The sequence below is a fragment of the Dermacentor variabilis genome, chromosome 2, assembly GCF_050947875.1.
Source record: "Dermacentor variabilis isolate Ectoservices chromosome 2, ASM5094787v1, whole genome shotgun sequence".
NCBI lineage: Eukaryota > Metazoa > Arthropoda > Arachnida > Ixodida > Ixodidae > Dermacentor > Dermacentor variabilis.
Window position 1 is genome coordinate 184,117,613 of NC_134569.1, and position 288,358 is coordinate 184,405,970.

A 288,358-nucleotide genomic window follows, 5' to 3' on the forward strand; every position below is an offset into this window, starting at 1 on the left:
GGGCGCGCTTCCTTCTCGCTTTCCTCGCCTGCGTGCGCGAGATTCAGCCGCGATCGGCGTCTCACCCTCGCAAGCTTTCACTCGCACATACTGCACACGGCGCGCGGCGGCGATTTTAACGCCCTTGGAGTTTATACAGAATCTCACGGTGACGCCGACGGCAGAAATGCACCTGGAGTGTGCATATAATTGCTGTTGCAATAAAACAACACGCCGCCTGAAGAAGTCCTATAGAGACGACGTAATATCACTGGGACGTGACCCGACGAGGCCGTGACCCGACACCACGACATAAATTCAATGTGAGACAAAGAACCACCCATCTCAACGCACTTTTCCACGGCCACAAAGTCATATCTCTTGTAGACATAGCAGCCGACTATTCCCTCATCAAGAGATCATTCGTCTCCAAGATGAAGAAAGTCAAGACTGCATGGGACGGCCCTTAAATCTCGACAGCTGTAGCACACCTGATAATGCTGACTTGAATCTGCGCGGCACGAGTCACAGTTCATAACCACACTTGCCCTGCGACGCTTGTTCTGCTGCAAAAATGCTCGGCATGGACGTCCTCCCCAACACTGCGCAGTCATCGACCTAACGTCCAAGTTGATAACGGCACTGGCGGACCAAGCGATGCCGCCGTACAGGGCCCTCGATTCCTGCTGCTACGCCAATTTCGCAAGCACATCCATCACCTCACCTGTCCCGCATGTGCGCACTGGCATTTTATTTTATATCACCTCTATCCTTTCACCATTGCGTTTTCTTTAAATTTTCGAGCGAGGAATAAGCTTGCACTTCTGCATCGTTCCAAGTCTTGTTACAGGGCACTGCGTTGCCACCGCCCAGTCCAGAGTTGTCACAGTTACCATACGTTGAATGTGCTCGAAGACCAAGTCAGCATCATGCCTCGCACCAGCATCATTACTTCCGCCGGTACCGAAGCATCTCGAGACGCTGAAGACGTCGTTGCGGGCGACTGACATCTACTGCCTGACCGGGAAATTTGCGCCGAAAAGGAATCGCTCGACTGCACGAAGGAAAGCTGCTGACAAACTTCCGCAAGGAATGCAACCATCGCATACACCCAAGATAATGTAGAAACCAGCAATCCATTTGTTCTCTGATTCTACCGCATCGACCTCGGCGGTGACAGTTCCCGAACCGGCCTTCAACATCAATACAAGTCTCTCAATGAGTAGACAGTAACAGGTCGAGAGCCTTCTCCGTGGATAAGACTGATTTTCGACGTCATCGAGGATTCAACAAATAGCACATGGAAAGCATCACCTAATAACCGAAGAAGGCGCTCGACTACTCCGCCAAAACCAGTACCGAGTTTGAGATTGAGAACGGGGTGTGATCAACCAACAGGTTGGTGAAAGGCTGCACGTCGAAATCATCCAGTCATAAAGAATTTTCTGGGTGCCTACTGTATTTTCAGTAAAGAAAAAGGTGGTACCCTGCGTCTTCGCGTCGATTATCATTGCCTGAATCCGATAACAAAGAAGAACGTATACCCTCTCCTACGGGTAGACGACGCATTGAACCGCCTTTGCAACAGTAAAAATTTTTTGGCGATGGACCTTAAGACTGGCTACTAGCAAATAGAAGTCGACGAGAGGGATTGCGAGAAGACTGCCTTCATGACGTCGGACAGCCAAGCCATTCAAGGTCAAGGTCAACCCATTCGGGCTGTGCTCGGCACTTGCAACGTTCAGACGCGTGATGGACACGAGTAAGGCAAGGTTGAGGTGGCAGACCTGTCTCGTCTACTAGTCTCTTCACCGGAAATTTCGACCATGACCATATGCGTGTTGCGACACTACTAGAGGCCAGTGAGTCATTAGGGTTCATTCTGCAGTCAGAAAAATGTCGCTTCGCTTACGATGAGCTTCTGTTCCTAGGCCACGTCATCAGTAAATCTGGAGGCCCTCCTGATACGCTTACGACATCTGCCATTGCTATCTTTTCGCAGCCCGCCAGTAAGGGAGTGCGTAGATTCATTGGCCTGGGTGTCTACTATGAACGTTTCGTCAAGGACTTTTCATGGATTGCCGAGCCGCTGACCCATCTGACAAAATCCGACGTCGAGTTCAAGTGGGAGACGCCGCAGGTTGAAAAATTTAAAGAACAGAAACGACGCCTGCAGTTACCGCCGGTGCTTGCACACTTCGATGATGACACCGATACCAACGTTCACACTGAGACTAGTAGTGTAAGGCCTGGCACAGTGCTTGTTCAAAGAAAAGGACTAGAAAGGGTCGTTGCCCGTTTGAGCAGGTCGCTATCGAAAGCGGAAGCCAATTTTTTTTGCGACAGAAAAGAATGCCTTGCCATCATTTGGACTACCGCGAAATCTCACTCTTACTAATATGACAGGCCCTTCAAAGTCGTAAGCGACATCACGCGTTGTGTTGGCTAGCAAATTTCAAGGGCCCTTCTGGATGTCTTGCCCGGCGGGGCCTCAAACTGCAAGGATTTGACGTCGCCATTATTCAAAAATCCGGAAGAAAAGACTTTGATGCCGGCTGCCTTTTTCGCGCCCGTATCGACTCCCCGCAGCAAGACAACTAAGACGAGGACGCCTTCCCAGGAACAATGCAGCGCCGAGCAGCAGCGAGTGGACTCGGAGCTAAGAAGCCTCGTCGAGTTCTTGAAAGGCAAGACCTACTTAGTCCCAGGGTTATTTAGGCGCGGATTGTCAACATTTTCCTTGCGAAACGACGTCTTGGTGAGAAGTTGTTCCCCGACCAGCACCAGCTATCTTCCCCTTGTGTCATCAGTTCTGCAGTCAGAGCTTCCACGCGCCTGGCATGAGGATGCGAACACTGGGCGCGTTTGGTTTTCCCGCACGTTCTCGAGGATATAGTAATATTACTCAACGCGCCTCATCACCGATGACGCTCACTACGTCAAGACCTGCCGAGACTGCCAGCGACGCAAGAAAGCACCGACTAGGGCGACTGGATTGCTACAGCCTATCGAGCCTGCTTGCCTACCGTTTCAGCAAATCGGGATGGACTTATTGGGGCCCTTTCCGACGTTACCTGGAAGCAAGTTGATCGTCGTGTCTACCGACTACCTTATCCGCTACGCAGAAATTAAAGCCCTGTTTAAAGGTAGCACTCGGTAAGTCGCAAAAATGTTCGTCGGGAACATCCTGCTGCGACATGGTTGGCCAGAAGTCCTCATCGCGAACAGAGGAACAGCTTTTGTAGCAGAGCTTGCACAAGCGATCCCGCAGCACAGCGAGACAAGCCATAGCAAGACAACCGCCTACCAACCGCAGACGAATGGTCTTACGGAGCGGTTGAGCAAGACCTTCGACGACGTGTTATCTATGCCGTTGAGGTTCAACGCCAGACGTTGCATGCTGTGTTCCCGCACATGACATTCGCTTACAACAGGGCAGTGCAAGAAACAGCGCAGATGACGCCGTTCAAATTAGTTTATGGAAGGAACCCGGTGACGATGCTCGACGCCATGCTGCGCCACGTCACCATCGAGAATAATCATGATGTTGCCGTCTATCTGCAGCACGCTGAAGAAGCACGACAACTAGTACGCCTGTGCATCAAGAACCAGCAAATGACGACAGCCGACCGTAAAATCTTGGGACGACGCTACGTGGAACACATACCAGCGGCGACCGTGTTTGGGTTTGAATTCCCGATACGCCGTCAAGGAATTAAAAAAGTTTTGCGTCGCTATTTCGGACCTTACAAGATAATCCGACGTATTGGCGCACTGGACTATTAGCTCGTGCCCGACGGCGGCACACAATTTCTGGACCTTAAATAGTCCATGTTTTGCACCTGACGCCATCTTACCATCACCAACGAACTGTGGAGGTTTGTTTCTTCTTTGCTTTGTTATATATTTTACTGCGTGTGTTTTTGCTTTTCGCTCTCGTGTTATCTTTGTTCTCTGTAGGATCAGGACCATGCTCTTCAAGAGGGAGGGGGGGAAGGGAATCTACATGTGTACTTCTTTATCTTTATCCGATGTCTGCATTTCATCGGGTAAACAATTTTGAAAGTTATCCCTCAGCTCAAAACGCGCCTTTCTGCATCGCATGTTTCTCGAGTGTTATCACTGTTTCTATCGGTTGTCTATGTTTTCCCCTAACCCTTCGTAACCAGATTGCGCACTAGAAGCGAACAGTGTTGTACATTCTGGAAGGTACGTGAGCTTCAGCGATTTGGAATATTGGGCGAGTCACGTATATTTAGTCGATGCGCTGGACCCGGAGACAAAATTCTCGACGATCGACGACTCGTTGCGCTTGAGTGTTACTTGTATGGCTGGGCATAAGTTCGCCAGATAATGAGTTAAATTCGTAACTCGCAGTTTTGACACTGCGTCGTTCTTCAACGTCATTACAACGTGACAATATCCATAACAGCGAGCAACAGTGGTGAGGTTATGGTTTATCGTGGCAAACAGTGGAACATTAGATAATACGCCGGAAAGAAATTGCTGCAGTAAATTATTTTTTGATCCGCGTCCCACAAATGCTGCAGTCAGTCGGAAGGCACTCGCTAAGCAAGAGTGAATCACGCTAATCACTGTTGTCTGATAAATCATGTATCCCACTTCATTTCATTGTAACACGTGAGGATGCACACACGTCTTGCACACCACTTAGCGCTGAAAACTTCTCTCATTTTCCCAGCCAGTGAGAGCCCGTAACCATAGGGCCCTGTCCTACTGATTGTATGCAGCCCAGCATGAGTGTAGACCAAAGCCGGCTAAACATAGCGAGCATTTCCAGACAGGAGGCTGCAGCTGGTTCGAGCTGGAGTCAGCAGGAAACAGCGCAACAAGCAGCATACGCTACCTCGTCGAGAGAGATGCAGCTTCAGGAACACAGCGATACCGCGGACGAGGGACTGGGTCGCCCGAAGGACCTGACTGCACAGCAGAATCGAGCACACGAGCGCACAGCGCATTTTTTTGCAACGAGCTTCGGATCATCCTATCTCAGAGATGCTCTACTCTCTAGCTGCAGACGCTAGTATAGCCTCGACTATTGACATCAGTATCGGAGAATGCAGCGTGGCTTGCGTACAAGAAGTGCTTAGCCGTACTTAAAGAGAATGTACGGCATTCTTAGTACGTGTTCTGGTTTTGTACTTCATCGCGCATATTGAGGAATACATAGGCGCGTAGTTATACCTTGTCCTGGATGCGATTGTCCTCATTCGCATGGTAAACATTCCTCTTGCAAAAAAAAACATGCAGATCCCACGCACTGTGGGATTCGTTGTTATGCGAAACATTGTGCTTGCAGCTGGCTATCAAGCATGTTCGGTGTTCCCCAAAGCGTTACGTACACTACTACCGTTTTGCATTGCGGCTGCCCGTAGGCGGGGAGACACTCCGGTATCAACCGCGTTTAAAGTGATTCCGCGCGAAAGCAGTTTGTGGTGGGGCTCTTTGCGATGTGTCTTATGCACTAGAATAGGCCTCATGCCAGTTAGGACACCGAAAATGTAATTTTAAACGGACGTCTGTGAATGTGTCTTTTACAATATCTTGACAATTTGCCGGGGGCTATCCGGACGAATTGCACGTAAACATTGTCTGCCGCTGGCGCTTTTTTCAAAGTGTGCGCTGAAAAATACGCCTTCGGGTACACTATGCCGACATAACGCAAGCGCCTCGCTTTCTGAACGTTTGCTTTGTCTCCTACGTGATCGAGTAGGCGACGTTCGATTGGTGCTTCCGCCTTGCTGAGCAGACGACTGTTCACGAGAGCGCGGCGCCGGGGAGCAGCGAGAGGCGTAAGCCAATGCTGCCGGCGCGCCAACGTTCGGAAAGTCAGATGCTTGTGCGATCTCGCCCCTGTAACAGCTACGAGGTTCCTGCGAGTGTGTTTATCTTTAAGAGCACGCGAGAGCACACATTTGTATAAAACGCTGCGCAACCCCGATTGATAACAGCAGCCGTCCAACAATGTTTACAAGCCTTTCGGGCGTTTCGCCGGTCAGGTACGTTCTCAAAAAATTTGGAGGGCACTTAAGCGATAGTAGAAAGTTTTAGTACTGCGTACGTTGCGTACGTAACGGCGCTGCGTACGCAAGATCGCCACGTCCTGCGAAGTGCGCATGTGCAGAACGCAACACGAACGGTGCGTGATGCGTACGCGGCCGCTGCGTACGCACGCATCCGTTCTTGCGTGCGTACGTGGGGAGACTTTCGTGCTGCTCTCGTGGTTCTCGTTTGTCCGGGAGTGCACGAGACAAAAGAATTTGATATGTCGCGCGCCGAGGCGACAAGGCGTCACAGCTAGGCATGCGCCGTAGTAGCGGCGCAAGCCTTATCACTCTGTGGCTGTGCTTGGGGTTGGGACACCAAATTTTGAGGCTATAAAAAGCATGTTGTAGGCTGCTTCCGTATGCAAGGACACCCAGAACGAGGTATTGGATGCTGCAAACATTTCAAAATAATTTTAATTCAGCTCCCAAAAGTCATTAAAAACTCCTTCTCGTGGTCGAGACCCATCGCTAGCGCGGCAGTTATGACGTCACAGAGGAGGAACGAAAATATTGACGTCATAGCACGCTAGCACAAAAACGTGACGTATGATGAGTAGCGATGAAATGCCGATTACAGAGTCTGCTGAGCCGAGCGACCGAGCATAGCCTCCACTATGACCGAGCTACAGGCATATAGAAATCCTTTCTTAATGCAAAGAAGGGGTAAAGCGTGCAGACACGGACACAAGAGGAGAGAAGTGGACAACACGAAAGCGGCACGGCGGCCCGCGAACGGCCCGCGAACGGCAAACTGCGTGTAACAATAGCCGGCCGACTCCGAAAGGGACCAGGATATGCGGCGTTCGTGTTGTCCGCTTCTCTCCTCGCATTGTCGCATAGTTCGGCAGCTCGGAGCGGTCTCTCGTTCGCTTGGCCTTTCTCAATGTGATGGCCCATCCATGTTACCGGCACGGAGACTCGCCGTACGCCGTTTGCCGTTCGTCGGCCCCCGTGCGACGGCGGTTTTGCTCGCGAACGGCGAGATTTCCTTGCCGTAGAGAGGACGGACGCGGGACCCATGTGTGCGGCAGCCGTACGGCGAAGCAGCCAATCAGCGACCGAGGAGTGGTCACTCTGGCACCGACGGCAGCCTCACCGCCTCTGATCGTTCGGCGCCGCCGATATCGTCGCTAGGCCTTTTCCGGTTCACTTCAAAGCTAAAGCTTACGACGCTTCGGTATGAATCACCTACTCTCACAAGCCGCAATATATTCTTACCGTTGTTGTCGCTCTTCGCAATAATTATAATAATCGCGACTAGCACTTCGAATCGCCAGTTGTTTACCTCTGCTGGAGAGCAAGCGTGCGCGCGAGCAGACGAAGCAGCATCGTTTTACGTCACTATTTTTTGTGGCCCACGTGACCAAGCCATGTTGCATTTCCTCCTCTGTGACGTCATAGCATCCCCCGGAGCCCAGAAACCGAAACCGAAAGTGCTCGGTATAATAATGCTATTATTAAATTATTTATCGGATATATATGAATCCCGCTGTGTGTATCGTGCTCCCTGAAGCATGACGCAACGTTTGAATCAACAAACGCATGAACGAAAATTCTGATGTCTCCACCCCTTTAAAAGCGCCGGCATTCAAGCAGGCGCGCGCTTTCATTGCCGTAACATATAGAACCGGGCAATTCGCCCGCCGCTCTTAAGTTGATGGCTAAATAAAACCGTATTGTTTTCGATACACCGTTGCGCTGTCCTTCCGTCAGACATGACAAGTTTCGCAAAATCTTGGCGCCGAAGGCGACCAACGGAAAGCTGTACTTTTGAATGGCCTACGATTTGGCTTTACTGCGTGAAGTAAACGCACCGAAGTCATTCCCGGATCCTGCACGGTGGGAATCCATAGCAAAAGAATATGAACTTTGTTCTTGAGAAAGCATTCAGTGTACACTGTTCGCGCAGTTCATTGCAAATGACCGTGCCAGCCTCAGAAAGCGAGTACTCGGTTTTAAGTTTTCTCGATTTTTATTTATGGGGTTTTACGTGCCAAAACCACTTTCTGATTATGAAGCACGCCGTAGTGGATGACTCCGGAAATTTCGACCACCTGGGTTTCTTTAACGTGCACCTAAATCTAAGTACACGGGTGTTTTCGCCCCCACCGAAATGCGGCCGCCGTGGCCGGGATTCGATCCCGCGACCTCGTGCTCAGCAGCCCAACACCATAGCCACTGAGCAACCACGGAGGGTTTATTTTTCTCGATATGATTCATGTATTGCATCCGTATTAAAAGTGGAGTCTCTTAATGGCCTAAATATAGTTCGACGTTGCGTGAACGAGCCCACACGTAACATAACGTTGGCGAGATCAAAAGCGTCTATAGTTCGACCGATGGTTCGACGTACTGGCTGACGCGGCCAACGCGTTCCGACGCGCCCGGCGTCTAACAACGCTCGCCCGCTTACGTAAGTAGGAATTTCGCAGTACTAAAAGCCCTGACGTGACACACGCTCGTGCTGCGTACATATCGTCATGGCGCAGTACTAAAACTGTCTAGTATCCAAAGACCCCTTATTCCTTTTCACGCTTCCCGGCAACTGCAGCTTGTGTAATCGCAACGTTTACCGGGAAACGCTGGCGGCGAACGCTATGCACGAAAACAAGCCTTTTGGTAGGAACGCGGCCTCTTGCGTGGGTCGATCTCCTGCTACTGTTTCCGACTATTAATATTTCACTCTGAGAAGAGCTAACATAAGGATATGCGCTGTCGGTGCTTTTTTTTTCATTACATTTGTTTGTAGGCTGCGGTTCTCAAAATTCCGAGGAATAACTTTGTAAAGAATGAAAGACAAGGCGTGAGCAACTTTCGTGGTAGAAAAGTGGTTGGGTATTAGAAATTCGGTTCGCAATTCCTTTTTTTTCTTTTGCCGTGGCGACGTCCGACCTGGACGATGGACCCATGCTTATTTCTAGTAGTAACACATGAATACCCCGGAAAGTGGATGGTAAGACGGTGCCCCGGTAGCTCAATTGGTAGAGCATCGCATGCGTAATGCGAAAGATGTGGGATCGTTCCCCACCTGCGGCAGGTTGTACTTTCACCCACTTTCAATTCCATTAATTTATAATTTCTTTATTTCAATTAGTAAGTGCAAGTAATTTCCCCTGTGTTTTCCTTGGTGTTTTCGTTGTTTCCTTATGATACGATTAATAACAATCGGGCCCCTCGGTTAACCCTCTTTCTTCTCATTCAACCTTTGGTTGGAGTCACACCCACGACCTTTCGTGTTATCTAAGGCGAAGTTAATGAAGGTACATGTAATCAAGATAGAGTTAATTAAAGCACTGGTACCGACGACCTTTCGTGTTAATTAAAGCGACGTTAATTAAGGCACACTTAAGACAGAGTTAAGGCACTGGAACCCACCACCTTTGGTTCGAGTAGAACCCACTACCTTTGCTTGGAGTCCAACCCACGACATCTGGTTTTAATTAAAGCGAGGTTAATCAAGGTACGTTTAATTAAGATAGAGTTATTTAAGGCACCCGTATCCGCGACTGTTGGTGGGAGTCGAACCCACGACCTCTGGTGTTAATTAAGGCGCATAGAATTAAGGTACTGTTCCCTAAGGCCCTTGAATTAACGAGCTTTGTTGGGAGTCGAACCCCCTTTTGTTAAAAAAGTTAAAATGTGGGGCTTTACGTGCCAGAACCACGATCTCATTGTGAGGCACGCCGTGGCATAATGCGTTGTGACATAATGTCTAAGCATCACGCGGTGGTCGCAATGCGTTCGTATTCATCCACGTAGGGAAAACTAAGTACCCCTTGAATTTCTAGGCATACACCTGGGGTGAGATCTTGTACGCGTTCCAAAATAGAACGGAGGTGGTCCGTTCCACCGAGCCGCACACAATTGGTCAATTTGAACCGTGACGAAATCCATGACGTCAATTGTGACGTGAAATCTGCTGTCAATCAGTCCGTGTCGTCTGCTATCGGACGAACGCTACGGAACGGACCGCCTTTTTTGTGACATAAAGAACGGACCACCTCCGTTCGACTTTGGAACGCGTACAAGATCGCACCCCTGGTCTGGACACCGAGGACACGCATAACGGTAGGGCAACATGAGGCACACACCTCGGCACGCGATGACGCACACCGGGCAGCCTCATGCTCAAGCGATCGCCTCCCAGTGGATCCATTAGACGTTATTTCACAGCGCTACACAGATATGCTAAGTCACTGCCGCCTAAACCGCAGACAATACCCGTTCTGATACCCAACCCTTAAGCGAGAAACAGTGCCGCAGCGAACCGAAAGGCTCCTACATGCCATTTACCCCACGCTATATTACGGCAAACACAAACTCTGCACAGCACCCCGGACACTACCGTATATGACGTGGGAATGCCCACATGCCATACCCATAACACCCAACTCCCAAGCCTCCATCGAGCAGTGGGAGCGCCAGCTGACCGCCACCCACCCGGAGGACATAGAGTTTCCTACAAGAATTACTAGAGGGAACTCTGGCGCTAGTGTCTACGGGAGCTGCAATGGAAGCGGTTGTCCCAGCATGGGAATTATGGGAAGTACATGGATTTGCCTAAACTTCGTCCTTTTGGCTTAAAACGCGGCTTTGTGACTTTGTAAACTCGTCATTTTCAGCAGTGTATTGCGTAATAAATAATGAAATAAACATTATTAAAATTGCCCGACGGCAGGATTCGCACAAAGGGACTATAGCACAGAAGACTGATATTGAAACCATTAAGCCACGGACGCTTGTATCGAAAAGCGAATGAAACGCCCTTATGAATTTATCGCAGGCATGACAGTGCCTTGAGACGCGTGGCGCGTTTCGATTTGGCCACCTGGACAAGCTCAATCGTTGCAATTAATAGCAATTGTACGCGTTACCGGCGTCTTCTGCACTTCGAAGAATATAGATTGCGCTGATATATACGACAATAAGATTTATACAGCGTAATATACAAAGCCACAAGAACGTCTGAATCCACAAGCACGAAGGTCAGACAAATCCATGTACTTCCCATCATTCCCATGGTAGGACAACGACTGCAGCGCCAGAGTTCCCTCTAGTAATTTTTGTAGGAAACTCTATGCCGGAGGATACCAGCACAAGCTAGTGGACAGGGTGAAGAGAGCGGCGCCACAGCTTCTTGGACTAAGGCATGCACCCCACTATAGGACGAAAACAATCGTATGCTAAATACATGTTTATTCATAATCATCATCAGTAGCATAACGTAGCGCTGTCCACGAGCAAGCAGAAAGCATAAATGAATAAAGACGAAGATTTCTTGCTGCTGTCCACGAGTCACGTTCTGTGCGCGCACTGGAAGAAGAACGTTCCGCGGACGCTGATGCCTAGTGTTCTTGGTGAGCTCCTACATTTTTATACGCCGCTTTGCTGCTTCTCTCAAACGATACTTATACCCGAAAGCGTCAACTAAAGGATACCTGCAGTCAGGAAATATGCCTACAAAGCGATATATTAGTGGCAGTTCTATAATGCCAGTGGAATTAATGTTCTTGAGATGGGCTATCGACGGCCTTCCTGAGCTGTTTACTCGTCGTTAGATTACAAAAATATATATCAGATGCTAGGCAACGGCGAGTATGGCTCCACGAAGTGGAACATTCTTCCTCGTGTCGTGTCACTATAGCATAGCGCTTTCAAGTGCAGCAAAATTTCGTACCAAAGGATAGTGCCCCAAACTACAACACAGAAACTAGAGGTACACATACACGGAGCGCGAGCTTACAACTGAAGCCCTCGGAAATGCATACTGTAAACGACGAACTGGAAATAATGACGAAACGTTGACTACGCACCACCGCGCATACCGTACCTTCAGTTAGAAGTTGGCGCGTCATGTGTTTCTAGCTCTCGTTCTGCGTTTTCTGGTTGTGGCCGGTGTCCCTAGGCAAGCTACTTTGACAACAGGCGCAAGTTTCAGCATTAAAATTAATTAAATTATGGGGTTTTACGTGCAAAAACCACTTTCTGATTATGAGGCACGCCGTAGTGGAGGACTCGGGAAAGTTCGACCACGTGGGGTTCTTTGACGTGCACCTAAATCTGAGTACCACGGGTGTTTTCGCCCCCATCTAACTGCGGCCGCCGTGGCCGGGATTCGATCCCGCGACCTCGTGCTCAGCAGTCCAACACCATAGCCACTGAGCAACCTCGGCGAGTAAGTTTCAACATTAGCGAGCAAGACCTGAAACAACTTCTTTCAGCATGGCGTTCCTAGCATAGCATTTTAATGTGCTTGACATTTTAAATCTGTGATAACAATCGTGTTCAGAAGTACTTACGATACTACAGGACCTGTATGCTAAGCGGCTAAAAGCAATTGCAACGTTTGCACGCGCAATGTTTCTACATGTTGGAACATCACCTTTGTTTGCTTTATGAAACGGGATGCAAACTGGTGTTTTCACTGATATCTTATTTAAGGGATAAAACATGCCTGGTTATCTGTTTCTAGTAATGAGCTTGCGTCCCGTAAATATGCGCGGCAGTTGTATGAACCCCACTAAACTGAAACCATTCGGCTGCTGAAATTTGACTGTCGGGTTCCCGTAAAACTGGAGCTTGGCGTGCAGCTGAGCGACTTATCGTTATGCGTCCATGACGCCTTCTGAACATTTCGTCACCTCAAGTTATATAGATCCCGTCAACACCTACTTGCAGTTACAGGGAGTAGGTCTCAAACAACTATAACTGATAGCATAAATTACAGAGGGGCGTTGTAGTTGTGTAGTGGGTGCTGCCTACGTGAAACAAGGCGTTGAGCTGTACTAGGTCGAGTCGAGAAGCGCCACTATTTACAAGCAGTTTTCTCGTTGGTTGGCTGTTTTCACGTGACTCGCGCGCTTGACAAGGCGCGTACTCAAACACTCGCAATTGAAGCCTTGTCAGGACAGTGGTTCGCAGTCAGCAACTCGTGTCGCTTTTGTCTGCAGTTATTAGGCAGCCTCACGCTCTGTGAGCCGTCTGTCTCACCAAACATCATCGATAAGAAAATATCCGGGTATAGAAGCACCACCGCGCGCGAGGCACAACTAACCAGCGTAGCTATAACATTACTCGGAGTTCTTGTCTGCAAGCTGCAGCTTTACTGTGTTTTTTTTAAATGTAAAGGATTCCAGCTAATTTTTCGGCTAGCCGCTTCCCAGCGCAGGCGCACCCATAATACGTGGGTTTGACCAATCATGCCATACATGATGGTTGAATATATATATATATATATATATATATATATATATATATATATATATATATATATATATATATATATATATATATATATATATATATATATATATATATATATATATATATATATATATAACGTGTTACTCGCTTCGTTTAGTCACCGCAGAGAACACACGCCATCCGGCATTAGTGTTGTTACTGCGCAGTGCAAGTCATGCCCAATGTTGCCATGCGACGGCGCACAGGAAATATCTCAATTATGCGCTCGATGCGGTTGGTGTTTTAGAGTACAGTCATGTGGGCACAGGGTCAAGCGGCTGATAAATGTTTGAGCGAAGCTTTCTTTCGCACTTCGCCCGCGTTGCGGGTGTTTGCGGCTGCGGTCTTGCACGACTGGACCACACCGCACATTGTGCTAATCGGCACCGAATACAGTGCCAATCGAGGCTGCCTATTGTGACAGGTGATGTACTTCAGCATGGACGTGAGCTCCAACACGATTTCGCTGTCGTCACCACACCGTCGTATTCGTACAGTCGTCGTCACTGTTGTCCTCATCCTGCTATCATACTGACGCTGTCGTCTTCATAGAGTCATCATTCCAACTTCGTCATGCCTTTGTAGCCATGCCGTCGCAATACAGCCATCGTCATCCCCTTGTGTTCTCGTCATCGCACCGTTGTTGTCATACCGTCATCATTCCAAGCAGTGTCATCTCATTGTCGTCAAGCTGCCATCGTCGTATCGTCGTCGTCTCATTGCTGTCATACTGTCGTCGTAATTCCATCGTCGTCGTGCTGTAGCCGTCATGGCGTTGTGGACTTTCATTGTCGTAACTCCGTTTCTGCCATCCCATTGTGGCCACGGCATCACCATACCGTCGTTGTCATTCCATCGTCGTCATTATTTGCCGTCATTCCTTTGTCGTAATCCGTGAGATCTGCATGTTTGAGCACCACGCGTTCGTTGAGCGTGGCGTTCTCCTGTGATAATTTGTCCAATTGAAGCTTGCAAAAATGATTCCTAAACAAGAAGCGCGTTCTTCGCAAGCAGGAATGGAAAGCTTCGCTTATTAATCCAATTACCATTTGCATGGGATTCTCACATTTATTTATTTATTTTCTCTCGTCTCTTCGATCAACTTACTGGTCGTGCACTACAACGTTAACGCCACTTTTTGATAAAGTTAGCATTAGGAATGTCAAAGTGGGAAAAAAATGTATCTGTGTGAGGTGTGGGAAGTCGGTAGCTTGGTAGAGGTAGAGAGGGGATGGGAGAGCTTAGAACAAGCGTGTATGTGTTTGTCTATACAAATCATCATCATCATAATCATAGTCAGCATACATTTATGTCCACTGCAGGACGAAGGCCTCTCCCAGCAACCTCCAATTATCCCTGTCATGCGCTAGCTGATTCCAATATGCGCTTGCCTATTACCTGATTTCATCACCCCACCTAATTTTCAACCATCCTCGACTGCGCACCCATTCTGAAACTCTAATGGTCCACCGGTTATCTGCTCTACGCATTACATAGTGATTACTGATTAGGCTGAAGATACTGCGAGCGGTGGCAACTCCTAGATGAAACAGAAGTGCAGTTAGTTGTTCGGCTACTCAATCCTCGCTCATTATAATATATATTTATATGTATACTGCGTATGATAGTGGTCTGCTCTTCACCACCGCCAGTTGCACTTTGACCCTTGTAGACGCAGGAGGCGCGTCGAGTGAGCTCTTGAGTAACATTTTACACTGTGGTAGACGCGATTTAAATAATGGATCCGGGACCCAAAGGAGGTGCGACGTAACGCTAACAAGCGCATTTCTCTCGCATTTACCGCTAAATTGGCACATATTTTTGTTTTAGTTTCCGCAATACATCTAAATAGGATTTTTCCTGAGAAAAATAATTTTAATAAAGTACTATCGCCCCAACTTCTATGAAACAGAATTCACTAGAAACTGATGGAAATTATAGGAACGTAATATAAATAAGACACAGCGCTAAAAGTAGTTGTAATTTGGAGGTGCGTGAATCCGGAATTACATGTAACTCTTGACCGTATTAACTACTATTGCACAACCTGTATGTATCGTATAAGTATCCCGGACATCCTAGTTGCCGATGTTCGCTCACATAAATCAAGTAGCGTTGTCGCCCCCACCAGAACGTTCTTCGAACTTCTGTTACCACAATCTTGTACAGATAGACGTCAAGAAATCCAGGCCGCCAACTGTTCCATATTTGGTATGGGATGCGGTATAGCCTTGACGAAACCCCGCGATGAAAGAGGAGTGTTCCGATGATTAAACGTATCGCGAAGTTACGAAATGGGCTTTCTACGGAATTACTGATTACTGAGTTCGTTGACAGCTTTGTATTTGTCTAATGACCCTAGAAGAGACTACTTGAAGCTTATTTCATCTCACTAGTTCTTCAGTAAGGTATCTAAATGTCATCCGACTGTGCAACACTTGCCGTCAAGCTTACGTACCTTGTGTATTGTGTGGAAACCATTGTGAACAAGAATTCAGCGCCGGTATCATTATCTGGCAATCGCTAATAACTTGACGTACCGGCATTAAATAATTGTGCTGCAACCTATATTTTCAATATTTGATGCGTCGTTAACCGTTGCTGATGGCGCTGCTCGAGTCTGAATCACTCATGCGTACCAGGTAGTTCGTAAACGAGTTCTCCATGACTACGTGATCACTTACTTTTTTTCTTTTCTTTTTCAATGTTCTTTGCTCACCATTCGACAGAAAGCGATACCCCAGCCCCAGCAAGACACGCCTCTTCCTGTTGATCATCCTATCCCAGGATTCTTGGTAAGTGCGCAGTTGACACGTGCGTGCCACAGCTTGCAGAATCATTTGCGAGTTTGTGAGAAGTAGCTAATGACATGGTAAATGCGGATACAGGTGTAGCGGCTCGTTCTTTTTTTTCCGTCATTCGTAAATAGAGCGACTAGTTCAGCTTGTGGCTTGTACTCGGTGCAAGGAGCTGTTTAATTAGATTGAATTAAGTTTTCACAACCGGCTAAATGACCAGGCTATTCACAGAATACATGCATATCTCTAACAATACTTCACCGGGGCGTCCGTATTGTAATATTGCACGACTCTATTGCTCTCGTAGATCCCCTAGCACCTGTGGTAACAGGACACAGGACTGTCTTAATATCGAGCACTTTGCTGAGCTGAATGAGTTCATCAATGCTGAAATAACATGCTAGGCAGGACATGTTTCTTATGGTTGCCGCTTCGTCCTAATGTTGTGGCATCATAGCCTTAAGATTTAGGTTCTGGAATATTTATGTTTGGTATTGGAATGCATCATGTAACCGCGCAAACAACAAAGGACAAAGAAGGAAACACACAGGACAGGCGCGGAACTTCAGAGTTGAAGTTCCGCGCCTGTCCTGTGTGTTTCCTTCTTTGTCCTTTGTTGTTTGCGCGGTTACATAATGCATTCCAATACCGACCGCCAACTAGCCTGCCTATCCCTGTTATCTATGTTTGGCGGAGAAGATGAATTCTTGGTCGGCCGTGCATTCATCACAATTCGTCAAAACACTTAACGGTTTCTATTTCAGCACAGCCTGCAACATTTTTAAACAAAGGTAAGTCCTTCAAAAGTACGCCCCTTTTCGTTTTTGTTATAAGGTTCCTGTTTGAATCACGTCTGATGCAAAAGCTGTTCATTGCTGCCAGACACAGGGGCTGCCGCCTCCGTCAAGCTGTTTAGTGCCTTTAGCGTTAGTGCCTTGTTGTCAACAAGATGACGTAAACTTCAACTTAATTGAATTGAAAGGCAAATCACTCTACTCTAAAGTCTATGGCAATGAATATAAAGTAGGATGCTTTACCTATCTGCGCTCTTGTCTATGTTGTAAAGAACGTATTAGAGGAGCATTTAACACAAAGCGCGACTGGAGCTTTGCGTAGCAGTGCATAAGCCCAAGATTTTTTTGCAGTACACTGCCAACAGTTATCTGCCTTCCACCCTCCCGGTGACAAGGAGCATCGAGCGCCGACTCGTTTGTTACCTGTGCCGGACATGACTCTGGCTAAGGTGTTCCACGTCGTCAGGCGTCGGTTGTGGCTGCAGTCAGCGCAGCGCCACTACTTTGCCCTGGTGCTGGAGGTGATCAGCGTGGCCGGGCTTTCCCGAATCATAATTCCCTCCGACACACCTGGAGTGGACCCGGAAAGACTGACGGCGCGACCAGAACCCATAATCTACGACGCCTACGAAGCGGACAAGCAAGCCCTGCGAGTGTTGGCCGTGGTGTACAGGCCGAAGAATCCCGAGACCGACAATCTCATCCAGAAGGTCTTCGGCCAGGGTAGGCAAGCTTTTTATACAGTGGCTCGCTGCTTCCTTAGCGGAGAGATTCCACCCGGAGACGCGAAGACTGGCTGCTCGTAATTATTAGAGCAGTGCGACTAAGTGGAGGCAAAGCAAAATGAGAGAGCAATAAATGAAGATGACTTAGGACTTCGGTTCTTCTGAACATGAGGGAACAATCTGGGAAAGGGCATACTGAGTGTGCCACTTCACCAAAAATCATGAAGAAGCGCAGTTAACACTAAATGGCGCTGGATCCAATCACTTTAGATATGCTGCGTTTGTTTCAGTGCAAATGTGAGAGGGGAAAGAGAGGAAAAAACGAGGTCTACTGGCTTTACAGAACTTACGATAAAAGGTAAGAAAGCTGTCAATTTCTCCAGCTTTCCACAGTGCGCGTTTTGAAGGATAGCTTCCTTCGCCTCTTCACCGTGACTTCGCATGCGTTCATTTAGCGTCAGAAATGTTTGTGCGCACATACATACATACATACATACATACATACATACATACATACATACATACATACATACATACATACATACATACATACATACATACATACATACATACATACATACATACATACATACATACATACATACATACATACATACATACATACATACATACATACATACATACATACATGCAGGGTGTCCCACATATCTTGAACCAAGAATTCAAAAATTAAAGGTGCGCAGGAAGCGAATTGAACCGAACGAACACTATCCGCAATAGCCTATAGTAAATCAGACAATTTTTTTGTTTGGCGCCCGCTGACAATTTCGCTTCCGAGAAAAGCTCGGCGAAATCGTCTCGTTTGCTTTTTGGCGGGCCATATGCGCTCATGATGCGAGTACGTGCCTTCTTCCTCTTTTGGGGGAAGATGCTAAGAACGTCGTGATTGATCTCTAGTTGGTTGTGATATCTATCAGTCACACTGATAGACTTGGCTACCAGCGTTGCCGCGCGAAGATAGTTTGAATTGCAAAGGGTATAATATTTTAGCAGTCTAACAGGTCGCTTCCCAACTTACTGCAAGCATATATCTGGTGGAATGAGTGCCGAATGAATATAATTCTGGAGTGATGCCGCTCGAGAGTGAAACGTGCGGCTGTTCCAACGGCACATTTCTTGTCGTTGGGGATTTGGTGTTAGTTTAGTTTGCGCCATTTCGGCCTCTCTCGTTGTCCGTTGTATCGGATTCGGCCGCGCGGCGGCGGAAGGCCGTTGGTCACGAACCAACCGCGGAAGCGTTGAGTACGCTTATGAATCGGCCTCCTCATATTCGCGAGCGTCTCGTCCACACGCTTTCTCCGTTGCTGAAGCTCAGACGCCATCTGTTGCATTTGCCTCTCCATCTGCAGCGGCTGGAACTGAAATTATTGTAGTTGAAGTTGGTGCATAAGGCCCTGCGTCATGCCGCTTTGTTCCTCCGCCTCTGTTGAGGAAGGAGTTGGCGCTGGCGTGGCGTTAGGGCCGACACCAATTTTGGACCTCTCCAGGGCGCAAGTCTAGCTTTTAGGGTTGCAATTTCGTTTTCAGACTCGTTAAACGCTTCTTCAAGTTGCTTATTTTCAAGGAAAATTACCTGCCTTCATCAACAATTCTTTGGTAATCTGGATTAGCTGTTATCGGAGCAGCGGACGCGACAACACCAGTGCAGCTCACCTGACTGGTAGCCGGGTGGGCGGCTGTCGTCTTCTCCTTTGAGGTCTGCTTCTGTCCACAAACGTGCTTCTGCTGTTTGGTCACTCGGATTATGGACGGAGTCCTCTCCCTTGTCCTTGCTCGTGATCTCGACCTCGATCGCCAGCGCGGCTCCACCGACGATTCCCTCTTAGAGCTGAACCAGTGCGGCAGATGTTTTCTTCGACTGCGCCTCCTTGCTAGGTCGTCTTCTTGGGGGAACCAGTTTCAGTCATTTTCTGCGCTGTCTGTCCTGGGTAACGTGGATTCCAGCACGCGCCACGCACTTGGGGGCACGTTTATGTCCTTCGGTCGGGTCTCGCGTTCCTCACGTGTGGCGCACTGTAACGCTCGGCGTTGGGCACACGTCCGTACGATGCTCGGTTTGGTTTCAAACTTTGTACACTTGGTTCATTTCTTTGTAGGGGTAGCACAGGGATTATACCCCTATGAAGTAAACGCTCCTGGCCAGAACACCGCCCATGAAGGTGACGATAGGCGTTTTGGACAAACCAAGCATGCGCGCCAGCTCGCCAGCATTCGCGCCAGCTCCAAGTACTACCCACTGGGTACGTACTCGGAGGCTAGCCACGGTTTCTGCAGGCGGGGTATTGGGCGGAATGGCATACCTCGGATGGAATCCTCTGGGTACTCCACATGCGCGTTAAATCGATGCAGTTGGTTCGGAATATTAGGGTGGGTGATCTTCCTCAACTATTCAGCCACGTTGGAGCCGGAACGAATGCGCAGTAGAAAATAGCTTCTGTCCAATTGGCGTTGGCAGGCGTCGATAACGGACATAGACAGTTCCAACCCGAGTAAGTCTTTTGCAGCTAGGCCTTTGAACGACCTCATCACAACTTTGATATCGTCCCTAGACAGGGAGTGGAGCGGTCGTCTTCGCGGACGATGTGTACTTTTCTGCGGCAATGTACCGCTCGACGTATTGGTAGTGGTGTCGCGCTCGGCAGCCGCTTTTTTTCTCTTTTTCCTGCCGCATGTGTTCTTTCTTCCTTCGTCGGGAAAGGACCGCCTGCCAGCCATCCCCGGCACGTGCGGGCGTTCTGGTCGCCTGTCGCGTCTGCGTTGTTGCCTCCTTCCGTTGGATCCCGAGATGGAATATCCTCGTAATCCATTTGGTTGGGTGCTGTTGTCAACGATTTACTCGTTGGGGCCATTCGTGGCCCCTGATGAGGTCCTGGTGGCTGAGGCCTGACCACGTCTAGGTACAGATGCCGCCTATAGGCAGCGACTCGCTAGGACTATTTATAGGCTTTGCCCGCTGCTATATTATGTAAGTCTGGGAAAAGAGAGAAATCAGTCACTCATGGCTGAGAGTCATCTCTCCCGATGTAAGAGCACTTCACGGATCCATTACAGTTCAGAATATCGGTACCATAAAGAGGTTCCAGCATAAAAATATGAAATATTCACGGAGCGCATGGAAGCACGTTCGCCCTCGTCGACGCTCCCGACTTGTTCCCTCGGGCAAAAATGGGCGGCGCCACGTTGTTCGCCACGTTGTTGGCCTCGAAAAACAGTTGAAAGAACGTTCAGAAGGTGCGACCACGATTAAAACTCCTCAGAAGTCGCAGGAAAGACATCGAAGCGAGAACTAGACTTGAGCGACAGACGTACGTAATAAATAAAAAATGGTTCTCGTGCTGATGTTAGGCTGTTCCAAGGATGAAAATCTATGGGCCAATGTTTCTCATTTATCTACAGAGATTTAACGGTGTGTTATCACTTCTTCGAAAAGCACTTGGCCCTACGGTTAAAACTTTCTTGATAAGATGACAGGAGTACGGGCGATTTCGCGGCTTATCATGTTATTGTAAATGACTTCTGTCGTAGCAGTACCTTTCAAACACATATGTTTGCTTCTTGGATGTGGATATAAACTTAGCTGAGAGCCGTGAAAAATAGATATCTCGAAATTCTAATTGCCACGTTAGCCGCAAAATAGATCGAACAGTTTTCTTGCCTCTGCTTCATTTGCTGCACCTAGCGTAACACTTTTCCGTTTTATAACCTGAGTCCTTTAAGAATACTTCGCGGATTTTTAAAACAGATCGAAAAAAAGTAACGGCAGATCCCATGCCCTGTGAGAATCAATGTTACGAGAAGCTGTGGACGGGGTGCCTACCAAATGAAGGAAATGACCATGAGAGCACCAAGACGTAGGCGGCTGTTTCATGACCTACATAACAGGCATGTCATGACATTCATGTCATGACCTATCGTTTATGTGTGTAATGCATTCTTGTCATACTATGCTAATTTTGACCCGCCGTGGTTGCTCAGTGGCTATGGTGTTGGGCTGCTGAGCACGAGGTCGCGGGATCGAATCCCGGCCACGGCGGCCGCATTTCGATGGAGGCGAAATGCGAAAACAACCGTGTACTTAGATTTAGGTGCACGTTAAAGAACCCCAGGTGGTCGAAATTTCCGGAGTCCTCCACTACGGCGTGCCCTATAATCAGAATGTGGTTTTGGCACGTAAAATCCCATAATTTAACCTTTTATGCCAATTTTGGTGTATACCAAGACGTAGGCGGCTCTTTTTCCTGACCTACATGACACACATGTCATGATATTCATGTCATGACCGATCGTTTATGTCCGTCAAACACCCTTGTTCATATTATGCCAATTTTGGTACGTGCCAAGTTAACGAAACGACCATAAGAGCACCAAGACGTAGGCGGCTAGATAAATGGACAGGTACTGTCAAAGTTGTAAATGTTCGCCAAGAAATGCTTCGCATTAAAAAAAAAAGAGAGAGATCATACTAGATTTCATTCACTGAGGAGAAAATATTCGGGCTCCCAGAGGTACACAAAAGGATACAGTGCGCGCCACTGGTGACCATAGATGTAGACGGCGAAAGGAATGGTCTCCGAAAAATACCTCGTTGAGAACCGCCGTAATTACAAAATTTACAAAACAGCAGCAGTCATCGGAAGCGCAAGGTTGCTCACGCCCTAGGCGCTGCGAAAGGAAGAATATAATCAGCAATCGAGCGAGCAACAGCATAGCCAGCGTTAGCGACCATAACTGACGCAATAAATGTTTTTCTTTTCAAGCCTTAAATATTGCGTGCCCGCAGACAGAGCTTCGTCACGTAGCATATACTGCAATATTTTAAGATGTTGGGCAATGTCTTCGATTACCTGAAATTCGAACATGCGCTACTTCGCATTGCGCGGCTGTATGTTATCTAGAATCGCGGGCTGACGTAGCTGCGCTAAAGGCGCGCCACGTTGCGAAGGGAATAGACGCGTTGTCCCCGGGAGGTGACGTTCGGTGTTGTGGAGCAACATCACCATACCAGCTCACACCTATAACGGCCACACAAACCCTGTGACAGGATTCGCCATGACAAGGAGACCCGACCTGATTTTGTGGCATTCATGTAAGTGTAGCTAGTGACAGCCAGGCCAGGATTGCAGCAGAAGCCCACGCTCGACTTTCAATGTCAGAGTGTACGCATGCGCCAGCGAAGCACATCCTCTAATAATCCCTTTTCTCAATGTTTCTTGGGATCACGTCCCCGCCTCTTAGAAGCTGCCGTGTCATTATAGCTGGAGTATAAATTGTTCTCGTGAGACACAAACCATGGGCGCTATAACGCAAATCTATTCCAAACTTTTCTATTCCAATTCTGCAATCAGGCCTTCGATATTGGATATTCTTTAAACCACCCCCACTTCACCTGTCTGTCACGTGACGTCACGAAAACCGCGATAGCACCCGATCTCATATAACGCTTACGCACTTATTATGCATGATTTGACCGAGTAAACGAAAAACAGTCGTTTCTAATTTGACGCCTATCCGCCATTAGCCCTCGGCTATTGGTCATAAGTTTTCGGGCTGCACTCACTTCACCTGCCTTTCACGCGACGTCACAAAACCGAGAAAACTCATCGCGTAAACGTGACGTGTACGCGTTAAAGATGCATTAATATGCCGAAAAAAATATAGAAAACGGACTAAAGATACGTGTGTTGATAAAATTGTATAAATAAGCCAGGAGTGCGGCCTGATCCCCGTGACCAGAACCGGTATCGCACTCCCTCACCAGAGCAGGATTGGCCTCCCTGTTGCAGTACATGGCCACAACCTCCTGTATGAATACAACAATGAAACCCCGGCCCTCAGTCCCCAGCACCTACGAAGCAACTGACCACGGCGGCGGTCGGCCCTGTGACGCAGCAGAGGATGCTAAGAAACCCTGGGTCTGGACAGGCCGCCATTGAAATTTGAACTTCGCAACGTTTAACGCTAGAACGTCATCTAGTGAGGAGAGTCTAGCAGTGCTATTGGAGGAATTAGATGGCAGTAAATGGGATATAATATGCCTCTGTGAAGTTAGGAGGACAAAAGAAGCATATACAGTGCTAAAAAGCGGGCACGTCCTGTGCTACCGAGGCTTAGCGGAGAGTCGAGAACTAGGAGTCGGATTCCTTATTAATAAGGATATAGCTGGTAACATACAGCAATTCTATAGCTTTAACGAGAGGGTGGCAGGTCTTGTTATGAAACTTAATAAGAGGTACCAATTGAAGGTCGTACAGGTCTATGCCCCTACATCCAGTCATGATGACCAGGAAGTCGAAAGCTTCTATGAAGACGTGGAATCGGCGAGGGGTAAAGTTAAAACAAAATACACGATACTGATGGGTGACTTCAATGCCAGGGTAGGCAAGAAGCAGGCTGGAGACAAGTCAGTGGGGGAATATGGCATAGGCTTTAGGAATAGCAGGGGAGAGTTACTAGTAGAGTTTGCAGAACAGAATAATATCCATATAATGAATACCTTCTTCCGCAAGCGGGATAGGCGAAAGTGGACGTGGATGAGCTCGTATGGCGAGACTAGAAATGAAATCGACTTTATACTCTTAGCTAACCCTGGCATGATACAAGATGTGGACGTGTTCGGCAAGGTGCGCTGTAGTGACCATAGGATGGGATGTAAGAACTCGAATTAGCCTAGATTTGAGGAGGGAACGGAAGGAACTGGTACATAAGAAGCCGATCAATGAGATAGCGGTAAGAGGGAAAATAGAGGAATTCCGTGTCAAGCTACAGAACAGGTATTCGGCTTTACCTCAGGAAGATGACCTCAGTGTTGAAACAATGAACGGCAATTTTACGAGCATAATTAAGGAGTCTGCAATAGAAGTCGGTGGTAACTCCGTTAGACAGGATACCAGTAAGCTATCGCAGGAGACTAAAGACCTGATCAAGAAACGCCAATGTAATAAAGCCCCTAACACTACAGATAGAACTGGCAGAACTTTCGAAGTTAATCAACAAGCGTAAGACAGCTGACATAAGGAACTATAATATGGATAGAATTGAACATGCTCTTAGGAACGGAGGAAGCCTAAAAGCACTGAAGAAACTAGGAATTGGCAAGAATCAGATGTGTGCGTTAAGAGACAAAGCCGGCAATATCATTACTAATATGGATGAGATAGTTCAAGTGGCTGAGGAGTTCTATAGAGATTTGTACAGTACCGGTGGCACTCACGACGATAATGGAAGAGAGAACAGTCTAGAGGAATTTGAAATCCCACAAGTAACGCCGGAAGAAGTAAAGAAAGCCTTTGGAGCTATGCAAAGGGGGAAGGCAGCTGGGGAGGATAAGGTAACAGCAGAGTTGTTGAAGGATGGTGGGCAGATTGTTGTAGAAAAACTGGCCACCCTGTATACGCAATGCCTCATGACCTCGAGCGTACCGGAATGTTGGATGAACGCTAACATAATCCTAATCCACAAAAAAGGGGAAGCCAATGACTTCAAAAATTATAGACCGATCAGCTTACTGTCCGTTGCCTACTAAGTATTTACTAAGGTAATCGCAAATATAATCAGGAACACCTTTGACTTCTGTCAACCAAAAGACCAGGCAGGATTCCGTAAAGGCAACTCAACAATAGACCATATTCACACTATCAATCAGGTGATAGAGAAATGTGCGGAATGTAAGCAACCGTTATATATAGCTTTCATTGATTACGAAAAAGCGTTTGAATCAGTCGAAACCTCGGCAGTCACGGAGGCATTACGGAATCAGGGTGTAGAAGAGCCGTATGTAAAAATACTGAAAGATATCAATAGCGGCTCCGCAGCCACCGTAGTCCTCCATAATGAAAACAACAAAATCCCAATAAAGGAAGGCGCCAGACAAGGAGATACGATCTCTCCAACGTTATTCACAGCGTGTTTACAGGAGATATTCAGAGACTTGGATTGGGAAGAATTGGAGTTAAGAGTTAATGGAGAATAGCTTAGTAACTTGCGATTCGCTGATGATATTGCCTTGTTTAGTAGCTCAGGGGACAAATTGCAATGCATGCTCACTGACCTAGAGAGGCAAAGCTGTAGGGTGGGTCTAAAAATTTACCTGCAGAAAACTAATGTTTGACCGTCTCGGAAGAGAACAGCAATTTACGATAGGTAGTGAGGCACTGGAAGTGGTAAGGGAATACATCTACTTAGGGCAGGTAGTGACCGCGGATCCGGATCATGAGACTGCAATAATCAGAAGAATAAGAATGGGCTGGGGTGCCTTTGGCAGGCATTCTTAGATCATGAACAGCAGGTTGACATTATTCCTCAAGAGAAAAGTGTATAACAGCTGTGTCTTACCAGTACTCACCTACGGGGCAGGAAACTGGAGACTTGCGAAAAGGGTTCTACTTAAATTGAGAACGACGCAACGAGCTATGAAAAGAACAATGATGGGTGTAACGTTAAGGGATAAGAAAAGAGCAGATTGGGTGAGGGAACAAGCGCGTGTTAATGACATCTTAGTTGAAATCCAGAAAAAGAAATGGGCATGGGCAGGACATGTAATGAAGATGGAAGATAACCGAAGGTCATTAAAAGTTGCGGACTGGATTCCAAGGCAAGGGAATCGTAGCAGGGGGTGGCAGACAGTTAGGTGGACGGATGAGATTAAGAAGTTTGTAGGGAAAACATGGCCACAATTAGTACATGACCGGGGTAGTTGGATAAGTATGGGAGAGGCCTTTGCCCTGCAGTGGGCGTAACCAGGCTGATGATGAATATGCCGAACAAAACTGAATTTTCTTATGAATAGGCGCAGGCTGCCCCGTTCCGATAGGAATAAAAGATGGCTGCCACCAATCACTCAGACGCAGGCTACTTGCACTTGCCGGAGAGCATGGTTTATTTGCGTGTATTAAAACCTTTTGCGTGGCGGTGTAACATTCTTGAGCATCTTCGGCACCTTTACAACCTCGGTCTGCCAACTCTTTTTTGCTGAGGATGCGTTTTAGCGTCATTCTTAAGCTTCCGTTACATGCCGCCGCAATTTTCGACCAGCCACCGCAGACGCCGGCAGCACGCTCTTCGACCAGTTATCGATTTTCAGTGCAGTGGCTTGGCCACAGCGAATCTCTCTCTACTTGAGCGTGTTCCTCGCCTCTTGTCAGCCAATTAGATAAGACAAGCCGCTGATTGTAGGCAATGTTATTCGTTGTTCAAGCAAACAGAAGGGACCTCCTATGAACGAGGAGAGCGTTTGATTGGTCTGTTCAGACAACCCTGCGGGTAACCGCCCGATGCTTGCGTCGGCGGTTACGCAAGTTTGACGTCAGGAGATTGGAATAAAATATATTGGAATAGTTTTACGTTGTAGAACCCCATGTCACTGTTTATAGGAGTGTTAGTTCTGTAATGCAGTTTACCAAACTGCGCGTGAGGATGCCCTTGGATGGTTGGTAAGGAGAGACAGAAACCTTCTAATCTGTTTTTAGTGTTCCCAATATACTCAGTGTGTTTACGGTGCGAGCCGTATTTGCTGCTCCGCACTTGTCAATTTTGGCTATCCATGTTCGTGGTGCGCGAGAGATGTGTGTTAATTGTCGCTGATCCTCTCGGTCGTCTCCTCTTAGTGTGCGAAACTGTTTACGGAAGAACTGGTTTGCTGAAGAGCGGAAGCATGAAAAGCATGCGTAGCAAGTGATTCAGGAAGCAGCAAGCGGCCTGCGTCGACCAAGGCGCTTGTATAAACGAGGCGGAGAGGTTCCACGCTTTAGCGCATGCGACTGGGCAATGCAGGCCGCTCACCAACCGTGACACCCTTGACGAAGAAGCCTGAGGTGGAGTCCAAGTGCCGTGAGGAGTGGGCCAGGTACGGGACGCGTGGTCAGGTCGTTTGCGTCGAGTTCGCGGACGTGTTCGGCGTCACCGGTGGCGGCAGCCTGGATTACGAGTTGCTGCAGGCGGCGCAACAAGTAGTGCCAGACCACTTCCCACTTACCGGTCCGAAGAGCTTCCGCCTAGAGGCGACTGACAGCCTTAAGAACTACTTCGGTAAGTGGCGCAGCTTTGTCATTATTTCTTATAGAAATTCGAGGCGCGGATTTTTGCTTACTTCCGCCTGTTTCCTAAACTGTCTTAATGAATACAAGCAGTAACAGCAGGAAGAAGCGCACTGATTGAAACGCGCTTCTTGACTGATATGAGACGTCGGCCAACGGCAGTGCTCTATGGAAATCTGCCCGCTGACGTCAAGGGGCAGCCTTCGGCCACCCTGAAACATGGAAAGAGAAGGCCTTTGTCGAAGAGAGAGTGGTCGAGAAAAAGGGGACTGCGCTGTCTGCTTGTGAGCCAAACGTACTACGCGCAAGAGTAAAATTAGGCTGAGATGTTCAAAGCAGTGTGCGCTATCCGCAGAGCATGTTTTTCCACCAAGCCCGAGGGGTGGTTCAGCGCCCCTTTAAGATCGTGGAAAGAGGGAAGCCAATACACCAAACACCATGCTATACCAGCGATGGCCAGGAGAGGGGAACAACACAAACAGCCAGAAGGAAAGCCGATCCCCAATATTACTAAACTCTTTTTGACTGGCTTGATAGGTCGGTATTACGTTCGACACTTGGCTTTGGTAATAAGCAGCCTCTGAAGCGGTCGGCTTGGGCTGCTTGCTCATTACGCACGCACACTTCTTCGGCAATTAACCCACACCAGCAATGACACATGCTTCTGAAGATGACTTTACAGTAATGTCACGGGAAATTTTCTTAGGTTCAATAGATACGCGCCCTCTTGTAGGAGTGTTGAATTTGTCAGCACCTCAGTATCCACGTTGACTCAGTGGAAACGAATGGCCCAAATACAATACCTAGTGACTCGTGCTAGTAGATAACTTGGCTCAATGAGTCGGCGTAGGAGGCTAGACAGAAAGACAGAGAGACAGACCTACGGACATACCAACGGAAGGAAGTATGTCCGTTCGTCATCTATGTCCCAAATCTGCATTTGGTACCGCAGCATTTCCAACAACGGCATTTCCCATCACAGCTTTAGCGGAAAAAAATTCACGGAGCCCATCGCACGATATCTGTCGACGGTAGTGCTCTTACATTGAATCAGTGTATCGGCACAAGGAGTTGACACCGCCGAAACGAGTCATCTACGACGTGTGAACGTCAGGCGTTTGCTTAAGAACCCTTGGGGCCATCTAGGTCCGGCGCCGCGAGAAATGCGCGTGTTCTCCGAAATGTAGGGTGCGCCTGTGCGTGCGAACTCGTTATGCGGCAATCGGGTTCCTCTTTCGTGCCCTTCCGGTTTCGCTGCGCCATCTGGTGTCACTGCCGAAGACGTCCACGCGTGACATCTGAGACGAGAAGCGTGGCGCGCTGGTGCTTGCAAACGCTGAGAATTGTTTCCTGGCTTGCCGCCCTGCATGGAGGAAAGAAAACTCGAGGGGCCCTGACGTCGCTTTTCTTGTGAAGCAAAGTGACGCCGGAAGTGGGCGTAGTCGGCGTTACTCCGCCATCGTGTAGGGCCAGATTCTCCTCTTTTGTTTACATTTCTCGCCTTCGGCGCACTATCACAGGCGCAACCACACCGGGCTGCGCGCCGTAGCGATCTGACCAAGCGCGGTGTGTGTCCATTGCGATAGCGGCTACGGCAAGCCCATCTGCAGTTTATGAGAACTAACGCATATGCTGGTAGAGGCTTCATCAGAATCATTTTGCTGTACTGAACATGTTTCGCGCGGTCACTCACAGCGGAAGTGTGATGAGCCACAGCGTACCGACGAACACCGACGAACAGTCCGACAGAGGAGAACGTCGTTACGCGTTTAAGTACACCGATTGTGGCCTGATGTATGTTGTTTTCACGGTAAGTGAAGCTTCACGAAAACGAAAGTTCTGCGGTGCCGAAAAGTAAGCGCGTATGCGTGTGGCTAGGGCGTCGACCGTACCTACGTGCGTGCAGGCGTGGGCTCTTCTGTCGAGCCCTCGTTCACTCTTGCACCGCATCCGCCAACCTTCACTTCCTTGCACCCCCTGAGCACACTTATAGGATTACTGCAGTGAAGGGAGTTCGTCCCTTTATTACTCACAGCAGCCGCTTCATTCCCATCCTTCCACATGGCTGTTTTGCGTGCAACAAATGCATCGTCCATTTTCAAAAGCAGGAACACTGCACAGCTGTCGCTGACGTGCAAGGTGTTTATCGTATATAATCTGAAGCACAGTCTTTCAAACTGCAATGATATGTTAGAATGAATCCACCGAAGCTGGGAAACAAGAAACGGAAGATACTTTGTGGAGACTAAAGTGTGAGACGGCGGAAGCCTGACACCTTTGCCAATGGCCATTTATTGCGTCGGAAACACCACTGAGGCACACAACTCGTACGCTGTTATGTGAATGTTTGTTTGTTTATTAAATGCCTGCAACGTCGTTTACGCCTATGTCTATCGTTTCGATGTCTTCTGAGTCCATCATTTCAAAGCTGTCATCTGGGAGGATGTCGGCTTGGAACTCATGGCCGGTGAACTCCTTGTGCTTTAGTGGGTCCACATCCAGGATGGCTGCTTAGCAGCGCCGAACTGTTGCAGCGCCGTTTGTGAATCAGGAGGAGACGCGTCTTCCATGGCGTTGTCTGGGTGTAGTTGGCCATCCTCATCATCCACTTCGCTCGCTTGACTTGTACTTGCTCGGCTTGCCGCGGCAAGATGGCGGTCACGGCACTTCTGAGCTTCATTTGCCTTGGTACCCGGAGATGGAGCGAGTCGCTTCAAACGCGCTGCCCCTCTTGCATTGGCCCGTCGCGTCCCTGGACTCTGTGATGTCGGACGCGCCCCGCCGCCCTGATGCATGCGACGCATACGCTCAGCCTCTGTTGAGCGCCGCTTGCGTTCAGCGGCTGCCGCACGTCGCGTGTTGGGAGACACTGGTTTGGCGAGACGAAGCATCCTTCCCACACGATACTGCAAAGTAAACTGCCGCCACCGCCGCTGCCACGCCACACTCAAGCAGACGGTCGCCACGCGCGCGTCGCGACAGTGACGTCAGGGCACACAGCGCCCAATCGGGAGGCAACCTCAAGCGCCTTACGACAGTGACTTCAGGGCGCACCGTCGAACACACGGCCGCCACGCGTGCTGATGTGATGAGCCATCCCGCGCGGCGCCGAACCACCCCGACACTCGCACTTGACGACAGTGACGTCACGCACGCAAGCCAATCAGGAGACGTGCAGCTGCGCCTAGCGACAGTGACGTCATGGCACAGAGGAGACCAATCAGGAGGCCGGAAAGCTGTGACAGTTTTGCTAACGGCACATGACCTTGACAGTGAGCCATTAAATGCTTCCGCCTTAATATTGTTGCAGGAAGAAAGCAGGCCCACGAGTGTAAAACAATGTATATTTACAAGTGAGGTTAATGGCGTTAAGGCAAGTGCCAGACTTCGTCTTCCTCTCGTCCAATCCAACTTCTTCCTTCTTCTCACCGTAACATCACCCTTCCGGTGGAGTAGCTCCGTGCCGGTGCAAGTTATAGAGCATCACTTAATGGGGCGACAAAGGGCTTCAGCCTGGTGACGTGAACAATATCGCTGGTGACGTTGGGAGGCACTGAAGGCTGACCGACTGGGGCGATCTCGTATGTCACGTCGGACAGTTGCCGTAAGATCTGGTATGGACCAGAATAACGGCAAAGTAGTTTTTCCGACAAGCCGACGCGACGTGAAGGCGTCCAGAGAAGGACAAGGGAACCAGGTGAAAAATGGGAGTCTCGGTGCCGAAGGTCGTAGCGTCGCTTTTGAGAAGCTTGCGAGACTGTGAGGCGATGACTGGCGACTTCTCGGGCCTGGGCGGCTAAGTCAATAGCATCGCGAGCGTAACCAGTGCTGGCTGATTGTACTGCGGAAGGTAGCAACGTGCCAAAGGGCAAGGTGGTGTCGCGACCATACAACAGGTAAAATGGTGAAAATCGGGCAGTTGTATGCGAAAGTGATGTATGGTAAAGCGACGTCCCAGTCGCTGTGATCGGCGGAAACGTACATGGCCAGCATTTCAGTTAGCGTGCGGTAGAGTCGCTCGGTGAGGCCGTTCGTTTGAGGGTGGTACGCGGTAGCAATCTGGTGTTCTGTAGAACAGGAGCGGAGCAGATCGTCGACGACCTTCGATAGAAACTAGCGGCTGCGATCCGTCAGCAACTGGTGAGGGGCGCCGTTGTGCAGGATGACGTCGTATAGTAAGAAGTCGGCGACATCTGTAGCGCAGCTGGTTGGTAGCGCTCGTGCGATGGCATATCTCGTGGCATAATCGATTGCTACAGCAATCCATTTGTTTCCTTTGATGGAAATTGGAAAGGGGCCAAGGAGGTCTAGGCCCACCCGGAAGAAGGGCTCTGTAGGGATATCAATTGGTTGAAGCAAACCAGCGGGAGGCATAGCAGGCGTCTTCCGGCGCTGACACAGGTCGCAAGAAGCGACATAACGTCGCCCAGAGCGATAAATGCCGGGCCAGAAGAAGCGTCGCCGCAGGCGGTCGTATGTACGAGTGATGTCCAGATGTCCAGCAGTAGGAGCGTCGTGAAGTTGCTGGAGCACGGCTAGGCGAAGGTGCTTGGGAACGACTAGGAGGAGCTCCAGGCCGTCAGGACGAGCGCTACGACGGTATGAAATTCAGTCGCGCAAGGTGAACATCCGGAGGGACGGGTCATTGGGCGAGGAGCTTAGGCGTTCCATAAGTGTTCGAAGAACAGGATCTTTGCGCTGCTCGTCGCCAATATAGAGGAAGCCGGAGAGGGATAGAACACTGATGTCCGAGTCTGCATCGGTATCGTCCGGTTGATCCACGGGATTGCGGGACAGGCAGTCAGCGTCTTTATGCAGGCGCCCTGATTTATACATAATAGAAAATGTATATTCTTGTAGACGCAAGGCCCAACGTGCAAGTCGTCCAGTTGGGTCCTTCAAAGAGGAGAGCCAGCAGAGGGCGTGATGATCGGGTACGACGCAGAAGCTCTGACCGAAAAGGTACGGCCGAAATTTCGCGACCGCCCATACGAGCGCGAGACATTCTCTCTCAGTAATGGAGTAATTTCGCTCGGGCGTGGAAAGAAGGCAGCTAGCGTAAGCGATGACACGGTCTTGGTCCTGTTGACGCTGAGCGAGTACAGCGCCGATGCCATGACCACTCGCGTCAGTTCGTCCTTCAGTGGGCGCAGAAGGGTCAAAGTGCGACAGAATTGGGGAAGTTGTAAGCCGCTCAATCATGGTAGAGAACGCTTTCTCCTGCAGTGGTCCCCAAGAGAAAGAGACGTCTTTCTTAAGGTGAGTGAGAGGGTGAGCTATGTCGGCAAAATTTTTCACAAATCGCCGGAAATAACAGCATAAGCCCAGAAAACTACGGACACCGTTTGTGGAGCAAGGTACAGGAAAATTTCGCACGGCGTGAACTTTCTGTGGATCAGGTTGGATTCCGGCGGCGTTTACGAGATGGCCGAGCATGTTAATTTCACGGCGACCGAAATGGCACTTGGAGGAGTTACTGAAGGCCAGCCCTGCGAAACACGGAGAGTATGGTTGTGAGGCGCCGCAGATGGCTCTCAAAATTCGGCGAAAACACAATCACATCGTCGAGGTAACAGAGGCATGTAGACCACTTCAAGCCGCGCAAGAGAGAGTCCTTCATGCGCTCGAATGTAGCTGGCGCATTGCATAATTTAAAGGGCATGGCTTTAAATTGGTACAGACCGTCCGGTGTGACGAAAGCGGTTTTCTCGCGGTCCATCTCATCGACGCTAATCTGCCAATAACCGGAGCTAAGGTCAATGGATGAAAAGTATTGGGATCCGTGAAGGCAGTCAAGAGCGTTATCAATGCGAGGCAAGGGATAAACATCCTTCTTTGTTATCCTGTTGAGGTGACGGTAGCCAACGCAGAAGCGCCACGAGTTGTCTTTCTTCTTTACTAACACAACTGGTGATGCCCACGGGCTACTTAAAGGTTCAATGATGTCCTTGTCCATCATCCTGTCTACCTCTTTTTGTATGATGGCTCTTTCTGTTGCGGAGACACGATATGGCCGCCTATGAATGGGGCTGGCGTCACGGGTGTTGATGCGATGCGTGACAACAGATGTCTGGCCAAGTGGACGGTCGCCCAAATCAAAGATGTCCCGATAAGATGACAGGATGTGACGAAGAGCTGCTGTTTGCTCGGAAGGAAGGTCAGGGGCGATCATCTTAGAAACATCGTCCGCAGGCGTCGAGTACGGAGGAGTGGGTGATAAAGATCCGTTGGTACTGAGGAAGAATTCAGAGGTCAAAGAAGAAACCTCAAATTCTTCCAAAGGAGTGATATGCGCTATGGCGATACCGTGTGGCAGCACATGCGACGAAAATCCAAAATAGAGCATGGGCATGCGAGTGCAGTTTTCGCGGATCTGGACTAAGGTGCTCGGCAGGGTAATATTGCGCGACAAAACCACGTCAGTAAGCGGCGACACGACGTACTCGCCATCAGGTACGGGAGGACAGGCGTCAGGAGGACATTTGTAGCCGCTTGTGGAGACAGCCTTGCAAACTCAGCAGAACATAAGCGGTGTGAAGCACAAGTTGTTGTGCCAGCAGGAAGCGGCAGATCCAACTGTACAACACCTGCGGAGCAGTCAATTTGGGCAGAGTGTTTCGAAAGGAAGTCGAAGCCGAGAATTAGGTCGTGCGGATAATGTTCAAGGACGATAAATAGAACAACGGTATAATGGCCCCCAATGGTCACGCGTGCTGTGCACATTCCAAGGACAGGTGAAGTACTCCCATCGGCGACTCGCGCAGTGCCCAGTACGGCGGGTGTCAGAAGATCTAACAGGAACAGGTGTCAGAGAGATCTAACAGGAACGCCATCAACTTCAATGTCCAGTAGGTTTCCACATGTAGGCAAGGTCAACAGAGGATTTGTGGGCCGGGTCGTAGTTGCAGCTTCACCTCCGGGAGCTGCACCGCCTAGTTTCCCGAAGCGAAGCGACCGGTTGCAGAAGGGGACGAAGGGCGGTGAACGAGAGGCGAACGGGACCTACGACCTTGAGGAGACGGGGAGCGGCTAGATCTTGGTGGAGCACTGTCGGCGTTGATGTTACTAGTTTGCGTATAGGGCGAGAAAGTGCATTTGTCTGGTACTTGGCGGTAGTGACTCGGAGACGACCACCGAGGAGGCGACGACCAGTGGTTGCGGCAATTACGGGCGATGTGTCCAGTACCGGAACAATTAAACAGATGGGTTTATCATCCGCTGTGCGCCAGTCAGCTGGTTTGGGACGGGGTGGCGGAAAGCTTCGCGTCTGGGAGCGAGCGGCAGGAGAAATCTAGTAGGTGTTTGTATGGCGGACCGAGCAGAGAGATGGAATGCCCAAACTTGCTATTTCCTCCCGAACGACCGCTTGTATAAGGTGGATAGCGGGCACGCTTTCCCGACAGTCGGGAGGAACTGGAGCCGGAGCCATGGCCTCAAGCTCACGGCGAACGATGCGCGTGATATCTTCCGGTCCTGCGGGCTGAACGAACCGCGGCGGGTGTTCGCAAGAAGATGTCGCGGCGGTATTGGGCAATCGGTCGAAAGTTTGAGCGACGTGGCGGCCCTTCGCTTGTTCGAAGCGCCGGTACTCCTTTACAATTGCATCGACAGTGGCACAATCCTTAGACATCAGGAGATTGAATGCATCGTCTGCAATACCTTTCAGTATGTGACCAATCTTGTCTGCCTCGGTCATGTTGTCATCAGCTTTGCGACAGAGGGCCAGCACATCCTGTATGTACATGACATAGGATTCTGTGGACGTCTGAGCGCGGCACGCAAGTTCTTTTTTTGCTGCCAGCTGACGACCGACAGGTTTGCCAAACAGGTTCCGCATTTTTTCTTTGCAGACAGCCCAGCTCGTTAGGTCAGCTTCGTGTGTGTCGTACCATTGCTTCGCAGTTCCTTTTAGATAAAATATCACGTTTGCTAGCATCATTGTTGGATCCCACCTGTTGTTGTCGCACATTTGCTCGTACATCGTAAGCCAGTCCTCGACGTCGGCATTGTCCGTGCCACAAAATGTCCCTGGGTCCCGCGAACGAGTGAGGATGACCGCTGGCACGGGCTGATGAGGCGTTGTCGCTTGTGTCGGTTGATTTGCCATTGTGGCGGCAGGTAGATGACGTCCGCTGCGAAGTTCCGTGATTGTACCCAGCACCTTCCACCAAAATGTTGTAGGAAGAAAGCAGGCCCACGAGTGTAAAATAATGTACATTTACAAGTGAGGTTAATGGCGTTCAGGCAACTGCCAGATTTCGTCTTCCTCTCGTCCAATCTAACTTTTACCTTCCGTTCACCGTAACAATATATACCCACGTCGTCCTTCGTTCGTGGCGTGGTGTACGGCATTGCATGCACACTCATTTCACGCGTTTTACTTCTTCCAGTTCTACTTGGCCACAAGAAATAGCTGGGAGAGCACAATGTACATAATACAGCGGTACAAAACACAGAGACTAACGCAATCCAGCACACACGACGCCTTTGCCACCGTACTAAACCCACGAAGTAACACGTGTGAGCGCACACAACCATAACAAAGCCGCCATTGTGGTCCCAGAACATGGCCGCAGCAGCGAAAGAAAGAAGAAAAAAAAGAGTAAACACACATCACTTTCTGCACACGTTCCTCCTAGCGCGCGGAAGGGGTAGGGCTTTTCAGTTTTTTCCTTCCTCTATGCTTGCCGCACACTCAGAGACACATTCAGTGACCCATGTTGGCGAGAGGGTCATTCAGGAGCGGGTGCATTCATGGCGCAGCTCGCCAAAGCGTTGGCGTAAAAGGCGTTCGTTGAAGAGTGGCACAGACCGACTACATTTGTGGCGGAGCCTGCTAATGCGTCGGGTTTCTTTCCTTGAGGAACCCTTGCGACGTTGGTGCGATTCCGCTCAACGTCGGATAAGATAACGGGATCTTTTTCGTTACTGTCGAGTGGCACATTCCCAGTGGCACATACCTAGTTACCCAAACTGGCGTCCAAGATATTAATTGAATAGCGGCACGTGCCTATTGCACATACACAGTGATCTAAATTGTCGTCAAAGGGGTTCATTAAAGGTTCGCGACTACGCACTACTCAGTGACCCAGGGAAGGCGGTTACATACATACATACATACATACATACACACATACTCACATAATACTTACATACATGCATGCATGCATGCATACACACACACACACACACACACACACACACACACACACACACACACACACACACACACACACACACACACACGCACGCACGCACGCACGCACGCACGCACGCACGCACGCACGCACGCACGCACGCACGCACGCACGCACGCACGCACGCACGCACGCACGCACGCACGCACACACACACACACACACACACACACACACACACACACACACACACACACACACACACACACACACACACACACACACACACACACACACACACACACACACACACACACACACACACAGTTTCCCAGAAAGTGCGTGAAATACTCTAAGAACGATATCGCATTAATAGTCGTCCATCCGCCGCGGCTGTGGGAGGATACCTACTAGTAAAGTAGGTACAAGCGCGCCACTACCGGCTTGCCGTTCTGCAACTATGGGAGTTCCAAGCACCTGCAAGGGGCACCCACCAGAGGGGACGCAGGAAGCACGGACCGTCAGACTCTTTTTATTGCGTTAGCATTCTTAGAGTACTTCATGCACTTTCTGGGGGCTATCTATCTATCTATCTATCTATCTATCTATCTATCTATCTATCTATCTATCTATCTATCTATCTATCTATCTATCTATCTATCTATCTATCTGTCTGTCTGTCTGTCTGTCTGTCTGTCTGTCTGTCTGTCTGTCTGTCTGTCTGTCTGTCTGTCTGTCTGTCTGTCTGTCTGTCTGTCTGTCTATCTATCTATCTATCTATCTATCTATCTATCTATCTATCTATCTATCTATCTATCTATCTATCTATCTATCTATCTATCTATCTATCTATCTATCTATCTATCTATCTATCTATTAATCTATAAATAATCTATCTATCTATCTATCTATCTATCTATGTTTGCATGTAACCTTTTTTCTGCATTCCTGGGTCACTAGGTAGTCCGTGGTCTGGACACGGTAATGCCCTTCGTACTTTGAGACAAGTTACGAGGAAAGCCCGGGAGTTTGGCCAGGAACATCCAGCCATACAAAAGACCCTGGGGCACACATGGGCTTCGGAGATGAGTTGGCGCGGCCTTCCTTCCGGCGCTGTTGTTCCTGTGATGTAAACTTGCACGTGAGCTGGCGGCACTCTTGGGCTTGTCGGGCTGCTTCGCACATAGGTGGACACTCGGAAGCGTCAGGAATGTATGGAACAAGAGTGTCGATGGTATGCGAAGGCTCCCGTTCGTACAGTAGGAAGAAAAGTAAAAATCGCGTAGTAGCTTGTATTGCGGCGCTGTATGCGAGCGTATCAAAGGAAGTACGCTGTCCCAGTCACCATGATCAGATTCCACGTAGTACATCGCGAGCATATTACCGAGAGTGCGGTTAAACCATTGCGTGAGCCTGTTAGTCGACGGAAGGTATGCGTGCCTGCTGGTAGAATGATGGGACATTCCGAAAGCAGAGCTTCGACGACTTCGCACAGGAAGGCGCGATTTCTATCACTAAGGAGCTCTCGAGGTGCGTCATGTCGAAGGATGAAGCGATGTAAGACGAAAGAGGCTACATCCCGTGCTGTAGCATTTGGTAAAGCAGCAGTTTCGGCGTAGCGTGTCAAATGGTCTACAGCAACCATGATCCATCGATTGCCCTCCGGTGTCATTGGAAGGAGGCCGTAGACGTCAACGCCGACATGATCGAAGGGTTTGGCATGACACGGAAGCTCCAAGGCGCCAGACTCACTTAAAGGAGGTGATTTGCAACATGGAGAATCAGGCCAGCACTGGGCCAATGTTCGTACAAAAGTGTGCATTCCTCGCCACTAGTAGCGATGGCGAATCCGTTCGTGTGTCTTAAATACTCCGGCGTTGCGACATTGCGGATCGTCGTGAAAGGAGTAAGAAATTTGTGATCTTAAACTGCGGGGAATGACGAGAGTAGGCGTGTACGACCTTAAGAAGCGTAGTTGTGTCGGCGGAGCACCCGCTCACGAATGGCGACAAGAACAGCTTGGCGTCGAAGGGATCGGGATACAGGGATGGTCGATGATCCACAAAGATAGGCAAAAAGAGAAGCAATCCATGGGTCACGGCTTTGTTTGGTGCCAATTGAGTTGACATAGAACAGTTGAAAAGAGATGACATAGAGTGTGTGAAACTGGTTCGGCTGGCCAAATCAGTAGGTAGGAGCGAACGGGGCAAGGCGTCTGCGTCAGTGTTCTTGCGTCCACAGCGGTAGACGACGCGAATATCGTACTCCTGGATTCGGAGTGCCTAGCGTGCTAGGCGGCCAGATGGATCTTTCAACGTGGCCAGCCGACAAAGCGCGTGGTGATCTGTTATTACGTTAAATGGGCGGCCGTATAAATATGGGCGGAACTTAAGTGCCCAAACGATAGCCAAGTACCCTTTTTCAGTCACAATGTATTTGGGTTCTGGTTTTGTCAGAGTACGACTCGCACAGACGACAACGTATTCGAAGCAGCCGGGCTTTGTTGCGCGAGGATGGTGCCAGTTGTTAGGTGGAAATGGCGTAGAATAGATTGAGAGGCAAGACGACGGAGCGCAGCAAGCACGTCGTCGCATGCAGGGGACCAAGAGGAGAGGTCTGCGCCACCACGTAGGAGCTGGGTAAAGGGCGTCATGATCGATGCGAGATTGTGTACAAAAAGCTGGAAATGTGAGCATATGTCCACAAAACTGCGAAGTCCTTTGATGTTAGTAGGCTTCGGGTACTCAGCGACTGCACGAAGTTTCGCAGTCAGCTCCCTCGCGGAGAAGCGGCACTTTTTGAGGTTGAATTGCAAGGCAGCGTTGGTTAGACACGTCAAACCATGTCTAAGGCAAATTAGGTGGGTCGGAAAATGAGGAGAGATAACCACGACATTGTCGAGGTAACACAGACACACAGGCCACTTGAGGACACGCAGCGCATTGTCTATGAGCCGTTCAAACGTGGCAGGCGCGTTGCAAAGTCCAAAGGCCATCACATTGAATTTATATAGGTTGTCAAGTGTAATAAATGCAGTTTTTTGGCGATTGGCTTCGGCCATCGGAACCTGTAGGCATCCAGAACGCAAGTCTATAGACGAAAACAATTCTCCTCTTTGAAGGCTGTCAAGGATGTCGTCGATGCGCGGCAAGGGATAGACGTCTTTGCGTTGCGGAAGTCAACGCAAAAGCGAATGGACCCGCCCTTTTTGAGAACGAGAACGATAGGAGATGCCCAGGAAGCGCAGGATGGTTGAATAACGGCATGGAGCATCATATCGTAGACTTGGTTGTTAATGACGCGACGCTGTTCGGCAGAGACGCGGTATGGTCTTTGACGCAACGGCTGATGTAAACCGGTGTCAATGTAGTCCTGCACTTCCAAAGTTCGGCTCAGTTGTGGCTGAGAAATATCGAAATAATTTCTTAAGTGTTGTAGAAGTTGAAAAACTGGGTATATTCGACAAGGGTTAGTGTAATAGCGATGGAACTCGAGAACATGTCACTCGGCGACTCTTCAAAGGTTGAAAGCGCATGTACTTCGTTGGAGTCAATATGCCAAAATTCGTCTGGCATGGTAACCAAGAACGAAGAGTCAACGTGTTTCACGCGGCCGAGACATTCGTCGTCAAGCAAAGCGACGTAACAGACGCATAAAGGGCATTGTACACAAAAATATTGCTGAGGCCGGCGGCGATGTGAAGCGTTTCCAAAGGCAGTGGAAAGGCTTTGAGACTCATAAAGATGGCAGACGGTGTAAAGAAGACCGTAGCATCGGTGATGGCGGCACAGAAGACTGGTACAAGGGCAAAAGAGCTGGCGGAATGTCGGAGTCCTCGCGCACGACCAGTTTAGGCGGCTCATCAAGAGCGTCGTGGAATGGTGCGTCACACAGCGGCGGAAATTCAACTTCAGCTCGTGCGCAGTCGATGACGGCGTTATGACGGGATAGGTAGTCCCACCCAAGGTTGACGTCATGTGATCAGACAGAAAAAAACGCAATAAACTCGACAGTGAACAGAATTTCTCGTATAAGCACACAGGCAGTACGGGCTGCACGAGGTGTAACTTGCTGCGCGCTGGCCTTGTGAAGCGACAGTCGAGAGAGCGTCGTCGTCACCTTGTGCAGCGAGCGGCAGAGCTTGGCGGCTATAACAGGAACGGAGGCGCTGGTGTTGACACGCAAAAAGTAGAAACGCCTTCTACAAATATTGCGACCATGTTAGGAGGAGAGGAGCGGGGACTTGGGCAGTTCCTAGGAGGATATAAAGAAGTTTGCTGAAATGGAAGGGACGCTCTTCAAGTGAAGCCAGCGCCGCCATATTGTAATGGACAGAAATCTCGGCGGTCGCCGGATCGGGCGCAGCGACTGCAGTACACGGGGATGTTTACTGGACAAAGGTGCCTCTGCAGCACCTTCGTATGCGTGCAGCCCGATTGCAACGAGCATGCTTTAATCCTGCGTGTTGGATGAACTATGCTCGCCATACTGGAACGGCCGGGAAGCGTCGCTGGAGGTTTGAAGGCGACGGCGGCAAAGCGAGCGACGTGACCAGGAGTGCAGCAGGCGTAACAAATCGGACGATTGTCAGGCGTGCGACAAATATTGCTTACTCTCGGCCCTGCCCAATATGCAGTAGGAGGCGGAGGTGTAGCAAACTGTTGGAGGGTCGAGAAAGGCCGCTGGTGAGGCCTGTGCACTACCTGCGCATAGGGATGTTACACAGCTACAGGATGCACTGCCCGCGTGTAGGTAGGAGGCGCGGCCACAGATGGCTGCTGGTGAGCGGCGGGAACAGCTTGTGCGTCTTCATCGGTAATTACAGGGTGGATAATTGGAGGCAGACGACAGGACGGCTTCTGATTGAAGGGGACCAAGGAAAGTTGACGGGCAACTTCCTCGCGCACAAAATCTTTAATACGCTGAAGCAGTAGAGGGTGTTCGGAAACGGCAACGACACTCGACAGCGAGCTGGCGGTTGGCTGAGGCTGCCGAGTCTGGGTGCGTTGCTTCAGCTCATCGTAGCTCATACATAAGGTGACGACTTCAGAAAGGGTGCGCGTATTCCTGGCCAGGTGCACCTGGAATGTGCCGTCATCGATGGCTTTGGGAATGTGCTGAATTTTATCAGCTTCGGGCATGGCGGCGTTGACACGTTTACAAAGGTCGACGACTTCTTCAATGTGGCTCGTGAAAATTTCACAAGACTGCTGTGCAAGGGCTCGCAAGCACAATTCAGCGCGTAGTCGGCGGACAGCAGGTCGCCCAAACACTTAAGTGAATGACGTCTAGAAAATTCACCAGGTCGGGATGTCGCTTTCGTGGTTGTGGTACTAGAGCTGGGCAACGCCAGTCAGATGAAATATGACGTTGGTGAACTTCGTGGCGTCGTCCCACTTGTGATGGTCGCTCACCCTTTCGTACGACGTAAACCACTCATCCACGTCGGTGTCATCTGAACCGCTGAAGACCTTCGGATAGCGTTGCCAAGGAACGCTGATGCAGACGACGGACTGGGGCAAAGGCGCCGGCGAGTCTCTGTTGGCGATGATCGGCGGTAGAGCTTGGGTTCAATGTTCCAGGGTGCAAGCGGCGGGGCAATTCCAACAGCCTCCACCAATGGATAAGTGATTCATTGGAGGTGTCCCTCAAGGGCGCTACGAGTTCAGTAAGAGCGGCGATGCAGTGAGACACACCGTCTCGAAACACACCAGCGACAATCAGCGCGAGCCGAGCGTTGGCGATGCTGATGAACGGAGGCGCGTCTTCTTCTTCACAGTTGGCACAAATTAGAGCAAGCTGGATTATGGCGGATTGAGGTAGAGTTGTGGAGGACACGGGACAATGTATGACGTCATATATCACGGGCATAATCTGTTAGAAAAGTCGTAATGATTTCGCAATCAAATCACTTAAGGATACTTAGATGATAAAATTTTTTGAACATTGTGTGTGTGTGGGGGGGTGGGAGTTGACAGTCACTTAAGTATTCTTACGTGATTTCAAGGCAAAAGGATGAGTAGTTGTCTAAGTTATCACCTTAAATTAAAATTACACCTTTATCTACCTTGCTATAATTTGTACCAATCTTAATCCACCTAAATCCGTACTAATCCACCTTAATCCTCTTTTGATATTTGGCCAGGTCGGCTTTTTTGGGGTGTGGGTCATGGCGTCCGGCCTACGCCGTCGCTGTTCATCGTGCAATTCCGTAGTGCGAGCTGCAGCAGATCCAGCGACGGAAAAACGACGTGATCACTTGATCATGTGTGTTTTTTTTTTGCGCTACAGGATGGCAACGCAAAACGGACGCCTGATCTTCGCTTCATGGGGCATGTAAGGCTTTCGCTATAAAAACGTTGCCGGTCTGTTAATGAGGCTCCTGTGTACATGTGTGCCAAATATTAATGCCAAAGCATTATATGTCCCATAAGGCACAAACGCCGGCCTTGTAGGCAAAGAGTGGTACCAAAGATCATCATCAGTGGCGTCATGAGTGTCTTGTATCACGTCAGTAGTAATACAGAATTAAAGTTGGAACAAGTTAGAGTAAATGGAATTCAGGTGAAGTAAAGGGAATGAAGGTGTATTAAGGTCGATTAAGTTGGATTAAGGTTGGTACAAATTACTACAAGACGGATTAAAGTGCGTTAAGGGGATTAAGTGGATTAGGGAATAACAAATATTCAGCCTTAGAATAGAGGGATGAAGATGACAGAGGAAATGAACGAAACCGTAACTAGAGTTTCTTCAGGAGCAGCAATTGTAAAAAGTAAGGCACCAAGCCAACTAGCAGGTAAATCCCAAGTTACCAAAGGCCTCGTAAAGAAACGACAAATATTTGAAGTAAACAACTCAAGATATCAGATAGAACTCGCGCAACTGTCAAAACTGATCAACAAGCAGAAAGTAAGGAATATTAAAGTTATAACATAAGAAAGACTAAGAAAGCAGCAAAAGATGGACACAGCATGAAATCAGCCAGAAGACAACTAGGCATAAGACAAGCGAAGATATATGCACTTAAAGATAAGAAAGGTAATACCATCAGCAATTTCGAAGATATAGTAAAAGCAGCAGAATTCTATACTGACCTATAGATTACCCAGAGCAGCCACGATGCCTCCATTCGAAGTAGTAATGAGCAGGTTACAGAGGCTCCTTCTATATCTAGAGTAGGAGTAAGAAGGATCTTGCAACACATGAAACGTCGAAAAGCGACAGGAGAAGATGGAATAACGGTCGATTTAATCAAAGATGGAGGAGACATCATGCTTGCTTGTGGCGCTTTATACCGAATGTCTCACGACTTCAAGGGTCTCAGAGAACTAGAAGAATGCTAACATTACACTAATCCACAAAAAGAGAGACGGTAATGAATTCAAAAATTATCGAACCATTCGCTTACTTCCACTAGGTTATAAAATATTCACCAAAACAATTTCCAACAGAATAAGGGCAACACTTCAATCAACCAAGAGAACAGGCTGGCTTCAGTCAGGGAGGCTCAACAGTGGATCACATCTATGTAATCAATCAGGTAATCGAGAAATCTGCAAAGTACAATCAGCTGCTCTATATGGCTTTCATAGATTCATAGATTACGAAAAGGCATTTGATTCAGTAGAGATAGCAGCTGTCATAGACGCATTACGTATTCAAGGAGTGCAGGAGGCTTACGTAAGTATCCTGGAAAATATGAACAAAGATTCCACAGCGACCTTGATTCTCCGCAAGAAAAGTAGAAAGATACCTATAAAGAAATGGGTCAGGCAAGGAGACACAATCTCTCCAATGCTATTCACTGCATGCTTGGAAGAAGTACTCAAGCTCTTAAAGTGGGAAAGCTTAGGAGTGAGGATCAACGGCGAACAGCTTAGCAACCTTCATTTGCAGATGACGTTGTCCTGTTCAGCAACACTAGGGACGAGTTAAAACAAATGATTGAGTACCTTAGCAGAGAGAGTGTAACAGCAAGGTTGATATGCAGAAGACAAAGATAAGGATCAATATTCTGTCAAAGGAAGAAGATCGTCAGTCATCAGCTAGAGTCTGTGAAGTAGTAAGTTTATCTAGGTCAATTAGTCACAGGGGACTCTAATAATAAGAAGGAAATTTACAGAAGATTAAAAATGAGTTGGAGCACTTGCGGCAGACATTGTCAGATCCTGACAGGAAGCTTACCACTATCATTGAAAAGAAAGGTGTAATAAATGCATTCTACCGGTCCTAACATATGGGACTGAAACGGAGATTGACAAAGAAGCTCGAGAGCAAGTTAAGCACCCCGCAAGGAGCGATAGAACGAAGAATAATAGGCGCAAAGATAAGAGCCAGGAATAGAGCTGTGGAGATCAGAGAGCAAACGGGGATAGCCGATATTCTAATTGACATTAAGAAGAAAAAGTCGAGCTGGGTAGGCCATGTACTACGCAGATTAGATAACCGTTGGACCATTAGGGGGACAGAATGGTTGCCAAGAGAACTGGAGCGCAGTCGAGTATGGTAGAAAACTAGGTGGGGTGATGAAATTAGGAAATTCGCAGGCGCAAGTTGGAATTGGTTTGCGCAGAACAGAGGTAAGTGGAGATCTCAGTGAGAGGACTTCTTCCTGTAGTGTAAATAAAATATGCTCATGATGGGGACGAAGGTCAGTTAAGGTTGGTACAAATTAGAGCAGGGTGAACAAAGATGGAATAATGTGGATTAAGGTTGGTACGTATTAGAGCAAGGTGGATTAGAGTTGTGGAGGACACGTGACAATGTATGACGCCACGTATCATAGACGTGCGGCGGCCGTATTTTGATGAAGGCGTAATGCGAAGACGCCTGCGTACTTAGATATTGGTGTATTAGAGGCTCGATTGCGAAACATTTCAACGACACACACAGAATAGAAACACACACCACAGAGCGCTACTATCGTTTTATTCCCTTGTCAATGGAATAAACACTGGAAGATACTCGGGGGAGGGGGAGGGGGGAGGGGGTAACAACAAAAACAAAAAGATTTTTACAAACATGGCCATCCACCAATGCCAAGCCACCTTTGTCATGTGATCAATTTTGACATCGCAAAAAAAAAGAAGCACGATACAAAATTCCATATTAGCGCCTGAGGAAATCTATTTCCTTTGCACTTAGGGAGACTGATGGCATGCTCACTCACATACTTCCTAACGTGCAATCTCAGCGGCTTTGATTATTTCTCGCGTCATTTGGCAGCCATCTTTGCTCCCAATCTTGCATTTCTTAAATAATGGCTGACATCCGCAATCTCTACAATGTATCCCAAGGTGTCCGGCGACTGCTTTTGAAACGTTATAGTCAGGCTCCTTTAATCTTTCATTCAAACATCGCCCAGTCTATCCGATATAGTTTCTGCCGCACTGAAGTGGAATAGAATGTACCACTCGCTTAGTGCAGTCGACAAACTTTTTTCTGTGTTTTGTTGACAAAGGTGACAAAGCTGGCTTGGCATTGGTGGATGGCGATGTTTGTACAAATCTTTTTGTTTTTGTTGTTACCGTCCTCCACCCTCCCCCGAGTATCTTCCAGTATTTATCCCATCGACAAGGGAATAAAACGATAGTTGCAAGTAGCGCTCTGTGGTGTGTGTTTCTCTTCTGTGTGTGTCGTCCAAATGTTGCGCAATCGAGCCTCTAATATGCTATACCAACACGCACAGTCCTCAACCTTAGATCTAGGTGCACGTTAAAGAACCCCAGGTGGTCAAAATTTCCGGAGTCCCCCACTACGGCATGCCTCATTATTAGAACGTTCTTTAGGCACGCAAAACCCATAATTTATAATTTTAATTATCGACGTGACCAATTACTTGGAGAAGTCACAATGCTTTCGCATTCAAATCATGTGAGGATATTTAAGTGATGGTAAATTTTCCCCACTGCATGCCGCAGGGAATTTACAGGCTCGTGTCAAAAGCATCCGCAATGTCGTCGAAAGCACTTGGCCCACCATACGCTATTGGCTGATTTCATAATCGCGAGAACATTCTCAAGAATACATAATTACTAATTTTGAGATAAAGAAATAAAAAAATATACCGCACTTCCAAGCTAACGTTAGCTAAGGTGCTCAAAGAAACAAAAGGTAAAAAAAGGACGGCGCTGGATACCATGATAAAACTTACGGTGTTAGGTTGTCAGAAGTCTGCCGACCCAACTAACGTACGTCTTCAGATCATATCTTGCACCGTGATTTTATTGCGATAGCAATGACACTCCATGCGAATTTCTGCTATCGGCGTCTTTGTCACCATGAGGTTCTGTATGAGTGAAAGCTTTGAGGGTGAGCTGGCGAATGCGGTTCAATCTCGCGTGCGCGAGCGAAGAATGAGGCCTGGATGCGTGCCCTCTCCTGTCGTGCGAGGGGAAGGAGCAACACGCTTTGGCAGGAAAGTCAGACGAGGGCGGAGGGGACTTCTCCTCCGGCGGCTGCTAGAGTGGCTCGATGTCCTGCTCCCCCGCCGCTACGTACAGAGTGGAGACAACCGCGGCGTCTTCTATGGCGTTGACCACGCGAATCGCGGACGCCGTAGGGATGCTTTGCCGGCGCTTGCGTATCCTGAAAGAGACCTGCGACGTGGCCAAAGTTCGCACCCATGCCGGCCTCACCTTCAAAGCAATCTGCGATGTTTGTAGAGTGCGCGAAGTGCCAGTAGCTTCGTATGCACTGTGCTTTCGACGTTTCTCTCGCGTTGAAGCGACAGATGCACGGAGCTCCATTGGCTCGCGGCTGCTGGCGCGATTCCCAACTCCAGCGTTTTCACAGACAGTTTCCGCTGCCATTGAGTGATATGCCTTCACGTTTACCTTTGCGCGCTTGACGCCGTGCTGGTTAATTTAGTTAAGACAAGTTGATCGGGTGGATAGTTTGAATCCATGATAAAATGTGTGAGACTCAGCAATTAAGGACGTAGAAAGAAGGAGACACACAAAGACAGCGCTGTCTCTGTGTGCCTGTTCTATCATTGTTAATTTAGTTAGTGAACGAACGTTTACAAGTTTATATGGCCGATAAAACTATCAACTCATTGCTGCCGTAAAAGGTGCTTCGCCTTTCCTGAGGAACTGCGAATTTCTTTTATTTTCTCTCCCGTTAGGCAGCTTGAATAATGTTAAGCTCGCACACCTTATATTAGAGCAGGCGATATAGTGAACGTACAGTAGAATACAAGAGAATGTAGAATAAGTACAGTATAGAAGTAGAGCAGGTGAAGACGTTTGCTATCTCAAAAAAAAAAAGAAATTGGAGGACGCTTAAGCAGGCCTTTAAGAGTGGAACGCAATGGCATTCAAAGAACCCTGGCTGCTTCTCACGCTTCCCGACAACTGCAGCGTGTCTAACCGTACTGTTTAGCGCGAAACGTTCGCGTCGAACGCTATGCACGAAGGCGAGCTTTCTAGTCCAAATGCGGCCTCTTCCATGGGCCGCGATGCGGTGGAGGCGAGCGCCATCTGGAAGTGTTTCAAGGAAGCGGGCGCGCTGCTCCGTGGACTGTGAGATAGTTACGCGCCGGCGTGCGCAAATGGCGGACGCCGTCTCCGGTCTGTGCATTGTAGAAACGCTGGAAAAATGGTTTCTTTGAGTTTTCGTGTAACATAATTATGTTTTCTCGTATAATCAAATTGCAATCCGAGAGCTATCGTGTCTGCAGGTTGTGTGTAAGTCGCAGTTTACGATTTTTCCACGTATTTTAGCTTGAGAAATTCAGTTATTTCAGTGAATTGCGCGCGTCACATGAACGACTTGGGCATGTGTGGATTGAGAATTACTTTGCGGAAACGACGTCCGACACAGGACGTTGACGCGGGACGTCGCCGCCGACGCCAGGTTTTCTGCGACACGGGATCCTCAATACTATCACGTTAAAAACACAGAAAAATCATTTATTGTTTACGCTGTGCTTGGCCTCCGAGATGGCAGCGGCATGCTGCGTAGCGGAGTCTATCGCGGCCGCCACTGGGTGCCGCGACGAGCGTTTTCGCCGCCGCGACGCTCGACTTTTGGCCGGGACTTTGCCCTCTTGGCTTTGCAGTGTAGCTTCCTGCGCACTAGCGAAGACGAAGATAGAGAGAAAGCCGGGCATCTGTGCGATAGCTGCACTTGTGGAAGGATTCGAAAAATTTTGGGGGCAGGAAATCCGTGGGACGACGCACTTTAAAAGGCTGCTGAGGCACCCATCAGGCTTGGTGAAAAAATCATGAGCGATTCCACTCTGTAAAGCTGGATGAGCAGCGAAGCCGTTTAGCACACGACACAGTGTTGACACAGAATATTGAACAAAGCTACGAACTCATTTATCCTGATTTTTAATACACTCGCGTTGACGACGGGACCGCCGCCCCGAGGAGCCGGAGGAAACTAGACACACGTGATGTTTCGATGGGACCGCCACCAGGGGACAGGGAAAGTAAAGATAGACACGCAAGCGCTTGCAACGCCGACAAAGAGAGGGCAGTGCGAACGTAGACATGGCCGATGCTGGTCACAGTGTAGCACGTGTTCTTAGCTTAATATTTGATGCGGATTGTATTTGGACCCAATATATCACAGATAATTTTGCAACTTGTAGGAGCGCTTGTAGCCTTGCTTGCTGATCGGCTGTAGCCTCTGCCTTACGGGGATATGAGCCACTGCTGGTAATGATAGCTGCTTGTTTCGAGCATGTTCTTCAATGAAACGTGCGCTGCTCGCTACGTTGTATGCGTGATTCCAATGACTGCGTGCACTGTTCGCTTCACTTTGCTGTGTGCCTGTAGCCTCTCCATTGCGAGGGGGATAAAACACCGCATATTTGCTTGCTTAGGGAGGTATGAGCCATTGCTGATGATGATAATTTTTGTTAACGTACACGAAAGAATACACGGAACCCTGGCCATATGCAGCATCGCTGTAGAAGTATAGTCCGCGGGTAGCGTACGATGTTGTGGACATCTCGGCAAGTTTTGCTTTCACGCCCGCCGCGTGGAGCTCGCAAGCGGAACGCGAAGTCACCTTTCTCTCAAACGCTCTCTTGTCAACAGAAGCGTGCTCCTCAAGCTGTTCTGGACGCTTTATTTTGTAATAAAGCCGATTGCGATACGCGGCTGCTATCGGCCAATAACTGACATCAACAAAGAAGGGTGTTTCGACCAGTCCACTTCTTCCTATTGTTACTGTGTACACTTATTGACGAAATTTAATAAAAAGGCTGAGTTAAGTGAAAATCCGCTTTCCAATTTCGATAATTACTTCAGGTCGAAGCCAACTATCCTCCGCTCACGCTCGGCCGCGGCAACCCGCGCCGGAATTAAACTTTCGCCACCCTTCTTATTGGTGTCGTAACCGTCGGGTCTCGCTGATTTCGATTAGTAATGAGCACTCAACTAGCCTCGAACCACTTGAAATTTAAGAGGGAGCTTTTGCTTTGGCTCAACTCCGATGCTGCCTATTCAAACACATGTAAAACGCAGAAACGCTTTTCTGAGACAACCTCTGAGCCAATTTGGATTAAATTTGTTGCATTTCAGAGAGAAAGGTAAATTATAGCGACTGTTCCAAGCATAAGTTTGACTCAGGGCATGAACTTTTTATTGCCATTTTCTAAATATTTGTAAGTTTGAAACCAATGGAAGCACGATGTTTACAATTTTTCATAGCCCTGCACCTAGAATAGATACCGCATTTCTGTAAACTGCATCCATTAAAGTATCCAAAGAAGACAAATTTGATATGCCAATTTATCTCTTATGTGAATTTGTTGCATTGTTTACAACGGTTTTGCAAGAGTGCTATTCACAATTTAGAGGTCTATTTGAGAGCCAAGTATAATACATCAATTTTGTGCCCTTTAGATGTGCTAGTAGGTGCAATTTAGAGAATGGTTATATCGTTTTTCATTGATGAGTCAGAATTCTGAACTCATTAGTTCCGTTTTCCGAAAATTTGCGATTTTTGTCACCATTTATGAAAATAATTGAGGACCTAAATAAAAATTCACAACCCACAGTAAATAGGTTTAACTTTTCTTTTAAATGCAACAAGCGTCATCCAATTTGGCGGAGTAGTTGACGAGAAAAACGATTTCTCCTTTCCCATGTACTTAGATAGGAGACCTCGAGCTAGCGCGCGCTCACTCCTGCCCTTAGTTAGACGCCTCCTCCTAGTTAGACGCCTTGTCATACTTGACAGATCGAACTATTGATAGCGCTTCAAAAATGCGCAAGGTGGATCTGTCAGTCAAACTGATGCAGGTCAAAGCCGGTTCGCTTCGCGTAGCGCAGCCAGACAGGTTTGCACATAAGCGCGAGCACGTGCACATAAGCGCGAGCGCGCACTCTGGCCTTGTCGTGCACAAAGCAAACGCTGCAGTTGCATGCAGTAGCGGTCTGCTACGTAGCCTAGATACTGTAGCCACCGCGGGGTGCCGTGACGAGTCCGCTGGTAGAGCGCACTGCGGCTCGGTGAAGACAACCACGTTTCAGTCGCGTTAGGTTTTAACGTTAGGGCGTCGTCGGCACCGAAATCGGGAAATAGTGGCGTCTACGTGAACATCGAAAATCAAATTTGAACTGCGCGCATTGGTGACGTTCAGTAAGGCGGAGCGTTGTGGGCACGCCTCTTTCCGCTGTACCCTTCGCAGTGTCAGGCATTCAAGAAAAGAAGGAGCGGAAGTAGCGCGAAGGGGGTGTTTCATTGACAGTAACTCCGCTTTTGCTGAACGTACTTGTATACTTTTTGCGGCAAAGGATTTCTGGAATAGCCTATTTTCACTTCAAAGGCGTTTCTCCGCTTCGATAAAAAGTGGTTCAGGGCCTCTTCATTTCGACCCACCAAGCGGCCATGCGGAAGGCGGGAGAAACGGCAGAGGCAAGGCAGGCAGAAAAACGAAGAAATGTTTGCTTTAATATTACGCATCGATGGGTGGGACCGAAACGGGCTCCCCCACACGAAAGCTCAATGCTATCTACGCCCAGTATGTCAAGAGGTGCATGCCTACTTGTTTCGTGCCAACGCCAACTGAAGCTCTGGGGGGATGGATGCGTGCTTTCATGTGTGAAAGCGAGAATTTCTTTAAGATTAAAGTGAGAGAACGTGCGCGCGTGCCTCGAAGGCATACGATTGGGACGCCTGCATAATTGCCGCGTTCGACGCGTCGCATATAGAAGCGAGTTCCTCGCAAAGAGCGCTACAGTTTTTCCCCGTATTAATTGTACCACCTTCAGGGGTCGGTTCAAGTGGTAACAACGGCATCTTCTAAGGTTTCTTTGCTTAATTACATTAAATCAGCGGCCATTTAATCACCGTCGTCAGCGCAACTGACGTCGTCCCGTTTCTTCTGTCATCATAGAGTCGCTCGCTTTTCATACACAATTGCTCACCTTACACAAACACGTTGGTTAATCTGGCAACGATATGCAGAACACGAAACGATGCAGGATAGGCTGTTATCTGTAACTTCCTTCGCGTAACATCGATTCCATCAGAGCGTGGGATCTGTGTAGTCAGAAAAAAAAAAAGCTGTTTCCTTGATTGTGTCGTACCGCAAAAGTTTTGCGTCACTGAGGATATTAGTTCTCCTTTAAACACCGGAAAACTGTTCGCAGACTTCATTCTGGCGGAGCAGGCAAAGATTGACCATCACTTCCTGGAAAAGTCGAAGAAGACTACGGCTCAGGTAAGAGGGCAACAGTTTGCTGTCTTCGCGGATGCGTTAAGCGTACCATCAAATTCTCCTGAATGTTTCGTAAGGTTTCCGAATTTGGGCTAATTTTACGATTTCACTAATGTTGTGTCATGTTTTACGAAAGAAAAGAAAAACACTTTTGTTCGCCCATATTCGCTCTTCTCTCTCAGAACCTTCCGTTGCCAGTCTTCTAATGATGAAAGAACGCGTGAAGCGTTTGTTTCGAGCAAGATTATACAGATAAGTCCCGGAAACAGGCAAAATCGGCAACAGCAAAAGTCGCTGAAAAAGCCACTGTGATCTAAGAACGTAGTTCTGGTTTTACTTCTGTTGCTTCTCAATATTTGCTAAGTTAGTGGGTGCCCACGAGTTGAGTGTAACGCTAAAACATCGTTAATGAAGCGCATCTGTATTTCTTACAAGCTTTAAAGCAGTTCTTACTATTTTAACCAAGAATACCAGCTGGCATCCCTGGTAAGAAGTGAATACGGGATAGTGGTTCTTGTGAATGATACTGATAAACTACTACTTATTTCTTGTCACAACCAGTTGAGGTCAACAAATAATGAAACCAAGTAAATCAACGAGGAAATTATTTGTTGCTTTAATTAAAGTTTAGGTATGATAAGCTAAGCGGAAATGAAAGTGGACTGAAAAACAAGTTATCGCTGGTGGGAGCCGAACCCACACCCTACGCGTTATGCGTGCGTGGCTGTACCAATCGAACGACGGCGGCGACTATTACCACGTCAACATTCTTGGTTATTTATGTAGGCGTACAAAATCTAACCCGTAGAGCAGTAGTTAGAGGCACTCATGATCATGGCGGCAGAAGTGGAACATCATTTTACGGATGGCGCCACATTGTAAGCAAGCTAAAAGAGCAAGCAGCTGATCAATAAACCCCCGTATACTGCCTGAAGGTATCAACGCTGGCAGAAACGAGACCCTTGCAATGCAATAAACGAGAAGGAGCGGAACCGATGGGCCCGATTTTTACATGAGTTCAATAGATAATGAAGCCAAAGAAAGCATAGGGAAGTTATTTGTTCTTTTATTTGAAGTGCAAGAATGATTGTTTCTTGCGCATCGGCAAGCTTAGGAGAGGATTTGAATTGTTCAGGTATCCAAGGAAGAGCGACAGGAGCGCCGCGTCGATGAAACACAGCGGGGCAGAGGCTACGGGGAACGAAAACCGTGCGGGAAAGCGCACGGCGTTAGCGTCGCGTTGACGCAGCAACATCATGGAACGATGGTATACAACGATCGGCAAACTGTGCGGGCCGGTTGTTGTCATGTCGGTAGTCAAAAACAGAGCGAGGAGATGATGGCGGCTACTAGTGGGAAATGTTTCCCTCACAGTGGCGGTTATAACAGATGGGCTTACCGTCCCGCGTTCTCCACTGGGCCGGATCACCTGCGACTTAGTGAAAGTTTGCAACCGACAGGGGAGTTCTTTCAAAGCGGCGTGCCGGCAAGCAGCCAGTTTGCCAAATAGGGCACGAAGTTTCCGCTTACATACATCCAAGCTGGTTAGGTCTTCCTCGTAAGTCTAAAAAAGGTGCGTTGTTACGATCGGCCTGCAGGGGCTGGCAATTTTCGGAGAAGCGACCTCTGAACCCTTCCCAGCCCGCTGCGACGACTCGCTTTGTAAAGACAACAATGCGCCGACTCAACAGCCCGACGGCGCCGGCATGTCTAGCCACGTTCGGCGGGCCGAGTATTGTTAGTCGATTCGCTGTCGCCTTCACGGTTTGCTTCGAGCGGAGGAACTCCTGGAAGGGGATGTTTTGCGGTGCTTGCACATGGGCCCCAGAGGTCAGCAAAGGCAATGGAAAGACGCTGCGTCTACTGACTGCGGGGTCAGCTCTGGGATCAAGAGGCGCCTGCTCGGGTCAAGACCTCTGTCTACGAGAACGCTCTCATCTTGGTGTGTTCAGTGAAACCAAAGTGCGGAAGTGAGCTTGTGAACTCTCTCCCTCAAAGGCGGGTCGACGACGATGACTTTGGACGCTATCATTGGTCGAAGGTTGAACGGCAGATTTCCCTCACCTAGGGATCTAGGGAGGACAGAGTGTTTTTAAGCAGCCGTTTCCGGCTCCTCGGTGTGCATTCTCTTTTAGTCATGCTAGAAGGATGAAATGTAACGTTCTCCATCCTTCATGTAGATATTGTAAATAAATCCCATATTCCTCGTTCTCGATGAGAACAAGTCCCTCCCTTCAACAACGTCCTTAGCGTGGATGAGTCGGACGACGGCATGGGCGAGCTACAACCTATTTCATGCCCGTCCCCAATCTTTAGAACAGGCTGGCAGCGGCGAGACGGACTTGGCGACGTGTTGCTGTGTCTGCAGTGAGTGCTTGTTTCCTGCTTTGACTCTCTATAGGCTTCGTTTTGTGGTCATTCAGTTCAGAACAGTAGGGAAGCTGGATTATTGATTGTTAGCTAGGTTTTGTTAACCTAGGTATATTTAGCGAGCAGGACCAATGCAGTAAAGCAGCAATCATGGAGTTTAGGACACAGCTGAGGGAAGAATTGTTGATTGTTGGTGAGGAACTAGGCCTAGAGGTACGCAAGCAAATGCTAAAATCAAAATAATTGCAACTTATTTCCGTACAAGCAAGTGAGGAGGACATTGAAATTGGGTTAGAACGTTTTAGGAAAGGAGAGAAACGGTACAGAGAGAGAGAGAAGAACGGGACAGGAACGCAAGAAAGATCGCGAATTAAGAAAAATGCAACTTGAGCTCGAAAGAAGACGTTTGGAGTTGTCTCAAGGAAGTCAAGAGGCTCTAGGACGATCAAGTGAAGCAGAATCATATCGCATGGACAGACTATTAAAGCCATTTGAGGTCGGGAAAGACATAGGATTGTTCCTAAGAAATTTTGAAAGGACTTACGAGAAGATGAACTTCGGTCCGAGTACATGGCCACAGCGGTTGCTGTCTATGTTGCCGTGGGAAGCTGCGGAAGTAATCGCCAGACTCAATGCGCAGGGTGCATATGATTATGCGAAAGTTAAGGCTAGTCAGTCTTTTTAAGAAGTATCGCCTTTCAGCCGAAGCTTTCCGGCAAAGGTTAAGAAGCACGGGCAAGAAGGATAGCGAGGGGTATCCTGAGTTTGCATATGGCTTAAAGGCACACCTAGTCGAGTGGCAGGAACACCTTAGACATCTATCAACCAAAATACCTGGCAGGATTCCGTAAAGGCTACTCAAGAATAGACCATATTCACACTATCAATCAGGTGATAGAGCACTGTGCAGAATATAACCAACCAATATATATAGCTTTCATAAATTACGAGAAAGCGTTTGATTCAGTCGAAACCTCATCAATCATGGAGGCATCACGGAATCAGGGTGTAGACGAGCCGTATGTAAAGATACGGAAAGATATCTATAGCGGCTCCACAGCCACCGTAGTCCTCCATAGAGAAAGCAACGAAATCCCAATAAAGAAAGGCGTCAGGCAGGGAGATACGATTTCTCCAATGCTATTCACAGCTTGTTTACAGGAGGTATTCAGAGACCTCGATTGGGAAGAATTGAGGATAAGAGATAATGGAAAATACTTTAGTAACTTGCGATTCGCTGATGATATTGCCTTGCTTAGTAACTCAGGGGACCAATCACAAGGCATGCTCACTCTCCTGGAGAGGCTAAGCAGAAGGGTGGGTCTAAAAATTAATCAACAAAAAACTAAAGTAATGTTTAACAGTCTCGGAAGAGAACAGCAGTTTACGATAGGTAGTCAGGCACTGGAAGTGGTAAGGGAATACATCTACTTAGGACATGAAGTGACCGTGGATCCGGATCATGAGACTGAAATAATCAGAAGAATAAGAATGGGCTGGGGTGCGTTTGGCAGGCATTCTCAGATCATGAACAGCAGGTTGCTATTATCGCTCAAGAGAAAAGTGTATAACAGCTGTGTCATACCAGTACTCACGTACGGGGCCTGGAGGCTTACGAAAAGGGTTCTACTTAAATTGAGGACGACACAACGAGCTATGGAAAGAAGAATGATAGGTGTAACGTTAAGGGATAAGAAAAGAGCAGATTGGGTGAGGGAACAAACGCGAGTTAATGACATCTTAGTTGAAATCAAGAAAAAGAAATGGGCATGGGCAGGACATGTAATGAGGAGGGAAGATAACTGATGGCCATTAAGGGTTACGAACTGGATTCAAAGGGAAGGAAAGCGTAGCAGGGGGCGGCAGAAAGTTGGGTGAGCGGATGAGATTAAGAAGTTTGCAGGGACAACATCGTCACAATTATTACATGACTGGAGTAGTTGGAGCAGTATGGGAGAGGCCTTTGTCCTGCTGTGGGTGTAACCACGCTGATGATGATGATGATTAGTCGAGTGGCTGAAAAGCGCGGAAGCGTACGAGAGCAGAGACATAATTATAGAATGCTTGTGTCTAGAGCAGTTTTACAAAAGTATCCCGCCATCTGTGAAGCTGTGGGTGCAAGACAGAGGAAACGTAAACACTGTGGAAAGGGCGGCTGAATTAGCCGAAGTGTACGCAACGCGTAGTAAGCTGAACGCCGAGGACGGATATTGGGACCATCGAAATGGACCGTGAAAGCCATTTGCATTCGAAAAGGGTTCGCAGACAAGACGACCGGAGCTTGTAGACGTGGAGGAAAACCCCTCAGAAAACAGCGAGAAGTGAAACGGGGAAACCGTACAAAAAGAGAGGAAAGGAAAGTTCGAACCTTTTAGACCGATCCGCTGCTATAAGTGCCACAAACACGGATATATCGCTGTAAACTGCGGGAAGCGTAGCGTAGTTTTCTCTTACGTAGTTGAAAAAGGCGAGAATATGGAACTTTTAAGCCCATATCTTCACGACCTGCAAGTCCATGGGAAACCATGCCGGGGGCAGCGAGATAGTGCCGCCACTGTGGACATTGTCCATCCGTCTTACATGATGGTAGATGACTTCACGCTAGAAGTAGCATGGATCAAACAGGTTGTAGAATACAGCGTGTGTCTACCCGTGGCCAAAGTCAAAATCAGTGGACCATTCGGGGAGCTCGTTACCGAGGCTGCAGTTTCCACATTTTTGTCGCTGCAGTTCCCTTACATTTCTTTTGAATGGGTCGGATCAGTTACTGCGTGACAAAGGGCTTAAACTGGGAGAGGGCGTGGTACAGGCGTTGACGCGAGGCCAAGCTAGTAAAATCGCGTCACTTTCGGCTGAAAATGGAAAAGCTGCTCCAGCGGAAGTAGCAAAAGAAGTAACTTCAAGCGAATCCGAACAAAGCTGGAGGGACAAAAAAACGGCTGAGGAAACTCTGGCAGCTGACCAGCTCAATGAGAGCGTATGACTAAGGTGTCGAAATTCACGCCTGCAGGAACTGCCAGCTAACGCACTGGCAAGCGAGAAAGGGCTTTCGTACCATCGGCTTCGGAGAACTTTGATCGGCTCTTATGTGTGGACAGAGGGTGACTGGCCGCCGAGTAAAGGAATTATGACAGCTTAGCTAAATTGCATCACACGGCTAAAGAAGGCATTGCTAGGCGTAACGTAACTATACAAGGAAGAGGAGGATTGTTGTATTGGCACTACAAAGACCGAAAGGGCAGGATTCTAGATCAGTTTGTCATCATCATCATCAGCCTGGTTACGCCCACTGCAGGGCAAAGGCCTCTCCCATACTTCTCCAATCATGTACTAATTGTGGCCATGCCATGCCTGCAAACTTCTTAATCTCATCCGCTTACCTAACTTTCTGCCGCCTCCTGCTACGCTTCCCTTCCCTCTTCCCTCCTCATTACATGTCCTGCCCATGCCCATTTCTTTTTCTTGATTTCAACTAAGATGTCATTAACTCGCGTTTGTTCCCTCACCCAATCTGCTCTTTCTTATCCCTTAACGTTACACCTATCATTCTTCTTTCCATGGCTCGTTGCGTCGTCCTCAATTTGAGTAGAACCCTTTTCGTAAGCCTCCAGGTTTCTGCCCCGTAGGTGAGTACTGGTAAGACACAGCTATTATATACTTTTCTCTTGAGGGATAATGGCAACCGGCTGTTCATGATCTGAGAATGCCTGCCAAACGCACCCCAGCCCATTCTTATTCTTCTGATTATTTCCGTCTCATGATCCGGATCCGCCGTCACTACCTGCCCTAAGCAGATGTATTTCTTTACGACTTCCGGTGCCTTGCTGCCTATTGTAAATTGCTGTTCTCTTCCGAGACTGTTAAGCATTACTTTAGTTTTCTGCAGATTAATTTTTAGACCCAATCTTCTGCTTTGCCTCTCCAGGTCAGTGAGCATGCATTGCAATTGGTCCCCTGAGTTACTAAGCAAGGCAATATCATCAGCGAATCGCAAGTTACTAAGGTATTCTCCATTAACTATTATCCCCAATTCTTCCCAATCCAGGTATCTGAATACCTCCTGTAAACACGCTGTGAATAGCATTGGAGATATCGTATCTCCCTGCCTGACGCCTTTCTTTATTGGGATTTTGTTGCTTGCTTTATGGTGGACTACGGTGGCTGTGGAGCCGCTATAGATATCTTTCAGTATTTTTATATACGGCTCGTCTACACCCTGATTCCGTAATGCCTCTATGACTGCTGAGGTTTCGACAGAGTCAAACGCTTTCTCGTAATCAATGGAAGCTATATATAAGGGTTGGTTATATTCCGCACATTTCTCTATCACCTGATTGATAGTGTGAATATGATCTATTGTTGAGTAGCCTTTACGGAATCCTGCCGTAAAGGCTCTGTCATGGAAATGGGTACTCTGGCCAGCTAGGCATAAACAAATTGAAGGAAAGATTGCTTAAGGAATACTACTGGCCTGGCTGTTTCAAAGACGTAGAAAACTTTGTAAGATCATGCGACGCCTGCCAGTGCTCGGGTAAACAAAGAGAAAGCTGGAACGCTCCACTTAAGGTAGTGCCCTTAATTTCAGAACCTTTCATACGACTTGTGATGGACACGGTAGGGCCTCTACCAAAGACAAAGTCGGGTTACAGGTACTTGTTTGCCGTGCTGTGTCCGGCTACAAAGTTTCCGGAGGCAATCCCTCTGAAAGACCTCAGCTCCACCGAAGTAGTAGACGCGCTTTTGCGAGTATTCGCACGAGTTGGGTTTCCAGCCGAAGTTCAGGCGGATCAAGGGTCAGTATTCACCAGCTCACTGACTTCCACATTCTTACAAAAGTACGGGGTAAAGTAGATACGCAGTTCCGTTGATCGCCCTCAGTCAAATAGTGTAGAAAAGTGGCATTTAATATTTGGCGAGTTTTGCGGGCGCTCTTTTACGAGCACAAGGAGGACTGGGAGAATTGTCGTCCGGCCACTTTATCTGCTTTGCGAATGGTTCCTCATGAGGCTATAGGGTTCTCGCCAGCAGAACTAATGTATGGGAGGACACTCCGTTCTCCACTGCGAATGTTAAGAGAGATGTGGGAGGAAAGAGGAGAGAGTCAAACAGTGGTAGAATACGTGCTAAATCTGCTCAAACGGTTAAGTGCAGCGCAAGAACTAGTCTAAAAGAACATGGGAATAGCTCAAAAGAACGCCAAGTTCTATTACGACGAGTCTGCGAGGCTTCGTACGCTTGACTCCGCTGACCAGGTAATGATGCTCAAACCTTCAAGAGAGAACACGCTTAAAGTTCACTGGGACGGACCCGTTAGTGTTCCACAAACTTTCAGATACTAACTATGCTCTGAAAAAGCGTGGTCACAGGAAGGAGGTAAGGATATATCACTGCAATTTGATGAAGCCGTACGTGGAGCGGAGCGGAGTCGTTAACTTTACCATCAAAGAGCAGGAAGGCACTAGTACGGAGTTTAATGAGTATAACGCAACACCGAACTCTGAAATCAGCCTGGAAGAAGTTGTAAAACATTCGGTAAGCTCGCACGCTCTTAGACCCGAGCAGCTAGATGAGCTAAGACAGCTCTAGGGGAATATCTCGACAGATTCAGCGACCGGCCAGGTAGAACCGAACTAATAACGTATGAAATATAGCTGACATCAACCGAACCCGTAAGAAAGCCTTACAAGGTGTCTCCACGACAGAGAGGAATTATGGAGGCAGAGATACAGCGCATGCTAGAGTTGGGAGTTATTGAGCCCGCTGAGAGTGACTACACCTCACCGCTAATACTTGTAGAAACCCCTAATAAGGACGCTAGTCCGTGTGTTCATTACAGGAAGCTGAATGTCATCACTAGGGATCAGCTGTACCCGATACCCAACATTGAGGAATGAATCTAAAGAGTTAGCGTTGCTAAATACATTTCAACTATAGATCACGTGCGGGGATACTGGCAATTCCCCTTTCAGAAAGTGCCAGCCGCTATGCCACATGTATCTCACCTGTAGGCACTTTTCGCCCTCTCGCACTCAGCTTCGGGCTGAAGAACGCCCCGTTTAGCTTCTCCAAGTAAATGAATATTGTCCTAAAAGACTTGCAGGAGTTCGCCTTGCGATATCTTGATGATGTAGAAATTTTTTTCGGACAGCTGGAAAGAGCACGTATCGGGCCTCAAACAGGTGTTCTCACGATTGAGGGAAGCAGGCTTAACGATGAAGGCGGAAAAGTGTAGGTTTGGCTGCTCGCAGGTTACTTATCTGGGCCATGTTGTCGGCCAGGGCACGAGACGGTCGGCCGAGCTGAAAATAGATACGATGGGATATTTTTCTAGGCTGCGCACGAAAACAGACATTTTTTTTTTCATTTTTGGGACTTGTGGGGTACTATCAAAGGTACATTCCGAATTAATCGCAAATCAGAACTCCTTTAACGGACGCCCTCCGAAAGGGAGCACCGAATAGCGTGCACTGGGATAAGGACAAAGAGAACGCTTTCCAAGGTTTGAAAACGCTATTGGTTTTCTGGTCCTGTGCTTCGCGCGCTAGACTACACAAAAGAATTCATAGTTCAGTGCGACGCAAGCGACAGAGTATGGGCGTGGTATTTAGTCAGGTCGGTGACGATAATGAGTAACATCCTATCCTCTATGACAGCCGTAAACAAACTAAGAGAGGAAGCCTACATCGCTTCCGAGAAGGAATGTGCTTGTTTAGTTTGGGCAGCCCAGAAGTTGTCGTGTTACACGTACGGAGCGAGGTTCATCATCGAGACCGACCACTGTCCTCTGACGTGGCTCATCAAATGTCACACAGAAATGACCGTTTGTTCTAATGGAGCCTTACTCTCCAAGAGTACAACTTCTGCGTTAGATATAAGAAGGGAAAGTTGCATAGCAATGCGGAGGGTTTGAGCAGGCTAATTTGAATCCTGCGTTTAGGGATCCCGCCTAAATTTTGTACTTGTTAATTTTGTTAAGCCAAGAAGATCCCCTCTCATTTAGCAGGCCTGCTTCCATGATTGCTGAAATTGTCAGCACGAAATTCATTTAAAAATTGGCGTAGCGAAATGCAGCATTTGTTTCTGCAGTTATGTTTTCCTTGAAGCCTAGCGGGTCTAAAGTGAGATCCAAGATACGTCATCTCGGCACAGGGCTGTGTTGTGGGGTTCGCGTTGCAGTTGCCTGTCCTTGTTGGATGTTTTGGGGCGGTGACATCATTTCACAGCTGGTCGCTGCAAGCCAAGGCATCCCCCCCTTGCCACCAGCCATTCTCTTCCTGTCCAGCGGTTATCAGCACTGGCTAGTCGAGATTTTCCGGGCCATGGGGGAGCTGTTACGAACGGCCTGTGGGGCTGGCAATTTTCGGAGAAGCGACCTCCGAACCCTTCGCAGCCCGCTGCGACGACTCGCTTTGTAAAGACAACAATGCGCCGCCTCAACAGCCTGACGGCGCCGGCATGTCTAGCCACGTTTGGCGGGCCGAGTATTGTTAGTCGATTCGCTGTCGTCTTCACGGTTTGCTTGGAGCGGGGCAACTCCTGGAAGGGGATAATTTGCGGTGCTTTCCCACGGGCCCCAGAGGTCGTCACAGTTAATAGAAAGACGCGGCGGCTACTGACTGCGGGGTCAGCTCTGGGATCAAGAGGCGCCTGCTCGGGTCAAGACCTCTGTCTACGAGAACCCTCTCACGTCGTTGTGTTCAGTGAAACCAAAGTGCGGAAGTGAGTGTGTGAACTCTCCCCCTCAAAGGCGGGTCGACGACGACGACTTTGGACGCTCCCATAGTTCGAAAATTGAACGGCAGTTTTCCCTGAATTAGGGATCTAGGGAGGACCGAGTGTTTTTAGGCAGCCATTTCCGGCTCTTCGGTGTGCATTCTCCTTCAGTCATGATAGACTGATGAAACGTGACGTTCTCCACCCTTCATGTAGATATTGTAAATAAATCTCATATTCCTCGTTCTCGATGAGGACTCGCTCCGTTCAACAACGTCCTTAGCGTGGATGAGTCGGACGACCGCATGGGCCGTCGTCCGACTCATCCGCCTATTTCATGCCCGACCCCAACTCTTACAGCGTGCTGTCTCATTTAGCTTGAAAATGGCATTGGAGGGCATCGCTGTTGGGTCCCACCTACAGTACTCATCGACGCCGTCGATGCCAGAGAAGGAGCCAGGGTCGCGCTGCCTGGGTAAGGGTAAGGCTATGCTGGCAGCGTGGTTGAAGCAGTATCCCTTTCTGTTGGCATGGCGGAATTAGCGGGCCAAGATACGTCTGCGGCGGAGTTCCGTCTTGCACAAGAGCCCACACCTACTCAAAATTGTTGAGGGTAGAAATATAAATGTAAATTTAATAATTACGGAGTAATTACAGAGTGTGGCAATATAGTGAAGAGAGCGCATAGTCTATCCTCAAAGCTTCCTTTTGTGATCTCCCTCACAACGGTCAACGTCATTGTTTTGATCGGAGTATCGCGACCGAATTTCATAGATCAAGGGTTACTTTCGTCACCAATCGTTGTTACTGCGCAAAAATTCGCCCGAATATGGACAGCTTCAGGTGGCTCCGATTTTTAAATTAAGGTCGTGTATACAGAAAAAAAATGTGCGTGATGAAAGCTTTGATATGTTGAGTTTCTTTTCCTTGTGTTATTCCATTGCTTCCGTGAAGAGATGCTGGAAAATATTATTGTTTCTCCGAGTAAATTTCGCCAAATTCTCCTTTCGGGCTACTGGAGGGGCTGGTAATTGGAGCCCTGATCTAGGCACACCGAAAAGCTCCACCATTTAAGAACCGGCCACCTGTGCATAGGCTGCGAAAGAAGTGCCTTTCGTACAGTGTAAAATGCCACCAGAGATAGTGTCTTCTGAGCCTATCGGGCGGGACATCAATACATTTTGGCCCAGTGACAGGTGCCGACAGTGAGAAATTTCTAAAAACGGCATTCGAGAGCAGCATATTGCCAGTTCACGGAGACAAATCTGAATGTAGCTTCCTCCCAAGAACGAGCCCGAGATGTCAGGCGCTTCCTTACAGACGCTTCGCGAAATCTCGAGCCACTTGACGCGGCGCTCCAGATAGCACGACCAACAAGGCTTCACATCAAATTTAGTTATCGCCTTCCACATTTTTTTAGCTGCCGAAGGTGTTGCTCCGACGGCTGCCCGATGTGCCACCCTTCCGAGATCAAGAAAGCTTTCGAAGGAGCACTGTTGTGGTCACGCTCATGATCTTCTGTATCCCTTTTCTGCGTCGAGTTTCCGCCATAGCAGCCGAGCTGGCTTCGGGAATGAAAGTGAGTCCTTCATTGTTTGGACTTCCCCTAGAAGTCTGTATAGGCCGATGCTTTATGGTGACCGCTTATGTTTATAAAGCCGTCTTCGGGCAGGCTGTCACTACGCTGCTTACGCCACGACTACTACAGGCCTTAGTGGCCACTGACGGCAAGGCCGCTACTTGTACTTTATTGCTTTCTGCAAGAGTACACTTGTGGTAAAGAAATCAATGAACATCTGCAGGTGGAGCGACCGAAGTCAAGTGCTAGTCCTTAGGGGAGTTCTTGGAATAAAAACGCTGATTACCAGCGATGCTAGAAGTCTTTGAAAAACACTGCACTGGCATGCAATGACGCTATACGTATGCACTTCTAAAGTGCAATATATATTAAGTTTAAATATCAACACAGGTTCCGTGCAAGGTGTCAAAAAATTGGAATAGGAGAATGATATTGTTCATTACATAACGATATTGACGCAGGCTTGTTGAATTAAGTTTTAAGCATAAGACGATTTCTATTTAAATAACCTCACTACAAACTAGTCACAAAACATTTTCATTATAGTAACACGGAATCTTATGACGTAAAGTACAAAACTAAACTACCACATAAGAGACATACGATACAAGTCTGACTGTGTCTGTGAGAGCAAAACTTTACTAGTAATCACTAGTGAGCACTGCACAACTTGAACATGAAAGCTAGCAATGATAGTCATATACTTGGCTCAACTGAATTCCATTGCAAAACATTGCAAATATCCCCAAAACAGCATAAAATCTTGGCAGGTAACAGCACTGACTACCAGTTATATTTGCAATGTACACATGAAAAATAGACAAATAAAACAAGCTATAATTGAAATACCTGAATCATAGCCATACCTGTGCAAGAAAGACCACTGGGAAACAAAAGTACAGCTTTTATCAATCCGTATCCTAGAGTGCTGGTTCTAATTAAACTTTACACACATGACGACCCCTTGTGTGTCACGAATGCCCTGTTCCCAATATATATGCATGATGCCTATGCAACACCTACAATGCCCAACAATACCTATGCATGATAATCAGCTTTGGTGAAAAAATGACGTACCGATTTTTTGAAGAAAAACAGGTAAAAATGTTGCTTGTTTGCAACTTTCTGTAGTGATAGCACAATTGTGTGCAGTTGTCAACGCACTCGTCATAGTGCTCGAACACCATGTTTTGGCTGCACAGGTACCATCTACCGAACACCTGGTTCAAGATATCTTCCATCTCAGCATGTGCAGCCAGACTGATGGCATAGCATTATTCCTTTTCACCTTGCCAATTACTAAAGCTTCAGCAGCTGCGATAACCTGTGACTGCTTGTAAAGGTGCCACACGATCAGGTAGCAAAAACAGGTATACCACGTAGCAAAACTTTCAGAGTTCATTGCGAGACTCGAGGAGTGTAATTTGTGCTCTAGCTCGGCAGTGCTATGACGCTCACATTTGTTCATTGCAGCTCCTAAAGTCTCGACCACATCCACAAAACAAATTAGGGCAGTTCCTTCAGTGTGGCGGCACATGCTCTGATGCTAGCTTTATGGAACCATGCATTATCAGTAGACAAGTGCAAGTACAGTCCGAAGCACAGCATTCAAGCTTACCAGATGTATGCACTGACTCTACATCCTGCGGAGAGCATCCAGTGTGCAATTACCTGTAGAGTCAAAGTTGCCTCTGAAACACGTTCTGTGACAGGCATGATGGACAGTTCGACCACTGAAATGCAAGTGCCATTTGTTTTTTATGCCTGTAGAGTGTAATGTTGGACGCATGATGGTAACATGAAAACGACAAGAAAAAAAAGGTAGCGATTCAGTCACCAACTGTGCGGCAAATGTAGGTGCAGGCCGTTCCAAAAATATATGTAGGTATTGTGGCCATTGTGCCTGCAAATGTATGAGGCACTAGTCATTGCAGTGATGTAGCCTGTCAGCATGCTTTCATATGCAGTGGCTAGTAATGAACGAAAGTACTTTTATGCTCAAGTGAAAGGGCGCTCATTGGTTACCAAAACTCCTTTGTACTCGAACATGGCAATTCTAGCATGATTACGCTCTGGCGGATTTTCGCAAGTTCAATTCTTTTAAAGGTGTACACTGTAGTCATGAAAATTTAAATTCTATAGTTACAGTGTGGCGAGCCTCACGTCTTATTTCTTTACAGCTCACTGAACCGAGTCACCTCGACAAAGCCAAATGCTGTTAGCTCATCTGCCGTATAAATCTTTTTCTAAACATTTACGCAACAAGATGCTGGTGTAAAACCTAACGCACAGTTTTGTGCCTGTTAAATACGTTAGAAAGTCCAAAAAAGTTATTGTTCTAAGGCCCACTGTGAAAATAAATAAAATATCAGTAAGCTTACTTAAAGGTCTCCAGAAGATTTACGACTGGAATTCTTGGACACGCTAATAAAGGAGCAGCCATTCTGCTGCTACGAGAATTTTGAAGGCTTTTCGTGGGTCTTCGATGTTGAGTTACCAGTGCACGGTCATCAGCGCAGCTGTGCCTCATTCTGCATTCGAGACACTGAAGAGTAGTTCTCGGTCCACATGGAGGAGGAGGTTGCCTGCATACGCGAGGTGTGAGCCATCCTACTGAATGCATGGCGTTACCGAGACTTTTCTCCCTACATTATAGTAAAAAGAGCATGGTTAAGTATAGATGATATATAAACATTTCATGAAGATATTTGCATAAAAATTTTGTACTATGTGTCATATGAGGGTTCATAACTACAACATAACTACAACATATTTCATAATTAAGTAGATAGAATTATCAGTTTGGTCAATTCGTAGCAGCTCATTTGAGGCAACAGGTTGAGTTAACAAAGGCAATATGCAACATTTTTATTTAAAAGGGACACATCAGGTGACATGTAGTTTTTTTTTGCGTAAAGTGCATGGTGCAAGAAAAATGAAGCTGTGCGCACCAATCGTACAAAAAGAAAGATGAGCACCCACTACTGCAAAAAAAAATTATTGCATCTTTAGAGAGCAAGTAATAAAGATGACTAATACCTCTCTGCACAATAGCTGCTTTGCACTTGCATGAAGTTATGTTCATGTACGTGCACATAGATAGACACATAACGCCCAAGTGCCCAACTGCGGAATTAAATTATGCCCCGTCCTTTAGCCCTTCAGCCCCCAATTCCGAGCTGTACTTATAATGGGAAGTTGTACCAGTATCGCCAATGAAGAGTCGTACTCGTTCTACGAATAATACTCATTGTTCAACAAGATGTATTGCCGCTCGAACTAGCAAAGACGAGTTACGGTCGGAATTGCGGGAATGCTGCCCTGAAGAGCAGCTTTTATTTCGTAATCCTGTCTTGATTATAAACAGAAAGGAATGAAATGAAGTGATATAATTTCCGACTCACAATGACAGCAAGAATTATGACTGCATAAACAAAATTGTGAAGTTTGGTACGTTTTTCCGGAATTAATTTGGGGGTTAAAGGGCTAAGCGGCAGTACGGAAACTAGCACAAGTTTGACCTGGTTGCTACCAGTAAATGCTATAAAATACGTTGGCATTCTATAATTTTGTCCAGCAGTGCAAAAGGGACTATTGGTAAGTAAAGAAATAAATTCAAAAGTATCTTGAAGTATATTTTGTGAATGTTCGCAAAATCGGTGAACTTTTGATATACAAGGTCCACATAATTCACCTGCACTTTATGAACTGGTTCTCGAGGTCCTGCACTTCACCATTCGTTTCACCAGTTCAACATGGCGGCACTGGCACGTCACCATTCCTTTCACTTTGTGCAGGCTTCGTACAGGACAAGTTCACAGCACTTCCTGCACTTGCCCGAAAAATAGTGCAGCGTTCATGCAGAAGTTGTGGTGCCGGTTCCGCACGAGCAAGAACTGGCACTGAACTGACGGAAACTAGTTCACGAAGTACAGGGTGTATTGAATGGTAGACATGACATTATTCAGCCTCAAGAAATTGTGTCGAAAGGTAAAATTAAACTATCGGAGCCAGCTTTTGAGAACTTTACTATAATAAAAGTAATAATTGCAGTGCCTGCCATTTTGTTCTCGAGTAATAAACTACCGTCTGTCCCATAAATCTTATTGGTCATGAAAGCTTTAGTATGATCACATGTGTAGTAGTAGGCAGTTGTGCTAATTCGCATATATGCGGGGATATGCGGTCGCGCACGATACTGTTCTAAGGTCTCACTGCTGTGTTTTAGATTCCTGCCATCGCTTGCGTCTGCTGCTCGTGCGTAGACCTTCCGTGACTGTGAAGATACGGCCTGGCCCACGTGTTGACTGACTGACGTCGCTGTCCTGGAAGGGAAAGCTACTGCGCATGCGCTATGACTCCTCGCTCCAGCACCACCACACCGCATAAAAGGCACTGCTTCGCTCTGTCCCTCCGGGATATACTGTCACGCACGGCAATGTTCTAACATCTCACTGTTGTGTTTAAGATTCCTGCGATCGCTTCCGTCTGCTGCTCGTACGTCGACCTACCGCGACTGTGATGATACAGCCTGGCCCACGTGTCGACCGACTGACGTCGCTGTCCTGGAAGGGAAAGCTACTGCGCCTGTGCTGTGACTCCTCGGTCCAGCGCCACCACACCGCATAAAAGGCGCTGCTTCGCTCTGGCCCTCCGGGATATGCGGTCACGCACGACACTGTTCTGACGTCTCACTGCTGTGTTTTAGATTCCTGCAATCGCTTCCGTCTGCTGCTCGTACGTCGACCTACCGCGACTGTGATGATACAGCCTGGCCCACGTGTCGACCGACTGACGTCGCTGTCCTGGAAGGGAAAGCTACTGCGCCTGTGCTGTGACTCCTCGGTCCAGCGCCACCACACCGCATAAAAGGCGCTGCTTCGCTCTGGCCCTCCAGGATATGCGGTCACGCACGACACTGTTCTAACGTCTCACTGCTGTGTTTTAGATTCTTGCCATCGCTTCCGTCTGCTGCTCGTACGTCGACCTACCGCGACTGTGATGATACAGCCTGGCCCACGTGTCGACCGACTGACGTCGCTGTCCTGGAAGGGAAAGCTACTGCGCCTGTGCTGTGACTCCTCGGTCCAGCGCCACCACACCGCATAAAAGGCGCTGCTTCGCTCTGGCCCTCCAGGATATGCGGTCACGCACGACACTGTTCTAACGTCTCACTGCTGTGTTTTAGATTCTTGCCATCGCTTCCGTCTGCTGCTCGTACGTCGACCTACCGAGACTGTGATGATACAGCCTGGCCCACGTGTCGACCGACTGACGTCGCTGTCCTGGAAGGGAAAGCTACTGCGCCTGTGCTGTGACTCCTCGGTCCAGCGCCACCACACCGCATAAAAGGCGCTGCTTCGCTCTGGCCCTCCGGGATATGCGGTCACGCACGACACTGTTCTGACGTCTCACTGCTGTGTTTTAGGTATGTAGTGGCACTTAATGCCCCATATTTTTTTCTTTAACTACTACTGTGGCTGCTTATCCCCGTGTTGCTGTTTTTGCCCAACATTCCTGTACCTCTTTGAGTGATGGGGATTGACATAGTTACCTACGGGGTTTGTATCGGCGCCTTCAGTACCTGCCACCGGAACAAGATTGATCTAACTGAGCGCCGACATGCAGTAGTCAGCTTAAGCTGTGTCGCCTACCCCAAGCCCTCGCTCGGTCTTTCAATTTGCTTAGCGCTGCTGTTGCTCTGTGCTGGGGACATTGAAGCCAACCCTGGCCCCAAAGTAGATGATTTGTATGTGCTACTGAAAGAATTCATGGATGCCAACAAAAGTAATTATGACACCACTGCAACTATTCTGGAAGAAATCCAGCGAGATGTTGCCGATATTCGGTCCCGAGTCTTCGCAATTGAAAAAGAACTACCCATTGTGCCCGAAATCGGCAATGGTGTTAAAGCTGTTAATGACTCGCTTGAACAAGTTAAAATGACTTTCTCACGTACTAATGGCGACTTAGAAGATGTTGTACATGACCTGAATAATAGTTCACGAAGAAACAGTCTGCTTATCAAAGGTTTAGGTGAAGATGAGAAGGAGGACTATGAGGCTAGCGAGAAGTTAGTAAGATATTTCTGTTCCACTCGCCTAAATATAACCTTGCACACTGAAGACATTGAACGCGCGCATTGAATCGGGCGGCCTCGACGTGGCTTTACGCGTCAGTTAATTATACAGTTGCTAAATTTCAAGACGAAAGACACACTTCTTCGCAATGCGCATAAACGCAGAGATGTCGAACAAAAGATCAGGCTTGAGGAAGATTTTCCCCCCAAAATACAGTTTGCAAGGAAAATGCTGCGTGACTTCGCTAAAGAAAATAAAGGGAAGGATGACCGTTGCACGACACAATACAACAAACTGAAGTTTAAAGGGCACAACTACTGCTATGACGCGGTTTCCGCCCATGTAATTCGAGCAGACATACCTCAACCACGCACCTCACATTCACAAACTGTGCGAATCGAGCCTGTTGGAAGAAGGGTACATAACTTGTACATTCTTCTGGCTAACTTTCGCAGCATTATAAATAAGGTTCATTAATTAATTTCAATAGTTCACACGTGCTCTGCTGATACTATACTAGGCACAGAAACTTGGCTCCGGGGTGACATACTCAATTGCGAGTTATTACTTTCTGATTACTTCGCAATATTTCGTAAAGATAGAACTTTGTCTAGAGGAGGTGGTGTCTTGATAGCAATAAGGACCATTTATCAACCTTGTCTTGCAGTAATTCATACCCCTCTTGAGGGGCTCTTTTTAAAAACCCAATTTGAAGGCCGCACGTGCATTATCGGCTTATGTTTTTGGGCTTCTGACAGCAAACCCGATTTTGTTGATCACATGACCAGTGTGCTTGAATTTATTTAAAATAAATTTCCTCAGTGTGCTTTGTTGCTTGGCGGCGACATTAATTAACTGGTCATCGCTATCATCGTCATTAACACCGGCCCTGCTCGAGGTATCTCGCTTCCTTCAAACATTGAACTTGTTTCGCTTAACTCAATTGGTAAAGGAACCGACACGAGGCGAACGCACCCACGATTTAGGCCTAACGAACAATCCAACTAATGCTGCAGTTCACGTTCTTGACGAAATTAGTGACCATAGAGTAGTACATTGTTCGCACCCACTCCCACTTCCTAATAAGCCAACAAAGCTACAACGCATACTTAATTACAAAAAGGCAGATTGTGGAATAATGAATAGCATACTAACCGATTTTGCAAGCTCCTTTTCAAACGAATTTATTAATCGTACAACTAATTACAATCGGATAGTGTCCCATGACTTCCTTAAAAAAAATCGAAAGTACGTGCTACCCTGAGATTTCATTCACATCAAGAACAAATGCTCCCTGGTTAAAAAAAAAAAGTCAAACATTGCCTGAATAAAGAGAAAATAGCGTAAAACAAGTCCTCGCAAACCAAAACTGACTATGCGAGGAAAAAATATAACGAATTAGCTCGGGAATCGCAAAAAACAATTGAAGAAGCTAAAGATCATTATTTCAATTATATATACTCTGCCCACTTTGTTAAAATCTGATCCAAAAATGTTTAGGCGTGTAATTAACCCTAAAGATACGGACACTGTAATAAGACTAAAGGATGCAGATGGCTGCATTGTGCCCAATGAAGCATGTGGTGACCTCTTGAAGATTACTTACAGTCAAGCTTTTACCGACGAACCGCCACTCGACCAGCCTTGTACCGTCTCTTTTTCTACAATAACTCACCCAAGCGAGCCGATCACCGTTACTGCAGCAGATGTACCACGGGCTATTGGCAAGCTCCCACTTAGCGCCAGTCTTGGACCGGATGGCATCAGCTCGAAACTACTAAAACTAACTTCCCACGTATCATCGTTTTTACTGTGTTTAATTTTCCAACAGTCACTGGATACCGGCTGTGTTCCAGATGATTGGAAGTCAGGCCGTATCATACCCATATTTAAATCCCGTGAGCCCTCATGTCCAAGTAATTACCGCCCAATTTCACTGACATCAGCTGGTTGTAAGCTCCTTGAACACATAATTTACTCCCACATTATGGGTCATCTTAATGGAAATAATGTGTTATTCAAAAACCAGCATGGTTTCAGATACAAACGGTCTAGCCAAACGCAGTTGTTCGAACTAATCACTCACCTACATGACTCTTTGCACAATTTACTTTATACTGACGCAATATTTATTGACTTCTCGCAAGCCTTCGATCGTGTTCCCCATAAACGTCTAATCATGAAAATAAACAGCCTTAAGTTAGATTAAAAAAACTACCCATTGGATTGACGAGTTCTTATCTGGTCGTTCTCAATCAGTAACTATTAATAACAACCAATCTACTTTCTGCCGCGTTAGGTCAGGGGTGCCTCAAGGGTCAGTGTTAGGCCCGTTATTATTCCTAATACATAATGACATGGCTATGAATATAAATTCAACAATACGGCTGTTTGCCGCTGATTGTGTAATTTATAGACATATAACCACCCCTGATGACGTTGCCATATCACCAAAACATTTAACCACAATAGCTGAATGGTGTCGCGTATGGAAGATGTAAATTATCTCAGATAAAACTAAGGTCATGCCATTTTCTTCCAAGCTAGGCTTTCCGTCCACCGTATACACTCTACGCAATTGCATACTCGAACGAACCTCTTCGTTTATATACCTGGGCGTTATTCTTACATCTGTCTTAAGCTGGGCCATGCATGTTGAGCATATTACTAACAAGGCACTAAAGAAACATGGCTTTTTAAAGCGCCGTCTGTACCTTGCAAACAGTGACACAAGACTTGGTGCATACATTTCCCTTATAAGAGCAACCCTCGATTACGCCTCAATTATTTGGAACCCTCACACAGCTAACCTTTCTGATTGCATCGAATCAATTCAAAATCAGGCTGCCCGCTTTATTTTGCACTCCTACTCCCCGTACCATAGTTTGTAGGCGTTAAAGCAGACCCTTAGTCTTTCGGATCTTGGCACACGACTGAAATATTTCCGTCTGTCTTTTTGTTCACTCCCCTTACCATAGCGGTTCATCTTTTTCTTCTGCTCCCATCTTGCCCGTCCATTATCTGTCCAACCGCAATGACCATGTATACTAAGTGCCTCCCATATTTGCTAGGACCAAAAAATTCCAAAAATTACCCTTTGGTGTTATCAGTGAATGAATGGAACGCCTCACCCCAAGATAGTGCAACAATCACTGACCCGTCTGCCTTCCAATCTGCCCTGCAAACATTCTTAAATGTATAAAATGTTCAGCTGCCACTGCTTGCCTGGCCTGTGTTATATATATATATATATATATATATATATATATATATATATATATATATATATATATATATATATATATATATGTATATATTTGTATTCTAAATGTGCATTTTTGAACACCCACCTGCTGCGTGTGTCTTGTTGAAGCGTGCCATGTATAGCAAATAAGATATGTACCCTGTACTCTCACCCTCATTTCTTTTCGTTCTTTTCCTTCTTTTTTTACAAACTGTATCTTTTACTGAAATCTGAGCTTGATTGTTGTCTTCAGTCGTTTTTATTGGGTTTACATATCATGTGAATTGTATCCCCCCTATGTAATGCCTTTCGGGGCCTTTAGGGTATTCAAAATAAATAAATAAGACTAATTTCGATTCCAATTGCGATGAAACTTCATTTTGGCGAAATTGGTAATGATCGTATAGCATATACTGCTGAAGCAATCTCGGCAATCCCTGCAAGGCTAGTAAAGTAATTTTCTTGTTAGCAGCCTTTAAACAGCACCTGAGGATATGACACATGCACCTTATAGTTAGCATATATGCAGATAGCAGATTTCCGCGACTCAACAAAAGGCGATGCTTCATATGTCACGAGGCTACTTTCATCAAAGAAATATTGGTGCTCTGTAAAAACAATGACAATACCAACAGTTATGCCTGAAATCAGGTTAAACCAATGTTTTTTAAACACATGGTAGACTGTGTTAGAATTGCTTCTCCAAATTATCCTGTTAATTACACTAAATCATATATAGGTGAACAGAGGCTACTTTTGGGAGCCATGTTATACTTACCTTCAGCTTAAGAAAAAGTTCACTTAACTAATAATAAGTCATAATAACTCACAGAACACAATAACTAGTTACTAATAATCGACTCAAATATTCTTCTCAAGAAGTGTTTTTTCAAGCCAGTAAGAAGCAGCCAAATGGCGTTCATGTGTACGAGCGGTTAGTTGCACGTTACTATGTGCGTGTATTCAGACTTCCTCGGGACTTGGAAAAAAAAAACAACTTTTGTATAACTCGTATGGAGCAAAACAAAGCTGAATTAGAAATTTGGAGGATGCTCTAGAATTTTCTCATTGACACTATTCCTTGGAATACACTATTTCAGCAGTGAAATAATCGTTAATAAATACCTAATTATTGAATTCGGCGAAATGAAAAATCGGTTTGACTTGCTCCAAGTGACGGCAAACAGCATTGACTTAGTTTTGTACAGCTACGTTCAATTTGCATATATTTAAAGTTTGGTGCAAGTTACGTGGGACACCAAGTATAATGTCCCGCGAAAATGAAAAAAAAGAAAAAAAAAACTTGGCGCTGGTGGCAGCCAGACCCACATTATTCTGTAAGTTGAGCTATGGTGATGGTCGTTCCTATATCTGCATTCTTCGGCAGCTATGTATAAGTTAAAGCCTTACGATCACTATCCAATGCCACTCGTGGCCATTGTAGTGAATGTAGCACCATCTTTTGACTACTGGCGTCACGTAGTATGTGAAATTAAAGTAGCCAGGTCAGTAACAAAAATTTGTATGCTACCTTAAGTTATCACCATACCGCAGGAGTCAAGGTCTTCGCTATACAATAAACGAGAAGAACATAGTCGGGCAATTTTTATGTGCATTATGATTTTTGCTATGTGAACAGTAAAATATTGTCGCACCATCCCGGCCCTACGAAAGTGGATGTCCAGCCAAGTTGTGGAAAACCACCACTACAGTGGCTGAGGAGCGTATGCAATGCTTTATTGCTTTAGAGTAATGGTAATTTAGAGTACTGGAAGTAATGGTAATTTTTACAGCACGCTGCCGCTGGTTGTATGGCCGTACAGGCCACCCATACAGTATACGGCGCGCGCCGACGATGTCATCGTCTTTGGATTTTACACGGAACGTCACGGCGACGGGAGAAATGCGCCTGGAGTGCCCATATAATTGCTATCGCAATAATAAAGCGCCCAGATAAGAGTGGGGCGCAGGCTTCCGTTAAAAAGATAGCGTTTGAAAGAAAGGTGACTTCGCGCTGCGCCTGCTAGCTCTACGCATCGCGCACGCATGCAAAACTTGGTTGAGATATTTACAGCCGCCTATAATATCCGTGGACTGATTTTTTTTTTTTGAGGTAGCAATTTATAGACACTGCAAGCGCACTTCTGCTGTCGGCGTCGCCGTCACCCGTGAGGTTCCGTATAAAGTCCAAGGGCGATGAAATCTTCACCGCGCGCCGTATGTTGTATGCGCGAATGAAAGCGTGCGAGGGTGAGCGGGCGATAGCGACTCAATTTCGCGCACGAGAGGGAGGAAGCGCGCCGTCTTCCGTGTGAGATATGCGTTCATATTTGCTTGTGCGGGCGTTACACTATGCTTGTTCATTTAGTTAGCAAGCCTATGTGTGCATATCTATACGGATCGAGAAAACTACTATTTTTGCTTAGTATAGGTGCCCGCTAATTTGCTATTGCAATCGATGCTTCGCCTTTTGGGGGAAGCTCAGTTCAGGACCCTTTTCAGGCCCTCGAACGAACCATCGCTCAACGTGTACGACCGCTTGGCTTTGACGTGAGGCAGTCCTAGCAAACATTTCACACGCGACTTGTCTCACACCGATAGTTAGAACGCGAAGAAATGACGCTGGTTGCAATACGACGCAGTGCAGCCGTGCATCTACCGCCGAGCTGCGTGCGCGGCCTTTCGGAAGAAATAATAGGGGCGAAAAGATGACGGCTGGTGGCGGAGACGAAGTACACGCAGTAGCGGGATTACCAAGGTTGCCAACTGTTTGCTCCGACGTTAATTATGCCGGTTCTGGAGGTGTGTGTGGCGGCTGTGTAATTTTGAAATGCATAAGCATTTCTATGCCTTGCCAACGAGGAAACCCGTACGTCAGTCTGTAAGAGAAGGAGAAAGCGGCGAGAACACAGCGCGCACGAAGCTATCAGCATTCGGCGCACTCTATTTCCATGGCAGATCGCTTTCCAAATAGGTCCCGCCCGGCCGCGCGATACGCCGCCGCCGCCGGAGTACAGTTGAACACGGTTGATAATCGTTCGACAGGAATGGATAATGCGCTAAAGAGCGCTAACGGCTTGTTAGGAACATCATCAGGAAGCATCATCAGTGCATAATCAGTGCAACCTGCAGTAGTTTGCTTGCCTGATCAATTCACCTTGTGCCGCCGTCCGCAGCAGTTTGTGTCGGCGGAGCGCTGTCGTTTAACTGATCGGATCAAGTTTGATAACACTGACAATGACAGCGTGCTGCGTGAAGATGAGCAAGTGGCACAATGCTTGCGCATGCCTTGACAACTCCCAGAGGAATATCTGCGTGAAGTTTCCTCCTAATGTCGACCAGAATACCAGCTATGTCCGTTCACTTTTAAGTTCACACCACTGCTTTCCCGTGCAATAACGTAACGTTTAACATTTTTCGTTGCATCGCTCGTTGCGCGCTCCTCACATTCTGCACAAGCTTCTTTGTTAACCTCCAAGTTTCTGCCCCATATGTTAGGGATGGTAGAATGCAATCATTGTACGATTTCCTTTGCAAGAACAGCGGTAAGCTCCCGTTCGTGATTTGGTAATGCCTGCCGTAAACTTTCCAACTAATTTTTATTTTTGTAAATTTCCTTGGTGAGAGGGATCCTGGAGTAATTTACCTTGAGAAAGGTATTCATGCGCAAGTTCTAGCGGCTGACTGCCGATCATGAAATAACGTTGTTTCGCCAGGCTATTGAACATCACATTTGTCTTCTGAATATTAACCTTCAACCAGACTCTTACATTTTATCGGCTAAGGTGCTCAATCATTTGCTGCAAATAGTTTCCAGCTTTGCAGACCATGGTAATGGCATCTGCAAACCGCAGGTTGGTGAGCTATTTACCGTTAAACTTCACTCCTAACCCTTCTAGTCTAACTGCTTGAATACTTTTAAGCGTGCAGTGATAGCATTGGAGAGATTGTGTCATTTGATCATGCGAATCATTTCGCAGACACCTCGTTATGCGAAGTTGGCACGTTACTCTCTGCCGCTCGAAATAAGCATTCGCGGGAAACTTGCTTATGAAGTGCTGTTCGGAGTTACTGCGCTCCTGCTTAGATACCCGGGCCTAACCGTTCGAACTGCCTGATTCGAGTGCGGCTACCGCGCGTTTCATGTATCACCAATATAAATGCGTAACCTGCCAACGTTAATTTATCATAGACTATCACCTTGCTCATTGACACCCGTAAAATCAGGGTGTAAATTAGGACTCGGGTGTTCCAAGGGTGTCTTCTAATTTAACACCCTTTTCTCGAAGAAAGACCGTGACAAGGGTGCTTACAAGGGGGAAAACAAACACCCTTATTACACCTGTAAGAGTTTGAAAGTAGCAAGTGTCCTGACTGCAAACAAGAGCGCCTTGAGATTTCTGTGAGCAACCTACTACAAAACGTGCTGGGGACAGCAACTAGTGCCATGACGGCATACATACCGTTTTTCAGCAAGGAAAAGATGCGACCTTTCTCACTAAAGTGCTGCCCGCGCGGCTCCCAGTAAAGTTGGTTTCGGACCTCGCTGGTAGTTTGCTGTGCAGCCACTCGTGGAAAATATGGTTCGCGCATAGGCCACGGGACGCAGAAGCCCTTCATAGCTTTAAATAAATGATGCACCCAACCAGCAACCGCATGTGATAACGAACGTCCTCTAACACGATTGATATCCTTTGAGAGCGCAAAATATGCGGATATAAGTTCAAATATAATTGCTCCATCCTGCCTCGAGACAGGCCCCAAGACTCAGGATACATGTACAGCCTCAATTGTGATTGAAAGATATTGCCTTTTAACTTCTTGTGGACCTCCTATGTGAAAAGACACTGGCGCTGAATTGTTCCAGGCATCACTGGCAGCAACTCTACAGCAAGCCTTTCACAAATGCCTTCACTTAATAAGATCACGTGCTCGTGACGCCTGCGGCAGTAAGGATGTTCCACATCCGCCACCAAGGTTTGTGAGTGGTGGTGCTGGCTAACACTCCCAGGGTTAGTTCTCGTAGTAACACATAGATACCCCAGAAAGTGGATCGAAGACGGCGCCGCGGTAGCTCAATTGGTAGAACATCGCAGGCGTAATGCGAAGACGTGGGATTGTTTTCCACCTGCGACAAGTTGTTTTTTAATCCACTTTAATTGCCATTAATTTATCATTTCTGTAACTCAACCAGGAAGTATAAGTATTTTCACTATGTTGTCCTTGGTGTCTTTGTTTGTTGGCTTCTGACGATATGATTAATAAAAATCTGGCCCCTCAGTTAACCCTTTCTCTTCTCGTTCATTCGAAATAAGCGTGCGACATGATGATAAAATGCGGAACTAATATTGCAGCCTATCATCCCTCTGTAAATCCGTAAAAAAACATCAACATATATTACCGGAAAATTTGAAGGGGCATTTAGTTATCCCTACATAGATGAATGCGAAAGCATCCAGGCCACCGAGCGATGCCCATGCTCTTTCAGTCGTGTTAATTTAACTTTGCTTTAATTAGCACGAAAGGTCGAGGTTTTGATTCCCACCAGAGGTCGTGTGTTCGAGTGCCTTACTTACCGCTATCTTAACTGTGTCTTAATTTACTTCACCTTAATGAACACCAAAGGTCATGGGTTCACGTGCCTTAATAACTATATCTTAACTGACTTTACCTTAATTACCTTCCCTATGATTGAAACCAGTGGTCATGTGTTCGGCTCCTACCAAATGTAGTGGGTTCGAGTGCCGTAATCAACTCTATCCTAATTACACTTGCCTTTATTAACATTAAAGTAATTCAGTCTGCCTTAACTCACTCGGCCTTAATTTTGCCTTAATTGACGTCACTAGCTGCCTCGATTGGCTCACTTTTTAGACAATCGATAATCACACGAAAGCCGACAACGTCGGATTTTCCGCCTCATTAGTCATATTATGCATTAACGTTAATAATGGAAATCGAACTATTGGTTACAAGCCGTTGTTTGTGTTTTTGTAGGACCTGCAGCAAATCTACGGCTTACCAGCGCCGGCATTCTGGCTGGGCCAATTCCTCTCGGCTTTTGCGGTCCAGATGGTCGAGAGCGCCATTATCATCGGCATTATGTTTTTCGCGGAAAGCCGTGCCTACACAACTTTCTACCGGCATGTTGACATCAGCTTGCTCCTATTCGTCATGATTCTCTTCAATACAGAACATATACTGTTGGCCATGGTTGTCGCTGCTGTACTCAAAAAGGGTAAGTTGCGCTTAAGTTTAGTCGTCAGCAAAAGACACGATCCCAAATGATTTTCGAACAGAGCACTTATCTTGCAACACGCAGTACTGCATGTCAGAAATAAGTCCATATCGAGAGATGAGTGTCGTTCCCTCTTTTCTGTCGTAGCGTAGTCTTGGGCAGACTTTTATTGCGTCACCCCTGTTTACATGAATTGGGCTAGCAAAATTAATTAAATTATGGAGTTTTACGTGGCAATTTTCTTGATGAATATCCTTCGTACGAAAGCATGTTACTGTATTAAATTGTACCCTTATGAGTGGCTGTATGAGTTAGTCTGAAATCTGAATGCTGTAACAATGTTTAAGGAACAACGTTTGAAGACAATGCCATCAATTTATTTATGTCCTTTTTTCTATTTGTGAATATGTGTGCACTTCTTTTTTTCTTTTTTCTCTCTCTCATTGACAAACTAACAGGAGGTTTTCCGGTATGCGTATGTGTATATTGTCACGTGGTGTTGACGTTGAAGAACACAGTAGCAATACTGTGAAAGAGAAAACTAGCTTTTATTGGGCGAACCTGTGCCCACAAAACAGGCTGCACTTTTAAGCAAAACGAGAGCAGCGAACACAGTCGGCGATCGTCGAAAATCTCCTCAACGGGTCAAGCGCGTCGGCTTTTATGCATTAATCGCCGAATGTTCCAGACTAATTGTTGGGACCCGCGTGCCTTCCACAAAGTTCTACACCATTCGCGTCAGGTGATGAAATCGGATAACATAAGGTTCGGCGACAACAGACAGCGAATTGAAGCATCGATAGCTTTCCAGAAACTTCGGATACATGCAGGCGCGTCCCGCGCTGTGCAATAACATTTGTTAGGCGGTGAAACGTGGTCGCCCGATAAAGATAAGTACACGTGTCACTACCCCCTTCTTAAAAAGCATCGACCCGATGCTGCAAACAAACGAAAGTAATAAAGAAAAGCACTCGTAGCAAAGAAAAAACAATATAAGGAAGTTCGTCAGCGTCGGTAAAAGGGTTTAAGGCGCACCACGTGGACCACTTCAGATCTTGCGCGGCGCCGCTGTGAATGCGAAATGCAGTCTGGCACGACCTCATAGTCCAGTGCGCCAACACGTCGGATGACCTTGTACGGTCCGAAATAGCGTCGCAGTAGTTTCTCACTGAGTCCTCGTCGGCACATCGCGGTCCAAACCCAAACACGGTCGCCGGGCTGGTACTCGACGAAGCGTCGTCGGAGGTTGTAGTGTCGGCTGTCGGTCCTCTGCTGGTTCTTGATCCGCAGGCGGGCGAGCTGTCGGGCTTCTTCGGCGCGCTGGAGATAGGTAGCGACGTCAAGGTTTTCCTCGTCAGTGACGTGCGGCAGCATGGCATCGAGCGTCGTCGTCGGGTTTCTACCGTAAACCAGCTTAAATGGCGTGATCAGTGTTGTTTCTTGCACCGCCGTGTTATAAGCGAATGTTACGTACGGCAGGACCGCATCCCACGTCTTGTGCTCGAAGTCGACGTACATTGCTAGCATGTCGGCGAGGGTCTTGTTTAGGCGCTCCGTGAGACCATTCGTCTGCGGATGGTAGGCAGTTGTTCTCTTGTGACTTGTCTGGCTGTATTGCAGAATGGTTTGCGTGAGCTTTGCTGTAAAAGCCGTTCCTCTGTCGGTGATGACTTCTGGAGCACCATGCTGCAGCCGGATGTTCTCGACGAAAAAGTTCGCCACTTCGGCTGCGCTGCCTTTCGGTAAAGCTTCAGTTTCAGCGAAGCGGGTTAGATAGTCCGTCGCCACGACGATCCTCTTGTTTCCGGAAGTTGATGTCGGAAACGGTCCCAACAAGTCCATCCCGATCTGCTGAAAAGGTCGGTAAGGAGGCTTGATCGGCTGTAGTAATCCCGCTGGCGTTGTCGGTGGTGTCTTGCGTTGCTGACAGTCTCGGCATGTCTTGACGTAACGGGCGACATCGGCGGTTAGGTACGGCCAGTAGTACCTTTCTTTTATCCTCGATAGCGTCCGGGAGAAACCTAGGTGCCCAGCGGTCGGATCGTCATGAAGGGCGTGCAGTACTTCTGCACGCAGAGCCGACGGAACAACAAGAAGGTAGTTGGAGCGTACTGGTGAGAAGTTCTTCACGAGTAGGTTGTTTTGAAGCGTGAACGAAGACAATCCACGCTTAAACGCCCTAGGGACAACGTCGGTGTGCCCTTCCAAATACTCGACTAGGGCTTTTAGCTCCGGGTCTCCTCGTTGCTGTTCGGCGAAGTCTTCCGCGCTTATTATTCCAAGGAAGGCGTCGTCATCCTCGTAATCTTGTGGCGGCGGGTCAACGGGGTCGCGTGATAGGCAATCGGCATCGGAGTGTTTCGTCCAGACTTGTATGTTACAGTGATATCGTATTCTTGTAGTCTGAGGCTCCACCGTGCCAGCCATCCTGAAGGGTCATTTAAGGTAGCTAGCCAACACAACGCGTGATGGTCGCTAACCACTTTGAATGGCGTGCCATATAGGCAAGGGCGAAATTTCGCTGTAGCCCAAACGATGGCGAGGCATTCCTTTTAGGTTGTAGAATTGCCTTCCGCTTTTGACAACGACCGGCTAGCGTAAGCTATCACGTGTTCATGTCCATCTTTTCTCTGGACTGGGACGGCACCGAGGCCTAGGCTACTGGCGTCAGTGTGGATTTCGGTATCGGCGTGCTCGTCGAAGTGCGCAAGTACGGGCGGCGACTGCATGCGTCGTTTGAGTTCTTGAAATGCGTCGGCCTGCGGCGTGTCCCACTTGAACTCGACGTCACATTTAGTTAGCTGTGTCAGCGGCTCAGCGACGCGTGAATAGTCCTTGACAAATCGCCTGTAGTAGGCACACATGCCAAGAAATCTACGCACTGCCTTTTGTCGATGGGCTACGGAAACTTTGCGATGGCAGCTGTCTTCTGCGGGTCGGGGCGGACTCCAGACTTGCGGATGATGTGACCTAGGAACAGAAGCTCAACGTAAGCGAAGCGGCACTTTTCTGGCTTCAGAGTGAGTCCTGATGACTTGACGGCTTCTAGTACTGTTGCAAGCCACCTAAGGCGATCGTCGAAATTTCCGGCGAAGACAGCGACGTCATCCAAGTAAACATGACAGGTCTGCCACTTCAATCTTGCTAAAGCCGTGTACATCACGCGCTGGAACGTTGGACGCGCCGAGCACAGTCCAAATGGCATAACCTTGAACTTGTAGAAGTCGCCTGGGGTGATGAAGGCGGTCTTTTCGCGATCTCTTTCGTCGACTTCTATTTGCCAATAGCCAGACTTGAGGTCCATCGACGACAAGTCTTTAGCGTTGCAGAGCCTATCCAATGCGTCGTCTATCCGTGGGAGGGGGTATACGTCCTTCTTCGTGATCTTGTTCAGACGACGATAATCGACACAGAAACGTTGGGTTCCGTCCTCTTTCTTCACCAGGACAACAGGGGATGCCCACGGGCTTTTCGACGGCTGGATGATGTCGTTGCGCAGCATTTCGTCGACTTGTTCTATTATAGCTTCACGTTCTCGCGGCGAAACTCGGTAAGGGCTCTGGCGGAGTGGTCGAGCGCACTCCTCGGTGATATGCGATGCTTGGCGACTGGTGTTTGTCGAATCCTCGATGACGTCGAAAAGCAGCCTTTGTATCGTCGGAGCAGACTTTTGAGCTGCTGTTGCTTAATCACGGGGAGACCTGGATTAATGTCGTAGTCTGGTTCGGGAACCATGGTCGTCGGGGTAGATGCGGCGGAATCCGAGAGGACAAACGCATTACTGGTTTCCAGAATTTCCTCGATGTACGCGATCGTCGTGCCCTTGTTGATGTGCTTGAACTCCTGGCTGAAGTTTGTCAGTAACACTTCAGTTTTCCCTCCATGCAGTCGAGCGATCCCTCTTGCGACGCAAATTTCACGGTCTGGGAGTAGACGTTGGTCGCCCTCGATGACTCCTTCAACGTGAGCGGGTGTTCCGGTGCCGACCGAAATAACAATGCTGGAGCGAGGCGAGATGCTCACTTAATCTTTGGACACACTCAAGGCGTGGTGACTACGACAGCTCTCCGGCGGTATCGCTTTATCTTTCGACAGCGTTATTGACTTTGACTTCAGGTCGATGATTGCGCTGTGTTGGTTAAGGAAGTCTATACCGAGAATGCCGTCTCGTGAACACTGTTGGAGGATAACGAAGGTAGCAGGGTAAGTCCGGTCATGAATGGTTATTCTTGCCGTGCAGATTCCAGTCGGCGTGATGAGGTGTCCTCCAGTGGTCCGAATTTGAGGGCCTTCCCATGCTGTCTTAACTTTCTTCAACTGAGCGGCGATGTGTCCACTCATTACGGAGTAATCAGCACCTGTGTCCACTAAGGCGGTAACTGCGTGGCCTTCGAGAAGCACGTCGAGGTCGGTGGTTCTTTGTCTGGCGTTGCAGTTAGGTCTTGGCGTCGGATCACGGCGGCGTCGTGTAGAACTGAAGTTGGAACGTCGCGTCGTCAAGTCGTCTTTCGTCGGCGTAGTCTTGGATGCCTGACTTTTTTGGAGCGGCGGCGTGTCGTTATTATGTCGTCGAGACGGTCTCTTCGTCGTCTTCGTCGACGGCGGGGCATCTTCGTCAGTTCGACGAACAGCAACCGCACCTCCATCGGTTGCTGCTTTTAGTTTTCCGGATATGGGCTCGTAGAGCGGCCCCGGGCTGGGCCGGTGTATGGTCGGCGCTGCGGCGACAGGTAGCGGCCTAGTGACGGCGAACGGGACGGTCGTCGAGGGCTCCACTGAGTGGCGGCGAGGTAATCGGCGGCATCGCGAGGTCGTTCGCCAATCTCAGGTCGCGGCGCGTTAACGGCGAACACTCGGAGTTCCATCTCCCGGTATGGGCATCGGCGGTAGATGTGCCCGGCTTCTCCGCAGTGATAGCAAAGCGGACGGTGGTCGGGGGTGCGCCAAACGTCAGTCTTCCTTGGAACGCCGCGTGAGGTCACGGCTTGGTGTGCTGGCAGCGTGGGTGGTGGCAGACGACGGACTGTGTCGTCACTGGGCCCTGCCGTGGGCGCGGAGGGGGAACGTAACGGCGGGCTACAGCGGCGTATGCCATCGCTTGCGGCTGATGCTGCAGTGATTCAGGGGCTACTCCAAGTTGTTGGAGATCCTCACGTACGACGTCGGCAATCGAAGCCACTTGAGGCTGTGATGGCGGGAACAGCTTCTGTAGCTCCTACCGCACGAGCGCTCGGATAGTCTCGCGCAGGTCGTCGGTGGCCAGTGACTGAACTCCGGCGTAGCTTGTCGAATTCGTGCGGCGGTTGAATTGCTCGTGCCGCATTTCCAGTGTCTTCTCGATGCTAGTGGCCCCGCGAAAAAACTCGTTGAGAGTCTTCGGTGGGCTTCGTACCATACCGGCGAAAAGTTCCTCCTTTACACCACGCATCAGTAGCCGGACTTTCTTTTCCTCGGACATTTCCGGGTCGGCGTGGCGGAATAGGCTGCTCATTTCTTCTGTGAAAATCGCTGTAGTCTCATTAGGCAGCTGCACTCGGGTTTCTAGTAGTGCTTGGGCTCGTTTTCGGCGTACGACGCTTGTGAATGTCTGCAGGAAGCCGCTTCGGAAAAAGTCCCAGATCGTTAAGGTGGCTTCTCTGTTCTCGAACCACGTCCTGGCAGCGTCTTCCAATGCGAAGAAGACATGTCGCAGTTTGTCGTCGCTGTTCCAGCTGTTAAATGCAATGACTCTCTCATACGTCTCGAGCCAGGTTTCCGGGTCCTCGAATGTTGAACCGCGGAACGTCGGTGGTTCCCTGGGCTGGCTGCAGCACGATGGGGGACGCTGGGGCTGCCATTGGGGTTGCCTTGGCCACAATCTTCTTGGTCTTCTCAGGTAGAAGTCCGTGCTCCGGGGGCAGCTGTTGAAGACGGCGGCTTGCTCGATGGTCCGGGACTACGTTGGTGTTCTCTTTGAGGTCCGGGCTTGGATCACGGCTTGCCGGGGCGTCCGGTACATGAACAAAAAGCACCTCCACCAGATGTCACGTGGTGGTAACGTTGAAGAACACAGTAGTAATACTGTGAAAGACAAAACTAGCTTTTATTGGGCGAACCTGTGCCCAGAAAACAGGCTGTACTTTAAGCAAAACGAGAGCGGCGAACACAGTCGGCGATCGTCGAAAATCTGCTCAACGGGTCCAGTGCGTCGGCTTTTATACATCAATCGTCGAATGTTCCAGACTAATTGTTGCGACCCGCGTGCCTTCCACAAAGTTCTGCACCATTCGCGTCAGGTGATGAAATCAGATAACATAAGGTTCGGCGACAACCGACAGCGGATAGAAGCATCGATAACTTTCCAGAAACTTCGGATACATGCAGGCGCGTCCCACGCTGTGCGATTACATTTCTTAGGCGGCGAAACATGGTCGCCCGATAAAGATAAGTACACGTGTCAATATGCATACTTTATGCACTCTAAATGTATGTATGAATCTGTGCCTGTTGCCAAGAAAAGGGGCACGGATGTAGTCAAGCTGCTGTTTTGCAGCTTTTTGTTCTTGCTCTAACGGTCTTTTTTTGCTGCAAAAAAAGAATGCTTAAATAAAATGAACTGAAAAAAAAATCACTTTCTGATTATGAGGCACGCGGTAGTGGAGCACTTTGGAAATTTCGACCACTTGGAGTTCTTTAACGTTCACCTAAATCTATGTACACTTGTGTTTTCCCATTTCGCCCCCATCAAAATGCGGCAGCCGTGGCCGGGATTCAATCCCGCGACCTCATGCTGTGCAGCCCAACACCATAGCCACTGAGCAACCACGCCGGGTGACTAGCAAAATTTATCGCATTCACTGAATGCGTACAGAAGCATTCTTAATGTTGAGGGCTGGGTGCAGAACAACTGCTCCCATTAAAACTTAATTATTTAATTAATTAATTAATAATTAATCAGTCATGTATATGTATCATATCAATGTTCTTTTCAAGAATACATGCTGGGTGAACATGTTGAGTGGTGTCAATTGAGTGGAAATTTTAGTACATCATCCAGTACACCATATCTTCTCTCCACATTAAACGAGTACAGTTACAAATACATCTAGACTAAGGTAAATGTCACGGCAGAGCACACGACACCTCGTCAAGCAGCAGTGGGAGTATCAGCGTTGCCTTTTCACGGAACTTTTAAAATAAATCACCAACCTGCAAATTCAACAAAACGTTCTTAACGGGCGACCATCTGCGCTGCACAGGGCTGTTGCGACAGGCGATGGCAGATTAAGATGGCTTCGATATTGCCCCATCTAGTTCCGACTCTCCGAATATGCGTAAATTCAGCTTTAAATGCAACTTGGGATTGATACTGGGTGGGGTCCATGGGTAAGCGATAAAATCAAGCATCTATTCGGGCATTGTGGTCAGCCTACAATGCATGAGACCACAATGCACGATGTACATGTATGTATACTAGCATGAAATGCTAGCGATATTCAGCGCCAGTACACCATACCTGGCGACATCTTTTTTTGTTGTTGTTTTCTTGGCTGTACTGTGGACTTGCAGAAATCAGATGTTCAAGAATGGTTGTGTTGTGTCAAGAACGATCGCGCGCCTGATTGGGTGCATCAGTACGTAAGGTTACAAAACGTTCAAACGTGGAGCAAAATAACAAGAAACGGGCCGCTTGGACTTAGCATTATTTCATCCAGTGCAACCTATTACACGCACGCTGCACTCAGGACACCCTTGTGGAAATTTTTGGCAGGTGCCAATTACGAACTGCGGCTGTAGGCAAGCCGGCCCCTGTGTTGGCACCTAACGTTTCCTCCTTGACTTTGTCGCAGGGAACAGAGCCATGTTTGGTGCTGTATTCTTGGGCTACTTCCTTCCGCTGTTCACAGCGCCAGATCAACCGTCACTCAGCAAGTTCGTGTTTCAAGATCGCTGGTCGAAGCTGATGTTTTCCATCTACCCACAGATTGGATGCTCAACAGTGCTGAGAACTCTTGCTATCTTTGACGACTACCACGGTGAGAGCGTACTACATTCAGGCTTCAAGAAGTTGGAAGCTCTGCTGACCTCTCGGTATTTAACAAATTATGCTGAGGATTTGAGCTGCGAAACCGGCGCCTTCTTCGAGTAATGCAGGTCACATCCAATCGCCTGCCTTTCAACGTGCTAAACATATAAGGTTATATTGATTTTGATTATTGGCATCAAAACAATAAAATATGTACTGTGGTCAGCCGGACGATTCATTTTCACGCCATGAGCTCAACGTGAAGGATTTTCTTACCAGAAGACGAAACTTCCGCAGAAGGGACACACTTATATTTTGTATGCGTTGAGCTCAGTTCACATTAGACATTTCTACAACTTCACAATATTTAAATAGCGTGCCTAATACATAGGATTATAAAATAAAAAGGATTATTTCTCTTCAAAATATACATTCAAAAAAGATATAATATTCTATTGTTATTTTCTTATGTTACTTTTGAATGGCGGTGTGCCATGACATGGCTTTGACTTGAACGCATTTCACATTTTATGAAAACAGCAAGCTGGGCGCGTTTGAAGGTTAACACTTTCGTAATCAAACACTGCAAACAAAGCGATCTCGGAAGCTTAGCACATGCCGAAGTAGAAAGTATTCTGCGGGCCGTTTCATTCAGTCACCGTGGCGCTATTTATTTGCGGTATCATTATTGCTTCAGAAAAATAGACGTGGCCTTCATACCAACTATTGCGGCACCTCTTGCAACACGAGACACATGAGTGAGTGCGCCCCACCTGATTTCAACAAATCTATTATTTTTCCTAGTATATGTTCTTGTTAGTACACATTCTTTGCGTTTTGTTTCGTATTACTATATTTTTCTTATATTATAAGAAACCAACAAATAAATTCGCCAAAGGCGACATAGAGGAAATCACGTGTAATTCCAGACAACTGAAGACAACTGAAGACAGCTGTAATCACCAGTCAACTGAAGCTTGCCTATTACTGCGACATCGGGTTTCCGTTACTACACAATAATGACACAATAAGCATACCTGCACTATACAACTAAAATGCATAACGCATCCTGGTAAATGAGTTCAAGTATTTACCCTCTGAGTAGAGGTGGTGTCGGCGTCCACGGACACGGAGCTACGGCAACTTTATACGTATCGGTGTTCGGCCTGTCCTATAGAGCGTTTCATCGGGCGAGGAGGATAGGGCGTGCGGAGAGCCTTTCCTCCTCTCTGGCTTGGGCGATCCGGCGCGGCGCTGCTTGAAAGTATTGCTGTCGCGTGCTGCGGAACGATTTGCAGATGTTTTAGACGGTACTTTGTGAAATTTAAGCCATGTCCGTTCATATAAGGTCGTCAGGGAAGCCTTTCGGTGCATCGGTAACTACAGTACGCGGAAATATCTCTTGGGGGCGCAAACACGCGATGCGCATTGTCAGCCGCGGTGCGTCTGTGGATTGTGAACTCTTTTGCATTTAACGGTTTTAATTCAACGAAGAGAAACGGCGTCTCTGTATTACTAGCATGAAATGGTAAATCTGCTCATTATCTGATCGCTTGGCATAGGGACTAAAACATAAGAGCGCATACTCGTGCACGGCCAACCTAAGGCAACCACGAAACATCTAAGTGGCAGGCGCTATCAAATATTTGTGATGCAGCGGCATCGTTCTCGCGCATTTCAAGTCAAGCAGGCTTGAAATTACCATATGTCTACGCTATGCTTCCTGCATGAGGCCGATGGCGCTGCTCAACACAGCGATCACTGCGGTTGGTGAACCGGCACGATACATATGTAAGCTGTGCGCTTCGGCATTGTCTTTCTGGCCTGCATACAGCCATAATATATGAGAGGGATCGCATAAAAAGAATGCGATGCCTATTTTTGAGGACAAAATTTCCGTAATACGTGTGAGTGCGTCGTAGAGAACGGAACGAACACAACCGAAAAAAAATTCGGTTATCATCCTCTTTCTGAAAAAAGCAAGAGAAAACGGGCTAACGCCGCAATAGGACCTCGCATAATCACGCCGCACAACGTTTATGAATATATAACCGCTGATGCCGTATGCTTGGACCATGCGGTATATAGAAGAAATATATATGTAGTCCAGCACCTACCACTGCTTAGGACGCTCGCGCAGTTCGTAAACAGTCTCTTTTCTGGACAAGCTTAATTCAGACTGTAAGGTATGCTGGTATTACTTGCCAAAACTATTTTATTCAGGGGCGGAAACCTCATCCATCGAACCAAGTAGTCACGCAATGTAACCTGCTGCGAACAATTTGAACGCTTGTAAAAGTATAACATCACAGCTCCTATCGTAGCAGACGCTGTTACGATCATCGCGTGTTTCATGGCGCCTAAACCGCAGCTAAGAAATAGAGGATAATACTACAATAAGGTCACATTAGTGATTGGAACATTCAGAAATACACAATTGATCACCGAGGCTGATTGTAGGCTCAAATATGCGTGCACACATCGCGCTGCGTGTTCCGTCCACCTCAACGCCAGCAGAAATTCCGGCCCATTACGCCTTAAACCACTTCAGCACGTCTCACAGAACCGTTTACCACGTAGAAGACGCACGTCATACTAAACAGACCGCACGACCGCGAAAACAAACGCCAGAACCTACCGCCGAGCGTATACCTGCCATGCAAAAGACCGCTTTCACCCAAGCCAGTATGGCGCTGCTCATAGGCGGCGCCACTGCGTTCACAATATGGCGGCGCCTACGAAAAAACAGTCTATAAGTAGTATTTAGTAGTACCTTCTTAATACGTAGTAGCCTCCTGTGCACGCAGGTGGCGCCGGCTGGGGAATCATATTCAAGCGTGCCCTAAACTTGGACAGCGTCACCGTGTTCGAGGTGCTAGCCGTCATGATGGCCACTTGTGTCGTTGAAGTGTTCCTGCTGTTCTACCTGAGCAATGTCCTGCCGTGGGCCACGAATTATCCGAAGTCGCCGCTCTTCTGTCTTACGGTGCGTGCAGATTACTCTGCATGCATATCATTTGGAAGGCTGTGTACTATTTGAAGTTGACGACGCTCATGAGTGTTATCGTCACGAATACATCGTTGAACCGTCACTTGATATTGTGGAGAAAGATTCATTGGGTCAACAGTACACAAACAAAGAGGAACAAACGAAGATTGGTCTCATTATTTTTTTTCAATATTTCTACCGCAAGCACTAGTCTTATACGTTCTTTGTTTTTATAGACGGGACTTTGAACCCTAACGCAGTTCTTACAATCTGCAAAATTTATTGCAAAACGTGGTAAGTACATGCGTAGAGTAGACCAGAAAATGTCTACCGGCGCAACTTGAACATTTCGAACTAGCCAGCAATATCTTGACCGTTATGACTCACCGGCTGGCCACCACATTCACCGAGGCGCGGCCACCTGTGACATCTTATATAGGACGTCGCCTGTGCTGCTTTTATTTTCTAATAATGTGTTGCCGTTGATCACCTTGCTTACTTGATAGTACCGCTGTTGTTGTCGGCTACACATTGTTCTGTGCCTCCTTGTTGTCTTTGCGTCCTCTCCGCACTTGATCTCATGACAAATTGAATGCTGCTCACGTCCCCACCTCGAGCATACTAAAATACTTTGTTCCATTTTGCTTTGTTCCGCTTTACTTTGTTCCCATTACGCTCTGATCCACGCAGCTCCCTTCCTGTCTCTTAAGGTTACGCGTAACATTTTTCATTCCGTCGCTCTTTGCGCTGTCCTTAACTTGTTCTCAAGCTTCCGTGTTAACCTCCAAGTTTCTGCCCCATATGTTAGCACCGGTAGAATGGAATGATTGCACACTTTTCTTTTCAAGGACAATGGCAAGCTCCCCGTCAGGATTTTGTCATGCCTGCTGCATGCACTCCACCCGATTTTTATTTTTTCTGTACATTCCCTTCTCATGATCAGGGTCCCCTGCGAGTAATTGATCTAGACATCCTAGAGCAATGACCAGGTAGCCTCTGGAAAATAACATTATGTTGTTTACCAACAGGCGAGTGTAGATTTCTATTATGCTTGAAACGATCTGTTTATAACTCCCATGGCACAGTGCTACCTGCAGGCTTTGAAGGGTTGCTTGAGAATCATAGAACACTGCCTCTTTACAGGCATCTAAAGTCGGTCCGAACCTATATAGATATTTATGCAATGGAATACTCCTTACTAATTAAGTAAAAGGCAGATTTACTCGTCGGTGAAAACGTGGGCAAACATGATGCTATTAATAAAGAACTATTAACGAGAATGGCTTTTAACGGAGCACTGTAAAACTGAGCTCAAACAAGTACCGACCGAATGCCGGAAACATGGAACATTTCGTTTATTTGCAGTACATAGCATATATCGAGATATGTCGTGCATGGGTATTACGGTGCTCGTAACTGGAACGAAGGCGTAATAGTTGGCAAGAGCGTAGTCTTGAATTACTTACATTACTAACGTTTTTCGTGGAAACGTCGACCTACACATTACATCAGAGTCACAGTCACTACGATATAAAACGTTTCGTTTTGGTAAACAAACAAAGTGTAAGAAAAATCATCTGAGTGATGAAAAGCATATTTCTTCCATTAAGATAGATTTGCAGTCCACTGCAGAAATGTGCAGGCCGCGGTTCTTGGTAATTGAGCACCCCTGTTCTTGTGCTTTAATTTTGCCAGAAAAACTAGCCGGCAGTCGTATCTTCTATGTCTGGGAGCCGAGGGACTACGATAACAAAAATCATACTACAATTTTATGTCACCGATACATGGCGCGTCTTTGGCCAATAATCATTTTACGTTTATAGTCGGGCTCGAAGGATTTCTAGCCACGAGGTCGATGGACTGCGAGTTGCTGGCACCCTCTGGAGCTTACGGCATCGCTTATATGCATCGCTGATGCAAGAATCCTCCACACATGCAGCCCGGCTACTGGCTTCCCGTACAAGTAGTACCCGTTGCCGAAGCTACTGCGGAGGAGATGCGAGACCTGGAACGTTTCGAGGCGTCGCCGAATATAGCCCCCGCAGTGGACATTCGTAGTTTAACGATGGTAAGTGGAGGATGATATATATATTGCAAGACAAGGGGAATGTTGGGTCGTACGTACACCTCGCCTAAATTGCAGCAATCAATGCCTGCTTCGTACTGCTTCGATTCCCTCTTTAACAGAATCACTACCGCAAAGACTCGTGTGTTGGCCGCATCTTGAATACTATGTTAATAACGATAGTTTCAGTCTACTTGGATATATTGATTACTCTTTTTGTTTCCAAAATTGTGCGTGCGCTGTTTTTAGCTGCTGTCCAAACCGAATGGAAAGAAGTTTGGGGCTCATGACGCTGCGTAAATGCCGATTTTATCTGCAGTCTTCTCTGTATTTTTTCACCTACAAGGTCGCCAACTAAACTCATTTCATTGAGTAATTTAAATATCCTAGAGCGTACGTTATAGATCTACACAGAGCGGCCATTAGCCTTTCATATTTTATAACTAATATAGTATTGCGCAGAGCTAGTAAACAGCCATTAGGCTTCGGTAACCACCGGCAATAATACATATAGCATCTATGACATAGAGTGAAACAGTGAACAAAGGTGCTGCGAACAATGTATGGCACATTTCTTCGCGGATTGTTCCGTAGAGCATGGGCCGAGACAACGTGTTTGTGAGAAACCATCACCTATTTTATAAATGACGCACGGACCTGCGTTTGTATCGTTAATTCATGAATGATGAGTATAAACAGATAGGTGGTCTAGAAATTGCTCGTTTCCTAAGTGTTGTTAAGTTGATCCCGTTCAACTATATGGTAATTTCTAGTGCATTAATGCGCTAACAAATACGTCTTTTTTCAGTTGTATTCTTATATGCAATCAATGATATTGTATTTGTTCTTGCTGAAGAAGAGCCAGTACTATAATATATGCTCCCGTCATGATTCTTGCAACTCTGTGTAATACCTAATCACATATCTATATATGTCATATCTATATCTATATAGCATATGTATGTCATATCTGATGGTAAACTAACTAATGAGAAAAAATTCGAAACCATCGCCGCCTTGTTGATTAATTAAGGAGCGATTAACTATGGCGCCCATTTAAAGGGGGCATTTTGTGCCCCACCATAACTGTCGACGATGTTTTCAGTATTACTTCCTCCTAGTTGTATTTCTTTAGTGGTAACAAGTTTTCTGTTTAGGGAGTTTGCTTAGTTGGTGTGTCTGCATCTACCCTCTTAGGCACCTTTTATGGAGGTGCTGGCAATTAAGAATGCACAGAATTTCGTAACCTTAGTCGACAATAGCTTCACAGGACGAGATCAGCAAAAGCCGCCGCTTACATCTGGCACTCTAACCTGAGTGCGACCATGCTCATGGCAATGCTTTTAGGCAACGCAGGCAACTTCAAAGTCAATTAGCCAACCTGCACATTCCGCAGATTTAGGTCGCATTTCTATTCAGAGTTAGTTCAGCACTTCTTGTCGGGTAGAAATGGTACTGGAAACTTCCAAGTCTCGCATATAATACCTATACTGCGTTCCGCCCCCGAAATTTTCTTGGTAAACAGCTGTTTCCCGGCCACAACGCTTGCAGCAGTCTCCACAGACAGGGATCCCCGCTTGTGGCCGCTGTGACAACTTGGGGTGACGAGAAACACACTTCGATAGCAGCCCTTCCACACATAAACATCCACTGGGCATTCGCCCGAGATTCAGCTGCTGGAAACTGAAGCCGGCTTAGCCCATCGGCGTAAGGAATCGGTCCACCAGGCCTGTACTTCAAGGTGTAGTCTTAATCTGCCATGTGCTCAGCGCAGCGTACGCGGTGAGCACGAGTCGGGAATTGGTCTTCTCACCGGTAGTGCACCCATGAGTGGTTCATGATCAGTTGCCATTTGAAAATAGTTACCCGACAGTCACTATTTGAGCCGCGTCACAAGGTACACAATGACCAAGGTTTCCTTATCCAGTTGGTTATAGCTCAGCTTTGTCGTAAGAAAGCGCCGAGAAACGAAAATGCTTGACCTTTTCCGTACCCGACAATTCCCGCCGGGCACGAAAATGCGCAAGGACCATACGGGGCATATGCGTAACTAGTACAGTAAATTTTCGCGGCTCAAAATGAGACACTGTCTCATTTTGAGCCGCGAAAATGAGACACTGTCTCCGCAGGTACCTGCAGCTCCTTACTTTGGCCGCAGGCGCGCTCTTGTAGCGACGATTAGGGCAGTGGGACGCTTGAAATTAACATTGGATGAAGCGCTGTCGCCAATCTAGGAATGAACTTGCAGTGAACAATGATAAGTTCCATGCACCTTTGTAGCACCTACACTTCATGTGGTCGAGGTGACAAATTGCTTCGATGTTTTTTTGGCTATGGTGCAGACCTATTGTCGTCATGATCAGAATGAAGTATTCGACGCGCTCTCTTCACGATCTCAATCACAATTTCAGACACACTTCACTTGTCAAATTAGACTGCGATGTCCTGTAGGTCACCGAGTAAGCTGTCAATTTCTGACACCCCGCCAAAGGGAAGATTAATGAACTAAACATTTTGTTTCAACGTGTATTTTGTGACCAGTTCCTGCCACTGTTTTTGTTATAAACTGGTTTAGAGTTCATTCTTCGCCTTCAGCTAGTTGCAATGGCCTTGTAGACACTCAAGTGCCGGCCACACTTGAATCAGACGTTGTTGCAGTGACGACGAGATGCTTGGTGCTTCCAAGTGCACTGAGCACATTTGCGCTGGGCCGTACCCATACCTGGTCGTCCCACAAAACCATACGCTTCGACCGCGCCAGCAGAAAAAATTTTGATGACGTGGGAGTCCTGTCTCAGGGCCTCCATTACCGCGGCTAATTGCTTCACTGATGTTGGGTTCAACTTATCGCATTCGAGTAGGTGCGTCTGCATTTCGGTGTTGTGGATGCCGCCCACTATTCGGCCTCGTACATACATTTACGAACGGGTTCAAAACAGCGGTCGTCCGGCAGCTCACTCATTGCGGTTACGTAGTCACTCACCGGTTCGCGTTCCAGCTTTCGCCATGGAAAAAGATTGAAACTCGCAACTACTTCAGAGGTCGTTGGCTTGAAATGTGCTTCGATGGCCGAAAAGGTAACTGTGTGAGTCGCATCTCCTGGCTTCATCGACGCAAGCAGTATTCATACTAGCGAGTATATTGCAGCCCCGTAGCTGGTCAAGCAACTGTCTTCTGCTTCGCGCAAGCGAAAATGTTAGCAGGAATGTGCAGCAGGACGCGCTCGTGGTACTAAATCCCCTCACATGTGCTTGTGCCGAACGGTAGCAGCGTTTGCATGGACGAGGTAGCCCATAAACGCACAAGAGACAATGTGAGTGCTGGATGCTTCTTTGGTAACAACTTCAGAGAGTAGAAAAACACAATCACAAGTACGCAGACACACTCACACGCAACCCCAAAAATAGACCCAGTCTTTCACACAAGCGCTCTCACATGAGCGCTTGTGCGAACGAGGACGTCTTTTCTTCGGTGTATAAGGTATTATACACACTCATAGCCGTCTAGCATTTTGCCTATATCTCTTTGATGTTTTATTTATTTGATTAAAACCTTTACTCTACGTTGTGCATTTATATAAGCTTGCAACGACTCCGAATCATTTTGATCCCAGTTTCTTTTTCCACCAATAATCTAAACGTCTCTTGATTATCGATATTGTTGGCCACTTTACACTTTATTGGAATCGCTTCCAATTCCAGCGCTTAGGAATGTTCGGCGTGAATTCCTTGGCATTTCATAACCTTGTGCTAAGTCGGTGCAGGACTTGTGTTGCAGCAGACACCTGCTTCATCCTGTTGTTAACATTTGCTCAAGTTTTTTTTTTCTTCCTTGAGTGAACCTTCTAGGGAATCAGATAGGAAATCAGTGCTCCCTGTGTTTTAGCTTGCATTTTCTCTCTTGCATTTCCAGTTGCTGTATTTGTAACTCTAAATTTCGTCAGGGATTCTCCTCCGCCGCGAGTTCGCGATGGGCTGGCCACCACTGGGAGACTAGCGAGACGCGCGACGAACGAGCGAGCGACGGCCTCCTTCCCTTCTCCTTCCGCATTCTGCCCGCAACTGCCTTGCCCAAGGAGGCGCGTACTGTCGCCAGTCTTCCCGCAGCGAACGAGCAAGGGAGCTAAGGAAGTGACAATGCACCTCTCCCCTATTCCTACCGCCTCCTCACCACTCGGTTGCGCAAGAGACCCTGCGCGACAGTGTCAGCCCTACCTCCACTCCTCCTCCACCCCTGTCCGCAGCTCGGTTGTCCGAGAGCACACGCAATTTCATCGGCGCCTTTCCTCGCCTTCCCTCGCCCAAACCCAACCGCCGTCGTACCTCCGACCTGCCACGAAAACGACCGAAAGAGCCAAAGAATATGATTCGCTTGATAAGAAAGCGTGTTATTCACTCGCACCTCCTTTGGAGTCGGCGGCATTTTTACGAATTATGAAGTTTACAGGCAGCTATGTCCTGTAGCCTTCTTTCTTTCTCCCAACGAATTGCGCACTAAAGAAAAAGTTCTCCTTTGTTAAAACACGTATGCCACCTATCTGTTTTTCATTTCACCTGTGTAATATTTATGTAGCAGTTTGAAATTGTTGAAGTTTTAGAGGTTACACACGAGACATGCGTATAGGGAAATAGACGGATTATGGCATGACTTTGTGTGAGAGTCACATTATCTGCTGCCTTAGTATGATATTATTTGTGTGAACTCTATACATTGCTGTCTGCAGCTGAGGTAATGGTCTCCTTTGTATTTCTCCCGTGAACGTATCCACAGAGGTATGGCTCATTCACCGCACTTGACAAGGTTAGCTTCAAGATCTACTCAACCCAAGTGACTGCGCTGCTTGGCCACAACGGTGCTGGCAAGACAACCCTCATGAGCACCATCACAGGTCAGTGCCTCTCAGGCTATTGTATCCGCGCGTCCTGCTACAACGGTGAGATATCTAATAACTAGTCGCGTTGAATTTCCTTTAGTGCACACAAACGGCTATTATATCCGAATTTATAACTTCTTAACTACATCCCAATTTTATAATCTTCCAACACTTGCGCTTGCCGTTTAATAAGACAGGTAATAAAGAATATGTCAGTGGTCAGTCTAAGGCTGGCTTACCTAGCAGCAATTGTGTTTATTCAACGGAGTGCAGGCACTTAATCGCTAATCGGTAAAACGCGTTGTAGAACATCAACAGTTTTAAAGGGTCTGACTAACTGTATCACAAAAGCATCGCTTTCGCATAGATCTCAGAATGTGCGATGCCAATTATACGGACACTCGAGGTGCGTTGGCGCCGACGCCGTCGCGGTCATGTCGGTGTGTCGAAGGCGCATGCGCAGCCCGCCTACGGAGAAGCAGTTCTCCAGAGACGCGTGGAATGTTTTGCTGCAAAAGCACCGAAGCAAACTCGGCACACCGTCACGTTCCGCTCGGCTGTGCCGCGGGTATATGCCAAGGCTACGTCTTCCCCTTGCTGGCACGAGCGTTTTTCGTGCAGACGCTAGCGCTCCTCCTGAACAGTTTTCTGCGTGCCAAAGCGTGGTACATATGCTTGTCGGAATGTAAACGACAGTAAACGTCAAGCGATAAACCTTTCATTAGGAGCTGTCAAACGCCGACGAATTTCAATCCGTTTCGTACCTCGTGCACCATCGACGTGCGACGACTGTGACGCCGTCTCAGGCTCATCGCGCCAGCTTGCGAGACTTATCTCGCTTCTGCCGGGCGCACTTTCTTGCTGCGCAGCAGATGTATCGCGCGGTTTGTGGCGCAAACATCTCGCCTCCGCGCATTGTTGGAACGCCATCCGAGACCCTCGGGTGCAACGCAAAAGTTTGCTTTCGCTTTCAATGCGTCGCCTTCGGGCCGAAATGCCAATTTTCCTTCGGATGGCTACACGTCTTGCAAAAATGAATTGCAGCAGGAGGTGCCGTAGTCACAGACGGTGTAATTCCTTATCTGTCATTGACAGAGTGATGAAATTATGTCCGCTTTGAACGGACCTGCGTGGTCTCAAAAGCCTCGTTTACCACTGTCGGGGTTCCCATTATAGCTTGGCAGCCCTTGTCTTCGTAAGGTGCACTTGCTGAGCCTACCACGTGACGTTTACTGGACTAAGATTATCTGGTCGTACGACAGGCCTAGCGATACCATCACGTCTTACTACGATGAAACCTATTCCATCTGCCACACTTCCTCTAAATTCCAATCTGTCGTGAAAGCGATCGATGCCACATTTATTGCGGAAAGCTCAAGTCGAGGTAATTACAGACGACATGATCTCGGATGTTTGTGTCGGTAGATCTGTGGCAACTAAACAGAGCGACTTTGTTTACTAGGCATTCATTTCACATGCCATAGAGCAGTTGCCTTGAACACTCAACTTTTGTAGACAAGTTGTGCCGCATATCTTTGTCGTAGGGAGACTGGAGCGTGAACCACCTTAACATTTCAGTGGATTTAAGCTCTTCAGTACAGTAGTTTTCTAATGTGAGTTTGCTTGTTGATATTGCCGGTGTTTCTTCATATTTATAGAGTGATATTAGCAGCCGAAGAGGTACAACTTGCTAAATACAGCTGTGATGAGCGTCTTTCTGCTTTGTCTCCTATGGATCATTCAGTGTCCAATGTACACTGCCTTTTCTAGCTGGTTTTTCTGCAAAGAAATGCTCGATAAGCTCGGTCACGAATGTTTAGGCCCAAGACTGTCTTCGCTTTCGGATACTGTAGCGGAGCAATGATATTTGCAAAACTGCATTTACAAAAGTATAACGTGACAACCCATCTCACAATGGAATTCTACGCTAATGCGGTTAGTTATAGAGCAGCGCATCGACAAACCGTGTTGCCAACGCGGAAGCATGTCTTGTATGAGGCGTAAACTGCAGCCAGCTTCTCTCTCGCGCTTCACTCTGGACACGTTGAGCCATCTAGTGGTGCCACATTGAAGTTCGCGCGTGGTCTCCGAGATGCGTGGTGCGTCGGTGCGTGCAGACGATGAGAACTGCTTCCTGGCTGCCCGCGCGCATTAGTGCCGCAGCGCTCAAGTGTCGGGTTGCTGTTCTTGAGGGGGATCCGTGTGACACCAGTTCAATTTCGCCCCCCCCCAGAAGAATGTTAAGGATGTTGGTATGAAGAGCAGCCTGAAAAAGGTTAGATACAGCTGTACCGCATATGCATACCTACACACATACCGCGAAGTGGGTAAAGCTCCCTTAAAATACTAATAACATTGAAGACTGGTTGGTCTACAAAGCGTTTCATTTCGGGCTTAGACAAGCGCGAATACGGGGTAGCTGCTAAAAAGCTTTTGTTGCTGCAGTCCGTAGAACAAGTGTTTTCTTCGTCGTGATAAAATTCAGCCATGCTACTTTTTATTTTTGGCAACTTGTTGAGGCGACCCTGGAATAAAAGCTGCTCATTTGATGAACATGTTATGAAGTTCGAGAAATAGTAACCGTATCAATATTCATCTCGGTTTACAAACTGCAGGTATGTTGCAGCCTACGGCTGGCACCATCCAATTTTGCGGTAGCGAAACTGACACCGGCACTAAGAATACCAGTTTCTGCCAGCAATTCGACGTGCTTTTCCCCGATCTCACAGTCAAGGAGCACCTCTTATATTTTGGTCAAGTGAGTGCTTCGTTCTTGCCTCAATTAAAGAAAAAAAAAACAAGCGGCATAACGATTACCAATTGTGATTATTATATCGTCAGTGTACAGTCAGTGCAAAGTTCATTTTGTACCCTCTCCCCAGATTCAAGAATTCTCAAATATAACGTTTATAAAAAGGCGTCTCTGCCTTTAAAAACACAAGCATCGTGCTTTAATTTTTATCGAGCTGATGGTTTAGAGGTTGCGATGAGATATTCTGTATCGTGTTGGGTCTCGTCGTAAAACTGTAGAAACTGACCTGACGTGTATTTGACCTGCGAAATCATACGTTAAATCTACTCGGACTACGTGAAGTAAGATCTTTGCGCAGATTATATGACGAGCACATTCATAAGTTCCTTATTATGTTCCGGAAACGCGGCTCACAGATGCGAAGCCAGTGGGGTGACGAGCTGAACAATAGCATCGGCGAAACTCTGGAGTCCGTGAGGCTGACCGACAAGAAGGACGCGTTCCCCCGACAGCTGTCTGGCGGCATGAGGAGGCGGCTCAGCATGGCCATCGCGCTGGTCGCCAAGCCCAAGGTAAACACAGCATCTGCTGCCGATGCCGTGCCTCCAGCTAGGAAATACAAAGCACGTAGTGGGGTGTCAAACGCAAGCTGTCTTTGGATTTGGACTATGAGCACAATGCCCGGTGCTTTACCGATTTGGTGACAGACGCGTCGATGGCACGAGGGCAGCGCAACCTTACCACTGTCCTTCTGCTGTGCGATGCAGCGCTATAAGACGGTTGGTGGGTGCGCCACGTCGCATAGCAACAGCTAGATTACACGAGCGAAAGCACGACAGTCTAGTACTTCACTTCTGAACGCGAGCGCTTGGATAAGCTGCGCGACTTTGCATTAATTTTTGGAAGTCACCCATGATGTAACCATAGGGTTTCATACAATTACCAGAGGAAACGGTAGCGCTAGTATCTACAGGAGCTACAAGCAGGGCAGTTCAGCCAGCGTGGGAATGGTTGGCGCTACACAGACTGCTACTAAACTTCGTGCTTCGTGCTGTCAGTGGCTTCGTGACGTTGGAAAGTGATAATTAATGAAATAAACAATAATAATATTGTCCGGTGGCAGGATACGAACACAGGAGCTCTAGCACAGAAGCCCGATGTTGAAACCATCCCTCCAGGACGCATGAACAAGCGAAACCACTGCAATTAGCAGTGGTTTCGCATCCTTACAGATTCTTATTACCTACTGCATAAAGGAAAGTGTACATTGCTTTCAGAGCACAAAACGAAGCGTACAAAACGAAGCTACAAGAAAGTATGAAGCCCCAAGCACGAAGATCAGAAAAATCCATGTACTACCCATAATTCCCTTGGTAGCTCAACGATCGCAAGCCAGGGTTTCCTCTAGTCACTTTTGTAGAAAGCTCTATGGCTGTAACGGAACAGGTAGCAGCATTCGTTCGCCGCGGTACAGTGAATCGTCGTAAAACCATCGCAGCACTTCGCTGGGTGTCTCATTTCTAATGCTGTCGCAGCTTTCGCTTTCTTTTGGCGGGATGTGAGTGCCGTGCGTTTCTCTTACGATGTGCTATGCATATGGCTCATCACCACGTATACCAGTGTGTGCCTGTGTGTGACCTGAAAAAGCGGCGACGTGTCCCAATTTCCTCTGCGTAGCCCTTTGAGAGAAGCGTGGCCACGCGTCCACTTCACTGCGTCATTTTTGCAGCCAAATGCTTAGAAGATGCATTAGAGACCTTCAAATGGGCCACAAGCGGGCCTCGTAAGTGGCGTCTACAGTGTGACGGCACCTGGCCAGTTGACGATATGAATAAAACGTGCCTTGAGCGTCCGTATAGCGGCTATTGTATTAAATCGGTTTCACATAATCGCGGATGTTACTTCAAGTAGGGCACTGCCGTGCTTGCTACATTAAATTGAGTGCTTCGTAGGCCAACTGCAAGGACATTCACTTTGGCTAAATTTCATAAATATGTCGTATATTAGCACTGAACGAATCCTGGTTAAGCCGCAGGGCGAGTAACTGAATAATTTTTTAAATAATTTTTTTCGTTAACAGCCTTTAAGCCCCACTTATGCAGACGCAGCTGGTGCGCCTGGTGGCTGTCGCTATGACGTAAGTCCCAACACGCCGACTCCGAGGTTTTTTAAGACGCAGCGAGCACCGGGCGTTCGGGCTGGGTAGCGTTGGCAAACGCCTGGAGCTACGTCACCCACAGAGACCAATCGGAGCACGCGGGTGTTCGAGCACCCGGAAGCGATTCTCCGGATAGCTAGAGCGGGCGGGCTCGTCGTGTCACCCCGCGGCGGCTACCTTATCTACGTTGAGTTGCAGGCGCTGCTACTAGGAAAGGAGGATTATTTCTTTTTCATTCGATTAACCGTTACTAATTCATAATTTTAACAGTTAACCGATCAATCGCTTTCAATGCAGGGTTTTTCGTCAATTAACTGATTAATCAAATATTTTGCCGGGCACATTAAAACAGTCGTAACACAGTTATCTACTTGAGTAGGATACTATTTTAATGTTTCAGAGGCGGAACAAGGTTGGAAATACAATTGTATAATGTTTTCCAAGAATAATCTTTAATTTTTAAAGACTAATTAGAGCTGGCACAAGTGACCTCTCAAAAGATAAACAATATATGTTATAAAATGGCACCTAGAGCAAAATAAACCAGATGCCTGGCACTAGTGCATCCTCATACAGTACAGTTAAACAAGAAATAGGAAAAATGGGAAAGCTGAAAGGCGACGTCCGACTAAAATTTGCAAGAAATTGCTATATGCACAGAGAAAAGAAAATCGCTGGTTTAGGATCTTAAGCCACAAGTTCTTTACTACAGAGCGAAGGAATGCAAATTTGTTGGGATGCTTGAGTGAAACCGACACCGTCTTTGAATGGCCACACAACGAGCATGCGAGAACAGACGCTCGGAATCTACAGATTTGCTGCGATTGACGTGAACTGCATCACTCTGTCAAATACACCCTCCAAACCGGTGCGCTTGCTGGACCACGTCTTTAGTAGAACGGGAGTGGCACGACGACAAACGACTGGGTTATAGGCCTCGTGCACCGCCTATAGAGGCGCCACTGAAAGCCACCTAGCGGACGCTTCCAACAGTACACGCGGGAGCAGTAGCAGACGACAACCCTTTGCAGCAAGGATGGCTGAAGTTCGCCGCTGCGATTTCCCCTTTGTTAGGGTGCCAGGCTGCTTCTTCTGCGGGAGGAGTTCCAATCAGTCGGCAGAAGTGAACGGACGTGTCGTCGGCACGCTCCGCAACCACCGAGACTACGCGACCTTCACCGACCGCCCTTGACCGCCCTTGCCCGGGCCGGGAGTCATATGGGAAGCGGCTTTCTTGCCGTTTCCCACCGACCGCCTTTTCTTCCCGGGACTTTTGTGCCGCTCCCCGCGCCTCTACAGCTCTGAAGTAGTTCCAACGCGGCTGCCCCTGCCGGGGCCATAGCTGCCTTGGCGTGTTTTCTACAGCATGAACCAAAAGCGCCAAGCGACCAGCTCTTCCGAGGCCCATGTTCTAAACGGGCGTGCAAAGAGCCTTCGGCTAATTCACCGCTCTGTTTCGATGGAGCATTTATCTACCGCAACGTCATTTTCCAACGAGCAGAAGACGCAATCGGCGACGGAGAACGCCGCCCCGCGTTCCTCGACAACAACGAAGACGGCCGAGTGGATACCGCGGGAGTGGCCGCCGATCCCACCGTCGCCAATTTGTCGCCATCGTCGCCAAAGGATGGAGGAAGATGCTGCCCCGAACATTTACGACGACAAAACTGACGACGACACAGGTGGCTGTTGGAAGACAGTCATACATAAGCGACCCTAAAACAGGTAAGGCCGTGAATACGGACAACCTGAGGCCCATATCACTGACCTCATGTGCGGGCAAGCTTATGGAGACGATGGTTTGGGATTGCCTCTCTCCATACCTGGAGAGTAAGGACTTCTTTGCAGTCACCGTGTTCGGGTTTCGCCCCCACATGTCTGCACAGGATGTCCTTCTCCAGCTGCACAGGGATGTAATACGACCCACAACTATGCAACACAATGACAAAGCCATCCTCGCCCTTGATCCTAAAGGGGCTTTCGACAATGTTAAACACGGAAGCATCCTGGCCATCTTGAGTTCTACCGATTGTGGGGCTAGGGCCTACGCTTATGTAAGAGATTTCTTGACTAATCGCCAGGCCTTCCTTCGGATTGAGGGCGAGGAATACGGCCCTTACATGATGGGAACACGGGGTACCCCTCAGGGAGCGGTGTTATCACCGCTCCTGTTCAACCTAGCTATGATGCGCCTCCCAAGCCAACTGGCCCGGGTGGAAGGCTTTCAACACGCGTTATATGCAGATGACATTACAATTTGGACCACTGAGGGGAGCCTGGGGGACATGGAGGCCCGCCTTCAGCAGGCCGCTTCCATAGTCGATGCGTATGCTGTGGACTGTGGGCTCCAATGTGCTCCAACGAAATCAGAGCTTCTGCATGTCAGAGCGAACCCAAAGGATAGGAGAGCAATTCACATCTCTCTGTCAGGAGGTCCTATTAGAGAGGTGGAGGAGCTCCGTATTCTGGGCCTTTTCATTCACCACAGACTCAGATCGGACTCCACCATTGTGAAACTCAAGAGAGTAGGCGAACAGGTAGGGCGTATGATCCGCCGCGTTTCCAACAAGCGGGGCGGTCTGCGGTGCAGGGACGCGCTTCGGCTCGTCTATGCCTTCGTGACTAGCCGGATCCTCTACGCCGTGCCATATCTCCGCACTACTAAGCAAGACGAGGCGCGAATAGACGCCATCATCCGCAAGGCAACTAAGCGAGCCCTGGATCTCCTGGTGGCTACCTCTAATGCCAAACTGAAGGCATTGGGGGTGCTAAACTCCTACCAGGAGCGGCGGGAGGCCCACCTCGTGAACCAATACACGCGGCTCATGCAGACGGCCACTGGGCGCCGCCTGCTAAACCGCTTACACATCCAACACGACTGCACTCCAGAGGAGACGGAGCGTATTCCAGTACTGTGGCGCCATATGCTCTAGGTCTCCCCGCTCCCCCGTAACATGGACACTGACATGCACGAAAACAGACGACAAGCGCGGGCTCGGGCTCTTGAGAGACAACACGGCTCCCGACCCGGTGTATATTATGTAGACGTAGCAGGGCCGTCGCCCACGGGATTTTACACGGCCGCTGTTGTTCACCAGGAAATGCACGTCGATGGACTCTCTTCTCGAGCACCGAATTCAATGCGAGCCGAGGAAGTAGCGATAGCGCTTGCTGCCGCCCACGCCAATTCGAGAATAATCATTACGGACTCCCGAAAAGCATGTGATCATTACTTGGCTGGGGAGATCTCCCCCTTAGCTGCTTGCATTCTAAGACGGACTGCCACTGATCCAACACCGAAAAGAATCATTTGGGCTCCTGGCCATCAGGGCGTACGAGGTAATGAGGCCGCTGACGCGGCTGCCCGAGCGCTTATTTACCGGGCTCCTCATCCCAGCTCTTCTGGCTCGGAGACTAACCAGCCGCTGCTGCGATTCAGGGAAATAATAACGCATTATAGCGACAACCACCGCCTTTTCCCGGCCCCTGCCAAGGGGCTGAGTAAGACGGAGGAGCGAACTTTAAGGCGCCTGCAGACAGGTACTCTGCTCTGTCCTGCAATCTTAAAGCATTACGATCCTAACACGGATGGGCGATGCCCGCACTGTGGGGAGACCTGTGATATCTTCCACATGGTGTGGGCATGTACTCAAAATCCCCACCTCCCCCCTCCCCCTACCCCTTCCAGAGAGGCATGGGAGACTGCCCTCCTCAACTGCTCCTCGCTTGAGTCCCAAAGGGCTCTGGTGAAACGGGCGAGAGACGGGGCATTGTCATGCGATGTCCCGGACTAGGGACGCCGACCATGTAGCGGGGCCACTCTGTGGCTCCCAAACTCTCTTGCAGCAATTAAAAGTTTTCACCACCATAAGCGACGCATCCGTCAAACGCGCGCTAAGACGCAACCGTCCGACAACATCTTGGAGGGTTGCGTGTCCCAGCCTGCAGAAAACATCTCCCAGCCTGCCGTACGCAAGCGCAGTCGGAATCAGAACCTGCCTCAACTTCCTTTGCACGATGAAAAGATAATTCTGCGGCCTCACGGAGGACTTTGTCTCGATAAGTGGACGCGCCCAGAACTCGCCAGTGCTCTATGGAGTGCAGCCGGCTTGACCAGCGAGAATCGTCAGGACATCATATTCCGACTGCGACCTCAGCAGAACTTGGCAATCATCAGCACATCCCAGTCACTCGTAGCCGACGCATTGTACAAGGTGAGGGAGGTGAACCCTGGTCAGCGGGTCTATCCCATCACAACATGTTTTGCGGCCCCAGACAACTCATGCAAGGGAATTGTTCCTAGTCTTTTGCGCGGTACACCGTCTTCCAAGCTAGTGGATGAGCTTTTGGCTCCTGGAACTCAAATACTTCAAGCACGAATGATGGGTCAAACCAACGTTGCGTTGATACATTTGAAGGACTTAAAGTGCCTCGCTGCGTGCGTTTCTATGGTGCAGAACTCCGCTGCTACCCCCATCGACCCCGCCAATTGGTTTGCAAGATATGTCACAAGCTCGGCCATTGGGCTGATTACTGTCCTACGCCACACGTGGTCATTTGCGCTACGTGCGGGACTGACAACCCCACCCCGTCACATCCGTGCATCCCACACTGCAGATCCTGTGACGGCACCCACCCTACAGCGGATCCAAACTGCCCGCGGCGTGCTAGGCAGACACTGAACAAAGCTTGGGTGCGGAAAGCTCTCGAGAAAGAGCAGCATGAACTCCAACCCTCCAGCGACCGGACCACTACCACAGATACGGCGGAGACCCGAACGTAGCGCGCCCCAACGAAGGAGACCAGAAAAGTCCGGTCGGAGACCCGTTCGAGATCCCATCGCAAGTTCAAGTCTCGGTCCCGATCCCGCGAGGCATCGGTGCGCCTCCCAGAGAAGCGCCCTCCTCCCCCATCTTCCCAACAACCCTACAAGAAGGCCATGCAGACCAACGCCATAGCCAAGGTGACCCTGGTCCCTTCAGGGGTGCAGCGGACCCCGGAGAAGAAAGCAGCAATGGAAGCGCCTCGGGAGGTAGGTCGGGCGGAGGGTCCCCCACAGCTCGCTCCGCCCAGTAAATCTCTCCCTACCCCTTCCCCTATTACCAATTCGTCACCAAATCCCGATCCTCTAATAGAAATAGCCCGCCTACGTCGTGACATGGAGGCGCGATGTGAGCGCCTGCAAAAACAAATGGACGCGCTCGTGGCAGACATGAGCACTAGTATGCAGGCGGCTCTGGACAGGATAGAACGCCAAATGGAGGTCCTTCAAATAGGGCTTACGGAGCAAGTGAAATCATGTGTAGAGTGCACTTTCGCACGCATGCAAGTTCCTGAGCTTAGCGGTAACAACGAAAGCGCGCTTTCCGACCAAGGCTCTCGGCCGCAACCTTCAAATGTGGGCACCCGGCGCCCGCATCCCTATGCACGACCGCCTGCTTCCTCTCGCGATGATGATGGCGCCGCGTAACGCGCAGCAACTAGTGGTGTGGCAGTGGAATCGTAGGGGATTCCGCCGAAAACGAGGTTCCCTACAGCAGTATATCGCCACATCGATGAACCCTCCGGATGTCATCCTCTTACAGGAAGTAAATTGCACCCCCTCTTTATCCGGCTACAGCACACTCTCGGGTGTCTCTTCCCTTGTGGGAGCCTTAGTTTCGAAACATGTTACATGTCGCATGCATACCACTAACATTGACATTCCTCACCAAATATTGGAAATAATTACGCAAGGTAAACGCAGCGAGAGTATGTTTATACTCAATTCATACAGTTCACCCCATTCGCGAACGCACTGTTTTCAGCACCTACTAACAGAATTTGGTAGGTTTGGACGGGTTTGTGTGGCGGCCGGCGACTTGAACGCTTACTGCATGGGGTTACGTTAAATTGCAGGCTAAAGGGACCCGCTTATGGAATGCCATCTGTAACATGAGATACACACTGCTTACCGACCCAGAGCACCCCACTCGGATGGGCAACAGCGTATCACGTGACACCTGCCCTGACCTTATCTTCGTGCGCAATACTGGCCCAGTCGTTGCGCACGGGCCTTTACAGGAGTACCTTGGTAGTGACCACTACATTGTGGCGACCACCTTGTCATTACGGCGTGCGCGCAAGCCCGAGCGAAATGTGCGTATAACGGATTGGGTTAAATTCACGGAACGTCGCCAGGACCCACCTGAGCGCCAAGGGTACTAACGCTGGCTTGACTGTCTCGCACATGATCTAGAGGCCACCACGAGCAGACTGCGCACCACAGCCGAGACACCAGACATAGACCCGCATTTATTTCATCTTTGGAACGCCCGCAGAGGGTTGACACGACGATGGAAACGACAACGCCTCAGCCGCAAACTTAGGAAACGTATAGATCAAATTACACGGGAATCTCTGGAGTATGCAGAGATTCTTACGAGGAATAACTGGCGAGGATTTTGCAATTGCCTCTCAGGCACATTGAGCACAGCAAAAACGTGGTCGATTCTTCGCTCACTCACAGACCCCACCACAACAAAGGGAAAAACATTTCAACAGTTGCACATCCTAATGCACGAGTACAGGGACGATGTCTGGTCCTCAGAGAGCTAGAGAAGCATTTCATACCCACAGGCCCGCCGCCGCAGTACCCTGACTATCCTTATGTAGGCGAGGCGAACGAATTGTTCGATGCAGACATCACATCTGACGAGGTGCGGGTAGTCCTACAAGACCTACGCCGCAACACGGCACCGGGAGCCGACCACATCCGATTTGCCACCCTTCGTAACCTCAGTGACGCGGATATTAACCACATCACCCATATCTTCAATGATTGCTGGTGCAAGGGCATGCTTCCCCAAGCATGGCGACACGCCGACATCACACTGATCCCCAAACCGGGCAAGCCTGTTAGAAAACTTACGACCCATCTCCCTAACATACTGTATTGGTAAGCTCATGGAGCATGTACTCTTGCGGCGACTGCAGCCCTTCCTCGAAGAAAAATCATTCTTTTCTAACTCTCAATTCCGATATCAGGCTCATCTGTCTGCCAAAGATGTGCTTTTAGAATTGCGGGACGAAGTCATAGGACCTCCGTCGTCCGCCCAAACGAGAGCACTTATCGCCTTAGACCTAATAGGGGCATTCGATAATGTTGAACATGACCTCAACCTTCGCAATGTTGCACATTCACACTGTGGATTTCTTATGTACAACTATATCCGCGCATTTCTTCGAGATCGCACAGCCACCGTAGGAATTGGACCGCATCGATCCTGTACGATTCGCCTCGTAGGAGGTGGGACACCCCAGGCCTCAGTTCTTTCCCCTACTCTATTCAATATCGCGCTCGCAGGACTCCCCGGGCTACTCGACCAGGTCCCTGATGTCGCCCACGCTATTTATGCGGACGACATTACTATCTGGTCGACACGGGGTTCCGGTGGAGCCATCCAGGACCGACTGCAGCAAGCAGTCGATACAGTTTCCGAGTACGCGAGAAAATGCAGCTTAATATGTGCTCCGGAAAAGTCTGAGCTCATAATCATTCGCCCCCGGAACCGTTCCTCTGCTCCCCATATCACTGTGCACGTGGATGGCACACCGATACCACAGGTTAATCGTGCTCGTATCCTCGGCATACACGTCCAAGCGGATGGCAGGTTAAATTACACTGTTTCCCTTCTATCCAGACAGATTGAGCAAATTCTGGCCATGATCCGGAGGGTCTCCAACAGGCGCTCGGGCCTTCGAGAAGAGGACCTGCTGCGCTTGGTGGAGGCATGCGCGATCAGCCGCCTTAGATACCATCTCCCATTTCAGCGGTTGACCCAAGCGCAACAACTTCGCATAGACGCAATGATTTGCAAAGCGACGAAGCTGGCGAATGGCCTACCGAATTATACTTCCACACACCGTCTCCTTAACTTAGGGACACATAACACTAAGCGAGCTGCTAGAGGCTCATTGGGTCAGCCATCGCCAGCGCCTCCTACTCACTCCTACTGGCCGCCATCTTCTCACACCTCTAGATACTCTGTCCCACCCCTTGAGTCTGAAACCCGTCCAACAATCGTGTCGTCAGCGATACGCCAAGTACTAAGTATTCATCCATTGCCACGTAATATGCACCCCGAGCATGACAAACGGCGGCGCAAAACCCGTGTACGATTCATTGGACGCATGCTTGCAAACATCCCGGAAACACATACTTTATACACGGACACATCACGCACTCAAGAGGGCTATACCTCGGTAGTTTTGGATGGCAACGAATCCCTGAGAGACTTTGCTGCAATGCGCAGAACCAATGCCGCTTACGGAGAAATTCTTGGTGTTGCTCTTGCGATTCGATACGCCATCCGTGTTCCTGAGGAACTGTATATATTGACAGACTCGCAACAGGCATGCCGGGCGTTCCTATCAGGACATGGCATCCCGAGAGCGGCGCACCAAATTCTTAAACAGATCCCGCAAAATACACCAACCACACCTTCCCGCATCCACTTACTCTGGACCCCTGGTCATACCTCGCTGCCGGGTAACGAACGCGCACATGCGGTTGCCCGAGAAATTTCCCTCCGGGAGACTCGGCGTGGTGAGGCGACTAGTTCTGAGTTGGGGGATCCCTTGCTCCGTTACAAAGATATACTCCGTCATTATACACGCATTCGTCGCACCCACGCCGCACCACCGCCTCGCTGGAGGAAGCAGTGGCGTTACGCCAGTTGCAAACCGCAACTTTTCCAAATCTTGTCTCTCTCAATAAATTCTACCCGCACTGTTTTGCAGGTCGTTGCCCTGGCTGTCGCAGCTCGCCCACAATCTTCCACGTCACGATTGAGTGCAGTGCAAACATCTTTCCTCCCTTGCCAACTCTCCTTTACCCCCTACGCAACAAAGAGCTGTGGGACGATGCCCTCCGCTACGGACCTCCCGGGGTCCTCCGAGCTGTGATACAATGGGCTCGAAATATCGCTAGAATCATCTTAGGGACCCTGGACTGAGGGTTCCTCCCACACTGCTCTCGCCATTCAAATATGATTACTAAAGATGTTTTACTTTCTCTCTCTCTTCTGTGGTGACAGCTGTAGGGAAGATGCTGACCTCTGTGCGAGCGGGTATGAACACGATGTTACCGGTGCTTGGGACAACATGGTCCACATACGTACAGGGTGTGTCCCGCAGACAAACGCCATGAACCCCATTTACATGACGTGGAGCTCATGTTGACTAGCCGATAAATTTTGTTGAGTGATGCGATCTCTCGATGGTTTTTTTTTATTCTACCCTTGCCACAATGCTGCTTCTGTACCTGAATAATAAGCACCCGTCGTTAGTGCAGACTTATATCAAACAAATCCGTACGGTGCAATCTCTGCATATGCCGTTGTGATTTTTCTGCCGATGAATACATGTGACATCGCCGAATAACTGCAGTCGAAGTCGCCTCAAGAAGAGTAATTGCCAATTTATTGATTGAGATGGGTACACTAGCCAACAAAGTCACCAAAAACACGGGTTAATAAAAGCGCGTGTTAGGGCTGTACCGCCGATGAAATTCTGCTGCATACGCCGATGAACTACCGTTCCCGCTGCATTTTGTGCAATTTTAAATTACCCAAGGGAGCTGCTTGGAAACGTACAAAGCAAACAGGCGCGCACACATTGCGCTGCGTGCTCCGTCCGCTTCAACACCAGCAGAAAGTCCGGCCATACCGACTTAAACCACTTCAGTACGTCTCACAGAACCGTTTTCCACGTAGAAGACGCCACGTCATACTAAATAGACCGCACGAGCGCGATACCTAACGCCAGAAACTACCGCCGAGCGTATACCTGCCATGCAAAACGGAGCGCTCACCCAAGTCATCATGCCGACTGCCCGTAGATGGGGCCACTGCGCAGCAATATGGTGGCACCCATGAAAAAAAAAACGGTCTATAGCATGCCTTGAATTGCGAGGGCATTTGCAGCCTTTGCCTTCGCGCCGCGTGGTGGTGTGTGCGGTGGGCGGGCAGAGAAGGGAAGCGGTCGGATCGGCATCACTAGGAAAAATAGTCGACAGTCGCTCTACCACAGTCACTGCTTGTACGCCACCATTTCAGCACGATTCTAAAAATTTCGCGCCACTCCTGTCAAACTCTATAAAACGATTAATCGAACAGATCTAAACGATTAGGTCGTTTAAATAAAAGGTTTACGTGTATGAAGATTAGCCGTTTATGGGATATGTTTAATCGATTAATCATTCAACGATATTACCAACCCTAGCGCCTGGTACTCCCACCTGCTCGAGTACGTGGTCGCGCTGAGTGCTTCAGTTTGGCTATTCGACATGGTGTAGACCGGCGTTGTCCTCCACCCGCTGGATGGCTTTAAAAATACCGGCTATATTACCAGCTTTTCGTGGCTTTTACACTTGCATTTCAAACGTCAAAATTTTGGACGGAGGCCTCATATACATACATACATATATATACTTATACGTGGTCCAACACTTTGTTGCAGTTGGCCTTTAAAGTCGCGAAGCCGCAGGGTAGGCTACTGGGGACGCCGTATCAGAAGGATTCTGTGGCACCACCACGAGTGCCCCTTCTGCACGCTATACGAGAGTCTCTTGTATTCCGCCCCAAGGTCGTCGCCACCATCTCCTGGAGCCGAACATGCGACCTCGCAATACGCCGTACAACGCCAAAATCCTTTACCTACCGCTGCGAGCGTATCTTTAGGGGAAACCCTTTGTTGGTATTAGGGGGGCCAAAGCCTGGTTGGCTTTCAAATTACAATACATCAAAAAATGTGCTCTTGTGCTCTTGTATTGCTTAACGAACGATTATAAATCATATTCGGCAATATTTAATGTGCCATCAACAAAAGTTCTAGCAGATATAGCCCTTCGGAAACTATATAGTATAGTGCTTACTTTTTTCCGTCAGGGAGTTTCCTTCACGTGACGTGTGACGTAGGGTGGCATTTTTTTTTCTACGCTTTGTGCTCGTACAGCTGCTGATCCTGGACGAGCCGACGACCGGGATGGACCCCGAAACGCGACGCAGCATCTGGGACTTGTTGAGCGCACTCCGCAAGGACACGACCATCTTGCTCTCGACGCACGACATGGAGGAAGCCGAAGTTCTCGCAGACCGGATCGTCATGCTGAGCTCCGGGAAGCTCATTTGCGCCGGCTCACCAGCCTTCCTCAAGGAATCCTGCGGTTCGTAATGAGACTTTTCTGCTCTGAAAAGAAAAAAAAACAGCACTGAAGTAGCCGATAACTCAGCCAAAAGGGGAAACATACGCAAAAGCGCAAGCGCATCTTCAAAGACATTTGATCAATAGGAAGATTAGAGTGACAAGGACCTCTGCGCGTTTACGATCTGCGTGACTTCCGCAGCCATTGTGGATGACAGCGCAACGATGTGACTGATACGAAACCTACTCTCCATCACTGTATGCCTTTCTAATATTCGTTGTCTTCTTGTCTACCGTGAGGCTGACAGGCTAGTCTTCGACTATGGGACCTCGTTTTGTATTTTACATCTGTCAAAAACATGTAGCCACTTGGAAGCAATAAACTTTCAAACTAAACTTTGAAAGGAGGTCCTGTAGCTGCTCCTGTCGCCCTGTCTCGCAACAGTGCCAATTTTGCTCTACAGCAGGTCGAACTGTTGCTCCTTCAGCAAGGCGCAGTAGGGAGCTGGATGTGCTAACCGCAAAGCTGTACCCGATTTCAGACGCATGCGTACAGTTGCGTGCGTTCCCCGCACCATGAAAAGCAGCAGAAGACGATACAGTCACGCACCATACCAGCCATAATCCGCCGCGTGGCTTCGGCGCACGAACGGTTTTAAGCGTTCGTCTTTCAAAGACGGATTTGCACTCTCTCATATGTCAGTCAACAAGGCATATTAGTCGTCGTGGCACCGCCTTAGTCGTCATGCCATCATCGTCACTGTGTCGTCGCTGTTGTCACCTTATCACAACATGCAGTTACGAGGCTTTTCACTGGATAGCTGGAATTTCGCACAAAGTTGTACCGTAACACGTGAAACGTAAGAATGCGTAAGAATACGTAACATATAACTGAGAACTGTATGACAACTAAAGTGTTTCTACTGACATATTTTTCTCAGTTCAACTGATACAGGCGCATATACTCGACTTGTGCGCAGGTGCTTAGAAAACAGGATTATTTCTAACCAACATGAGACATATTACAAAGGATTACCGAGAAAATTGGAGTGAATATTCACTATGGCCTGTTTTTGAATATGCTTTCAGATTGTGTGGTTGAATATCAGTTTTCAGAATAATTGATGAGATTACTTGGTAGGCTTCATATTTATCGGTTCTCGACTTGATATTGACTTCGTAAATGGTCGCTTCTTTCGCTACTATCCAAATACGATTGTAAGTGCATTATTCTTCATCGCACGCTTACACATAGCTTCATCCAGGTTTGCCACCTCATTTGTTTTGTAGGCTCTTTCACACGCACCACACTTTCAACTAAGCTATGCTATCTTGAACATTGTGTCAATGGCCCAAAGAATTGAACACTTTCCGAACGCGCGCGTCGTCTTGAAGTATAAGAGTATATATGCACACTGCTGGCGTAAATTGTCGCAATGTTGTACACTCCTCAAAAGACGACAAAAAGAAAAATAATTTCGCCGTCATTCCAGAAATCATTAAGCAATCACCAAAAACTTAATTTGAAAATTTGAAAATAAAGCAGATTTTGCACGTATTGGTCGTTGTACATTTTGCACTAAGTTTTGTGAACTTCGCTGAATCAGCTGCGTGTTTCCTCAGCTTGGTGATGCGCAGTTTAAAAAGTTATGTGGATAATACTCGTTAATATACTTTCTCTGCAGTGGGAATCAGTTATTTAGCTGAGGACTCTTTGCACTTGTCACTAAAATTTCTCTTTAAGAGCGAAAAAAGATACATCAGAAATCAGAAGCTTGCTAAATCAGTAACAAAATGAGAGGTTATAGCAAATATTCCGACTAGCATGTGTTGAAAATTATGGCTCCATTATTAAACAACCGAGCATTGTCGTCGGCCGCTTATGACACCAAAATTACGCATGCTATATCCGAATGCCCAGCCTAAAAAACTCGTAAAGGAAAGAAACCTTGTATTGCTGTTATCAGAGCTCCATTAAAAATGCTTAGAAGTAAGGCATTCACAAATTTACTTCTGAACCTACAATGAAGTAAGGACGTAGGCATCATGGCGTCTTTTCATCATATGCTGCTGCCGAGATACGGAGACGTTACTGGAGATAGCAAACATAGACTTTAAAAAATGCCCAATCCGTGTGTCTCATCATTTACATAATCTTTCTGCAGAACCTTCAATGCGCATGCATTATGTCCAACTGCGGACTCCTGTATCTTGACCAGTATAAGATTCCAAGCGTATGGAATATTTCTTCACTCTACGCACGCACTGAAAACAACTTCAGCTCCATCATCGCTTGTGCAGGTGTGGGCTACACAATCACCGTGAACACGGAGTCAGCCGATTTCGACCTCAAGGAGACGCTGAACATTGTTCGCGAGACCGCACCGACCGCCATCTTGCAGGACGTAAAGCAAGGCACCACAACGCTCGCATTGCAGACCATCGAGCACAAGGGCTTCGCAAAGATGTTCAAGCAGCTCGAGGAAGAGTCCGAACGCCTGGGAATTGCGAGCTTTGGCGTCAGCGTCGCCACAATGGCGGACGCATATATCAAGTGAGCTGGCATCATAAGACGGCGCGCTTCGCAGAAACAGTACAAGTAGTGGGATAGTGTAGTGACAACTGGAAGCAGGTTTAAAATAGACATTTTCTCGTAAGCTTATGTGGAGTTGCAAACCAGGCAGCTTTCCTAGTCAACCAAAGACAGTACTATGGAGCGGTTGCAGCCTTGATTCTTCTCTGATGGCCAACAAAGCACTAAAGCTACCGGAGGCCCGTGGCGATTACAATCGGAGGGAATAATTCCATGACATTGTTCTGTGCGTCGTGGACACTTGGACTTGTGCATGTTACCGCATAAAAGTTTTTTATATGTTGCTTTACTGCCTATGAAGAGCAAGAGAGTGAGACCCGTCATTATAAATTATCAAATTCTGAGGTCTTATGTGGAAAAATCATGATCTGATTTTGAGGCACACTGTAGCTGGGGACTCCGCACATTTTTTTATCACGTGCAGGTTTTACCGGGCACCAATTTTATGCAAAAGCAGATGAGCGCTTCTGCATTTTGGCTCATCACCTCGTGGCAGCCCGGTAGGATTTTACCCGCAAACTTGTTTTCTGCACCGCAACGCCATAGCCATTTGTAATTACTCGCTTTTATTCGGCGTTGATTTTTGCTTTATGATAGCGCTTATCAAGTTATCCTTTGGCGCAAGACAGGGCCACAAAATTCGACATTTTCAACAATGTCGCACATTCTAATAATGCTGCACATTCTCGAATTTGCTTGAGCAGCAATGATTACTCTAATGTATGATGCCACATGTATCGATAGTGGACGCATTTGATACAGTTAAGTAGATCTATAGGACGACTGTGCTCGTCCATATTGTTCTCACGGGTTGCTTGTTTCCTAATCACATGTTCGCCCCCCCCCAAAAAAAAAAATATATTACTTCTTAGCTCTCACTTTCTCCGGCGTTTAATTCGTCATCGTCAGTACAACACAGATACATTGCACCTGGCTGGAAAGGATCTCACGAGTATTTAGGCGTAGCACTGATTTAGTGGTCTGGAGCTTGACCAGGTTGATCTACACACAGGATCCAGGCAGAGACGAGGCAACACAACGGATCATAAAAGATTTAATTACATCGCCATGTAAAAAGCGGTCGGATGGACAATCTGGTCGTAACAAAAAGCGAAGGTGAAGGCCCAAAAGCTGGAGCTGCCATTGGAGATGGGCGATCAGTTTTCGAACATTTTTAATGTAGGGACTGAAAGATAGCTTTATAGTTATAACCTTCGTGACAGTGAAAGCCAAGGACATCCTTTATAATCAATATCATAGATCATATAACCATTTCTCTGCCAGGTTATAAATTATCACTCGAAATTTTCAATCCAGCTTAAACATGATTCTCTGGATACCATCTCTAGCAAGATTGGTGTAATTCAATTTACATAAAATATTTAGGATTTTGATAGAATGTACTCGCACGCGATATACTCTGCTTCATAAGTCGGCCGATTACTAAGTAATTTCACATCTGTAGCCAGCCAAATAAGTAGCTGGAAAAATTACGATAAGTGCTTACAGCAGTTCTGTTAAAGTAACGAAACCGCGGGAGACGTTAGGGAGCTCAAACCACACGCGGTGATGTTTCGCGGAGGACTACAGTCTAATGTGGCAAGCGTGTAACTCTTCTCGGCGACTGGGAAATGACAGGTTTCTTTGAGGAATCTGGCTGCACGCACAAGGAAATCAGCCAGATTGATCGTGCAATATATATTAAAGAATTTGTCACATTGAATATCAGTAAATCAGCAGACTATACTTACCGAAATATGTTGCCAGGACGTTGTAAATGATAAAATAACGTTGTCAAGTTGTTGTGTAACCTCATTTATCAGTGGAAACGCTGGTTTCTCTCGGTCATTACATCTTGTCCGCCCTCAGAAGTAAAGCGCTCGCTTCCCTCATAAATATTCAGAGTGAAGAGGTCGCTGGAGCGACAAATAGTTGGTCAGTATTAAGTTTGGGTAAACAACGCCAAAGAGGAAACAGAGCGAGAACAACAGGGCAACGCACTGCCAAATAACTGTTGAATTTTATTTCCCCGAAAGACAACTCCGTGGACGGCGCGCATGTAGCTCCTCCCACCGAAAAAAAAGGGACCAACTCATTTTTTCTGAAATATTAATAACATTGTGCTTACGCACACCTCTTCTCGTGTATAGCTAATGCAGGATTTATAAACTTCACGTGATTTCAAATCATATCTCTTCAGAAAACTACGTGTCATTCCAAGGTTTGTTTGAGCGAACGCACAAGAAGTTTTCGCAACCTGTCATTCAGACAGCACCCCACCTGTTCAACACAAGGGCGCCAGTGATTGAATTATGAAGGACTTGATTGTGGCTGCTTTCACAATTTAGGCGTGCTTCTTACTGCAGCCTTTTACGATATTTTTTCCTTAAATGAATACTTGACAAATATTTTTTGATGTGGCACGAAACCCTGTAATTACATTTATAGTTTATATGTTTGTGTGCGACCGTATGTACTTTTAAGTGTTTATCGTTGTGCGTATCGAATCTATAATCTACAAAGATTCCACAGCTGCCTTGGTGTTCCACAGGAAAAGTAGAAAGCTATCTATCAAGAAAGCGATCCGGCAAGGAGATGCAATCTCTTCCATGCTATTCACTGCATGCTTAGAAGTATTCAAACTATTGCACAGGGAAGTCTTAGGAATGAGGATAAACTGCGAATATCTCAACGACGCTCAGTTTTCAGATGACATTGTCTTGTTCAGGAACACTGGCGAGGGATTACAACTAATAATTGGTTACCTTAACCGAGAAAGTGTAAGAGATGGGTTGAAGATTAATGTTCAGAAGAACAAAGATAATGATCAATAGCCTGGCAAGGGAACAAATATTCAAGATCGCCAGTCAGCCTCAGGAATATGTACAGGAATGCGTTTTTCTAGGTCAATTACTCATAGGGGACCGTGATAATGAGAAGGAAATTTACAGAAAAATAAATATGGGTTGGAGTGCATACTTGAGAGATGACGCAATCCTGACTGGGTGCCTACCACTGTCGTTAAAAATGAAAGTGTACAATCAATCCATTCTACGGGTGTCAACACATGGGGCATAAACTTAGAGTTTAACGAAGAAGCTCAAAAACAAGTTAAGGACTTCGCAAACAGTAATGGAACGAAAAATGCTAGGCGTAACGTGAAGAGACAGGAAAAGAGGGGTGTGGATTCGAGAGAGAAAAGGGCACAGCGGATATTCTAGTTTACATTTTGCGAAAGAATGGAGCTGAGCAAGGCCGTATTTAGTGCCTAGGGTAGATAATTGTTGGACCATTAGTTACAGAATGGGTGCCAAGGGAAGGAAAGCACAGTCAAGGATGGTAGAAAACTAGGTGGGGTGATGAAATTAGGAAATTCTCATGCGTAAGTTGGAGTCAGCTAGCGCAATGTTAATGGTTAATTGGAGGTCCCAAGGAAAGGCCTTCGTCGTGCAGTTGATATAAAATAGGCTGGTAATGATGATGATATCGTAATCATCTCCCAGAACCTGGAGTAGCATGCCAGGCGGTCAGGCTAACATATGCAGCATATCAATAAAGCTTCTATCTCACTCTCTCTCTCTCTCTCTCTTATTGAAGTGGCGTGGTCAAATGCTTATCACATCCCTTTAGATGAAGCAGTTGCCATGGTGCGCGACAAACGCCAATTGCAGGTAAAATGTTAGAGTAAAGTAAATGTTACGTTGAATCAGTTAGTGACATGGAAATGCTGTTCTGGAATCTCACACCCTCATACTTATTGGCCTAGTTTGTCAATTCTTCGTACACGTGGCCTTGAGAAAGTCAGTCGAACAAACTTTTGACGTCTTTGGAGGATGCGCGAACTTTTGTTTAACACTCTCGCTCAAAGAACTCAGAGACCCTTGAGAATTTGAAGCTTTCAGTTAATGCTCCAGCTTCATCAGCGAGATTCGATGATACGATATTGTCGCCCCTTTCTTGGCCTCTTTTTGCTGGATGTCATGCAGTTCTTTGAAATTTTTGGTGGCTTTTATAATGCCCAAGGCTTTCTCTCTAGCACAGTAAGCTTAACTAAATGACCGAATTTAAGCACGTTATCTCTAGTCATTGCAGCAGGCAATATCCTTGTCAGTTTACATTTAAAAAAGGACTTCTTCTTGAACAAGTTGGTGCTTAGATTTCCTCGGTATACTCTGCGGCGCAAAATACATTTCTTGAAAAGGGATTTTCAAGAGATGTATTTTGCGCCACAGAGTATACCTAGGAAGTTTACATTCATTCTGACTTGTTTATTGGATAAAGGCGTAGAGGCACCATGTTAGATACATATATATATCTTGGCTTTCTTTTCAGAATAAACAATCTTTGGGTCCCGCATGACGGAGAGGATGATCAGCACATGGACATAAGATCTGTACAGAGTAAGTTATAGCACTGCCTACATGTCATAGTGCTTTGCGTGATCAGAAAAAAAAACTTGCTCTGCGATATTCTTAATGCCCAAATTGAAGGCACTCGGTAGACCTCAGGAAAGTACAAGCGTTCCTTGTTCTATATCATGCCAGCATTGTACTGGTATAATGCCGAGTAGGTGAACCGTAGTTGGATGTGTTTAATGTTGATACGATGGCTGGGTGTGGTGGACTCCGAAGGGTGCTATTCGGAGCGGCAGTGCTTCAATGGCTAGTCCACATAGTAACAAAAAAGACTTAATGGGGTAAGAAAGAGGCAGCATGCATCATACAAGGCAACAAATAATTGGCACAATCGAGCGTCTCTGCTCTTTCATTCGAAGAGATAGGACTCGTACAGTGGGCGCTAATGGGCTAAACAAGTGAGCAATATTTTTTGCTCAGTATACAACGTAGAGATAGTCAATTCGTGAGTCTTCATAGAGGCCGAGCGATTTCGGAGAAGTTCACGCCTGAAATAACTCCATAGACCGAAATATGGCTAGACTGACCTTTCGTCTTCCATCTTCCGAAATGTTGTCCGGGTCAAGGCCGACACCTTGAGCGTTGATTACATGTGCCATATTATGAAACTCTTGAAATCGCAACTGGCACTTTTCTGGTTCGGTTGTTAGACCTGGTGAGTGGGTAGCCTTGAGCAATAAACTCAGTTGCTGTGCCTGCAGATTAAATGCTGCAGAAAGTGCCCTGTCCACCAAGTGTCTAAGCACAACTGCCATTTGAGTCCGCAGAGTGTATTGTCCATCTTACCCTGGAACGTCGCCAGTGCGCAAAACAGGTCGAATGGAAGCGTTCAACTTCTACAATTCGTCTTGGGTCACAAACATAGCATTTTTTTGTGGTCTGTCTTATGCATTCCACTTTGCCACTTTAACTTCCAAGAAGGAGAAATATTTGTGTGTCGTAGGCGATCCAGGTTGTGATCGACGTGTGGTAGGGGGTATACACCGCGTTTGTTCGCGCTGTTAAATTTTAGAGTGCGGCTTTTAGGCGCCCGTTCCTGTGCCGCGCTCTTTCGTAACTGAGTGAATGAACACAGCAAAGGATGAAAAAAGAACGTGGAACGCAGCGGGAGACGAAAGGCTGCGATAGCAAAGAGAGTCCGAAGAGGAAAACGGAGGAGGAGCGTGCAGCAGAACCACGAGATGGAAAGCGGAGAAGGAGGGTACGGGAAAAGCGTGAGAGGAAAAGCACAGTACCGAGCAAGATGGGCTTTGCGGTGACGATGGCTATGAGATGGCGACATAGTAGCGCGCTTCGTCTGTACGCAAACAAAGCGCTTCATGAGCGAAGGTCTGTCTGCGGCGGCTGCTATCAATCGCACCCACGCGCCACCTCTCGCGATCTCTCGATTAGCGAGGCTGTTGCACTACACATCGCTCAGTTTGCAACGCGTCGCACGAGACACATTGCCTGCACCAGCCAATATACTGCGAAATGAAAGCACGTATACAGCTGCACTAAAATTTCGCGTTAGGGAGTATCGTAATCGTTGGTGAAATTTTTTCGTGATTAGTTCAGAAACAGCACTGCGGGCCACGCCTACGGGCTGTTTGGTTGCTGGTTGACATTGTCTTGAAGCATGTTTTGCGCTTGACTCTTCATAATCCCCCTTTCCTTCGGTGATGCTACAGGTGTTGGTGTATCGTACAGACGCGGTTGTTTCGCCGCTTACTGTACGGTGCTTAGCAATTGCGCGGCGTAGTACCTTGATGAAGTGGAGGAACATTCGGGCGATGAAATCTCGTATTACAGCCTTCTGGGTTGGCGACGGATTCGGTTGATTGAAACTGATGCTGGTGGCGTCGTCTTTTACTATAGTGACATAAATCGTCACTATAGTAAAACTGTGTAGGAATTAGATGGTTGGGTTCCTTGCGACATCCTGAAGTTCCCTTACATGGCTTGTAGTACATGGCATTGCTCGGTGCCTAGATGGGCAGTGCCATGTGCCACAAGAATACCATTATTGAGCAGTAGTTTCACCTTCGTATCCACTGTACCTGCGGAGTCATCGTATGTTTAATTTCTTAACGCGAAAAGTTCCATTGTATTGTCTCAACACTGTTACGTCATCGTCGATACCACGTAAGTCCGGCGTGTTTTGTCACGCGTACCTTTAACTTGCTACATTGGAAAGACGCACTAGCAGTTGATTATGACACCGTTCACTAGCAAGAACTCAATTCTCTGTATTTCATCATCTTCCCAAAATTCCGAGGGCACAATAAAGTGAGCGATACAGGTAAAACATCAAGTTACGATTCTTGCTGCGCTTCTTCCGAGGGGCGTAATGAAGTTATCGCTTTCTGTGCGTACCTGCGGTCCACTGCACGGCATCAAAAGTGTCTGCAGTACCATTGAGAGTGCGTTGCTTTTGACCGAATAATTAACAGCTCTATCCACTAATCGATTCAATATACAATCTTCCATGGTAACACGCAATTCTAACGAGATTTTTTTGTATGTCTGTCTTGTTCACCCTTTTCTAATCGTCACTACCGCGCTATCCGCTTGATCAAGGATGCTTGCTTTTTAAACTTCAGCGGGCTCGCCTGCCGAAGCCACTCGCCTTAGTTTCCCTACATGGGGTTAGTGAACGCTTTCTTCGAAAAATTTAGATGCATGTGGAATTGGTGATCGATAACATGTTGGAGCTGTCGAGCACGGCTCGCTCTGGTCAACGGCAGTTAGGCTGCGTTGTCCAGACAGGTATCCTTCGATTTCGATTAGTTTTTCGCCATTATGGGGGGCAAATGGTATTTAGAGGATAGCCACGAAGAGTTGCTCGGGGGTATGCGCACGTTTTGTATAAGGTTCATGGCTTTTCGGCAGTAAGAAAAAAAGGGGGCACCCTGTCGGAGGTGTGCCATACGTCGCTTTTTCGAAGCCTCAGCTCTGCTCAAAAGGGTGCATTGCGTGGAGTCAGTTGGCGCTGGCACGGGAAACCGCAGATGTAGCATTCTGCACGGTTGGCAGGTGTAGCATGCCAGCGTGTAATTCCGGCGACCGCATGCCGGCAGGGGTTGTTGGAGTGACATAGTGTACGTCGGGCTTCGGTTGCAGAATGTCACGCCTAACTTCATGCCAGATGATGTTGAGGAAATATTCAACTGTGGTTGCTACCTGCATGGCTGCAGCTCTTGAAGCTACTGCTTTGCGGTGAATTGTACTATAGTAATTCGGTTTTACTGTCTAGGTCCGCAGAAATAATGCCCGTGGATGTGCAGCTGGCATTGCGATTGTATTCGCAAGCAAGGTGCTGCAGTACCTTCTGTGCGGTCTTAGTTAATACGCGTAACTCGGCATCTAGTGGTTTCCAATCCAGTCCGGCAAAATGGCTTCTGTGTAACACCACTTTTTGTTTCGGTGTCAGCTGCCGCAGCTGGGCCATCCAAGAAGGGCCCGTCAACCTCTGAGTTGGTGCCCTCAAAGGTCTCGTCTCCCAAGGTGCAGCCTTCATGGCAAACGCACCGTTCGCAAGAGCGAGTCTCCTGCGCCCCGCAAGAGGTTATGGACGTTACTTCTAGTCAAACAGCATCACTAGAGCCAAAGGAGCGTTGAGAATATCTCGACTGCTCAAAAAAAAAAGATATCGGGGCCCCAAAATGGCTTTGTATGTTAACGATACTTTATTAGACACAGCACAAACCTCGCCTGAAATATGGACACACAAATAATCTGGTGGAATGTTAGGCGACTTCTGCGCAGTCTAGATGAGGTTAAAGAACTTCTTTAGAAAATCAAGTCCGGAGGTGCTGTGTGTTCAGGAAACACACCGAAAATCCGGACGGATAATCTTTCTTAGACACTATGACATCTTTCGGAGACCTCGACGATGCTCTCGCCTCGTCGGGCGGTGTGGCTATAATTGTTGATAAAGGGGTTGCCTGCCAGCAACTCTAGACGTTCATGGAAGCCGTTGTTGTCCGAGCGTCGTTGTTCAATAAGCTAGTCACAATCACTTCGGTCTACATTTCTACCAGCTACCAACTGCACAAAACAGACTTTCAGAGCCTTAACAATTAACTTTCCAAAGCCTATATACTTGTGGCAGATACAAATGCACACAAAGATCCCTATCGGGACACTCTCATTGCTATGCGAGGGCTCGCCTACTAGAAAATTTCCCTTTTTTCGTGAAAGAAAAAAGGGAAATTCTCATAAGAAATGGACTATATTATATAGCGTTTCATATAAAACATTGTCGTCGATAGACATAAGCATAGCGTCAAGTACACACATGCCATGCCTTGAGCAGACTGTGAGAATGAATCCTTACGAACGCGACTACTTTCCAATTGTCCTAAAGCTAACAAAACCAGATCAATGCTATGCACAAGTTCCTAGATGGAAAATCGATTCAGGAGACTGGACACGGTTTGGCGAACTTACGCTGTTTGCCTGGGATGATGTTTGTGCTTTCAGTTTTGATGATGTAATGACATACTTAGCAGCTCTAATAATTTATGCCGCATCAGCATATATCCCACGAAGAAGACGTTCGGCTTGGAAATGAAGCGTTCCAAAGTGGAAGGAGGATTGTAAGGAAGCACGCAGAAGGAAGAACAAGGCGTGGTGCCTCCTGCGTGACTCTCCTACGGCAGAAAGCCTCATGAGACTTAAGCACATCAAACCACAAGGCAGGTGATCACGACATATTGCTAAGAGGGAGAAAAAGGGAGATGAAGGTGAAAGTATGGAACACTAGGCCAATGCGCTTGGAGAGCATTTCGAGTGTATTTCTAGATCAAAACATTACTCCGAAGTTTACTTGAAGCACAATAATATAGCAGAAAGTAAAGCAGTGACTCGAAAGTGCAGTGGAAATGAACAACGCAACCATCCTTGTGGTGTAGCTGAGCTCAGAGCGGCTTTGATTACCAGTGAGAAGTATTTTCCGGGAACTGATCGGATTATGTGCGTAATGATCAAACGCCTTCACCCTGATACACAAATGGTTCTGTTGTCTCTTTTCAGCACTATATGAGCAACAGGATACATTCTGTCAGCATGGAAAGAGGCTATTATAGTCCCTATCTTAAGACAGCGTAAGAATCCTTCTCTTCTGGCAAGTTACCGGCCTATAGCGCTAACTAGCTATTTCTGTAAACTATTTGAAAAAAGAAATCTTAATCGCCGGCTATTACACTTCCTCGAATAGGACAAAATGCTTGACCCTTCTTATAAATGTTGATTTAGAGAAGGCCGATCCACAACTCACCACCTTGGGCGCAATCAGAGATCTTTGTTCGAAACGCGTTCTTTTAGTTGCTGCAACGTCACAAAATGGCAATACGCAAAGTTTGTGACAACGAGAGGGAGAGAGCAGCCAGTCGGCAAGCGGTGGACTCCCCGGAACATTACGCACCTCGTTTGTCGTCTGCTTGTGGACAATATATATATATATATATATATATATATATATATATATATATATATATATATATATATATAGTCAAACTTAAACACGTCCTCAAGTAGCAATACGTATCTCTACTACAATTTATAACTATTGGTTTCTCATCGTGGTTCCTACGTGATGTCACGCCGAGCAAAAAAAGAAATAATAAAAAAAAGAAACGTCGAGATCAGCGGCACCCTTTTCAAGAGCCATCATCAACATTCCGCTGGCTCGCTGACACCCGATGATGTCGTCGAGTTCGCGCCATATATCCAACGCACTGTTCGTTTCTAGAAACGACAGCGACGCCGCAATTCGCTTTCTTCCATCTCTTCAAATGCATTTCGCACTTCCAAGCGTTCTGCTTCGTCCTCGAGCAACGCGGACGAGAGAACCGAAGGTCCCATTGCAAGCCCCATTTTCTCGAATTAGCCTATGCATGGGATCCGAACGTGCAGTTCTGTAGCCGCAGCCGCCGTTTGGACCCAATCGAATCCACCAGACATGCCTTTTGCTAAGTTTTTCCTGTCGCTGTTCTTTGATGTTGAAAAGGCTTATGACACCACCTGGCGCTACAATATTCTGCGAGGTCTCTATGAAATTGTTATTCGCGGCAACATAGCTAACGTAATTGAAGATTGTTTAGCGAGCCGGACGTTTCTCGATAGAGCTGGCTATGCTCTCTGCAGGACATAAATAATTATTTATATTATAAATGACTTAATTATTTAAATATACTGTCAACTCCAAATGCGGTTTTTATTCTGGTGGGTCCACTGAAAGAAATAAGAATTTAAGATATACCGCTTATGGAATTGTGGTTATTGATTGCTAAGGGTACAAATGAAGCATGTCTAAGCATCGAGAATATCAAACTAAGAGACTTGAGACTGGGATACCGCAGGGTGGAGTACTTAGTTGTACCATTTTTATTGTAAAACGGAATTCATTACGTTCGTTTATTCCGCAAAATATGCTTTATTCCACTTATGTTGATGACGTGCACATGGGATTTCAATTCTGTAACCATGCAATCTGCGAACGACCGGTTTGACATGGCTTGAACGAAGTGTCCAGATGGGCACCGGAGAACGGATTCAAATTCCTTGAAAGACTCCTGTCTTTTTTTTTCAAGAAATAGGACTCCGTTCAAATTAGCTGCATGGTCAAAACTTAAAGACTGCGCGCACAGTTTTAGGCATCATTTTAGGCACGAAATTAACCTTTTTTTCACACCTGAAGTACCTTAGAAAGAAATGACCGAAAACCACGAATATTGTTAAAATTCTGTCGTTTACTACACTGGGTAGTGCCAGGAAGTGCATCATGAACCTTTACAAAGTCCCTATTCGAACACGCTTGGATTACGGGGCCCTGAGATATCAATCTGCTGCTGCTAGCGTCTTGAAGATGCTGGATCCTGCCCATCAGCTAGTTATCCGCTTGGCAACCGGTGCAATCAGGACAAGTCCTGTAGAGAGTCTGTGCGTTGAAGCTAACGAGTGGTCGATTGATCTTCAGAGATCGCACTCCAGTTTCACTTCTTAATGTTAGCCCAAACCACGACCATCCATCTTATGTAACCATCAACGAAGTGTCGTGTGCAACGCTGTTTAATAATCGACCAGCAGCCAGAGAACCATTCTCTCTGCATGTAAGGAACCTTATTGAGAAAACTTTGCCCTATAGCTCCAGCGAAACTGTTACTGCCGTGGCCGTGCCAGCTCATACAAGGTGGCGCACCCTTTTTAGAGGTCACTAAACACGCGCCGTGGGCACATATTAAAATGCATTCCCTAGAACACCAGTCCCAAGTACTCGTGCACAGGATTTTGCACAGAAGCTTCTAAGCCACATGTCGGGGTGTCTTATGCAGCCGTCGGTCAATCCTCCTCGGAATCCAGTGTAGTGCACCCGGAGACAAGTACCTTCTCGGCTGTGAAGCATGTATAAGGAAATCAAAACTTCAAAAAGCAATCATATTTAGAGACTCTCAAAGCTCTGTAAAAGCTTTGATGTCACTCTGTAAACAGGAAAATCCTGTACTCATTGAGGTCTATTCCGTTCTGTGTACAGTGTAACGTGGTGTGAATTAACCACGTTAATTATATCGCACGCTTTCAATCCTACAGCTGCTGTCGCTGCCGCAGATTTGAAGCCTTTCTTGAGAAAGAAACTGCAAGCCAACTGGCGACGCTTGTGAGGTGCTGAGACAAATTACAAGCTGCACCTAATTAAGCCACAATTAGGTTTCTGGCTCTCTGCAACGCAACCACGACGAATTAAGTCCTATTTTGTCGACTCAGGATAGGACACATGTATGGCACTCATAATTTTCTGCAGACTGGTAATGAACCTCCGACCTGTGGTAGATGTGGTGAGGGGCTGACAGTACTCCACGTCCTCCTGCAGTTGGGAAGCAGAAGATGAGAGAAGGAAACACCTTCCTCTAACATACAGGCAGCACATCTGTCTTTATTCGGTAATGTTTCATGGTCCAAAGCAGACTAGGTATTTAGAACGATGTTGTGTTACATGTTATTAGCCCAATAAATTCGTAGCGCGTCATCTCAACAGAGGACGCCGCTGTGACTAGTTTTATATAGAACATGCCTCCAGGCCTCTGCTTTTCAAAGGCTGTGTTAAGGCAGTAGTGCTTCTTGCAAATCTTTGCCTCTGACATATTATAGTATAACGTCATTCTTTTTCAACGTATCTTTCGTGTGCAAAGTACCCACCTCATTAGCCATTGCCATGATTTTACTGTAGGTTCTACGCACTTTACAGCGACCGTTTAGAGCGCAGCTCTTAGACGCCTGTTCCTGCAGCGAGCGCTGGCGTCGCTTGTAACCGAGCGTAACCTAGCGAATCAGCACAGCGAAAAATGAGAGCGAACGCAGGGGCAGCGAGGGGTGAAAAAAGCGATGAGAGCGAAGAGGCGCAAGGAGGAAAGCGGAGAGCAGTCTGCAACGGAACCATGAGGCGGAAAGCGGAGGAAGCGAAAAGGTGAAGAGGAAAGCACAGTGCCGAGGGCGACCAGGCATGAGGCTGGCGCGGAAACAAAGCGCTGGTGTCGGCTTCGGATCCACTGCGCATACGTTACTTCGCCGGCGGCGCCGCAGCCGCTGTAAAGTGCTCTCTGCGCGAGCCACGCGTTTCCGTGTTCACGCTTACCTTCTCAACAATGAGCGACGCAACCGGTGGAAAGGCTTCGTCTGACGCTGCTGCTGAACAAGCGGCCCGAGCAGGGTCTCTGCGCCGCCGCCGATAAACACCTAAGCAGCTGCGCTCCAAATTCATATTAGGGAGTGTCGTAATTGTGGGTGAAATTTTTTATGCGCCCTTTGCAGCGACGTTACATTTGCCTCTCGTAATTCATCGCGTCACTGCGAACTCATCAACACTAGTCTGGCGCTATTTGAGTATACTTCGCCCTTGCGCCAGAAAACACCGGATTCATCATTATCATGAAAGGGATTTGGGACGAAGCGTTTCATATGCTTCTGTCTAAAAACACTGCCACTGTCGTTGAGGTTATCTAGCTTTGTCAAAACAGTGACGGGCTCTGCAGGCAGCGTCTTCTCACACGGCATTCACCTGTGTCAGACGAAGCCTGGACTTGATCCATTGCGCTCCCAGATAAAATAAATTGTACGCTTTGAGGTGGCTCGGAAACTTTCGCTGCTATCCTCTGCCGGACGACAGCTGGCGTCCTTGCTGCCACACCTTTGGCAGGTGATACAGGAGAAAGTTTTTGACGCTCTGCCTTCGCCCCGCGAGCTTCCGCCGGCGCCGATACCCGTTGCCTGCGCCGAGAAAAATGTGCCCCTCACCAACGCCGGGGCTGTCGCACGGCCGCCGCCTCAGATTTTCTCGCTGTTGCCGACATCTGCGCCACTACATTAGCTCATCGATTCATTCAGTTGAGGTTCCCAACTAACATTGGACGATGGTGCACCTCCGACAACCGGCCAATTTGTACTTTGTATGGATTACCTGGCCACGTCGCACAATTATGCCGTCTCAGTGTGACGTCCTATCGGCAGAGCTTCCAATCTAGCCCGTACGTTTCACCATGCACGTTGTGTTCTGTCCCCCACCTCCGGGACCCTGACCAGATATCCCCGTACTTAGACAGCTGACCACTCACTGACCGCTGCTCGCAATCGCCTCGACTCCTCTCGCTTTCGCCAATGCGTCGTCGTCCCCTTATGCCCTGTTATTGCTCACCCTTAGTCCTGATCTTGACTGGTTGAGCGGGTTCATCACCGCAAGAATCGGGAGATAACGACGAAGGCGCATATCGTGATGATAAAAAATAGAAAGAATCGATTCACCTTATTAGTACATTGTTGTAACTCTATCCGAGCCTCCTGCAGTTTTGTCTAACACAGGGGGCCAGGGCGGCCATAAATAACCCCTCGCGTATAGCCCTTACAATCGATGGAGAGGTCCCTATACTGAAAGGGTCATTCATTTCTAATGGTCTCTTGGTAGTCGGTCTGTGGTTGCGCCCGTGGAGTTGCTAGTGTTTGCGTGTTCAGCGCAGTCTTGTGGCCCTCTTGTCAAGCTGGGAAGGTTATCCTTGTCAGCTGCAGCGGCCATAGGGTTGACGCTTTCTCGACGATGAGTGCAATTACCTCGACACGGGAAAGTGAGTTGGAACGTTTACTACGCTTGAGAGGTCGAATTCCAGGCCGGTGATAACAGCCCGAACATGAAAACTAATCGCCACAGTTCCCGAGACAAGCACTGTGTCGTCGACGAAAAGGCCATGTCCTCTTTCTTCCCTGAGGAATGTGGTCGGCGTAAACGTGGTCGGAGTGGCTGTACTTGCCTTCATCGACACTAGTGCAGGAGTTTCTGTCATTAGTGCAAAACTTTTTTGCTTCCAACAAAACGTTAGGACACCATTGCCAAACTTATTCTTTCGCGATGACATCGCAGACTGGGTTACATCTGCGGCCGCATGCGCTTCCCGTGTTGTCATTCACTTGCTACTGTACGTGATTGAGTTTTTGGGGCTGTGCTCTTGTTCGCCCGACCTTATTTTAGGCTGGGAATACCATTTCGCTAATCACCTCAGCATCGATTGTTCCCGTTACGAAGAGGAATTTTCGGCGCTTTGCGACGTCACGTTTGTTGATGCACAGGAAGGCGGTGGTAAAGTATGATAAGGTATGATAAAATATAAAGACATCTCTATTCCACAGTGTTCTTCTACCCTTTCCACGCTGTCGTGCAACATTGTTACTGATGCGAACTCTCTTCTTGCGCCTTCTGCCATGTTTGTTCGCCACAAGTGTTCCCCGCTGCCTTCTACTCTTGCGACGACGTAAGCTGACTACCTGTTAGCAACCATTTGCCATCTCCCCTTGCATTGGTTCGTGGTGAGTGCGCTGGTGACGTCTAGAGCACTGGCGCTTCTACCATCGACATTCCAACAGGTTCCATGACCACTGATATCGACGTGCTCACCCTTAGTCCTGCTCAAGAGGCTGCTTCCCGTATGTAATGAATACCTCCATCACCGACACCATGGACTCATTCTCAACGCGCCCAGCTTCTCCGTCTCCTAGGGAACTTTCGCTCTTATTTCGACAACCAACATGCTTCGTTGGGACGCATGTCAACTGCTTGTCACCGCATCAACACAGGTACGAGTGCACCACTGCGATAAGTGTGACATCGTGTGTCAGCGTCAGAGCGCCGCCAATTGTCGACGACCTAGCAGCTGAAATGCTAAAGCGTGGCTAGAATAGCAGCTTGGGCTTGTTGGTTTTCCATCCTGCTAGTAACAGCGCAAAATATAGACAAGACAATGACAATATAGACAAGCACAATGACCAGCTGGTCCGGGAGATAATTGAGGCGGCCGAGATTACCAGACTTCGTGACCAATGCGTTAGCACGCCGTCCTTGTTACTGACAAAAAAAGAACTTGAGCTTTTGCACGTGCAACCGCTATCTTGAGTGTATAAAAGAAAAGGAGGAAAAAAAAAGTGCTTGTTTCACATGATGTGATATCACGTGACTGCGACACGTGAGGGCAATGTGTATAAGAAGCCGTGTTTCTTTCAGAATAAACGTTGTTGAAAGTCAGCGCTTGTGGTGTCTTCTCTCGTCCCTTGTCTATATTTTGAGCTGTTACTAGCAGGAAGTAAAGCGTGGCGTCGTGTAACCTTCCAGCAGCCCCTGCACGTACCCAGTATTCGTTAGGAAGAAAGACGAATCCATTTGATTATTTTTCGGTTACCATCGTCTTAACAAAATAACTCGCAAAGATTTTTAACTTTTGCAGAGAATTGCTGGCGCCCTTGACTGCTTTCGCGGTGCGGAGGTCTCTTCTATCGACTTACGTGGCGTTTATTGGCGAGTCCCTCTGGTGCCAGACCACCAAACAAAAACTGCCTTTCCCATACCAGACAGCTTATATGAATTTCGAGTCATGCTTTTCGGGCTTTGCACCGCCTTAACAACATTCGAGAGCATGATGGCAAATCTGCGTGGCCTCAAGTTGAAGACACGCCTGCGTCACCTAGAAGCTGTTATTTTTGAGCTTACTTTCTCCCCACTTCTACCGGCTAGAGCAAGTCTTGCATTGTCTTACGGGCGCCGGCATTAAGCTCAACCTGAAGAAATGCAAATTAGGCGCAAAACAGCCCACCATCCTTCGGCATGTGGTATCTATATACGTTACGTTTCTTGATGCCGCCCAGCTCCGTGTACTCGTCGAATTTCCAACACCTTCGTCTCTGAACTCTGCAGCTTCATTCCCTTTATTCCTTCACTTTATTCCTTCATTCCTTCACTTTCGCCGCTTCATTCGGAATTTCGTTTCCGTGATAGCTCTCTTGATTCAGCTTCTAAGGAGCGATTCAAACAATTTCACTTGGTCACCAGCTTGTGTCGATGCCTTCAAGAACTCGCGCCTTCTCCTCACCTCACCGCCAATGATTTGTCATTTTACCCCTACTGCTCCGACTGAAGTGCCCGCCGATGCCGTTGGTGCAGGTCTCGGCGCTCTGCTTCCTTACTGCATATCTGGATTCGATGAGCACGCCGTTGCGCACGCAAGGCGGACTCTCATCAAACCTGAGATACATTATTCTGCGACATAGAAGAAATGTTTGGGAATAATCTAGATGCTTGGTAAATTTGGACCTTACCTCTACGGCCGTTCCTTCGATGCTGTTACTGACCACCATGTGCATTGCTAGCTGTCGACACTGAATGACTCCTACGGCCGACAAGCTCGATAGGCTCTGCGGTTGCAAGATTTCCACATGCGCGTTGTTTACCGGTGTGGCCGCCGCGACACCCATGCCGACGCGCTTTCCAGTTCGTCTGTGCCAGCTGACAACGCTGCTTGCCCCTTTGCCTTTGACGACGTACTTTCGTCCTCGGTGGGATACACCACGGCTTCGGAGCAGAGCAAGGATGCCTGGATTAGAGGTCTCTTTCAGGTCCTCTCAAATTAATCGACTCCTCTTCGAGCGCTGCTCCGTCAAGCTTCTCCCTTTGAAATCCGGGATGGCCTTCTGTATCGCCGCAACTACGTGTCCAATGGCCGCAAGTCATTACTTGTCAAGACTCGACATATGCGTGAAGAAATAAGTTTGGCCTTCCATTCTGATACACAATGCGCACACAGGGATGTCTTCAATACTTACAAACGGCTTAGCTCAACGTTTCATTGGCATGACATGTACACCTTTGTCCGCACGTATATGAAGTCACGCCCGCAATACCAACGCCGCAAGGCTCCTGCTCAGAATGTCTCCGGTCCGCTCCAGCTAACCCCAAGCCCTGTCAGGCCCCTGATTGCGCTGGCATTGACTTGTATGGACTCCCTTCCATGTACGGTGTCCGGGAACCGCTGTATAATTGTTGCCATCGACCACCTCACATGTTACTCGGAAACAGCCGCTCTGCCAGCCGCCGCAGTTCGTGATGTTGGCGTCCTTCTTGCGGCAATTAATCATCCGTCGCGACGCAGCTCACGAAGTCCTGAGTGACAAGGGACGTGTGTTCTTTTCCGAAGTCCTGAACACACTCCTCGCTGAATGTAACATCGTCCATAGCACCACCAACGCCTGCCATCCTCAAAATAATGGCTTGATGGATAGATTCAACCGGACACTTAACGACACGCTCTCTAAATACGTCGCGGCTGGCCGCACCAATTGGGACTTCATTCCGCCTTTCATGACGTACGACCCGCCGTGGTTGCTCAGTGGCTATGGTGTTGGGCTGCTGAGCACGAGGTCGCGGGATCGAATCCCGGCCACGGCGGCCGCATTTCGATGGGGGCGAAATGCGAAAACACCCGTATGCTTAGATTTAGGTGCACGTTAAAGAACCCCAGGTGGTCAAAATTTCCGGAGTCCTCCACTACGGCGTGCCTCATAATCAGAAAGTGGTTTTGGCACGTAAAACCCCAAATATTATTATTCATGACGTACGAGTATGCGTACAATCTGCACGGCAGGCAACTACAGGCGTTTCGCCATTCTTCCTCATGTGTGGCTGCCAACCTTCGACGACACTGAACACAATTCTGCACGACTGGCCTGGCGAATCCGAATGTGCACCTCTCTCTTAAGGTGCCCGTCACACGGACGAATACCGCATGATCGCCCGCACCTTCACGATTACCAACCATTTGCAGCAAAAATCCCGACGTGGACGATGACCGCCCATCTTGTTGCTTCCTGTCAGATTCTCTTGTGCGGTTTGGGTTTCAGCTGTTCGTGCTGGCAGTTTATCCCAACCTGTGTCCAAATACCAAGGACAGGCCTACCGTGTAGTCACGAAGACATCACCTGTGCACTATGTCGTCGGGCCTATCGTGCCACCTACGGACCAACGCTGTCGCGGCCGTGAAGCCGTCCACTTGCAGCGCCCGAAACCATGTTATAACCCACTCGTTCTACCCACCCTTTGAGCCGCCAGGATGGCTCCTTTACCACGATGGCTAATTGTAGTGAAGACAAAGGCCGTGTGCTGTAGCCACATCACCATCTCACCACGCTTCTGGGGCTCTGATCGGTTTTGAGTAAATGCTGTCGCTTCTTCTGTGGCCATTCGTTCTCTTGTCTTAGAACGCACACACACGCACGCACACAGACACACGCACGCACACAGACACACACACGCACACAGACACACACACACCCACGCACGCACACCCACGCACGCACACCGACGCACGCACACCCACGCACGCACACCCACGCACGCACACCCACGCACACCCACGCACGCACACCCGCACACGCACGCACGCACACGCACGCACGCGCACGCACACACACGCACACGCACGCGCACACACACGCACACACACGCACGCACACACGCACACACTCACACACACACGCACACACTCACACACGCTCACACACACACGCACACACTCACACACACTCGCGCACACGCACACACACTCACACACACGCACGCGCACACGCACACACACGCACACACGCACACACGCACGCACACGCACACACGCACACACACACGCACACGCACACGCACACACGCACGCACACGCACACACGCACGCACACGCACACGCACACGCACACACGCACACGCACACACACACGCACACACAAACGCACACACGCACACACACACGCACGCACACACGCACACGTTGTATAAAGAGAGAGGGGCACTTAGGCTCGCGCGCTCACACTGCGGGCGCTGGCCTAGACAAGAAGCAGAATAAACCACGCGTTCCAGCGGACTACCAATTGTCTGCTTCTCTCATTACTACATATATAGGTGTTGTTAGCTCGCATTTTATTATTTTATTGCTCAACATATTGTGGGTTGAAATTTGATGCTGTATGAGCTACCTAGTGCACACGACCAGTCTACCAAAATTGAGTCACTCCAGATATATATAAAGAAAATGAAAGAAACCCTTCGATATCGTGCGCTATTCTATTCATAGGACTATGTGTTTTGAAGATATGACTTGACACAACATTTACGATTTGTTTGATTACGTAGAACTCACTGGCGCATTCATTTGTATGTTAACAATCACTGCAAAATAATTTGTCTATTCAGCAAGACACTTAAGGCTACACTACACGTACGCGTACCGGGGCACGATAGCTCGCGCCCACGCGCCTTGCATTTTCCGCGCCTCGCGAGTAATGGCGGTGAAGACCTACAAGACTTGCGCCATAGAGTTTCATACAATAATTGACGTGTGCCAACGCGCCCCTACTTGGCGAGGACGCGCGCGCCTGTGTTTAGGAGTCTACACAGAGGCAGATCGGCTCCGCCGATTTTCGGCAGGAGCCGCGGATAATCTCATCTGAGCCCATCCACGCTACGACCATCGGACACCGAACGTCATCCGGCATCCCTGGATACGATTTCCAACGAGGTGGGCCCATTGAAAGCTTTTCCTGAGTGTTTCATCGGTCGGCCACGCCGGCGGGTCGGCTAAGCCTAACGGCAGAGCCACCGCCCGGCGCGACGGGGCAACCGTTTAGCGCCACCACAAGATGTCTCAGCAAGCCACATACCGAGGATAGGACCCAGACTCGATGAACTGGGCCACCATACAACCCAGCGGCAATACAGAGCAGCCGCTTTCAACCTTGAAGAGCCCCGCGCTCGTTGCCGCGATCGCTCGACGAACGCAGGGCTCGACGAACGCGGCGGCCATGGATGCGGCCTCCTCGGACGCTCCCGCTGCCGGCGTTCGCCCCTGCAAGCCACCAACGCCCGCCTCGCGCGTTTCGGACGGTAAATCTCGGCCGCCGGTGACCTGGAGACCGGCTCCAATGCCCAAGCCAGCCCCGGAGGATTTCGTGGTTGTTGTGAAGCCGCGAATACGGGTGTCTCTGCACGAGAAATTACATGAAACCGGATACGGCAGAGCGTTCATCGCTTACCTGGGCGCGGAATGCGCACAAGTCATCACGGTTCTCCCAATTAAGGAGCAGAACATTATACTGGTTTACACTGCAAAGCCCGAGATCGCTGACCGCATCATCGGAGATTTCGAGCTCGACTCTCCCACTGAAAAAATCCCCCTACTCGGACATCTCCGGCAAGACGGCGGCAACATCTGTTATGGTGTGGTCACGGTGCGCAACACGGATACCGATGAAATCTTGTGTTCCAGTCTCCAGTGGCGCTCCGGAGAAATCCTGGAGGTCCGGAAATTCGGAGCATCAAATAAGGCAAGAGTAACTTTTGCTGGCAAGAACAAACCACGCTACATTCACTACGAGGCTACGCTTATACAAGTCCGCCCGTATCGGCGCACGATCCCTGCCTGCTCCCAGTGTGGCATGGTCGGCCACCGTACTGACGTCTGTCCCGGCCCCAGGCCGGACAAGTGCGGGCTGTGTGGAACTGCGGCCCATCTCATAGACGGAGAACGCGAACCGCACGAATGCATCCCTCGGTGTACCTTGTGTGGAGGAGCCCATGCCACGGGGACTCGATCCTGCACTGCTAAATATCGCCCACTGCAACACCAGCGCTCGGAAAAGGGTCACCGTCCCAAACCCAAGCGCGGCCGTCGTAAGCGTGGGAAACGGCGACCAAAGAAACCCGTGCACCAGAGAGACGACTCTGACCACCCAAAACAAAGGGCGCCCCCGGCCGGTCCTATTGACCAGGGAAAGAAGGACGCGCCCCTCCTGCCACAGCAGCAGGCAGGGAAACAAGCCACCGGAGCGAGACCGGAGATGCAAAGAGCCTGGGTCAACGCGGTCAAACAGGGAACAAAGGTGAGCAGCAAGGGTGGGGTGGCCCCCTCACGTCCTCCCTTTTCCTCTCCCCATTGCCCCCGCACGCCGGAGCAAATCGAAATCATTGCTCTTAAAGAGCAAATAGCTAACCTACAAAAACGGCTAGCTCTTGCAGAAGAGCGTCAGAAATCTCCCCCACCGCCCGTCCCTCTGTCAGTAGAGGAGATGGATAGCGATACCTCCCCTCCCGCGTCCCCTGACCACGGACACTCGGTGATAGAGGCGAGGTTCAACGCGTTTGAGGCGCAAATGAACGCTAGACTTCAGGCATTCGAAAAGCAATTCACAGCCGCTCTCGAAGCAGCGCTCGGCAAAATCCCATGCCTTATAGCGGCACATACCTCAAAATCTACTCCTGCTACCCGACGGAGAGGCACAGTCAAGCGCCTTGTCGGTCAAAATATTAAGGAGAGCAGAACCAAAATTCCGCACGAGGAGGAGGATCTTCCTCAGGCAGAACCGATTCCGTCGGTTATACTGTCTACCGGGGCCCCCGGCTCAGAACAGGCCCCGCACCTGACCATTTTCAATTCCAGTACTCAACATGGCGGGACACCCTAAATCCCTCCGAGTGTCACAACGCAACTCGAATACTGCTGAAATTCTGCAGTGGAATTGTCGAGGCTTCAAGGCGCGCACCAAGCGAGCTGACCTTAGACTCTTCATTACAACCCTCCCTCAACTTCCTGCTGTAGTAGCCCTCCAAGAGCCGGGAGAGGGCGTCACTTTCACGAACTACATAAGCTATCAGCAGGACGCACAGAGCTGTATCTGTGTCCATAAAAATTATACGGCCTCTCCGGTGGACCTGGACTGTAATGTAGCTTTTTCGTATGCGATGGTCACCCTTCTTCCGCTTCAAAAACACAATCCCCCGCTTCACATTCTAAATGTGTATAGCTCACCAAAACTACCAAACGTCACGTTTGCTGATCTCTTCAGCAGGGCACTAAGAGTGGCAAATAGGGAACCCCTCATAATTGTTGGGGACTTCAACGCCCCCAGTCGATTATGGGGCTACCACCGCGAAGAGAAACGCGGACGCAAGCTGGCGGAGCTTGCGTCTACGTTGGGCCTCACTCTTCACACGGACCCTGCCAAACCCACTCGGATTGGGAACTCCGTGACTCGGGATACCTGCCCGGACCTAACATTTACTAAAAACATAAGATACGCAGATTGGCACAATACCGAGGAAACCCTCGGTAGCGACCACTGCATTCTCACGACCACAATTCGCACTTCACCCCTCACTCGTCCTCACCACAAGGCAACCCTCCCTTCCAGACTAGCCAAAATTTCGTTCCAACTACAACAACCCACAACCTATAGTGGAACAGGGGTACACCACCTGGTCACAACAGCTAATCACGCAACTCACAGACACTGAACAGCACGTTCAGCTCTCCGAGGCAAATCCGGCGGTGGACAACCACCTCCTTCACCTCTGGGAGGCCCGGCACAGCCTTGTCCGCCGATGGCGCCGGCAAAAACACAACCGTAAACTCAAAATTCGCATCGCCGAACTCTCCCAGGAGGCGGCAGAGTACGCGGCCCAGCTCGCCGACTCCAACTGGGTAGACCGATGCAATACGGCCGCTCGACAAATGTCGAACCGGAGTACATGGCGTCTTTTCCGCGCCCTAATTGATCCTACGAAAACCCGGACAGAAACCCATAAACACCTCCAGCGAGCGATCCACAACTTTAACGGAGACACAGCCGCACTGGCTATCTCCCTCAGAGAGAAATATCTCTCCACACACCAGGATGCCCGAGGTCACGCGTACTCATATGCAGGCTCTGAGAACGCTGAGCTGGATCGACCGTTCCAGCTTCATGACCTCAAAGCGGCACTTGCCAAAATGAAACGAGGAACAGCTCCGGGTAGGGATAAGGTAACGGTAAAGCTTCTAGCCAACCTCCCCGACCCAGCCTATGAGCAGCTCCTCACTTACTTTAATGCAATCTGGCAAGGTGACACCCCTCTTCCCATTGACTGGAAAACGGCGTTGGTCACCTTCATCCCTAAACCAGGAAAAGCCATAAACACAGACAATCTCCGGCCCATCTCCCTCACCTCTTGTGTGGGAAAGCTGATGGAGTCTATGGTACGGGATAGATTGTCCACCCATCTAGAGACCCAACACATCTTTGCAGACACCATGTACGGCTTCCGCCCACACAGGTCCGCGCAGGATGTCTTACTACAACTTCATACGGAGATTCTCGAGCCAGTCGAACACCCTAGTGACGGTAAGGTCGTCCTTGCGCTAGACCTAAAGGGTGCCTTCGATTACGTCACGCACGAAATCATCCTAACCCACTTATCCCAGGTAGACTGTGGATTTAACACCTTCAACTACATTAAACAATTCCTCACAGACCGCCAAACCTTTATCCGGATACAAGACACGGAACATGGCCCGTACCAGCTCGGTACGCGAGGTACCCCGCAGGGAGCGGTACTCTCACCACTCCTTTTCAATCTGGCCATGATGAAGCTCCCTGCCCTACTGGGTGAGGTCCCAGGCGTGCAGCATGCTCTGTACGCCGATGACATCACATTGTGGGCTACTCACGGATCGGTTGGAGCAATCGAGGCCAACCTGCAGCATGCGGCGGCTATTATGGACGAATATGCCCGCCGATGCGGCCTGGAATGCTCCCCGACCAAATCGGAATTTGTGCACTTACGACCCAACCCGAAGTGCACCACTAAACTCAACCTATCCCTATGTACAGGCCCCATCCCGGAACGCGACGAGATCCGAGTTTTGGGCCTTTACATACATAGGAACCGCAAAATTGATACCACTCTTCAAAAGCTCCGTAAGGTGGGGGACCAAGTGGGTCGTATGATCCGCAGGGTATCCAATAAAAAGGGGGGCTTGCGATGCAAAGACGCTTTGCGGCTAGCGAACGCATTCGTAACCAGCCGAATACTCTACTCGGCGCCCTATCTCCACCTACGCAAATGCGATGAAAACGCCCTTGAGGTGATTTTACGCAAAATCTATAAGAGAGCCCTCGATCTTCCCATAACTACGTCCAACAAATGTCTCCTCGAATTGGGGATGACGAATAGTTTTGGGGAACTACGCGAGGCTCATCTTAACAATCAATTCTTGCGGTTGAGCAAAACACCAGCGGGAAGCCGCCTCTTGTCCCGCTTGCACATCCGATATATAACCCACACGGAACCCAGAGTCTCACTGCCAGACGCATGGCGTCTCACCTTAAAGGTGAACCCTCTCCCTTACAACGTGACACGAGATACTCACGAGGGCCGCCGCCAAGCGCGCGCTACAAGGATCACCAGAACATATGGAGATCGCCCGGGAGTATTCTATGCGGACGCTGCCGGCCCTCACCACAGGGGTTGGTTTACGGCGGCAGTCGTCCATCAAAACACACCCGTTAATGGTCTCACTTTCCGGGCCCCCAATATTACTTACGCGGAGGAGGTGGTCATCGCACTTGCTGCCGCAGATCCAGCGTCTCGGGTCATCATCACTGATTCGAGGGGTGCTTGCCGCAATATAGAACAAGGCCAAATTCCATATCGGGCCTTCCAAATCCTGAAGAAATGTGAGAACCAGGGATTCCAACCCCGGCGCTCCATTATTTGGGCCCCAGCTCATCAGGGAATAGAGGGGAACGAAGTAGCCGACGCTACAGCCCGCGCGCTTCATTTCCGGGCGTCGCCTCTATCACCCGTCGACGAGGTCCCTGAATTCAAACCGGCAATCACCTTTAAAGAAATCGTACAGCTGTATCAGCTTAATCACGGCCGATACTTCCCCCCTTGCAAAGGCCTCAATAAGACGGAGGAGCGCTGGCTTCTCCGTCTCTACACAAATACCGTACTGTGCCCGGCGGTGCTGAAACACTTCAACCCGGCATTTTCGGGCGAGTGCCCGCACTGTGGGGAGGTGTTTGCGGACACATACCACATGGTGTGGGCATGCCCCTCTAACCCTGCTTTCCCCCCAAACCCCCACCCTACACGAGAGGACTGGGAGGCCACCCTGCTCGGCTGCTCAACCCTCCAGGAACAACGTGCCCTGGTGGCCCGAGCCAAAGCCGCTGCAGAAGCCACGGGGGTCCCGGACTAGGGACCGCCCCCTAGACTTTGTAAGGGCGGGGCCCTTAGGGCTCAGCTCGCGGCTCTCTTGTAAATAGAAATAAAGTTTGTAACCAACCAACCAACCTACTTGGCCCTCAAGATGAACTGATCCGTGCAGCGTCGTGTGCTCAGCGTCTGCTTGCCATCCTGTCTGTACATGCTCCATAGTTGGTGGATTGCCGCAAAAAATCTTTTGATGACATTACCATAAGCTTTGTCTACCTACATACAATAGCGAGGCTTCGCCTAATCTGTCGCCGTTTCCCTGAATTTACCTTGTAGCAAGTAGTAAGTGCGAACGCCCTAATAAATACACGTGCGGCACAGCGTCTGCTCGGCGTTTACTTGTCGTTTTCTCGCGGCGGTCATCACGTAACATGCTAGAGCGGGGGTATCTATTAATTATAAAGTGGGAAATTACGTCTTTAGAGCGTCCAGCATCGTCAACGCATCACCATTGCTAATGTTGTTGAGCCATCTACTAACTAGAAATCGCAGCTCTTTTATGGCTCGGCGCCGTGTCTGTAGTCCTTTCACCGTAAAAACAAACAGCCGATCTCAGTAACTAGTGCTTTGACCTCAACTTGAGATCAGACTTAGAGATGACGGATTTTGCCACTTGCTGACAGGGTGAAAAGCCAGTAACAAGCAAGAATTCAGATGGAAGACTGTGGTCGGCGCTGTACTGCCGCTACCATGTTGCTGTAGATAGGATGATCACGGTTAGGGTGGCTATTGCGGTTACTGGCGATAGCTGCCATAGTAATTCCCAGTATACGACGGTCATGCGTAGATAGATAGATAGATAAACTTTATTAAAAGAATAATCAGAAAAACCACTACTGGTCGGGGCCCTTAGTCCAGGGCTCCGCTGGCTCTTGCCATCTTCTCAGCTCTCTTAATCAGCTTGAGCTGGTCGTCGAGGGCCGAGCTGGACAGCAGTGCCTCCCATTGCTCCCTCGGTATGTTCGTGTCTGGGTGTTCTATGTTGTGTAGTGTGCACTCCCACGTAATGTGGTATAGGGTTGGTGTGGCCCCACACCATGGGCATTCGTCCCTGTAGGCTGTGGGGTGTATCCGATGTAATATGTGTAGGTTCGTGTAAGTGCCTGTCTGGAGCCTACGCCAGGCAGCGGCATCTTCTGTCTTTAGGTTTCGATGGGGTGGTGGATATCGCAAGCGACGCCCTCTGTGGTAGTTCACGATGGCTGAATGCTCGAGGTCGACAGGGTCCAGGTCTTCTGCAGCCGGCGTGATGAGTGCTCGGTTATGTACGAATCCTCGAGCTGCTCTGTCGGCTTGCAGGTTGCCCGTGATGCCAGTGTGACCCGGTATCCAGATGATAGTTTGGGTGGCGAAGTCCTCAGAGTCCTCCTTGAGTATTCCGGCTAGGACTTGTGCAGCAGGTCTTCCCATTCTACCCTGTAGGAAGTTGCGGCAGGCCTGCTGGGAATCCGTGAGGATCGTCAATAATTGATTTGCGTGTAGGCCTTCGCGGATGGCTAACGCGATGGCCAGCTCTTCGGCTTCCGTAATCGTGCAGGGGCGGGTCGATGCCGCGGAGGTAACGTGGCCTCGGTGGTCGCATGCCACTGCAAGTGCGCCCTTGTTGTTCGTCCCATACATGGCGGCGTCCGTAAACCGGGCCGTTGTACTGAACCTGAACGCTTTCTCCATGTACTGGGCCCTTGCTCTCCTCCTGCCGGAGTGTAGGTTATGGTCCATGTTGCATGGTATCGGGGCAACGTGAAACCTGTCCTGGATGTGACGAGGTATCAAGCAGGTTTCTTGGGTTCGTGTTGTTATTGCTGGGAACCCCAAGGTTCGTAGGACCTGCCGGCCCGTGCGAGTCCGCGCAAGTCTCTGTTGTTGCGAGACGTAATGGGCTTCTGTCAGTTCGCTGAGGGGGTTGTGCAACCCTAGCGCCAATAATTTTTCAGTCGATGTACTCATCGGCTGGCGGAGAGCGGTCTTCAAAGCCATCCTCAAAAGTGTGTCGGTCTGCTTTGTCTCGGACTGTGTGAGGTGGTAGTAAGGCAGGCTGTATGTGATTCTGCTCACCACCAGGCTACTGACCAGTCGGAGGGTGTCCCTTTCCTTCATGCCTCTGTTCTTGGATGTTACGCGGGAGAACATGCATGATACCGCCTTGACACTGGTTTTAAGGAGCGCAAGGGTGTGTGTGGCCCGCTGGTTGGACTGCAGCCACATGCCCAGCACCCTCAGCAATGGCTTCTCTGGTATGAGGCCCCCGTTGAGGCGTACCTCGAGTCTTCTTGTTGGGTCTGTGGGGACTGTGTGGTTACCCCGGCCTCGCCAGACTCGTAGAAGCTCAGATTTCTCGGGGAAGCATTGTAGACCCCGTTGGCTGACGTAGTCTTGGATGAGATTTGCTGCAGTTTGCAGCCGTTCTTCTTTTTCAACGAGGGACCCTGTTGTGGTCCAGAGCGTTATATCGTCTGCGTAGATTGCGTGCCGAAGACCTGCTACGTCCTGCAGTTTGCTTGCGAGACCGATCATGGCGACGTTGAACAGCGTGGGAGAGATGACAGCACCTTGTGGTGTGCCCTTGTTGGGAGGGTGGTACACTGGAGTCTGGATCTCTCCCATCTTCAGCTCCGCCGTGCGGTGGCTCAGGGAGCTCTGAACATACTTGTACGTTCACTCGCCGCAGTTGGTGTTGGCCAGCCCTTCTAGGATTCCTTGGTGGCTGACGTTGTCGAAAGCCCCTTTGATGTCGATTGCTAGGATGACGTGCTCGCCGCTGCGGGAAACGTTACTGAGGACTTCTTCCTTGATTTGAAGTAGCACATCTTGTGTGGACAGGCCTGCGCGGAAACCGAACATGGTGTCCGGTAGCTGTTTGTTATCTTCCAAGTGTCTCTGTAGTCTCGTGTTTATAATTTTTTCGTACACCTTGCCGAGGCAGGACGTGAGCGATATGGGTCTGAGGTTTTCAATTGCCAATTTCTTGCCCGGTTTAGGGATCATGATTATTCGTGCGTGTTTCCACATCGCCGGTACGGTACCTTGTTCCCAGTGTTGGTTGAGAAAGGCGGTGAGCGCGGAGATAGACTTGTCGTTCAGGTTTCTGATCATCGAATTCGTGATTTGGTCCGTGCCCGCCGCTGTGTTACGGGTGGTGGCTGCGATGACTGCTCTCAATTCGTTTTCGGTGATCGGTTCGTCCATTAGTGGGTTGGGTTGTCCTGTGTAGGGTGTTCTACATGGTTGTGTGGGAGTGGGATCTCCATAGCACTTGGTCTTGATGGCATCGATGAGGTCTTGTTGGCTACCTGGGTAGGTGTGTAGTAACCGTTCCAGAGCCCTGTGTCCTTCTCCTTTGGTTTTGGTGGGGTCCAGGATGGCTTTGAGGAAGTGCCACGTCTTGGCCGTGTCCAGCGTGCCACCGAAGGAGTCACAGAATCTATACCAGTTCGCTGAGGCGAGTTGCATGGCATATTCTTCTGCTTCCGTTGTTATTTGTGCTATGCGCGTCTTGAGTTTCCTGTTATATTTCTGTTTTTTCCAGCGGCTGGTAAGGCCCCTTTTGGCATCCCACAGGTGTAGTAAGTGGGGATCCACCTCTGGGGTCTCTTCCGTTCTGGCGATTTCCTTTGTATGGCGTTGTTTATATCGACGGAGATTGTCGCACCAGTCTTCCAGGTTCGTGATTGTGTCGGCATCTTGTTCTTGGGCTTCCCTGATTTTGCGCCAGTCAGTGAGTTTAGCTGTGCCGATCTGCCTGCGTAGGCGTCCAGTCTGTAGTGTTGTGTTTAGTATGTAGTGATTGCTGCCTAGGTTTTCGAGTGTGTTGAGCCATTCGGCTCGCGTGGTTTGAGTGATGAAGGCGAGGTCGGGAGTGTTGTCGCGTGTTACGCTGTTCCCTTCCCTCGTTGGTATGTTCGGGTCTGTGATGAGTGTGAGGTGACACTGCTCAATTAGTGTTTGTAGCTGGAGACCCTTCCAATCCTGCCTCTGGTACCCCCATAGCGTGTTCTGAGCGTTGAAGTCGCCTATGATTACCAGGGGACTGTCTTTAGCAAGGCGGAGGGTGTCCCCAAAGAGTTTTCCTATGTTTTCCCGCCTTTGGCTGGGGGGGGGGGCAATAAATGTTGAGGATGAAGGCGCTCTGTTTCTGGTTGCCTTTGTATATTATTTAGAGAAGTACATGTAGTATGTCCACGTCGTCTATGGGTTTGTGTTGTATGGTTGTGATGTTTCTGTCTACTAGTGTGGTTACCTTCCACTTGTCGTCTTGACTTGTGTGGTATTCTTCGTAGCCATGTAGTGTTGGTCGGGTACCGGGCTCTTGTAGGGCTATGACCCCCGGTGGCTTTGAGGAATGGGCGATCAATTGTGTCAGCAGCCCTTTCTTCCTCCGGTACCCACGGCAGTTCCATTGCCAAATTTCTAAGTTTTCTTTGACTTGCCTGTATCGTCTAGGCATTGTTGGACGTTGTGGTCGGTGACGTTGCGATTTGGTTCGGTGCTGCTACAGGTGTGGCCTTGTAAAGGTTCTGTCGTAGCGTCTTCCGTAGTTTTATGGAGTGAAGCTGGTTCCTGAGCTTGCTATCTTCAGTGGATTCCACGTGTTTTATTGCTGCATCTGTGCGTTGTATTGCAGTCTGTGTTATTTGTTCCAACTGGGCACGTGTAGCGTCCATAAAGGCTTGCATCTGGTTGCGGATGACATCGACATGGGTTTGTAGGTCGATGATGTCCTTGTGCGGAGCCATCTCTTGTGGTATTTGTGTGAGCTGTATCACTTGTTGTTTGAGTTGTCTGTTTTCTTGTGTGAGTGTTTGTATCTGTGCGCGCATGGTGGCGAGTTCCTGTTCCAATTTAACAGATAGTGGCGTCTGTGGTTTTTTATACGAGGGGGAGGCTACTGCTGCCCAGCTTACCTCGTGTACTTTGGTGGTAGTCCTCTTGGGTGAGGCTTCCTTGGTCTTTCGGTGGTGCTGCTGGAGCCCCTTGTCTTTGAGTGCCGCGGTGGCTGGTGCTGCCTGCTCTCCTTATTTGGGCGTCGACCGAGATAGCCGTCTGGGCGACCGAAAGTGCGACCGGGGGCGAGAGCAGGAGCGGGACCTGGACCTTGGGTTGGAACCGGACCGGGATCCGTAGATGCTCGGAGACTCCGAGTAGTCGGAGTCTTCCCGCTCGGAGCTGAACCATCGCGGGCGAAGGTCAGCCGCCTTGGTCGACTGAGTGACCGGGCGGGGCTGTCGTTGGGTTTTGGGTGTGGTGGTGGAGGTAGGCTTCCATCTGGGTGGAATGCGCTTGAGCTTGTTGTTGCACTCTGTTGCGGCCGTGAGATGGGCCCCTCCGCACAGGGCGCACTTCGGAACACAAGTGTGTCCGGCGTCTGGGTTAATGTGGTTGCAAATGTTGCACGCACGAACCGTTGTGTTGGGGCAGACGTGTGGCCGGTGTCCGGTGATTCTACAGATGGAGCAGAACTGCCTTGTCGGCTGGTAGTCTCGGCAAGGCATCTCCCCTCCGTAGTAATACACAAATCTAGGCACCTGGGGTGCCTCGGAGTGGAGTAGGGCTGTCTGGGATTGTCCGAGCATACGGGCCCGCACGATGCGGACTCTATGTGTGCGGACCCGAAGATTCGCCATAAGCTCTTCTTCGCCGGTGCCTGCGTCGATGCCGTGTACGACACCTTTAAGCAGGCCCTCGGGTGTTGATAGATACACCTTCACAGGGTGTGATCGTCCGTGAAAGGTGAGGCTTATAATTTCATGAGGGTGGCCGCCGTGGCCTCGTGAGGGGTGCTCACGATGATGATGTTCGAGCCGTGTCGCAGGCGGACGATGAAATCATACCCCTTGCAGGTCGGCGCACCTCCGGTGGCTTGGACGGTCGCCTTGGCCACCTGGTGGGTCTGTAGTTTTCGAACTATGAGGCCCGGGGCCGGGCGGATAATGATTTTCATGTCAGTGCGCGGGAGTGGAGGCGCGCGTCGGCGAAGCCTGCTCCTTGCATCCGCGTCTTCAGAAATAGGTGTTCCGGCTCCGCGCTCTTCGCAGGTAGCTTGAGACGTGGCTTTCGCGGCGGCGGCTGGCGCCTGGGTTAGAGCTAGCCCTAACGGTGTGGCTTTCGATGGCGGGGTTTGCCCGACTGGGTCTTGCTCACCAGTGGATTGTTGTTTTTGAAGACGGCGTTTCCGATGAAGTGAAACGACCGTTTGCCACTGAGATTCTTGATTGTGGAGCTGCTCCGAGAAGACGGGAGACGGCCCAGGCAAGGCCTCGTCAGGCAGGGGTCTCGGGTGACTCTCGGATACGACTTCCATGGTTTCAGTGTCGGTGGGTTGGTGGGCAATGGTGGCTGGGTTTCCCGCGATCGTAGCGTTCTGGGCTGGGTCGCCCCCACAGCTCACCGTAGAAACGGTGGCTGCTTGCGGGTCTCCGAGCTCCCGCGCGCCAGCGTTCGGTGTTAGGGCTAACCCTACCGTCGGCGTGGCCGAACGAATAGGGCTCTCGTTGGTCTTAAAACTGCGGCTCACCGAAGTTCGGTTCCGTAGAATCCCCTTGATGTTTAGAAGTATATTCCGCTGATCCCAGTGGTACCAGAAGATTTTGGACGCTTCGAAAATTTGAAATCACGGAGCCGATGCAAAGCATGTCTGCACGCTTCGAGCTTCTTCTTCCTCCCGGTCATACGTAAAGGCCATAACATGTCACGTACCGCTGTACCGTATCGTGTAGCGAGCATATGCTCTTTAGGGCTGCCAATTATCACCCACTTAGGCCCGGAACTACTTACCGCTGCGCAAGGATATTGCTTGTGTACGCCTCGTACCTTCGGCAGTGCTGCAGGGTATACTTGCGAGATGGAGCATATATTTGCCTGCGGAGCATATCTGGGCTCGCGTCGCGCTTCGACGCTTACGATCTGTCCTTCAGCGTGTTAGCATGCGTCAGGCGCGGGGGCGCGAACTTTCGCGCTCCGGCACGCCCACGTTTCGGCCTTTACGTGTTCGCACCAAACCCCGGAAGGTTAGACAAAAAGTGCGTCGCTATATAAAATCAAAATGCATTTTTAAGCATTGACATTTCCATCGCTATGCAGGCGGGCCCCACACGTCTATGATATCCAACATGGCCGTCCCGACGTCCTCTAGCGGTGTGCAGCGACTGTACGCGCTGTTTTGCAAGCGACTAATCTACTGGTCCCGCTCGCCGCTCACCATCATGCTCGGCTGGGTCGTTCCGGTGGCGCTTTTCTACACGTACTGTTTTGGACTAGGACCTCCCAGAAGTCATAGCTCTCCCGTGCACACGGGCCTACCCGGGACACTTGAGCTGCGCAGCAGCTTCCACTTTGGCGCTGCCCGCAGCTTTGTCGAAGAGGCGCCCGGGACCGACTTCTCCAAATACTTCGAGGCGCTGGCCGTAAGTGAGGGAGCCACCATCGAAAGGCTAAAGAACGCAAGGAGGGATCTGGTGGAACTAGCAACCAAGGACTTTGTGGAGTACTACAGTCACTACGCCTACGGCATCACCTTCAACGATACCACGTGAGTTCGTGTCCGTCCGAGCGGCCTAAGTATACCCTGAATCTGAAAGTAGCGCGAGTAATTTTTCAAGCACATGCAAACACCACACGAAAGTTATACAGGGAGCAGCGCTTTTTTAATGTATTGTTACGATGAACAGTGACGGTACCGACCGAAAAATTGTCAGGTAATTATAATAGAAGAATAGAACTCTTTGCTCGGTGAAGTTTTGCCTGGAAAGCAAAAGAGCTCTGAATAGACAATGATGCAGCAATTGTGGTCGGTGCTAGTCGAAGTAAAGCAACTCAGTTCAGATACATTTGCTGTGTATGCGTGGGCCAAACTAAATTCAAAGTGCTGGCAGTGCATCTACAAACTCCTGATACGCTGCACTAATCGCGTGGATTAGGAAGTCTCTTTGGGCAGACACGTCTCACCATCTAATTGGCGACAACGTCCAATGTCTCAGGTACGCTAAGGTAGTCTTGTGCAGTAATAATTGTTCAAAGTAAAATGACCTAAGCAAAACAGCGCGCACGGGACAGAATTAGGCCAGCAGCTATTTGCAACTTATGACACTTCCAATAAAACCTGATGTACCCTCTGATTCGTGTATGACACTGGACTTGTTTCTTTGCGACTTTGTCCACGCGGCAACCTTTTTACGCAAGATTGCAGAGTTGTTTACTTGTTCACCGACTGCAGCTGATGCTCACGGGCTCTTCGACAGGTAGAAGGTTTTGTCACCATTTAACCAATTTGTTGCGTTATCGCCTCTTGTTCTCGTTCTTGAAATTCATTTGACGAGTTCTCGAGCGCATTATTTCATTATACTGAAGTGCTTCGCGTTTTCTGATCTTCGTTTTTCGCATCACTGCTGGTGGCGGCGGCTCATACGCAGGACACAACACTCACATAGATTCGGTTAGTATATCCCTATCGGGGGGGAGGGGGGGGGTACTACTCCTGCCGGTGTGCCGGATGCTGCCTATATTCTCTAAAGAATCACGCTATGAAGCAACGTACGGTACCTAAATAATTTATTATTAAAGCGCAGCTTTCTATGCCTTCTTTCCCGGTGTATTGCGGGTCGCCTTGCTCAGCTTCTTACCAATTAAGGTGGGGACTTCCGTGTCTTTCTAACTTGCCGGGCAGACACGTAGTCGCTATGCTAATAAAGCTTTGCAAAAGATAAGCAGTTTGACAGCCTCTGACAAACAACCTCGCGAAATCTTCTCTTCAGAAAAGTTTCTAATCACGACCGATGTGTGCTAGATCTTCAGTATTTGAGTTTAGCTTCTTTTTTCGTTCTAGAATAACCCAACCCAACCCAATGCGACCTATCATAACCAAATATAATTTAGCCTAACGAGTGCCTAATCGTTTTTGTGGGCCGATTTCAAAGATGAAGCGATCTTAACACACCGGCAAGAAGTAGCGGGAGTTCAGCGTGGCTGGAAATTAGTTATACGAGCGACAGCTCTGCTAAGTATGGTGAGACACGGTTCTTCAGTGCTCCTCCCAGGCGAGCTATATCGGCAGGATGCTCAGACTCAGCCTGCGGCGATGGGTTGACGCGTTCGCACAGGCGCGTGCTTCTCGCACGGCGAGACTGAGCGAGCAAGCGCCGCCGAAGCAGCTGCTTAACCCTCGCCTAGTCACGTGGTACACAGCAGCAAGGCTCGAGCGAGCGCAGCTGCCACGCCTTCCAGCAGCGGCGTCACAACTTCATGCGTGCGCGCTGGCGGCTGAAGGTCAAGTGCACGCCGAGATTGACCTTGGGAGTTGTACCTCGAAGAGTAGAGCCTGCGATTTCAAAACCGCACGGTGGTACGATGTCCGCGCGATGGTACCGGTGATACCATGCGGTATCGCGCAGTGGCACCGCGGCAAAGGGTCCGTTCTCGCAAGGTTTCCTCGTGGCAGCTAGCGTTTTGAGGCGTTGTCGTTGAGAAGTCAACCTCTCGTCGCATCCCGGAGGTGCAGCAGTCTAATGCCGCTAACGTAGTGAACATAGGTAAAGGTATAAAAGCAGCGCAGATAGGTCTGCTTGTAGGAAGATAGACTTGCTTTTAAAAAGTCTTGATCGATTGCAGAAAGCTCGCGGGAAGGACATTTAATTACAAAAAAGGTAAAACATCTGAAAGAGCACAGAAAAATAAAAGAAATTGAAGACCGACACACACTCGCTTTCGATAAGCTTGTGCTCAACAAGACTCTCCCAACTTTTCATTTTCATTTTATTGGTACTCTTGCCATACATATGATCAAAACACTGACTGAACCCAGAGCCAGGGAATAGTGTGGGGTTCAGAAACGAAAATACATGATGGCAATGACACAACACTTGTGCAAAACGAGAAGCCCAAAATCACGGCGAAATACGAAAGTACAGCATACAATGAGAAAAAAATAAAATAAAGTGTATTTTACAGCACAATAAATAAATATCTGTAATGAAGAACACGGCCCAACAAACACAAACAGAAAACAACTGTCACATAGATCAAATAAGGCTCATAAAGTACGTTCTTAATGTTTTATTTGTTTCGTGGGACTGGTTTATTTCTGGGGTAAAGCATTCCAAACCTTGGCTCCTGAAAACTGCACCAATCTTTCAGTGTAGATGTTATTATTCGGTGGTAGAATAAGGTTACCATTTTCATTCCATTGACTGAATAAGTAAGTGCCCTACCGAAGCTTTATGACTGCACTACAACACACTGACTTTAGCGGGAATGCACACATCCCGCTTTATCAACCTTGGTATAAAAATTCGGAAACCCATTTCACAAACGGGAAGGTTTTTGTGGTTTCCTCCATGCATGCTACGCAGATATTGTGCTAAGATCAGAATCTTGGTTATCTGGTGAAATGTCAGACCATCTTCGACTATGTATGTCAAATCAATTTACAATATTAAAAAAAACGTAGAACAGCATCACTGTGTGGTCGGGTACTATAGATGAAATTTGGACGCACACGTCATCTTCACTCACACGTTCCTGGAAATTCTGTGGATCGCGTCTCATCCCATTGTAGCTGTAATGTGCTGTCGGTGTGCATTACACCCGTCAGATTCAGCTTATTTCCAAGAGCTGCTAATACAATGCTGAACGCATTTCCACAGTTCTCAATTATTCTGGCTAGGAACGTTATGCCCAATATTGACTGGCAGTCATGCATCGTTCCTAGAGGCACAAGAAGACGAAGGTTAACGAGTTTTCTGGATGTACATTCCTTGTTTTACTTACACTAGATCATTCTGGATAATATGCGCGGCGATTCAATTTAGGATCTCATGATCAGTACTGATCAAGACAACATGCTGGTTCACGCGTTGAAAAACATACACGACCACAAAACATTCAAGGTGCTCTGGAGATTAGTGTAACAGGAGCAAAACTATATTTGACTACAGACGAGCAATAGTTCAAAATTTTTTTTATGTTAATTTGTTGAGCTTTTGAAGTTTTCGAGCTGCAGAAAAAAACTGTATTCTGATCTGGCGACACTTAGGCTCACCTTTCTATATGAAATGTGCATTAGAAAAGTCACTATAGCCACATAGACACAAAGAACCTGGTTTATGACTCATGTACAACGTTCGAGAAAAAAAATACCGCCTCCATTCCACCCCTGTGAAAGTGGACGTACAGCGAAGCTGTTGCCGACGTTAGACAAGCATTGCCAGCACATGCAATGTAAGTCACGTGCGCAGGCACGCGTGCGGAAGTGCAGCATACAAGGTCTGTTCTGAAAGAAGTAGGATTCATTTTTTTAAAATTTCATGCATGAGAATGCTACAATCGATTAGAATTTCTCAAAGTAGGACCCTTTCGCATCTACACACTTCTGCCAACGAGTTTTCCAGTTTTCGTACGCCTCCAGGAGTGCCTCGACCGGAATGCTGTTTAGCTCCCTCGTCATGCCCTGTTGAACCGCCTCGACCGATCCGTGATGCTTCCCCTCGAGCGTGGATTTTATTCTCGGGAATAAAAAAAAGTATGGTGGGGCCAAGTCAAGGCCGTAGGGGGGCTGAGGCAGCGTTGCCACCTTGTGCTGGGCAAGATCCTCCACTACGCGGAACGCTGTGTGGCTCGGCGCGTTGTCATGGTGCAGCCGCCAATTGTTAGCGATGGTTGGGCGGACACGAACAATGCGTTTTCGCAGTCTTTTGAGGACTTTCATGCGAAAAACTGAACTGTTTTTATAGATGATACGAACTCTTTGTGGATGACTCAATGTCGATCAAAAAAGCAAATGAGCATGGACGTTAGCTTGGATATGCCCATTCGTGCTTTCTTGAGGCGTCGGGAAAAAACGTGCGCCATTCTGAGTTCTGCCGCTTGCTCTCCGGGTCGTAATTAAACACCCACACCTCGTCAGTGGTCATTACGTTGTCCAAAAAGTCGGGGTCCTCATTCACATGATGAAGATCCTGGCAGATCGGTTTCCGGTTGGACTTTTGCTCCTCTGACAACCCAGTCACGGCTCGAACTTCGCGCACGCTTTCCTCATGGCTAAGTTTTCAGTCACGATCTCAAAAACTTGGGTTTGAGGAATGCTCAAGTCATCAGCAGTCATTCTGATGCTCATCCTGCGATCACTGTTCAGTAAATGTTTCACTCGTGACACAGTTTCGCTGGTCTCGCTAGTAGAAGGGCATCTGGAGCGGTCGCCGCCTTCCTCTCTTTTCCTACCTTCTCGGAACAGCTTGTGCCTCTCAAGAACACCTGATCTGCCCATGGCAGCAACACTGTAGGCCTGCTTAATCATGTCGTGAGTCTCTTTGCCCGTTTTACTAAGCTTTACACAAAATTTGATCGTGTATTGCTGATCCAGTAAAGGCTCCATGATTCTCCGTGACGAGGCATTTCGACAGGGATTCACAGTACAAGCGACCTGCTCTCTTCAACTGCCGAGAGCCGACTGCCGATTTTTCCCAGCGTTCCCAACATCCCCTTTCACCGATCCTGCGCGCGCAGACCCCCTCTCATTCACCCGTTCGCCGAGGAAAAAGCCAGTCCTACTACTTCCAGAACACACCCTGTACATCCGCATTCTTCTGGGCCCTCAGCCAAGCGCGAGTACCTTATTGAACTAAGTGAACTTTTTAAATTAAATTGCCTTAGACAATTCGTAAGGTACGACTTGCACACAAGCTACACATCTGATAGCTTCGGAACGTAATTCGATTATACGAGAAAACATATTCCCGTGGGGCGGAAACTCAAAGGCAAGACCACTTTCCAGTTGCCGTTGGATGTCTGAGTGGCCGCGGCCGCTAGGTGGCTGCAGAGTTTTTGGTTGAGCACAGAACGAGCCACGAACAAACTTCACCAACTAAAGGCTAAGAGTTTCGCTGTAAACAATTATACTCACAAGCGAAGCTGGCAGCCGCAGAGGACGATTGGAAACGTTACCATGAGCGTGCACAGGTCTAAAATCATCAGAGCAAAAGAAAAGCTAATTTTAAAAGATATGGTCTAGTTGAACCGAATTTAAAGGAACTGGGAAATATATTTCTATGAACAGGAGTTCTATTTGCGGCGAAACACGCGCCGAGTTGCACCCTGTTTACACTATTAGTGTAAATATAAAGAAGTCAATGTACCGGCTAATTCATGTTGCGGTACATGGGGCCCTACAACGTAAAAATATTCCGATATGTTTTTAGTTCAATCTACTCACGTCAAATCTGCGTAACCGCAAACTCCAAACATCGGGTGGTGACCCGCAGCATTGCCTCAACAGCCCAATCACACGCTCTCCTAGTTTACAGGAAGTCACTTGGCTTTCAAGATGAATAACATTGCCTACATTTAGCGGTTTTTCGTTTGTAATTGCCTATTAGGAGGCGAGGAGCACGCTCAAGTGGAGAGGCATTCGATGGGGCCGAGCCACTGCACTGAGAATTGATAACCACATAAAGAGGGTGGGGCCGGCGTCTGTGATTGGACCGCTTTCTCTTACTTAGCTTGAGGTGACTGGTCGAAAATTGCGGTGGCGTGCGACGGAAGGTTAAGAATGCCGCTAAAACATGTCCTCAGCAAAGAAGAGTTGGCAGAGCGAGGTTGTAAACGTGCCCAAAGTGCTCTAAAACGTTACACAACCACGCAAAAAAGTTTTATTCTATGCAAATAAACCCATGCTCTCCGGCAGGTGCTAGTAGCCTGTGCCTGAGCGATTCACGGCAGCCATCTTTTATTCCTTTCGGAACGGGGCAGCCTGCTCCTATTCCCAGAAACAAAAACAGTTTTGTTCTGCATATTAATGCATCTTTAATGCGCACACGTCACTTTGACAAGGTGAGGTTTCGCGGTTAATGACATCGCGTGACAGGCATGCAGTCAAGTGGCTGCAGCCAATAGCAGAGGACTAATGGCGGAAAGACATCGAATCAGAAATAACTATTTTTCTTTTGATCAGTTCACTCATGCATAATCAGTGTGTACACGTCATATCAGATGGGGAGCGATAGCGGTTTTCTTGACGTTGCGTGACACACAGGCGAAGTGGGGGTGGTCCAAAAAAGTTTTTGACCAATCGCGGAGGTCTGATTGCAGAATTAGAATAGAAAATTTTGGAATAGCTTTACGTTATCGTCGCCATGATTTGCCTTGAATCGAGGCTGTTATTGCAGATTTCACGAAATTTTTCTAGATGGTCCGTTACATGTATCTAATTAAAAAAAAGCTTATCAGCCGTGGCATGAACACCCGCATAATCAAGCCGATCACTTTTTTTTTCACTGACCGTTGTAATAAACGAAAAACTGATTTCTATTAGAGCACGTCACATAAATAAAGCACGAAGATCTGTCTTGGGCCAATTTTCTTTCTAATTTACTTTAGTGAATTCGGCAATTCCATGACTTCTGTATCATTATTATGCGTAGGTAGTTGCGCGATACGTAGACAGGTTACTAAAACATGGGATGCCGACAAGCTTGCTAGATTATGACTTACATAAACAGGCTGTAAATAGAGAGTAACGCAAACTAAACAAGCTGTGTTATTAACAATAAAGAAAACCTCATCGTTGTATTGATAACAAATTTATAACAAGTCAGTTTAATTCGTATCATGCATAATAATTCAGGTGTTGCTTTAGCATTTTATTTATATAACCTTTGCAAATTATGTGATTAGCAGCGCACATAGGGCTCTAAGATTCGTTACGAGCAACTTGCATTTTGTCATTTTTCTAAGCAACTTCTAGATTACAATGCATTAGTCCAGTCAAAAGTGCATTGCCCATCCCAAATCCGGAAACTCACCAGGCATACCTAGCAAATAAACGTGAATCACCTTAGAACAAAAGGACCCTCGGGTCTTTAGAATACTTGAATAAAAAAGGAACGTTTGTATTTGGGCAGACATACCCGACACTGTATCTTATTGGCTATGGTATCCAGCTGTTGAGACAGTGACAGTGCAGAAGATCGGGCTGACATGATTATTCATTTCCTGCCAGACATATTGTTTCTATTAGGGCATTTTTGCTTACAATCTTGCTGAAATATTTCTGCATGTGCCTTCCCACGGGAATTAAAACATTGGTAAGGTTCTCGCTAACGTTTTTTTTATAAATTAAGAGCTGCAGAAACAAGAGAGTTCGCTATATCTCCTACGAAAGCAGCTCAAACAAAGGACATTTTATAGGTTTTCCTTTACTACCGATTTTAAGAAAGTCGCATTGTACAATTTGTATTGCATGCGATAATGCAAGGTACATCATTTTGCCTGTTAGTTTATTGATCGGGAATGGTTTTTATGGCACCGTGCATTGGTTGTGAGTTTCTCTTTTGCATGACACCAGTGTTCATTAGTGGTTCTGAGCACCTGCAAGTTTTTTTCTTGTTTCACTTTAGTGCTGTTAGCATGGCATCAGACAGTGGTTAATAGTTTAATAACGAACAATCTCATCAGTGTTCAAACAGCATCATTTATGGACCACCCCCACTTCACTTGTCTGTCCCGCGACGTCACGAAAACCACGATAGCTCCCCATCTGATATGATGTGTACACACTAATTATGCATGATTTGACCGAACGAAAGAAAATTTTTATTTCTGATTCGACGCCTTTTCTCCATAAGCCCTCGGCTATTGGTTCAAATGTTTTCTGGCGGCACCCACTTCCCCTGCCTGCCACGCGATGTCACAAAACCTGAAAAACTCGCTGAGTCAAAGTGACGTGTACGCGTTAAAAATGCATTAATATGCCGAACAAAACTGAATTTTCTTCTGAATAGTCGCCGGCTGCCCCGTTCCGAAAGGAATAAAATATGGCTTCCGCCGATCACTCAGGCACTGGCTACTGATACCTGCCGGAATGCATGGGTTTATTTGCGTATAATAAAGCTTTTTGCGTGGCCGTGCAACGTTTTCGAGCCATTAGGGCACGTTTACGACCTCGTTCTGCCAACTCCTCTTTGTTGAGGATCTGGTTTAGCGTCATTCTTAGGCTTCCGTTGCATTCCCCCTCGATTTTCGGCCAGCGGCCGCAAGCTAAGTAAGGGAAAGCGAACCAATCGCAGACGCCGGCGCCGTCCTTTCATCCGAATATATATTTTCAGTGCGCTGGCTCGGCCCCATCGACACTCTGTCCACTTGAGCATGCTCCTCGCCTCCTAGCAGCGAATTACAAACGAAACACCGCTCAATGTAGGCAATGTTATTCGTTTTCAAAGCAAAGAAAAGTGACCTCCTATAAACTAAGAAGGCGTTTGATTGATCCGTTCAGACAACCCTTTGCGTGACGACCCGGTGCTTGCGTTGGCTGTTACGCAAATTTGACGTCAGGAGATTGCAATAAAAAACATATTGGAATAGTTTTACGTTATAGGGCCGCAGGTGAGTCTCCTTCCCAAGTATTGAGGTCCCGTATTGGCTGATCACCTGGCAGCGAACGCGCTTGTACCTACTTACCGGTAGGAATCCGGCGGCAGCTCCCGACTGCCTGCCACAGCAGTGGTAGATGCTATACCTGAATACCGTTCGTTGTTGGATAATGGCCACCCAGAGACCTCGAAATATCGATAGGGATGAGGATCCCATTTCGAGATGATAATCTAAATAAGTAGCCGAGCGCTACACCAGGGGGCATCTCTACCCGTTAGATAAACCGCAGCATTCGCAGTAGTTGAGGGTCTCGGCAGGTGAGGATCCTAGAAGAGGTTGTTCTCGAGTCTTGAGGTCCATGAAGGCTGCGCTCTTAGCCAGGAGCAGGCTTGTAACAGTTTTACTGGTAGGTTCCCGATGAATATTTTTCAGACAGTTGCAATGCGTTCCATGCCATGGCAACGCTGTGCAGTAAAGCCACCCGTGGTCCGAAAGGTGTGCGTATCCCACAGACATGGAAGAAAACGTGCGCAGTGGGCGCCAGAGCCACTATAGCTCCATTCGTGATGATGGCACCTCTTCCCACAGCGAAGCACCAGGCAGTGGAACCCCTCCACCTGTTCTAAAAACCGGTGGGCTTCCGGCAGCTTAGGGATTCGAGCCCTGTATCCAAGAGGCGGATGTTCCACCCCACTGCTCCAGCAACTTTAGTGCTGTGCGCAAAAATAACGCGCCTTAGGCGTTTGGTGGCATGCATAAAAAAGTTATAGAATACAACTTTTAGCCAATAATCATGATATATTGCCTCAATAATTGTTTGAAGGAGTAGCGTGCGCAGGTACCCCATTCTTCCAAACCAGGAGGTTTAGTAAACCTCTGCAGATTATGCGACTGTACGCCGGTTTTCGAGAGCAAATGTATGATTATAACTAGAAAAATAAATAACTACTTTAAGAATTATAATTTGGACAAGTGCAGATTTTCATTCGAAGCATTGTAAATTTAAGGACACGAGCAAATCGCGTACGTGCCCTTTGCATTCCTAAAAGCAGAAAGGCCTCCGTTGCCTGAAGGGTTGGGTGGCATGCAACACAATAACTTAATTTGTTTCATCATTAACCAGGCTGGACAGTTGCAACGTTCTTCTCCATTCTCCTATAATAAACGGCGTAGAGTTCAGCACCTTTACATGTATTTGTTGTCGTGTTCCGGAAGTCTCTAGCATTCTAAATACATTACAAAATTTTAGAAAAGATCCAACTGCTCCACTCTTCAGCTGTAGTTTTACTTTGGCAATAGGAGAAAGGTCGAAAAAAAAAAAACACGCCTCCGTAAGACTGCATTGAACTCCACCTGCCTGCGTCCCTCCTCCCGCTCACCCCTCTCTCCCTGCCGGTCAAGTCGACGCTTACTGGACAATCAAGTTTAGGGTGGCCACCATAGGTCGCACAGAACTTTAACGAATAAGTTCCAGAGAAAGCGCCGCCGCACTAGGCACTCTGTGTCCGTTCGGGTGTGGCACACAAGAGCACGTGTCACGAGGGCATCTCCAACCTCTGCCCTCTCTAGGTGCGCCCAAGCCGAGCGGGCATGCAGCGGCCTTGCAGTTGATGTGGATTTACTCTTGTATAGCGGCGTCGTGCGACCTCCAGCGTGCCGTCGGAGAGGTCAATGTATAGGTCCTCTTCGGGGCTGTGCGGTGAATGCGTCCAGTGGACAATGCCTCCGGGATTGCGAAAGATGTTTCTGCAGGCAAGTCTTGCTACGGCTGCGTGTCGAGGCTAAGCTTGACCAGGCGCCTAGCGGTCGATTACGAGTCACTCACGTCATCCATTGTCGAATAGGTCGGCGATGCAGTGTAACCCGGTCAATATCGCGGAGATGTGTCATTCCCAGCTGGAATATTCGAAGGCATTAAATTTTATATATAAAAACGCCTAAAAAAATGGAAAGCAATGCATTCAAGGCCGACCCTTTCAGAAGTTCTGAATTTTACTTTCTGAAACAAGAACGAAGCGCTACAAAAAGAAAAGCATTTAAAGTAAAACGAACGAGAATTGCTAACAGTTCATATTAGTATACGTGCTCGCGCAAACATTGGAATAAAAAGTCTACGTCAGACGCGAACAGTCCAGTTTGTCGCCTTGAAGAATGGCGGATCAATGAGGAGAACGCGGTTCGGCAACTACATTCCAGGAAGATTTGCAGTACATTTGTAGCAGAATAGTTAAAATACGCACTTATCTGCTTGTCATGCGCACATACTTTTCCGTTATCACATGTGTGAACTATACTAACCTACACAAACAAGAGGGTCGAGTACACGCCGTAGCGGATTTCGGCGGCAATAAATACTAGCGCACGACACGGGTCGGTATTTATAAGCGTTTCTAGCTTTAAATACGTTATGAATATACGTAAAGCGCCCAAAGGCCTAAGCAGCTGTAAGGCAGTGGTTAATATGACATATGACATCTCGAAAAGCAATTCGACAGGTCGCAGCGGTGGAGCATAGGTAACACAAGTGCTCAATAAGCAGTGATTTAGGCTTCGATTCGTCATCAGATATTTTTTTTCTTTTTTAATCGATCTTCTTTTTCAATTTTGGGTGGTGTCGCTTACACAGCGAAAACAGTTTCGCCGCTAATATCTGATAACCGCAAGTGATTGCGAGCAACACATCCTCATGTCACTCGACCGTCGGTAGATACGGATAACTACGTGTATCGCTGTTTCTACAATACGTTTGCACTGATGTTTTCGCATGTGCTCTGTAACGCCATATCCGATGCGTGTGGAAATACGATAGCAATGATAACGTCTTACATTGCGAGATGTATACTGGCGAAGAGGCTTTCGCACCAGGAAAACTGCCACATATAGAAAAGAAGCAAAGCAACAAAACAAGTTCCTAAGTTTGTATCGAATCCACGAACCCAGCGTAGCAATCGGACGTTTTACTGCAATCCTAAGAAAACGGCCGACGAGGTGGCTTCTGTACGTGATCGTTTCTGTACTTCTGTAGCTTTCTGCCGCATGATTTTTGTCGATCTTTACGTTTCTCAAAACGAATTCTTATGTGTTTTACGTGCGTTCTACTCTGACACTTAACATATAGCGTATTGAACACGAGCGGTCACTGTGTGTTTCGATAGAAAGTGAGTCCTCAGCCGGGTTGTCGCCGTCTACCATCGAAGGGATCTATTGTACGTGTATTATCCATCACGTTTGCGCAGAACTCTATTCATACAGCATTCAGCACTTTAACTGGTTGATGTAGTATCTAAGCAGAAGTGTGGATATACTCTCCTGACATGCTGCTGACGCGAATGTAATGCATTTTTCTTGCTCTGATACGCGCATCAGCGCTATAAAATCAGGTGTGGCAGTTGTTACAGCGATGATGAGCACGCCAATCTGCGCAAGCTGTGCTAAAGGAGGCACGCTGCAACACAACGCATGCAAAATAAGCCACCACACGAGCTAAACATGCGTTTAGCTGTTCAAAATGATTATGCTAGACACATCCAAACGTGAAACGTGGCAAAACAAACGATAAATGTCGGATGTATTTCCCTTAAACACTGCAGTTTCCTGTAAATGTACTCGTAAAGAAAGTTGGAAGGAGACGACCGACGCACCTTTAGCTACAGTCAATATGAGAACCCATGCTTGCATTCAACAGTGCAGATACCCATACATGTATAATCAAACATCACATAGGCATTATATATGCGCTGCGCTTTCGACTAATTCTATCAAGTAGCATTTCTTTTCTGGTAAAAATATCTTTCTATCTCGAATGAGCTACACTACTTTCTCCCTTGGTAACGCGACACCTAGCACACGACTGATACACCGTAACCAACGTCTGGATGAGCGCCTGCATGCACGGTGTGGTAACGTATTGTCCACCGTCAACCTCAAGAAACTTTGATGACGACAGAATTCGATGCGGTTCCGAAACTGCCCGACTTATTGGCGGGGCGCTCGCCATCATTTCTAACGCAGGATCGAAGGCTGGTACAACCCGGCGAGCCGCGTTTCCGGAAGCGTGCTCCTGAACCTGATCAACACGGCACTACTGCGCGCCTACTCGGGCTCTCCCAAGGCGCGCATCACCACCAGTGCGTCGTTTTACAACGCAAAGGCTTCGGGCGAGGCCGAGGATGGCACCGCGAGCGCGAAAGCGAGCTTCACATCCGTCGAAGATTTCTGGCTAGTCTTGCCGCAAGCCATCCTCGGTCTGACCGTGTCGACGATGGCCATCTTCCCCGTCGCCGAGAAGAGCAGCGGCGCGCTCGAGCTCCAGCTCATGACGGGCGTCTCGGGCTCGCTGTACACGGCCGCGCACTTCGTGTTCGACCTGCTCGTGCAGTATCTGCCGCCCGTCGGCGCCTCGTTCGCCCTGTACTCGCTCGCATACGAGAACGAGCTGCACTTCACCGGCGTCGGTGAGTGGTCAACTATGCGGTCGACGTGATTGCCCGGATGCCGCGCAATAACGCTTGAAGGCTGATCGGATAAAGGCGGCGGCGTACACGCGGGAGCGCTGTTGGGGGAGCTTGCAGGCCCCTTCGAATTGGCTGCTCGCGCTCCACTAGGTCAGAGAGTGCACACATTTCGTCATTGGTTGGGCATGTGTATAGTGCGCAACGCCTACACCGTGTTCTCTAAAACTCGCAACTTTGGAAGTACTGACGTCGTGTGAGCTTTCTGTGGCGGATGAGAATCCGCAGCGCTTAACTGTTCAGTTGTAAACGGACGTAAATTTATTTCGTCTTTCTTACAACAGTCAGCCTAACAGACAGCAGAAGGCGACATCGGTGTTAGATTTCTAGATAGTTCTTAGGACCCGTTGATAAACACTTGTATCGGCTTAAATTCCCTTGGCGAGAACTCGATTCTTTCTATATGTAGCTTCTGAAAAAATAACAATATCAATGACCGTAACATCGCAACCATCGCTGAGTGCTGCATGCCATAATTAGGAATTCGATACTAGTCGAAAAGATATAACCACCCGCAGCGGTCGACATAGCTTGTCAGTCACTGCAGTCTTCTTCGGTATTTGCGAGGCACGCGAGGCGTGCAGCATACCGGCTGCACTCTTACGATGTGATCACAACGGGGCCTTCGAACTGCCCTGCTTTACCATATAAGTCATAAAGTGCAGCCCAATTGAAGACATTATTCTGATGAATAGACTGTTGTAGTACACCAAAAATAACAAACACGCCGTGGTTGCTCAGCGGCTATGGTGTTAAGCTGCTGAGCACGAGGTCGCGGGATCGAATCCCGGCCACGGCGGCTACATTTCGATGGGGGGCGAAATGCGAAACACCCGTGTACTTAGATTTAGGTGCACGTTAAAGAACCCCAGGTGGTCGAAATTTCCGGAGTCCTTCACTACGGCGTGCCTCATAATCAGAAAGTGGTTTTGGCACGTAAAAACCCATAATTTAAAACAATAATGACAGAAGACCTCGGAAACTTTACAGAAATAGAACCACAGCCCACATTCCATCGAAGCTTGTGTCGCTTTGATCAGTTGTAATAGAAATTTCAGTTGCTTGTCATCAAACCACACATTAAACCATTTGCCGCACACGACTGACCCGTTTGAAACGTTGCCCGAATAGGATGCTTTGGAGAACTTGCGTAAGATTTCTTTTTACGAAGGCTGCAATTCACAGGCATTCTATTTCGCTATCTCATCAGCCATAACAGACTCCCCATTTTTGCAAATATTTAATCTTGCTAGAATTTACAATTCACTAGGGTTAGAAGGACAAATTGTGCAGCGGTTTGATAGGACACACTTCACCTGCGACTTCCGTACGTAATTTATTACAGAGGCAGCAAGTAACGCACACAATTTGAAATTATCCTACGCATCGCCCATAACGTTCATCTCATTTTCACCAAATATGCACATTTTCGTCATTTATTTCACCTACGATATCGGGGAAAATTACTAACCTGCTATATAGGAACGTCGTATAGCGCATTAAAATAAGCAACAAATAAAAGTTTCAGTAATTGTTTGCAACTTATCTTACTCAGCCAGAAGCATCAAAGCTTGATCTTACGCTAAAACTGAGATGTTCATCATTTCAACCCTATTTAAGCGTGGTGTGGAGTCAGCCAGGTCGAGTTACTTCGGGACATTGGAGGGTATAGCGTGAAATGGCCGTATAAAGCTTTCAATCACTTCCTGAATACAGTGTTAGCAAAATTTATACTCAAAGCAAACTAATATGTCCGCACAGAGCTTTGTCATGACCGGCCTGAAATTCTGCGTCGCAAGTCCGCGCAACCTTCCAGCGATATGCCGTTCTCGAGCCATTTGCCCTCCTCTCTGAGAAAACGTCACTGTTTTGGTATCTGCCACTCCCTGGGCTGACCCGGGCAACGAAGCGACAAAGGGGGAGAAGGACATCGACATCAAACGCCATGTGGACCAAACGCCTGCGGCGCACAGTCAGACATCGGCCCCTCCATGGGCGCACCCACAGTCAGACGATTAAGAAACCACGAGGGTTAAACGGCCTTTTCGGTGGCGACTTCCCCACTTCCCTTGCCAGTGGACCTCTTCGCGGATTGTACCGGCTAAAAGCGGGAGGTTCGCTTGCCAGAACCGTTAGGGACTCCGATCGAGTTGTACAATTGATGTAAATACATTTGTTCTCATCTTTCACATAACGGTGTCAGCCTTCGTCGTCGTCTCCGAATTTCCGCGGTGAAAACCCACCTCGTCCGCGGCCCACATCGTATCAGCTTAAATGTTTTGTTCTTAATTTTGCTGAAATTATTTATAGTTCTCGCAGGCCAGCTGATAAAAAATTCTGTGGAGTTCATTAGACACACAACGCTTCGGAGTCATTGCATGTTTAACTTGTTGCAAAAGCCGCAATTAACCCACAGGCTTTGAACTTTGAGTACACATCCCCCAGAACCTGCACCTTATGTTGGCCTTGTACGAACGAGGTGACCTGTTTATTCCACTAAGAAATAAGAAAACCGAGTACACGTACTACGAATCTTATATAATGCAATAAAGAAATAAAGCTCCGGTAAATACTGGGAACGCCCAAAACTAAGTAACAGATTTTGAAAGTTTTGCCACTTATAACAAATAAGATGTCATTTCCACAAATGTTAACGCTTTGTGACATGCAATTCTGTCCGGACACAGGAAGAACGGCGAATGAAGACTGTATAACGCTTTTAGGCACTTGCTTAAAGAATTTCTTACAACTCACGCTCTTAAAACATTATCCACGCGTACCCTATAAGGTACCGCCTTTTGCTAAGAAACGTCAACTACTGTGGCTGATTGAGTGCTTTCAGGACACTGGGCACTTTCTACGTGGTCGGTAACTAACGCTTGTAAAGCACTGGTATGCATTATAGGTCAATCTCTACAAAATTTTTAATTACCATCCACACAAAATATAGTGTGTTACCACTATTGTGCCAATAGTGGTAGCACTATTGGCACACTCTGTGCAGTGGCAAACTTCGTATATGTTTCGGGCTGCACCTCCAATGCGGCAGAAAACGAGGGTTCAGCACAATCCATTTATCCCGTAACTATAGGTCATACAGTTTGAAATTTCCCTTGACATCCCCCTCATCGTGCCCCTACATTCCATTCAAATGAGAAATCCGAGAAATGTCTTGTTGACTCAGGACACAACAAAACGCGCATATAGCAGTTTCCATCGCTTCTAGTAGCTCTAAACCTTCGTTGTAAAAGAAACCGCAAACAATCAAAGGGCATTCTAAATTATACAGTGAAGTTTACGAGAAAAAAAAAACGTAGTACCTTGAAACATAACTGCTGTACCACAGTACTACCCAATGTATAGTTAAACGAGAAAAATCGTAGCGCATCGGCCAGTCCGGTATAGCCCACTCACTCTGGGATTGGCCGTAATCTTTAAATCGGTGCACTTGACTGTCGTCAGAGGGCGCACTCTTATTTCGCCCGCGTGGAGGGCGTTGGAGAGGCTGCTGGCGGAAAAGAGAAAAAAAAACTTATATTTTAACTGCCAAATTGAGGTGATAACGACTGGATGGTCAGCTACCAGTCCTCAGCGCAACACATTTCTAGCGTGTTGAACGATACTGGGAGGGCCAAGTGGTTCATCTATCACTGGGCCGACAGGTATCGATGGGTAGCAGCAAACGTGTTCTTTCCACGGCGCGCCAATGGCTCCCGGCAATTATTGCGTATACCAACGTAAAAAAAAAAGCGGGCTGCTCTGAACGTCGAGCCTGATGACAGGTTGTTTTTTGTTTTTTGCGCTGAGACTGTTTCATGGCGCTGTTATGCATGTGCACCACTATTAGCTTCACGCATTCAGTCTGATCATTCAGACAAAGCTATATAGTTGGCCACACCATTCGAGAATGTTCCGACACAACGACGAGCCTTGCGGCATGCGATAACTTTTTTGCAGTTTTGTTACAGTTAGCTGCTGAGAAACGGTTACAGATAAATTATTGATGCGGTACAATATTGAAAAGTACAACATTGCATGGCGTCTCACTGGCATCTATGCTTGGGCCTTTGTTATTTAACTTGTGCACAAATGATCTTTCTCATATACTAAATTTTGAAACACCGATCATGTAGGGTATGCTGATGACACTGATGTGTTCTTCGCATACAGGGGGCTGAAAACTTTGCAGAATTTAATTGATAACAACTCAAGTTTGCTGTATTCTTAGTTACATATTGACCAGTTATAAATAAATGTAAATAAATATAAATGTATAGTATTTGGGCGAATTAACAAGCCGATGGCTTGTAGGTCAACAATATGGTTCCGAGATGTATATATATAAAAGGTAAAAACGTATTCTTAGGTGTTTGGTTTAGTAGGATCTGTCCTGAAATCTGCTGCAAAATTACGGGATCTTTCATTAGGATCCGAGATACAATTCCACTTCGGCTTAAAAAAGTTTTATATTACACCGTCTTTTATTCACCACTTATACACGAACAGCTGCTTGCTTTTATGGGGTGTAACAAAGCCACGAAATTATCGAACGTTAGTAGTCTTCCAAAAACAGCTCTGAGGGTTGTAGAAAATTTTAGAGGTAGGCAGCAAGATCTAAGAATGCATGTTATATTGATCAAACACACATTGCTGAAGGTCTATCATATATACCGTTCTATGTTAATGCAGCACATAATAACTAACAAACCATATGCGTTAAGATAATCTGAATGAAAATCTGACTACTGTCTACGCAGAGAAGCTGGGAAACTTCCAAAAACAAGAACTTGTGACGGAGAGCACTTAAATTATCAACTTCTCCATTCATGAAAACGAGTACACTTATCTGATTACAAGAAATTGTCTGCACAATGTATAAGAATGCACTTTATAGAGCGTGGATTAGGGTATATTGGTTTTATTTCATATGTTTAATACATGTATAATATTTGAAATTTTATCTATTTCACGTGCAATAATTGAGTATGTTATGTTATTCCACAAGTCATATTTGTTGAAATTGTATGATGCACGATTTTTTATATTTAACGTTGTTACCACGCTCACTTGATTTTGGTAATCGTTTCGTCAGATATGAAGGTTACTTGGGGTTCACTTGTATATCGCATGGTGCTTACTTTCACAATGCCTCGTTACATTTCTTTGATGTCATACGATGTGACCAATGTGATCTCATAGTTAAAATCATGTACCATATTGCTTAACGCCTTCAGAACCAAGAGCCTTGGTGAGGCCTCGCAACCTCTTGCTCTCGCTACCGTTTTGGAAATAAAAACAAAACAACTTTCGACTTCAACCTAATTTCAGCGATGCTCTCCGGCGAATTCTTTTCATCCCATTAAGGCGTCTCCTGCTTTCTTTCAGAGCTTGCGTTGTTATTTGTCATTGTCTTATCGCTAATGCTAGCCTTTCCAAACGATACAGTCCGCCTGAAAGATCTCTGAGAGCCCTGCACTGGGCGTAATGACTAGACGCTCCTGTCGATACTGGTGATGACACTGTTGGAGCGTCCTGGGCGTGCGTGAATTAACTGACACGCTGTATGCTGTCTCCTCTCTACAGCGGCACTTTACCTGGTCGGGCTGTCGTTTGCTCCGGTGGCGATATTCTGGCCCTACCTTCTGTCCAGTGTCATCGGTTCAGAAGGAGGCGCTTTCACCGCAACGCTGGCGATGTTCGTCGTTGGAGGTAATATTTGTTTTAGACAACATCGGATAGATAACCCCGATCATCAGAAAACATAATTGATCATTGAAGCATTTTCAACACCAATTCAACTCGCCATCTCCTTCATCACACGCCTATAACGACTATACTTTTCAAACACTTTCGCAGAAGCTAGACTATGAAGTTATAGCGAAAATGATTTATTACACGAGCATGCGGAAGACGACGAGTAGTCGACACTGAAAAAGGTAACTAGCGAACCAGTATAGTACAACACTGAGTAATTTGTATTAGAATTGCTACTGGTAAGAACTGCGCCTTGTTTCAACAGAATGTCGTATAATTGACTTGTACTTCAGGTGCCAGTTGTATTTTAGGCAAAGTTTTGTGTTCTTCAGTTCTATATGCAAGTTGTGCATAAGTATAGAAGCAGCTTTCGAGGAAATGTAACCGAATGGAAGGCGTTGCCATAAAAAGGTTTGCTTTACGAGCCCACCCCTGTTATTCGTCACTGAAATGCAAAAAGAGAGCGAAGAACATGAAATAAAGGTTGAAATTACTCTTGCGGAATCGATGCGAACTGCGATCGTCGATCATAGTGTGGAGTCAAAGGGATTATAGAAGCTTGACCGCTCCACTATGACGCAAAGCACCGTGACATAACATTCAAAATTCCCTCGAAGATGAAAGCAGTCGCGTGGAGCACCACAGTTGCGAAATGACCTGATCCAAGTGACGGCGAAAATAGCTGTGCGGGGCGAACAGAAATCTTAACAAGCAAACTCACGTCAACCTTAAAAGCGATTTTCGAAGGGTGAATCTGTCAGCCTGAATGGACAGGTCATAAAGCAACAGGAATGACCTGTCAGGTTCGTTGGTGCAGCACAAAATCATTTCTCAAGAACGATGTGTCAACCAGTCCGTGAACGAATTTTTAGTGGCAATTTGGATTTTCATTCGCCAAGCCCCTTGGTCACGGCCCGAACCATCGCGCCGGCTAATGAGCAGGTCTTTGTCTAATTTTTCGCCACCTGCTTTTGTGGCTTCGTTAAGAAGACCGAAATTTAGAAACTGAATTGTTGGTTCGAGAGATGCGAAAGAGGTTTTGTGTTTTGATAAATATTACCGCTCGTATGACATAACACGATGCAGCAATGCCATTGTGGTATGTGATTCACAAAGAGAGAGAACGCAATGACCCGAATGGCAGATCGAACGCACTTTGTTGGAAACTACACGCAGTTAAACCTTGTTTACGTACATAAAAAGGGCTTAAACCTGTGTTTGTTGCTATAATAGAGCAGTGTCAGTCCAAGGCCATGCCGATGGTCCTCGTCAAGATATCACGCCAGAAGCTTTCCAGACACAGCGCCGTCGCATCTGCTCGGGTGTACGCACATGTGCTCGCGCTCACCCCAGCTATATACGCATTGCGACGTTTGAGCAAAACAAAGCAAGGCAGCGGTGGGCGCAAAATCTTTTCTTTAAATTTAAAGGGACACTAAAGCGAAACAATAAATCAGTTTGTACTAATGAAGCATTGTTTGAGAACCCTGAAGGCAGTCATTTCAAAAAAAAATATTTTGATTATTAGATGAGAAAATGAAGGTCCAAGTATCAGTATTTGTATTTCACGCCGAAACCCTAGTGCCGGTACGTTAGCGTGACGTCAGGGATTCCAAAGTATGTTTTCGCATTTGGGCCGCTTTGGCTGAATAAAGTTTCCCAAAACTTGCCATGTTTAATATTTGGTTCCTTTAGGACACAATGTAGTCAACATGTACCGCTATATATAATTAGTAGACCCTAGAAGATGCCATCAAAATCCAAGGCGTCACAGCCCCCAGGTGCGGCAACTTAAGTAGGCGTCGCCACCCGCATTTCGTGCTTGCGCTTTTTGAGGCTTGCCAAACGTCTTATCGTTGTAAGAGTGGAGCTTTTGGTGTTGTAGAACGGTAATTTACTGAAGCAGAAGAAATCATTTTTCACTTTCCTGTCCCTTTAAGATAACAACGCCGGATGTCGTACTATGTTCGACAAATCAGACATTGGCAAAGCCGTTCTAAAGATAAATCGGTTAAATATTGATTTCTGCACCGACGTTTTTCCAGTGAAAATCAAGCACTAGCCTCGTGGGCTATGGGTCTAGACAAGGGTTGAAATATTCTTTGTTTTTGTGATGAATGCTAATAAAACTGAATAGAAATGGTAACCCAATTTTGCTTACGAGAACCAGTGTACTTCTGGTGGCATTATTTTACGTGCCCGTGGCACGATACGATAACAATTTTAATCACCCGATGTTGTTTAATGTGCACCTGAATTTAAGCACACGAGTGATTTCGCATTTCGCACCCCATCAAAATGCGGCCGCCGTGATTGGAATCGAACCCGCGGCCTCATGCACAGCAGCGCAACGGCGTAGTCAGTGGGGCACCGCAGCAGGTCAGTTATGAAGATCACCAATGTGTCTCGATGCATAAAGCAGATGTTATTTTTTTAAAGACAATGCCTTCCTCAGCTTTCCGGCATGGGGCATGTGTTGCTAAATTCTTTTATGGGCCGATTCGTGAGATAGCGCCGTGTACATAATGTGGGCTGATCCGGAAAAATTGTGCAGTCTAAAGATATTTTCATGGGTATGTCCAGTCTAAAAATATGAGCCGACGCCGAGGTTGTGCAGTGCGAAAATGCGCCCAGAAAAAAAAAACGCGTTGTTAAGCATTGGGACAGAAGTAGGCGGAGCAAAACAGCACACAAGGCGCGACAACTTCCTAAAATTCAGGCTGATCTTAAAGATAGCGCAGTAAACAAATTTGGCATTCAGGCACTTATCCTACCACCCTCACCCGAGGATACAGGGACACAGTGACAACACCCCATGCGCACCCCCCAACTGGGTCAGGACGGTGTCACGTGTTTGATCGACGTCAAGTAGAGGTTGACTCGTCTCCCCCCCTTCCCCCCCCCCACTTTTTTCATTATATCCTCTTCAACTCACACGTCCACTGAGATGCGTCGCTCCGTACTCGCGCATGCAGGGCCCGTGACGTTGGTGCTCTATTTTTTCACGCTCCGCAAGATGTCTCCCAAGATGGCGCGCACAACCTGGATGCTGGTGTCCCCACCATTCGCTCTGGGCCAGGCGGCCACTCGAGCCGTCGTGCAAGGGAAAATTGCCTACGTCTGCCGCGAAATGGAAGAGAGGAAATGGCACGCAATAAGCCGCGATGCGGCGATCCGTGACCTGCGTCGTGCCGTGTTCGCCCACAACCTTGGAGCCTATTACCAGCGTGAGTCTTAACCACTCATGATGGCTTCCAATGTTTCTTGGCCTGCTGGTTTACTTCCGTGTTGTGACACGTGTCATCGCATAGAGGCAACGTATGCGTCGGAAATGCAGTAGCCTGCATTTCGTCCTAATCCCACACAGCCCAATGTGTGATTTTTTTTGCTACGCTAAGCTTCGGACCTCAATATTCAGCTTTTAGTCCGGAAAATTTTATCCAAAGCCTACAATTGCGTTTCCGATTGAATGGAGCGATATTCAAGCTTGAATGGCTCAGAAAATGAAATACTACGCTACAAATGGCTCACAAAATAACAACTCAGTGTTCTTTCTTGTACAGGTGTTCTCTGAGTGGCCAGAAATAACGGTGAATGAGTTCTAATTTTCAAGATGGTAATTTCAAAATTATGAGTTTTCTAGATGTTGTATGGAATGTCTTATGATACGTCTTATATCCTCTCAAGTTACACAGATTGCACTCGGAGATTTCAACGTTAACTTGTGCAAAGATAATTCCGATTATTTATTATTACTTCAGTTACTTAACCTTACAAACGTTGTTTGCACCGCAACTCGCGTCACTGACTAGTCAGAATTCATTATCGAACACATGTTATGCCACATCGAATGGGAAGTGAGTGCTGGCGTTTACGATGTGAGCGTTACCGATTATAACCCAACATTTCTGTTTATTCCGCATAGATGCCTAACACACAGTCCAGCGCTTCACCAGGCAAGCGCTCAGCATAATTAGAATACGTTCTATTGAGTCGATTCTTCCAGGATCTTAACTTTGAGTGTATTTATGATGAGATAGAAAATGAGCGTGAAAATTTTTTGCTGTGCATAAGCAACCTGATTACGCAATCAACATGTGAATGTTCACGTTCCAATCGTTGATCACGCCATTTGTGCCTAGCTGACCAACAGTCTCTTAGGTATATTGAAATTGAAGGGCTCGTACTACAATCGGTGAAAAAACAACAAGAGTAATCAATATTGCAGAAAAACGTTTCAAGTGTTATAGAAGTAAGTCCGTCACAATAAAATGACAATTCAAGTGGGAGTATTATGCTACGTAGTTAAGCGTGAAAGGATACAAAAAGGATATGGCAGGTAGTGAAAGATCTTACAGGCATAGATCAAATAAACCGCTTTCTTCCTAATATCCTCTCTTCATAATTGCTGATGATTTCAATATAGACTGAAACCAGTAATGGCGCTATCTTAGCTGGTCAGTTTTCCCTCGTTGCTATCCACTCCCTTTCTTCCTACTGTGGATGGTAATGATTTCAACCTTAAAGACATTACAACAAATAAAATAAAATCTATCATGGCTAATATGTCAGTAAACAAAGCGACTAGTGATGATGGAATACCAGCAAAGGTTATTAAAGATAATATAACCCTCTCTGCCTTCCGATATGTCATCTATTCAACCGTGCATTTGCTTCTCGTACATATATATTTAGTTTAAAAACCGCCAATGTAGTTCCTGCGCACAAACCAGGGGACTCAAATCAACCGGTAAACTAGAGACCGATCTCGGTCCTAAGCTCCCTTAACGCACTTTCGAGAAGCGCATTGTCCTACGATTAAACAGCTTTGTGAGTGAAAGTGACGTAACCTGCCCGCAGCAGCCAGTATCCATTCCAGCTAGGCCTACAGCAACAGCTATTCTGACCCTCTCGCAGGATATAAACACCGCACTTCACGACGGTAAAATAGCCATAGCAGTTTCCCTAAATATCAAAAAGGCATTCGACACAGTTTCTCACGATATATTCTTACATAGGCGCGAAAGCTATGGCTTCAGCGACAGTTCACTCCAGTTCTCGCTACTTCTGCTCGCGAAAACAAAAATTGATGATTGACAGTTAGGAATCCGCGTACTTTTTTCACTGCACATGAATGATATCCCCAAAACTCTCATGTATTCTAAAATATTAATGTACACTGACGATAAGGCAATAATTTTCACAGGAGATATTCTGTCAACACTGCAAGCGAAGATAATCTCTGAGTTGACACTGGTGAACAACTATTTTATTGAAAACAAGTTAACATTATACAAGTACGTTGTTTTTCTATCTAGAAGAAAGAACATTGTTACTACAACACTGAAGCTCTTTCTGTACAACAAGCCAATCGAGGGCGTTGTTTCTTTTAAACACTTAGGCGAGTTTTTTGACTAGCACCTTCATTGGGAAGAAGAAATCCGCAGCGTTTGCAGAGAGGTGGCGTATGGTTGTTACACCCTAATTAAAGCGCACCACTGCTTCCCCCTTTCTGTGCTTCGGACACTGTGCTTTACTTTTTGTCATTCCCATATACGCTACTATATCGAATCATTGGGTGTAACACAAACATCATATCTAAAACCACTACTACGACTACAAAAGAGAGCGCTAAGCATAATAGATGATAACTATGTGAATGCTAACAACAGTATTTTTCAGGAAGAACGTGTACTATCAGCTTCGGCACTTCGTAATAATAAGTTTGCCATTCTTGTTAACAAAATAGGCACTAGCTTTCCCCACTCCTCCATTCTTTTCATCCTTCCGTCGCGTAACGTATTATCAGTCACGCATAAAACGAAAATTTTAATATGCCTACATGCTGTAATTTATTCGGAAATATTAAACTGACTTTTACAGGGCGGAAATTTTAATAAACGAGCCCTGGAAGTTAAACTAACAAGAAAATTTAAACATAGTGCGAAAATAATTTACTTGCAATATCAAGATTTTTAAACAGTCCTTTTTGCTTGGTGGCGTAAGTGTATTTTGCTAATTGTAACTGTTATATGTGGTAAATGTGTGACTATGAACATGTCTTGTTATAATTATTTTTATCAAAATTTATATATATATATATATATATATATATATATATATATATATATATATATATATATGCACTGTTAACATGTTCAACGTATTCTTCAATGAAGCGACCACTAGCCAATGTAGGCTATCGGTCTTGATAGTTTGTAACCCCCTCTTGCGACTCATCAATAGATTTATTGAATGAATGAATGAATGAATGAATGGTGTTCACAGCCTATACGTATAAATATTTTTGAAAGAACGTCGAAAAGATGAATTTTATGATTCTGTTTGCTCAGAATAAGATTCGGTCACAGCTACTTCTTAGTTCGCAAATAAAAGTATGCGATGTTATCTTCGTCTGTGCCCCTCGTGATGTTGACATCGCACTCCAGCCCCCATATAAAAAATTGATCTCGAGGGCCATGTTTTGCTGTTACAGCAGACGACGGAAGCGCCAAGTTGGCATCGCAGCTGCCAATATTTCGGACAATACTTGGCACCACTAAAAGGCATACACGAAGGAAGTTGACAAATTTTTCGAACAAACCACGTAATTAGCAGCGGCAAGGGCTAATTATACAATCCGGAGCATGAAATGCGATCTTACTTGACTAAGATCGCATTTCCGTAGAGTAAGATCGCAATTTGAGTAAACGCAAAGCAGCGGTAAGCGCAAACCGTAAGAAAGTAGCTTTCTAGGGAAAAAACGAAAGTAACTAAGTGGTGTCTATACCGCACCTTCGAAGCGATGGTTCTCTCAAGGTAAGGAAAGAAAATTGGCACGTAGAATCGAGGACTGGCTAAAGTACATTTATACGCGCGGCTCTGCGTGGTGCCGTGACCTACGGCAATCAAGCGCACAGTTTATTATTATTGTTATTATCAGTAGTAGTAGTAGTAGCAGTGGTAGTTAAGGTGGTTCAACTACATAAATCCGTAACCACGGTGTTCGCAACGTTTCTATGTATACGAATATTTAGCATGGCCTCTGAATAGCGAAGTTCCAGTGTTGCGACGGCGTTGTGCACCCAACGCAATGTCCGAGGGCGCGCTTCCGGCGTATTCTGGCGTACTCGGAGCTCGAATGCACGGAAGAAGCCGGGTTCGTTTTGATGCATTTGAAAATAAACCCCGGAGTTCCTTGTGGTATCAGCCTCCCAAGACCAAGATATGAGACACAGGTAATACGCGCACGCAGTACGCTTACGGAAATGCTACGTAATCACAGAAACGTGTTTGCTGTTCATTTCTTGATATAGAAAAGTTGAGTGCGCCACTAGTGCTGAACTTAGAGCGTGCGCTGCTGCTTTGAAAGCGTTCTGGAATGCGTTTATTACCACATTTCACTTGTGAAAAATGCACAAATAGAGTACGGTCAAAATTTTATAATTCTAGAATGTTGAAATTTTTGAACATATATAAGCAAAAACATTTCAATCCACTCATTTTTTCCGCAACCTTCAAATCACAATTGATGAGCAGCGTCCGTTCATTTCTGTTTGAGATCATAGAACACTGGCTGTGCTCCGCAGGCTGACGTCACAGTTCCTATGAGTCTTTCGCCTACGTTGCCGCATTACCTCACATCCCGAAATACTGACCTGAAAACGCCAGTATTATCACATCGATACCGTTCGAATTCGTGGATTAATTTGCCTGATGCGCTGATACCACCATTTCAAAAAGTCAGTCAACAACGATAGCTCGATGTACGTCGTGTTAAGATACAACACTATAATCCTACGGCTGAGTGAATTCTTCACGTGGAACTTTACGGTCTTTGCCATTGGCCGCTTGAAATGTAGGAATGCAATCCGGTAAAGTGCGTGAGATTGCAAAAATGAAGACTGTAGGCGTGCGCACGCAAAAAGAATAAAGAAAGAATAGAAAGCACGCACCTTACTAGTTGTTCTGGTTATACACAAACAGCTTCTGCTCCATTATTTTGTCCTTTTCGACGATGCATTTATTCGTTAGTAGAACACCATTACTGCCATTTTGCTTCAGTTCAGGGTGCCAACATAATGCTACGATAAAAAAAAAATTCGCCTTAGAGTGTTTAAGTGTGCTCTGGCACTTCAATTTTTTATGCAAGAAATAAGACGCACATACCTTTTCCCAGCACTTTGCTTCAATTCATTGTTTGAATAATTCCTAGTCACAGTAGGCTACGGATGTCATCCTGCTGCTTCATGTGTGGGGTGTCCAGGATACTCTTTCATGAACTGCACGACCATTTTATTAGAAGTATCGATGGACCTGCAGTCTTAGCACACGGTAAACATAGACCATGTAGAGGCGAACACGTTGTCCAAGGGCTAAAATTCAGCACATAAAGGCTGCTTCTATCTCACCTACTTGCAACTTGAAAGATCGGTAAGAAATTGCTGCAAACTCATCTGTCTAGAACGTGTGGGCAAAGCTGCAACTTTGGCGTTGATTTCGAAGCCTTTACAAGGAGGCAGAAGGAAGGGCTCAATTATTACAAAATAGCCTTTCGTGTTGCTGCGTTAACTGGTACCGGTATCACACGGGCATTCCAAAGGCCTTCAAAAGAATTGTCTATGGACTCAATGGCAAAATAGGCCCTGTTTCACGGCCAGCTTTAATGGCCATTGGGCCGGGCCAATGGTTTATCGAGTCAAAGAAGTTGCACCGGAACTCTATCGCAATTTCACCTTCGAGCAGCGGTCGCGGGTACACTCGTCAACAGTGGGCTTACGGTAACGAGCGCTAAGCGACGTGTTGGATGAAAAAGAATAGCAAACAATCATGCAAACACGATGACTGTCAGTGTAAGCGAATAGACCGAACGAAAGAGCGATTGAGCGACACTCCTGTTTCCCACCCCTCTCACCCCTCCCCGAGACTTGTTGCCCGAGAGCACGCGCGCTTTACGATGTCGCGTTTCTCCGACTTCCATCGCCCCAAGTCCCACCACCGGCCACAAACCACCGCTGCCGCTACCAACCAACCAACCAACCAACCAACCAACCAAGAAAGCGGCCGAAGAGCTTGAGAAAGATATTCGCTTTAAAACTGTTTCATCTGTGAAAACAACTGATATTCTTGGAGCAACAAGGAGCGCCAGTCCCGCTCCATAACGAGACGGAAGCGGTGTTTTGCACGGAGTTTCGTGCATTCCGAGAAATGCGGGGTCTTTCTGCTGAATAATCTTGCTTTTAAACGTGCCTTTGCCTAGGTACTACGGACGGTGACGTTCTTTGCTCCGTTTAACCGCCGCCTAAACTTCCATCCAGACGCGATCGTATCGGGCGATACGGCGTTCGTAATGGCGAAGCGTAAGTCTTATCGGAAATGGTTGGCCCCTATCACTGGCGCGCACGTAACTTAAGGTTGGCCGCCCCGCAGTGCCAGGGTCGTCGGCGACGCGAGTAGTGACACTCGAGCACGCTCTGCATATGCGCCTCCCAGCCATGAACAAGAACGGCAGTGTTACCTGAAAATGAAGATTTTACGAAAAAAAACGAGTTCTCAATAACAACGTGTCATTATTCATGTGTCTGCGGCCAATCAAGCCGTATCTACGTAGTGCAAGTCGGCTAGAGACAAAGGGAACGAAGTGCGTCTTCCTGCGTAGTACTGTCACCACCACCATCATTATGTCCACTTCAGGATGAAGGCCTCTCCCGGCGATACACAATAACTCCTGTCTTGCGCCAGCTTATTCCAACGTGCACCTGCAAATTGCATCCCCACATTTCATTTAATACATTTCATCACCCCGCATTTCATGTATTTCATTTCATCATCCCACCTAATTTACTGCCGTACTCGACTACTCTTCCTTCCCTTGGAACTCATTCTGTAACTCTAATGGTCCACCGGTTATTTGCCCTACGCATTACATGGGCTGTACAGATCCATTTTTTTCTTTGAATGTCAACTAGAACATCGCCTTTTCCTCGTTGCTCCACACCACCCTTTTCCTGTGTCTTAACTTTACGCCTAACATTTCTTGTTCCATCCCTCGTTGCCTAGTCCTTAACTTGTTTTCGAGCTACTTGTTTAACCTTCTTTTCTGCCTTATACGCAGTACTGTAGTACCTAGACAAAGGCACATTTAAAGGCAACGTTCCCCACCAAGACGTCTCCAGGTTTATCTGATCGTACGGAATTCTCTGGCAAGAACCTCTCCCGCATCCAGTAGGCTCAATGCTGACAGCTCGCTCAACTAAAATTGATAGCTATCTGTACAAAATGCACAAAGGTGACCGGCGCGTAATTAAAAATAGCAAATTTTACTATGTCATTTGCATGCCCTGTATCAACGAAGGTGCGCTATTTAGTTATTTAGAATAATTGCAAGGGCCATTCATTTTAAGGATGCGCAACCATCGCTTGCGAACGGGAGCTCTACAATAGCTTGCTGTCAAAATGCAGTAACATTTCGACGGCTGTCAAGTTTGCTGTGTAGCAGTCATACGACCCCATCGAGCCGAGAGAGTTTGACATTACAGAATGGCAATCGACTCGATCGCTGGTAAAAAGTGCCCACATCATCGAGGTAGAAAACAACCTTCTGTTTGAGTGTAAGCGGGTGAGCTATGCAGACAATAAACATTCCTAAAGATGCAGATTTCGTTATTGTGTGGCTAATATGGTGTTTAATATTGGTCTGATGTATTCTTTTCAGTCTTTTAATATAGTCTTCAATTGCTTGTCAACGCTCCTTCCTAATCTTGGCGCTCTCGAAGACCTGGTCTCATGTTCAGAAAAGGTTCTTACTAATTGTTCGTAAGAGCTACTGGGATCGCTGACCTCACGTCAGCTACCGACAGAAGCGATCATACAGCCAGCGTGGCACAACAATGCATTGAGCGTGCTCAAATCAGCCGCTGCATTGTTGGCAATTGATCCCTCTGGAGATATCAGCTCACATGTCAAAGAAATCATGACAGTCATAGCTTTATGAGAAAAAAGCGGCACTGTTACGGGGGAGACTGCAGAGGACGGCTGTCACCCCTGTGCGCGGCGTGCATCCACCGAGGCGCCGAATAGCTATGCCAGTTTGTGTTCATGGGAGTATTTGCCGCGTTTAACCGTGTTCTGGTATGTTCCTGACTTGGCTTTAGCTGTAGTGATTGTTTCTTTATTACAGTAGCAATTATATGGACACTGCAATCGAATTTTCGCCGTCGGCGTTGCCGTGAGGCTCCGCATATATTTAGGTACATATAAGCTATGTGTGCTTACCCATGCTGTGTAGGCGGGTTATTGGCCGCAAGATCGATTGGGGTTACCGCCGGGTGGACACATGCTGAACCAAGGTAGTGAGGCTACTAGCCGAAACTTGTTTACTTATACGCGTACGCTGCACATATCCTTTAAAATCTGTTTGTTCTGTAGTTGTATCGCAGTCGTAAACAGTGGTTGGCGTTTTTTTACGACGTATAGACTCATCTGCGATGTGACCTCTGCCTGCAATAGAGTTAGTGACTGCACGTGTCGGGGGCACGATGTGTGATCATCGCGATCATTTATATTTGATTGCCATATTGTGATTTAAGCGCTACACTCAAAAGAATTGCATCGTTGTATATAAAGGAAGTGGGCGCTATGATACCTGAACGCAGTGCTATAGCGATTCCTTGTAGCCATATGTTGATAATTCAACAATCTTTATGGTTCCACGAAACACGGACGAAGTGACATAAGTTCACTCAGCAGTAGGAAAGAAAGTCTTAAGTGCTCATATTATGTCGTAGAATAGAATCGATCGTAGGCGTATAATTGCATCACTGTCGCTCAGTGGTTACGCGACCATCGCTATAGCTTTTCCTGAGGTGCGTTTTTATTATTATGTTGATATCCCACTGCGAAGGAGTAGTCTTGCCTCGCAAAAGAATTCTTGCGCTTTCGTGCTTCGATTACCTGCTACAAAAGAGAAGCGGAAATAGAGTATCACAAGAGGATCATGTGTAGCATTTCAGTCGCTAGACAAAGGATGTCGTAAAACTGAGGTGCTAGACGCTAATATAATGAATTTTTTATCGTGGTGTTGTTAGCTTGACAGAAGACAGCGGCAATTATTTTCATACAAAAACGAAAACAATGAAATAAGGTTGCCTCTTACAATAACTGAAAATTCTTTGCCTAATTCCCACGTAGTAATGATTCAAAAACATCCTTCGTGCTGAGTTGATCCGTGGCTATGGTGTTGGAATGCTCAGCACGAGCTCGCGGGATCGAATCCCGGCCACTGCGGCCGCATTTAGATGGGGACGATAATGCGAAAACACCCGTGTACATAGATTTTGGTGCACGTTAAAGAACCCCAGGTGGTCGAAATTTCCGGACTCCTCCACTACGGCGTGCTTCATATTTAGAAAGTGGTTTTCTCACGTAAAAACCCATAATAATTTTCTTCGTGCTGAAATGCTAAATCTTTAATGCTACCACACAAAAAAAAAACGTGTGTAATGACACATGGCGATCCTCCCACAGCGCAGTTACTACCATAGTGGCGTACTAAGTCAATTTCTTGTATATAACAGTAAAATGATATAGAAGTAAAAGATAGTTATGTATGCATTCTAGTGATGAAGTAAAGTCACGAGAACTAGCCACTTTAACTTCATTGTACAAGAATACAGACATTTTTATAACTAGTGCGAGAATAGAAGGAAGTTCGGTTGCGCAACGGAAGCACCAGCAGAATGGGCAGAACGCAAGCCCAACACGAACGGAAAGTACCGTGCATGTACCGGAACGAACTGCGCTTTGCGCTCCCTTCACGTATAGTACGAATTGTCTACAAGTTTCTTGCGGAGATGTGGCATTGTAGGGCAATGTGTTATCCCTTCACTGCCGTCAGTGCGTTTGATTACCAAACAATCGATCCCAATTGCCCAAAGCGAAGCACCGCCGACCTTACATTCAAGCTAATGCAACGACAGTGCTCGTGGCAATGCTGGCACCTGTAGCCAGTGTTGCCACGACACCTAAAAAGAGGTAGATTTTTTTCCCTAGATATCAGTAGTAATCAGTAAATCTTATTTCAGTTGTTGCACTCAGTTCTTGAACGAGCGAATTCCGCGCTTATATTAATGCTCAATTGTAGGCTTACTGTACCTTCTAAGAAATTGTACAAAAACGACTTCGAGATTTTTGGCGATGCTTTTGATAAAACCGCGGTTTGCGAAACCCATAATCAAGCACGTATTTAAAAGCGTTCAAGACCTGGGGAAGGCCTCTTCAAATTCGTCAGACGGTATAGTACCCGAAAGCTTTAGTGTTTATGAGCTCTAGCGAGCTCTAAATGGAGCGCGCACGCTGAAGTTGTCCAGGTAATGCGTGAATTGATGCGACGCAATGGGTGACGTGCCCTGTCAAATGTGGCACGTGCAGTACGGCAGCAGCAGCTGACAAGTCGACTGCACTATTCATGCCTAAGCAAGTGCGGCTGCCTATTCCCCTTTAGCTCAGGGCAGGTGCTCATTGGTTGCAGCTTCATACTTGTGGGATACGGCAGTGCCCTCACTTCCACCAATGCACCGTCTTACACTTTCGCCATCTTTGCACATAAGAAATAGGCAGCGCCACGTTTTAGAATCTAGGAACGCAAGTATTTGCTCATCGATGGACCAACCCGCCCTTTCTTTTCGTTAGCCAGGTGGCATCGCATTAAAATAAACTGGGTACTGGAACATTAGCAACTGCTGCTTTCGTTTTCGTAGAACAGGCAAGAAAAAACAGTGGATTCAAACGCCTTATCACTGAATGAGCAGAAAAATTTTAAGATGAGTAGATCTACTGATAAATCAGCAGTTGAGGCACCACTGCCAACAGCCCGATCTAGCGGCCAATATTGCTACGCTATTCAATCACTAAGGTTGCTCGTACGAGGTCTTACGTTCTTGACTAAATTATTCCCCAGTATTGCGACAATGGGAGCTCACAAACAGATCTCATTAAACATAACATCCACAGCGCATGTATTTTATCCTAAGTACTATCAGACTCATATTAAAAGTGAAAAGTAATATCAGTGCTCAAACCTGGAAGTCATGCACTTTTACTGGAACTGCTCTTTACGGGTAGCGCAGTGGCACCTGTGCGGTGTCGTTATAGGCGCTGCACGGCAAGTGAAAGGCTTTGAAGCGCGTTAGAAACTGCGTCCATTTGTTGCTTTTACAACAAATGGACGCGGCCGAGGTGGAAGCTGCTTTGACGCAGTTTGAAAAGTCGGCCTCAAGCACAGTAAAACACATGGAGTTAATATTGGTAATTTAATATCGTTGACTGAACCATTAAATAAAAAACAAGTAATTTTGTTCTGAGACACATACGATTCCTGACTGAAACAGAAAACACTGTCTGATACTCAATTAGGGATATAAAAAGTGAAATACAAACAGCTGGGAAAAAACGTTCCACAAGATAAAAGTAGACGTGGATTTTCTCCAGGAATTCCTTCAGTTTCTCGAGGCCGTTATCTCATCCCGTAATTTCTTGGGCGACCGAACTAAACGAGAATCTTGCACATGGGCAGGCTATACATAAGCAGGGTGGAGCGAAGCTGTGTAATTTGCATTTGGAGTACTTCCTCCGCAGGGGCCTTCACCGAGCAAGAAGAGGACCCATGCAGCGTGGACTTTTTCTCGCTATCGGGGACCAGTGCAATGCCGGACGTTTTACTGCTGGCGTGCGAGGGGCTGGTACTCTTCGTTCTAGTAAGCCTTTCGCACTCGGGATACAACTTGGATTTTTGCAAGGCTATCTTTCCAGGTATGCGCTGGCTCTCTTGTTCAAAATACTCTCTCTCTCTCTCTCACTCTCTCTCTCTCTCTCTCTCTATATATATATATATATATATATATATATATATCCTAAGTGATAGTGTCGAAGCTCTACGTTGCAATCGGGAAGACTACAGGCGTGCAGTGATGAGTGAGTGAGTGAGTGAGTGAATAAACTTTCATTGGGTCCAGCACAATGCGATGAAATGCGCACCCGGCTAATCCCACGACGGGACTGACAGGCCTAGCCTGCCGGTGAGGATTTAGTCTTCAATCAAAGACGGGATTTCGCTGGAGCGCGTCCCATTCTTCCTTGGTGAACCTGGGGCCCAATGACCCGCACTTCCACAGCATGTGAGGCAAAGTAGCAGCCTCACCACAGGCCATACAGTCATGGCACCCTTGATGTAGCGTACTAACATTTATTGACGACTTGGATGCTCACAACGTGCTACGCGATGCCTGCCGGTCCGATGTCCACGCAGTCATGCATTTGCATGACTGCGTGGATATGCGTGTATCCTGCACCACTTTCCTTGTCTGCGTCTCTATCCTTACTGCTTTTTTTATCTTCTATTGTGGCCTCGTGGCCGCTACAAGTGGTGGGTAACATTCCTATGACTAGGATGTCAATACTTGCACAAAAATTCCCACTGAAGTTGACAGAGCAGCGTCATCCATACATCCACGAGGTCATGAGGGCAGGGTCTGCTGCGGATACTTTTGCGGTGTCGATTACTGACGAAGCAAGAGAGAGAGAGAGAGAATCATCGCGTGCGTGTTTGTGTTAGCAGTTTGACAAAAGCATGTATATTAAAAGCCGAATGATAAACGAATGCCTCAGCGGTGTTCGCGGGATACCTGGCTCCACGATAATTTTCTCAGAAAGCAGACAGATAAAAATAAGATTTTCGACTGGCCCTTTTATAAATATACTTCACTAAAATTTTTCTGTCGTTTCGATGTTTTATATCGTTATTGTGCTTTAAGCTGTGCCGCATATTCCCTTATTCAATGCCTCTCTGGAGACCTGTGAAGCATACCTAAAAACTATTAAAACTGAAACAGAAAATCGGGCTTGTTGCTTTTTCATAAAGTGTATAATGACGGTGCATTTGACAAGGGGCCAACGTAGAAACCGAACACACAACGCGCTCACTTCCAACTGATTTATTTGCGTTAAGCAAATACCTACAAGGACATGCACAACATGAAAACGAGAAATCGCCTACAATAGACCAACCAAGCATGCGCAGAAAAGCAAAATATTTGTCTTGTGGGGAAATGGTGCGAGCACTCACACATCCAATTCATATTCGGTCTCTCAAATCTGCAGCTATCTCTCTGACGCATTGTTTCTCAAACTGCGGGTGATGACCCCCGAATGGGTAATGAACCTTTATATATGAGTCACGGAGAGTCCAACTATCACTACGACTAATGACGTCAGTGCCTCTTACCAAACTTTGGCGTCAAGCTTTATACTATCCACTTCCTTCTTCGCACTGCATTTATTGGTGCGAGGCGGCAAAATTGTGCTTGGGGGGAAGGCATAGAGACTACACAGCACTTAAAGTCCGTCCCTCAAGGATTAAACTAAGTTCCCCTCACTAAATTGATTAATAAATCAGTACTTCATTAAAGACGTTAGCAAACATTTTTCGTAGCTCTTTCTGCCGCTGTTAATGGCTTCTAGATAAATGAAAATGTAATTGTGCTTGTGGAAATGAAAAAGTGAAGATTCATAAAGCTTATAAAAGGGGGGGGGGGGTGAAGGAGGTTATGTTAGTTTTCGTATTAGTAGAAGGAGTCAAGTACTGGATGAAGCCAAAGAAACACTGTTCTTGTCAGTTGTCCCTTGGCAGAACCCCTAATTCTGCATTTGTACGATGGAACGCAGTCGCAAAGTGTACAATAAGATGCTTCCTTGCTAATACTTGTCATCCTTATATTAGCTCTCAGCTAAGCTTCTATAAATAAATAAATAAAAAATAATAAATAAATAAATAAATAAATAAATGAAGTTTCATTTTCGCCGCAGACAATACATTGTTACTGCGAAAATAAGGGGCCAGAGAAAAAAGCTGCATCTGTGCAGCTTGACTAAGCTGCACAGATCCACCCGTACAGCAGCAGTGACACGATGATTTGTTATATGGATTCAGTTATATAAACATATCAGCAAACAAACAAACGATCAGACAATCCCATCACAAATGGCAGTTACAAGAACAATTAAACAGCATGCATATTTCAATGAACAATTAGACACCATAAGCAGTTCCAATACACTCACACAAACAGGTCAAATAAGCTTTTGTTAGTAAGGGACAGAACGTCAACATTTTTTTCGTTTCGCTCATTTAGTGTAGTTGCGAGTGCGTAGTCAAGTCTTCCGTTCCCATAATGGGTGTGCGAGAAGGGAACGTAGCATAGCGCTTGATATCTGCAAGGGTAGGAAACTGTACTTTTCCTGAAATTTGATAATTCTTGGAATAGTACCGCCCTACCTAATGTGGCGTTTTTATAGGTTCTTTATAGTTTGTATTTGTATATATTGAGGATTTTCATAATTTTATGTGTGTGAAAGAGCGGTTCTGTGCGTTCTAAGAACGAGGAATTTTCTATTGATCGAAGTGCTTTTTTCTGAATGAGGAAGAGTTTCTGTAAGTTAGATGCTGTCGTGTTTCCCCATATTAGCATGCCGTAATGTAAGTGAGAGTTAAAGAGTGCAAAATATAACATCTTTTCAATGCTGACTGGAAAAGTGTCACGGTTCTGGCTTAATACACCAGCGGCTTTACTTAATTTTGGTAATAGAGTTTTCTCATGTGTTCACAGGCATGTTTTCTGAGAAAATTACACGTAGAATTTTAACACACTTTTCTATTTAAATATTGCATGGCCCGTGAGCAATATCGTCGTCTATTTTTTCTAAGGTGCCTCGGGTGCAAAACAACGCACGCTTAGTTTTTGACTCATTAAGAATGAGCCTATTGTTCTGGCACGAAATCTGCAAGTTGTGACAGAGCGCACTTCCATTTTGTCTTAGAATATCAATGTCTCTTTCTTTAACGAGTACCGCGCAATCATCGGCATCAATAATATATCTACAATCCTCATTTATTTTTACAATATCATTAATATAGAAAAGAAAGAGAACTAGTCGCAGTATGCTACCCTGTGGAACTCCAGTAGGTGAGATTTGTAGTTATTTAGTTGGACGTATTGATGGCTCGCACTCAGGTAAGATTTAATAAGTTGTAGTGTTGTCCCACGAAACCCATAATGCTCTAACTTATCCAATAATATTAGATGGTTGACTCGATCGAAGGCTTTGCTAAAATCTAAGAGTATACCCAATGTCATTACCTTATTCTCAACATTGTTTAACATTTCTTCCTTCTGAACTACAAGTGCTGTCTCAGTGCAGCGTCCCTTTTTGAAACCAAATTGGTAATCTGTTAAAAGGTTATATTTTCTAGTAAATTTCTCAATACGAGAATTAATCACATTATCTTGTCCCTTAGAGAATACTGGCAAGATTGACACCGGGTGGTAATTAACTAAACAATTTTTGTCACCATTCTTGTAGATTACTACAAGAACGGTTACACCTTTCCATGCGGCCCACGTATTCTTTAACACAAGATAGAGGCGAGCCGGCCGGAAACAATCTTCTTTTGGCGTTTTCTATCATCTCCTTCTGAATTTCCGCGATTTTGTTTGCCTAGCTAGCATAAATTAGGCAGCTTTTCTGGCGTCGTGAAAAGGCTACAAAATCGTTTTCTCTGCGTGCTATCTTCTTCAAATTGTGAGATACCGCGTGCGCACGAATTATGCGATATTGTAAGGAATGACAGTGCCCTTTTGCATTTGTTTTTCTGGGAATAATTCGTGCTCCTTCTGATTCGTGCTCTTTCGTGCTCATTCGTGCTCTTTTCTGAAGAGACTCTTCAGAAATGAAACTACAGTAAGCCTGCAGCAGCCAGCTTCGGTTAAGTGGGGACGTTGCTCATGAAAGCTTTCTGTCATTTGGTGGGTACGAGAGTTCTTTAGGGCGCCCTGAAAGCGAATTGCTTTCTTCGGTTCTTTTTGCTCGTTTTTTCGGAGGTTGGTTATGGTTCAATTTCTACCGCTGTCGCACAAGGCTCGTGCTCTCACGCAACTGAGCTTTTTGAGACACACGTGCTGGTCGCGCGAGATTTTTGGGGCCTCTTGAGGGTTTATGGGCAGTAGTGGAGCGTCCGGGAAGGAGAGCCTTCTTGTTCTCCCGCCACTCCGTCCTCTGTGGTGGCTGCGGGAGACAACTTCGGCGGGAGAAGAGAATGGCAGGTGTCTATATTTTATTATTCAGGAGACCCAAAACGACGCGTGACAAGGACGTACCTTCCTACCACAACGTGCCTGCAATGTGGCAATGAAATGATTTGTATTATTACTAGTGCTTGGCCCTTGGCACGGGTCTGGCGTCAGGTCGGCAGAGAGAGCAGGTGGTAGGGAAACCAAGGTTGACAAATCTTTGACGCATGAATGCCTGAAAAAGGTCAGGGCTTATTGGTCAGTGGTATTGTCAAACTGCCGATCTCGAAATGGAGATCACCACAAGGTGGATGCTTGTGGCGAACGATGGGCGTAAATTTTTGTAGGAGTATGGTGCGGCGGCAAGGTCAAATCATTATGATGGCAGTGCCCTGTTAGGTAGACGGAAAAACGGAAATTCGTTCTTGGGCAGCGCAAATACAAAGGAAACACGAGAAATATTACAGGACAAGCGCTATGCATTCTGCCCAAGAATGGATAGGTTCCAATTCGCCCGCTTTTCGATCCTCTGCAGAAAAACCTAACTGTCACGAAGATTCTTGGCAAGCTCGATGTAGCGGCATCCATTGACGATAGCGCGGCTACTGGAGATATTGTTTTATATCAGCAAATTAAATGCGTCGTCCGTGATCCCTTTCAGAACGTGGCCAACTCTGTCAACCTCGGCCATTTTTCCGTCTACTTTTCTGAAAGGCCTCTATGTACACCCTGAGCACATACTGCACACACGAGACAAAAGATTCAATGGATGGCTGGACATGGGTAGCGATCTCTTTTTTCTTTTCTTTTTTTGGAGCGACTTGGAGATCAGACGGGTTTCTCCTCATTGAAAATCCCCCAGTTAGAGCGCTCGTCTTCAGGTACATGGAATCAGACACGTGGTGGTTTGCCCAAGTAGAATATAGCAATGGGAATCATTACGCTTGACACTTCAGTAAAAACTACATCGGACGAAACGAAGACAAAGTTCCAACTCTCCAAGCACTACGGTAGGGTCGCAAAAGTTGTGCTGGCTTACAAGCCCCTACATGCTAAGCTAGTCATTGACGTCAAGGCCATAATGGCAAGAAAATGTACCAGGATAGCCAGGATTCGACATCGTTACGTACGGTTTTGCTGGAGCCGCATTTGTAGGCGGACACAAGACTGAAGCGGGAGCCATGGCAGAAAAGTGGGCGCTGCGGCCGCTGCAGAAGTCTGTGGTGAGGAGGAAGAACACAGACCTCAACTTTTTACAAGTTGTCCACAAGAGCAATTGCCACACTGACCAGTGTAGCTGATACCTCGAGCGTCCGCCTTCTTCGTCGGTGCGATCGCGCGGATTGTTTCATAGACGCACGTAGAATGGACTTAGCAACATAGCACGGTATTTTTGAAGGGACGGACAGTGGGCCCATCTGAGATATTGCGCACACTTCTCAAATTGTGGATGTTAGGGACAGCTCATTTGCTTTTGGTGGCCTTGACGGATCCTTCTCACGTGGCGGTGTGAGTAGCTTCTACAGATACGCAGGGAGTGCTGCCTGATTACTGGTCTTTTGTGGCCGTGGCTAAAACGTGCCCTTCACTCAGATGTGGCTGTGGCTCAGGCGCACAATGTCGTCTTGGAAGACTGCGCTGTTTTGAAGAAATTGCATGAAGCAAATTGATTGACGGCAATGAAGGTCAAGAGGCTCTTTTCACTATTTGGCAACACACAACACATTTGGCAACACATTTGGAGGAGTGCTTCTAATGACGCCGTGAAGATGTCAACACTAGCATGAAAAACTGACAAGCAGCATTTTTTTCTGCAGTCCTCCCCTCCCATTGCGTGGCTGTAATAATAAAGAGAAGAATTGGTGGTTGCATTGGTTGCCATAGCACTTCAGTATTTCTGCCTACTGTCGAATTCACGGCGTTCTTATTTGAGCATCAAATGACGAAATGGAAACTCTGAAGCCCATATTGTTTTAAGTGAACTTTGGAGTTGTATATTGGCGTAAGTCAAAGTCGCTTGCCACGGCAGTGGCCAAGATGGGAGCCATACAATACAAGCGTCCATGCAATGTCCTGTGTAATGACGCTGCCATTAAAATACGACGGAGAAGGAACCCCTCTGAATGATCACGTGGTAGCATCGAGACATTGTCTCAGTATCGGTAATGTGCGATTGCGTTTCACACCACGTTGATTTGAGCAAGGTTTCGGGAAATCGGGCCTTAGGGTTAACGTGCACGAAGTTATGTAAAGGCCATTCACCTCTAGACTAACTTTGATAATTGAAATGTTTTATGCATTGTCCTTGATATTGTGTTTATAAGCAACACGTTTGTTTTTATTATACCGTCAAGTTGCTTTCTCTTACGGTGGTCAGAGGGGAATAGACACGGGCTATCGTCAGTAGAAATGCTATGATGCATCGAATACGTTGTTGGGTAATACATATTGCGCTGTGTGCCAAAGTGTGGCCTTGCGAGCATGCTTGTTTTTGAAAACAGAAGCCGAAACAGTTTATTTCAATTTTGCTGGTATATTGCTGCTACAGCGCATTCGAAGAAATTTCCCGCTTTTACCGTGTCACAATCAATGATATATGTGTATTGCTTACTTGGAATTTTTATTCGTACTTTAGATAACACAAGCTGTTTTCATTCACTTGCAAACTGCACACATTCTTTTGATTCTAGCGGACACCGTGACACGATCGAGCTTGTTTTCGGTGTGTGGGTGCTAGTTCGAATTATTTATTTTTGCGCTTCCACTACACAACGCAAACTGCAGATAGACAATTGATGGCACTAGGCTCGGGTATACTTCATGTACTTTCAGTTTTACACTGAATTCTCTTTCGCCAATGTCCATGATTCAATTTACCTTTGCTTTTTATCTGGTATAGCGTAACTTATGCCGAGGTGCAGATTCCACCATGAAGTGAAAAAAAGAAATTACAAGCACATGCAAGTTTTCAGTGACACGCAGCCTTTCCAGGCCATGTTGTGTTGTGGGGCCCTATAACGAAAAACCATTACAATATGTTTTAATTCCAATCTCCTGACACCCGCCGTGGTTGCTCAGTGGCTATGGTGTTGGGCTGCTGAGCACGAGGTCGCGGGATCGAATCCCGGCCACGGCGGCCGCATTCCTATGGGGGCGAAATGTGAAAATGCCCGTGTACTTAGATTGGTGCACGTTAAAGAACCCCAGGTGGTCGAAATTTCCGGAGTCCTCCACTACGACGTGCCTCATATTCAGAAAGTGGTTTTGGCACGTAAAACCCCATAATTTTTTTTTCAATCGCCTGACGTCAAATTAGCGTAACTGCCGACGCAAGCATCGGGCGGTCAACCGCAGGGTTGTCTGAACAGACCATTCAAACGCTCTCCTCTTTTATAGGAGGTCACTTTTGTTTGCTTGAAAAACGAGCATTGCCTACTCTAAGCTGCTTGTCTTATCTAATTGGCTGACAAGAGGCGAGGAGCACGCTCAACTGGAAATGGATTTGATAGGGCCGAGCCACTGCACTGAAAATCGATAACCGGATGAAAAAGGTGGTGCCGGCATCTGCGATTGGTCCGCTTTCTCTTACTTAGCTTGCGGTGGCTGGTCGCAAATCGCGACGGCATGCAGCAGAAGCTTAAGAATGACGCTAAAATGGATCCTCAGCAAAGAAGAGTTGGTAGATCGAGGTCGGAAACGGGCCGAAATTGCTCGAAAACGTTACACGGCCACACCAAAAATTTTTATTATACGCAATTAAAGTGCGAGTAGCCAGTGCCTGAGCGACCGGCGGCAGCCATCTTTTATTCCTTTCGGGAAGCGGCAGCCTGCGGCTATTCGAAAGAAAAGTCAGTTTTGTTCGGCATAATAATACATCTTTAACGTGTACACGTCTCATCGACGTGGTGAGTTTTTACGATTTTGTGACGTCGCGTGACAGGCAAGTGAAGTGGGTGCAGCCCGAAAACTTTTGACCAATAGCCGAGGACAAATGGCGAAAAGGCGTCGAATCAGAAATAACAATTTTTCTTTTGCTCGGTCCAATAATGCATAATCAATGTGTACACGTCATACCACATGGGGATCATGAAAGTGGCGTTTTGGGTAAGTTGGTATATGGTTATACTACGAGAATGCCAGCAAACTTGAGAGTAGAAAAAATGGAGAGGCAGGCAGACGGAGGTAGACGTGTATAGATAAGTAGTTGACCGTGTTTTCGTTTTGCTGTGCCTTGCGCATGTTCTGTGCGGACTAGGGGGACGTCGTTTTCATGAATGATGTTCAGTTGTTAGTCCAGCCACCTTCCTGTCTCTTTGTCTATGTCTGCCTCTCGATTTTTTCTACTCTCAAGGTTGCTGGTATTCTCCTAGTATAATCAGATGGGGAGCTATCGCGGTTTTCGTGACGTCGCGTCACAGACAGGTGAAGTGGGGGGGTGGTCCAAAACATGTTTGATCAATCGCGGGGGGCTGATCGCAGAATTTGAATGGAAACGTTTTTCGTTATGGCCAGCGTGGATTCCATTTCTCGATCTCTGCTTGCAGACGCCCGATTTCGACTTCGCGGAAAGGAGGACATCGTGGACGAAGACGTCAAGGCCGAAAAGGACCTCGTCGAGCATCTGGCCGTTACCGGCGCGTCGCCCGAGCTCGAGCAGCAGGGCTACACGCTCGTGGCGCAAAACCTGCACAAGTGGTTCGGTTCCTTCGAGGCCGTCAAGGGCATCAATCTGGCTCTTCGTCGCGGCGAGTGCTTTGGGCTGCTCGGCGTGAACGGCGCCGGAAAGAGCACGACTTTCCAGATGCTCGCGGGTCTCGTGGACCTGAGCTCGGGCGACGCCTACATGTCCGACGTCAGGCTGTCGAAATCCCGTAGGCAGGTGCGGATCTTGTCGCTGCGGTGAAGGGAGTTTTAAGCGACAGTTGCGCGATGGCGTTCCGCATCCCACTTTTTCACTGATGTCAAATAATGCCAGTGCCGCGAGTGAGTGAGCCCGTCTATCGGTGCTAGCGCTCCTCGACCGAGATACAATACTGTTTCCATTATTTCCTTCTGTAGTCCCATTTCGCTGAATCTCAGCACCACTTCACACTTAACAGGAGTAATGCGAAGAACCAACCGTAATAGTTTATTTTGCTATAAAGAACAGCAGCTAATTGTTATTTTTTAACGCTACACGGTCAGAATTTTTTTTTTTGGCGTAAAACCGTTTTGTTGCATATGAAGACAAAAGAAAGCAAAAAACACATTTTCACAGTGATTATCGTAATATATCGAAGCCTTCTATGGTTCTTTTTTATTTACGGGAGATAGTCACATGCCAAATTTCTAAATTCACAGTGTGGAATGCGTGTGAGTTATGATGTTAAATTATTTGAAAGTTCATTGCATGCCCCTGTTGTTATGCAAGTCGACTATCATATACGTGGTAGGTGCCAAAGGCGAGCCTTAGAGGCCGAATCGCAGTTTAGCGCAACGTGTGCGAATTTTATATATAAATAAAGTGGTTTGTGGCATAAAAGTCAAAAAGAATTATTACCCAATTTTTCTGCAACAGCGATCTGTAAAATTGCTTTCAGTTCGCCTTTTCTCTTCGTGAAGTTCAGTACCTCGTAAGGTATTGGCATTACTTAAAGCAAAAAAAAAAAAAACACTGGGCCGGAAATAATAATTGCAATGCGACAGCGATTGCAACGCTTCAAGGCATCTTAAAGTGAACAACATCAAAAATGTACCGTTGCTTTCTTGTGCCGATTTGTCAGTATAGGTTTCCCGTCATGTCACATATTCATTAACGCAGGCTTGCGATCTCTGCGTGAGAGACCAGAAGAGAGAAGAAAGTTTACCAGAAGAGAGAACTTCGTGAATATAACCTCAGCGGATGGCATTTAATCTCCCTCTGCAACGTATCAAACTTCTATCTTTCTTTATTGTAAAGTTTCTTAAAAATCTAATTGACCTAATTAAACAACTGCGCTACCATTGTAAATGTATAACTAACATTTGCTATATTAGAAATTCATAGCCCAATTTAGAATAAGGTCATTTCTTTTGACCGGTTGCACAAGTAAATTGTAGTGCCTGTAATGAAATCACGGGCTGAAAAACGGTGCCTCCTCATGACCAATAATGATACGTTATGCATTTCCTGCACACTCCGTGTCGCATCGAGTTTAGGGATGGTCGATTAATTTTTTTTTCAATGAACGATTAATAATTCATTATATTAGCCCTTAATCGATTCATCGGTTTGGATGGAGAGTTTTTCATCGATTAGTTGAATAATTGAAATTTTCGCCGGACACATTGAAAAAGTTGAAACACAGGTACGTACTTTTGTAGGGTTCTATTCTAATGTTCTAAGCAACAATAACACGAAGTGCAAGACAGGTAGCTGTAGCGGCAGTGTGAACTGAAGTAAACGTAAGCTGGCTAAGTAAAAATGAGCTGTTGTGCTAGGGGTCCTCTGTTTGAATCGTGCCACAGGACAATTCCATATATCTTGATTAATAAAAGCCAACATCTTTTTATAGCGAATTTATCACCACTTTTGCACTACCACCACATCCTCGAGGTAGTGCACAGCTGCGCCAGTGAAATTACGTCATTGTAAGGCTTGAGCTCAGCCATTGTTTTGCACTTTTAAATATTAAAGTTTGAGAATACTTAAGATGCATGTGCTGTCGGGGGGTGCTTCCTTTCATGACATTTGTGTGTGGGCTGCCATTATAAAAATTCAGAGGAATAATGTCAAGACTGTCAGAGCTGGTCTGAGCAACCTTAGTGATAGAATGGTGTGGCAATAGAGCCCGCATATACCACGAGTAAGCCAGCAGGGCGTGGTGTATAGACCCTTATTGTGCTTACAGAGTGCCCAGAAGACTTCCTGTTCAGCCCTCCAGAACAACACAAGTTACAATAGTCTATAAATTTATAGGACCCTCCAGCCGACACCTGTTTTGTTGCAGAGTTGGGGTGCTTGACAAGTGAATTGTATTGTTAGGTGCAAAAAAAAGCTAATCGGTAAAAAAAAAGCTAAGCTCGGTGCATGGCGGACGTCCTTTAAATCTGAAAACATCAAGAATTTGTGCCTACAGTATACTGCGCGACAAAATACTTCTTCTTTCTTGGCTAACTGGACTGTCGAAAATCGTTGACCGGAAGTTCTCTGGGTTCATGAACGCATTAATGCCTCATTGTGGGTGCAAAGGGTCTATAGCATACATCTACCTGAATATATGAGGAGCCTCACGGCGACCCCGACGACTTCGGAGAATTCGATTGGAGTGTTCGTATAATTGCTATGGCAATAAAAACGAGAAGCATCGTCTGCGGGAGACGCCGTAGGTCGGTTAGCGGGCTCTGATGGCGAAGACGATCGTGACGTCATCGTGGGTATCGGCCGGGCGCGTGATTCTAATAGAGCGCTCACGTGAACCCCGTGTCGACATTTCACGCGGGGCTCCTTACCAGCTGTCTTATCAGCTATAGCATATGCCTCATACAGATTAGAATACCGAAAATGTTGCATCGAACGAATGTCCTTCAATGTGTCTTTCAACGCGTTTTGACAAGTTGCGGGGAACCACCGACAAATGCCATGTAAACATTGCTGCCACAGGGGCTACCTCCAAAGCCTGTGCACAAAAATACGCCTTGGTGTATAGTGGCAAGAGCTGCGCCGTTCCTGCGAGTGTGTTTTTCATTTTTTACAGCACGCCACAGCGCACTTCTTCACAAAATGCTGCGCAACCCCTATTGATTGCAGCAGCCGTCCGACAACGTTTACAAGCGTTTCGCGTGTTTCGGGAGCAGATAACTTCTCAGACATTACTCACGGAACGGAGGCTGCGTCGGCGAGCGCAGCCAAAGCGCCCGCGAAAAAAAGCGCCAGCTTCTCCCCACACACTTCCGTGCATAGGGCCAGCGTGCACAGACAGCGCGAGGCATTTCGTGCACGTCGAAGCGCCAGCGCCGTGAACCCGTCTGGCTCACGTCACCACGCTCACCCACAGAGACCAACCAGAGCACGCAGTTTTCCCAGCGTTTCGATGGCGAGCTTGGCGAGATAGTGTCCCTGTATTGAGCATTTTCGTGGCGATCCTGTGGGCGCTGCCATGTTTGATGACGTCGTGACGCGTCCATTGCTTGCCTAAACTGCCTCCATGGCCTGCGTGTTTACAATGGGTGTGTATGACGCCGGTGCGGCTTAGCAAACCTCTGTTACGGGAGATGCCATAGATTTCACTTGGTTGACGACACGAAGCTTTGGCAACAGCTTCAGAGAACATGCAAAAGCGCTTTGCAAGCTGATTAAGCGATGCCCAAACTACTGCGCGAGCAGCGTATATAGTGCTTCTTTTAAGAGCGAGGCTAAATATGGGGGGGGGGGGGGGGGGGGGGGGGGGGAGGTTTCCAAGCTATATCCGAATATTCCGCTCATGAATTGAATCAGGACTAGTGTGTTTTGCTCTTTGTTGGCCATTTCGCAAATATTTTGAATAGCGGCTTGTCACATTTCTGGTTCAGCAAATTTCCTTGATGCGGTTATATTTGATTATTTCAGCCTAATTGGTCGCGGGTGTATTGAGTTCCAATAGATTTGTTCTTGCTTTGCGCAAGGCTTGAAAGGTAGTTGTTTCGTACATTGTAGCAAAGGTGTATTGTCGCTAGTAACTCTCTTATCTTCGACCATTCGTGCGCTATCGGTGTAATCCGTCATTTATTGTGCGCATATGGTGCGCATATATTCAAGTGTGCGCCCGTTCTCCTATTGACACGATGGCGATAGAGTGGGCGTTAGATTCCGTGCCAGTTGAGGTAGATGTGTGTATGCACTGGGTGCGAAACTTACTACGACAGGAAGCAGCGCTATGCCCTTGGTCATTGGTTGACGAGCCCTACTCTCTTGCCAACGCTCTGGGGCTGAAGCACACTGTTTGAACGTTAGCGATACAACGCTGGCGGATGAGCAAATTTCTGTATCCGCGATGAAAGCCGTACATCTTTAAGTACAAGTAACACGTACAGACAGCTGCAGCAGGGGTCCGCGAACTTGGCCACACGGATTCATTCCGTTCTTTATTATGCCAGTCACTATTATTGCAGCACACTATCGCACACCTCTTCGCTCCAGATGATTCAATCCAGCACATGCATAAGGCGATCGAGCTCGTCGCGTCACCCCGCGGCGGTTTCGGCATATAGTTGCACACCGCGTGGCTTCCAATACCCAAACTGACCCTCAAAGTTTCCATAATTGCGTTCGTGCTACAAGCGGCGCTGACTTTTCTGAAGTCGTTCATTTGCGGCACCCGCACGTTTACGCCTCGTTCCGAGGATGACGATAGCTCAGGAATCCCGTGATGATGCCGTATGTATCTGCCAGTGGACATGGCCACGTCTTAAAAGGCAGCCAAAGAAAAAAAATGATCACGGGGGCTGCAAAGCTGATGTTTCGCAGTGCGGTTCAACACGTTCACACTAGGCCATGGCTGTCTCAACCATGCCGCGAGACAGTGACGTCGAGGTATTGCGCTCTGAACGCGGGCGTGACTTCGCTGCCTTTGCGCCTGCAGTGCCGCTAACCCTAGAGAAAATTCCCAACATCTAGGATTTGGACGCCTCGTTTTAGCGAAACAGGACAATTTTCCTAAATCTAGCTAACATTCGTGCTAATTAGGACGACACTGAAACGGTGAAGCTGCTGACGTCACAGCGTGTTTGAATCCAGTCACCGCATATTACCTTCGCATTAATAGGTGTTCTATGACTTTTGATCGTACTGCAACGCATTGAACACATATCGCCAAGTAAACGACAGGATATAGATGTCCTGGGCTTTTTAACGAATTATTACTATCGCTAATTTGCCGTTCGTGCCTCCAGCTTCTTTGTCAATGTCATTGCACGCTGAATGATATGTTTATCTATAACCTGCGGAAGAAACATATTCTGGAACAGCAAGGAAAGCAACATACAAAATCTGTGCGGAAGGGGACACATATATATCTAGCGCCGAACACGACACCGCAGGTCGTGATGCTGAGCAGCCGACTCAGCACGCGTCCATACGCAGAGCCACTTCCGACAAAGTCACAGGGGTCATGTGTTGGGTGAGTTTCGCTCTGGAGCAAGTATATAGCAAAATATAGAGGACGCTTAAGCTTCGCCTTTACGAGTGGAACGCGATAGCATTTAAAGACCCCTGACTGCTTCTCACGCTTCCCGGCCACTGGAGCGTATGTAACCGCAATGTTTACAGGGAAACGTTTGCGGCGAACGCTATGCACGAAGGCGGGCTTTATCGTAGAAACTTGGCATCTTGTGTGGGCCGCAATGCGGCGGAGGCCGGCGCCATCTGGATGGTCTTGTTGCAAAGAACCGAGCGCGCCTACGCGCGCTAATGGGGGACGCTGTGGCCGATATATGAATTGGCAGAAACGCTGGAAAAGTGATTTCTTTGAGTTTTCGCGTAACAAAATTGTTTTCTCGTGTAGTCAAATTACAATCAGATGTTAATATACTTTACGACTTTTCTACGTATTTTAGCTTGATAAATTCAATTAGTTCAGTATTTCCTTTCGCCACATGGTGGGTCTGGGTATGGTTGGTTCGAAAATATTTTTATCGAAACGACGACTGACGTAGGGTTTTCTACGACACGGGCCCTTAATGCTCTCGCGTTAATAAGCCGCGCGTATTCCTGTTCCACTGCAGATGATGCGTGTGCACGTAAGCATGGCGGTGCTACGTCAGTACACGGCATTTAAAGAATACTAATCAAATCTTTGACATTGGGGCCACGCGGTGATGCACTGTTCTGACGCTGTTACATTCTGCAAGTGAGGCCCGGCGCCCATATTTTTTACAATAAGGCACTTCGGTCTAGGAGTGAAACAAAACAACACTGCAAGTAGGTGTTAATGTCTTCTGCGATTATGGTTTCGAACACGAATCTTTGTTATCAACCATCTTGCACTGCAACATTTTTCAGCTTTGAGACTAGTAACTTAATTATTTCAAATTTGAAAACGTGCTCAGAAATAAAATTAAGGTATAGAATTTGCAGTATATTTGCAAAGCACAAAAAAATGTATCATTACAGGAATTACATTGAAAACCGAACTACCACATTTTTCAATGAGCCAAAGAAATCTGCGGAATTTTTTTAGCGGAGTTCACGGACAACTTGCTTTGTACGTTGGCAGCACTGCAGTGCGCAAGAGGCGGACTGACAAGCTTTCCCGAAGTGGAAGACCACGTGCAAATCGGTCGTGGCCTCCGAATCGTAGCTCAAATAAAGATACGCTGATCCACAATTAATCGGCAGCCAGAAAGAGGATTTTTCAGAGAAACTAGCTCACTGACTCATCGGCGATGACTCACCGACTGTACTTGGTGGCCTATTCTAGTTTCATCATCATTCTGGTTACACCCACTGCAGAGAAAATGCCTCTCCTGTACTTCTGCAACAACCCCGGTCATGTACTAATTGTGGCCATGCCTTGCCTGCAAACTTCTTAATCTCATCCGCCCACCTAACTTTCTGCCGCCCCCTGCTACGCTTCCTTTCCCTTGGGATCCAGTCCGTAACCCTTAATGACCATCGGTTATCTTCCCTCCTCATTACATGTCCTGCCCATGCCCATTTCTTTTTCTTGATTTCAGCTAAGATGTCATTAACTCGCGTTTGTTTCCTCACCCAATCTGCTCTTTTCTTATCCCTTAACGTTACACCTATCATTCTTCTTTCCATAGCTCGTTGCGTCGTCCTCAATTTGAGTAGAACCCTTTTCGTAAGCCTCCAGGTTTCTGCCCCTAGATTCTTGTTTCAGGTGCCCCCAGCGGTTGTAGTACGAATCTCCATCTGACCCGTCCGGATCTTTAGCACTTTCAACGCTAATGGCGATATGGGCATCCGACATTGCACTGACGCTTGGTTACCGTCGTTCGGTTTTGCAGTGGCAGTCCTTCATCGGCTACTGCCCGCAGACCAACGGGCTGCTGGAGAAGCTGAGTGCGTTCGAACACCTGCGCCTATTCGCTCGCCTTCGTGGCATCCCTGGATTCCTCGTAGAAGGGGTGGTGCAAGCGGCCATTTCGCTCGTCGACGTGGAGAAGTATGCGCGAAATCAGTGCGGGACATACAGGTGCGTTTGCATGGTTGGCGCTTAACGCGTGCGCGGGCACCAACTGAAACAGAAGAGTGAAAGAAAGTGTTGGTATCGAGCAGCTGTGCAATATTGTGCAGTTGGTATTGTGCATTACAAAAAACGCTTAGAAAACGTGCGCTCATGCTGACGCGCGCGTACAATAAATAAATGGTAAACGGGCGCAAGATATTCGTCTATCATGCATATTTTAGTGAACTCAAGGAAGAGTGTGTTAGGAGGCTAGTTGGTAAGACATATATCTTTCTGTGAACTTAAACTGCGCTTGGGACGAGACGCCGAGGTAGAAGAAGACTGGATGAATGCAGACTAACAACTCCTTTATGGAAATCCTACAAGACTGCCTTTTCGAACCGTGCGCATGCCCAAGCGAGGTCGTAGCCGCGTGACCACGGAACACTGCCTCACCAAGCCGCTATATACACCAAAAAATCAAGCTCTTTCTTGAAAAAAAAAAATCTGACGGTTCTCTGACGCATATGGGCCATATCTTGCTATCAAGGGATCTCCAAGACTTCACGTGCCTTTTGGTCCTTTGCTCGTCCTGACAGCTTCGTTTTCGGTATCTGCAAAGACAGCTCAAGTTGCTGGCACCTGAGGACCCATACAAGATTGCTAGCTCAGAAAGACTAGTGAAGATGACGTGCCGGGTGCGACCTCGGGCTTCTCGGTTCACATCGAGGAGCCATTCAACTCGATTCTTCATGAGGACCTGTTGCAGGTGGTTCGCGAGTGCATTGAACGTTCGGGATCGGTAGGTTTCCAAAATGCGAGTGGTGTCTCCGTAGGTGGGTTCCTAAAGTTGTAATGTGTAGCTTACCTTAACCGTTGTGAGGTTTCACGATAACTTTTATGTACAAAAACGAGGTATACGTATTGCATCAAGTGTTGCAGTGGTGCTCAATGAGACCTTTTTAGCGGAATTAGCTTGTTGTCGCGGGTGCTTGCTGACGACCGCATAGTTCGTGCCGTTAGATACGTGGACAACTTTTTAATCCTGTTTAATACTAGCTCAGATGACTGTGAAGAGGTAGCGAAGTACATTCTTCAGTCCTTCAAATACACACCCACCTAGTTGAATTTTACTTTTGAATTTCCCGAGAATACTTCTTTGCAGTTTTTAGACATTAGGCTGTTCTTTGATGACAAGGACCACCTATGTTGGTCGTATTCGCCTCGTTCAGATAAGACACTTCTGTCGTTCGATTGGCGTCACTCAAAGGTGGTTAAGAGGGGCATTGCATGGTCATACTTGAGGTAAACTCCTGCCAAATAATGTCACCATTAGGTCCAAGCTAGTTTTTCCTCCCAGGTGAAACGTCTCCGTAATGCAGGTTTTCCGCAGGCCCTACTTCAGGCCATAGCTGAGTCACTGTTGAAGGTCATATGCCACCATAACAACGACACTGGGGTTGAGTTAGAAGAAAAGAGAAACAGGCGAAAGACTTAGGTAATGCTCCTATGTCCATAAGGTTTCGCATGGGATGAAGAGGATGACCGGAAAATTTGGTGTTGTGATTTTTTCAGCGCCCTGCCAGTTGTCGCGTTTATCCGCCCTTTCTAACGTAGATAAACCCATGAGTGATGGATGTGGCATAAAGCACAGACGCACGTATGTACCATGTAGAACAGAGATGGTGTACGAGTTTCCGCTTAACTGTGGAATGTTCTATGTGGAGAAAATCAGATAATGTATCATCAATCGTTTAATGCAGCACTCTAACTGATTAAAATACGGCAGCGGGGAGCAACTGCAAGTTCATTATAGGTCATGTGTGAAGAAGCGCAGGCAGGTTTTTGACAAAAAAATTGGAGGACGCTTAAGCTTCGCCTTCAAGAATGGAACGCGACAGCGTTCCCGTCGACCCGCCAAGGGGTGTAAGACAATGGGCTACGGCGCAGCGACTACGCGCCCCGCATCGGACGCGGTGAGCGTCGAGCAACGCAGCGTTCGGCGCGACAACGAAATGTGCGCCTGAGCAAGCGACGCACGCCTGAGCCTTAGAAACAGCTCGTTTCTAAGGCAACACCGCGTTCACTAGAGGCGCTTTTGTACCGCTCTGAAGCATCGAACTCGTGGCTCAGTGGTAACGTCTCCGTCTCACTCTCCGGAGACCCTGGTTCGATTCCCACCCAGCCCATCTTGGAAGTTGCTTTTTATTTATGAAGTGCCTGCCGTGATTTGTCGCTCACGGCCAACGCCGCGGACGCCGACACCGACGCCGACGACACCGGCTTTTCTGCGACACGAGCTCCTTAACGCTATCGCGTTAAAAGAGGTGTTAGGGCGAGCAAGGGACCAAAGGGCACGTGAAATCTTGGAAGCGTCCTTGATAGCAAGACATGGTCCAGATAGGTGCGTCAGCGAACCGTCAGTGTATCTTCTCAAGAAAGAGATTGATTTTTGGTGTAGATGGGGACTTGGCGAGGGAGTGTTCCATAGTCACGCGGTTATGATCTGGCTTTGGCATGCGCATGGTTCGAAGAAGCAGCATTGTGTGATTTCGATAAACCAGTTGTTAGTCTGCATACGTCCTGTCTTCTTCTACATCGGTGTCTCGTCCCTAGCGCAGTTTAAGTTCACAAAAAATATTTTAATGCGATTGAATTAAGGAGGGGGGCGGTCTTCCCTCACTTAGGAGGTATGTAATAAAAAATATGGGCCGATCACGAAGGCAGTGATGCCTAACACAGCGTCTCAAAGCGCTAGTTCATATTGGGAAATAATGCGAGCAACTGGACCTAACACACACGCCAGGCCGTTCAAGAACTACTTTGGTGCTAGAGGAGCATATGTGCGATTGTGGCCAAACAGTTGGAGCGCTTGGCTGCTGTTCGATCCGGACATCGGCCGCGTATTTCTCTATGGTAATATAGGCGCACTTCAGTCCACCTTGGAGGTGTGTAACAGAAAACTCGGTGCGTCGAGCGTCTACGAGTGCGTCACAGTGTGAAGGAAACGAAAAGTTTGTACGATGTGCAGGCATAGAAATGTCACCTTGATAACTGAAAGTGCGAGGTCGCACGCGAAGTGCACAGTAGTCATGACGTCACATACTTAGATTATGGCAAATCGGTAACATCCTCAGAATTCGTGCCGAGTAATTACGCCTTGGAAACACATCGGCTACGATACATAAATTGCAATATGTGCCGTAAAGTCATCATTTGAAAATTTAGAGATTTTCGTTAATCGATTATGCATCTTGATTTATTATTGCGAGTAATGTCTGCCGCTTTGAGTGAACCGGCTCAAGAACTACACATCTGCTATGTGGCGCAGGCGATTAAAAAATGCGTTGTGGTCTGAAGAAAAAAAGTACCTCGTATTTAGAGCGATAGGCAGTGTTTGCAAACTCGAGGCACGTTTGCACCATCGGCGACGTCACGTTGCAGTGGCATCAAGGGCGCATGCGCGGCCTGCTCGTGGAAGTTCAGAAGGCCTCCAAAGACTCGCAGTGCGTTTTCTTTTTTTTTTTGTCTGTGCCCGATATATTTTATTGGGCACTGACAAATGGCGACAGTTTTCCACCGCCATTATTAACGTTAGTTTGGTTCTAGTGACGTCGGTTCTCATCTGGCGCACTGTTTATGCGCCACACTGGTACCGTTTCTTCTGGCATTCCTCGTCGCGCCAGCGTTGTGAGAGGCTCAGTATCTATGGTTTAGCAGGGTTCATTTAGCCGTGAACTAAGCTGCATTCTGAAACGTTCGCCTGCACCGTATACCCCCAATGTGCACCAAGTTCCTCCAAATTTAGGCTTGTCGCTTCATTTAGACCTTGCAGGACATCTGTTGGCGCCGTGCCACGTTGCCTCCGTGTATTAATTAACGTGACAGCGGAAAAGGTCCCACGTCGCTGAAAGTCCGTCGTAGGTGTCGGCGCCAGCGTCGGCTTCGGCGAGTTGGTCCGTATGAGAAGAATCATCGCGAACACGGCGGCCGCATCTATATGGGGGCGAAGTGCGAGAACACCCGTGTACTTAGATTTATGTGCACGTTAAAGAACTCCAGGTGATCAAAATTTCCGGAGCCCTCCCCTACGGCGTGCCTCATAATCAGAAAGTGGTTTTGGCACGGAAAACCCCATAATTTAATTAAAAATCATCCCGAAGTTTGGTAAAGAAAATTTGTCACTCCGCGCATTCCGTCCATGCTTCGCTGCGCGCCAACAGCGGTGGCTAGCGCGAGCATGCACGCGAGGGCTTGATCGCGATGGGTTGCAAGTAAAAAAAAAAAACCCCAGAAGAACGGCAAAAAATAAAAAATGACCTAAAATAACGCCTTAGAAGCCGTATACCACAGTGTGTTTGTTTCTAAGAATTAAAACTTATTTTATTCAATGTTGAGCCTACCTAAAGATCAGTTGCACACAATGACGGTAAAAGCAAAACATGGAACTACATGAAAGTGCGATCGAAGCCCCTGCAAGAAGTCTCTCTAGCTTCCCCAGCGTTGACTGCTATGTATGGAACGGGGTCTAGTGATATATAGGACGAAGCGACGCTTAATTCTGCAACCCTTGAGGGGGCGTGGCTTAGCGTGGTCAGGCGAGAGGGAATGGGAAATGAATGCAACATAGGCGTGGTGGCGCGCAACGTTGGCTTTCCTGCTAAGCAGCTGCGTGCACATGACTCCCAAGGTATACCCGTTGTTACACGTAAGGTGAGCCAAACTTAAAGTATGCAAATGCCACGTAGCTGGACGGAAGCAACATAATGCTGTATGCCGTCGCATGTAGATACTCAGATTACATTTTTGCATTCCGCCTAATTAGATAAATAATCCTAAAATAACTAGGTGAAAAGTGTCAATAAGGAAACTGTAGAGTGACATGAGAAACTCCCGTGACATAGACCCTTCTATTGCACAATAGGTGCTACATAAATGTTTTCTTCAAGCGTGAATGCAGCCCGCGAATGCACGCAAAGTGCCTCGAGCGGTCAGTCGCACGGAAATTTGATGAATCTAAGTGGATTAAGGTGAATTGAAGTGGAATAAGATGGATTAAGGTTGGTACAAATTAAGGTAGAGATTTAACGTAGGGTTACAACATAGAGAAGTTGTGCTTTCATATTCAAATCACATAAGGATACTTAAGTGACTCTCCACTTTTTGTTCGCTAAGCTTACGATTCACCTCAGCTGACGTGCCAGCGTGTCATTAAGCGTGTCATTAAGCTATGGGAATGACGAGTGTCATAAGGTGAACATAATTAGGCTATTACTGACGACAATTGCTTCTGTACGGTCCTTAGGAACGTGAGGGAGTAGGATGAGAATAAATGACAGTTTCAGAGAGGTTTCAAAAGTGACTTCACGTTTATTCGTCCAGAATTATGGATACTGTATGCATAACCAAATAAGACACATGTTTCAATGACTGAAAATTACTATGACCAGCACAATGTGGCAATATATAGCAACAAAAGGAAGCCCATTGACAGAGTCTTCGAAGCTTTCACGATTACATGCGACACCACGTATTCATAACGAACAGTTATCAGACAAGACAACGTTGCACCACTTAGCAAGCATTTCGACTTACCAATTTTGACACCTCTATATGGCGCCCAGAGCCTGTGTTACGGAGACTGAACGAACACAGCGCGCTGTTTGTTCGCGTGTAGTGCTTCGCAGTATCGTCACAATGAAACAGCGCCTCGTCGGCAGCAGCGTGAACATGCAAGATAACAAACAGCCTGCACCTTTCGCCAATAAATGCCGGTGGGCCAGCTCAGACAAAATTTGAAGTGAAGCGCACGACACACGTCGAACAAGCGCGCAATTAAATGAGAAAAGAACAGACGAAATAGCAGCGTTCGAGGGAGCAACATCATTCCGCACGGTTTTGCACAGGCCGGCTATCTCTTGAGCCAGAGGCATTGCTCGATAGGGCTCACAAGAGCCAATTAATTCATCGCAAAATATAAGAAATACGAACCTGTTCTTTTAGCAAAATAGTTATTGGACACGAAATTGTTACTTTTTTGGCGGTACTTTAACGAAACTTTCTTTTTTTTTTTCACGGAATAGCATAATGACGGTGCCATTGCGGTTACCGATTGACATGCATGGGCGCTATGAGGGCTATGTTCTCTAGATTCGTTATATTACCTCTATGGCTAAATCTAAGTACACGACTGTACTTTGAGTGTGCGATGCAATCCGTGACCGCGATATCAGCGGCACAACGCCATACCCACCGGTCTACAGGGGCTGGTGTATCTTTTATTGCGATATATATTATACCGACACTCCGAGCGAAATCGTTGCGGTCGCCGTGGGCGTCACAGTATAGCTCCGCAAAAATTTAGGTATACGCATCCCGTAGGTTCATCCATGCCGTATATGCGAATTAAACTGCTACACTAGTCAATCACCAAAGCTGATCACACCAGAACTTACGGCCTCAACTAAATTATTGCACATAATTTTGAGAACGAGAGCCCGCAAGCAAATTTCGTGATACGTAGCACTCACAGCGCATGCCCTTCTATCTTAAGTACTCTCATAGTGCTATTGAAAGTACAAAACGATATCAGTGCTCGAAACTGAAAGCAATGTAATTTTACTGACTTGGTTCTCCATACGGGCAGCGTAGTGACTCCCGTGCGACGTAATTGCAGACTACGCACGGCGTGTTAAGCTTTTAGGGGCGCCAGAAATTTAGGCGCATCTGCGTGTGTTGCCTTCGTGGTAGCCGGACCCGCTTATGGTGTGGGCACCAACGCACAAGTTCAAGCGCTGCACTGAACCGCGCCTTGCTATTGCAGTCGGTTCTCCACCCTTCGGGCGAAACTGGCAATTGTCTTTTTAGGCAACTATCCGTTACGAGCGGCACTGGTTGTTTTAAATATTCTGCCATTTATGCTTTACCTGCATCACTTTCTGTAGGACTGATTCTTGAACATATTTATCCCGTTGACTAACGACTCTACAGAGCTGAAGAAAGCTGCCAAATTAATCGAGGCAACTGTCCTCATTAATACATCTTAATGCTGGCGAAAGCTGTATATACGTGCCATTCTCATAGTTGTTACAAGCCATCAGCCAGAGCCGAAAGTGCTCCACTCCCTTGTGTCTTCTTTTGCTGTCTTTTGCAACAGTGGTGGCAACAAGCGAAAGTTGTCGATCGCTCTGGCCATCCTGGGAAATCCCAGGGTGATCTTCCTCGACGAGCCATTCGCCGGCATCGACATCGTGGCCAGGAACACGATTACTGGCAGGCTTGCTACGATGCGCATCGAGGGAAACGTACCAGTCGTGTTCACGTCTCACGGGTATGCGGTGTCATTGTCTACACACTGGCGTTCTGCAATCAACGTGGTTCGACGTTCCCATGTCAAAATTCAATAGCAATGCTTTTTTTTTGCGGCAGTTAAAAACATCAATTTCTCGGTTAGTTTGGTTGTGTAGGTTTAACCAGAACAGCGATAAGAGGGTGACAACGATTTAACCGACGACACCTAGAGGCGCGTAGTATGCTTCTTACTTTTCACCAAGCTGGACAATGTTTCATTGAAACAATAACTGCTTACAAAAGGTTGAAGGACATTACAAAAAGTAATGTCTACACAAGTTAGAGGACGGCTTTTGTAATTTCAAGACATTGCAAAATTAATGTTTTGACTAAGACATTACCAAGGTAATATATTTCACCAAGGTTGTCAAGATAGAATTTGACGGATATGTCAAGAAGTGGGTGATATGTAGCGTTATTTATTTATAACGGTGGAGAATGCTTGTCGAAGGGCAGAATACACATGATGTTTAAAGTGATAGGTTGTCAACGAGAAAGGAAAATTGTTATCCTGAATAAAAGAGTCAAGGTAGTTTAAGAAGAGCACGCGCCAAAGCGTTAGCTACACGAACATACGCGTGGTACTAAGCCGATTCTTTGAACGTCAACTGTTTCAAATTCGTAGGTACGATTGCGTCGATCCAATATACAGTTTTCCTGGTAAAAATTGGAGTTATTGACGGACACAAAACTGCGCTTTGTTCGCTACTCCGCGCTATATTCAACTAGAATCCGCCTGTAACGTCGCATCGACAGCGACAACTTTGCACTCAATGACATAAACTACAGTAGTTTCATATATATATATATATATATATATATATATATATATATATATATATATATATATATATATATATATATATATATATATATATATAATAGGTCATTTAGCGATTATGCGTACTCGGAAAGGAGGAGGCCACCAACATTAATGGCCACAATGCGCATAAATGTGTCCGTTGACAACCCTTATAGCATTAGGCCACGTGTATTAGGGACATCCTCTCGAAACCGTTAATTTCGGCATCGTCCAGTTCGACCTGCATGCACCCCCTTGCACACTAATAGCATGCTGTAAACTACGCTTCTAAGCATGAAGTTCGTAGATGGCATAGTTTACATAATTTAGTGTACCGTTTCCGAAGTACTACCGACCACGCAGACTATCTTCGCGAATTGAAATCAAAATAACCAGCACAGGGATAAAAAGATACATACAATACATGGAAATCGGAAATTTATGGCAGAAGCCCTTGTTCTTGCGTGCAGTTAGAATGGGCTCGTAATGAATACGATGAAGCAGACGACGTGCGACTTCCATCTCCGCCCTTCATTTCCAGCAAGTATTCCTTGCATGTAGGAAAACATGCATGGTTTGCTATTACTTTATGATTGCTGCAGGGAATAAAGTATGTTACATTGCGCTACTGACGGACAAAACCAAGCAGTTATTTCGGTAAAGAAAGGGGGGGAGGGGTTCTCATGCACATACGGTACATGTTGGCAGATTGCAGCGGCATTAAAACAAATAGAATGGCGAGTTTACGCAAATATGAAAGTAACACAAGTTCGTACACTCACCCGTACAGTGCCATTCTTTCTGTCATCGTGTTTCTCCCGAAACCCAGAGCGTGGGCGAGCATGAATATTTCTTTTGCCTTGTAACTGCGAAATCACATTCATGTGGTCTTAGTCAGTTGCCAATCTGCGACAAAAGCAATAATTAGCACTGGTTAAACTACGGGCGCTTCCCGGTCTTCACCGCACTCCGATCGTCGCCCCTCAGCATGGAAGAGTGCGAGACGGCGTGCGACCGGATGTGCATTATGGTGGGCGGCCAGATGACCTGCCTGGGCACCCTGCAGCATCTGCGTGACAAGTTCGGCACCGGCTACACGATGCAGCTGGTGCGGGCGCGCACTGAGCCGCCGCCGGCGGCCACCGAAGGAGGCGCGGCGCCCTCGGAGATCAAGTCCAGCCAGACGCTCGAAGAGGACGTGCTCAGCCTTTTCCCGGGAGCGCGTGTCCTCGGCACACATGACGTGAGATTGCTTTGTTTACAGCAAATAATGACACTCGGCGTCGGTGTTGTGTCGTGGATATATATATATATATATATATATATATATATATATATATATATATATATATAATGTGTGTGTGTGTGTGTGTCGGGGGGGGGGGAGGGATGAAGAAATATGGAATGTATATTTTCGTAGTAAATGCATCGAAACTGTTGAAAATCGGTTTGGTAAAATTTCTAGCAGGTAGCCGATTATATATTTCGAATTATCGTGCACTTATACACAGTAATCCAGCTTCAAGACTTCAATTGTGCTGTGGGGCAAATTAAACTTTAGTTTCAGGCGCTGTAAAGGGACATAGATGACCAAGAGACGGCTAACACATTAACGAATAAAGTTACAAGTGCATTCGATGAAACCGAGCTGGAGAGTAATTTATCCCTGCGTGACAATTGGCCAGAAAAGCCTCTCTGAAAGCAACTTTCAAGGCCCCTCGGTGAAGGTTAAAATACTATTTTACGGTTGCAGCATGTAGTATATTCAGGCGAAAATCAGTCATCTTTTTTTTTTGTAAAGGCAAGGTCAAGAGCACTGATGGCATAGATATAATTGATAAGGTCACGAAAGGAAGTGGAGAAACATGTACATTCTTCTTTCCAGCCGGTCTGGAGGTATGTTCAGGGCACAGCAAGGACATCGCGCCAGCGCTGCCAGAGTGACAAGTATTAGAAGGAATTAAAAATGATAAAATTTAGGCTTCAGTGTTGACGTGCCCGCATATTAGGTCCAGTAGACAAAAGTTAGGGCCCAATGCAATGTGTCACATTGCTGCAGCATGACATCCCGCTCCTCCCAACAGAAAGGCTCCACTTGGACACATTTCATTGTTAGCAGTTTTTATAACTAACATTTCGGCCCACAGAGGCTCAGCCTTCGGCCGTAATATACTAGTTGCATCATAATTGCATCAAATTTTTAGAAATCGACCGTGGCAGATAGAACAATGCTAACCCTTGAACTAAACTACTCGATGAGGCGGATATTACTTCTACAAGAAATCAAAGTGCTCAATTAAATCATTACCGCAATTGCACTAATTAACTTTTTCATTAATTGCTTTGCGCCAGATATGACGGTTTACGAATTGTAGCGTGCGAGTTCGTAACGCGCGTCCACCTGCAACGAAATCTCATGATGACACTAGTTTCGAGTTATTTGTTCGGTACGACGAAACGCACTGGAGTTCCCAGTTATTTCTGTGCTTGAATGCGTGACACACCATTTTCTTAGAAAGGTATGCGGAAAAACAGTGCATATTTACCGAAAATTTGACGGTGCATATCTATAAACCGTCGCCACCATCAGAATTCGTTCCAAGTCAATGTGCAAACTGGCTACAATTCGTAAATTACAAAACATATGCTGTAAATTATTTAACAAGAACGTAATTTGTTGAATTTTGTTACTTAGTCAATTAGGCATTTGATCGTCGTGGAATGAATGCCCGCCTCATCGAGTAATTTACCTCAAGGGTTGGATTTGTGCTACCTGCCACAAGTGTACTTTCTTAAAGTTTGGTACAGTTAAAACAAATATACTCTATATATGTTTACTAAACAGAACAAGAGAAGCATCGATAGCAATCGAATTTTGCAGTCTGATCTTCTCGCCTCTTACTCTACCCATCGTTTTGTAGCCACATTCGTGCGTCGTCATTTAGCAAGTGGCCAATACTTGGGTGCTATTATTGCAATATTTGGATCATTGCATAACTCTGAGTGAAGTGCTTGGTGGAACAGCTATGCTAAACTAACTGCACGTCCGCAATATCTTCGAATGCAGAACGTCCACGACTTCCACGTCAAAGAGAAGCTTTGTTGGAGCACCATGTTCGAGAAGGTTGCACTGCTCGAGGAATCCTACACCTTTGCCCATGTCCTGATCCAAGACACCAACTTGGAACAGATCTTCATTTCGTTCGCCGAAAAAAGGAGTCCAGTGACCGAAGTTTGACTTGAAGTTCGCATTTCAAGATATCGCCCCGCAGAACTTCATGAAAACAAAGGAACCTTACAGAATGTGTATATAAGTCACCCGTTCATCACCACGCAATACGGAATAGTTGTGTTCATATTGTCGTCAACTTTTATAACACAGTGCCAGGTCCGTACGGACATTGACCTTCATTGGATTGTAAGGTCCTGCCTTCAAGATAGCATGCCGCTAACTGATGACATGTTAGCTCCTTGATTTATATAGCGCTGTTTTGTTCTTGTGCAAAGTGCTTTCTTGAACATGTACTCACTCTGTAGCCTACTACTGCACTAGTTAAAATGAATATAAGCGTTTATTAACGGATACAATAACGCTATAGAATGTAATATATAATGGAAAACCATAATGTCGTTTGTCATTGCAAGCAAAGCCCATTGAATGGGGGTGAACTCTGTGAACTGTGTGTACACCGCCCAACTGTGTGCAGCTTTAATGACTGATGGAGCCGAAACGGCTCGTTATAAACACCGACTATCAGGCATGCCATGGTCTTGTGTACAACTCGGTATTTACTTTGACCACTTAGGCTTGATTAACCTCCTCCGCAAATATCGCTGAACGAGGAATTCTGCTTCCGACACCATTAGAACGGATTCACCAACTCCGGGAACCGAACTCGAGACCTCGGGTTGAGCAGCAGAACGCCATTGCCATTTTAGGTAACGCGGTGGTTTGCGCCATACGCATTGCGTCTCAATATCTCTCAAACACTTTCACACTGAAAAAGAAGCAATACAGAAATAAGCACTTCAGAACTTTGTCTACCGTACATTCAGAATAGTTCAGAAATGAACATTGAAAATGGTCGTTGAAATGAATAAAATTGAAAAATGAAAAGAAAATGTTATGCTAAAACAAAGTTTGAAAATGGTTAATTGAAATATTTCACAACAGAGTAGAAAATAGCTTTTATGAAAATGTAGCGCATTAGAAATGGTAAAGTATGGTATTTTAGTTAAAGAAGGTATTATATAGCTTGTCCTTGGTGACTTCTGCAGACCAATGTTCCTGCCACAAGAAATAGCGCAGCTGCGGAAGCGTGCGCGCAGCCAGCTTAGCCCGCGCAATTGTGTTATTTCTCCGAGCGTTTGTTGAAGTTCTGGCCAGCCCTTCACCCGCTTCACTGGAAGTTTCGTTTGAGATAACGCATGGTATTTATTGGCAAAAGAAAATGTGGCATCAGACAGTTCGTTATGGTGCATCCTGACGCTGCAGCTTCAAAGATGCTATGTCCCGCGACGACGATGAAAGCGGAGCACTAGGCGAAGAAATGGCGCGCTGTGTTTAGTTACTTCACCTCAGACAAGCTCTGAGCACACTGCAAGCAGAAAAAAGTGGTAGAACAAAATTATATAGATAGATAGATAGATAGATAGATAGATAGATAGATAGATAGATAGATAGATAGATAGATAGATAGATAGATAGATAGATAGATAGATAGATAGATAGATAGATAGATAGATAGATAGATAGATAGATAGATAGATAGATAGATAGATAGATAGATAGATAGATGCATGGCATTTTCCGCTTTTCTAATTAATGTGAACACGATTCTTCGTGTGCTTCCCGCACTTTTGGGGGGCTATCTGTTTACATCCCCAACCATTATCCTGCCAACCTGGGTCACGGGTGTTCTCTGGTCGAATGGGTAGCGCCTGGGACTGATGTTCTGAGAGACATGGGGTTCGAGACAGACCACTGGACCAGCTTGGGTCATTGAGTATGTGGCCTCCTGTACGTACACGTGCCGCTCTTTCACGGCGACGTGGATCACTGAGGATGTGGCACGCGATAGGTTGCAACAGGTATCGACCGCTCTTGATTGAACATCTATGACGCCGACTTGGACTACTACCTGTGTTTCACTGCGTCTCACCTGCTTTTCAATGAACCTCTCTGATACCAACCAGAGTAACTAGGTACGTGGCTCTAGGTATTTGTTGCTCTACAACGACAAAAAGGATCCTTTATTGTTTTTTAATGCACGGCGCAGCCCAATACATGCCATGCGTGGCCCTATTGGCGGTGCCACTATAAGGCGCTGGGTGTGCAGTAGCAAGCGCGAGAGAGGTGCCCGGCTGCATACGTGTTTCGGCTTCGGCAATACGGTGCGCCGCTGCATCAAATCAATGCTAATTGCGTTAATTCCATCACTCATCGTTAGATGGCATCAGCCGAAATATTTTTATATTTCATTTCGGAGTGGGGGCAGTTAAATTTCTCATATGCTTTCCCTGGCTTCAGTGTGTGGTATGGAAATAACCACTACGATAACATTACTTATTATATTTTTCACATCAATTACGAAATTAGATTTGGCCTGTTTCTCAGTTTGAATTTATAGTTACTATTTTTTACACCTACTCTTATATGGTCGATGAAATTCCGGTCCACTTCTACTGTGCACGAATAGAAGTGACGTAGGTGACATCTTATATACGAACAAATATTAACAACACGTCCGCAAATGCGGTCATGCTTTCTGTTCCGTTTGTGCTCAGGGAAACGAGAGACTTCCCACAGCCTGGACTCACGTCACTGTCGCTTCCCTTCCCTGCATTTTCTTGAATGGATTCTGCAAAACACGACGCATCCCACCGAACCGCGAATATTGACAAACCATGCTCCACAGATGCGCTGTTAGCTGCTACCGCCAGTGTCAGCAAAACATTTTCTGTTGGCTGTTAGAAATTATACGCGATCATCTTTGACACCCGAAGAGGGCGATGCTCTTCCAATGTAAGCAATTCGGTTATGCAGTGCTCATCTAGAGGTCGCCTTCGCCCTCTGGCACGTGAATATCGTTCAATATTGTCACTTTGTTGCCCTTCATGGCATCGACAAAATGCACCACACTATAATGCGTGGTAAACTCAGTGTACTATACGTATTTGCTCATCATATTGCATGTTTTGTACCTTACTTATTCGTATAGACTCTTCCACCCCTGAATAAATCGCTTTCTGAGATGATGATGATGATGGTGTCCTTGATGAGTCTGGCACATACCCACTCATGGGGATTGGCCAAGAGTCGAGGAGACTTTGCTTATCTGTTCAGGTAATCAACTTAAATATCTATAAATTTGTTGCATAAATTTAAGCGAGGTAAAATCAAAACTGTTCAGTAGACTGTCATTCAATCAAGAGAAAAAATTACATACAATATAAAATCTAATGAAATCGGTTTGATTTAAATAATTTTTGTAACGCGATGCACACATTCCTGTGTGAGTGCCCAAGCACAGACGCTCCGAAACACCGCAGTACCGGGGTGTTCAATGGTAGGTCGAGCTGTCGCATTGTAATTTGTAATGTAATTTTTCTCATGGAGGAGAAACGCCGGCATTCCAGCAAGTAGTGCTCGATCGTCTCTAATGCATTGCAAAAATGGCACAATGGGGATATTGCCAGACCAGATCGGCGCATGTAAAAATTTAGAGATGGGACTCGACAACGCAGTCTCGGTAATGTGAATTCCGTTTGTCTTGTTTTGCAAAATTTCCTGCTCCAAGGGAATTGTAAGTGGTTGTAGTTCCAAGGATGACGTAAGGTTTGATTTGGTGTTAAAAGGATGTATCTTCTGAACCTGACAGACGTGATAAAACCCATCGTTGGAAGAAGGGTAAGCACCGCGCCGCTGATAGAAGCCTTGGCCAAGCTGTCTGCCACCTCATTCATAAATGTCTTTGTGCCCAGGTACCCATATTAGTCATATACTCCGCGAATGACTTGGAGCCAGTGAGTAAAAAGTCGTCAACATATGTGACTCGCCGGGAGCAGTAAGTGAGGTGCACAGCGACAAAGAATCTGTGATTATTACCGCGGTTGTCCTGGAAGATTGGAGCTTTCCTAAAGCTAGGACAACAGCTAGGAATTCCGCTAGATATATTGGAGTGAAGTCGGGAAGCCGAACAGAAAAAGACCAATCCGATGATTATGAAAAAATTCCAACTCCAGCCTTCTCCTCACTCTGCGAAGCATCGGTTGCTATAATTAAGTGAGTATAATGGTAATAATTCTAAATCTCATTTCAAAGGAAGGTAATCGTGATTCCTTGTAGAGCACAGCGTTGGCTACAAACTTTGGTAGCCCCAGACATAAGCGAAGCGCTTCCCGTTCCAGCAAAACTAGTGCACCTAGCTTTTAAGCCGCGGCGCCGGAGAATAACAAAGAGCCGAACTCTAGTATAGGTCAGATATACATGTGGTAAATCATAATGAATGTGTCTCTGGGCATGCCCCGTTGATCATTCCTTATCCTTCTTGATATCCCCATTGAAGGAGAAGCTTCTGAAGTTATATGTTCAATATGACGACGCCAATTAAAATTTCCATCATAAGTAATAACAAGGCACTTGACTTTTTCCACTTGTGGGATTCTCGAATGGCGGTACAAAAGCGATATAGTAACTGGGTCTTGTAGAGGAAATACAAGAACGGCACTCTTATATACATTAAGAGACAAGCGAATACTGTCCAGCCATGCTTCTAGCTCGCATAAGTATTCCTGTAAGCATTCGTACAGTGACTGAATATCACTTGCTGAAGCAAAAAACGCTATATCATCAGCGTAAACGTACGTGCTAATATTGTGATGATAAGGAATGGAGCTGAGTAGGATGTTAAACAACAGCGGGGACAAAACCGCGCCTTGAGGAACCCCGCGCATTTGGCTGAATTTTCCCGATGAAATTCCACTTTGTGCACAGTAAAACTCCATGCCCTGTAAGAACTCAGCAGTTCAGGCCATGAAGTAGTCAGACAATCCAATTTCCTGCATCCTCTTTATTAAAATAGGGTATTCCGCACTATCGGATGCTTTAGAAATGTATAATGTAACGAGAGCTGCATATTGTTTTTGGTAATCAGTAAACTGAATTTTGCTTTCTAAGTCGACATGTTCGCACCAAATTGATATCCCAGGTTTAAATCCAATTTGCCAGGGGCTCAGTAGTTCTTTTGTGGTAACAAGCGTAACCATACGTGCGTTTAATAATATTGTTACGAATGATGTTTATTTACAAGGTGAAACGAGGTCCGAGAGGGAAGCTACAGTCCAGGCCCAGCCGGCGCAGAGCACCTCGAGATCACGCGCGCACACTCTACTTGTTCTTTCTCTGCCTCAGTCGCGCAGTGCTGCGACATTTTCAGCGGGGGCAGACGAAGCTCGCTGAGCGAGTTAAAGGGACCTGTGATGGTACTGCTTGAGTCTGGCCACGTGAATAACTTGCGTAGCACGTGAACACCGATTACTTGCCGTGACTTTGGCGATGACATAGTTCACATCACTCAAGCGGCTGGTCCGGTGTAAGTGGCGAGAAACTTGCGGTACAGTCCCTTTTTGCGAACAGGTGTCCACAACCAAACATAATCACCGGGAGTAAAGCTGACGGGGATATGCAGCGCATCTTAGCGAATCTTGTTACGTTGCCTTGTGAGGACAACGTCCTAAGATGTGCCAGTCGACGTGCTTCCTCAGCACGACACAGAGTTTGGGCGATGGAAGGATCTTCTTGGCATGATAAAGGTAGAATAGTGGCCAGAAAGCTCTGGGGAGAGCGTGCGTAGAGCAAAAAGAATGGCGCATATCCAGTAACTTCGTGCTTGGCACTATTGCACGCGTACGTCACAAAAGGTAAGACGGCGTCCCAATTCTTGTGGTCAGCGGCGACATACATTGAAAACATGTTGGTAAGGGTTCGATTCCTCCGCTCCGTGAGGCCATTGGTTTGCGGGTAGTAAGGAGTGGAATGACGATATGCAGAACCACAAGGCCGTAAAAGTTCTTCAACGACGTCGGCGGTGAGTTGCCGTCCACGGTCACTGATGACAACACCGGGAGCGCCGTCATGGAGTATGACAAGATGCAACAAAAATGAAGATACATCTGCTGCAGTGGTAGATGAAAGTGCCGCCGTTTCCGTGTAGCGAGTAAGGTAATCAACGCAGACTATAATGCAGCGGTAACCAGCAGACGTCTTTGGGAGTGGGCCAAGCAAGTCGATGCCGACTTTTTCAAAGGGTAGCGTCGGTGGCCTAACTGGTTGTAAATAGCCTGCTGGGGCCGTCGTCGTTTGCTTCTGGCTTTGGCAAACAGTACAGCTGGCGACATACTGTTTCGTTGTTTTCCAGAGTTTGCACCAGAAACATCTCTAAGTCGATGTAGTGTGCGTGCAAAGCCAAGGTGCCCGGATGCGATATCGTCATGCGTGGAACGAAGGGCAGAAGGGCGCAGGTCTTCGGGCACAACTAGAAGTAATGGGGGGCCATCAGCCAAGTAATTTTGTTTTTTGTACAGCAAACCATTACGAAAAGTAAATAGTGTTGTTCCTGCTGGCTCACGTGCAGCTGTCTGTAGGGATTTCGATGTAGGGTCGCAACGTTGCTCGCTCTCGAAGGTATGCAGGTCTGGAAAGTCGGAAGAGATGGAAACTAGGTAGTCATCAAACTCATCATCCTCAACTTTAGAGTGCGGCGAAGGGAGACGGGATAGGCAATCAGCATTCGTGTGACAGCGTCCGCTCTTGTAGTTAACGGAAAAGTTGTACTCTTGAAGGCGCAAAGCCCAGCAGGCCAACCGGCCAGACGGGTCACGCAGCCCAACCAGCCAGCAGAGTGAATGATGCTAAGTCACTATCGTGAATGCGCGGCCATGTAGATACGGACGGAACTTCCGAATGGCGAAGACGACTGCTAGGCACTCGAGTTCAGTAATGGTGTAGTTTGTCTCCGCTTTTGTAAGTGTCCGACTAGAGTAGGCAATGACATGCTCACGGCCACCGCAGAGCTGAACAAGCATAGTGCCAAAACCCGCACCGCTGGCGTCAGTGTGCAGCTCCAGTTGACGCCTCCGGATAAAAATGCTGCAGTACCGGTCCAGAAGTGAACAAAAATTTCAGCTGTGGAAACGCCGACTCGCAGTCAGCAGTCCACAAGTATGGGGTGTCTTTGTGACGGAGAGACGTGAGGGGAGAGGCAAGTTGTGAGAAATTCTTGATAAAGCGCCGGAAATATGAGCAAAGGCCCAAAAAGCTTCGCAGATCTTTCACCGTTTGTGGCTGTTGGAAGTGGCGAACCGCTGCTATCTTTTCAGGGTCATGTCGTATGCCATCTTTGTCGACCAGAAAGCCTAGTACGAGGGTTTGACGCTCCCCGAAATGACATTTCTTCGAGTTTAAAATAAGGCCAGCGTGCTAGATGCAGTCAAGAACGATCGCCAGGCGCTGATTGTGCTCGTAAAATGTCCTGCCGTAGATAATGATGTCGTCTAGATACCACACGCGAATTTCCCATTTGAGTCCGCGGAGCACGGTATCCATGAATCGCACGAATGTCGCTGGAGCGTTGCATAAGGCACAGGGCATAACGTTAAACTCAAAGAGACAGTCAGGTATCACGAAGGCTGTCTTCTCCTTGTCAGAGGGGTGCATGGGAATTTGCGAATATCCTGACCGTAAACCAACAGAAGAGAACTACGACGCGGAGTGGAGGCAGTCGACGGCGTCATCTATTCGTGGTAGGGGGTACACGTCTTTCTTTGTGACGGTGTTTAGGCGGCGATAGTCCACACAGAATCTCCATGAATTGTCTTTTTTCTTGACTAGGATCACAGAAGGAGCCCAAGGGCTACATGATTCCTGGATCACTCCTTTCTGTAACATTTCTTCAACCTGCTCGGCGATGACTTTTCTCTCTGAAGATGAAACGCGGTAGGGCTTCTGACGAATTGGCGTTGCTTGCCCTGTATGGATGCGTTGTTGCATACGAGACGCCGGTGGTGTATGGTACGCTCGTTGGCCTTGAGCAAAATCAAACACTGTGGCGTAGCGAGCGAGCACAGCTTCCAGCATACACGGCTCACTAGAAGATAGCCACTTGTTAATCATGCGCTTAAAGTCAGCAGAATTATCATGGTTGGAATCGGGGTTGGATTTTTTTTCGGCAGTTGACATTTTGACCGTTCCGACGCTGACAATGGCTTGTTCTTCTAAACTTGCCAGTTTAAGTCCTAGCGGCAATGTTATGGATTGGGTTGAAACGTTCGCTGTGCGCAAACGAGTACAAGCATCAGTGGTGACAATGAGGGAGCGAGGGACTATCAGCTTTTTCTTGAGGGCATTGTTATAATCGAGCTCGGCTAAGCCACAACAAGAACCTGTACGAGGGCGAGAAGTATTGCCAGGTACGAACATTGCAGTCTTAGGGGGCAAACACACATCTTGTGACGCGGAGAGAACGTCGGCGGCATCACTGGTGCTGTCATTCAAGTTCGCGGGTCGCGGCGAAGAGAAACCGCGCCACTTCCACAATCCAAAGTTGCCCCCCCACTCACGCAAGAAATCAATTCCTAAAATAATGTCATGCGTTGTACGTCCAAGCACAGTGAATTTACTTCGAAATGTCTGGTCCCCTATCGCAACTGAAACAGAACAGAATCCAAGTGGGCGTAACCTTTCCCCGCCAACTCCATGAAAGGTAGCGTTCCGATCCCAAGAAAACATAACTTTTTGTCCAAGACGATTTTTGAAGGACAGGCTCATAACAGAAACAGCCGCCCCGATGTCAACTAAAGCAAAAGCACTCACATTGTCAACTAAAACACACACTTTGTTTTTAAACAATTTTACACAAGGGGGTCTTGATGAAGATGAAAATATTGCGGCCCCCGTCGGCCGCACCAGCTAGTTTCCCAGCGGCGGCGGTGATAAGGAGCGACGACGAGGTGATGGAGAGCGTCGTTGTCGTGTCGGTGGTGGTGTGAGGCTGCGATCGGAAACGGGGGAGTCACTGCGGTTCCCGCGTCCCTGCTGCAGCCGCTGGAAGTAACTGGGATACGGCCAGGGCTCGTCAGCGGGCACGCGGGGTGTGTAGGAATTAAACCGTGGAGCACGCTGCTGGCGGCGGTGGCAATACCTAGCAATGCGTCCAGGCACATCGCAGGTGTAGCAAATGCGGGAGTCGCGGCTTGTCGCGGGTGACACCGGTGAAATGGTTGTCATGGGTAGAAACGTGCTCTCAGGCTGGTTGTAAGAGCCCGCGAAACAAATCGTTGTGGTGTATCTTGTCGGCGTCCCAGACTTGTCGGTTGCGGTGGCAAGTTGCTTCTCTGCGTAAGATCACCATAGGTCCTGCGAGGTTCTCGGTAACACTGAGGTGCCCAGGTGGCCGGTGGTACACGAGAGCGATGATCAAATGCACACTGATGGCACACGTGAGTGTCGTCAACAACATTAAGGCGTTCAAGCTCTTCTTTAACCACTTGTCGAATCACCGAGGAGATGTCGTCGTGGGTTGGGACGGAGACACTTGCAATGGTAGTAACATTGTCCAAGCATCCAAACTTTGGCCCAATCCTTCTTATTTTCAGCGCTTCAAACGCCCGGCAGTGTTTCTTCAGATCAGACGGAGTGCTAAGATCTTCCTTCGTTATAAGAAAATTATAAACATGTTCAGCGATTCCTTTAAGCAGATGGCCTACTTTGTCTTCGTCTGTGATGGTGGCGCTGACGATTCAGCATAATTTCAGAACAACCTCTATGTACGTCGTACACGTTTCGCCAGGTAATTGAGCTCGGTGGGAAAACGTCTGGTCAGCCTTCTTTTTCTTAGAGATCGGGCCCCCGAAGCACTTCGTGAATTCTACAAAATTATTCCAGCTTGTCAGAATGTTCTCGTCGTTTTCAAACCAGAGGAGCGCGGTTCCAGCGAGAAAAAAAAACACGTTATCGAGCTGCTTCGTAGTGCTCCAGTGGTTGTGGCGACTCCCTCTGTTGTAGTGTTTAAGCCAGTCGCCGACGTCTTCTTTCGCCTTTCCGGAAAAGGTGGGTGGCTTTCGCAGCGGTGTCCAGTGCCAAGCCTGACCTGCGTGATTGCTGTCTGGTCCCCCGCAGGCGCGGTCATTATTGCCTTCTCCGGAATCGGCCATGTCCGACGCTTGTGGTCGTAAGCCGGCCAAGCGTCTACTCCGTCGGACAGTTGATACAGCTGGGTCGTCCAGGATCGTCCAAGGTTTACCCAGCACCTCCACCAAAGATGTTACGAATGATGTTTATTTACAAGTTGAAAGGAGGTCCGAGAGGGAAGCTAGAGGCCAGGCCCAGCCGGCGCAGAGTACCACAAGATCACGCGCGCACATTCTACTTATTTTTTCTCTGCCTCAGTCGCGCAGTGCTGCGACAATATTTCTACTAATTTTACAAAATTTGATGATAGAGAAAACTGGCGAATATTGTCTAAAACGTACCCTTTGGTTTGGTCATGCAGCAGAGGAATCACCTTCGCAATTCTCCCCACAGGATGGATCCATGCATGTTGTATTGATCAATTTACGGCATCTAACAAGCCGTTAGGAGCGACTTCAAAGAGAAGTTTAATCATCTTGGTAGTGAGTCCGTCGGGACTTGTGGATGCAGCTGGTAAACAGGAGTGAGTGAGTGAGTGAAAACTTTTATTGAGTGTTTCAAGAGTTTCGCGGTTACGAGGTCTCCGTCGTCTTCATCTTCTTGGCGCTGGCGACTGGAGACTTCCCTTCAGCAAGGGTGGGCCCCTATTCCAAGGCTCCACTGAGTCGTGCTGCATCGCTCGCGTGCTGCACTAGGGCCCTTTGGGCCGTGAGCTCGCTTCTGGTGAGCCGACTCTCCCATTGCTCCGCACTCGGGTGTGGTAAACAGGAAACAGCTTGGGACGATTCCGACATATAAAACTCTTCGAAATCTTCTGAAGTGCCCTGTCCGTGAGGAGAGAAGGGAAGAGAGGTAGCGAATCGGGTCTCTGACCCTCTCGCGATTACATGTAGAGAGTCAACTTTCTCACTGGTGGTTAAAACTACCGACTTCCAGTTCAAGGGGCATGGAATCATTTTTTGAGATCTTAAAAACCGAAATAATGCATGCTTATTATTTTCTTGTGAAAGGAATTCGAAATGTCGCACATTGTAATCGTTTTTCGCCTTAGACACCGTTCTTTCAAGTGTTCCAGCAATAAATTTATAGTTGGTTCAGTTTTCGGAGACGGGTTATGCATGAGTTATTCCATGCAGCTTTGCGTCGGTGGTAGTTCCACGAGCAATCTTCATTCCACCAATTTGTAGAAGCAGTGTTTTTGCGTGCCTTTAACTGGAACTCTGATCTTTTTCGCGAAGTATCTATGATTGAGCAAATATCCCCTGCTTTCAATGGAGAATTCTCAATTGATTTGAAAGTGGTCTGCAAGCATTTTTCAAATGTATGGTAACCCACAAAAGAGTAGATTCGAAGCTACACGGTGGACTGCGGGCCTACCGGCTCAAACACAACTGCAAAAATGATCGCTCGTTGTCCTGACATTCACCGTTTCCCATGCGAATTTGGAAAGTCCTGTACCTGAAAATGTAAGATCCAGCAGAGATCGCAACTGTTCGCGAAGAAACGTAACTGATCCCGAATTTCGGCACGAAAAATTATTTGTGATTGCCCAGTCCCATAGACGCTTTCCACACTGGTCTGTCCTGGATCCCCATGATACAGGATGAGAGTTGAAGTCACCTGCCAAAACTATGTCTTTATCGAATTTTGCCATAACCGAGTCTAGTGGGTGTGTATCCTGCACACCCGAGGGAAAGTATATATTGACTAACGAGAAATGCCTACTGCCAGGGAGAGTAATTTCTACTGCTAGAATTTCACATTCTGGAGACATAAGCTGGAATGATATATTTGCCCTGTGGCAAAATTTGCTCGAGATCACAATTAAGAGCATCCACCTTCAGACGGGCGATCTAGGTGAAATGACCTAAAATTGCGCAGCGAAAATTGTTTTGCAGGGGATAACCAGGATTCTTGCAGTAAAATTACATCTGGAGAAGTATGAGAAGATAGAACGTTTAAATCAGTAGAAGCAGCGAATACTGATCTGCAGTTCCACTGCAACACCCTTATCTACCTTCCAGTGATGAGAGCATCGCGGAGGCCACAGCCTCCTCCAATATTTCACATTTCGGGTTGACTTCAGGGAGGATTTTCTTTGATTTACTGAGTGTGAAGTGGTAGCCTCAATTGGAAAACCCCTCCTTTTCTCTGCCCTCACGTCAATTTCCATGTTTGAGGTTTCTTGATAATCAAAATCGTCTGAGTTGCTTTGTTTGAGGAACCTGGAACAGGCCTGACTGGCTATATATGAGTTGGGGACGCAATTGTGCCACTTTCCTGAGGGTGGGCTAAACAAGCATTCATGTCAGAGCTTGATGGCAGAGCAGCACCACTCGGTAATCGGTGTTCTAGCTTTGAGGATACTAGTCCATTAAAGCATTCCGTGACGCTTTCTACTATGCGCTCCATACTTGTAGCCATAGACTTTTCAACAGCTTGTGCGATTACCTCTGACAGGCTTCCATCAACGACAGCTTGGGTTCGTGCTGTCACACTCGCATAACCGTGGGCTCTTTCTTTTACCGCCGTAATTGCCTCTTGGTGTGAGCAGAGCCTTTTGTCCATGACCTCCATTATTTGGACTTCTTGAGTTCTAGCAGGGCAGTTTGAGCAATCAGCTTTCTGGGCTCCACCACAGAGGCAGCAAGAGTCCGACTCGGCCGAGCAATTACTAGCGGAATGGCTCCCGCTGCAGACGCCACAACGAAGGCTGGACTTGCAACCACCCCTGCTATGCCCATAGCGCCAACCATTGCGACATTGTAATGGACGCGACGCAAACGGGTCCACTCTGAATATTACAGGGCAGACTTTTATGTTAGTAGGGCAAGATGTACCTGCAAACGGCGCAATTACTGACTCAGTAGGGACACGTGCATTGTCCATCTTTTCGTTTCACCGGTAAACAGCAATTACCCCTGCCGCGGAGAGCTTTTCTAGAGTCTCTATGCCGGACTTAAATTGGAGTCTACACTTCGTACTACTCCTTTAGTGTAGGCAAGATGCGGGGGAATGAAGGCACTCACATGCGTCGATCCAAATGATGAGCACTTAAGTAAGTCGTACACACACGCCTGGTCTGGCGAACGGCAAACAATCCCACCTCTGCCAAAGTGTCGTACATCAGTGATGTGAAAGTTGTGATGCATTGCCGCCTTAAGTTCCACCTGCACTGTCTTCGGGTTGTAGAGCCGGAGGGCTACTCCATGCAAAGGCACCAGCGCCACAGGAATGCTGCTCACCCCACTACGAAAGAAAGCTTCAAGAGGCATTTGATCAGGTGGTAGGGAGGCCCACCAGGGCGGAGATCGCCTTGTGCCGTCCCCTGGAGATCTTTATCCCACCGCTCGCTTGCTTTCTTGTCTTGTCTTGTCTTGTGTCCCAGACAGTGGCGCGTACCCACTATGGGGGATTGGACGAGAAGCAGGCGGTTTTCCGTATGGTTTGAAGAAGAGAGAAACTAGATTTGTCTAGTGGAGCGTGGGACGATAGTACTGTAATTTAGAAGTGTAATTAAATATTGTTAGGAATTCTCCTTCTCGGTTTATGACAGGTGATATTGGATCCCTGGTTCCAAGTGATGCTATGCGACCCATTCTGGGAGCGTCAAATATAATAGGAGTATAGAGCTAATAAAACAATAATAATATTAAATTATCAAAATAATAAACATAAGTAAGGAACCACATTGAGACTTAGTATAGTTGATTGCAAAATACGATTCATCAGATAGTTGTTATTGTTGCCTCAAAACATGGCTCGTACCCACGACGGGGATTCGCCACAGTGAATAGATCGAAACAAGAAAAAGTACAAAAAGCCCTCGTTGCCTGGGCCGAAAGGGTCGCTCCTCGTGAGGGGCCATTCTAGGACTCGGGCCTGTCAGGTCATCACTGAGCAGAGTCTCAATAAAGTTGTTACCACCACCTACACCCAACAACATATGAAAAGGGTTACCTGCGAACATTTAGAGCGAATCATTTGTCAATTACCTGATAACACAGAGTCTGAGTGCCTATGCATCAAATAAATAAATAAAAATAAAATTAAACTGAAAAGCCCAATAAAAATAATATCAATAAAGTAAAAGTTCCCATGATTGGTTCCCTAGCAGCGTAACCTTCCGGATGCTTCAATGAACTTGTGCAGAGCACTAACCATCGAACCAAAGCTTGTGTGTAATTAGCAGGCAACGAAAGACAAAGTGTTTTGTGTTGTAAGCGCTAAGCCTAGTTTATTGGTTTGAAATATGAGGAACATTATGCAGAGGGGGTAGAAGCGGCGGCAAGAAAGGAATGGTCTATAGTTTCTGGTTCATTAGAAAAAAATAAAGTAAGCAGAGGTTAGGTATGGATAAACCAGATATATGAAGGTAAATTTTTATCGGGGAACTCTACAGTGGAACCTTCCTAACTTCACCTCTTATTGGCATGCAAGGCAATTGCTCGTGATCCAGCGAAATTTAGGTGTCGAAAAGCATCTGCGGAAACTATGGACGACTTATTACAGGTCAACAATAAAAGGCATTTGAATCTAGCTCCTGCTATAAAAGAAAAATCAGGAAGAGCATTTAACACCAGACCATTTAGCGATGACGATGCGAACGAGTCAGCTGATTCACTTAAAAAGATTCCACTGTATCCGGGGACTCCGAAAAAGCTGACTTCAGACAAAGTGTCTTGAACAAGAGTCGAAAATATACTCAGCAGGTGAGACCGAAAATTAGAAGTGAAATGTATACACACCGAAAGCTCATCTGTAACTTTTAATAGTCCGGCCGGAAAATGTCTGTACTGTCACTGTCTTTATTATTTCATACATGGCCAAGCATATATTCTGTATCTTCAAGCCATTTATCCAAAGCCAGCCGTTTATTCTCATTAAGACGTTTCATGGTAGTGAATGGTACAATTCGGGCAAGGTGTAGTGATGATCTGGCCAAAAAGAATTGCTGTTTTTGGCTTCTGCTAAAACTGTGCTTGCACGACGCATAGTTTTAAATACGCTTTGCCTGCACCCCACTACTGGGACATCGTACCGAGGAAGAAGAAGGATTCCGGTGCTGACGAAGGCATGGATTTTTTCTTTCCTGGTAAGAATGCTTTGGCAGGCTTTAGCATGTGACTACGTGTGCTGCACTTTTTTACTTCTATTTATAAAATACTGTAGAACACACATCGGTCATTGCAGGACCGACTCAGCAGTGTCATTGTCGCGTTAATGTTGTTCATCTCTATCCTCCCGTTCAACGTATAGAATTTTGATCACTAGGTCACTCGCGAAAGTAGCCGAAGTGACAAAGGCTAAGAGTCACGGACAGCGTTTCCGCTGTGTTTGTTTTAGGACTGAACAACAATAACAACAACCGAACAGCACATCTACGGCATTTGCTGGTAGGCATTCATGAAGAACCGTGCCAACAGAAATAGAGTGCCTTAAAACCTGCATTCCTATATTCAAGCACAGCATTCTGACGCTGCAGATCACTAAATTCACACATATCAGTCACCACTCCAGTCACTGTGGTGATCACGGCAATCACACAACTTTGCCGTTGATGAGAAAATGAGAGGCTGTAACGCGCCGTCCTTCCACCCCGTACCGCCCTACCAAATATGGGAGAATGTAGCTTTCCTAATTGCAGACTCCAGAATCTTACCACACCGTCCCTAAGAAACTCATCAGGTTCTGCACATGAGTGATCTGCACAAAATTTCCATATACTTTGTATATGGAAATTTTCACGTGAATACCTGTACATTCCTATATGCGTGTGAAGGTTTTCGTTAATTCTTTCACGAAAATCTTTTATTTAATGTCTGTAAGGAGCCGCCAGAGCTCATAATGTCCACCAACAAAGAATGACCAACAGCTGTACGACATGTATAAGATAGATGTTCCTAAGTATGTCGCATTTTCGCAGTCGCACCCGACTCCTCATAAGCATAAATATGCATTAATTGAATATACTTTCAACAATGACTCGTTTGGGCAATAGTTTTTTCCACACACTTACGATACGCGAATGGAATTGGTTAAATCCAGATCTCACGGACGCCGAAACAGTGTCCGCTTTCACTGCAAAGTTCCAACATACATCTAACCCCTAGTACCATTGCCATTATTTGCCGCGCACACTCTCTCATTGGAACGCTAGTTTCGTTTTCTTATATTCCTGCACTTATAAAATTTATTTTCTTTCGCAATATTTCCTTGTGATGGCCGATGAAATGTGTGCCGGTTGTCTTGGTGAAAAGAATTGCTCATGCTATTGCACATAAATTTGCTCTTGTACTACCACTTGCTTGCTTCTTTATTCCATTTCCATTTTTGTAACAGATTGCAATCATGTGCATGGCTGTGCTTCGATTTTTTATTTTCAATATTATTTCGTGGTGTTTGCACATTCCGCATGATCGATGCGGCGTTGATGCTCTTTGCTTGGCAAACAGGTTGTAATTCTTCGTCGTGATTGCGCTTCATTTTGTGTGCGCACCATGTATGTTTTGGAAATGTTAATTTGAATTTGTAGGTGACCTTTCCTTTAAATGCTGTGTATAGAAGCTTGTTTTCTTTGCTTTTCTCTCGAATATTTTTTTAAGCACACCGTGCTTGATTGCGCACTGTTAAACTTTATTACAATATTGGTGTTCTTGCTTGAACTGCTTAGAACACATTTATTGCTTGCATGCTACCCTGGCGAATGCACTTCGGTATTTCCTTTCTTTTTTGTATGCGTGTTTGTACAGAGCGCATGTTCTCAAAATGTCGTTTCTTTTTTTCTATTTTTTAAACATGATTGTCTTTGAAATGCCCACCTGCTATGCTCTCAACTGAGAGTGGCAGTATGGAAAATAAAACCCGTCGGATGAGGACGTGCCAATGCGTCAATTATAGCTTTTCAGTGGAGTGAACCAAAATATTAACGGTAAACCAGATAGATAAAAGGACGTCTTGTTGGGCGAGTTGGTCACAATTTATCTTGGATACTAGGCGCGAACACACACAGAAACAAGAAAGGAGACGGAAGGCGCTCTGTCCCGTCTCCTTTCTTCTTTCTGTGTGTGTTCGCACCTAGTACCCAAGATAACCCGACACACTTTGGAGATTGTGCTAAAGTAAAAGGTTTAACTTGAAGAAGTGTAGCAGACACTGGGGTGCCCAGCTTTGCTGACGCATCTCTGCCCAACGGGTCACCACCTTTTGCACGTTAAGATAGCCGTCTTTTAAAGAACTGCGTTGTTCGCGTGTAGAAAGCTTGTTCGTTAAAACGCCCCTTTTCCAGTAGTCTAAACTCAACTCTACAGAGACGCGTATTACTCAGTTAAAAACATATATAGGCCGTGGCGAATGCAGCAGAAAGAATAGTTTAATAGACGCCTGCAAATTACTTTGACACGAAGATTAGCCATTTTCACAGGACTCGCCTGGTTGTGTTTGCGTTTTAACTTTAACCTACACCCACTCACTACCGCCTTTTCACTTCTGCTCTCACGTGCTTCTGGAGCACGCGGATGGGCACGCGAGAAAAGCTGACGCTCTTATTTTAAGGCGGCTACCACCACGTAGTGCAAACGGGCGAGTGGCGAGCGGGGCCGAACACGGTCTGGTAAACGTCCACTTTCCAAGATCGCTGCGCACCCGCTGTGGGCGCAATTTTCTTCGAGCGAAAACAATCGTCTATCTAATCGTGCAAATCCTACCTCGGACGCCGCCGCGCTGCCGCTACTTTTGCGTCAGGCATGTCGTGCGTGTCTCAGTGTGACGTGTCCTATCAAGGCTGTGTCCGGCGCGCAGTAATAGCGAAAGGAAGTGCGTGCAAGACAAATGACTATATCATCCTTTGGGGACAAGATAAGCCCTAAAGGGAGCAAACGCTTTGGAGAGTGCGTGCCAGCTGTCAAACACGTATCCTTAATTCTGTCGCAATGCTGACTTCAGTTCCGTCTCCGCCGATGCCCCAACCATCGTACTTTCGCACGCTGCGCAGTAGGAGCAAGCTCAAAGGGGCACTAATCGGAACAATTCTTAAAGCCGTTTTAGTGAAATAGTCTACTGTAACGTCAAGGAAGCCACTCTTAACAGAAGAATGTCTCAGCAAGCCGGCAAATAGACAAAAATGGACGAAAGAGAGTTCCACCTCGCGTGACGTCATGGATTTTGACAGCGTCTGCTTGCGGCTAGACAGTTCCTTATTTGCAGAGTTGGAATACATCGTATAATAACTCTAGATTGCAATTTACAGGTATTCTAGGTGCATACTCGGTTATTGTGTGGATCGATGCTGGCATGGCTGGGCTCGGTCGTACTGGTCACCAATTTGTAGGAGGCGGCGCGAAGACATAGCCGCCGTATAGCCACGTTTTATTTAGGCCGGCCAGCCACGGTGCCGCGGGATCTCGGGAGCGGCCGACACCGCGGCCGCTCAGGTCGAGCGCGCCAGCGTGTTCTATTCTCGCGCTAGATGCAAGCGAGCCCATCTTCGTCGACGCCTGCTTTGCCGGGAGGCGATAGCCGCGCCGCTACAAGTGCTTCTCTATAGCGTCCATTAAGAGCGTAGCATCACCAAGTTAAATGTTTGAGGCAGCGCCCACAAAAAGATGTGAGCCAGAGTGCACTGAGCGCTTGTGCATGGAAACCACAGAGCGCCGTCAATGTTTATAGACAACATTCGATAACAGTGAGCGGGCACAACGGCGAAAGGAGATAAGGCGTGGTTTCGCTTAGTGAGAACCGCCTTGTATTGTGGTTGTCGCAGATCTTTCATTGTGTGTGGGGCACCTCCTCATATACCAGATGTATATTTTAGGCCACGCGGAATGTATAAAAATACCTGCTGCAAATTGCAGAATTCTAGTCCTTGAGCCGGATTACTCGAGAAGAGGCCGACATTACATGCACGAAGGATCGCAACACGTAATCGATCAATTAATGAAATTTCCCTAACTCTGTTTTTAACTAATTAATTGAAGGGCGCGTATTGTATTACAATATATAGCCAGTTACCTAGCAAGGGGAATGAACTCGGAATTAATTCTGAAGTTGAGACAAGTTTAAAGATATTCATTAACGAAGTGTGCAATGAACTACTTTGGCGTTCCAGTTAGCTTTGTGCTTCAATGAATAAGGCGGCGATTTGCTAAAACAGTTAGTGGAACAACAGTACACCTTTACCGCAAGTTGGACGGTGGTGCTATGCAAGTTGGAAGCTGGAAATTGGTGCCACTCTCAGAATTAGTTTCACCGGCTACAACTCGAACGTAGCTGTAAATGTGTTGTGAAATATTTAAATAACTGAGTAGTTCATTGAACGCTTTCATTAACGTATTTTAATTTATTGTGCGCGGTCTCCTCAATTACCTTCTATGACTGCCTACCCGATAACCTCTTCTCATCTTTGCAGATCCTGAAGATGATGAAGATTTTGCTTCAATATACGAGACGGTACTTGAAGAGTGAGTAGTAGCATTAATTTTTCAGACGTGAATTTCCAGCTAAAAGCTGCTTACCGCAAAACGCGAATGCACACAGCATTATAAATACTACTCAGTACCCAGGAGAGCCTGTGGAAAAAACATGTAGCTATGTCATCTGCGAAGTGGCAAATATTTTATAGAGAATCAAGGCGTTTTCAGATGAAAATTATAGAACAAATTAATGGGCAGTGCATTACTGAACAGCAAGGTAATTACACTCTACACTTTATTGGGAAAACCAGGAATGATCCGGCAATGTAACTGAGCTATCACACTCATCAAGCGACACCTTACAGACTTCTTAAAGAAGGAGTCATTACATTCAAAGGCAGCAAACATCGGTGCATGCGATGATCCGGATACTCCGGGAGTTATGCCCCACAAAATTACGTCTGTGAAGGGATTTGTTGGCTGCGGACTGGGAGCGGCTATTATGGCGGTCAAGCAGCAGCAAGAGTCCAAGCTCGAGCGGTGAACCTCGTGCCTATAGCACTGGTGATGATGATTGGCCAGCATTCGTCGTCTTCACTACACGTGTTTCATCACTTACTCACTTTAGTTCTCACAGCTGCGTGCCAGCGAAGCTTGTGTATTTTGTTTTAATCAAATTATGTGCACGCTCCATGCGAATTGCCACCGTTTTCATCACCGTTGGTGTCACCATGGCGTTCCGTTTCAAGTCCAACTGCGATAACGTCGCGGCCTTGCGCCGTATGCTGTATGTAGGTGAGATTTAAAGTTTGCGATGCTGAGCCGACAAGAATGATGGCTGGCTTGATGAGGCGCTGTTTACCCGCGCTCCCAAGGGATGACGGTGGAGAGATATACTCGCGCTAGGGGAGGGGGGGGGCAGGTTAGTGCTTATCTGCTCTTCTACTGCAGCTGCGGCGGCTGAGCGCGGCCGCACGCGTCCCATCTTGGAAGCAATGTGCGCTCGGTTCGAAGGCTAACTGACCCGAGATAGCTGATGGATTCATGTGCGCTATGTTCACGCCCACATAGTTCGCGTGGAAGGGAAAGGCAGCACGAAAGGGAATTCGCTCACCGCTGCTGTTGTTCTTCATCATGCCAGCGTTCTGATGGCGAGTGTCCGTGGTCATCGAGTGAGGTGTGTTCGCGTTTGCCTGTGCACGAGTGACAACATGATTGTCAATGCAGTTAGTAAGCGAATGTTTACAGCATTTTACGCAGCTGATAGAAGGACTAACCTTACTTCGTACAACTGTCTAATATTTGCTGGCGCAATCAATGCTTCGTCTGTCGAACAAAGCTGTTACAGTCAAGGGCAAGTTAAGGGAACACTTCCAGGAACTCGACGCCTGCGTGTGAAATGACAGGACATCTTCCAGGAAAGCGAGCTGTATATGCATTCAAAGCAGAGGTCCAGCACTAGTTGGCGCACACACACTTCTCCTCAAAGCTGATCAGTTCTGCGGTAAAGCGCCGGACCACAGAAGTGCAAACAATGCCTTTGTCAAGGCGTGGTTCTCAGCGTGAGCATCGACCTTCCCAGACGCGAAGCGTGCTGGTTTATTGTGGGAAGATTGGCTGACCAATGTGCACTTGGGGCAAATGCTGCGAAGGACCTGCACGAAGATGGGGACCAGTGGTGAGCGCTGCACGCAACTGTGACTGTCCGCCGCGTGATGTTCTATAGAGCTCGAGAAGTGCAGCTTAGTCCGCGTTTCTGTTATGGCAAAACTCGTAATTCAACCAACGTGGCCTCCCTTTTACCTTAACGTATGGCACCATTCTGAACGTGACGGGTTAAATGTTGGAGTGGCTGCTTTACTGCCCGCACAGAATGGGATACTGGCTCCGACTGCGATCGATGGGAGCGCGACATGGACCGAGCTAAATATGCAAAAAAAAAAGAACAACGTCACCTTAGTAAAAAACACTGAATAGTATTCCCACAGCAATCCGGGTGCACTACTTCTTGAGTGTTGTCAGAATAGTTATTGTATGTATTTTAACTGAATACAAACAAACTAACTTTAAAATTACTGTCGCGATATTTACAGTTTATTTTTGAGTTCAACCTCTATGCCGTGAAACCATATGTGAAGACTGTAGAATGCACAGGAATGGCATGGTTTCGCGAAAGTACGCCCGAACCGTAGGAGACGCAGTAGTGATCGAATATTGATTAAATTCAAGCATTCGGAGTTCATTTACGTGCGACGAAACTGTGGCAGACGGCCATGTTTATATTCTGCTATAATGAGAACTCGTTCCACTGAAACTTCGATGCACAGAACGCTTGTTTTTTTACACCTCGCAAGGAGCAAAGGTCCCTCCGAGGAAGTGCTTGGAGACGAAGCGAACGATGACTGGGGGGAGGACAGCATGTTGGCGGCCATCCTCGCGTGCCTCGTCTGCATGGTGCCCCTCATCTACTTCCTCTTCTACATACTCTATTTCGGTGAGTTGACAGAAGCGAAATACCCGGCAGTAGGGAGGCGTAATAAAAGAACACTTCAAAAATGAGAGGCCTAATCCCCAAAGCTGATTCTGCGTAAGTGCAGTTCGCCTTTGGCCGGCCGCCTTCGATAACTGTGTGTCCAGCATCAGGACTGGCTGAAATTTTTGTTCTTACGAGCAGTTCTAGCGTAACGGCTCTTCGTGAATGCGGGTCGACCGAGGCGCGGATTCACATAACAAGCTCTTATGCTAGAACTACTCGTAAGAGAAGGGGCAAGCCAATCGTGATGTTGGACATAAAGTTATCGAAGGTGTCCAACCAGTTACGAACAGCACGTGCGAAAAAAAAAAGCTTCGCTAATTATGTGTCGCATAATTTTTCTCACAAAGTCCAGCAAGTTTCAAAGCAACCTAAACCATTTTGGCTCAGCAAAGTAAAATAAATATCACAGGCTAAGGTGTCACTCAAAGCCATAGATTACGGCAGTATGCTGACAATGTGTAATAATGACCTCCGTGTTTCCTTCGCAGTGATCTGCCATTTTACTATTTTACGGAAGGCTGGTGAGCGCCTCGCGGACGCTTGCGGCCACTTTACTTTTTGTGGCAGCTCGTGCACTCGTAGTCTGCATCGCTACGTGGCCAATTTTTGGATCAGGATTAGGCCTTCTAAACTCGCACGCCTGCACACATTGAAGGGGTGAAAACGGGCAAGCCGAAAGTATGTTCAATTCTGCTACATGCTTGCAGGAGAACAATTTGAGATGTCGGCAGCGTGAGCTTAACGTCGCGGAGGGGGCAATGAAGGAATTATGTTCCGATGCTATTTCTTTGCACGCTTGTCAGTGGTCCAAGCGGCGTTCTACCTACGTTATCACCACTATCGGCTGGCCGCGAGTAGCGGCCGTTAAAAAAAAATAAATTTGAGTGAATAGAATCGTTTCACTAGGCCCAACCGAGGCGCACTAAATCAGCATAGGCTTCGAAATTTTCTCTGCGAGTTTGCCGATGCAAATTTTCCACCGCGAGCGCCCCCAAACGCAAGATCCAACAAGGAAGGTTACAAGTCAGAGGGAGCAAGAAACTCTATGGACCTTTTCGTGGACGTATTGAAACCGAAACCCTGCCAAACTCGATGAGGTGCACATGAGACAGTTCTATTCTAGTGTTACGCCTCCACATGAAACCGCTAGTGGTTTCACTTTTCGGAGCTATTCAGGCCCATCTTTTGCAACCAATATGAAACTTTTTTTTATGACGAACTGGTGATGACGCTAAGAAACGGAAGAACACGTAAGTAATAAGAAATGCTGCACGGATTCGCGTATATCTCGTGCGACGCGAACTTTCTCATTCGGTGTCACTGTTGAGTTCTGAGTGATGGCCCCAGCTTCTATGAAGAGACGAGGAAGGTTGTCCCACATGGCTTTCAGAGCTAGCTTTTGCTGAATTTGGCTTAATGAAAACGTTGCCGAGATTATGCTTCCCGTCATTGTTTATCCGCAGTAGGTCGAATATCATGTCCCACGTCCATTGAAATCGAGCTTTTTACTACGATAAGCGAACATACGCTACGGCGCCTAACACAAAAATATTACACGAACTGCGCGAAAAAGGATGGCTGGCTGAGGTATTTATTCATATATAAGGCACTCTAATTAAACCGCTATTGTCGCATAACGTTTACATCGGCCTTCCTAATGATATATTTCTTCCCATTGTTTTCTTTCTTGGCTCTTCTTGTGGCCAAACAAAATATCCGACAAACTCAGGTTTTTAATGAAAATATTGCTTTTACGTGAGCGTTACTAGTCTCTGCTGGTGAGCGCTCGCACGAATCAATTTCGTCTGCGGTGTCAGATATTCCGGTTTGGCTCATCACCGTTAGAGTCGTTATAAGTGCGTACGAAGAGGCAATCCTACGGCTGGAACCATGCTGCACAATCGCATCTAGCGTTCGCGCCAGAACTCTACGGTATTGGCGTGCTTGCTCCGGTCGACCGACTCTACAACCAACTCCTCTACAGCGAAAAGACCGGTATAACGAAAGATTGGGTTTGTCTCGGTCATCTTCCTAACGTTTATGTGTATTATGAACGCCTCTACAAAGAAAGACCACCGCAACGAATCTGCCTGTACAACGAAGAAATTTAGGCATCCCCGACAGCTGATTTGTTGCTTTGAAACTAATGCCAAGTAGCGGCGACAACACTGCCTTCCACATACGTCACCAGGGAGCGCACTGTGCGAGCATTAGCGGTAGTGCTAGCGACGCACTTTAAGAGCGCGCCAATGTCAGGAATAGTTGTACTCCAGTGCAGCAGAAATCGCACGCTGCTTCTTGCAGCTCATCAGCACTTGCGACGGCTGGCGAATACATCGCAGTCGGCTAATCGATGATGTAATCATAAATGGCGCCCGAGGACGTCTTTAAGGCTTCTAGGGCAGAAACAACACGGATGTAAATGAAGGTAACAGCCATGTTAATCCTTTACATGAATAAAGAATTTTGGCGACAAGGGAGGTGATAGTTGCATTTGACAATCTGCAGCGTCACTTTTCGTAGCTCCTGCGTTGCACTGCGGAGTATGCTGCGAATTCGGGTGCGATAAACTTGGCTACAGTCGCAAATGCTTTCAGAGAAAGCAAGCGCTATCATATCGTTTCACTGCGTCTCTCTTCAGTTCACGTTAAAGAAGTGTTTCCTTTGTTTAAAATACTTAGCCTACTCAATTGTGAGTGCACTGTGAGCGACCTTTACAACGAAGCCACCTGTAAAACGAAGGATTTTCGAAGTCCCGAGCAAACATTTATAAAGACGTTTGACTGTACTGCACAAGGGAATAAGACACGTTTCTTTTGTCAAAAATTGTTTCTAAAGCTTCCGTGCTTCAGGCGGAATTACATAACGTGCCGCATTTCCACTTAGTCGCCACGCTTGTAAGCTAGTAAGCGAGTCAGGTTTTAGGAAATACTGTGCGGTTAGTTTAATGAAAGCGAGCCTCATCACCCTTCAGATTTCAGCTTTCTCAATATTCACGATTTTGGTGGAGCTCATTTCATTAGTTATTTAAAGTACATGCCAATTTCCCCTCTTTAACTCGAAGCTGCTTTTCACTGTGTAATGAGTTGCCTTCATTGACTGACGTGTATTGTGATGTGACTGATCTCGAAAAAATAGACTGCCTACAGTGCCGAATGGGGAGGTGCGTGACCTACAAAACCAAGGACGCTATAACGTAATACTATTCCAAACTTTTTTATTCCAAATTTGAAATCAGCCCTCCGCGATTGGTCAAAAACTTTTTTGGACCACCCCACTTGAACTGTCTGGCACGCGACGTCATGAAAACCGCGACAACTCGCCATTTCATATTACGTGTACACACTGATTATGCATGATTTGACAAAAAAATGAAAAACATTTATTTCTGATTCGATGCCTTTTCGCCATACTCCATCGGCTATTGGTCAAAGTTTTCGGGCTGCACCCACTTCACCTGCCTGTCACGCGTCGTCACAAAGCTGCAAACACTCCCTGCGTCAAAGTTATGTGTACGCCTTAAAGCTGCATTAATATGACGAACAAAAGTGAAGTTTCTTTCGAATAGCCGCAGGCTGCCCCGTTCCGAAAGGAATATAAGATGGCTGCCGCCGATCGCTATTGCACTGGCTACTAGCACCTGCTGGAGAACATGAGTTCATTTGCGCACAATAAAACTTTTTGCGTGGCAGGGCACTGTTTTCGAGAACTTTTGCCATATTTACGACCTCGCTCTGCCAACCTTTTTTTGCTGAGGCCCCTTTTAGCGTCATTCTTAAGCTTCAGTTGCATGCCGCCGTGATTTTAGGCCAGCCACCGCAAGCTAAGTAAGGGAAAGCGGGTCAATCGCAGAGGCCGGCACCACCCTGTTCGTCCGGTTATAGATTTTCAGTGCAGTGACTCGGGCCCATTGCATCCCTCTGCACTTGAGCGTGCTCCTCGTCTCTTGTCAGCTAATTACATAAGAGAAGCTGCTCAGTGTAGGCAATGTTGATCGTTTTTCAAGCAAACAAAAGTGGCCTCCTATGAACAAGGAGAGTGATTGATTAGTCTGTTCAGACAACCCTGCAGGTGAGAGCCCGATGCATGCGTCGTATGCTACGCAAATTTGACGTCAGGAGATTGGAATAAAAACATATTGGAATATTTTTACGTTAAAGCGCCGCAAATTGAAATAGTGGGTTAACAGACTTGACATATTCTAAATAATAGTAGAGAGTATTGCGCACTGTGTGCGGTGGTATACAAATGAGGCATATTCCGTGATCGATGGCTTCTGATTGGATAATGCCGCGGATTGACATGAGTCGCTAATGGTCTTATGCTCGACCACAAACAATTCTGACGCAGCGTAGCATTAAAATAAGTGCGAATAAATTCAATTTCGGTCACTTTATTTCAACACCAGAATGTTGAAAACCATGGAAAAGGAGCTTTTGTTAGGTTTCACGTGATACGCGGCCCTGTCGCAACCACGCTGGGCTATATCGTTCACCGGTAGCAATCTCCGCTCACTCCAAATATGGCCGGAACTTTATAATCGGACTGCGTAAAAAAACATTCAGGAGAACTGTATTAAGACTTCTCGGGACGCCATAGCTTCAGCTCATGCTGGTGGGTAGAGAAATTCTGTGGGACCTTTCGTGTGAAACACGACGCAGCATGACCTCTAAAACAATTCTGCAGTGCTTTTTTGCGCATTTTGCCGTCGCTTTCTCGGCAGCAAAGACGACAGATTCAGTGCGTAATCAGTGTATGTATGAATCAGTGGGGCACTTAAGCCCGAAAAAAATACGCGCTATGGAATGTGCTACTCTCAAGCACAGCAAGCTGCGCAAGCCAACAGAGAAAGCAGCTTTTAGGAAGACAGCGCTATGCCTAAGCAACTAGCTCAATAGCGCTTTCCGTATCTGGTAATGCGCATTTTTTGAAATCGACTTTCAGCTGGACATTTCCAAGGGCAAAGGCTCAAACTAAAATACCATTAGTGTGCGATCGCGTCATCTGTATTAGACAAATTCAGAATGCTTATTTGTCCTTAATCACAAAAATGTTCTTGAGCTAGAGCTGTAATAAAAAGCAGACGGAAGCCAATTGTAACATTTGACATATATTTAGCGGAGCCGGCTACCCAATACCAAAGAAAGCTTACGAAGAAAAAGCTTTCTCAATTCGCCTCTTTGTGTGTACGCGATGTTTGTTGTTGGACGGCCGTCTGTAAATGACAAAGAAATCTATCAGGGAAATATGCAAGACGAGAGCAAATAAAATAGTAATGCTGTCAACGTTACTTGCGTGGGTGAAAACTTATTTCTTGTTTTTTTACATGAGCCTTCTAGTTATATTCCATGCCCGCGCGTTGATGGGAATCCACTGAGTCGTATCCATCATGTCCACCGTGCCGTTACAACAGTAATGCAGGACAAAATGTCGAAATATTTTTTTTCACATGGCTAAAGATGGGTCTGCAAAGAAGAAAATTTACCTAAAGAAATTCGAGCCCAAAAATTCACACGGCGTGACATTTTGCGAGTGCCGTTGTATGTGTTTGCATGTTTATTAACTTGCGTTCTCTACACTACAGGCGTCCAATACGAGACAAGTAAGTATAGAAATATACGTACACCTCTTACAGCCCTCTGCACGTTCCTAACCAGGAAAATTAGTGCAAACAAAAGTAATACGCACACGGGAAGAAAAGGCAAAGATAAGCGCTACTCACAACGTTTATAAAGGGGAAGGGTTTCGCATGAACATTACCTTGTCACGCACGCACACATTGAAACTACAAAAACATCGCGAGTAAAACACGTGTGAATGTCAAAGGCGGTTGCACAAGAAGGCGAAATCAGTTGAAAAGTGCGAATCGCATCAGCCGCGTTGTTTGAAGTAACTATAACCATATGACTTTCGCGCATGCAAAGGTGGTGAAACCAGCAGTCGCTACGCTTTGCGTTGAATCGGCTCTCCGCAAATCGTGCTCGCACACCAAATGGCGCCTAGATTTTCCAGCGAAGAAGGCCGCCTTTTGGCAGCTGGCTTCCCTTTTTCGGTCGTGATTGCTGTAGCCGGGACACTACTTCAAAAAGTAACGCATGGGGACACGAACCTCGACTTTGCTCTTAAGCAGACGATGTTTCCGTATACTAGTCCGGAGAAGCCCTTCGTCAACTGCTCCATGGGTGCGGTTAATATCATCGCGATGTACTGCGCTAAAGTGTAGTCTGCCAAAGTGAACGTTGCGTGAAGGACCGCTTAAAGGAGCATGCGCAAACGGTAAGCAAAAAAGAAGATAAGGGCGCACGTATATGGAGGCTCACGTTGCTGCGTTACTGGGTTACGGCGTTGAAGGTTTGAGGCTCGTTTTTCGGAGAGTACCGTTTTGGGCAGGAGAGTTCATGCTTGTTCTTCATTTGCATTGGAAGCCTTTCTATTATCAAAAAGAACAGAGATCGCTGTATAAGCGAGCCGTCGATCGCACTTCTTGTCTCAGAGTTCTAGTTGTTGAGCGATCGTCTTGTACTTACACGTGCCTTATCTGCTATGTTTCTCTATTTTTATTGTGCACATGCTTAACAAGGTTATATATACATGAAACACTTCCCGCTATTAAACAAGCGTAAGTAGCGTTCGTATTTCTTTTCATGTGTGGGAGTTTTTTTGTTTGAAATAATCTTTCTCGTGAACAATGCAAGTCTATCTACCCCAACAATTAGTTCCTCTACACGTTCAAGGCAGTATACATGTTCAGTGCTGGTAACACATTAAGAGAAACGCTGCGGGCAGAAATCAAGCCCGCTCTTCTTTTTTTCTCGGTCGAACTGATCAACTAATCAGCTTCTTCGTTTTTCTGAAAATCGATGCCTTCCTAAAATACCTAATCAAGCACAGTGATGGGCCGTTTTTATCTAACAGTAGCAGCCGTTTCCCATACAAAGACCCACACATTTTTACCCAGCATACTACGGAATGCACAGCTCAGTTTTTTATTGAATAACTTAATATTCAGGCTGTCTTCGTTGGTAAGCAATTTGGCTACGAATTTTCTTGCAACATGACCAGCTTGCTATTATTAAGTTGGTTTGTTTACTTACTTATTTCTGTTCAATATGTTAATAATCCGGATGTGATCTAAACTGTAAATAAATGAGCATACACTGGTCAGGTGTTTCCGCAAATTGCTTTATTCTTCTTTATCGCACGTGATATTAGTTCTCAAAGCTGATCAAGCTAAGCTAATGAAATGCGGTAAATGATGCCTACATAACGAAGGATGAACTTTGTATCTTTAAAATGGCAGTAGGCAAACTTCCTTATAGCCAAAACCAAACAAATATTCAGCCTCGTCAATTGCCTAGTTTCAGATAATGTGCATCTAGAGCAGCCTCCATGGAAAATTTCACGATTGAAGTACGAGTCGATGCCTCCCGGAAAGCTGTCAGATGTAGACGCTTTTGAAACCAAAGCTGAAAAAAAAAAAAACCGCGATTACCTCTGCTTTGACTCAGAGAGTATGGTTTCTTGGCATGAACACCAAGACTAGGCACCGCCGATGGCTGCCTTCCATGCACTGAAACAATGATGTACAAGGCTGACCTGTTCCGGCCATAGTGAAACAGGCCAGCTCATCATGCTGCACTATATGTTAGAACATTATATTCACTAACGTGATTATGCATGAAGTCCGGCAATGCTTGTCTTCGATCAACCAAATAGCCAGGCTGATTTTTAAAGAGAGTATACGACAAGTGAGCACATTGTAATTAACAATGAGTTTAGAGGAACTCTATGAAAAATAGCGAATCTTCTTTGATAGCGCCTTTATAGATGACCAATGAATCACTTTCGATTCCGTAAGGTTATGACTCGTCGTAAAGGGACTACTTAGTAATGGATCGGACGGAAAGTGCTTGAACATATTAAAATATGCTTACAAAGGCTTATAGCTTGCCTAACTTGGAAAGTGGAATAATATCGGTCAACAAGACGGTTACACAAGGACACAGTGTTTGCTACAAAAAATGACTAGAGGGAACTATGGCGCACTCACAATTCCACTACAATTGGAATGTTGGTTAGCACATTGGTTGGTTAGCGTCTGCAGTTTGAGCTTGCAGCTTCGAACGCTTCTCTGACTTCATTCGGTAGGGTTTACAGCTCACATTTTCGAAGCATTCCTATACATTTCTAAATAGAGTAAGGTAATCAGTACCTGGTAACGTGCATAATTATTGCGAATTGTTGCACTTGCAGCGCAATATTTTCTTCAAAATGACAACTTTACAAAGTTCCGAAGCTGCTTGAAGCCAAAGGGCCGACGCTTAGACAAATCCATGTACTGTCCAGCATTTCCATGCTGCTGTGATCGTCATACTTACGGTTTCCATAGACTCGTGGTCAGTTTCCCTCCAGTTTCCTTCTTCTTTCTAAGAGACTGTATGGGCAAAGAGACAACTTGTCTATTCTGTCTCAGCGCACGCTTGCAAAAACTATGCAAGATACTAGGGTTATCGGAAAGATTAAGCGTGAACACTTAAAGGAAGTTTCTCAGCGAACAGCCTTGTGCGCACCACATTCTGTTAAGCAATGCTTCAAAACACTTACAACCCGTGGTTAACGGCACTGACCAGCGAAGTGTCCAGCAATCAAGGCCTACTACTCAAAAGAAGCCTAATCGTGACTCATGATTCGTAATCATCATTGCCAGGTAAATATTGAAAGGGTGTCGAATTAGGATCAAGAAGTGTGACGAATAATAAAAATGAGTCAGAGGCGTATTTCAATTACTCTCAAGTTATGAACTGCTGTTTATTGATTTTCTGAAAAGAGCATGCCATTAGCCCTTTAGTATTAACATATACTGCCTAAACTTAGAGGATAAAGAAGAAACATTAAGGAGTGCGCAGAGGAAACAGCAACGAAAAAGGAAGCATATATGGCAGGTGTAGCGTATAAGAAACAAAAACAACAGCATTGATTAGAGAGTAAGTGTGGAATTATGGTGTTCTCTAATCACCGAGAGAAAAAAACTGAATTTCGCAAATGATGCATTGCATAAAAAAGATAGCTGGTGGTATAACAAAGTAAGCGAAATGGTTCCAAGAGAAGTAAAATGCAGCCTAGAGCGAGATAAGGCAGAATTTTTGATGCACTGAGCTGACTAGAAAATTTGCAGACATTGCATGAGTTCAACAGTTGCAGGACGAGGGTGACCGCAGAGCAATGGGAAATGAGTGCATCCTACAGCAGACTACGAGTGGGCTGTCAACTATGATGATGATAAAACCGGCATTTTGAAGTTTCTTGTTCTCTGCATTTTACGGTGGTCTTGTTGATGTGTCGATTAAACGGTTAGGGGCTCGCGTCCTCCCAGACAGAATTGGTAGGCGCAATGTATCTCTGTATAGATATATTTTCCTTCGCGTGCAGTAAAATCCAGTTGTTCGTGAGCACTCGTGTTGTGTTTAGCTTTCTTCGTCTTTTGCTGCGCTCTAATTTTCGCAACAGTAATGCAGTAGCGACCGGCCCACCTGTCTGTCCTATTGCAAGTAAATGTCTTCGTGCTCTTACGTAGGCAGAAGACGGCGGCTAGCAGAAAACCACCGCTACCTTCTTTAACGCGATCAATCCACTCCTCCACATCCACGAAAGCGTCCCATGGAAGAATTTTAGTATTCTTTTCTGGTTAAGGACGAACCCATTCGTCACGGCTGTGGAGGACGGAGTTTACGCTACACTATTATATGGAACTACTATATGGGGCTCCCCATATAGTAGTTGGAACTGATGTATACGTGATCTCCAGATCCGTCAGCCTGATTGGACCTTGGGCTTGGTTTCAAGACGGGGCTTGATTACAAAGCCCTGGCGCGTACCTCGCTTCCCGCCACAAAACGTTACGTGGGTGGAAGACGCAGGCTATTTTCGAGGAAAACGTTGTGTAGCAATGAAGCGAATCCTACACAGACGGAGCTCCTGCGCAAGTGTTACTGCGCTGAGTAGTCTAGCATAGTTTGACGTCGGTTTCAGTATCTTGGAACAGATAATCAGCGAAGTTTGCACATGCCACGGTTTCGTATTTTACCAAACGCGGAGAAAGAAAAGCGAAAACATCAATCCAATTAAGCACATAGCGGCGTATTTGCCTTGTGTTATGTTAACATACGACCTCAAGCAAATAAAATGTTTCTTTATTCCCTGGCTCCCCAGCTTAAAGTAACGCGCGCCATTTTCACAAGCGCTCTTCTCTGTGCACGCTTCGTCTGCTTAGCTCTCACTTCATGACCACAGTACGGTGTCCGAGCGTGTAACAAGCCCAACACTATGTTTCGTTAATGACATGCCAGCAAAGAGCTTGCAGCCCACGCAATTCATCATCCGTCAATAGGAGGAGTTGAACGCCAACCTCTGCGCCCAGTTTTCCGTCCACTTTTCCCGTGGTGTGCAGGTCCGTATCAATGTGTTAACATTTATCGCCGCAGATATGTTTCCTAACACTTGTGGTAAGCGAAATAAAGAAGAAGAAAATCCCTGCCTTCATACTGTGCATCGAATTCGAGCTGAGAGCTTTTGTTTATTATAGCGTTTGTTTGCGCTTCTTTTGTTACAGACACGTTTCCTAACGAGGAAGTTCCTGCTGGGCGTGGTACGTTTCTCAGATGTAAAATCTTTCGCGATATTGCAGCCATATTTCGGACCTCGTGCGAGCATGAGGCTCGGCGTGCGTGGTTAAAAAATACGTGGTTTTATACGAGTGTGGAAATAAAAAAATAGTGATTAAGTGACCATAACTGATAGAAGAAATAAATGTGCTCGAGAGTTTAAAGTCCTTTCACTGTTGCCATAGCAATACAGATAGAAAACGACAAAGGCAAGTAAATGAAATCATTTGACCCATCAATGTAGAGTCAACACTATCGCACTGCTCTTACGGGAAGCGGAACATGAAATTCGAGGAGTTAAGGCAAAGCACACCAGTCAAACATTTCAAGGAGTCACGAATCAGTGGATTCAGTGCGGCGGAGAGCACAAACCACACGTCCTTTCAGCATGGTCGTTCGGCATTATCTTCCGCCTGCTGTATACTGACAATGTTCAAGCCAATAGTTCATATTAGCCAAGAGAATGACCAAAAGGCGCGTAGCGAGCACCGTTCGCATGACGTCATGGCAAGGATTCGCGCCTCTCTTCTGCTACAGTTGGGGCTGCGTCCTGGCGCCTTCTGCAGTGTTTCTGTTTGTTCGCTCTCCTTCCCTATGCTGGTGCACTTTTGGCAGTCATCTTAAATATATTTTTACAGGGTCTTCGTTCATCAAAATTTATGGAAAGAGCTTATTTCCTAGACAACAATATATTTATCAAAGGCAACGTTACCATGCCAGCCAACGCAGCTCAGTCCAGAGCAGTGTGGGTTTCTCCTGCGCATTTCTGCACTCTGCTGTAGTACAGTGGCAGCGCATGTGGATAATAAAAGCGTACGCGCAATAACATAGGGTAGAAGAATTAGGTTAAGCGATCATACTTGCCGCGGTGCTAAAAGCATGTAACAAACGCTGGCTGCATATCAGTTCTACATTTAGCTTAATTTTACCTCGCAAAAACTTGATTGCTTACGACAAACTGTTCCCGGCAAGATATCGAATTATTGGATTTATTAATAGAAACGTTCGGCAGTAGCACGAGAACTGAACAACAAAGTAGTATAGATTCTTCCAGTGCCGTCTGCTTTTCAGCTCCTTCTCAATATTAAGCCATTCTAAACCGGTTACTTTTAAGCGGCAGTAACCTTAAGTAAATCTAATTGAGGCTTTAAGCTGTATGCCGCGCACACCAGAAGGCATGTACCAGTATTTATTCGCTTTTAAGCGCTGCACACTCAGTTCAACAATTAACCCGTGCTTGTTTTTTGGCTAACCGTTGTTACCTATCTGATTGGAGAAAGTGACACAGATGCTCGGCGCAACTTTTCAGCCGAAATGTGCCTTTTAGACCACATGACTTCAGCCAGCAAGAAGACGAGGCTTCATTCTTTTGTCGTATATGATGCATTGAAAATACCAGCATTCACAGAAAGAGATAAAAATCAAGTGAATTTTTATGAGGCTTGCGCATAGTGTCTACTCTATGAGGCGGTCATACGACGTGGTCTCTGATGGACTTGCGCCGCCAAAAGTTCTCAGTTCGCATAATTATGCACCGTTGTGATTCACCGTTGTTCTTAATGACTGCATTTTCTTAGATTTCGCCAAAGCCTTCGATACTGTTTCACACACATTACATTTAACTAAATTATGTAACCTCAACATTGGTCCGAACGTGCTTGCTTGGATCAAGTGTTTTTTGTCTAACTGTTCGCAATTTGTTTATGCTAACGAATGCTTCTCTTCCACTGGTCGAGTAACCTCCGGTGTATTGCAAGGGTCGGTTCTAGGACAATTTATATTTTTAATTAATATTAGTGACCTCCCTGACCTAAGTAAATCATCAATTAATTTATTCGCTGATGACTGTTTTCTCTATCGTGTCAGTTCTAACTCTGGCGACTGCGATACTCTTCAATCAGACATTGACATAGTAACATCGTGATGTTCTAGATCATAAATGAAGCTCAATTTTAATAAATGTAAGGCGATGCGTTTGTCCCGTGCTGTCAGAAATACCACCCTTCCTACGTACAATATTAACAACATAGCTGTAGAAAATGTTTCATCATACCAATATCTTGATATCTACATTACACACAATCTTACATGGAACATTCATATAAACTTCATTTACGGCAACGCTAATGGCATGCTTGGGTTTTTACGGAGTAATTTTTCATCGGCAACTGCAGCTGTTAAGTTACTTCTGTACAAATCCTTAGTGAGACCGAAACTTGAATATGCATGCTCCATTTTCGACCCTTCTACTCTAAAGCTAAAAAATACCGTCGAATCCATTCAGAACCGAGCTGCTCGTTTTATTCTATCGAATTATTCTCGTCATGCAAGTATCTCGTCAATGAAACTAACCATTAAAATGCCGAACCTAGAGTTACGTCGTAAATACTTTCGCCTATGCGTTTTTCACAACATTTATTACACTAACGAAACATTTAAGGATGAACTAATCTCACCGCCATCATACATATCGTCACGCACGGATCGTCGTTTTAAGGCTGAAGTTCCAACTTGTCCCACTAGCGTTTATTTTGATTCCTTTCTACCAAGAACGACGAATGACTGGAACCGTCTCCCTGCCTCCATCACTGCCATTTCTGATGCCACAAACTTCAAGAATATTGTTAACGAATTTGTTTGTAATAGTCACCACTCCTCGCTGCAATGCCCCCGGGCTTTGAGAGTATGACAATAAATAAATAAATAAATAAATAAATAAATAAATAAATAAATAAATAAATAAATAAATAAATAACTAAGTAAATGACATTGTCATGCTGGCGGTCGTTACATTTTCCTATATAGTGCATTCCAAATGGCGTGTAAAGGACTGCTTCATGGATTCTATTCGAAGTTTTAGTGAATGGATTGCTTTCGCGAACAATGCGTGCCCCGCCATAATGCCATAACGATAGTCGGTTGCTTCCATTGCGGCAAGTGTCTGCCATATTGCCGATAAAAACCGCTCCATGCCACCATGAAGTATCACATGGCTTGTAATGACTTGGCTCTAGATCTTAACCACGAACGTTTTCTTTCAAGTGATTGTTATACTCACGTGAAGCACAGTCATATTAACAGCCGCGTAGAGTGTGTTCTCTGGGTGGCTGTTTCGAAGAACGGTGAAATTAGCTGCAATTTTTTTCGTAAAAATGTGTGTCTAACTCTTCCTTTTACAGGCCTTACTACGTGGTCCTCATATCAGAACAACAACTCAGCAGAGCAACAAGAAGCTTTAAAGCTTCAAAGACAGTTATCTGTTCTAACGTACCGATTCATAGTATATAAAGTTGACACCAAATACGAATATTGCTGTTCCGTGTAAAACGATATGTTTGTCTTAACTATGGACTACAAGAATGTTTAGTCTGGAGTGAAACATCGTAAAATTAATACGTTTCATTTAGAATTTGCAGACATTCTTTTTACGCAAAAGTTATGGACAAATATGGGGACCTCATTCTTTGCGAAAAACAGTAACCTCTGCAACTCCACATAGCTTCGATACCCAAGCAGCACATTTTCACGGTTCACGCTGTTTTGAAAAAGACACTGCACTTTAGGCGTGACAGCAGAAGGCAGCCAAAACAGCCCATGCGTGAGGCTAAAAAGTGCGCTCCGTGGCCCAGCGAGCCGAAGCTAGCGGCTTTCTGGCCGCCACGTCGCTCGCCAGAGGTCGCCACTACAAGTTCTCGCCGCTAATAGTCGTATATCACGAGTTGAGCACGGCTGCTTCTAGCGGTAGAAAACTGTGTTACAAAATGCGCACAAACTTTTTAATACCGGATCTTCATACGCCATTCGAATTTGCAGGTACGTAGCCAGAAAATGCACTGTTTGAACTTATGTTTGACTTGACGTTACCTACTGGGGGATATTAAGCCGGAACTATCGGCTTTGCTATAGTTATAACAACCACTCTCGAAACAAGTTAGATTTGGTAGAGTTGCAGTTTGCAAAACATTGTCGAAAGCTTAATGCGGATAAATGTGGAACTATTCATAAGCCTCAGAGTTCCACGTTAGTGATAATAACTAGAGCAGTAGAAAAAAGAAACAAAAAGAAGGCCCGTGCCTAATTACGGGGCATTGAAAGCAATCTCACGTGCTATAAGTCAGCTGAACTCCTGCCGTACTCAAAATGTAGTACGAAGTTCAGGAAAGCATTTTATAAGATAGACTACTTGTCCAACGTTTATCTTCCTATTTAGACTTGCATTTAATGATGGCACACGATTCCTGTGCTTGCGCAATTGGGATGCACGTGGTCCTTTCTGGATTACCGGCACCCTCCAAAAGGCGAGTTGCACATAGGACTGTTATTATCTGTTAATTCCTGAAAAGGAGCTCCCAGCGTTACGCCCGTTTTTAGTGTATGCGAAGTGTCTAGGAGGCCACAACTAGCTTTGACGCCAACCACGTAATCATTAGGTACATGTGTCGAGTACTTTCATATTAGACCGCACTGAGAGATAAGAATGAGAGATTGGTTTGATGATCGGTTGTTGACTAGCCTTAACCTACCATGTATCGCAATTATGTAGTGCCTGGAATGCTGACCATTTGTTTTCTCATTCCTTTTCCCTTCATGCATGTGCCGTATTATAACAAGAAATACAAGTGCCCACGATTGATGCAAGTAAGATCCATAATTTTTTTCCCGCAGTGCTTCTTCTACGCTATAATGAAGTATTTCACAATTTTACACCCCCTTTACTGGGTTCGATAATCGCGTTGACTTTTGTAAGTGACTTAAATTAGCGGTTACTTATCGTCCTTGGATATTGTCAATTTTCTTCCCAGGTGGGTATTCACAGCAAACCGCATGAAAATACTGAAAAGAAGCAAGGAAGCACAGACCCTATATGCTCTCTTGTTTTGTTTAACAACTTCTGGGGCGCTATAACGTAAAACTATTCCAAACTTTTCTATTCCAATTCTGCTATCAGCCCTCCGCGATTGGTCAAAAACATTTTTCGACCACCCCCCACTTCACCTGTCTGTCACGAGACGTCACGAAAACCGCAATGCCTCCCCATCTGATATGATGCGTACACACTGATTATGCATGATTTGACAGAAAAAAGAAAAACAGTTATTTCTGATCCGACCCCTTTTCGCCATTAGCCCTCGGCTATTGGTAAAAAGTTATCGGGCTGCACCCACTTCACCTGCCAGTCACGCGACGTCACAAAGCCGCACAAACTCACCACGTCAAAGTGACGTGTACGCGATGAAGATGCATTATTATGCGGAACAAAACTGATGTTTTTCGGAAGAGCCGCAGGCTGCCCGGTTCCGAAAGGAATAAAAGATGGCTGCCGCCGATCGTTGAGACGCTGGCTACTCGCACCTGCCCGAGAGCATGGGTGTATTTGCCTATAATAAATCTTCTTGCGTGACCGTGTACCGTTTTCAAGCACTTTCGGCACGTTTACTACCTCATTCTGCCAACTCTTCGTTGCTGAGGGTAAGTTTTAGCGTCATTCTTAAGCTTCCGTTGCATGCCGCCGCGATTTTCGACCAGCCACCACAAGCTGAGTAATGGCAAGCCGACCAATCGCAGACGCCGGTTGTCAATTTTCAGTGCACTGGCTCTGCCCCAGTGAGTCCCTCTCCACTTAAGCGTTGTCCTCGCCTCTTGTCAGCCAATTAGATACGACAAGCCGTTCAGTGTAGGATATGTTATTCGTTTTTCGAGCAAACAAAAGTGACCTCCTATGAACGAGGAGAGCGTTTGATTGGTCTGTTCAGAAACCCTGCGAGTGACCGCCCGGTGCTTGCGTCGGTGGATACGCAAATTTGACGTCAGGAAATTGGAATAGAAACATATTGCAATAGTTTTATGTTATAGGGCCCACTATTCCAAACTTTTCTATTGCAGTTCTGCAATCAGCCCTCCGCAATTCTTCAAGAACGTTTTTGGACCACCCCCGCTTCACCTGTCTGTCACGCGAATTCACGAAACCGCAATAGGTCCCTATCTGATCTGATGTGTACACACAGATTAGGCATGATTTGACCGAAAAAAAAATAGTTACTTCTGAATCGACGCCTTTTTGCCATTAGCCCTGGGATATTGATCGAAAGCTTTCGGTCTGCACCCGCTTCACCTTCCTGTCACGCGATGCCACAGAACTGAAAAAACTCACCGCGTCAAAGAGACGTGTACGCGTTAAAGATGCATTAATATGCCGGACAAAACAGATTTATTTCTTCTGAATAGCCGCATGCAGCCCCGTTCCGAAAGAAATAAAAGATGGCGGCCGCCGATCCCTCTGGCACTGGCTAGTCGCCATTGCCAGAGAGCATGCGTTTATTTGCATATAAGAAATATTTTTGCGCGGCCGCGTAACGTTTCTGAGCATTTGGGGCACGTTTGAGCATGTGGGGCAGCGTAATTCTTAAGCTTCCGTTGCATGCCACCGCAATTTGCGAACGGCAACCGCAAGCTGATTAAGGGAAAGCGGACTATTCGTAGACGCCGGCATCACCCTCTTCATCCGGTTATCGACTTTCAGCGCACTGGTTCGGCCCCATCGAAAGCCTCTTCACTTGAGCGTGCTCCTCGTTTCTTGTGGACCAATTAGAAAAGACAAGCCGCTCAACGTTGGCAATGTTATTCGTTTTTGGAGCAAACAAAAGTGACCTCCTATGAAGCTATGGACCTCCCTATGCTTGCGTCGGCGGTTACGTGAATATGACGTCAGGAGATTGGAACAAAACATATTGGAATTTTTTATGTTATAACGCCCGTGCTTTCACGTTCACTGTAACTATTGAACAGTTTGCTTTTCAACGCTAAAGCTTGCGAAAAATTATGGGATATTTGACGTTTCCGTTGTTTGTAATTCTCTACATAGCCGAACAGGAATTACGGAAATAGGAAAATCAATAATGGGTATTTGCTTTTGTTAGGCGCTCTATTGTAAAGCTATTCCAAATTTTTCTATTCCAATTCTGCAACCGAACCTCGATGATCGGTGAAAAAATTTCGAGTCACCACTCACCACGCCTTTCTAGAGCCAAAACGCCCCATCTGACATGATATGCGCACACTGATTATGCATAGTTAGACCGAACGAAAGAAAAATAATAATTAGTGATTGGGCGTCTCTTTCGCCAGAAGCGAGAAAGGCGTCGAATTGGTGAAACGACGTCTTTATCCATGTTGGCGAAAAAGGCGTCGTTTGAACAATTGCTATTTGTCGAATGTTCTTGGGCCAAGCCCACTTGCCTATCACGCGACGTAAAAAAACACGAAAACTCTCCACGTCGAAGTGACGTGTACGCGTTTACTACGCATTAATATGCCGAGCAAAACTGAAAGTTTTTCTGAATAAGCGTAGCCTGCCCCGTTCCAAAAAGAATAGAAAATGGCTGCCGTCGATCACTGTGGCACTGATGATTCAGAGCTGACCGGGAGCATGCATTTATTGGCGTATAAGATATTGCGCGGTAACAAAACATTACCGAGCTGTTTCATCACCTATACGACATTGCTCGGCCAACTCTAGCGTTGCTGAGGATCGACTGCACGCCGCCGCCGCCGCCGTCCATTTTCGTCCAGCCACCGCAAACTAAGTAAGGGGAAGCGTACCAATCGCAGAAACCGGCGCAACCCTCCTCATACGGCTATCTACTTTCAGTGCTATGGCTTGGCCCCATCGACATCTCTCCATTTGAGTGTGCTCCTCACCTCTTCTCAACCAATAAGAAAAACTCTCCAATGCAGGCAATGCTATTTGCTTTCAAAGTAAAAGAAAGTGACATCCTATAAACGAGAAGCGCGTTTGATTGGGCATTTAAAACACGGCTGTGTGTTACTGGCCGATGCTTGCGTTGGTGGTTACGTAACTTTGACGTCAGGGGATTGGTATAAAAACAGATTGGAATAGTTTTACGTTATAGGGCCCGTTGTGCAAGGATCTGAATAGATATCGCTACCTTAACCTAGTAAGACTAAGGAATGGAAGAATTGAACAGTTACCCTTCCAATTAAGTCAACACTCGTTGCCTGATTACTGACGAAATGCTCATTTGCTTTATTATTGATGCGCGTTCCATACAAATTTACAGGGTCAACTGCAACAATGCGTCCACGGCAGTGGTCCAGGACGGCATCCACAAAGTTTCCAGGTCAGTGAAAACCTCGTAACTCACAGTGCTCATTTTCAGTGTGCCGAAATGCATGTGCAGACAAAAATAAATAAAAACAAAATAGTGCCAAGCAAAATACACCAATTTCCGAAGCAAAGAATTTTCAAAGCAAAAGGAAGTGACATCCTATAAACGAGAAGCACGTTTGATTGGGCACTTGAAACAAGGCTGTGTGTTACCGACCGATGCTTGCGTTGGTGGTTAAGGAAATTTGACGTCAGTGGATTGGTATAAATACAAATTGCAATATCTTTACGTTATAGGGCCCGTTGTGCAAGGATCTGAATAAATATCGGTGCCTTAACCTAGCAAGCCTATGTAATGGAAGAATTGAACAGTTACTCTTCCAATTAAGTCAACAGTCGATACCTGATTAGTGACGAAATGCTCATTTGCTCTATTTTTGATGCGCGTCCTATACAAATTTACAGTGTCAACTACAACAATGCGTCCCCGGCAGTGGTCCACGATGGCGTCAACAAAGTTTTCAGGTCGGTGAAAACCTCGTAACTCACAGTGCTCATTTTCTGTGTGGCGAAATGCATGTGGAGACAAAAATAAATAAAAACAAGATAGTGCCAAGCAAAAGACACCAATTACCAAATGACACGAATACAACGATTTAGGGTAAGCTCGTACTGTCATCCACACGACAGCAGGGTCCGCGTAGTAAATTTTCACGAGATCAAATATCCGTTATTCGTACTTATTAATACTTAACACTGAATTACTATCAATTTAGAAAATATTAGATTAGTTTATGGTGCATGAGGTGCTTACCTATAAAATAAAACACCTACTCCGCCCCTCTGGCAATAAGCTCTCTTTTTGAGGAAATGAAGCGTGCTGTAGACATTCTATGAAGCCTGATTTCATCGCAGAACGTTGTTACCAAAGAAGCGCTTCGAATGCTTAGTTCCTTTGTTTGGTTTTATTTTTAGCGGATTATACCACGAGAATAATTGAAGCCTCCAATGGCCGCTTACACGCCGTTAACTAGTGAAATTCGCTAGAACATCCACTATCCTTTTAAACAGCACCCCTTCTTACTCAAGAAGCCAGAAATCCCTTGTGTCCATCAAAATATCTTTTTGAACTGGGAATGCAGGGTGTCATTCTGCCGGCAGCAGCACTTGGGATGAGGTCGGCGAAATGAAGAGAGGAAACGGGAAGCGGGTCATGGCAACACAAATGACGCACCCTGTCGAGCTAGTAAGGGTGGTGTCCAATACTAACTCGCCACTCACTCTGCGTTATCTGATTACCGGCCGCCTTAATTGCGTCACAGTTGGTCAACGTAGTGAAGTAGAGACTCGTGCGGTATCGTAGAGGCAAAGCTCGTATCGCCGAAGGTTAGAATAGCAAACAAAACTGTAGCTATACTGATAAGCGCGCTTACGAATTGCCGACACTGTCGCACGGGAAATTTCCACGACACCGGTGCGAAATGGAGGGGGACGGGGCATAACATTCCACTCGAAAGCCATGAGCGCCACCGAAAATATTTACGCTTTGCGCGCTGTTTCGAAACTGTCTGCCGTCAGAAAAAGCGCGAAAGCGAAGGAAACTGGAATTTATTTTCTAACACCCGCGCGGCAACGTATTTGTTTTACAACACGGACTGTCGTACGGCGTATAATAGTTGATAAAATGCGTGCCGGCCTTCTTCGTGAAGGAGCTGCATAAGTTGCCGCTGAAACTTGTTTTGCGCATGTAACCGTCTCTGGGCTGCTCTGACCAGTATCCTGGCTCCTATCGGCACTTTCACTCTTGTGGCCTTTCTCCGTGCACATAGCCAGATCAGATGACGAGAATCAACTGAAAACACGGGGACAGAACACTTTGGGCGCTTCACGTGCTCTTCAGTGGCTGCACCCCAGGTCTAGATAAGGAAGGTGCAATGGTCGCCACGGCCTCCATCCGAGCTGAGGCTGAGGGGTCCTCCGTTACGCTTCCTTAACCCATGGCATTGCGAGCAATAATACAAACGCATGAGTAAACTGGCAACCCTTCTCACCCCCTGGTTCACTGTGTATGCATTTATTTCTGCTCAGACAGCCTTGACGACCCCCGTGAGCGATGTAGTGTAGGCACAAGACTTAAACAAAATTTTTTGACACATGATATGCGTGAGTCCGACCCAACCACGTGATTTAAAAGATCATGAAAAAGTATGTACAATGTTATTATTTGCGTGACAACCATTTTACTCAATATGAGTTCTCGCATCTTTCTAGGTCTTAGACCCACACCTGTCTCGTCACATAGCTCTTCTCAGACTGGAGCTAGGACACCTGGCAGAAAAGACAAGCTTAACACCAAGAGGACGTCGCTTGTCAGCACGGCTACGGCACATACGAAATCGGAGACTACGGCAAGGCACCGCACCACTGCAGCCGCACGGAAAACAGCTGTGCCTAGGACCAAGAGAACTCCGAGTACAACCACGCGTATCGCATCCTCATCGACGTCGACCTTCTCATCAACGAGGACCACAACTACAAGCTCGGCTACTACTACCACTACTACCCCAACGTCTACTACCGTGACTACTACTACTACTACTACTACTACTAAAACGACAACAACTACTACTACTACTACTACTACTACTACTACTACTACTACTACTACTACTACTACTACTACTACTACTACAACGACTACCACTACAACGACGACGACGACAACGTGTAAGTACAATCACCTGATTGTTGACAAATTCTCACTCCATGTTTCCGTATTGCCGTTGTATTGTCCGATGCGCAACAAGCGTCATTCCTCATTTATTTCTTGTTGGAAAGACCTACTCGTAAATTGTTTGTCATTACTTTTGAATTTGTACCGTTTTCTTTTATCCAAAGGAAGCTTGTATTGGGGCTCAAGTGTCAGTCTGGCCGTGGTTACGTAAAAAAAAAAAAACAGTTGCTCCCAGAGCAGAGCAGCTGCGGGAAAGGGCAGTTTGATGAGTTGACAGCTGCACCGGCGCCGGAGCGCGAGTCATTAGCAAGGATTCCGGCTGCATAGGCGCACGCTCACTCCATGCGCGCAACCAATCAGAGCCGTTTCGCGTCCGCCGGAGAGGGAAAGGACAGAAAATGGTTTCGCGCACGCTGCACCAGCTTCGTTTCCGTTCAGTTAAGTCTAGGAAAATGGATGGGACGACGATGCGTTGTGCGAACGACTGAGGAACAGGCAACCTTCGACGAGTGGCGGCGAGAACTCGCCCGCGAAAGAACTCGCTGTTGGCACGCCTATGCCGCCGTTAAGGGTTAATATAGTCCGACTTAGCGTGAGCGCCCACACATTACGCGTAGTTGGCAAGAACAGCAGCGTCTATAGTGAGACCGATGGTTGGACGCAATAGCGCAGCCAATGCAACCGGACGCGGCCAACGCGCTCCGACGCGCCCGGCCTCGAGCGATGCTCGCCCGGGCGCCGATAACGTCGTACAATAAACGAACCTGGAGAGCCACCCGAGCCTGGCCAATCTGACAGCAACAAAAAAATCCCGAGCTGACGGAGCGGGAGGCCGAAGCAATCCGGCATCGTTACCTGTAAGTTACTTCAGTGCGAAGAAGGTCAGGTGCGCATAGGACAAGCTTCACTTAGCCCCATTACTCGGCAGGGGAAGGGTTGCTCTTATTTTTTTATTATTATATTCCTTAATGCCCAATTTTATGAGCTTCGGTCCTATAGAGAGTACTTAAGGCAGGTGATCGGCACAGCCGCGCAATAAGTACACCAATATATAACACGGAGTGCTTCATCTAGCTGAATGAGGCTGCAGGACCCATGATCTTCAGTGTCATTGATTTCGATCGTCTTCCACGCCTTTGTTTTATTGGTTGTACTAACCTGAAAAAACCTATAATTACTTGTACAGGTTGTTTACTATAGGTTACTAGCATAAAATTGGCGTCATGTTGAATTGAACGGAGTCGGCTTGAATTAGTTTTTTGGAAAGCCTTCTCAGTTTTAAATGGGCCGTTTCCGTGCCTCATGAGGCAAACGAAAAAGGCAGAAAACCGACGTAAAGTGTTTTGCATTTCTAGGCCACGTCCTGCGACATGTTTCTGGACATGCAGGCACTTTCGATGTTATTGGAATTCAATGAGTTAAAGGGAATTTATGGAATGGCTGCTGTACTTCGTTTCCTCAATGCTCTGGAATTTGGAGCCGCACGTTGCCAACGTGAAAATACGTGGTTGGCCCCTTTAATGCGAGAACAGTCTGTAGCAACATGAGTGCTTGCTTTCTTCTGTCGCGACTGAAGCATTGTAGTTGGATCATATTTTTTTTTCGAACACCGAAACACACGCCTAGGTGTTTGAGCTTAAGCGGCTTAAGTTAAGCCACATAAGAAATTTTGCAGAACTCTTCTAGTGTTTTCATACTTGTCACGTGGAACTGGCTTAGTACGGTAAACTTTCAATTGAGTTTTTAAAAGATAATTGCGCTTCACGTAGTGTTTCAGTTCACCTCCAGCGTAAATATTGAAGATAATGGTCAAGGTTCTTATACATTTCTTCCCTAGATCGACCGATGGACCCAAGTTACGTTCGAAGAGGTAAGTGATGTTAATGTACAATATATCTACATAGGTTAGTCGGCCTCGAGTTAACTATTTTGTACTAGTACTATCTATGCGAAGCCAGAAGAAGGCAATACCGAAGATACAACAAATAGCGTACATCGCATTAGCGATATATCCCTGCATTTTAGCTTTCACTGTAAATGAACGGGAAAATAGATAAACCGCGTAGCATGGTTCACTAATACTATTAGGCAGTGTCACTAATATAGGTATTACCTGTATTAGCTGTACATGTAAAGTTATACAAACTGTTCAGAGGAAGCTTTGGCTTGGGTGCTCCTATTTAAATGCATGTGCAAGGAAAATTCGTTTTTCTCGGCAACCACTGCACGAAACTGGGCGCTTTGCCGCATTTAAAAGAAAAACTTAATATCTAGTGTCTACGTTTGAATTATTTTTTGTTTAGGGGATCAATGTTGTATTAGGAATTGGCAAAATGGGAAATTTTCAGAAAACACAACTATCAAGTTTACAACTCTAACTCATCAATTAAAAACGATATCACAATTCAGCAAGTTGCATTCAATAGTACATCTAAACGAACAAAATTCATATGTTACACATGAATCTAAAAAAAATTGTAATATGAAAATACAGCTTTTAAAGAGCCCCTGTACGCAACGCAGCAAAATCATACAAGATATAACATGACCCGCCGTGGTTGCTCAGTAGCTATGGTGTTGGGCTACTGAGCACGAGGTCGCGGGATCGAATCCCGGCCACGGCGGACGTATTTAAATGAGGGCGGAATGTGAAAGCACCCGTGTACTTAGATTTAGGTGCACGTTAAAGAACCCCAGGTGGTCGAAATTTCCGGAGTCCTCAACTACGGCATGCCTCATAATCAGAAAATTCTTTTGGCACGTAAACACAATACCTAAATAAAAAATGATATAGAATGACATATAGAATTTGTACGCTTTCAATGATCTTATGAGTACCGTTTATAGAACCGCGTTGTGTGTTCTTGATACAGAGCTAATATTATGTAAACTTCGTGCTCCTATCTTTTTTCGTGCTCTCCAATTTTGAAAAACTTTTTAAAGAAATTCCGGCCCTAAATCAAAATTCTGCTTCAAACAGTCACGAGAATTTAACTTTCTCTCCCAAATTGAGCGAATTTCATTAATATCGGTCCAGATGTTTCATTAGGGAAGAATTTTTGAGTTTTACATGTATTTGAATAGGCCGCCGCGGTGTTGGGTCCGAGCTAAAGCTTCCTCCTAACGAAACTGGTGCAGTATATGACTATCATGCCTACGGTGTTCGGTCACCAGTCTTCTGCCCCTAGGATAAGTTGTGCAGTAATTGTCCGATTATTTAGGCAATAACAAGGAAATAGCTTTAATATTACATTTTTCAGGACACCAATAACAGATTTTATTAAAGGGAAATTCAGACATCCAACGGTTCGGAGCAATCGCTACAAAGGAAACGCTTCACTTCACGTCACTTCACTTTATTACATTAAGGACCCCGGTTGGGGGGTATTACATAAGGGGTGGGTCTACAAATAAAGGTTACAGAGAGTGATCTTCATTACAAACAAATGTAGTTAAGTTGTCCGCAAAATTTGATGAACACGTGATGGCTGCAATGTCACGGGGAAGGCCATTCCAATCCACTGCTGTGCGAAAAAAAAAATGAGGCCAGTGGTGCACGTGCCGCACACGTGCGCGTGCGATTGAGTAATGATGGGACGTACGTGTATTCGATATGCGCGCTGGTGGGATGATATACGGTGCTTGATTGAGGGAACTGTCAAATATGTTGGGAAACAAACAAAGACTGGCAATGCGGCGACGCACAGAAAGATTAGCGAGATCAGTTTTACGTTTTAGGGATGATATGCTTATGTGTTATGGATATGAAGAAAGGATGAACCTAGTGGCGCGATTTTGTACAGATTCTAGTTCGTTTCTTATGTATACCTGGTGCGGCCTTCAGATGGACGCTGCATATTCTAGTTTCGATCCGATGAGTGATTTGAACGCGAGAAGTTTTATGTCTGATGGTGCGTGACGCAAATGACGCTTTAAAAAACCGAGGGATCTGTTCGCGGATGATATAATGTTGCTGATGTGTGCGTTCCATGAAAGGTCAGAGGATAAGGTGACGCCTAGGTATTTGTATGATTGAACTGGTTCGACCGTGAAGTGAGAGATTAGGTATGAGAATGATAAGGGACGAAGCTTCCGATGAAAGGAAACGAGCTTGCATTTAGTGGGATTAAACTTCATTAACCATAGATCGCACCACTGTTGTACAAGGTTAAGGTCATGTTGGAGTGCAGTTTGATCAGAAATCTTCGTAATTTTGTGATAGATGACACAGACGTCGTCAAATAAACGGAAATGGGAGGATACATGTACAGGCAGGTCGTTAATATATATGAGGAATAAGAGGGGTGCGAGTACAGATCCTTGGGACACGCACGATGTTGCAGGGAGAGAGATGAAACAGCTATTTTTAATTGAAACAAACTGTGAGCGCTTGTTGAGAAATGCTGTGATCCATGCGAGAAGGTTAGCGTGCAAATTCAGCTGGGAGAGTTTCTCATCGGAGACATTAAATAAGTATACCATGTTAGGTTGACTGCTAGCACATCAGAATTTTCATCCTGGTGTGACATACTGTATTTTGATTTTTTTGACATTTAGTCAAATGGTACACCCAATATACCCACATTCTAGTTTTCTTGTCCAAATTGCATGGCAATATCTTTTGATTCTTTGGTGTGCGCTCCTCTGCACTACGTGAAGTCGGGCTGGGCTGGCTCTTTGACATACTTTTCATCCTTGTGTCCTTGCAGCTTCCTTCTTGCGTTATATAAAGCGGGTGCCTGAAAAATATCGTGTGCAAAAGTCAACACGAGGACATGGTGTAAACAACATCAAGGCAGTCAAGGTCATGCCACTAAAATAAAGTCTTAGCTCTTACTCTTCCTACTGAAATGCATGCGAAACATCTAAATGACTGCAACAGTCAACTGCTAAGCTAACTTCCATTTTTAGATTTAAACAAAAAAGGAATAACCGACAGTTCGTCCTTGTTCAGCACCAATGTTAATATATTCCTGCTAATAAATAGAATATTAGTCATTGTCAGATGTCATACGTCTGTCATTAGTCCGCTGTGTCGCAAACACCAATTGTGACGCATCCTAAGCACGTGCCCAGTGTGCCTCCCGCACCATCTCTGGTTTTGCCACTGTTCAAGCCATAATTTGTCAATCATACCTGCAAACTAGCTGTTCAGTAGGGATGAAAATATGGTCCTCCAGTTCAATGGATGTGACGATGTGCCTATAAGAAAGGGCAACAAAGCTTGTTATGGCAAGCATACCCACGTTTCAATAATAACAAGAAAGTTCACTGAGGCCTGGATCTTAGCTTACTAAAAGGCATGAACTTATTTTCATTTATGAGGTGCGCAGTGTAGTTCATTTTTGAGCCTCGACTACTGCTGCAGTTTGAAATCTAGCATTTAACATTCTTGAAGGCTTGTAAAAGTTGCAGTTAGACCGCAGTTATTACTTTATTAGACCAACTCTTTGTTTTGTGCACGACAGACGACTGGTAACACGGAATTGAAGCAACGTTTTATTTTTTACGCTTTATTCCTCTGCTAGAAATATTAGAGCGGTAAACACAGTTTGACCTGCCATGCAGTAGCAAGATGCACACACAACGCTTGTAACGCCAAGAGCAAGTGTGCTTTAGCTGTTCATATTGCCATATTGACATAACTCTGCAACGCCAACTATTATAAGCAAATGCACAGGCATGTACAAAACAATAAGCGTACGCAAAGCGACCCTGCAATTGCAATTCCACACAGCCGCTGTTATATTCGATGCTGATGCATAACTCGCTGCTTGACAATTCACCGAGTTCGTAGACATAAGAACCCTTTCATATTCGCACCGGGCTCAAAAACCACAACAGGAGACATAAAATCAGACATATAATCACACCATTTCAATACATGAGCAAAAACAGTTGAGTCTTAGGGCTAAACCCTACGAGAGCGACGGCGACGAGCGACGGCTTCGAGCGACAAAACGGGCCGTCGCTTGAACAGATGGCTCGGTTCTGGAAATCTAGAAATCGTCGCCCGTCTCACAGATGTACTATGGGCGACTAGCCAATAGTGCGAAGCCCGAACTGGATGTATGTACATCGCTCAAATACTACCGATTGTCGCGCGGAACGAGCAAACGATTGAATTTTTATACGTGCAAGGATAAGAACCGACTGCAAGACCTTCGGAAATATTTTATGCTACCTTTTACAGTAAAATACATCAACCTAATTTACTAAAGCACGTGTCACGCTAGTTTCGACGCGTATTTGCAGCCCTCATACTGGCAACACCGGGGAGGCGTCGCTCGACATCGTCGCTCACACGGAGTACGACTTGTAGGCGACGAGCGAACGCGACAGCCATCTCAATCGTATTGCTTGTAGCTGTCGCGCGCAAGATCGCTTATATGGGGTTCATGTTTTCTTCAGCATAAAACATGGTTTCCTCATGCGTTTTCAGTAAGTCCAAGATAACGCGCCCAACTGACCTCTTGCAAAAAGTTCCTAACTAGAAGTGGTGCTGCACGTAACTTCAGCGGTCGCAGATTACCCATGGGCGAGACACCGTCAAGCGCACGGCTTATTTTTACCGAAAGCATGCCGCCAGCAAAATGGCGCCTACTGTTATGTGACTCATTATTTCAACAGCGTTCCGTACACAGTAGACTGCCAAACTGAATAAATTCAAGCACACAAAACGTACGCTAAGCATGCTCCACATAGGTTCAGAATCATGGGCTGGTGAACAAACCATTTTAAGCATACTCTCGCCTTACGTCTTATTGAACATATCATGGTTCTGGCAGCATCTGCGATTTTCAAAGCTCTTACGGATGGTGGCAAGTGATAAAATCATATGCAGTTATCGCGACAGCTGACTTTTTCGATTGACATCGAGACACACCGCGCTTGCCTAGTCCGTCGTCAATCGCGTCGGCTAAGCGCCGAGACGACTTCCTGGCGATAGCATGTCATATTCGCAGAATGTGCACCTAAGTCGAAATTCACTTACGGTAGAGGATTTGTTGCTATATCCAGCGAATGACGAACGACTGTCGTGTTTTCGCGGCGACGCGAAATGGCTGACACATGATCTCCCTTGGATGGCCTCCGTTGCTGCTCGCTGGACGGATCACCTTTCTCTGGTGCTGTACTGTTCCGCGATGTTGAGCGCGCGCGCGCGGTGGAGCAACTCCGAGTTAAAAAGTAGAGCGCTCGCTCTACTTTTTAAAACTTAAAAACAGGACTTAAAAACAGGACTACGACGCTTGACGCTACAGTGTACCACGCCACTACATCACGTATCAGCCAGGCGACAAAGTGTGAGTTTGGAGCCCACTCCGTCGGCGAGGGCCTTCAGAAAGGCTACTAAGGCGGTGCTTTGGTCCGTACAAGGTGCACCGCAGCGACCTGAACTATGAGGTTATCCCTGATATTCCTGCTTCCTCCAGGGCGAGGCAGCGCCCACCAGAGTATACACATTGTGTGCATAAAGCCCTCTTCTTCGGAATGAAGAGGTCTTTACACCTCGTCTGACGCATCTTCCTGCCTCGATGCTCTCTCTTGAAGGAGGGAAATGCCGCATCCAAATCCAATACGTGGCACGTAGAGAAAGACGAAGATTTCGCACATTGGAGAAAAGAAGATGATCTCCCTGGCTGATCTCTTTCCTTTTCAGTTTGCCTAATTAAAATGTCCTACGCTGTTTTCCCAGTTCCTGCTGTTGGTGCATCGTCACAGTATAGCACACCGGCACATACCTAAATTCTTGGGTCCTACGTGCGGAAACCACGATATGATTTTGAGGCACGCCAGAATGACTTTGAGCTCCTTGGGTCTTTAACGCGCATCCATCGCACTGTACACGGGTGGTTTTGCATTTCGCCACCATTGAGATGCTGCCACCGTGACCCCGAGATTAGCAGCGAAACGCCACCACTGCTGGTACCGATACATGATAGAATTGTACCAGTTGCAAGTGTGGTAGAGGGAAAGCTGCATTACATTAAAATTTAAATTCAAATAATAACCCTTTCTAATATCTGGGTATTAAGCGCACAAAATTAACGTCGTTGCCGTAGAGAACTGATGACCGATCACCGTAAGTCTGGTTATCAAATACTGTACCCCTTTCCTTTTATTGCCACAATAACTATACTGACGCTCCAGGTCGTCGGTGCCGCCGCAATGGTCGTGCTGTCCGACACACGGCGCATGCGCGAATCGCGTGCGGCGGCTAACCGGATCTTAGTTTCGAAGGTTAGATGGTGTTGTTGGCAAACGCACGTAGAGTGCGTTCGGATGCAAAAATGATCAGGCGAACTGAATGCCCTGTCAACGTTACGTTCAATCACCGCGGTGACGCAGAAAGGGCGATGTTTTCCCTTCCGCTCTAGTATGAACGTTGTGTGCACGGAAAACAGCGTTCATTTTTTCCTTCTTTATCACAATGATGAGTACAAAAATCAAGTCCCTCAGTTTCCCTTCTTGGCTCGATTTTTGTAATCATCACCATGTAAAGTGAACACACAATGAAGCCAAGGCAAGCATCGCGAAAATTAGCTGTGGTTCAAAATGAAATATAGAAAATAATGAAGGGAAATGAAAGTGGACGAGAAGGTAACTCGTCGTCGGTTAGAGCCGAGCCCACAACCGTTTTAAATACTCGAGCACTCACTTCAAACAGTTCGATATCACTACTTGATTTCTTGAAGAAATCGCCTGTCATGAACCGGTATATTTGGCATGACTACCATAAAGTATGGGCCACATTTCTTCCTATACCGTTTCATACTCTTTGACATTAACGTTGCGCGTTATTCGGGAACATAGCGCAGAGGCAATCTGAATGCAGTGGGACTCCTACGATGCTGGACAAAGAATCACCAGAATAAGGGATTCTATACATAGCGGCTTTTGTAAGATGGAAGAAAAAAAGTGAAAGTGCTTTTCCGGTCTGCAGATTCGTAATGGTGACCCATCCCTCCCTTTCAAAACCTCAAGCTGTTCATTCCCTGATCCTGCCCTTCTATCGATATATACCATAATAGAGATGTTGGTCAAACTGAAAGCGTTTCATCGCCATAGCAGAAGCACGTGCGTCAACGCACCCTGAAATTCCACCTCTCATTTCTTTTTTTTGTCTTACGGTGCTGCGAGTAAGCGTCACAAATAAAGCTTGACTCTTACTTTTATGAATTAATACAGGTCGATATCTGTGTTTTGTTCATGTCAACTAAGATAACTTGTTCGACGAAGTAGAAGCAAAGAACACCTCGCTTTCTCCAGAGTCACAGTCCAGTGGTAGCTGTTGGCGAAAATTTCTACACTGCTCGTAATTTCAGGACGTAAATAATGGTTAGGTCATAGGGTTGGCCTTTTTGTACGACCGATGATTCTGCTTTACCTTTCAGAGCTTCGCGGACTCGTGTGCCAGACGCACGCTGTTGCCTTCCTGGGCGCTGCAATACCGCCAAGCTGCGACTTCATCATGGTCGACGTATCCATCTCGTCCCCTCGGCAGCACCCCACCTACTCGTACACATCGATCGTTGAAATTATTCCAGGTACACACTAATTAGAATGAGTCGCCGATGAACGTAGTCCACAACAACATAGCAAATAAAGCAGTTGGCAGTGATACCACGCCACGGGAAATCAAATAATAACTTTTTGCAACATTTCGCCGAGCGTTGGCTAGTGCTGCGAATGTTACATAATCCGTTTGTGCTGGTGTTCACAAACGAGTGACTAGGTAAAGCGTGGTACCTGAACCGAGGCGAATCTTTCTTGAAGGGCGAAGCTTCTGTTTACTTATTTATTTATTTATCTGTATCAAGACATTTATGGCTGTTTCTCGGAGCTTCGTGCTACGTTTGATAAGGTGGCAATCTTTTCGTGCACGAAACATTCTTCAATTCGCAAATTTCAAAAAATATTGTGCTCCAATTCATTTCTTTCATGTATCGAGCTGTCTAAGAATTCGCTCTCGCCTTAGCATCTGTGAACCGCTCAATAGCTGAGCTGCTAAAGCGACTGCCCAATGAATGCTTGAGCTGCAGACCAGGTGACGTTATACAGTTTTAGATTACTGTACCCAGGTGCTGCGAACATGGCCCCTCAGCAATCACTTGAACTTCGCCGGAAAACGCCGGCCTACCTAAATGGGCAGCAATTTCAAAAATTGTATTTCGAGAGATCGACCTAGCTTGAAGAAGGTTTCGTTAGCAACATCGAGAGGTCACTTGCTTTAATACCATACGCAGTTAAGACAGTTGTCTCTTGGTGCTGTGTTATAGAAGTGTTTTAGTGCTGACCAAAACACTGTTAGAGCGCAGCAGCGAAGACAAAGTGCCGCAAATGCGTATGTTATCAGAGCGATGTTGCTAACTGAAAATTGTTGAAACTCGGCCAATAGTTTGATATATTATTTTCGAAAATGTTGTCCATCGAGTTATGCTGGCCTATTACGGTGAAATCAACAGATCTGCAAGGGGCAATATCCGAAATTTCTTGACATAGGCGTACCAAATAATTCAAGAAGAACACAGAAGAACCCAAAGGGTGGGTGCACAATGGAGTTTGAGTTCTTGGTGTGACTAACAAGCGGAAAGGTCGAGACTGAATAGGCAGTTCTGTGAGAGGGGTATAGTTGGAGAGGAGGAAGGTATATCTAGGGCGCGGCGCTGACTGATTGGTTGAGCAAGTGATGTCATCATCAATGTGACGGCGGATGCACACCTGCGCTCTGCCGCTGCCGATGAGTCGCGCCTCAGTGGCTTTGCGGCAGCATGCTGGGTTGCTGTGTTGTCCAACACTGCAGACATGGCTTTAAGCTGAATTACCTGTCGGTGGTGGAGAGGGACGGAGAGCGTGAAGATACGTTAGTTAAATGAGTAGAAGCTCAGCGGCAGTGAGATGCTGCGGAGTCATTCGAACAACAACTGGCTAAGATAATTTCGTCCTCTTGTTTCCTACAGAAGTTAGGTTTGCTTCTTGCTAGCCACAAGAAATTTACGGGTGAAATAATTATTTTTACACTTTGACGCAACATTTGTGTTCCATTCCAACTGTGTGTCTGTCTCGATTTCAGCGCGGCTTGAAGGACAGATATCGCAACACGTGACAAACGCCCAAGACACGTCGCTCCTGCTGACGTTCAAGAGAAGCGTGCTGCACAGTGGAACCCTTCAGCCGCAGGCCGTGGCCAGGGGCCTCGTACAGAAGGTCGTCGACATGAAGGCGCACGGCATCGCGCTCAGTGATCAACAGATTAGGGATACCGATGCCCGCGCAATTTCACAGGATGCCAAGGTACGTTCAGCAGTGAAGCGGTACGTCCGACTGATCAGGTGGTATTGTGTAGACAAACGGACACCGTATTCTTGAAAAACTGCTCCTCTACCATAATTATCTTTTGTTATTTCGCTTTCAAGATAACCTTCCCTGAAGCGTCAGCATGTGTCGCGGAATCTTTGATCTTATAATTACAGCTAACACAAGTATAATAATCATCATCGTCGTCGTCGTCGTCAGCCTATCTTATGTCCACTGCAGGACGAAGGCCTCTCCCTGAGATCTCCAATTGCCCCTTTCCTGCGTCAACCGATTCCAACTAGTGCCTGCGAATTTCTTAATTTCCTCAGCCCAACAAGTCTTCTGTCGACCTCTACTGAGCTTCCCTTCTCTTGGCACCCATTCTGTAAGCCTAACCGTCTATCGGTTATGAAACCTACGCATTACATGACCTGCCCAGCTCCATTTCTATAACTCAACGTCAATTAGAACATCGGGTATCCCTGTCTGCTCCGTGATCCACACCCCTCTCTTCCTGTCTCCTTACGTTACGCCTAAGATTTTTCGTTCCATCGCTCTTTCCACGGTCCTTAACTTGTTTTCGAGCTTCTTTGTCAGTCTCTAAGTTATTCCCCCATGTCACCATGGGGGAGTATTGCATTGATTGATTGTACACATTGCATGCATTGCATATTGCATTGCATTGCATTGCATGCATTGCATGCATATTGCATGCATTGATTGTACACATTTCTTTTTAATGATAATGGTAGGCTTCCAATAAGGATCTGACAATGTCTGCTAAGTGCACTCCCAACCTGTTTTTATTCTTCTGTAAATGTGAGTGAATGACCTAGGTAAACGTACTCCTTCACAGACTCAAACGGCTTACTGGCGATCCTGAACTCCTGCTGCCTTGCCCTGCTTCGTCCGCCTATTATTCTTCAACCCCACTCTCATACTCTTTCTGTTAAGGTCCTCGATCATTTGTTGTAACTCGTCCCCAGTGTTGCTGAACAGGACTATGTCATCTAAAATTCTGAGGTTGCTGAGATTTCCGCCGTTGATCGTTACTGCCAAGCCTTCCCAGTTTAATAGCTTGAATACTTCTTCCAAGCACGCAGTGAATAGCACTGGAGAGATTGTGTCTCCTTGTCTGAACCCTCTCTTTACAGTTATCTTTCTTCTTTTCTTGTGTATAATTAAGCTAGCTGTGGAATCTCAGATATTTTCCAAGATATTTACGTAATCCTACTGTACTCTTTGATTACGTAATGCCTCTATGATTTCTGGTATCTCGACTGAATCAAATGCCTTTTCGTAATCTGTGAAAGCCACCCAGAGAGGCTGATTTTACTCTGCGGATTTCTCGATGACCTGAGTGATGACATCGATGTGACCCATTTTATGGTATCCCTTCCTGAAATCTGCCTGTTCCCGCGCTTGACTTAAGTCCAGTGTTGCCCTTTTCTATTGGAGATTATCTTGGCGAATATTTTATGTAATACTACTGGAAGTAAGCTAATGGGCCTATAATTTTTGAATTCTTTAACGTCTCCCTTTTGGTGGATTAGTATAATGTTGGTATTCTTCCAGTTTTCTCGGACCCTTGCAAATCGATAGGCAGTTCGTATAAAGAGCCGCTAGTTTTTCAAGCATTATGTCTCCACCATGTTTGATTAAATCGACTGGTAGTCCTTCTTCTCCTCCAGCTTTTCCCCGTTTAATATTGACACGTGTACTTATCTTTATCGGGCGACCACGTTTCGCCGCTTAAGAAATGTAATCGCACAGCGAGGGACGCGCCTGCATGTATCCGACGTTTCTGGAAAGTTATCGATGCTTCTACCCGGCTGTCTGTTGTCGCCGAACCTTGTGTTATCTCATTCCATCGCGTAACGCGAATGGTGTAGAACGTTGTGGAAGGCACGCGGGTCCGAACGATTAGTCTGGAACATTCGACGACTGCTCTATAAAAGCCAACGCGCTTGACCCGCTGAGCAGATTTCCGACGATCGCCGACCGTGTTCGCCGCTATCGTTGTGCTATAAGTGTAGCCTGTTTTTTGTGGGCACAGGTTCCAAGGCGGATTTAAAGTGGTGGCGAAGGCTGTGCCGAAAAGTGGTTTAGCGCGACTGCAGCACAACCAGAGGATGGGGGGCAAAACACTCATATAAAGAAATAATAAAGCTACAAAATTGGAATGCAATCTGCCAATAGAAAAGAAAAAATATATTAGCACCTTGTTTTATGAAAGAGGTAAGTCATTTTATTAAAACCTGGCAAATTTTCTATTTTTGCAACACTCTTGACCTGCCCCCTATTCATTAGTGTGCGGTGCATTACAGCGCGTCTTTGCAGGCCTTGTTTCGATACCCGGCTAACCCGGCCACAGTGGCGGAAGCTTACGAAGCGATTTCTTATCGCCAGCTGTCTGCGATGGCGCGCCTGGTAAAGCGTATAAATTTAGCTCGCCGGTCTCAAAATGCTCCTTTTGCGAAGTTTTCGTCGTCCTTGCACGTCGCTTCTTTGTCACCGTTCGGTAAGATTTGCAGCCCGCTGCACCGCTGCGGCAGTTTTCTCGGTTTTGTCGTTTCCTTCGGCGTGCGGCCAGTGCGAAGTCTTTTTCCGTCTTTGCACCATTTGCACTGTGACTATTGAGATGATTAGCCAACTTAAACAATACTGCTTGTGCTGCCTGTGACATGTATTTTTTGTTTGTGTGCCAAGGGTGTGCTTTGTGACTGTATTTGTTTGGTTGCTGCAATAAACAATGATTATGAAACTATGAAAACCATACTTGCCGTACACTCTATTGCGAACTGTGCACTTGAGCTAGTGCTTTGTGCATCATACCTTGCTGTACTCAAAAGCTCTCAAAAGTACTAGCACCAGTATTTGCACTACGAATCATGCATGCTTCGCCAGTGTCTGGAAGTGTTGCTGCCTTTCTATGCTGCCCCTCCTTTACTAGTCACTTTCATTGCGTTCCCAATTGCACATTAACAAGGCCATAACTAGCAGGAACTCGAGCACATTTGACTGGCAAAGGTTGGGGCGCGCTGAAAGGCAGCAACCTTCGAGAGGTACGGGCTCGAAAACGCGGATTCTACAGAAAGACCGCTTTATAATTAGCGCCAAAAGCATACGTATGCGTGACGTCATTCTACGTCACGTTTGCGTAGTTTGCCCCCCAAAATCCAGGGGGCGCTGGAGTGCCCACGAGCCGCCATTTTTTGGACCAATGGGCGTCTATGGAGCCTTCGCTACCAGTACATCTACCTTGCAGGTTCGCCCAATAAAAGCTAGTTTTGTGTTTCACCGTATTGCTTCTTTCTTCACCGTCCCTACCACGTGACATCTGGTGGAGGTGCTTTACGTCCATGTACCGGACGCCCCCGACAAACCGTAATCCAAGCCCAGACCGCAAAGACAACACCAGCGCCGTTCCGGAACATCGAGCAAGCCGCCGTCTTCAACAGCTGCCCCCGGAGCACGGACTTTTACCTGAGAAGACCAAGAAGATTGTGGCCAAGGAAACCCCAATGGCAGCCCCAGCGTCCCCCATCGTGCTGCAGCAGCCCAGGGAGCCTCCAACGTTCCGCGGTTCAACATTCGAAGACCCGGAATCATGGCTGGAAACCTACGAACGGATCGCGACATTCAACAACTGGGACCCCGACGACAAGCTGCGGCATGTCTACTTCGCCTTAGAAGACGCCGCCAGAACTTGGTTTGAGAACAGGGAGTCGACCTTGACAACGTGGGACCTGTTCCGTAGCGCCTTCCTGCGCACCTTTACAAGTGTCGTGCGCAAGGAAAGGGCCGAAGCTATGCTGGACGCCCGAGTGCAGCTACCAAATGAGAACGTTGCCATCTTTACGGAAGAAATGAGCCGTCTGTTCCGCCACGCCGACCCGGATATGGCCGAGGAAAAGAAAGTACGCCTACTCATGCGTGGTGTGAAGGAAGAACTTTTCGGCGCAATGGTACGAACCCCACCGACGACCGTAGCAGAGTTCCTTCGCGAGGCCACCGGCATTGAGAAGACACTCGAAATGCGGAACCGGCAATTCAACCGCCGCGCAAGCTCTACCCACTACGCAGGAATTCAATCACTGGCCACGGACGATCTGCACGAGACCATCAGGGCCATTGTGCGCGAAGAACTGCGCAAGGTCTAGCCTTCGTCGCAGCCTCAAGTGGCCTCTATCGCCGACATCGTGAAAGAAGAGGTGCACCGATCCCTTGCAACCAGAACCACCGCAGCCGGAAGCAATGACCTACGCCGCCGCCGTCGCCCGCCGCCAAGGCCCCCCTGCGCGACCGCGCCAAGGTCCTGCAACACCGCAATTCCGTCGTCCGCCGCCGCCGCCGCCGCCAGCGCGCCCACCCGTCGCCCAGCGCACCTATGCGAGGAAGACGGACATTTGGCGAGCCCCCGACCACCGCCCGCTCTGCTATCATGCGGAGAAGCCGGCCATGTGTACCGCCGATGCCCATACCGCGACATGGGACTGAGAGGGTTCGCCGTCAACGCGCCGCGTCCACAGTTTGGGGAGCGCCCACGTGACATTGCCGATTACTTAGCCGCCACTCAGTGGAACTCTCGACGACCGTCCCGTTCGCCGTCACCAGGCCGCTACCTGTCGCCGCAGCGCCGTCCATACACTGGCCCAGCCCGGGGCCGCTCTGCGAGCCCATACCCGGAAAACTAAAAGCAGCAACCGATGGAGGTGCGGTTGCTGTTCGTCGAACTGACGAAGATCCTCCGCCGCCGACGAAGACGACGAAGAGACCATCTCGACGACATAACGACACGCCGCCGTCCCGACGAAGTCTGGAAGCCAAAACTGCACCGACGAAAGACGACTTGACGACGCGACGTTCCAACTTCAGTTCAACACGATGCAGCCGTGATCCAACGCCAAGACCTAACTGCAATGCCAGACAAAGAACAACCGACCTCGACGTGCTTCTCGACGGCCACGCAGTCACTGCCTTAGTCGACACAGGGGCTGATTACTCCGTAATGAGTGGACACATCGCCGCCCAGTTGAAGAAAGTTAAGACCGCATGGGAAGGCCCTCAGATTCGCACCGCTGGAGGACACCTCATCACGCCGACTGGGATCTGCACGGCAAGAATAACCATTCATGACCGGACTTACCCTGCCACCTTCGTTATCCTCCAACAGTGTTCACGAGACGTCATTCTCGGTATGGACTTCCTGGACCAACACGGCGCAATGATCAACCTGAAGTCGAAGTCAGTAACGCTGTCGGAAGATAAAGCAATGCCGCCGGAGAGCCCTCGTAGTCACCACGCCTTGAGTGTGCTCGAAGATCAAGTGAGCATCCCGCCTCGCTGCAGCATTGTTATTTCGGTCAGCACCGAAACACCCGCTGACGTAGAAGGCGTCATCGAAGGCGACCAACGTCTACTGCTAGACCGTGAAATTCGCGTCGCAAGAGGGATCGCTCGACTGCATTGAGGGAAAACTGAAGTGTTGCTGACAAACTTCAGCCAGGAGTTCAAGCACATCAACAAGGGCACGACGATCGTGTACATCGAGGAAATTCTGGAAACAAGTAATGCGTTTGTCCTCTCGGATTCCGCCGCATCTACCCCGACGACCATGGTTCCCGAACCAGACTACGACATTAATCCAAATCTCCCTATGATTAAGCAACAGCAGCTCAGAAGTCTGCTCCGACGATACAAAGGCTGCTTTTCGACGTCATCGAGGATTCGACAAACACCAGTCGCCAAGCATCGCATAATCACCGAGGAATGCGCTCGACCACTCCGTCAGAGCCCTTACCGAGTTTCGGCGCGAGAACGTGAAGCTATAAGAGAACAAGTCGACGAAATGCTGCGCGACGACATCATCCAGCCGTCGAAAAGCCCGTGGGCATCCCCTGTTCTGGTAAAGAAAAAGGACGGAACCCTACGTTTCTGCGTCGATTATCGTCGTCTGAACAAGATCACGAACAAGGACGCATACCCCCTCCCACGGATAGACGACGCATTGGATCAGCTCTGCAACGCTAAATACTTCTCGTCCATGGACCTCAAGTCTGGCTATTGGCAAATAGAAGTCGACGAAAGAGATCGCGAAAAGACCGCCTTCATCACCCCAGACGGCCTCTACGAGTTCAAGGTTATGCCATTCGGACTGTGCTCGGCGCCTGCAACGTTCCAGCGCGTGATGGACACGGTTTTAGCAGGATTGAAGTGGCAGACCTGTCTCGTATACTTGGATGACGTCGTCGTCTTCGCCGGAAATTTCGACGTTCACCTTAGGCAGCTGGCAACAGTACTAGAGGCCATCAGGTCATCAGGACTTACTCTGAAGCCGGAAAAGTGCCGCTTCGCTTACGAGGAGCTTCTATTTTTAGGCCACGTCATCAGCAAATCTGGAGTCCGCCCCGACCCGCAGAAGACATCTGCCATAGCAAAGTTCCCACAGCCCATCGACAAGAAGGCAGTGCGTAGATTTCTTGGCATGTGTGCCTACTACAGGCGATTTCTCAAGAACTTTTCACGCATCGCTGAGCCGCTGACGCAGCTAACTAAATGTGACGTCGAGTTCAAGTGGGACACGCCGCAGGCTGACGCATTTCAAGAACTCAAACGACGCATGCAGTCGCCGCCCGTACTTGCGCACTTCGACGAGCACGCCGATACCGAAATCCACACTGACGTCAGTAGCCTAGGCCTCGGCGCCGTCCTGGTCCAGAGAAAAGATGGACATGAACACGTGATAGCTTACGCTAGCCGGTCGTTGTCAAAAGCGGAAGGCAATTATTCCACAACCGAAAAGGAATGCCTCGCCATCGTTTGGGCTACAGCGAAATTTCGCCCTTACCTATATGGCAGGCCATTCAAAGTCGTCAGCGACCATCACGCCTTGTGTTGGCTAGCGAACTTAAAGGATCCCTCAGGACGGCTGGCACGGTGGAGCCTCAGACTACAAGAATACGACATCACTGTAACATACAAGTCCGGGCGAAAACACTCAGACGCCGATTGCCTATCACGCGCCCCCATTGACCCACCGCCGCAAGATGACGAGGATGGCGACGCCTTCCTTGGAATAATAAGCGCGGAAGACTTCGCCGAACAACAACGAGCGGACCCGGAACTTAAAGGCCTCGTCGATTATTTGGAAGGGCACACCGACGTTGTCCCCAGGGCATTCAAGCACGGATTATCTTCCTTCACGCTTCAAGACAATCTACTCGTGAAGAAGAACTTCTCACCAGTCCGCGCCAATTACCTTCTTGTTGTCCCGTCAGGACTTCGTCCAGAAGTATTGCACGCCCTACATGACGATCCGACCGCTGGACACCTCAGATTTTCCCGGACACTATCGAGTATACAAGAAAAGTATTATTGGCCGCGCCTGACCGCCGACGTCACCCGTTATGTCAGAACATGCCGAGACTGTCAGCGACGCAAGACACCACCGACAAGGCCAGCCGGATTACTACAGGCAATCGAGCCTCCTTGCCGACCATTCCAGCAGATCGGGATGGACTTGCTGGGACCCTTTCCTACGTCAATAACCGGAAATAAGTGGATCGTCGTGGCGACGGACTACCTCACCCGCTTCGCTGAAACAAAAGCACTGCCGAAAGGTAGCGCAGCTGAAGTGGCGAAATTCTTTGTCGAAAACATCCTGTTGCGACATGGCGCCCCAGAAGTCCTCATCACCGACCGAGGAATGGCCTTTACGGCGGAGCTCACCCAAGCCATACTGAAATCAGTCAGACAAGGCACAGGAGGACAACGGCTTACCACCCGCAGACGAATGGTCTTACGGAACGGCTGAATAAGACCCTCGCCGACATGCTAGCGATGTACGTCGACGTCGAACACAAGACCTGGGATGCCGTCCTGCCGTACGTAACATTCGCTTATAACACGGCGGTACAAGAAACAACACAGATCACGCCGTTCAGGCTGGTCTACGGCAGGAACCCGACGACGACACTCGACGCCATGCTGCCTCACGTCACTGACGAGGAGAACCTTGACGTCCGTACCTACCTCCAGTGCGCCGAAGAAGCCCGACAGCTCGCCCGCCTGCGAATTAAGAACCAGCAGAGGACCGACAGCCGACACTACAACCTCCGACGACGCTTCGTGGAGTACCAGCCCGGTGACCGTGTTTGGGTTTGGACCCCTATACGCCGACGAGGACTGAGCGAGAAGCTTTTGCGTCGCTATTTCGGACCGTACAAGATCATCCGACGTATTGGCGCACTGGACTATGAGGTCGTGCCAGACGGTATTTCGCTATCCCAGCGGCGCCGCTCACGACCTGAAATAGTCCACGTTGTGCGACTCAAGCCCTACTACCAGCGTTAATGAACTTTGTGGCTTCGTGTAACTGACCTTTGGACTTTATTTCTTTTTGTTGTTACTTACGTTTAAGAAGTGTCTTTTTGTGTTTCGCTCTCTTATATTTGTAGCATCGGGACGATGCTTTTAAGAGGGGGGTATTGACACGTGTACTTATCTTTATCGGGCGACCACGTTTCGCCGCTTGCTTAAGAAATGTAATCGCACAGCGAGGGACGCGCCTGCATGTATCCGACGTTTCTGGAAAGTTATCGATGCTTCTACCCGGCTGTCTGTTGTCGCCGAACCTTGTGTTATCTGATTCCATCGCGTAACGCGAATGGTGTAGAACATTGTGGAAGGCACGCGGGTCCGAACGATTAGTCTGGAACATTCGACGACTGCTCTATAAAAGCCGACGCGCTTGACCCGCTGAGCAGATTTCCGACGATCGCCGACCGTGTTCGCCGCTATCGTTGTGCTATAAGTGTAGCCTGTTTGTGTGGGCACAGGTTCGTCCAATAAAAGCTAGTTTTGTGTTTCACCGTATTGCTTGTTTCTTCACCGTCACTACCACGTGACAATATCTTGCAAGGCCCTTCTAACTTCATCGCTAGTTATAGAAGGAGCTTCTGTAACCTGTTCATTCCTACTTTGAATGTAGGTATATGGAATGGAGGCACACATATACTCGTCCTTAACGGCAACGAATGGTTGGTAGACCATAATGCAAACTACAGTGTGAAAAACTAATCAGTCTCTTACGGGCGTAGTCTATGCTACAGTGTGGTAGAGTAAGGCAAGCTGCATCATTGTCCACTACCTCCCGAATAAGAGCAGCAATATATCTTGTTGGAATCTTTTGGCCTGGATTTTAGCCATCAGAAACTTATTCCCGTTAGCGACCAGCTTCATTAAAAAAATAAGCAGCTCTTTGTTCAAGCAACGGCTTTCTAACAGGAAAAGTAATGACAGTTTCTGCAGTTGGACAAGAGTCGACTAAGTTACCAGAAATATCTTCGCGTGGTTTCATTTACAGTATTCGCGAGTGAGTTAGTTAGCTTTTTTCACGTAAGCGCGCCCAGTCTACAAGCAACTGCACAGGGACATATGTCACACATTGCTAGTTAACAAACACGTTCTTTCCGGCCTTCTACAATGTATAGCATTTTATTTTTTCCCTTGAACGTTAGATAATTATCCGTACATATCGATTACAATTTTTCAACATTCACCAATAGTAGAGTTTCTCACGTAAGTCTGTCAACAACATGACTCGCGGTAATGGATACCTATCTTGCTTTGTCATGTTATCATGCAGATTGCAACAATCGATATACCGAATGCCACGATGAACCAGCACTTTTTATTATTAACTTTACCATGTAAACCACTTAATGTCATAAAATTCTTACAGCTAAAAGACAATCAGCACAACTCCAACTGTAGTCAAGCTTTTCTTCCGTCTAATAAATGAACAATTTTCTAATAAATGATTTATTCTTCAGGGCCCGTATTCGCAAAAAAAAAATTCTTAGGCTAAACGCGTCCATGCCAGCCAATAGCGATATAGGATATATTAGCGAAGGCGATCAGCCAATGAAAAACAGCACTTACCAACGAAAAGCTTAGTGAATTAAAAGATTCGTAATATCTTGCCATTTTCTTGTTGTGCAATTTAGTTTACTTGGTGTACAGTATTTTTTTTATTAAGAACAAGAACTATACAGCCTATTTTTTCAGTACTTGAAGTCTTTTCTCAAACCCGAATTTCAGTCTTCATGTAATTTGCCAACCCGTGTTCAATCTGGACTAAATAAACTAATTCTCATTCTTTAGCAGTTATACCATATATTTAGCTAAAAGCTGCAATAAAATGTAAAATAAAGGTGACAAAGACGTATTACTGCAACTAAATGAAATTTCTTGATACAATACCCGTACTTCTTGGATGAGAATAAAGTTGTATTCTCACAGCATGCAAATGTTTTTAATATTTGACCAATGCGAGCTGTATAACCTTGTTGCTATCGTTGGTACCATCGATCAGGCTCTGATAATCATGCGAATCGTCGTTGGAATACTGCGCAGACTGAAAAACGGGCAACCTTGTGAAAAATAGCTGAACTCCTACGATTTAACCTTGCTTATAAGGGAGATTATCAAATATACTGGAGAACATTCGTCAAGGTCAAGAACCAGGAATAAGTGCTATTAGGTGAACCAGCTACATAATGGCAACGATAGGAGAAAAAGCTGCTCGGAAATTAACACATTTTTATATAAAGTATAAAGGTATTTTCTGCATACGAATTGCAGTTTTTGCAAAAGAGAAGCTTTCTCCGTGCGTGTCACACAGTGGTGCTACTTGCACCACTGTGTGACACGGCCGCGACAATTACGACATGCACACAATTGTGACATGCACACGGCCGCGACAATTACGAGCGCTTTCTCCCCGTGCACAGCAACATTGTGAAAGAAATCAAATTTCGAATTAAGAGTGGAGCGACCCATCGCGATCGATGCTGGCTTCTGTATAGCGTTCGCCGCGCCGGCCGCGCAGTGGCAGCCAGCTTGGTCTATCCGATATGGGTCTCTGTGCGATTGGAGATCACGCACACTAGCCTGCTGTCATGGTTTAGTATACTTCAAGAAACGAATACCTTCGGAACTGAGTCACTAAATCGAAAAAAAAAACGAGACAATTGTTTATTGCACGTTGTGGCACCCGAGGTAAACACGTTAGAAGAAGCACCTCCTGGTTACCACCAATCCCCTGCGCGAAAGTCGCAGTGCTTACGGCCTACGGTCGCCATGTCGCTTTTGTATGTGCGTGTTCCGGTTCAGGCACGCGCGGTGGGATCGTTCGCGTGTTTGTCCCGAGTACGCCACGCAGCAGAGGCGATGCCTGTGACGAGCCTGGCCGCAGTGGCTGAACTTTTTGACTGAGTCGTAGAACAAGCCCTTCCATGACAACGAGGGAAATGCAATAAATGTTGGTGTTCTGCGCCTGAGAAGTGTGTTCGCTTAAGTCTCTCTCTGCTTGCTTTTGAGGCTCGTAAAAAATATTGTGTAGAGCAATTGAAGGCCATAAAATGGGAGTTAGTACGGCATTTTGTGATGAGTGTACGATCATGCATATTCGCATTTCTTTACGCCAACCGAGGTAAAAAAATCATGGGACAATTAAACACTTCTCATAAGTTGTGAATGCGAAAGCATTAATGTGCAATTGGTGGGGACTGAGCGGACTTGCGAGCTATGAACTCCTCGCGGGCAAGCGAGCGCGTTAGGTGGATGGATGGATGGATGGATGCTATGAGCGTCCCCTTTAAAACATAGTGATGGATTGTGCGACCAAGCTCTTGTTATTATTCACCTAATGTCCTACCTATCTTTTAAAGAACGCCACAGAATTCCCAGCATCAAGTTTTGTGAACCACTATTTGGAGCTTTGTTTAAGAAGGCAGCTCTTATGTGCTCGTTCCGGGGTTGAGCGTCGGCACAACTAAGCGAACGAGCACAGCGAAGAATGAAAGAATGAACGCTGAGCGCAGCGGGGGATGAAAGATGGCGACAGCGAAGAAAGCGCGAGAAGGAAAGCGAAGGAAGATAGTGCAGCGGAACCATGAGGCGGAAAGCGGAGCAGGAGGGTATGCCGAAAGCGTGAGACAGGCTCTGCGGCGGGGACCGCCACGAGATGGCGCCACGATAGCGCACCGTCTTCTATTCACCGATGGCATGCTACAAGCGTGTCGACCGATACCCTAATGGAAACAAAGCGCTGCATCAGCGGAAGTCTGTCTGCGACAGCTCCTGCGAACCACGCCCACGCATCACTCACGAGCTGACTCTCGCGATTTCTCGATTAGCGAGGCCATCTCACCACACTTCGGTCCGTTTGCAACGTGCGGCACAAGACAGATTGTCCGTGACAGTCAATATATCGCTAAATGAAAACAGGAATAGAACTGCACTCAAATTTCGCATTAGGGAGTATCGTAATTTTCGGCGAATACTTTTTATGCCTCCGTTGTTTGTGATCTCCCTACTTTTCGGCTATCAAACTTCTAATCACCTCTTATTAATCTCTATTGCGTACATGGTACTTTCCCCCGGAAATCGCTGAACGCATGGGCTCCAATGAGGCAAGAGTAGCCTAAAACGACCGCTCGGCAGATATGTTCACACTTTAATAAAACATGTTGATTCGTTTCCCTAGCTTTACCGCAGCAAGCACATGCTTCTTCCTTGTTGTAGTTCGCTTTATAAATGCGCCTTCTAAGGCATCCTGGTCCCGCTTCGAAAATTAAAGAGCTTGCCTTTCAGTTACCATAAAATGTTTCTTTCCCTATTTCGATTTTTCCTCTCAGATAGTTACTCATAGCACGTTTATTTTCAGTTCTCGCCATCGATCAGACTGTCTCAGCCTCTCTCACTTTGCGTTTGACGTTTTTTGTTACCATGTTACTCACTATTCCGGTCGCCTACTAGCTGGTAAGTTTCCTAGTTCTTTTCCTTCACTGTGAGTCAATGTTCTTCCTGTACAAATATCATAACACTCTCGCAACCGATTTACCTTCTTCCAAATTGCTCAGTCGTTTTTCAATATCAATTTTACTCTGAGCTTCCCTCACTCCAAACTTGTCCAGCCCATATCACCCTGCACAGCTTCATTTTAGTCTTCCCGTGAGCGCCTAATGCGAGGCGTTCCACTGACCTTTGGTTGCCTTCGAGTTCTGATTGTACCTTTGACTTCAAGCGAACAACTGCATTTCCAAATGTAAGTACTGGAACCATTACACGTTTCTACATACCACGGAGCACCTCAAACCTATTGTATCCCTATAGCATTGCGTATTTCATTGTGTCCGCATTTATCTTCCCTCTTGCGGTTATCCTTTTTTTTCTTTGTTTCTATATATCTATCGCGTTCGTTTATTTTTACAAGGTATTTGTATTCTTTTCCCCGAGGTATTTCCTGTCCCTGTATTGACACTTTCTCTTCCTGCTTTCATCGGCTACCATAAAGCCTGATATTTAACGTTACATTTTGATCCTAAATTCTCACCTTCCGGTCCACAGATATTAGCTAGACGTTGAATATCACTTTGCTTGTTAGCTAGCAACACAATGTCGTCCGCATAAAACAAACCTGGAAATTGTTGCTCTGCTATTTTGACCGCCTCTTTGTATGAGAGACTAAGGCCAATATTGCTTTCCTCTAACGTACTTTCCATCCTTGTCATGTGCACCATAACCAGCAGCGGGAGTAAAGGGCACCCCTGTCTCAGTCCCCTAGTGATAACAACTTGCTCCTTACTCCTCATCCCTGCCCATCCAACGCAAGCAGTATTTTCTAGATAAATCACCCTCAGAAGCTGCATACAGTTGTTGCCTAAGTCTTCCGCTTCCAGATTATCCTACAGAATGTTGCGGTCTACGTTGTCATTCGCTGTGGTAATGTCTAAAAAAGGCACATGTAAAAGTGTTTCACCCTTGATATTTCCAAGCACAGAGTAAGCACAAATAAGTTATTTAGAGATCTACTGAATCTGGAAGCTATACTGAAGTTTCCACAACATGCCATTATGCTCTGCCAATGCTGACAGTATTAATTCAATCGCCTGCATTGCTAACCTGTATATTACCGACGTAGTGGTAAACGGTCTATATGAGTGAATTCTTTTCCCCCCTTACCTTCACAAATTAAAATCATTCGACTTTGTTGCCATCTGCCAGGTATTCGCCTGTCTTGCAAGCTTAGTTCTACAGTTTTTAGCAGAGGCTCTTTACCTCTTCCTCCTAGTTTGTTAATCAGCCTAACGGGAACTTCGTCTAACCATGTGGCTGGGCGCTCAGGAATTATCTCTTCGGCTTTCTTCCAGTTGAAATTTCGCAGCTCCACCTCCTTTTCCATCTGATCCTCGTTCATGAAAATCCACCACGTCAGTGCCTCGGAATGATTCGGCTGTGATTTTTGGGATGTAATTTAAAGCCGCGTCCCCTTTCAGTTTGGTTCTATCTTCGTAAAGGATATGTTCTTGCTTTGCCTATTAGGTTTATGTGGCTCCAAAATATTCTAGCTGCGGTCTTCTTTATCTCACATATTTCTAATAACCAACATTCTCTTTCACCTTTTATCCTTGCTTGAACCAGTATATCAACAATATATTCTTTCTCCCGTTATACTTACCGTTTTCTATCTACTTCAACCTGCGGCAACAGCGATTTTCTTGCCTGTCTACGTTCTCGTGATGCTTTCGGTCGTTCTTCAGCCGCTGAGACGCTTGGCCAACGCTTCCTTATAGCATAACGTCGGCGCACTTCGATCGTGGAGACATGCTACCTTGCCCGAATGCCGTGGTGACTTTGACGTCACCGCTTACGTCACGCCGGGCTTGGAAATGGAAATTTCGGTTCAAGTAGCACGACATTATGAAGCAGAGTGCGCAGACCTGCTATCTAGCAGGCGCTGGTTTATTCCAGTGGGCAAGACACTCGGCTTCTGAGCGCGGGGTCGTTCATCGGAAACTCACTAGAGCGAAAGCCTTTCGTTAAAAATCTATTCTGTTTTTTATACAATCGTTTCTTTTAGCGATTACCGAGGCGAAGTTATAACGCACGAGGGAGATTGCGCGGACAAGGAAGGCGTGGATAATACAGGCTTCCGTGAGTGAGTGTGACCTGGCGTAGCGGCGAGGCCCTCTCCCCTGACCCAATACCTGGCGCGCCAGCGAGTCAGCAGGTGTCCCCTTTCACCGGCTCTGCTCCGTCAAGGCGCACACGTGGTGGGTGTCGCAGCCATTCAGGATTTAGGCGCCGTTTGGCTGCTGCAGACACCGGCTTTCTCGCTCAATGGGCCCTTTTGACGCTTTCGCATCGAAATAGGGGCGCCTTATATACCAATCCGACTTCTATATAAATATGTTCTTCAAAACGCACGATAAGTGGGCTGTGCAACTTACGCAATTGTGCGACCTATTGCCCCTAAATTACCGTATCGTTTTATGTTGCGCCGATATGGCGGATATTAAGGTCGGTGCAAAAAACTTCGCAAATAATAGAGATGTGCGCAATGCATTTTGGGAACTCCTTTTCAAAAGCTTTGGGCATGTTCACCGAACTCAGAAGTCATACTGGCTGTGCTTAATATTGCCGTATCCACGCAATATCTCACTTGTTGATGGGCACTTCTCTTGCGTTCTTGCCAATCCTTTAACGTAGAATTTCACGTGCGTAATTTCTAAGCGAGTCCTAAAGAAAGTAACGTAACTTCAGTTTATTATATTTGAGCCAGGAGATCGAAAAGATTCGTTAAACCATCGCATTATTATTGTCCAAGGACCCTATAACGTAAAACTATTCCAATATGTTTTTATTCCAACTTCCTGACGTCAAATTTGTGTAAGCGCCGACGCAAGAATCGGGCCTACAGGGCTGTCTGAGCAGAGGAATCAAAGGCTCTCCTCGTTCATAGGAGGTCACCTTTGTTTGCTTTAAGAAGGAATAAGCAGAGTCCCTCAATACCTTTACTGGTCATGGAACTCCCCCGAAAGTTTGATATAGGGACATGTTGGGCTGCTGAGCACGAGGTCGCGGGATCGAATCCCGGCCACGGCGGCCGCATTTCGATGGGGCGAAATGCGAAAACACCCGTGTGCTTAGATTTAGGTGCACGTTAAAGAACCCCAGGTGGTCAAAATTTCCGGAGTCCTCCACTACGGCGTGCCTCATAATCAGAAAGTGGTTTTGGCACGTAAAACCCCAAATATTATTATTATTTGATATAGGGACAAGAGTGGCCGCTAGGGCCGCCCTCGCTATTCAGGAGGCATCGGAGTGAATCCGACGCTGGCGCTCTGCGGCCTACGACGGAACTGAAAAATGCGAATAAATACATCTGCGGAGTGATGCTACTGTGAGAAGGATGTGTGTCCGGGCAGATGAAGGCACAGACAAAAATGAGACTGTTTATCCGCGCACTGGTGGCTGGCGAGGCCGGTAACACTCAGCATACACGCACGCAACCGACTGCGCAGCAAGCCAGCGGGCCTCGCTCGCGAAATACGAGTCCCTATTACACAAACAAATAAGACAGGCGCCAGCATGGTATGTGCTGGATAGTATTTAAGAGACAGAGATGACCACCTGCCTGTCCTATGGAGCGGGGCTGGCGCGTCCAAGCGGGGCTGGCTCGTTCAAGGTACGAGGCTCAGTGCGCATACACCCACCGGCAATGGGCGCAGGCGCCCCTGGCTATGCCTGCTCGCGTGGTGACAGGTATATGTCTGGCGGCAGTGCTCGCACTACTTGAAGGAAATCTGGGCAAACGATTATTAATGGGACTTAGTATTAAATCTAGCTTTAGAACGAGAATTTCGATGGGAATAATAGCATGTGATTTATACTATGCAACGTACAATGTTGATAGAACTTTTTTTTTCCTAAAGTCTTTAGTGCAAATTTCAGTAGCCGATTCACGGCCCTTTTAAGACTCAGACCAGCCTTAATGCCTCCAGAAAGTGCAATGGTTACAACTCGCGACCACGCCTGTCCGCAATTTTCAACATAGACGCTTAGTTGTAAACATTTGTTTTCCACTTTATTCAGTGTATTTTCTTAGTAACTACAATCAGTATGAATGAAGCAGCGATGGAAATTCCGGAATAAGCAATTAAGACCGAGTGCTGTTTCATATGAATTTCTTGCTTTTTTGTTGTTCTTTTTTACTGCCAGCGCCTTCATTGCACATCTGCCGTTAAGGTTTATTATAAAGTATTCTGTAGTTTTCATTCTTTTATTCTGGTTTTTCTTGCAATTGGTATTGATAATTTATCAATACAATCAAGTAATTCTTCCTATGTAATTCTTCTTCATGGCCGAAACCATCATTAATGATGTAAACTAAGTCAGAACCGTTTCCAACGTCAAATATGAATAAAGTGGGAACAATAGTTTTATTCATGAAAACAGGACAACAGTTTTTAAAGCGAAAAATCCCACAAATCTTTTTATTTTCGAGAGGCGTGGAAGAGCTACATAACTCGGAACCGTTTAACCATGTTTAATCCAACTTTTCCCCTCCACTTGCTGGACAAGACCGGCGCGATGATTCCCTGGACTTCTTGTTTTTTTCTCTGCTGAAGAAATGCAGCCGGCATCTCAGAAAGAACTGAACAACTTCTGCAGTGGTTGCCACAAAATGAGATGGACAGCCCACGCTAGCAGAGGGAATTCTATTGTCATGCAATATGCTTTCAATAATATTCCTGTAGAGATTAGGGCATGCAATTTTCTCTACTGTGAACTTCTCCACATAGCCTTCTACTATTTTTTAAAGGCCAAGCAAGCGGTTTCAGGGCACCTGTAGATAGCCTTTTGATCTTATTGATGTCAAATCATTTGGATTCTGAGTTGAATATTTTAAGGTTTGGTCGCACAACGAGCAAGCCATCGTTGCAAACTTCTTGACCATGCAGCCAGCAAGATGATCTAGAATGCACTCCTTGGGTGACATGGGCTGCATTGTGCCACTGTTGCCTTCCGTGCAGTCAGCAGGCTCTAAAGGAATATCTTGGAAGAGCACAGCCAGTGTGTCGACCTGAAAAATACAAAACTTGCAGTACTGTTACTTATATGCGATGAAAAATTGCATATAAGCTTGTCACGAAACGAAAATGCGTAACTTACATGAGATGGAGAAGGCGCTTTCTTGCAGTCAGTATCTTGCAACTTGAAGAGCAACTTTGGCGCTTCACCTTCGACTGACGCTCTTTTCGGAGGCCGTACCAAGTTGTTGACACTTAGCATACGGTAGATAAACAAGAACTGCTGGACAGTTGGTTGACTTCCATCTCCGGCTACATGTCTAGCTATGCCAAAAAATCGCAAGAGGACATAAACATGCCTTCATTCGTCACATGACACTTTGTAAGCATTATATATGTAATAGCTATACGAATGTGGCAGCGAGCACAACAAGCAATGTAAATAGCACATACGTTTTCTGACAGGCAGACCTTTCTGGCTTACCTCTAAGCAGTCCTGTCCAATATTTCCCACGAGAACGTAACGGAAGCCAGCAGTGATGTTCTATAAGGGACACGGTGCTATGCAAAGTTATTCTGAGAGCAGCACCAGTTGGCTTGCTGAGGAGGAAAATTTGTTGCTGTTTTGGCAAAGGTTTGGTGTAAGCAGACCAAGCATCGAGCCATGCAATGTTGTCTTTCAGAGTCTGAAAACCAAGTTTTTTTTTTTGCATAATGCAGAAAATTTTTTCTAAATGTAGCCTATTGCCAAAAAACACTGATTATACTACTCACTGGAATGTGTTCAATTTCTCTGAACGGATCCTGCTCTATGCGTTTAGCGTTCAGGCAGTAAAATAATTTGTTTATGCGCTTTGTGAAATCAGCAGTGTCGGTGTATACATGAAGCTTCCTGCAGTTCTCTTGTTTGCTGTAGAATCCCATGGCTGAAGCTGTACTTTCACTGAGCAACTGAAAAGTAAGAAGTATACTATAAGGCTCATTAACCACAAATTAAACTATCCATTAACCAGCACGTAAACATACCTACACTGCAAGCTTTACGCTCATTTTCTGAAATGCATTTGGAAATATATGTCCTTTTGTGAGTTTCGCGATAGCACGTAGCCCAGACTGCTTCTCCTCATATTTCAGCAAGGCCTAGTAGTAAAAATCACAGACTTCTTTGTCACCACGCAGCTAGTCAAAAAAAGAAGATCAATGCATCTTTAAACCATTACCCTTTTTTCCATGGCTTTAAAAACTTACCAAAAATGTTCCAACTTTCACCAGATTGTTCCGTATGCACTTAAATATGTGTGGCGGATCAATCACAGCATAAATGGTTCTCCTAAGATCACATGGATGTTGAAAAGAGGTCTGCAGTCCATTGATTTCTCCACTGACACTTAAAGAAAATTGCCACGTTATGTATGATGTACAATTCGCAAATTTAATACCACTAATACGTGTGATAGAGCAAAATATTTACCTAGTGAGCTCAAAGCTGACCTATTGGATGCGGAATTGTCGCAAGGGACTGCATCTATAACCACTCCAGCGTGACAAAGGTGAACAATACACTCCAACAAGAGTTTTGCAAGGACTGTGCTTGGAGCAGCACCAGAGGTACAGAACACTCCTACGGTCTGTGATCAACCGCCAAGGAAACAGAAACACCAAAACGTGATCGCCATCCTTGAAGTGATCAGATTCCCTGGTGTATTCACCAAAATCAACTTTACCCAGAAGCCTCATGTCACTTTCTCGTAGGTGAACACTCTTCCTTACGGTCATTTCATCAAACATGAAAAGTCCTGAAAGAGAAGAAAATATACGGAGTGAAGTGTCGGGAAATACTAATTAGTCACCACTTTAAACCTTAATTAATAAAAGCACACCTCGACGTTCTTTTTCAGGCAGAACTTGGAGCTTTTCCCTCAAAATATGAAACAAATTCTTGTCAAATCCAAACTCTGCTTTTAGATTCTTCAAATAAGTGTACAACGTACGAGGATGTGGCAGGGGAAGAAACCCATTTTCATAAAGAAATGTGTACACCGATGTCGATTTTATCTTCAGCAGCATGCAGTCATGAAGCCATTTCTTCTTGTACCTGTTGGCAGGGATTTTTTTTTTCGTAGCGAAGCAGGAAAAATGTGCAAATCTTAATAAATGTAACGCTGAGCGATGTGCGTATCTATTTAAAACTTACCGCACTGCATTCGGGGACTTCACGTTCACTTTCATTAAACACTGATGAAAAATTAACTTTTCACGCTTTGACAGTTTGTGCAAATTTTGTTCAGTTTTTCGGTGTTTCGCCTCTTGAGCTGTCAACCTGGCGAGCTTCAGTTGACAGCGCTGAAGTCGTTGCTCCAGGCAACGGATATGGGACTTCATTTTTTTAAGCTGCGGGAAGCTGCATACAGCTGCCTCCGTTTGACAGGCAGCATCTGCACGCATGCTTCCGTTCACCTCAATGCCTACCAGAAAGGAAAAAAGAAAAAAATTCACTCATAGATATCCCGTGCGCCGCACATACAATCAGCAAACAACCAACAAGGCACACGCATGTCTACTTTCATTACCTGCGCCAGTCTCCGTTGCATCGGCGCCCGTTGAACTCGAGCACATCGTCGCTGCAGAGCCGGAGCTCTCCAGGTCAGCTGACGGTTCCCGGCAACGCTTGGTAGCCTTAGGCTGTCGAGGCGAGTGAGTTCTGCACCTTTTCGGATTTGACAAATACGCAGGGAGGCCTTCGAAAATCCTCGCCACGGCATCCGGCGAAAGTTTTGGCACATTGCGGTGCGACGTCACAACTACGCCATCAACTACCCACTGATCCGCACGCACAGTGTCACTCGCATCGAAGTGCTTTTCACAGACACGCACATGCGGGGAGTCGAAACTGAAGCCAGAAGTTTCTCGGCGTGGTATGGCGCGCTTCCATTTTTCACGCCGGTCGCTGTCACTGGGCAGGCTGAACATCGACAATTTGTCTGCATTTCCCGTGTACCCGGAGTGGCATCCAGGTACGCAAGAAGTACGCGGCATCCGGACCCGACACTCAGGCACACCCAGGGCACATTTTCGTGAGACGCAGAGCACGCAGAAGCCGAAAACTGTCAGCTCACAGGCCACGCCACTTCGCACTGACAGCAGCTGCCGCCTTCGTTCTCGCCTCCACGATGCCCCTCCGCTACGCGCAGCGCCACACTGCGGCCGCCGCTGGCAGCGCACAAAGCTCTCCCATAACGTGACGGCGAAGCTTCATGGCCAGTAAGAGTATTGAGGTACCCTGGAATAACATTGGCTACACTGAGCAGCTTCTCTTATCTAATTGGCTGACAAAAGGCGCGGGCGCGCTCAAGGAGAGAGGGATTCAATGGGGCTGAGCCACTGCACCGAAAATCGATAACCGGATGAAGAGGTTGGTGCCGGCGTCTGCGATTGGTCCGCTTTCCCTTACTTAGCTTGCAGTGGCTGGTCGAAAATCGCAGCGCCATGCAACGGAAGCTTAAGAATGACGCTAAACGGGTTCCTCAGCAAAGAATAATTGGCCGAACGAGGTCGTAAACGTGCCTACAGTGTTAGAAAATGTTACACGGCCACTCACGAAGTTTTATTATTCGTAAATAAACCCATGCTCTTCGGCAGGTGCGAGTAATCTGTGCCTGAGTGATTGGCGGCAGCCATCTTTTATTCCATTCGGAACCGAGCAGCCTGCGGCTATTCAGAAGAAAATTCAGTTTTGTTCGGCATATTAATGCATCTTTAATGCGTACCCGTAACTTTGACGCGGTGACTTCTTGCGGTTTTGTGACCTCGCGGGACAGGCAGGTGAAGTTGGTATAGCCCGAAAACGTTTTACCAATAGCCGTGGGCTAATGGCGAATAGGCGTCGAATGAGAAATAACTATCTTGTTTTGTTCGGTCCAATCATGCATGATCAGTGTGTACATGGCATATGAGATGGCGTGCTATCGCAATTTTCATGACGTCGCGTTACCGACAGGTGAATAAGGGGGTGTTCCAAAAAAGTTTTTGACCAATAGCGGAGGGCTGATTGCAAAATTGCAATAGAAAAGTTTGGAATAACTTCACGTTACAGCGCCCCAAGTTGCCTTCAGTAACGTAATTGCGAACACCATGTTCATCTCACAAAGAATTACAGAGCCATGGAGCTTGTTTTGCACATGTGGTCATTTTTTCGTGAACCTCTGTTTTGGTTGAGATGAAAAGCGTGATGGTTTACACCGAACCACGCTTTCGGTCGCAGGTTTTATCCGACGAAATCCAGTCGTATCATGGTCTCATGCGATACGACGTGTTCACTGGAAGTCGTTCCGCCTTAAGGTCCCTGATGCTGGACGTTGTCAGGTACGGAAATCACATGCCAACAGCAACTTTTGGGAATTTTACTGCA

General features: G+C 47.0%; 2 protein-coding genes across 2 annotated transcripts; both read left to right on the forward strand.

The window, feature by feature from the left end:
* Window positions 1–17,237: 17,237 nt before the first annotated feature.
* LOC142570592 (phospholipid-transporting ATPase ABCA3-like) lies at window positions 17,238–162,935 on the forward strand. The gene is made up of 15 exons (XM_075678962.1): window positions 17,238–17,604; window positions 27,396–27,650; window positions 52,407–52,477; window positions 79,458–79,698; window positions 87,528–87,713; window positions 90,511–90,689; window positions 92,632–92,760; window positions 97,528–97,645; window positions 100,246–100,388; window positions 100,799–100,954; window positions 113,536–113,746; window positions 116,026–116,278; window positions 120,650–120,717; window positions 149,177–149,624; window positions 162,464–162,935. Exons 1-15 carry the CDS (start codon window positions 17,316–17,318, stop codon window positions 162,933–162,935), a joined length of 3,219 nt encoding a protein of 1,072 aa, XP_075535077.1. The 5' UTR covers window positions 17,238–17,315.
* A 5,637-nt stretch (window positions 162,936–168,572) lies between these two features.
* On the forward strand, window positions 168,573–211,526 carry LOC142572996 (phospholipid-transporting ATPase ABCA3-like). Its single transcript, XM_075682482.1, has 8 exons — window positions 168,573–168,672; window positions 171,693–171,944; window positions 183,352–183,525; window positions 192,383–192,717; window positions 199,803–199,990; window positions 207,120–207,293; window positions 209,103–209,358; window positions 211,183–211,526. Exons 1-8 carry the CDS (start codon window positions 168,657–168,659, stop codon window positions 211,351–211,353), a joined length of 1,566 nt encoding a protein of 521 aa, XP_075538597.1. The 5' UTR covers window positions 168,573–168,656; the 3' UTR covers window positions 211,354–211,526.
* Window positions 211,527–288,358: the final 76,832 nt, after the last annotated feature.

Excerpts from the sequence above, each read along its gene's own strand:
- LOC142570592 (XM_075678962.1), top strand. The coding sequence starts at position 17,316 with ATGACTCTGGCTAAGGTGTTCCACGTCGTCAGGCGTCGGTTGTGGCTG. Across the intron at positions 27,651-52,406 it reads CAGCCTTAAGAACTACTTCG|ACTTCATTCTGGCGGAGCAG; the intron begins GTAAGTGGCGCA and ends AACTGTTCGCAG. Across the intron at positions 100,389-100,798 it reads ACCTCTTATATTTTGGTCAA|ATGCGAAGCCAGTGGGGTGA; the intron begins GTGAGTGCTTCG and ends CGCGGCTCACAG.
- LOC142572996 (XM_075682482.1), top strand. Across the intron at positions 183,526-192,382 it reads TTGCAAGGCTATCTTTCCAG|ACGCCCGATTTCGACTTCGC; the intron begins GTATGCGCTGGC and ends CTCTGCTTGCAG. Across the intron at positions 207,294-209,102 it reads GTCGTGTTCACGTCTCACGG|CATGGAAGAGTGCGAGACGG; the intron begins GTATGCGGTGTC and ends GTCGCCCCTCAG.